The 249,804-nt window shown below is 50.0% G+C and overlaps 2 protein-coding genes across 2 annotated transcripts; both read left to right on the top strand.

The window, feature by feature from the left end:
- Nucleotides 1-21,630: 21,630 nt before the first annotated feature.
- Nucleotides 21,631-189,839, top strand: LOC132401647 (leucine-rich repeat and IQ domain-containing protein 3-like). Its single transcript, XM_059983662.1, has 10 exons — nt 21,631-21,736; nt 100,492-100,770; nt 103,404-103,724; nt 114,013-114,149; nt 125,836-125,923; nt 139,448-139,531; nt 153,861-153,999; nt 177,017-177,731; nt 185,645-185,856; nt 189,452-189,839. The coding sequence occupies exons 1-9, from the start codon at nt 21,698-21,700 to the stop codon at nt 185,853-185,855; spliced, it is 2,013 nt and encodes a 670-aa protein (XP_059839645.1). The 5' UTR covers nt 21,631-21,697; the 3' UTR covers nt 185,856; nt 189,452-189,839.
- On the top strand, nt 187,049-187,528 carry LOC132402323 (NEDD8-conjugating enzyme Ubc12-like). The gene has a single exon (XM_059985201.1). It carries the CDS (start codon nt 187,049-187,051, stop codon nt 187,526-187,528), a length of 480 nt encoding a protein of 159 aa, XP_059841184.1.
- Nucleotides 189,840-249,804: the final 59,965 nt, after the last annotated feature.

Below are 249,804 nucleotides of genomic sequence, written 5' to 3'. Positions count from 1 at the left end.
ACAGCGGCTCGTCCCGCCTCTCAGGGCGGCGGTGAGTAACAGCAGCTCGTCCCGCCTCTCGGAGCGGCGGTGAGTGACAGCAGCTCGTCCCGCCTCTCAGGGCGGCGGTGAGTGACAGCGGCTCGTCCCGCCTCTCAGGGCGGCGGTGAGTGACAGCGGCTCGTCCCGCCTCTCGGAGCGGCGGTGAGTGACAGCGGCTCGTCCCGCCTCTCGGAGCGACGGTGAGTGACAGCGGCTCGTCCCGCCTCTCAGGGCGGCGGTGAGTGACAGCGGCTCGTCCCGCCTCTCAGGGCGGCGGTGAGTGACAGCGGCTCGTCCCGCCTCTCAGGGCGGCGGTGAGTGACAGCGGCTCGTCCCGCCTCTCAGGGCGGCGGTGAGTGACAGCGGCTCGTCCCGCCTCTCGGAGCGGCGGTGAGTGACAGCGCCAGCCCACGTGACGGAGCAGCGACTGCTGTCTGGCGTTAAGTTTGCTGGTTCCGGCGGAGCCTCACTTCGCAGCGACGGATGCAGTAACTTGTCGTAGTGATAAAACAGACGGATGCCCCGTGGGGGTTTGCAAACATTCCACTAGTTACAGCAAAACGCTACAGATGCTGCAAAAATGACACAGAATATTCCGATGAAAAGTTAAGATCTCACTGAATTACAGGAAGGGTGTGGGGGCTTTGGAGAAGATGCAAATGAGGCTCACCAGGATGTTGCCTGGATGAGCTGTAAAAACTGGAACAAATGGGTTGTTTTAAGAGAAACTCTTAGGTACTTGGAGCTTAGAAAAATAGAGGGTTCTGCAGTTGGGTCTGCATAACATTGTGGGCTGAAGGTGGTGAAGATTTCTATTTTCTATGTTTTATGTTTTCTCTGGAGCGGCTGAGGGTGTGGGACAACATGACAGAGGTCTATAAATTGAGAAGCAGAGATGGGACTCCGCCTGATCTATGGTGGGCACTGGCCTCCCTACCATTAAGGAAATCTTCAAAAGGTGAAGCCTCAAGAAGGCAGCATCCATAATTAGGCATGTCCTGGATAGTGAGGTAGCCCCCACCCTCCAGGTAGCCCCTATAGTGAGGTAAAGATCGTCCCCACCCAGGACATGCCCTCTTCTCATTACTATCATCAAGGAGGAGGACCAGGAGCCTGAAGGTCCACACTCAATGATTTAGGAACAGCTTCTTCTCCACCATCAGAATTCTGAACATTTTCGTGTATTGCATTCTATTTCTGCTAAGTTAACAAATTTCACGACACATAATAAACCTGATTCAGATTTTTATTTATTATATATTCTTGCTGTAATTTATGTATTTTAATGTATTGCACAGTATTGTTGCCAAAAACAAATTTTGAAGTTTAAAAGTTCAAAGTACATTTATTATCTATACCAAATACAGCCTTGAGATTTATCTGCTTATAGGCAGCCACAAAACAGAGACCCAAAAGAGCCCACTAACAAAAGAAAACCGTTAAACTTTTACCCAATGTGTAGAAAAAAACAGCTTGTGCAAACAATAAAAGTAAGCAAACGACATTGAGAGCTATAGCTTTGGAAGTGAGTCCACAGCCATGAACTGTATCTAGGACCCCATTTGATGCAGGGCACAGCCTTGGATCAGTGCAGATACAAGCTAACCTTGAGGGGCAGTGAGCTGAACATCAGCCCATCCTTCTCCACCAGCCCTGACACCCTGACCTGGCACAAACCCGATTCAGAATTCCTGGAATTTTCCCAGTCAGATAGGTGCAAGGGAGGGGTCACCAAGGGGGAAAGAGGGGCTGATTTGTAAAATATTCGCCAGCACAGAGTGCAGAAACAGGCCCTCTGGCCCACACCGACCATGATTTGTATCTAAGCCGGTCCCATTTGCCTGTTACGGCCCTAAGCTCTTTAAAGTAGGGGCCCAACCTTTTTTATGCCATGGATCCCTATCATTAACAGAGGAGCTCATGGACCCCAGTCTGGGAAACCTCGCCTTGACCCGTCCAGATGTCTTTTAAATGTTAATGTTTTTGATTTGGAACAAGAAGGCAGCGGGAGAGCACCTAAGGATTTCCAGCAGGAAGTCATTTTGAGTTCTCGGGGGAAGAGAGAGGCCAGACTGCGCAGGCGCGTGATGTCCGCCAGTTGAACGTGAACAGTTTAAAAAGAAGGCAGCCATATCCAGCGGGCAGCGCTGGGAGCGGGCAGCAGAGTGAGAGGCAGCAGACTGAGAGGCAGCAGAGTGAGAGGCAGCGTAGTGAAAGGGCTATGGCCCCACGGGCTTCGGCGGTAACGGGACGAGGCAAGGCAGCTGTTGATTACTAAAGGAGGTAGTATGTGTATGAGGCCAGTTTTCTGTGGTCGGTGTCAGATGTGGGAGGTCCTGGAGTCTCCCGGCGTCCCGGACGGCCACATCTGCACCCGGTGCATCAAGATGCAACTCCTAAGGGACCATGTTAGGGAACTGGAGCTGCAGCTCGATGACCTTCGTCTGGTCAGGGAGAGTGAGGAGGTGATAGAGAGGAGTTACAGACAGGTGGTCACTCCAGGGCCACGGGGGACAGAGAAATGGGTCACAGTCAGGAGAGGGAAGGGAAGAGTCAGGTACTAGAGAGTACCCCTTGACAGTAAGTACTCCTGTTTGTGGGGGACAGCCTACTTGGGGGAAGTGACAGTGGCCATGCCTCTGGCACAGAGTCTGGCCCTGTGGCTCAGAAGGGTAGGGAAAGGAAGAGCAAGGCAGTAGTGACAGGGGTCTCTATAGTCAGGGGGTCAGACAGGCGATTCTGTAGATGCAGGAAAGAAACTTGGATGGTAGTTTGCCTCCCAGGTGCCAGGGTCCAGGATGTTTCTGATCGCGTCCAAGATATCCTGCGGTGGGAGGGAGAACAGCCAGAGGTCATGGTACATATTAATACCAATGACATAGGTAGGAAAAGGGAAGAGGTCCTGAAAGAAGACTACAGGGAGTTAGGAAGGAAGTTGAAAAGCAGGACCTCAAAGGTAGTAATCTCGGGATTACTGCCTGTGCCACGTGACAGTGAGAATAGGAATAGAATGAGGTGGAGGATAAATGCGTGGCTGAGGGATTGGAGCAGGGGGCAGGGATTCAGATTTCTGGATCATTGGGACCTCTTTTAGGGCGGGTGTGACCTGTACAAAAAGGACGGGTTGCACTTGAATCCCAGGGGGACCAATATCCTGGCGGGGAGGGTTGATAGAGCTGTTGGGGGGGGGGGGTTTAAACTAGTTTGGCAGGGGGGTGGGAATCAGAATGTGAGTGCAGGAATTAAGGTAGAAGGACAAGGGCATGATGCTAAGAGTAGATGAGGAAGGACAGGCAGGGGGCGAAACATAATTGTAGCCAGTTAAAGGGGTTGAAATGAGTCTATTTCAATGCTAGGAGTGTTAGGAACAAGGAGGATGAACATGAAGCGAGGGGAGAAAAAAACCCAGAGGTCATGGGTTAAGGGTGAAGGGGGATAAGTTTAAAGGGAACATGGGGGGGTGCTTCTTCACGCAGAGAGTGGTGGGAGTGTGGAATGAGCTGCCAGATGAAGTGGTGAATGCGGGCTCACTTTTGACATTTAAGAAAAACCTGGACAGGTATATGGATGAGAGGGGTTTGGAGGGATATGGCCCAGGTGCAGGTCAGTGGGACTAGGCAGAAAAATGATTCGGCACAGCCAAGAAGGGCCAAAAGGCCTGTTTCTGTGCCGTAATGTTCTATGGTTCCATGATTAGTATGTGGAACTATGATGTTGTGGCCGTTACTGAAACTTGGTTGGAGGAAGGGCAGGATTGGATGATGCAGGTCCCGGGGTTCAGGTGTTTTAAAAGGAATCGGATTGGAGGTAGAAAAGGGGGGGGGGGGAGTGGCATTGCTGGTCAGGGATAGTATCACGGCTACAGAAAGGGAAGATGCTGCAGAAGGAGTGTCCACTGAGTCGGTCTGGGTGGAAGTCAGAAATAGGAAGGGATCAATCACTGTGCTGGGAGTAGTCTGTAGGCCCCCAAATAAGTGTGAGATGATGCATTTTGGAAGGACAAACCAGAAGACTGAGTACAGGATTAATAGTCAGTTACTTAATAGTGTGGATGAACAAAGGGACCTTGGGGTTCAAATCCATACATCCCTCAAGGTCGCTGAGCAGGTTGATAGGGTATATAAGAAGGCCTATGGGATGCTAGGCTTTATTAACAGGGGGATTGAGTTCAAGAGTAGAGAGGTCATGTTGCAACTCTACAAATCTCTGGTGAGACCGCACAGAGTATTGTGTTCAATTCTGGTCACCTCATTATAGGAAGGATGTGGAAGCTATGGAGAGGGTGCAGAGGAGATTTACCAGGATGTTGCCTGGTTTGGAGAACAAGTCATTTGAAGCAAGGTTAGCAGAGCTGGGACTTTTCTCTTTGGAGCGTAGAAGAATGAGAGGGGACTTGATAGAGGTCTACAAGATTATGAGAGGCATAGATAGGGTGGATAGCCAGTACCTGTTTCCCAGGGCACCAGTAGCAGAGGGCATATGTACAAAATTAAGGGAGGGAAGTGTAGGGGAGACATCGGGGTTAAGTGTTTTACACAGAGGGTTGTGAGTGCCTGGAATGACTTGCCAGGGATGGTGGTGGAGGCTAAAACATTAGGGGTATTTAACAGCCTCTTGGACAGGCACATGGGTGAAAGAAAAGTAGAGGGTTATGGGATAGTGTGGGTTTAGTACTTTTTTTTAAGGATTATATGGGTTGGCACAACATAAAGCGCTGAAGGGCCTGTACTGTGCTGTAGTGGTCAATGGTTCTATGGTACCTGCTTCAGCTGTGTCATGGGAGGTCCCAAGTCCAGCTGTGAGAGGAGGAGGGTTGGGCATGGGGCTAGCAAACTAACCGACAAAACCCCACAGCTCCAGAAATACCAACGCAGATCCAAAGACTCATCAGTGGGAAAGGAAAGATCTGTGAAGATTGGCCTGGGGACAATGTGAAAGACTGGCCCAAGACAGAGGACTCTGGTGAGCTGCTGTCATGGCCTGTGCTCCCGTGGGGGTGATGGGCTTAAGAAGAAGATAGCGGACTCAAACACTTCCTCAGGCATCCTGACCACCCTCTGAATAAAAACATTGCACCTCAGGTTCCTATTAAATCTCTTCCCTCTCACCGTAAACGCATGTCCAGCAATGGGAAAGTAAAGCTGAAACCATATGTTACTGAGCGATAATAGAACTGATTCAGAGAGAGAGTAAATTCTATTTCTGGGGGGAAATGTCAGGTGCTGACGGGCATAGGGTTATGGTGAGGAGGGAAGAGTCTAAAAGCAAGACGTGATTTTTTTTAAAGACAGACAGTAGTGAGTGACTGGAATGCGCCAGGAGATGGTGGAAGCAGATACAATAGTGGATTTTAGAGGCATTTAGACAGGCACATGAATATCTGGGAATGGAGGCATGTGGATCACACACAGGCAGATGGGATTCATTTAAATTGGCGTCAAGTTTTACACACACGTCACTGGCCGTAGGGCCTGTTCCTGTGCTGAGAGTTCCATGTTTTGCTAAAGTACAGCTAAATGAGGCCCAGTTTATTATTTCTAAACTTCGCCCATCACTGCAGTTTATCCAGTCTGGATTTACAGTGTTTACTTGTACACACTTTATCATTACAAATAACATTGAAGAGAAGTTTGAATAGGTACATGGATGGGAGGGGTATGGAAGGCTATGGTCCATGTGCAGGTCGATTGGACAAGGCAGAATAATAGAGAGAACATTACAGCACAGTACAGTGAGAGACAACATTACAGCACAGTGCAGTGAGAGAATATTACAGCATAGTACAGTACAGTGAGAGACAACATTACAGCACAGTGCAGTGAGAGAATATTACAGCATAGTACAGTACAGTGAGAGACAACATTACAGCACAGTGCAGTGAGAGAATATTACAGCATAGTACAGTACAGTGAGAGACAACATTACAGCACAGTGCAGTGAGAGAATATTACAGCATAGTACAGTACAGTACAGTGAGAGACAACATTACAGCACAGTGCAGTGAGAGACAACATTACAGCATAGTACAGTACAGTGAGAGACAACATTACAGCACAGTGCAGTGAGAGAATATTACAGCATAGTACAGTACAGTGAGAGACAACATTACAGCACAGTGCAGTGAGAGAATATTACAGCATAGTACAGTACAGTGAGAGACAACATTACAGCACAGTGCAGTGAGAGAATATTACAGCATAGTACAGTACAGTGAGAGACAACATTACAGCACAGTGCAGTGAGAGAATATTACAGCATAGTACAGTACAGTGAGAGACAACATTACAGCACAGTACAGTGAGAGAACATTACAGCACAGTACAGAGAGAGAACATTACAGCACAGTACAGTGAGAGACAACATTAAAGCACAGTACAGAGAGAGAACATTACAGCACAGTACAGAGAGAACATTACAGCACAGTACAGTGAGACAACATTACAGCACAGTACAGAGAGAGAACATTACAGCACAGTACACAGAGAGAACATTACAGCACAGTACAGTGAGAGACAACATTACAGCACAGTACAGTGAGAGACAACATTAAAGCACAGTACAGTGAGAGACAACATTAAAGCACAGTACAGAGAGAGAACATTACAGCACAGTACAGAGACAACATTACAGCACAGTACAGAGAGAGAACATTACAGCACAGTACAGAGACAACATTACAGCACAGTACAGAGACAACATTACAGCACAGTACAGTGAGAGACAACATTAAAGCACAGTACAGAGAGAGAACATTACAGCACAGTACAGTGAGAGACAACATTAAAGCACAGTACAGAGAGAGAACATTACAGCACAGTACAGTGAGAGACAACATTACAGCACAGTACAGTGAGAGACAACATTAAAGCACAGTACAGAGAGAGAACATTACAGCACAGTACAGTGAGAGACAACATTAAAGCACAGTACAGAGAGAGAACATTACAGCACAGTACAGTGAGAGACAACATTAAAGCACAGTACAGTGAGAGACAACATTAAAGCACAGTACAGAGAGAACATTACAGCACAGTACAGTGAGACACAACATTACAGCACAGTACAGTGAGAGACAACATTTAAGCACAGTACAGAGAGAGAACATTACAGCACAGTACAGAGACAACATTAAAGCACAGTACAGTGAGAGACAACATTAAAGCACAGTACAGTGAGAGACAACATTACAGCACAGTACAGTGAGAGACAACATTAAAGCACAGTACAATGAGAGACAACATTAAAGCACAGTACAATGAGAGACAACATTAAAGCACAGTACAGCGAGAGAACATTACAGCACAGTACAGTACAGAGAGAGAACATTACAGCACAGTACAGTGAGAGACAACATTAAAGCACAGTACAGTGAGAGACAACATTAAAGCACAGTACAGAGAGAGAACATTACAGCACAGTACAGAGAGAACATTACAGCACAGTACAATGAGAGACAATATTAAAGCACAGTACAGAGAGAGACAACATTACAGCACAGTACAGTGAGAGACAGCATTAAAGCACAGTACAGAGAGAACATTAAAGCACAGTACAGAGAGAACATTACAGCACAGTACAGTGAGAGACATTACAGCGCAGTACAGTGAGAGAATATTACAGCATAGTACAGTATGATGCTGTGTTGATCTTTCCACCAACTGCACGATCATTCCAACCCTTCCCTCCCACATAGCCCTCCATTTTCCAATCACTCATGTGCCAATCTAAAAGTTTTTTAATGTCTTTAATGCATCTGCCATCACCCCTGGCAGTGTGTTTCACACACCCACCACTCTGTGTGTAAAGCCCATTGACACCACCCCACCCCAATCCTTTCCTCCAACCGCCTTAAAATTATGTCACCCATATTAGCCATTTCTGCCCTGAGCTGTCCACTCGAACTATGCCTCTTGTCATTTCACACACCTTTATCAAGTCACCTCCCATCCTTCAGACTCTCCAAAGAGAAAAGCCCGAGCTCTCTCAAACTATCCTCTGGGATAATTTGGGAAGTGACCCAGGAATCTTGACCAGTGACCAGTAATTTAACTGCTTTTGTACGGTTTCTGTGTCAGACTTTAACCCACTCAGAATCTGTGTCACCTTCCTCACTGAGACTCTGGCAGGTTGGAGTCCGGTGCCATTGGCAAGGAGTTTGTCCCTCTTCCCTGTGATCAGATGTGTTTCCTTCAGGCACACTGGCTTCCTCCCACAGTCCAAAGATGTACCAGTTAGTAGGTTAATTGGTCATTGTCAACTGTCCTGTGATTAGGGTAGGATTAAATCGGTGTGTTGCTGGGCGTTGCAGTTTGTAGAGGTGGGAGGGTTTGTTCCACACTGTATCTCAAAATAAATAAAATAAAATCATCTCCATTACTGAAGTAAAGTTCATCAGTATCCCAGCCACATGCTCCACCTCTGTGAGTCTTCTCTGATATTTCTTTTATCAAGAACTAGAGGAATGAGGTGTAGGTTGAGTGGAGAGATTTAAAAGGAAACTGAGGGGCAACTTCTTCTACACAGGAGGTGGCTTGTACATGGAGTGAGGCGTCAGAAAGGCTGAGGCAGGTACAGGAACAACATTGAACAGGTACTTGGTTTAGAGCAGGGGTTCCCAATCTGGGGTCTAAGGACACCTTGGTTAATGGTATTGGTCCTTGGCAGAAAAAAGGTTGTGCACCTCTGGGTTAGAGACAGGCAATTACGGGTAGCTTTGATCGGAAATCAAGAGATTCTGCAACTGCAGGAAATCCAGAGTAACCAGACTCTCACAAATTTCTACAAATGTACAGTGGAGAGCATTCTAACTGGATGCATCACTGTCTGGGATGGAGGAGCCACTGCAGAGCTGCAAACTGATCCAGCTCCATCATGTACACCACCCGCCCCCCCCCCCCCCCAGCATTAAGCGCATCTTCAAAAGGTTTCTCAAGGATGTGGTGTCCATCACCCAGGACACGCCCTCTTCTCATTGCGACCATCAGGAAGAACGCACAGGAGCCTGAAGACACACACTCAACATTTTAGGAACGGTTTCTAGCTTAGATGGGAATCTTTGTCAGCATGGACCGATTGAGGCAAAAGGTCTATTTTTGTGAGATTCAAGCCCTTTTCCTGTTCAGAATATGTTCACATTCCTTCTAATGCTTCCTTCCATACTCTGTCTTTGCCCCTCTTATCTCCATTTTCACCTCTCCCCTGCTGTTTTAGTAATTCCACAGATCAATGTAAGAGGGAAGGATTAGGTTGATCCTGCAGTAAGTTTCTGTCGTTCTATAGATGCGCAGCAGAGAGCATCCTCACAAGCTCCATCTGTGCAGAGAACGGAAACTGCACTGTGGAAGACGGAAGGCTCTGTAACAGGTAGTCAAAACTGCCCAACGCATCACGGGCACCAGCCCACCCGCCATCAAGGACATAGATACAGAACGGTGCCGGAAAGGTGCCAGTAACATCATGAAGAATCCCACCCTCTCTGTTCATGGGCTGTTTGTCTCACCCCCATCAGGGAGGAGTCTAAACACTGTCCACACCAAGACCACCAGACTCAAACACAGTTACTTTCCCCAAGCAGTGAGGCAGATCTACACCTCCACCCACTGACCCACCCACCCATCCCTCCACACCCCAACCACAACTACTTCATCATTTCCTGTCAGTCAATGCATCTTAAGGGGACATTTGCCTGTCTTGCCTCTCTGCTGGTCGGCATCCCATTGATGTGGCAAGGGGAGAGTATGGATTAACTCAGAGAGTCCCCAATCTCTGTATAAGCCATATTGCAGGCAGTACCTAGTCAACTGGAATCAGAATGGATTTAATATTATCACATGTACTGAGATACAGCGAAGAGTCCACACACCAAGTGGAAGCTGACATTGCACAAACATGGCGAGAGGTCCTTCAGCCAATTGAGTCTGTACTGACCGGCAAGCATCCGTTAACATTGGGCAGCAGAGTCGCATAGTGGTTAACGTAACACCTTACAACACCAGTGATCAGAGTTCAATTCCTGCTGCTGTCTATAAGCAGCTTGTATGTTCTCTCTGTACCTGATGGGTTTCCTCCATATACTCCGATTTTCTCCCACTGTCCAAAGACGTACAAGTTAGGGTTACAAAATTGTGGGCATGCCATGTTGGCACTGGAAACACGGTGACATATTGGGCTGCTCCCAGCACATCCTCTGACTGTGTTGGTTGTTGACACAAATGACACATTTCACTGCATGTTTCAAGGTACTGTACATGACAAATAAACCTCATCTTTATCTTTACATTAATCATGGAAGCATAATGCACAGAAATACCAGCCTTTTGCGTCTGTACTGACAGGTAAGCACTAACAGAAATCATGGAAGGACACTGCTCAGAAACAGGCCGTTTAGACAATTTTACAGAAAAATGTGTAAGCATTCTGATGAAGTTCCTTGAGCCCTAAACAGGAACTTTGTTTCTCTCTCCACAGACCCTGGTGAGTATTTAGAACATTGATATTAAATATCTCGAGAGTTAAAAAGCAGCAGTGACTACTGTTTAGTAAAGGCTACTGGAGAACAGAAAAACCTGCAAACACTCAACAAAGCAGGTAGTACATACAGAGGGAAATCTGAGAGAGAAGGAGTATTGCATACAGTTAAGGTTACCCCACTGTAGGAAGGATGTTGAGGCTTTGGAGAGAGTGTAGAAGAGGTTCATCAGTTGCTGCCTGGATTAGATAGCATGTGCTAAAAGGGGAGGTTGCACAAACTTGGGTTGTTTTCTCTGGAGCAGCAGAGGTTGAGGGGAGATCTGATAGATCTTAATAAGATTATGCGAGGCATAAATAGAGCAGAGGGACTGGTGGAAATGTCTAATACCAGAGGGCATGCATTTAAGGTGAGAGAGGATCATTTCAAATGTGATGAGAGGGGTGTAGAGAGTGGTGGGCCCCTGGAACGTGCTGCCTGGGGTGGTGGTAAGGGCAGATACCCTGGGCAATTTTTAGAGGCATACAGATCAGCACATGAATGTGAAGAAAATGGAAGAATATGGACATTGTGAAGGCATAAGGGACTAGTTTGGATGGCCATTTGATTACTAATTAAATTAGTTTAGCACAACATTGTGGACTGAAGGGCTTGTTCCTTTGCTGTACTGTTCTATGTTCTAAGCAAGGGTTAATGTTTCAGGTAAGGAGGGGGTAGAGTTTCTAAAGTGTGTTCCAGAGAACTTTCTTGATCAGTATGTTTCTGGGCCCAACAAGGAAGATGGTGTTGCTAGACTTGCTTCTGGGAAATTAGCCAGACCAAATGGAGCAAACATCCACAGGGAACGTCTGGAAAGTCAGAGCGTAATATCAAAAGGTTTAGAGCAGCTTTGGAACAGGAAATAGGCCACTCCAAGGTAAAAATAGTCAGTCAGACAAGTGCCAATTTCAAAGGACTGAGAACAGATCTGGCACATCGAGAGAGTTTGAGAGTGGAGATGTTTCAGCTAGAGTCCAGGTACATTCCCAAGGAGGAGAAGGAAAGGGAAGTTAGTGCCAAAGCTTCCTGGATGACCTGATGGATTGAACATAAAATAGAGCAGAAGAAAAGGGCAGGTGACAGATGCCAGCTTGTTACTTCAAGTGAGAACCCAGCTAATTCAAGATTCAAGATTCCTTAATGTCATTTCCAGTACACATACGTAAAGGAGAACAAGATCGTCACTATTCCGGATCTGATGCAGCACAAAATAAAAACACAAAGGATAAAGAACACAATGATAATAAAAATTACAATAAATATAAATACAGAAGATAGCTTATATACACAGATTGATTGTATGTCAATGAGGTGATGCTAGGCACAAGGGTGTCTGTACATAAGGTGACTGACAGGAAATGATAACATTGGAAACATCGACTGCTCCTTTCAACGGATGCTGCCTGACCTGCTGAGTTCATCCAGCTTTCTTGTACGTCAGGAAATGATAAAGTAGTGGTGGGGTGGGAGTTGTGGGTTTGATCACTCTAACTGCTGGGGAAAGAAACTGCTTTTGAATTTAGTGGTCCTGGCATTGATGTTATGTAGCCTCCTCCCTGATGGGAGTGGGACAGACAGTCCATGAGCAGGGTGAGTGGGACCCTTCATGATGTTACTGGCCCTTTTCCAGCACTGTTCTGTAATGTCCTGGATGGCGGGTTGGCTGGTGCCAGTGATGAACTGGATCATTTTGACTACCTGCTGTAGAGCCTTCTTGTTCACTGCAGTGTGGTTTCCGTAGCAGACACGCCTCCTGATATAAAATAAAGTTTATTTCAAGAGGCTGTTTCTGAATGAACTTCACTACACAGAAATAGGCCCTTCAGCCCAGCAAGTCTGTGCTTATTGCCAAGAGCCCATTGACCCTAACACAATGTAAGGCACAGATAGACCGTTCAAATCTTTCTCCCAGGGTCAAAATGTTGAATACTTGATAACATGCACTTAACATGAGAGTGGCCAAGTTCAAAGGAGGTGTGCGAGGCAAGGTGTGTGCCTGGAATGAGCTGCTGGGGTGGGCGGTGGAGGCAGATACGATAGTGGTGTTTTAGAAACTGTTAGATAGACACGAACATTCAGGGAAGGTGGGGATATGGACCATATTCCGGCAGAATACTGAATGGACAATCAACCAACCCATATTTCTTCTTATTATAATGTATACATTTTTTTGAGTGGCAGCATGGAGATACGTCCTTACCAAATGAGGTGTAAGGTGCTCCTTCCTTCCACTAACCTGCAGGTCACCCTTGGGCAAGGTGTAGCACCTGCTTAGCCCCCGATCGTGGTCATGTGAAGCCATGGGCACAGGTGATGATGATTGTATGAGCAACTGATGCATATTACAAGTCCTGGTTATGTGACCACTGACACCAGGCAGACATTCACTGAAGAGTATTGATAATGGCTGGGGTTACCCATTTTGTAAAGACACTGCCCAGAAGAAGGCAATGGCAAACCACTTCTATAGAAAAATCATGGTCTAATCCATGGTCACCCATATCATACGACACGGCCATAATGAATGAATGAATGAATGAATGTATATTTTATATATTTCAATGTACTGCTGCTGCAAAACAACAAATTTCACGATATATGCCAGTGATATTAAATCTGATTCTGATTCTGCTATTAGACTAAGTTGCCATCCTATGCTGTACTGTTCAATATTCTATGTGTTTCCCTCCAGATTCCACCCCTCACCCACACACTGGGGACAATTTACAGCAACCAATTAATCTGCCAACCCATCTGTCTTTAGGATATGGAAGGGAACAGGAGCACTCGAGGGAAACCCACATTATCAGCACCAGAACTGAACCCAAGCTGCTGGAGCAGTGAGACAGAGACTGTTCGGCTGCACAATTCAAAATTAACATCTGAATGAAAATAAAGGCAGAAAATGTGCAAAACTTAGCTATATAGCTATGTCTCCTTCTCATTCATTGTCCTAAGACATTAACTACTTGTCCTTCTTCAGCCGCTGCCTGACCAGCTGACCATTCGCAGCAATTCCTAGTTACATGTCATTCAGACTTGTAGTGTTTCAGGTTCCTATACAGGTAGCTTGTAGGTCTCGAGCACCAAGTGTAAGTTGCTTGTGATGGAAGATCTGTTGTGCTGAAAGGGAGAGATCCAGGTATGGATGAAGCTCTGACAAAAGCACCTGCTGCTGAATAAAATAATTCATGGATGCAAATGAAATCAGAATCAAGTTTATTATCACTGACATGCAGCATAGAATGGCACAGAACAGCTCCTTTGGCTCACAATTTTGCGCCAAACCAAATAAATTAATAATCAAATGGCTTACTAAACTAATTCTTTATGTTTACAAAATGTCCATAAACTTCGATTTTCCTCGCGTTCAAGTGTTTATTGAAACGTCTCTTAAACAGTGGTGTCGTGCTTAGCAGTACCAGTGACCCGGGCTCGTTTCATGCCACAACATGTAAGGAGCTTGACTGTTCTCCCCGTGACCACATGGGTGTCCTCCAGGTGCTCTGGTTTCCTCCCACGTTCCAAAGACGTACCAGCTGGTGGGTTATTGGCCAATGTCAATTGTCCTGTGATGAGGCTAGGATTAAATGGGAGGATTGCTGTGCAACAGGACTCAAAGAGCCTGTTCTGCACTGTATCTGAATAAATAAATACGCCCCTAAAGTATCTGCCTCTTATCACTACCCCAGGCAGAACGTTGCAGGCCCCTACCACTCTCTGTGTAAAAAATGCCCCTTACATCTCCTTTGAAATTATCCCCTCTCACTCAAATGTACGCCCTCTGGTATTAGACATTTCAACCTTTGTTGTTGTACTGCAGCCATAAAAATGAGTATAAAAATTAGTATAAGTTACAATAAGAAATACACTCAGAGGCCACTTTATTGAAGGTAACTAATAAAGTGGCCACTGAGTGTATATTCACTGTCTACTCCGTCTGTAGTTCATCCACTTCAAGGTTTGATGTGTTGTGCGTTCTGAGATGCTCTTCTGCACAACACTGCTGTAACGTGTACGATTTGAGCTACTGTCACCTTTCTATCAACTTGAACCAGTCTGGCCATTCTCCTCTGAACTCTCTCATTAACAAGTTACTTTTGCCCACAGAAATGCCGATCACTGGATTTTTTTTTTGTTTTTCACACCATTCTCTGTAAACTCTAGAGACTATTACGCATGAAAACCCTCGCAGATCAGCAGTTTCTGAGAACTCAAACCACCCCATCTGGCACCATCACATTTCTTCTGCATTCTGAACAGCAACTGAATCTCTTGATCATGTCTACAAGCTCTTATACATTGAGATGCTGCCACATGATAGACTGATTAGATATTTACATTAACAAGCAGGTGTACAGATGTACCTAATAAAGTGGCCATTGGGTATATAGTGAAAAATGAGAGCAAAGTAGCAAGGTACTGTTCATGAGTTCACAGCTGTTCCAAAATTGGATGGCGGAGGGGACAAAGCTGTTTCTGAAACATTGAGTGTTTGACTTCAGGCTCCTGTACCTCCTTTTAGATGGTAGCAATGAGAATGGGTAATGGGGTCCTTAGTGACGCATGCCACCTTTCTGAGGTGTCACCTTTTGAACAAGTCATTGATGGTAGAGAGGCTACTGTCTGTGATGGGGCTAGTGTCGAGTGTGGCTTCAGGCTCCTGTACCACCTCCATAATGGTACTAACAAGAAGAGGGCATGGCCAGGGTGGTGAGGGTCTTTCACAAAGATAGTAATACAGAGAAGATCCATCAGCTTACTGGTAACAATGGCACAGATGCTTTAGTGTTGCCAAGACCGCCTACGACCCAAACTCCCAAGAGCCTCCATCACCGAAGGCCAACAGATCCAGCTGGAAGGAGCATGTTAAGGATGTCCATGAACTAGAGTATGTGACAGGAGCAGCCGCCAATCTTATGATCCAGTCTCAGTATCACACGCACCCAACACCAGGTTGAAAAGACCATATGTCAGATGGCAAACAATGAGGCCTGTGAAGCAGATGGCATCCCTGGCTGAGAGAAGCTTCTGGCAAAAATCAACAGACTCCTCTCCCTTCTCTGACAAGAGTGAGCATGAAGGGGGAAGAAGATGCAATAATCCTGGCCGTCTTCAACAACACAAATCAGGCCATTTGTGCCCTCTCGCCTGTTCTGTCATGCAACAGATGGTAGCTGATCTTTCTGTCCTCACACATATAATTCCATTCCTGTGATTCCTGGCCGAACAAGGCCACATTGGCGGTGGGTAAGGCCGTGGCTCCAGAGACCCAGGTTTGATCCCACAATCCAGCACAGTGTGTGGAGTTTGCACATTTTCTCTGTGACTGTGTGTTTCTCAGGTGTTCCAGATCTTGAAAACCTTGCTCCACCTGTTATCTCTTGCTCTCTGCCACCCCCCATCTCTCTCTCTCTCCCCTCTCCCCCATCTTCTCTCTGTTTTGTCTCCCCTCTCTCTCTCCTGTCTCTCCCTCCCTCTCCCTGAAACACTCTCCCACTTCCTCTCCCCATCTCTCTCTCTCTCTCTCTCTCCCCCCTTCCCCCTCTCCCTTGTCCCTTGTCTCTCTTACTCCTGCTTACCTCACCTACTTGGCACTACCTACCTGTCGTCTTACACACCTCCGTGTGTCCACGAATCTCTTCAGAATCCTGCCTCACCACTCCCCTTCCTGTCTGAATACTGACCATTTCATCTGCAAGTCCGATGCAGTGTTTGAATCCGAGAATGAGAGGGTCAAGCTTTAGGTTCCCTGGAGCAAATATAACCAACAGCCTGTTCTAGATGCTGTGACCAAGAAAGCTCACCAATGCCTCCACTTCCTCAGGAAACTAGGCATGTCCCCTTTGAAGAGCATCTATTTATATCAATGCACCACAGAAGGCATCCCGTCACAGCTTAGTACGGTAACTGCTCTGCCCCGAACGCAAGGAACTGCAGAGAGTTGTGGACACAGATCAGCTCAGCACAGAAACCAGACTCCCCTCCACAGTTCAAAATGTTCAAACTAAATTTATTATCAAGGTACATATACGTCACCATATACACCCCTGAGATTCATTTTCTTGTGGGCATTCACAAGAAACACAACAGAATCAATGAAAGACCACCCTCAATAGGTTGAAAATAATGATACAGGTTAAACAACTTACTTAACAGATATTGCCATTCAAAACACACATAGCATACATAAATCAATGTGAAAATCACTAGAAATATGCTGAAGTAAAAGAGGAAATTGAAAGGATATGGAAGATGAACAGAATCAGAGTCAGGTTTATTATCACCGGCATGTATCATGAAATTTGTTAACAGCTGTAGCAGTTCAATACAATACATAATAATATTGAAAAAAAAACAATTAAATCAATTCCAGTAAGTAAATGTTTTCTATATATACATAGAGAGATTAAAAATAGTGCAAAAAATATATATTTCAAAAAAAGTGGGTAGTGTTCATGGGTTCAATGTCTATTTAAGAGTTGCATGGTAGAGGGGAAGAAGCTGTTCCTGAATCACTGAGTGCATGCGTTCAGGCTTCTGTACCTCCTTCCTGATGGTAGCAATGAGAAACGGGCCTGACCTGGGTGATGGGGGGGGGGGGGGGGTTCTTTTCTGAGGCACAGCTCCTGAAGATGTCGTGGATACTGTGGAGTTTAGTATCCAAGATGGAGCTGACTGATTTCACAACTTTCAGTAGCTTCTTTTGGTCCTGTGCAGTAGTGCCCCCCCCCCCATCCCATACCAGACAGTGATGAATCTGTAGAATTTTTGGAGTGTTTTAGGTGACAAACCAAATCTCCTTAAGCTCCTAATGAAATATAGCCTTAGTCTTGCCTTCTTTATAGTTGCATCAATATCTTGTGACCAGGTTAGGTTCTTAGAGATCCTGACGCTCGGGGACTTTAAATCACTCTCTCCACTTCTGATCCCTCTATGATGACTTGTTCATGTTCCCTCGTCTTACCCTTCCCAAAGTCCAGAATCAACTCTTTGGTCTTACTGTCATTGAGTGCAAGGTTGTTGCTACAACACAACTCCACTAACTGATAGATCTCACTCCTGTACGCCCTCTGGTCTCCATCTTAGATGCTACCAACAATGGTTGTATCATCAGCAAATTTATAGATGGCATTTGAGCTATGCTTAGCCACCCAGTCATGTGTATACAGTATAGAGAGTAGAACAGTGGGCTAAGCACAATCCCAAGGTGTGCCAGTGTTGATTGTCAGTGAGGAGGATATGCTATCACCAATCAGCACAGATTGCGGTTTTCCGGTTAGGAAGTCGAGGATCCAGTTGCAGAGGGACCAGGTTCTGTAGTTTATTGATCAGGACTGTGAGAATGATGGTGGTTAATGCTGAGCTATAGTCGATGAACAGCACCCTGACATAGGTTGATGTGTTGTCCAGGTGGTCTAAAGCCGTGTGGAGAGCCATTGAGATTGCATCTGCCATTGACCAATTGTGGCAATAGGCAAATTGCAATGGGTTCAGGACCTTGCTGAGGCAGGAGTTCAGTCTAGTCATGAACAACCTCTCAAAGCATTTCATCACTGTTGATGTGAGTGCTACCGAGCGATAGTCATTAAAGCAGCTCACTCTACTCTCCTTAGGCACTGGTATCATTGTTGCCTCTGAAGCAAGGGGGAACTATCGACCCTAGTAGTGAGAGGTTGAAAATGTTCATGAATCCTCCTGCCAGTTGGTTGGCACAGGTTTTCAGAGCCTTACCAGGTACTCCATCAGGACCTTCCGCCTTGCGAGGGTTCTCTAAAGACAACTTAACTTCGGCCTCTGAGACAGAGGTCACAGGGTCACCAGGTGTCACAACCTCGGATGCAGCAGCACAGCAGATACGGCAATTGTGTTCGTAAATATGTCTGTGTCAGCTAATTATTGTTTCATTGTGATGGCATTTAACTTCATTCTTTTTGTCGAGACTTGAGCAAAGCACAACAACATTTCACTGCCTGCTTGTGTTTGGCCTTGTCTGAGAAATTAGACTGACTCTGAAGACCTTTCAGCTGCAGCGTTCACTTCGTCAGTCAACGGCCCTGTTTGGCCGTGCGTTTACCGTTTCTTTTCCCTCTAATTCTGTTCGCATTGAAGACTGCAAACTATCGACCCGCTTCAGTGTCTCTCACTCTGCACTTGGGCCATATCTGAACATAGTGACACTGGGTGCAGCAGGGATCTTCGCAGCTGTAGGTATATTCTCCCTTTCAAAGTGAGCAGGACAGGTGTTGAGGCCATCTGGTAGTGAAGCATCGCTAACATTCATGCCTTTGAGTTTTGCTTTGTAGGAAATAAAGTCCTGCAAACTCTGCCAGAGTTGTTGTACAGCCGATGTCACGTCCAACCTCCAACCTCGTGCGGAATTGTTTCTTCTATCTTGAAACAGTCTTCGCAAGACATACCTGGTTTTCTTGTACAGACCTGGGTCACCAGACTTGAATGCTACAGATCTAGCCCCCAGCAGACAACATACCTCCTGGTTCATCCACGGTTTACATGGCTTACTTTGTCCCAGTAGTAATATCTACAACTGGTGTCAAACCAATGTCACTACACAATAGCATTAAACAATTAGGTCTATACAGCAATGTTTATGTAAATCTCTAGAAGGTCACAATACTAAACACCACAAGAATATTCTGATAGTTCTCAGAAATTGAGAAATAAGGATGCTCGGCTATGTTTGAGCAGAGAACAAAAAAAAAAAATCAATAAATATCAAGAACATGAGATCCTTGAAGTGAGTCCAGTTCAGTGGGAACAGTTCAGTGATGGGGCAAGTGAAGTTACCCCCTCTGGTTCAAGAGCCTGATGGTTGAGGGGTAATAACTATTCCTTAATCAGACAGTGTGAGTGCTGAGGCTCCTGTACCTCTGTCCTGATAGCAGGAGTGAAAGAAGAGACTGCTCCATAGACTCTGTCTATATTTCTGACTGCTTCAGTAAAGCACTCTTATCTTCTCCTGCCTCCCATCAAGCAGAAATACAAGAACCTGAAAGCACGTACCAACAGGCTCAAGGACAGCCTGTACCCCACTGTTATAAGCTATTGAACAGTTGTATGTACAATAACATGAACGGTTGATCTCACAGTCTACCTTGGATGGATCTTGTACTTTATTGTCTAGTCGCACTGCAGATTCTCACTTTATGCTGCATTGTTCTACCTCAATGCATTGTGTAATGATCTGATCTGTATGAACAGTACACAAGACAAGCTTTTCACTCTATCTCAGTACATGTGATAATAATAAAGCAACTCCATTGATTTGTTTCCTTCCATAGAAGCAGCTCAGCCCACCGAGTTTATCCGGGATATTGTTACTCCAGGTTCCAGCGTTTGCAGTCTCCCATTTCTCTAAAGGTGTGCAGGGTCAATGGTGGGTAAACTACCTGCTGTAACTTGCCCCCAGTTTGTAGATGAGTGGGGATGGGGAAAAGCAGCTGATTGGAAGGTGGAGAGAATAACTTAACAAGAAGACAGGAGAGAAGGGACATTAGCTGCTCAAATGTAAAGTAACAAGCAGTCTGCAGGAGGAACTCAGAGGGTCAGGCAGCATCTTCTGTTCGGGGAAGACCTTTCATCTGGACAGAAAGAGTAGAGGGTAGATAGTCGGGGGAAGGGATGGAGCAAGAGCTAAGAGATGATGGGGGGGGGGGGGGAGAATCCAAGTGAGAGAGGAGTGATATGCAGTTAGAGGAATGGGAACAGTGAGGAGGTGGAGGAATGCGTGGGTGGGGGAAGGCTAAGAAGCAGGGTGATGGGGCTAGGAAGAAAGAAAAGATAGATCTGGTCCTGGGGTTGAGCTTCTAAATTTGCTGATGATACAAAGATTGGAGGTGTAGTGGACAGTGAGGAAGGTTTTCAAAGCTTGCAGAGGGATCTGGACCAGCTGGAAAAATGGACTGAAAATGGCAGATGGAGTTTAATGCAGACAAGTGTGAGGTATTGCACTTTGGAAGGGAAAACCAAGGTAGAACATACAAGGTAAATGGTCAGGCACTGAGGAGTGCAGTAGAACACAACGATCTGGGAATACAGATACAAAATTCCCTAAAAGTGGCATCACAGGTAGATAGGGTTGTAAAGAGAGCTTTTGGTACATTGGTCTTTACAAATCAAAGTACTAAATATAAGAGTTGGAATGTTATGGTGAGGTTGTATAAGGCATTGGTGAGGCTGCATTTGGAGTTTTGTGTGCAGTTTTGGTCACCAAATTACAGGAAAGTTATTAATAAGGTTGAAAGAGTGCAGAGAAAGTTTACAAGGATGTTGCTGGGACTTCAGAAATTGAGTTTCAGAGAAAAGTTGAATACGTTACGACCTTATACCCTGGAGCATAGAAGAATGAGGGGAGATTTGATAGAGGTATATAAAATTATGATGGGTATAGATAGAGTGAATGCAAGCAGGCTTTTTCCATCGAGGCTGGGGGAGAAAAAAACCAGAGGACATGGATTAAGGGTGAAGGGGGAAAAGTTTAAAGGGAACATGGGGGGGCTTCTTCAGGAGTGTGGAATGACCTGCCAGATGAAGTGGTAAACGTGGGCTCACTTTTAACATTTAAGAAAAACTTGGACAGGTACATGGGTGAGAGGTGTATGGAGGGATATGGCCCAGGTGCAGGTCAGTGGGATTTGGCAGAAAAATGGTTCGGCACAGCCAAGAAGGGCCAAAAGGCCTGTTTCTGGGCTGTAATGTTCTATGGTTCTAAGAATTGGGAAGATCAGGAGCGAACAGAAGTGACGGAGGACAAGTAGATTACCTGAGAATGGAGAATTCAGTATTTATACCATGGGGATACAGACTACCTCGGCGGTATTTCAATAGGATTGCACATTGAGCCAGCATAGAAACGATGGGCCAAATGGTCTCAAACGCAGTGCGGTAATATACTGACCCTTGCGAGCAGCCCACGGAGGCCGACATCACTCCGGTCCTCCCCGCTCTGCTTCCGGTCATCCCAACCCTGCGCGCGCTCCGGAGGCGGTTGGCACTTGCGGACGGGACAACGGCCTCGCGGTCGGAGATGGCATTTAATGAAATCAGACGGAGCGCCGCGCATGCGCTAATTCCGAGCGTTTGGGGTTTCCGTAGTAACGGGCGTCGCCTGGCCTGGACTGCTCGAGGTCCGAGCTGCCGCTCAGCGCCATGGACACGGAGCAATGCCTGCACGTCCCCGCTGGACAGGTAGGTCCCCGGTCCCGGGACCCATGGACTGCGGCCCGCGGCCTCTCCTGGCTATGCATCTCAACTTTAGGCGGCATCCGACCGCAGTAGGCGCGGCGTAATGTGGGTGTGGTTTCGAGCGGTTTTATGTGGACGCTGAGGACATGTGGGCGGTGCGTTATCAGGTGGGGTTTGGCTTCGCTATGGAAAGGTCATGGTCACATTATGGGTCTTGGAGGTGTAATTGTGGACGGCTGTTCTGTAGGTTATATGTCACGTGGATGAGGTCATGTTTGAGGCACATTGTGTGTAGGGTCACACTCGGTTTTGGTCATGTTTAGGGAACGTTGTGCGTAGGGTCACTCTCGGTTGGGTCATGTTTGGGACCACATTGTGCATAGGGTCACACTCAGTTGGGTCATGTTTAGGGAACGTTGTGCGTAATGTCACACTCGGTTGTGCCATGTTTGGGTGCACATTGTGCGTAGGGTCGCACTAGGTTGGGTCATGTTTGGGAGCACATTGTGCGTAGGGTCACACTCAGTTGGGCCATGTTTAGGGGACGTTGTGTGTAGGGTCACACTCGGTTGGGTCATGTTACGGAGCACATTGTGCGTAGGGTCACACTCGGTTGGATCATGCTTGGGAGCACATTGCGCGTAGGGTCACACTCGGTTGAGTCATGCTTGGGAGCACATTGTGCATAGGGTCACACTCGGTTGAGTCATGTTTGGGACCACATTGTGTGTAGGGTCACACTCGGTTGGGTCATGTTTGGGAGCACATTGTGCGTTGGGTGAAGTTTGGGAGCACATTGTGCATAGGGTCACACTCGGTTGAGTCATGTTTGGGACCACATTGTGTGCAGGGTCACACTCGGTTTGGTCATGTTTGGGAGCACGTTGTGTGTAGGGTCACACTTGGTTGAGTCATGTTTGGGACCACATTGTGGGTAGGGTCACACTCGGTTGGGTCTTGTTTCGGGTACGTTGTGCGTAGGGTCACACTCGGTTGGGTCTTGTTTCGGGTACGTTGTGCGTAGGGTCACACTCGGTTGGGTCATGTTTAGTGTATGTTATGTGTAGGGTCACACTCGGTTGGGTCATGTTTGGGAGTACATTGTGTAGAGAGTCACACTCGGTTGAGTCATGTTTGGGAGCACATTGTGCGTTGGGTCAAGTTTGGGAGCACATTGTGCATAGGGTCACACTCGGTTGGGTCATGTTTAGGATACGTTGTGTGTAGGGTCACACTCGGTTGGGTCATGTTTAGGGAGCACATTGTGCGTAGGGTCACACTCGGTTGTGTCATGTTTGGGAGCACATTGTGCGTAGGGTCACACTCGGTTGGGTAATGTTGGGAGCACATTGTGCGTAGGGTCACACTCGGTTGAGTCATGTTTGGGACCACATTGTGTGTAGGGTCACACTCGGTTGGATCATGCTTGGGAGCACATTGCGCGTAGGGTCACACTCGGTTGAGTCATGCTTGGGAGCACATTGTGCATACGGTCACACTCGGTTGAGTCATGTTTGGGACCACATTGTGTGTAGGGTCACACTCGGTTGGGTCATGTTTGGGAGCACATTGTGCGTTGGGTGAAGTTTGGGAGCACATTGTGCATAGGGTCACACTCGGTTGAGTCATGTTTGGGACCACATTGTGTGCAGGGTCATACTCGGTTTGGTCATGTTTGGGAGCACGTTGTGTGTAGGGTCACACTTGGTTGAGTCATGTTTGGGACCACATTGTGGGTAGGGTCACACTCGGTTGGGTCTTGTTTCGGGTACGTTGTGCGTAGGGTCACACTCGGTTGGGTCTTGTTTCGGGTACGTTGTGCGTAGGGTCACACTCGGTTGGGTCATGTTTAGTGTATGTTATGTGTAGGGTCACACTCGGTTGGGTCATGTTTGGGAGTACATTGTGTAGAGAGTCACACTCGGTTGAGTCATGTTTGGGAGCACATTGTGCGTTGGGTCAAGTTTGGGAGCACATTGTGCATAGGGTCACACTCGGTTGAGTCATGTTTGGGACCACATTTTGTGCAGGGTCACACTCGATTGGGTCATGTTTAGGGTACATTGTGTGTAGGGTCACACTCGGTTGGGTCCTGTTTGGGAGCACATTGTGTGTAGGGTCACACTTGGTTCGGTCCTGTTTGAGGCACATTGTGTGTAGGGTCACACTCGGATGGGTCATGTTTAGGGTATGTTGTGTGTAGGGTCACACTCGGTTGGGTCCTGTTTGGGAGCACATTGTGTGTAGGGTCACACTCGGATGAGTCATGTTTGGGAGCACGTTGTGCATAGGGTCACACTTGGTTGAGTCATGTTTGGGACCACATTGTGCGTAGGGTCACACTCGGTTAAGACATGTTTGGGAACACATTGTGCATAGGGTCACACTCGGTTGGGTCATGTTTGGGAGCACATTGTGCGTAGGGTCACACTCGGTTGGGTCATGTTTGGGACCACATTGTGTGTAGGGTCACACTCGGTTGGGTCATGTTTGGGAGCACATTGTGTGTAGGGTCACACTAGGTTGGGTAATGTTTAGGATACGTTGTGTGTAGGGTCACACTCGGTTGGGTCAAGTTTAGGGAACGTTGTGCGTAGTGTCACACTCGGTTGTGTCATGTTTGGGTGCACATTGTGCGTAGGGTCACACTCGGTGGAGTCATGTTTGGGACCACATTGTGCGTAGGGTCACACTCGGTTGGGTCATGTTCAGGGTACGTTGTGTGTAGTGTCACACTCGGTTGGGTCATGTTTAGTGTACGTTGTGTGTAGGGTCACACTCAGTTGGGCCATGTTTAGGGAACGTTGTGCGTAGGGTCACACTCGGTTGGGTCATGTTTGGGAGCACATTGTGTGTAGGGTCACACTCGGTTGGGTCATGTTTAGGGTATGTTGTGTGTAAGGTCACACTCAGTTGGGTCATGTTTGGGAGCACTTTGTGTGTAGGGTCACACTCGGTTGGGTCATGTTTGAGGCACATTGTGCGTAGGGTCACACGGGTCATGTTTGGGAGCACATTGTGCGTAGGGTCACACTCGGTTGAGACATGTTTGGGAACACATTGTGCATAGGGTCACACTCGGTTGAGTCATGTTTGGGACGACATTGTGCATAGGGTCACACTAGGTTGGGTCATGTTTAGGGTACATTAAGTGTAGGGTCACACTCGGTTGGGTCATGTTTGGGAGCACGTTGTGTGTAGGGTCACACTTGGTTGAGTCATGTTTGGGACCACATTGTGGGTAGGGTCACACTCGGTTGGGTCTTGTTTCGGGTACGTTGTGCGTAGGGTCACACTCGGTTGGGTCTTGTTTCGGGTACGTTGTGCGTAGGGTCACACTCGGTTGGGTCATGTTTAGTGTATGTTATGTGTAGGGTCACACTCGGTTGGGTCATGTTTGGGAGTACATTGTGTAGAGAGTCACACTCGGTTGAGTCATGTTTGGGAGCACATTGTGCGTTGGGTGAAGTTTGGGAGCACATTGTGCATAGGGTCACACTCGGTTGAGTCATGTTTGGGACCACATTGTGTGCAGGGTCACACTCGATTGGGTCATGTTTAGGGTACATTGTGTGTAGGGTCACACTCGGTTGGGTCATGTTTAGGGTATGTTGTGTGTAGGGTCACACTCGGTTGGGTCATGTTTGGGAACACATTGTGCGTAGGGTCACACACGCTTGGGTCATGTTTGGGACCACATTGTGCTTAGGGTCACTCTCGTTTGGGTCATGTTTAGGATACGTTGTGTGTAGGGTCACACTCAGTTGGGTCATGTTTAGGGAATGTTGTGTGTAGGGTCACACTCGGTTGGGTCATGTTTGGGAGCACATTGTGCGTAGGGTCACACACGCTTGGGTCATGTTTGGGACCACATTGTGCTTAGGGTCACTCTCGTTTGGGTCATGTTTAGGATACGTTGTGTGTAGGGTCACACTCGGTTGGGTCATGTTTAGGGAACGTTGTGCGTAGGGTCACACTCGGTTGGGTCATGTTTGGGAGCACATTGTGCATAGGGTCGCACTCAGTTGAGTCATGTTTGGGACCACATTGTGTGTAGGGTCACACTTGATTGGGTCCTGTTTGGGAGCACATTGTGTGTAGGGTCACACTTGGTTGGGTCATGTTTGAGGCACATTGTGTGTAGGGTCACACTCGGATGGGTCATGTTTGGGAGCACATTGTGTGTAGGGTCACACTTGGTTGGGTCATGTTTGAGGCACATTGTGTGTAGGGTCACACTCGGATGGGTCATGTTTGGGAGCACGTTGTGCGTAGGGTCACACTTGGTTGAGTCATGTTTGGGACCACATTGTGCATAGGGTCACACTCGGTTGGGTCATGTTTGGGAGCACATTGTGCGTAGGGTCACACTCGGTTGAGTCATGTTCGGGACAACATTGTGCATAGGGTCACACTCGGTTGGGTCATGTTTAGGGTACATTGTGTGTAGGGTCACACTCGGTTGGGTCATGTTTGGGACCACATTGTGTGTAGGGTCACACTCGGTTGGGTCATGTTTGGGAGCACATTGTGTGTAGGGTCACACTCGGTTGGGTAATGTTTAGGATACGTTGTGTGTAGGGTCACACTCGGTTGGGTCAAGTTTAGGGAACGTTGTGCGTAGTGTCACACTCGGTTGGGTCATGTTTGGGAGCACATTGTGTGTAGGGTCACACTCGGTTGGGTCATGTTTAGGGTATGTTGTGTGTAAGGTCACACTCAGTTGGGTCATGTTTGGGAGCACTTTGTGTGTAGGGTCACACTCGGTTGGGTCATGTTTGAGGCACATTGTGCGTAGGGTCACACGGGTCATGTTTGGGAGCACATTGTGCGTAGGGTCACACTCGGTTGAGACATGTTTGGGAACACATTGTGCATAGGGTCACACTCGGTTGAGTCATGTTTGGGACGACATTGTGCATAGGGTCACACTAGGTTGGGTCATGTTTAGGGTACATTAAGTGTAGGGTCACACTCGGTTGGGTCATGTTTGGGAGCACGTTGTGTGTAGGGTCACACTTGGTTGAGTCATGTTTGGGACCACATTGTGGGTAGGGTCACACTCGGTTGGGTCTTGTTTCGGGTACGTTGTGCGTAGGGTCACACTCGGTTGGGTCTTGTTTCGGGTACGTTGTGCGTAGGGTCACACTCGGTTGGGTCCTGTTTGGGAGCACGTTGTGCGTAGGGTCACACTTGGTTGAGTCATGTTTGGGACCACATTGTGCGTAGGGTCACACTCGGTTGAGACATGTTTGGGAACACATTGTGCATAGGGTCACACTCGGTTGGGTCATGTTTGGGAGCACATTGTGCGTAGGGTCACACTCGGTTGAGTCATGTTCGGGACGACATTGTGCATAGGGTCACACTCGGTTGGGTCATGTTTAGGGTACATTGTGTGTAGGGTCACACTCGGTTGGGTCATGTTTGGGACCACATTGTGTGTAGGGTCACACTCGGTTGGGACATGTTTGGGAGCACATTGATCGTAGGGTCACACTCGGTTGGGTCATGTTTGGGACCACATTGTGCGTAGGGTCACACACGCTTGGGTCATGTTTGGGACCACATTGTGCTTAGGGTCACTCTCGTTTGGGTCATGTTTAGGATACGTTGTGTGTAGGGTCACACTCGGTTGGGTCATGTTTAGGGAACGTTGTGCGTAGGGTCACACTCGGTTGGGTCATGTTTGGGAGCACATTGTGCATAGGGTCACACTCAGTTGAGTCATGTTTGGGACCACATTGTGTGTAGGGTCACACTTGATTGGGTCATGTTTAGGGTACGTTGTGTGTAGGGTCACACTCGGTTGGGTCCTGTTTGGGAGCACATTGTGTGTAGGGTCACACTTGGTTGGGTCATGTTTGAGGCACATTGTGTGTAGGGTCACACTCGGATGGGTCATGTTTGGGAGCACGTTGTGCGTAGGGTCACACTTGGTTGAGTCATGTTTGGGACCACATTGTGCATAGGGTCACACTCGGTTGGGTCATGTTTGGGAGCACATTGTGCGTAGGGTCACACTCGGTTGAGTCATGTTCGGGACAACATTGTGCATAGGGTCACACTCGGTTGGGTCATGTTTAGGGTACATTGTGTGTAGGGTCACACTCGGTTGGGTCATGTTTGGGACCACATTGTGTGTAGGGTCACACTCGGTTGGGTCATGTTTGGGAGCACATTGTGTGTAGGGTCACACTCGGTTGGGTAATGTTTAGGATACGTTGTGTGTAGGGTCACACTCGGTTGGGTCAAGTTTAGGGAACGTTGTGCGTAGTGTCACACTCGGTTGGGTCATGTTTGGGAGCACATTGTGTGTAGGGTCACACTCGGTTGGGTCATGTTTAGGGTATGTTGTGTGTAAGGTCACACTCAGTTGGGTCATGTTTGGGAGCACTTTGTGTGTAGGGTCACACTCGGTTGGGTCATGTTTGAGGCACATTGTGCGTAGGGTCACACGGGTCATGTTTGGGAGCACATTGTGCGTAGGGTCACACTCGGTTGAGACATGTTTGGGAACACATTGTGCATAGGGTCACACTCGGTTGAGTCATGTTTGGGACGACATTGTGCATAGGGTCACACTAGGTTGGGTCATGTTTAGGGTACATTAAGTGTAGGGTCACACTCGGTTGGGTCATGTTTGGGAGCACGTTGTGTGTAGGGTCACACTTGGTTGAGTCATGTTTGGGACCACATTGTGGGTAGGGTCACACTCGGTTGGGTCTTGTTTCGGGTACGTTGTGCGTAGGGTCACACTCGGTTGGGTCTTGTTTCGGGTACGTTGTGCGTAGGGTCACACTCGGTTGGGTCCTGTTTGGGAGCACGTTGTGCGTAGGGTCACACTTGGTTGAGTCATGTTTGGGACCACATTGTGCGTAGGGTCACACTCGGTTGAGACATGTTTGGGAACACATTGTGCATAGGGTCACACTCGGTTGGGTCATGTTTGGGAGCACATTGTGCGTAGGGTCACACTCGGTTGAGTCATGTTCGGGACGACATTGTGCATAGGGTCACACTCGGTTGGGTCATGTTTAGGGTACATTGTGTGTAGGGTCACACTCGGTTGGGTCATGTTTGGGACCACATTGTGTGTAGGGTCACACTCGGTTGGGACATGTTTGGGAGCACATTGATCGTAGGGTCACACTCGGTTGGGTCATGTTTAGTGTATGTTATGTGTAGGGTCACACTCGGTTGGGTCATGTTTAGGATACGTTGTGTGTAGGGTCACACTCGGTTGGGTCAAGTTTAGGGAACGTTGTGCGTAGTGTCACACTCGGTTGGGTCATGTTTAGGTGCATATTGTGCGTAGGGTCACACTCGGTGGAGTCATGTTTGGGACCACATTGTGCGTAGGGTCACACTCGGTTGGGTCATGTTCAGGGTACGTTGTGTGTAGGGTCACACTCGGTTGGGTCATGTTTAGTGTACGTTGTGTGTAGGGTCACACGGGTCATGTTTGGGAGCACTTTGTGTGTAGGGTCACACTCGGTTGAGACATGTTTGGGAGCACATTGTGCATAGGGTCACACTCGGTTGGGTCATGTTTGGGAGCACATTGAGCGTAAGGTCACACTCGGTTGGGTCATGTTTGGGAGCACATTGTGCGTAGGGTCACACTCGGTTGGGTCATGTTTAGTGTATGTTATGTGTAGGGTCACACTCGGTTGGGTCATGTTTGGGAGTACATTGTGTAGAGAGTCACACTCGGTTGAGTCATGTTTGGGAGCACATTGTGCGTTGGGTGAAGTTTGGGAGCACATTGTGCATAGGGTCACACTCGGTTGAGTCATGTTTGGGACCACATTGTGTGCAGGGTCACACTCGATTGGGTCATGTTTAGGGTACATTGTGTGTAGGGTCACACTCGGTTGGGTCATGTTTAGGGTATGTTGTGTGTAGGGTCACACTCGGTTGGGTCATGTTTAGGGTATGTTGTGTGTAGGGTCACACTCGGTTGGGTCATGTTTAGGGTACATTGTGTGTAGGTTCACACTCGGTTGGGTCATGTTTAGGGTATGTTGTGTGTAGGGTCACACTCGGATGGGTCATGTTTGGGAGCACGTTGTGCGTAGGGTCACACTTGGTTGAGTCATGTTTGGGACCACATTGTGGGGAGGGTCACACTCGGTTGGGTCTTGTTTGGGTACGTTGTGTGTAGGGTCACACTCGGTTGGGTCATGTTTAGGGTACGTTGTGTGTAGGGTCACACTTGGTTGGGTCCTGTTTGGGAGCACATTGTGTGTAGTGTCACACTTGGTTGGGTCATTTTTGAGGCACATTGTGCGTAGGGTCACACTCGGATGTGTCATGTTTGGGAGCACATTATGCGCAGGGTTACATTCGGTTGGGTCATGTTTGAGGCATGTTGTGTGTAGAGTCACACTCGGTTTGGTCATGTTTGGGAGCACATTGTGCATAGGGTCACACTCGGTTGAGTCATGTTTGGGACCACATTGTGCGTAGGGTTACACTCGGTTGGGTCATGTTTAGGGTACGTCGTGTGTAGTGTCACACTCGGTTGGGTCATGTTTGAGGCATGTTGTGTGTAGAGTCACACTCGGTTTGGTCATGTTTGGGAGCACATTGTGCATAGGGTCACACTCGGTTGAGTCATGTTTGGGACCACATTGTGCGTAGGTCACAATGGGTTGGGTCATGTTTAGGGTACGTTGTGTGTTGTGTCACACTCGGTTGGGTCATGTTTGAGGCACATTGTGTGTAGAGTCACACTCGGTTGGGTCATGCTTGGGAGCACATTGTGCGTAGGGTCACACTCGTTCGGGTTATGTTTAGGGTATGTTGTGTGTAGGGTCACACTCGGTTGGGTCATGTTTAGGGTACGTTGTGTGTAGGGTCACATTTGGTTGGGTTCTGTTTGGGAGCACATTGTGCGTAGGGTCACACTCGGATGGGTCATGTTTGAGGCACATTGTGTGTAGAGTCACACTCGGTTGAGTCATGTTTGGGAGCACATTGTGCGTTGGGTCACACTTAGTTGAGTCATGTTTGGGAGCACATTGTGCATAGGGTCACACTCCGTTGTGTCATGTTTAGGGTACGTTGTGCGTAGGGTCACACTCGGTTGGGTCATGTTTGGGACCACATTGTGTGCAGGGTCACACTCGATTGGGTCATGTTTAGGGTACATTGTGTGTAGGGTCACACTCGGTTGGGTCATGTTTAGGGTATGTTGTGTGTAGGGTCACACTCGGTTGGGTCCTGTTTGGGAGCACATTGTGTGTAGGGTCACACTTGGTTCGGTCATGTTTGAGGCACATTGTGTGTAGGGTGACACTCGGTTGGGTCTTGTTTCGGGTACGTTGTGCGTAGGGTCACACTCGGTTGAGTCATGTTTGGGAGCACGTTGTGTGTAGGGTCACACTTGGTTAAGTCATGTTTGGGACCACATTGTGGGTAGGGTCACACTCGGTTGGGTCTTGTTTCGGGTACGTTGTGCGTAGGGTCACACTCGGTTGGGTCATGTTTAGGGTACATTGTGTGTAGGGTCACACTCGGTTGGGTCATGTTTGGGACCACATTGTGTGTAGGGTCACACTCGGTTGGGTCATGTTTGGGAGCACATTGAGCGTAGGGTCACACTCGGTTGGGTCATGTTTAGTGTATGTTATGTGTAGGGTCACACTCGGTTGGGTCATGTTTAGGATACGTTGTGTGTAGGGTCACACTCGGTTGGGTCAAGTTTAGGGAACGTTGTGCGTAGTGTCACACTCGGTTGTGTCATGTTTGGGTGCACATTGTGCGTAGGGTCACACTCGGTGGAGTCATGTTTGGGACCACATTGTGCGTAGGGTCACACTCGGTTGGGTCATGTTCAGGGTACGTTGTGCATAGGGTCACACTCGGTTGGGTCCTGTTTGGGAGCACATTGTGTGTAGGGTCACACTTGGTTGGGTCATGTTTGAGTCACATTGTGTGTAGGGTCACACTCGGATGGGTCATGTTTGGGAGCACGTTGTGCGTAGGGTCACACTTGGTTGAGTCATGTTTGGGACCACATTGTGCGTAGGGTCACACTCGGTTGAGACATGTTTGGGAACACATTGTGCATAGGGTCACACTCGGTTGGGTCATGTTTGGGAGCACATTGTGCGTAGGGTCACACTCGGTTGAGTCATGTTCGGGACGACATTGTGCATAGGGTCACACTCGGTTGGGTCATGTTTAGGGTACATTGTGTGTAGGGTCACACTCGGTTGGGTCATGTTTGGGACCACATTGTGTGTAGGGTCACACTCGGTTGGGACATGTTTGGGAGCACATTGATCGTAGGGTCACACTCGGTTGGGTCATGTTTAGTGTATGTTATGTGTAGGGTCACACTCGGTTGGGTCATGTTTAGGATACGTTGTGTGTAGGGTCACACTCGGTTGGGTCAAGTTTAGGGAACGTTGTGCGTAGTGTCACACTCGGTTGTGTCATGTTTGGGTGCATATTGTGCGTAGGGTCACACTCGGTGGAGTCATGTTTGGGACCACATTGTGCGTAGGGTCACACTCGGTTGGGTCATGTTCAGGGTACGTTGTGTGTAGGGTCACACTCGGTTGGGTCATGTTTAGTGTACGTTGTGTGTAGGGTCACACTCGGTTGAGACATGTTTGGGAGCACATTGTGCATAGGGTCACACTCGGTTGGGTCATGTTTGGGAGCACATTGAGCGTAAGGTCACACTCGGTTGGGTCATGTTTGGGAGCACATTGTGCGTAGGGTCACACTCGGTTGGGTCATGTTTAGTGTATGTTATGTGTAGGGTCACACTCGGTTGGGTCATGTTTGGGAGTACATTGTGTAGAGAGTCACACTCGGTTGAGTCATGTTTGGGAGCACATTGTGCGTTGGGTGAAGTTTGGGAGCACATTGTGCATAGGGTCACACTCGGTTGGGTCATGTTTGGGACCACATTGTGTGCAGGGTCACACTCGATTGGGTCATGTTTAGGGTACATTGTGTGTAGGGTCACACTCGGTTGGGTCATGTTTAGGGTATGTTGTGTGTAGGGTCACACTCGGTTGGGTCATGTTTAGGGTATGTTGTGTGTAGGGTCACACTCGGTTGGGTCATGTTTAGGGTATGTTGTGTGTAGGGTCACACTCGGATGGGTCATGTTTGGGAGCACGTTGTGCGTAGGGTCACACTTGGTTGAGTCATGTTTGGGACCACATTGTGTGTAGGGTCACACCCGGTTGGGTCATGTTTAGGGTACTTTGTGTGTAGGGTCACACTCGGTTGGGTCATGTTTAGGGTACGTTGTGTGTAGGGTCACACTTGGTTGGGTCCTGTTTGGGAGCACATTGTGTGTAGTGTCACACTTGGTTGGGTCATGTTTGAGGCACATTGTGCGTAGGGTCACACTCTGATGTGTCATGTTTGGGAGCACATTATGCGCAGGGTTACATTCGGTTGGGTCATGTTTAGGGTACGTCGTGTGTAGTGTCACACTCGGTTGGGTCATGTTTGAGGCATGTTGTGTGTAGAGTCACACTCGGTTTGGTCATGTTTGGGAGCACATTGTGCATAGGGTCACACTCGGTTGAGTCATGTTTGGGACCACATTGTGCGTAGGGTTACACTCGGTTGGGTCATGTTTAGGGTACGTCGTGTGTAGTGTCACACTCGGTTGGGTCATGTTTGAGGCATGTTGTGTGTAGAGTCACACTCGGTTTGGTCATGTTTGGGAGCACATTGTGCATAGGGTCACACTCGGTTGAGTCATGTTTGGGACCACATTGTGCGTAGGTCACAATGGGTTGGGTCATGTTTAGGGTACGCTGTGTGTTGTGTCACACTCGGTTGGGTCATGTTTGAGGCACATTGTGTGTAGAGTCACACTCGGTTGGGTCATGTTTAGGGTACGTTGTGTGTAGGGTCACATTTGGTTGGGTTCTGTTTGGGAGCACATTGTGCGTAGGGTCACACTCGGATGGGTCATGTTTGAGGCACATTGTGTGTAGAGTCACACTCGGTTGAGTCATGTTTGGGAGCACATTGTGCGTTGGGTCACACTTAGTTGAGTCATGTTTGGGAGCACATTGTGCATAGGGTCACACTCCGTTGTGTCATGTTTAGGGTACGTTGTGCGTAGGGTCACACTCGGTTGGGTCATGTTTGGGACCACATTGTGTGCAGGGTCACACTCGATTGGGTCATGTTTAGGGTACATTGTGTGTAGGGTCACACTCGGTTGGGTCATGTTTAGGGTATGTTGTGTGTAGGGTCACACTCGGTTGGGTCCTGTTTGGGAGCACATTGTGTGTAGGGTCACACTTGGTTCGGTCATGTTTGAGGCACATTGTGTGTAGGGTGACACTCGGTTGGGTCTTGTTTCGGGTACGTTGTGCGTAGGGTCACACTCGGTTGAGTCATGTTTGGGAGCACGTTGTGTGTAGGGTCACACTTGGTTAAGTCATGTTTGGGACCACATTGTGGGTAGGGTCACACTCGGTTGGGTCATGTTTAGGGTACATTGTGTGTAGGGTCACACTCGGTTGGGTCATGTTTAGGGTATGTTGTGTGTAGGGTCACACTCGGTTGGGTCCTGTTTGGGAGCACATTGTGTGTAGGGTCACACTTGGTTCGGTCATGTTTGAGGCACATTGTGTGTAGGGTCACACTCGGTTGGGTCTTGTTTCGGGTACGTTGTGCGTAGGGTCACACTCGGTTGAGTCATGTTTGGGAGCACGTTGTGTGTAGGGTCACACTTGGTTAAGTCATGTTTGGGACCACATTGTGGGTAGGGTCACACTCGGTTGGGTCTTGTTTCGGGTACGTTGTGCGTAGGGTCACACTCGGTTGGGTCATGTTTAGTGTATGTTATGTGTAGGGTCACACTCGGTTGGGTCATATTTGGGAGTACGTTGTGTCGAGAGTCACACTCGGTTGAGTCATGTTTGGGAGCACATTGTGCGCAGGGTTATACTCGGTTGGTTCATGTTTAGGGTACGTCGTGTGTAGTGTCACACTCGGTTGGGTCATGTTTGAGGCATGTTGTGTGTAGAGTCACACTCGGTTTGGTCATGTTTGGGAGCACATTGTGCATAGGGTCACACTCGGTTGAGTCATGTTTGGGACCACATTGTGCGTAGGGTTACACTCGGTTGGGTCATGTTTAGGGTACGTCGTGTGTAGTGTCACACTCGGTTGGGTCATGTTTAGGGTACGTCGTGTGTAGTGTCACACTCGGTTGGGTCATGTTTGAGGCATGTGTGTAGAGTCACACTCGGTTTGGTCATGTTTGGGAGCACATTGTCCATAGGGTCACACTCGGTTGAGTCATGTTTGGGACCACATTGTGCGTAGGGTTACACTCGGTTGGGTCATGTTTAGGGTACGTCGTGTGTAGTGTCACACTCGGTTGGGTCATGTTTGAGGCATGTTGTGTGTAGAGTCACACTCGGTTTGGTCATGTTTGGGAGCACATTGTGCATAGGGTCACACTCGGTTGAGTCATGTTTGGGACCACATTGTGCGTAGGTCACAATCGGTTGGGTCATGTTTAGGGTACGTTGTGTGTTGTGTCACACTCGGTTGGGTCATGTTTGAGGCACACTGTGTTTAGAGTCACACTTGGTTGAGTCATGTTTGGGACCACATTGTTCGTAGGGTCACACTCGGTTGGGTCATGCTTGGGAGCACATTGTGCGTAGGGTCACACTCGTTCGGGTTATGTTTAGAGTACGTTGTGTGTAGGGTCACACTCGGTTGGGTCATGTTTAGGGTACGTTGTGTGTAGGGTCACATTTGGTTGGGTTCTGTTTGGGAGCACATTGTACATAGGGTCACACTCCGTTGTGTCATGTTTAGGGTACGTTGTGCGTAGGGTCACACTCGGTTGGGTCATGTTTGGGAGTACATTGTGTAGAGAGTCACACTCTGTTGAGTCATGTTTGGGAGCACATTGTGCGTTGGGTGAAGTTTGGGAGCACATTGTGCATAGGGTCACACTCGGTTGAGTCATGTTTGGGACCACATTGTGTGCAGGGTCACACTCGATTGGGTCATGTTTAGGGTACATTGTGTGTAGGGTCACACTTGGTTGGGTCATGTTTAGGGTATGTTGTGTGTAGGGTCACACTCGGTTGGGTCCTGTTTGGGAGCACATTGTGTGTAGGGTTACACTTGGTTCGGTCATGTTTGAGGCACATTGTGTGTAGGGTCACACTCGGATGGGTCATGTTTGAGGCACATTGTGTGTAGGGTCACACTCGGTTTGGTCATGTTTAGTGTATGTTATGTGTAGGGTCACACTCGGTTGGGTCATGTTTGGGAGTACATTGTGTAGAGAGTCACACTCGGTTGAGTCATGTTTGGGAGCACATTGTGCGTTGGGTCAAGTTTGGGAGCACATTGTGCATAGGGTGACACTCGGTTGAGTCATGTTTGGGACCACATTGTGTGCAGGGTCACACTCGATTGGGTCATGTCTAGGGTACATTGTGTGTAGGGTTACACTCGGTTGGGTCATGTTTAGGGTACTTTGTGTGTAGAGTCACACTCGGTTGGGTCATGTTTAGGGTACGTTGTGTGTAGGGTCACACTTGGTTGGGTCCTGTTTGGGAGCACATTGTGTGTAGTGTCACACTTGGTTGGGTCATGTTTGAGGCACATTGTGCGTAGGGTCACACTCGGATGGGTCATGTTTGGGAGCACATTGTGCGTCGGGTCACACTCGGTTGGGTCATGTTTGGGAGCACATTGTGCGCAGGGTCACACTCGGATGGGTCATGTTTGGGAGCACATTGTGCGTCGGGTCACACTCGGTTGGGTCATGTTTGGGAGCACATTGTGCGCAGGGTTACACTCGGTTGGGTCATGTTTAGGGTACGTCGTGTGTAGTGTCACACTCGGTTGGGTCATGTTTGAGGCATGTTGTGTGTAGAGTCACACTCGGTTTGGTCATGTTTGGGAGCACATTGTGCATAGGGTCACACTCGGTTGAGTCATGTTTGGGACCACATTGTGCGTAGGTCACAATCAGTTGGGTCATGTTTAGGGTACGTTGTGTGTTGTGTCACACTCGGTTGGGTCATGTTTGAGGCACACTGTGTGTAGAGTCACACTCGGTTGAGTCATGTTTGGGACCACATTGTGCGTAGGGTCACACTCGGTTGGGTCATGCTTGGGAGCACATTGTGCGTAGGGTCACACTCGTTCGGGTTATGTTTAGGGTACGTTGTGTGTAGGGTCACACTCGGTTGGGTCATGTTTAGGGTACGTTGTGTGTAGGGTCACATTTGGTTGGGTTCTGTTTGGGAGCACATTGTGCGTAGGGTCACACTTGGATGGGTCATGTTTGAGGCACATTGTGTGTAGAGTCACACTCGGTTGAGTCATGTTTGGGAGCACATTGTGCTTTGGGTCACACTTGGTTGAGTCATGTTTAGGGTATGTTGTGTGTAGGGTCGCACTCGGTTGGGTCATGTTTAGGGTACGTTGTGCGTAGGGTCACACTCGGTTGGGTCATGTTTGGGTGCACATTGTGCATAGGGTCACACTCTGTTGGGTCATGTTTGGGAGCACATTGTGCGTAGGGTCACACTGGGTTGAGTCATGTTTGGGACCACATTGTGCATAGGGTTGCACTCAGTTGGGTCATGATTGGGAGCACATTGCGCGTAGGGTCACACTCGGTTGGGTCATGCTTGGGAGCACATTGCGCGTAGGGTCACAGTTGGGTCAAGTTTGGGAGCACAATGTGCGTAGGGTCACACTCGATTGAGACATGTTTGGGACCACATTGTGCATAGGGTCACACTCGGTTGGGTCTTGTTTAGGGTACGTTGTGTGTAGGGTCACACTCGGTTGGGTCATGCTTGGGAGCACATTGTGCGTAGGGTCACGCTCGTTCGGGTTATGTTTAGGGTACGTTGTGTGTAGGGTCACACTCGGTTGGGTCATGTTTAGGGTACGTTGTGTGTAGGGTCACATTTGGTTGGGTTCTGTTTGGGAGCACATTGTGCGTTGGGTCAAGTTTGGGAGCACATTGTGCATAGGGTGACACTCGGTTGAGTCATGTTTGGGACCACATTGTGTGCAGGGTCACACTCGATTGGGTCATGTCTAGGGTACATTGTGTGTAGGGTTACACTCGGTTGGGTCATGTTTAGGGTACTTTGTGTGTAGAGTCACACTCGGTTGGGTCATGTTTAGGGTACGTTGTGTGTAGGGTCACACTTGGTTGGGTCCTGTTTGGGAGCACATTGTGTGTAGTGTCACACTTGGTTGGGTCATGTTTGAGGCACATTGTGCGTAGGGTCACACTCGGATGGGTCATGTTTGGGAGCACATTGTGCGTCGGGTCACATTCGGTTGGGTCATGTTTGGGAGCACATTGTGCGCAGGGTTACACTCGGTTGGGTCATGTTTAGGGTACGTCGTGTGTAGTGTCACACTCGGTTGGGTCATGTTTGAGGCATGTTGTGTGTAGAGTCACACTCGGTTTGGTCATGTTTGGGAGCACATTGTGCATAGGGTCACACTCGGTTGAGTCATGTTTGGGACCACATTGTGCGTAGGTCACAATCAGTTGGGTCATGTTTAGGGTACGTTGTGTGTTGTGTCACACTCGATTGGGTCATGTTTGAGGCACACTGTGTGTAGAGTCACACTCGGTTGAGTCATGTTTGGGACCACATTGTGCGTAGGGTCACACTCGGTTGGGTCATGCTTGGGAGCACATTGTGCGTAGGGTCACACTCGTTCGGGTTATGTTTAGGGTACGTTGTGTGTAGGGTCACACTCGGTTGGGTCATGTTTAGGGTACGTCGTGTGTAGTGTCACACTCGGTTGGGTCATGTTTGAGGCATGTTGTGTGTAGAGTCACACTCGGTTTGGTCATGTTTGGGAGCACATTGTGCATAGGGTCACACTTGGATGGGTCATGTTTGAGGCACATTGTGTGTAGAGTCACACTCGGTTGAGTCATGTTTGGGAGCACATTGTGCTTTGGGTCACACTTGGTTGAGTCATGTTTAGGGTATGTTGTGTGTAGGGTCACACTCGGTTGGGTCATGTTTAGGGTACGTTGTGCGTAGGGTCACACTCGGTTGGGTCATGTTTGGGTGCACATTGTGCATAGGGTCACACTCTGTTGGGTCATGTTTGGGAGCACATTGTGCGTAGGGTCACACTGGGTTGAGTCATGTTTGGGACCACATTGTGCATAGGGTTGCACTCAGTTGGGTCATGATTGGGAGCACATTGCGCGTAGGGTCACACTCGGTTGGGTCATGCTTGGGAGCATATTGCGCGTAGGGTCACAGTTGGGTCAAGTTTGGGAGCACAATGTGCGTAGGGTCACACTCGATTGAGACATGTTTGGGACCACATTGTGCATAGGGTCACACTCGGTTGGGTCTTGTTTAGGGTACGTTGTGTGTAGGGTCACACTCGGTTGAGTCATGTTTGGGACCACATTGTGCGTAGGTCACAATCGGTTGGGTCATGTTTAGGGTACGTCGTGTGTAGGGTTACACTCGGTTGGGTCATGTTTAGGGTACGTCGTGTGTAGTGTCACACTCGGTTGGGTCATGTTTGAGGCATGTTGTGTGTAGAGTCACACTCGGTTTGGTCATGTTTGGGAGCACATTGTGCATAGGGTCACACTTGGTTGAGTCATGTTTGGGACCACATTGTGCGTAGGGTTACACTCGGTTGGGTCATGTTTAGGGTACGTCGTGTGTAGTGTCACACTCGGTTGGGTCATGTTTGAGGCATGTTGTGTGGAGAGTCACACTCGGTTTGGTCATGTTTGGGAGCACATTGTGCCTAGGGTCACAATCGGTTTGGTCATGTTTAGGGTACGTTTTGTGTTGTGTCACACTCGGTTGGGTCATGTTTGAGGCACATTGTGTGTAGAGTCACACTCGGTTGAGTCATGTTTGGGAGCACATTGTGCGTAGGGTCACACTCGGTTGGGTCATGCTTGGGAGCACATTGTGCGTAGGGTCACACTCGTTCGGGTCATGTTTAGGGTACGTTGTGTGTAGGGTCACACTCGGTTGGGTCATGTTTAGGGTACGTTGTGTGTAGGGTCACATTTGGTTGGGTTCTGTTTGGGAGCACATTGTGCGTAGGGTCACACTCGGATGGGTCATGTTTGAGGCACATTGTGTGTAGAGTCACACTCGGTTGAGTCATGTTTGGGAGCACATTGTGCGTTGGGTCACACTGGTTGAGTCATGTTTGGGAGCACATTGTGCATAGGGTCACACTCTGTTGTGTCATGTTTAGGGTACGTTGTGCGTAGGGTCACACTCGGTTGGGTCATGTTTAGGGTACGTTGTGCGTAGGGTCACACTCGGTTTGGTCATGTTTGGGTGCACATTGTGCATAGGGTCACAATCTGTTGGGTCATGTTTGGGAGCACATTGTGCGTAGGGTCACACTGGGTTGAGTCATGTTTGGGAGCACATTGTGCATAGGGTTACACTCAGTTTGGTCATGCTTGGGAGCACATTGCGCGTAGGGTCACACTCGGTTGGGTCATGCTTGGGAGCACAATGTGCGTAGGGTCACACTCGGTTGGGTCTTGTTTAGGGTACGTTGTGTGTAGGGTCACACTCGGTTGGGTCATGTTTGGGAGCACATTGTGCGTAGGGTCACACTCGGTTGGGTCATGTTTGGGAGCACATTGCGTGTAGGGTCACACTCGGGTCATGTTTCGGGTACGTTGTGTGTAGGGTCACACTCGGTTGGGTCATGTTTGAGGCACATTGTGTGTAGAGTCACACACGGTTGAGTCATGTTTGGGAGCACATTGTGCGTTGGGTCACACTCAGTTGGGTCAAGTTTGGGAGCACATTGTGCGTTGGGTCACACTCGGTTGAGTCATGTTTGGGACCACATTGTGCATAGGGTCACACTCGGTTGGGTCTTGTTTAGGGTACGTTGTGTGTAGGGTCACACTCGGTTGGGTCATGTTTGGGAGCACATTGTGCGTAGGGTCACACTCGGTTGAGTCTTGTTGGGATGACATTGTGCATAGGGTCACACACGTTTGGGTGATGTTTAGGGTACATTGTGTGTAGGGTCACACTCGGTTGAGTCATGTTTTGGTGCACATTGTGCGTAGGGTCGCACTCGGTTGAGTCATGTTTTGGTGCAGATTGTGCGTAGGGTCGCACTCGGTTGAGTCATGTTTGTGACCACCTTGTGCGTAGGGTCACACTCTGTTGGGTCATGTTTAGGGAACGTTGTGTGTTGGGTCACTCTCCGTTGGGTCATGTTTGGGACCACATTGTGCGTAGGGTCACTCTCGGTTGGGTCATGTTTAGGGTACGTTGTGTGTAGGGTCACACTCGGTTGCGTCTTGTTTAGGGAACGTTGTGTGTTGGGTCACTCTCGGTTTGTTCTTGTTTAGGGGCACATTGTGCGTAGGGTCAGACTCGGTTGGGTCATGTTTGTGGCACATTGTGCGTAGGGTCACACTCGGTTGGGTCATGTTTGGGAGCATATTGTGTGTAGGGTCACACTCGGCTGCGTCATGTTTGGGAGCACATTGTGCGTAGGGTCACACTCGGTTGGGTCATGTTTAGTGTATGTTGTGTGTTGTGTCACACTCGGTTGGGTCATGTTTGAGGCACATTGTGTGTAGGGTCACACTCGGTTGGGTCATGTTTACGGAACGTTGTGTGTTGGGTCACTCTCGGTTGGGTCATGTTTGGGAGCACTTTGTGTGTAGGGTCACACTCGGTTGGGTCATGTTTAGGGTACTTTGTAGGGTCACACCCGGTTGGGTCATGTTTAGGGTACGTTGTGTGTAGGGTCACACTCGGTTGGGTCATGTTTAGGGTACGTTGTGTGTAGGGTCACACGTGGTTGGGTCCTGTTTGGGAGCACATTGTGTGTAGGGTCACACTTGGTTGGATCATGTTTGAGGCACATTGTGCGTAGGGTCACACTCGGATGGGTCATGTTTGGGAGCACATTATGCGTCGGGTCACACTCGGTGGGGTCATGTTTGGGAGCACATTGTGCGTAGGGTCACACTCAATTGAGTCATGTTTAGGACCACATTGTCCGCAGGGTTACACTCGGCTGGGTCATGTTTAGGGTATGTTGTGTGTTGGGTCACACTCTGTTAGGTCATGTTTGTGGCACATTGTGTGTAGAGTCACACTCGGTTGGGTCATGTTTGGGAGCACATTGTGCGTAGTGTCACTCTCGGTTTGTTCTTGTTTAGGGGCACATTGTGCGTAGGGTCAGACTCGGTTGGGTCATGTTTGTGGCACATTGTGCGTAGGGTCACACTCGGTTGAGTCATGTTTGGGAGCATATTGTGTGTAGGGTCACACTCGGCTGCGTCATGTTTGGGAGCACATTGTGCGTAGGGTCACACTCGGTTGGGTCATGTTTAGTGTATGTTGTGTGTTGTGTCACACTCGGTTGGGTCATGTTTGAGGCACATTGTGTGTAGGGTCACACTCGGTTGGGTCATGTTTGGGAGCACATTGTGCGTAGGGTCACACTGGGTTGAGTCATGTTTGGGACCACATTGTGCATAGGGTTGCACTCAGTTGGGTCATGATTGGGAGCACATTGCGCGTAGGGTCACACTCGGTTGGGTCATGCTTGGGAGCATATTGCGCGTAGGGTCACAGTTGGGTCAAGTTTGGGAGCACAATGTGCGTAGGGTCACACTCGATTGAGACATGTTTGGGACCACATTGTGCATAGGGTCACACTCGGTTGGGTCTTGTTTAGGGTACGTTGTGTGTAGGGTCACACTCGGTTGAGTCATGTTTGGGACCACATTGTGCGTAGGTCACAATCGGTTGGGTCATGTTTAGGGTACGTCGTGTGTAGGGTTACACTCGGTTGGGTCATGTTTAGGGTACGTCGTGTGTAGTGTCACACTCGGTTGGGTCATGTTTGAGGCATGTTGTGTGTAGAGTCACACTCGGTTTGGTCATGTTTGGGAGCACATTGTGCATAGGGTCACACTTGGTTGAGTCATGTTTGGGACCACATTGTGCGTAGGGTTACACTCGGTTGGGTCATGTTTAGGGTACGTCGTGTGTAGTGTCACACTCGGTTGGGTCATGTTTGAGGCATGTTGTGTGGAGAGTCACACTCGGTTTGGTCATGTTTGGGAGCACATTGTGCCTAGGGTCACAATCGGTTTGGTCATGTTTAGGGTACGTTTTGTGTTGTGTCACACTCGGTTGGGTCATGTTTGAGGCACATTGTGTGTAGAGTCACACTCGGTTGAGTCATGTTTGGGAGCACATTGTGCGTAGGGTCACACTCGGTTGGGTCATGCTTGGGAGCACATTGTGCGTAGGGTCACACTCGTTCGGGTCATGTTTAGGGTACGTTGTGTGTAGGGTCACACTCGGTTGGGTCATGTTTAGGGTACGTTGTGTGTAGGGTCACATTTGGTTGGGTTCTGTTTGGGAGCACATTGTGCGTAGGGTCACACTCGGATGGGTCATGTTTGAGGCACATTGTGTGTAGAGTCACACTCGGTTGAGTCATGTTTGGGAGCACATTGTGCGTTGGGTCACACTTGGTTGAGTCATGTTTGGGAGCACATTGTGCATAGGGTCACACTCCGTTGTGTCATGTTTAGGGTACGTTGTGCGTAGGGTCACACTCGGTTGGGTCATGTTTAGGGTACGTTGTGCGTAGGGTCACACTCGGTTTGGTCATGTTTGGGTGCACATTGTGCATAGGGTCACAATCTGTTGGGTCATGTTTGGGAGCACATTGTGCGTAGGGTCACACTGGGTTGAGTCATGTTTGGGAGCACATTGTGCATAGGGTTACACTCAGTTTGGTCATGCTTGGGAGCACATTGCGCGTAGGGTCACACTCGGTTGGGTCATGCTTGGGAGCACAATGTGCGTAGGGTCACACTCGGTTGGGTCTTGTTTAGGGTACGTTGTGTGTAGGGTCACACTCGGTTGGGTCATGTTTGGGAGCACATTGTGCGTAGGGTCACACTCGGTTGGGTCATGTTTGGGAGCACATTGCGTGTAGGGTCACACTCGGGTCATGTTTCGGGTACGTTGTGTGTAGGGTCACACTCGGTTGGGTCATGTTTGAGGCACATTGTGTGTAGAGTCACACACGGTTGAGTCATGTTTGGGAGCACATTGTGCGTTGGGTCACACTCAGTTGGGTCAAGTTTGGGAGCACATTGTGCGTTGGGTCACACTCGGTTGAGTCATGTTTGGGACCACATTGTGCATAGGGTCACACTCGGTTGGGTCTTGTTTAGGGTACGTTGTGTGTAGGGTCACACTCGGTTGGGTCATGTTTGGGAGCACATTGTGCGTAGGGTCACACTCGGTTGAGTCTTGTTGGGATGACATTGTGCATAGGGTCACACACGTTTGGGTGATGTTTAGGGTACATTGTGTGTAGGGTCACACTCGGTTGAGTCATGTTTTGGTGCACATTGTGCGTAGGGTCGCACTCGGTTGAGTCATGTTTTGGTGCACATTGTGCGTAGGGTCGCACTCGGTTGAGTCATGTTTGTGACCACCTTGTGCGTAGGGTCACACTCTGTTGGGTCATGTTTAGGGAACGTTGTGTGTTGGGTCACTCTCCGTTGGGTCATGTTTGGGACCACATTGTGCGTAGGGTCACTCTCGGTTGGGTCATGTTTAGGGTACGTTGTGTGTAGGGTCACACTCGGTTGCGTCTTGTTTAGGGAACGTTGTGTGTTGGGTCACTCTCGGTTTGTTCTTGTTTAGGGGCACATTGTGCGTAGGGTCAGACTCGGTTGGGTCATGTTTGTGGCACATTGTGCGTAGGGTCACACTCGGTTGGGTCATGTTTGGGAGCATATTGTGTGTAGGGTCACACTCGGCTGCGTCATGTTTGGGAGCACATTGTGCGTAGGGTCACACTCGGTTGGGTCATGTTTAGTGTATGTTGTGTGTTGTGTCACACTCGGTTGGGTCATGTTTGAGGCACATTGTGTGTAGGGTCACACTCGGTTGGGTCATGTTTACGGAACGTTGTGTGTTGGGTCACTCTCGGTTGGGTCATGTTTGGGAGCACTTTGTGTGTAGGGTCACACTCGGTTGGGTCATGTTTAGGGTACTTTGTAGGGTCACACCCGGTTGGGTCATGTTTAGGGTACGTTGTGTGTAGGGTCACACTCGGTTGGGTCATGTTTAGGGTACGTTGTGTGTAGGGTCACACGTGGTTGGGTCCTGTTTGGGAGCACATTGTGTGTAGGGTCACACTTGGTTGGATCATGTTTGAGGCACATTGTGCGTAGGGTCACACTCGGATGGGTCATGTTTGGGAGCACATTGTCCGCAGGGTTACACTCGGCTGGGTCATGTTTAGGGTATGTTGTGTGTTGGGTCACACTCTGTTAGGTCATGTTTGTGGCACATTGTGTGTAGAGTCACACTCGGTTGGGTCATGTTTGGGAGCACATTGTGCGTAGTGTCACTCTCGGTTTGTTCTTGTTTAGGGGCACATTGTGCGTAGGGTCAGACTCGGTTGGGTCATGTTTGTGGCACATTGTGCGTAGGGTCACACTCGGTTGAGTCATGTTTGGGAGCATATTGTGTGTAGGGTCACACTCGGCTGCGTCATGTTTGGGAGCACATTGTGCGTAGGGTCACACTCGGTTGGGTCATGTTTAGTGTATGTTGTGTGTTGTGTCACACTCGGTTGGGTCATGTTTGAGGCACATTGTGTGTAGGGTCACACTCGGTTGGGTCATGTTTACGGAACGTTGTGTGTTGGGTCACTCTCGGTTGGGTCATGTTTGGGAGCACATTGTGTGTAGGGTCACACTCGGTTGGGTCATGTTTGGGAGCACTTTGTGTGTAGGGTCACACTCGGTTGGGTCATGTTTAGGGTACTTTGTAGGGTCACACCCGGTTGGGTCATGTTTAGGGTACGTTGTGTGTAGGGTCACACTCGGTTGGGTCATGTTTAGGGTACGTTGTGTGTAGGGTCACACTCGGTTGGGTCATGTTTGGGTGCACATTGTGCATAGGGTCACACTCTGTTGGGTCATGTTTGGGACCACATTGTGTGCAGGGTCACACTCGATTGGGTCATGTCTAGGGTACATTGTGTGTAGGGTTACACTCGGTTGGGTCATGTTTAGGGTACTTTGTGTGTAGAGTCACACTCTGTTGGGTCATGTTTAGGGTACGTTGTGTGTAGGGTCACACTTGGTTGGGTCCTGTTTGGGAGCACATTGTGTGTAGTGTCACACTTGGTTGGGTCATGTTTGAGGCACATTGTGCGTAGGGTCACACTCGGATGGGTCATGTTTGGGAGCACATTGTGCGTCGGGTCACACTCGGTTGGGTCATGTTTGGGAGCACATTGTGCGCAGGGTTACACTCGGTTGGGTCATGTTTAGGGTACGTCGTGTGTAGTGTCACACTCGGTTGGGTCATGTTTGAGGCATGTTGTGTGTAGAGTCACACTCGGTTTGGTCATGTTTGGGAGCACATTGTGCATAGGGTCACACTCGGTTGAGTCATGTTTGGGACCACATTGTGCGTAGGTCACAATCAGTTGGGTCATGTTTAGGGTACGTTGTGTGTTGTGTCACACTCGGTTGGGTCATGTTTGAGGCAGACTGTGTGTAGAGTCACACTCGGTTGAGTCATGTTTGGGACCACATTGTGCGTAGGGTCACACTCGGTTGGGTCATGCTTGGGAGCACATTGTGCGTAGGGTCACACTCGTTCGGGTTATGTTTAGGGTACGTTGTGTGTAGGGTCACACTCGGTTGGGTCATGTTTAGGGTACGTCGTGTATAGTGTCACACTCGGTTGGGTCATGTTTGAGGCATGTTGTGTGTAGAGTCACACTCGGTTTGGTCATGTTTGGGAGCACATTGTGCATAGGGTCACACTTGGATGGGTCATGTTTGAGGCACATTGTGTGTAGAGTCACACTCGGTTGAGTCATGTTTGGGAGCACATTGTGCTTTGGGTCACACTTGGTTGAGTCATGTTTAGGTTATGTTGTGTGTAGGGTCACACTCGGTTGGGTCATGTTTAGGGTACGTTGTGCGTAGGGTCACACTCGGTTGGGTCATGTTTGGGTGCACATTGTGCATAGGGTCACACTCTGTTGGGTCATGTTTGGGAGCACATTGTGCGTAGGGTCACACTGGGTTGAGTCATGTTTGGGACCACATTGTGCATAGGGTTGCACTCAGTTGGGTCATGATTGGGAGCACATTGCGCGTAGGGTCACACTCGGTTGGGTCATGCTTGGGAGCATATTGCGCGTAGGGTCACAGTTGGGTCAAGTTTGGGAGCACAATGTGCGTAGGGTCACACTCGATTGAGACATGTTTGGGACCACATTGTGCATAGGGTCACACTCGGTTGGGTCTTGTTTAGGGTACGTTGTGTGTAGGGTCACACTCGGTTGAGTCATGTTTGGGACCACATTGTGCGTAGGTCACAATCGGTTGGGTCATGTTTAGGGTACGTCGTGTGTAGGGTTACACTCGGTTGGGTCATGTTTAGGGTACGTCGTGTGTAGTGTCACACTCGGTTGGGTCATGTTTGAGGCATGTTGTGTGTAGAGTCACACTCGGTTTGGTCATGTTTGGGAGCACATTGTGCATAGGGTCACACTTGGTTGAGTCATGTTTGGGACCACATTGTGCGTAGGGTTACACTCGGTTGGGTCATGTTTAGGGTACGTCGTGTGTAGTGTCACACTCGGTTGGGTCATGTTTGAGGCATGTTGTGTGGAGAGTCACACTCGGTTTGGTCATGTTTGGGAGCACATTGTGCCTAGGGTCACAATCGGTTTGGTCATGTTTAGGGTACGTTTTGTGTTGTGTCACACTCGGTTGGGTCATGTTTGAGGCACATTGTGTGTAGAGTCACACTCGGTTGAGTCATGTTTGGGAGCACATTGTGCGTAGGGTCACACTCGGTTGGGTCATGCTTGGGAGCACATTGTGCGTAGGGTCACACTCGTTCGGGTCATGTTTAGGGTACGTTGTGTGTAGGGTCACACTCGGTTGGGTCATGTTTAGGGTACGTTGTGTGTAGGGTCCATTTGGTTGGGTTCTGTTTGGGAGCACATTGTGCGTAGGGTCACACTCGGATGGGTCATGTTTGAGGCACATTGTGTGTAGAGTCACACTCGGTTGAGTCATGTTTGGGAGCACATTGTGCGTTGGGTCACACTTGGTTGAGTCATGTTTGGGAGCACATTGTGCATAGGGTCACACTCCGTTGTGTCATGTTTAGGGTACGTTGTGCGTAGGGTCACACTCGGTTGGGTCATGTTTAGGGTACGTTGTGCGTAGGGTCACACTCGGTTTGGTCATGTTTGGGTGCACATTGTGCATAGGGTCACAATCTGTTGGGTCATGTTTGGGAGCACATTGTGCGTAGGGTCACACTGGGTTGAGTCATGTTTGGGAGCACATTGTGCATAGGGTTACACTCAGTTTGGTCATGCTTGGGAGCACATTGCGCGTAGGGTCACACTCGGTTGGGTCATGCTTGGGAGCACAATGTTCGTAGGGTCACACTCGGTTGGGTCTTGTTTAGGGTACGTTGTGTGTAGGGTCACACTCGGTTGGGTCATGTTTGGGAGCACATTGTGCGTAGGGTCACACTCGGTTGGGTCATGTTTGGGAGCACATTGCGTGTAGGGTCACACTCGGGTCATGTTTCGGGTACGTTGTGTGTAGGGTCACACTCGGTTGGGTCATGTTTGAGGCACATTGTGTGTAGAGTCACACACGGTTGAGTCATGTTTGGGAGCACATTGTGCGTTGGGTCACACTCAGTTGGGTCAAGTTTGGGAGCACATTGTGCGTTGGGTCACACTCGGTTGAGTCATGTTTGGGACCACATTGTGCATAGGGTCACACTCGGTTGGGTCTTGTTTAGGGTACGTTGTGTGTAGGGTCACACTCGGTTGGGTCATGTTTGGGAGCACATTGTGCGTAGGGTCACACTCGGTTGAGTCTTGTTGGGATGACATTGTGCATAGGGTCACACACGTTTGGGTGATGTTTAGGGTACATTGTGTGTAGGGTCACACTCGGTTGAGTCATGTTTTGGTGCACATTGTGCGTAGGGTCGCACTCGGTTGAGTCATGTTTTGGTGCACATTGTGCGTAGGGTCGCACTCGGTTGAGTCATGTTTGTGACCACCTTGTGCGTAGGGTCACACTCTGTTGGGTCATGTTTAGGGAACGTTGTGTGTTGGGTCACTCTCCGTTGGGTCATGTTTGGGACCACATTGTGCGTAGGGTCACTCTCGGTTGGGTCATGTTTAGGGTACGTTGTGTGTAGGGTCACACTCGGTTGCGTCTTGTTTAGGGAACGTTGTGTGTTGGGTCACTCTCGGTTTGTTCTTGTTTAGGGGCACATTGTGCGTAGGGTCAGACTCGGTTGGGTCATGTTTGTGGCACATTGTGCGTAGGGTCACACTCGGTTGGGTCATGTTTGGGAGCATATTGTGTGTAGGGTCACACTCGGCTGCGTCATGTTTGGGAGCACATTGTGCGTAGGGTCACACTCGGTTGGGTCATGTTTAGTGTATGTTGTGTGTTGTGTCACACTCGGTTGGGTCATGTTTGAGGCACATTGTGTGTAGGGTCACACTCGGTTGGGTCATGTTTACGGAACGTTGTGTGTTGGGTCACTCTCGGTTGGGTCATGTTTGGGAGCACTTTGTGTGTAGGGTCACACTCGGTTGGGTCATGTTTAGGGTACTTTGTAGGGTCACACCCGGTTGGGTCATGTTTAGGGTACGTTGTGTGTAGGGTCACACTCGGTTGGGTCATGTTTAGGGTACGTTGTGTGTAGGGTCACACGTGGTTGGGTCCTGTTTGGGAGCACATTGTGTGTAGGGTCACACTTGGTTGGATCATGTTTGAGGCACATTGTGCGTAGTGTCACACTCGGATGGGTCATGTTTGGGAGCACATTATGCGTCGGGTCACACTCGGTGGGGTCATGTTTGGGAGCACATTGTGCGTAGGGTCACACTCAATTGAGTCATGTTTAGGACCACATTGTCCGCAGGGTTACACTCGGCTGGGTCATGCTTGGGAGCATATTGCGCGTAGGGTCACAGTTGGGTCAAGTTTGGGAGCACAATGTGCGTAGGGTCACACTCGATTGAGACATGTTTGGGACCACATTGTGCATAGGGTCACACTCGGTTGGGTCTTGTTTAGGGTACGTTGTGTGTAGGGTCACACTCGGTTGAGTCATGTTTGGGACCACATTGTGCGTAGGTCACAATCGGTTGGGTCATGTTTAGGGTACGTCGTGTGTAGGGTTACACTCGGTTGGGTCATGTTTAGGGTACGTCGTGTGTAGTGTCACACTCGGTTGGGTCATGTTTGAGGCATGTTGTGTGTAGAGTCACACTCGGTTTGGTCATGTTTGGGAGCACATTGTGCATAGGGTCACACTTGGTTGAGTCATGTTTGGGACCACATTGTGCGTAGGGTTACACTCGGTTGGGTCATGTTTAGGGTACGTCGTGTGTAGTGTCACACTCGGTTGGGTCATGTTTGAGGCATGTTGTGTGGAGAGTCACACTCGGTTGGGTCATGTTTGGGAGCATATTGTGTGTAGGGTCACACTCGGCTGCGTCATGTTTGGGAGCACATTGTGCGTAGGGTCACACTCGGTTGGGTCATGTTTAGTGTATGTTGTGTGTAGGGTCACACTCGGTTGGGTGATGTTTAGGGTATGTTGTGTGTAGGGTCACACTCGGTTGCGTCATGTTTGGGAGCACATTGTGTGTAGGGTCACACTCGGTTGGGTCATGTTTGAGGCACATTGTGCGTAGAGTCACACTCGGTTTGGTCATGTTTGGGAGTACATTGTGTGCAGGGTCACACTTGCTTGGGTCATGTTTATGGTATGTTGTGTGTAGGGTCACACTCGGTTGGGTCATGTTTGGGTGCACATTGTGCGTAGGGTCACAATCAGTTGGGTCATGTTTGGGAGCACATTGTGCGTCGGGTCGCACTCGGTTGGGTCATGTTTGGGAGCACATTGTGCGTAGGGTCACTCTCGGTTGAGTCATGTTTGGGACCACTTTGTGCGTAGGGTGTACACTCGGTTGAGTCATGTTTGGGAACACATTGTGCGTACGGTCACACTCGGTTGGGTCATGTTTGGGACCACATTGTGTGTAGGGTCACACTCGGTTGTGTCAGTTTATGGTATGTCGTGCGTAGGGTCACACTCGGTTGGGTCATGTTTAGGGTATGTTGTGTGTAGGGTCACACTCGGTTGTGTCATGTTTGGGAGCATATTGTGTGTAGGGTCACACTTGGTTGGGTCATGTTTGAGGCACATTGTGCATAGAGTCACACTCGGTTTGTTCATGTTTGGGAGTACATTGTGTGCAGGGTCACACTTGGTTGGGTCACGTTTATGGTATGTTGTGTGTAGGGTCACACTCGGTTGAGTCATATTTGGGAGCACATTGTGCATAGGGTCTCACTCGGTTGGGTCATGTTTGGGAGCACATTGTGCGTAGGATCACGCTCGGTTGAGTCATGTTTGGGAGCACATTGTGTGCAGGGTCACACTTGGTTGGGTCATGTTTATGGAATGTTCTGTGTAGGGTCACACTCGGTTGGGTCATGTTTCGGAGCACATTGTGCGTAGGGTCACACTCAGTTGGGCCATGTTTAGGGTACGTTGTGCGTAGGGTCACTCTCGGTTGGGTCATGTTTTGGTGCAGTTTGTGCATAGGGTCACACTCGGTTGGGTCATGATTGGGACAACATTGTGCGTAGGGTCACACTCGGTTGGGTCATGTTTGGGACCACATTGTGTGTCGGGTCAGACTCGGTTGGGTCATTTTTAGGATACGTTGTGTGTAGGGTCACACTCGGTTGTGTCAGTTTAGGGTATGTCGTGCGTAGGGTCACACTCGGTTGGGTCATGTTTAGTGTGTGTTGTGTGTAGGGTCACACTCGGTTGGGTCATGTTTGGGTGCACATTGTGCGTAGGGTCACAATCGGTTTGGTCATGTTTAGGGTACGTTGTGTGTTGGGTCACTCTCGGTTGGGTCATGTTTGGGAGCACATTGTGTGCAGGGTCACACTTGGTTGGGTCATGGTTATGGTATGTTGTATGTAGGGTCACACTCGGTTGGGTCATGTTTGGGTGCACATTGTGCATAGGGTCACACTCGGTTGAGTCATGTTTGGGACCACTTTGTGCGTAGGGTGACACGGTTGAGTCATGTTTGGGAACACATTGTGCGTAGGGTCACACTCTGTTGGGTCATGTTTGGGACCACATTGTGCATAGGGTCACACTCGGTTGAGTCATGTTTGGGACCACTTTGTGCGTAGGGTCACACTCGGTTGGGTTATGTTTAGGGTACTTTGTGTGTAGGGTCACACTCTGTTGGGTCATGTTTAGGGAACGTTGTGTGTTTGGTCACTCTCGGTTGGGTCATGTTTGGGACCACATTGTGCGTAGGGTCACTCTCGGTTGGATCATGTTTAGGGTACGTTGTGTGTAGGGTCACACTCGGTTGCGTCATGTTTAGGGAACATTGTGTGTTGGGTCACTGCGTGTTGGGTCATGTTTGGGAGCACATTGTGTGTGGGGTCACACTCGGTTGGGTCATGTTTAGGGAACGTTGTGTGTTGGGTCACTGCGTGTTGGGTCATGTTTGGGAGCACATTGTGTGTAGGGTCACACTCGGTTGGGTTATGTTTAGGGTACGTTGTGTGTAGGGTCACACTCGGTTGGGTCATGTTTAGGGTACGTTGTGTGTAGGGTCACACTCGGTTGGGTCATGTTTAGGGTACGTTGTCTGTAGGGTCACACGTGGTTGGGTCCTGTTTGGGAGCACATTGTGTGTAGGGTCACACTTGGTTGGGTCATGTTTGAGGCACATTGTGCGTAGGGTCACACTCGGATGGGTCATGTTTGGGAGCACATTATGCGTCGGGTCACACTCGGTGGGGTCATGTTTGGGAGCACATTGTGCGTAGGGTCACACTCAATTGAGTCATGTTTTGGACCACATTGTCCGCAGGGTTACACTCGGCTGGGTCATGTTTAGGGCACGTGTGTAGAGTCACACTCGGTTTGGTCATGTTTGGGAGCACATTGTGCGTAGGGTCACAATCGGTTTGGTCATGTTTGAGGCATGTGTGTAGAGTCACACTCGGTTGGGTCATGTTTGGGAGCACATTGTGTGCAGGGTCACACTTGGTTGGGTCATGGTTATGGTATGTTGTATGTAGGGTCACACTCGGTTGGGTCATGTTTGGGTGCACATTGTGCATAGGGTCACACTCGGTTGAGTCATGTTTGGGACCACTTTGTGCGTAGGGTGACACGGTTGAGTCATGTTTGGGAACACATTGTGCGTAGGATCACGCTCGGTTGAGTCATGTTTGGGAGCACATTGTGTGCAGGGTCACACTTGGTTGGGTCATGTTTATGGAATGTTCTGTGTAGGGTCACACTCGGTTGGGTCATGTTTCGGAGCACATTGTGCGTAGGGTCACACTCAGTTGGGCCATGTTTAGGGTACGTTGTGCGTAGGGTCACTCTCGGTTGGGTCATGTTTTGGTGCAGTTTGTGCATAGGGTCACACTCGGTTGGGTCATGATTGGGACAACATTGTGCGTAGGGTCACACTCGGTTGGGTCATGTTTGGGACCACATTGTGTGTCGGGTCAGACTCGGTTGGGTCATTTTTAGGATACGTTGTGTGTAGGGTCACACTCGGTTGTGTCAGTTTAGGGTATGTCGTGCGTAGGGTCACACTCGGTTGGGTCATGTTTAGTGTGTGTTGTGTGTAGGGTCACACTCGGTTGGGTCATGTTTGGGTGCACATTGTGCGTAGGGTCACAATCGGTTTGGTCATGTTTAGGGTACGTTGTGTGTTGGGTCACTCTCGGTTGGGTCATGTTTGGGAGCACATTGTGTGCAGGGTCACACTTGGTTGGGTCATGGTTATGGTATGTTGTATGTAGGGTCACACTCGGTTGGGTCATGTTTGGGTGCACATTGTGCATAGGGTCACACTCGGTTGAGTCATGTTTGGGACCACTTTGTGCGTAGGGTGACACGGTTGAGTCATGTTTGGGAACACATTGTGCGTAGGGTCACACTCTGTTGGGTCATGTTTGGGACCACATTGTGCATAGGGTCACACTCGGTTGAGTCATGTTTGGGACCACTTTGTGCGTAGGGTCACACTCGGTTGGGTTATGTTTAGGGTACTTTGTGTGTAGGGTCACACTCTGTTGGGTCATGTTTAGGGAACGTTGTGTGTTTGGTCACTCTCGGTTGGGTCATGTTTGGGACCACATTGTGCGTAGGGTCACTCTCGGTTGGATCATGTTTAGGGTACGTTGTGTGTAGGGTCACACTCGGTTGCGTCATGTTTAGGGAACATTGTGTGTTGGGTCACTGCGTGTTGGGTCATGTTTGGGAGCACATTGTGTGTGGGGTCACACTCGGTTGGGTCATGTTTAGGGAACGTTGTGTGTTGGGTCACTGCGTGTTGGGTCATGTTTGGGAGCACATTGTGTGTAGGGTCACACTCGGTTGGGTTATGTTTAGGGTACGTTGTGTGTAGGGTCACACTCGGTTGGGTCATGTTTAGGGTACGTTGTGTGTAGGGTCACACTCGGTTGGGTCATGTTTAGGGTACGTTGTCTGTAGGGTCACACGTGGTTGGGTCCTGTTTGGGAGCACATTGTGTGTAGGGTCACACTTGGTTGGGTCATGTTTGAGGCACATTGTGCGTAGGGTCACACTCGGATGGGTCATGTTTGGGAGCACATTATGCGTCGGGTCACACTCGGTGGGGTCATGTTTGGGAGCACATTGTGCGTAGGGTCACACTCAATTGAGTCATGTTTTGGACCACATTGTCCGCAGGGTTACACTCGGCTGGGTCATGTTTAGGGCACGTGTGTAGAGTCACACTCGGTTTGGTCATGTTTGGGAGCACATTGTGCGTAGGGTCACAATCGGTTTGGTCATGTTTGAGGCATGTGTGTAGAGTCACACTCGGTTGGGTCATGTTTGGGAGCACATTGTGTGCAGGGTCACACTTGGTTGGGTCATGGTTATGGTATGTTGTATGTAGGGTCACACTCGGTTGGGTCATGTTTGGGTGCACATTGTGCATAGGGTCACACTCGGTTGAGTCATGTTTGGGACCACTTTGTGCGTAGGGTGACACGGTTGAGTCATGTTTGGGAACACATTGTGCGTAGGGTCACACTCTGTTGGGTCATGTTTGGGACCACATTGCGCATAGGGTCACACTCGGTTGAGTCATGTTTGGGACCACTTTGTGCGTAGGGTGACACGGTTGCGTCATGCTTGGGAGCACATTGTGTGTAGGGTCACACTCGGTTGGGTTATGTTTGAGGCACATTGTGCGTAGGGTCTCACTCGGTTGGGTCATGTTTGGGAGCACATTGTGTGCAGGGTCACACTTGGTTGGATCATGTTTATGGAATGTTCTGTGTAGGGTCACACTCGGTTGGGTCATGTTTCGGAGCACATTGTGCGTAGGGTCACACTCAGTTGGGCCATGTTTAGGGTACGTTGTGCGTAGGGTCACTCTCGGTTGGGTCATGTTTTGGTGCAGTTTGTGCATAGGGTCACACTCGGTTGGGTCATGATTGGGACAACATTGTGCGTAGGGTCACACTCGGTTGGGTCATGTTTGGGACCACATTGTGTGTCGGGTCAGACTCGGTTGGGTCATTTTTAGGATACGTTGTGTGTAGGGTCACACTCGGTTGTGTCAGTTTAGGGTACGTTGTGCGTAGGGTCACACTCGGTTGGGTCATGTTTAGTGTGTGTTGTGTGTAGGGTCACACTCGGTTGCATCATGGTTGGGAGCAGATTGTGCGTCGGGTCGCACTCGGTTGGGTCATGTTTGTGACCACATTGTGCGTAGGGTCACTCTCGGTTTGGTCATGTTTGGGAGCACATTGTGTGCAGGGTCACACTTGGTTGGGTCATGTTTAGGGTATATTGTGTGTAGGGTCACACTCGGTTGGGTCATGTTTGGGTGCACATTGTGCGTAGGGTCACAATCAGTTGGGTCATGTTTGGGAGCACATTGTGCATAGGGTCACACTCGGTTGGGTCAAGTTTGGAAGCACATTGTGCATAGGGTCACACGCGGTTGGGTCATGTTTAGGGAACGTTGTGTGTTGGGTCACTCTCGGTTGGGTCATGTTTGTGGCACATTGTGTGTAGAGTCACACTCGGTTGGGTCATGTTTGGGAGCACATTGTGCGTAGTGTCACTCTCGGTTTGTTCTTGTTTAGGGGCACATTGTGCGTAGGGTCAGACTCGGTTGGGTCATGTTTGTGGCACATTGTGCGTAGGGTCACACTCGGTTGGGTCATGTTTGGGAGCATATTGTGTGTAGGGTCACACTCGGCTGCGTCATGTTTGGGAGCACATTGTGCGTAGGGTCACACTCGGTTGGGTCATGTTTAGTGTATGTTGTGTGTTGTGTCACACTCGGTTGGGTCATGTTTGAGGCACATTGTGTGTAGGGTCACACTCGGTTGGGTCATGTTTGGGAGCACTTTGTGTGTAGGGTCACACTCGGTTGGGTCATGTTTAGGGAACGTTGTGTGTTGGGTCACTCTCGGTTGGGTCATGTTTGGGAGCACATTGTGTGCAGGGTCACACTTGGTTGGGTCATGGTCATGGTATGTTGTATGTAGGGTCACACTCGGTTGGGTCTTGTTTGGGTGCACATTGTGCATAGGGTCACACTCGGTTGAGTCATGTTTGGGACCACTTTGTGCGTAGGGTGACATGGTTGAGTCATGTTTGGGAACACATTGTGCGTAGGGTCACACTCTGTTGGGTCATGTTTGGGACCACATTGTGCATAGGGTCACACTCGGTTGAGTCATGTTTGGGACCACTTTGTGCGTAGGGTGACACGGTTGAGTCATGTTTGGGAACACATTGTGTGTAGGGTCAGACTCGGTTGGGTCATTTTTAGGATACGTTGTGTGTACGGTCACACTCGGTTGCGTCATGTTTGGGAGCACATTGTGTGTAGGGTCACACTCGGTTGGGTCATGTTTAGGGTACTTTGTAGGGTCACACCCGGTTGGGTCATGTTTAGGGTACGTTGTGTGTAGGGTCACACTCGGTTGGGTCATGTTTAGGGTACGTTGTGTGTAGGGTCACACTCGGTTGGGTCATGTTTAGGGTACGTTGTGTGTAGGGTCACACGTGGTTGGGTCCTGTTTGGGAGCACATTGTGTGTAGGGTCACACTTGGTTGGGTCATGTTTGAGGCACATTATGCGTCGGGTCACACTCGGTGGGGTCATGTTTGGGAGCACATTGTGCGTAGGGTCACACTCCGTTGTGTCATGTTTAGGGTACGTTGTGCGTAGGGTCACACTCGGTTGGGTCATGTTTAGGGTACGTTGTGCGTAGGGTCACACTCGGTTGGGTCATGTTTGGGTGCACATTGTGCATAGGGTCACACTCTGTTGGGTCATGTTTGGGAGCACATTGTGCGTAGGGTCACACTGGGTTGAGTCATGTTTGGGACCACATTGCGCATAGGGTTACACTCAGTTGGGTCATGCTTGGGAGCACATTGCGTGTAGGGTCACACTCGGTTGAGTCATGCTTGGGAGCACATTGCGCGTAGGGTCACAGTTGGGTCAAGTTTGGGAGCACAATGTGCGTAGGGTCACACTCGGTTGAGACATGTTTGGGACCACATTGTGCATAGGGTCACACTCGGTTGGGTCTTGTTTAGGGTACGTTGTGTGTAGGGTCACACTCGGTTGGGTCATGTTTGGGAGCACATTGTGCGTAGGGTCACACTCGGTTGAGTCTTGTTGGGATGACATTGTGGATAGGGTCACGCTCGGTTGGGTCATGTTTAGGGTACATTGTGTGTAAGGTCACACTCGGTTAGGTCATGTTTGGGAGCACATTGCGTGTAGGGTCACACTCGGGTCATGTTTCGGGTACGTTGTGTGTAGGGTCACACTCGGTTGGGTCATGTTTGAGGCACATTGTGTGTAGAGTCACACACGGTTGAGTCATGTTTGGGAGCACATTGTGCGTTGGGTCACACTCAGTTGGGTCAAGTTTGGGAGCACATTGTGCGTTGGGTCACACTCGGTTGAGTCATGTTTGGGACCACATTGTGCATAGGGTCACACTCGGTTGGGTCTTGTTTAGGGTACGTTGTGTGTAGGGTCACACTCGGTTGGGTCATGTTTGGGAGCACATTGTGCGTAGGGTCACACTCGGTTGAGTCTTGTTGGGATGACATTGTGCATAGGGTCACACACGTTTGGGTGATGTTTAGGGTACATTGTGTGTAGGGTCACACTCGGTTGGGTCATGTTTAGGGTACGTTGTGTGTAGGGTCACACGTGGTTGGGTCCTGTTTGGGAGCACATTGTGCGTAGGGTCACACTCGGATGGGTCATGTTTGGGAGCACATTATGCGTCGGGTCACACTCGGTGGGGTAATGTTTGGGAGCACATTGTGCGTAGGGTCACACTGGGTTGAGTCATGTTTGGGACCACATTGCGCATAGGGTTACACTCAGTTGGGTCATGCTTAGGGTACGTTGTGCGTAGGGTCACACTCGGTTGGGTCATGTTTAGGGTACGTTGTGCGTAGGGTCACACTCGGTTGGGTCATGTTTGGGTGCACATTGTGCATAGGGTCACACTCTGTTGGGTCATGTTTGGGAGCACATTGTGCGTAGGGTCACACTGGGTTGAGTCATGTTTGGGACCACATTGCGCATAGGGTTACACTCCGTTGGGTCATGCTTGGGAGCACATTGCGCGTAGGGTCACACTCGGTTGGGTCATGCTTGGGAGCACATTGCGCGTAGGGTCACAGTTGGGTCAAGTTTGGGAGCACAATGTGCGTAGGGTCACACTCGGTTGAGACATGTTTGGGACCACATTGTGCATAGGGTCACACTCGGTTGGGTCTTGTTTAGGGTACGTTGTGTGTAGGGTCACACTCGGTTGGGTCATGTTTGGGAGCACATTGTGCGTAGGGTCACACTCGGTTGAGTCTTGTTGGGATGACATTGTGGATAGGGTCACGCTCGGTTGGGTCATGTTTAGGGTATATTGTGTGTAAGGTCACACTCGGTTGGGTCATGTTTGGGAGCACATTGCGTGTAGGGTCACACTCGGGTCATGTTTCGGGTACGTTGTGTGTAGGGTCACACTCGGTTGGGTCATGTTTGAGGCACATTGTGTGTAGAGTCACACACGGTTGAGTCATGTTTGGGAGCACATTGTGCGTTGGGTCACACTCAGTTGGGTCAAGTTTGGGAGCACATTGTGCGTTGGGTCACACTCGGTTGAGTCATGTTTGGGACCACATTGTGCGTAGGGTCACACTCGGTTGAGTCTTGTTGGGATGACATTGTGCATAGGGTCACACACGTTTGGGTGATGTTTAGGGTACATTGTGTGTAGGGTCACACTCGGTTGGGTCATGTTTCGGGCACGTTGTGTGTAGGGTCACACTTGGTTGGGTCATGTTTGGGAGCGCATTGTGCGTTGGGTCACACTCAGTTGGGTCAAGTTTGGGAGCACATTGTGCGTTGGGTCACACTCGGTTGAGTCATGTTTGGGACCACATTGTGCGTAGGGTCACACTCGGTTGGGTCATGTTTCGGGTACGTTGTGTGTAGGGTCACACTTGGTTGGGTCATGTTTGGGAGCACATTGTGCGTTGGGTCACACTCGGTTGAGTCATGTTTGGGACCACATTGTGCGTAGGGTCACACTCGGTTGGGTCATGTTTCGGGTACGTTGTGCGTAGGGTCACACTCGGTTGGGTCATGTTTAGGGTACTTTGTAGGGTCACACCCGGTTGGGTCATGTTTAGGGTACGTTGTGTGTAGGGTCACACTCGGTTGGGTTATGTTTAGGGTACTTTGTGTGTAGGGTCACACTCTGTTGGGTCTTGTTTAGGGAACGTTGTGTGTTGGGTCACTCTCGGTTGGGTCATGTTTGGGACCACATTGTGCGTAGGGTCACTCTCGGTTGGGTCATGTTTAGGGTACATTGTGCGTAGGGTCACACTCGGTTGGGTCATGTTTGGGTGCACATTGTGCATAGGGTCACACTCTGTTGGGTCATGTTTGGGAGCACATTGTGCGTAGGGTCACACTGGGTTGAGTCATGTTTGGGACCACATTGTGCATAGGGTTACACTCAGTTGGGTCATGCTTGGGAGCACATTGCGTGTAGGGTCACACTCGGTTGGGTCATGCTTGGGAGCACATTGCGCGTAGGGTCACAGTTGGGTCAAGTTTGGGAGCACAATGTGCGTAGGGTCACACTCGGTTGAGACATGTTTGGGACCACATTGTGCATAGGGTCACACTCGGTTGGGTCTTGTTTAGGGTACGTTGTGTGTAGGGTCACACTCGGTTGGGTCATGTTTGGGAGCACATTGTGCGTAGGGTCACACTCGGTTGAGTCTTGTTGGGATGACATTGTGGATAGGGTCACGCTCGGTTGGGTCATGTTTAGGGTACATTGTGTGTAAGGTCACACTCGGTTGGGTCATGTTTGGGAGCACATTGCGTGTAGGGTCACACTCGGGTCATGTTTCGGGTACGTTGTGTGTAGGGTCACACTCGGTTGGGTCATGTTTGAGGCACATTGTGTGTAGAGTCACACACGGTTGAGTCATGTTTGGGAGCACATTGTGCGTTGGGTCACACTCAGTTGGGTCAAGTTTGGGAGCACATTGTGCGTTGGGTCACACTCGGTTGAGTCATGTTTGGGACCACATTGTGCATAGGGTCACACTCGGTTGGGTCTTGTTTAGGGTACGTTGTGTGTAGGGTCACACTCGGTTGGGTCATGTTTGGGAGCACATTGTGCGTAGGGTCACACTCGGTTGAGTCTTGTTGGGATGACATTGTGCATAGGGTCACACACGTTTGGGTGATGTTTAGGGTACATTGTGTGTAGGGTCACACTCGGTTGAGTCATGTTTCGGGTACGTTGTGTGTAGGGTCACACTTGGTTGGGTCATGTTTGGGAGCGCATTGTGCGTTGGGTCACACTCAGTTGGGTCAAGTTTGGGAGCACATTGTGCGTTGGGTCACACTCGGTTGAGTCATGTTTGGGACCACATTGTGCGTAGGGTCACACTCGGTTGGGTCATGTTTCGGGTACGTTGTGTGTTGGGTCACTCTCGGTTGGGTCATGTTTGGGAGCACATTGTGCGTAGGGTCACTTTCGGTTGGGTCATGTTTAGGGTACGTTGTGTGTAGGGTCACACTCGGTTGTGTCATGTTTAGGGAACATTGTGTGTTGGGTCACTGCCTGTTGGGTCATGTTTGGGAGCACATTGTGCGTAGGGTCACACTCGGTTGGGTCATGTTTAGTGTATGTTGTGTGTAGGGTCACACTCGGTTGGGTCATGTTTAGGGAACGTTGTGTGTTGGGTCACTCTCGGTTGGGTCATGTTTGGGAGCACATTGTGTGTAGGGTCACACTCGATTGGGTCATGTTTGGGTGCACATTGTGTGTAGGGTCACACTCGGTTGGGTCATGTTTGGGAGCACTTTGTGTGTAGGGTCACACTCGGTTGGGTCATGTTTAGGGTACTTTGTAGGGTCACACCCGGTTGGGTCATGTTTAGGGTACGTTGTGTGTAGGGTCACACTCGGTTGGGTCATGTTTAGGGTACATTGTGTGTAGGGTCACACTTGGTTGGGTCCTGTTTGGGAGCACATTGTGTGTAGGGTCACACTTGGTTGGGTCATGTTTGAGGCACATTGTGCGTAGGGTCACACTCGGATGGGTCATGTTTGGGAGTACATTATGCGTCGGGTCACACTCGGTGGGGTCATGTTTGGGAGCACATTGTGCGTAGGGTGACACTCAATTGAGTCATGTTTAGGACCACATTGTCCGCAGGGTTACACTCGGCTGGGTCATGTTTAGGGTACGTCGTGTGTAGGGTCACACTCGGTTGGGTCATGTTTAGGGCACGTTGTGTGTAGAGTCACACTCGGTTTGGTTATGTTTGGGAGCACATTGTGCGTAGGGTCACAATCGGTTGGGTCATGTTTGAGGCATGTGTGTAGAGTCACACTCGGTTTGGTCATGTTTGGGAGCACATTGTCCCTAGGGTCACAATCGGTTTGGTCATGTTTAGGGTACGTTGTGTGTAGGGTCACACTCGGTTGGGTCATGTTTGAGGCACATTGTGTGTAGAGTCACACACGGTTGAGTCATGTTTGGGAGCACATTGTGCGTTGGGTCACACTCAGTTGGGTCAAGTTTGGGAGCACATTGTGCGTTGGGTCACACTCGGTTGAGTCATGTTTGGGACCACATTGTGCATAGGGTCACACTCGGTTGGGTCTTGTTTAGGGTACGTTGTGTGTAGGGTCACACTCGGTTGGGTCATGTTTGGGAGCACATTGTGCGTAGGGTCACACTCGGTTGAGTCATGTTTGTGACCACCTTGTGCGTAGGGTCACACTCGGTTGGGTTATGTTTAGGGTACATTGTGTGTAGGGTCACACTCGGTTGGGTCATGTTTCGGGTACGTTGTGTGTAGGGTCACACTTGGTTGGGTCATGTTTTGGAGCGCATTGTGCGTTGGGTCACACTCAGTTGGGTCAAGTTTGGGAGCACATTGTGCGTTGGGTCACACTCGGTTGAGTCATGTTTGGGACCACATTGTGCGTAGGGTCACACTCGGTTGGGTCATGTTTAGGGTACGTTGTGTGTAGGGTCACACTCGGTTGTGTCATGTTTAGGGAACATTGTGTGTTGGGTCACTGCCTGTTGGGTCATGTTTGGGAGCACATTGTGTGTAGGGTCACACTCGGTTGGGTCATGTTTAGGGAACGTTGTGTGTTGGGTCACACTCAGTTGGGTCAAGTTTGGGAGCACATTGTGTGTAGGGTCACACTCGGTTGCGTCATGTTTGGGAGCACTTTGTGTGTAGGGTCACACTCGGTTGGGTCATGTTTAGGGTACTTTGTAGGGTCACACCCGGTTGTGTCATGTTTAGGGTACGTTGTGTGTAGGGTCACACTCGGTTGGGTCATGTTTAGGGTACGTTGTGTGTAGGGTCACACTCGGTTGGGTCATGTTTAGGGTACGTTGTGTGTAGGGTCACACTTGGTTGGGTCCTGTTTGAGAGCACATTGTGTGTAGGGTCACACTTGGTTGGGTCATGTTTGAGGCACATTGTGCGTAGGGTCACACTCGGATGGGTCATGTTTGGGAGTACATTATGCGTCGGGTCACACTCGGTGGGGTCATGTTTGGGAGCACATTGTGCGTAGGGTCACACTCAATTGAGTCATGTTTAGGACCACATTGTCCGCAGGGTTACACTCGGCTGGGTCATGTTTAGGGTACGTCGTGTGTAGGGTCACACTCGGTTGGGTCATGTTTATGGAATGTTCTGTGTAGGGTCACACTCGGTTGGGTCATGTTTCGGAGCACATTGTGCGTAGGGTCACACTCAGTTGGGCCATGTTTAGGGTACGTTGTGCGTAGGGTCACTCTCGGTTGGGTCATGTTTTGGTGCAGTTTGTGCATAGGGTCACACTCGGTTGGGTCATGCTTGGGAGCACATTGCGCGTAGGGTCACAGTTGGGTCAAGTTTGGGAGCACATTGTGCGTAGGGTCACACTCGGTTGAGACATGTTTGGGACCACATTGTGCATAGGGTCACACTCGGTTGGGTCTTGTTTAGGGTACGTTGTGTGTAGGGTCACAGTCGGTTGGGTCATGTTTAGGGTACATTGTGCGTAGGGTCACACTCGGTTCGGTCATGTTTGGGAGCACATTGTGCGTAGGGTCACACTGGGTTGAGTCATGTTTGGGACCACATTGTGCATAGGGTCACACTCGGTTGAGTCATGTTTGGGACCACTTTGTGCGTAGGGTCAGACTCGGTTGGGTCATTTTTAGGATACGTTGTGTGTAGGGTCACACTCGGTTGCGTCATGTTTGGGAGCACATTGTGTGTAGGGTCACACTCGGTTGGGTCATGTTTGAGGCACATTGTGCGTAGGGTCTCACTCGGTTGGGTCATGTTTGGGAGCACATTGTGCGTAGGATCACACTCGGTTGAGTCATGTTTGGGAGCACATTGTGTTAAGGGTAACACTTGGTTGGGTCATGTTTATGGAATGTTCTGTGTAGGGTCACACTCGGTTGGGTCATGTTTCGGAGCACATTGTGCGTAGGGTCACACTCAGTTGGGCCATGTTTAGGGTACGTTGTGCGTAGGGTCACTCTCGGTTGGGTCATGTTTTGGTGCAGTTTGTGCATAGGGTCACACTCGGTTGGGTCATGATTGGGACAACATTGTGCGTAGGGTCACACTCGGTTGGGTCATGTTTGGGACAACATTGTGCGTAGGGTCACACTCGGTTGGGTCATGTTTGGGACCACTTTGTGTGTCGGGTCAGACTCGGTTGGGTCATTTTTAGGATACGTTGTGTGTAGGGTCACACTCGGTTGTGTCAGTTTAGGGTATGTCGTGCGTAGGGTCACACTCGGTTGGGTCATGTTTAGTGTGTGTTGTGTGTAGGGTCACACTCGGTTGAGACATGTTTGGGACCACATTGTGCATAGGGTCACACTCGGTTGGGTCTTGTTTAGGGTACGTTGTGTGTAGGGTCACACTCGGTTGGGTCATGTTTAGGTTACATTGTGCGTAGGGTCACACTCTGTTGGGTCATGTTTGGGAGCACATTGTGCGTAGGGTCACACTGGGTTGAGTCATGTTTGGGACCACATTGTGCATAGGGTCACACTCGGTTGAGTCATGCTTGGGACCACATTGTGCATAGGGTTACACTCAGTTGGGTCATGCTTGGGAGCACATTGCGCGTAGGGTCACAGTTGGGTCATGTTTGGGAGCACATTGTGCGTAGGGTCACACTCGGTTGAGACATGTTTGGGACCACATTGTGCATAGGGTCACACTCGGTTGAGTCATGTTTGGGACCACTTTGTGCGTAGGGTCACACGGTTGAGTCATGTTTGGGAACACATTGTGTGTAGGGTCACACGGTTGAGTCATGTTTGGGATCACATTGTGCGTAGGGTCACACTCGGTTGGGTCATGTTTAGGATACGTTGTGTGTAGGGTCACACGGTTGAGTCATGTTTGGGAACACATTGTGTGTAGGGTCACACGGTTGAGTCATGTTTGGGATCACATTGTGTGTAGGGTCACACTCGGTTGCGTCATGTTTGGGAGCACATTGTGTGTAGGGTCACACTCGGTTGGGTCATGTTTGAGGCACATTGTGCGTAGGGTCTCACTCGGTTGGGTCATGTTTGGGAGCACATTGTGCGTAGGATCACACTCGGTTGAGTCATGTTTGGGAGCACATTGTGTGCAGGGTCACACTTGGTTGGGTCATGTTTATGGAATGTTCTGTGTAGGGTCACACTCGGTTGGGTCATGTTTCGGAGCACATTGTGCGTAGGGTCACACTCAGTTGGGCCATGTTTAGGGTACGTTGTGCGTAGGGTCACACTCTGTTGGGTCATGTTTGGGAGCACATTGTGCGTAGGGTCACACTGGGTTGAGTCATGTTTGGGACCACATTGTGCATAGGGTCACACTCGGTTGGGTCATGTTTCGGAGCACATTGTGCGTAGGGTCACACTCAGTTGGGCCATGTTTAGGGTACGTTGTGCGTAGGGTCACACTCGGTTGGGTCATGCTTGGGAGCACATTGCGCGTAGGGTCACAGTTGGGTCATGTTTGGGAGCACATTGTGCGTAGGGTCACACTCGGTTGAGACATGTTTGGGACCACATTGTGCATAGGGTCACACTCGGTTGAGTCATGTTTGGGACCACTTTGTGCGTAGGGTCACACGGTTGAGTCATGTTTGGGAGCACATTGTGTGTAGGGTCAGACTCGGTTGGGTCATGTTTATGGAATGTTCTGTGTAGGGTCACACTCGGTTGGGTCATGTTTCGGAGCACATTGTGCGTAGGGTCACACTCAGTTGGGCCATGTTTAGGGTACGTTGTGCGTAGGGTCACTCTCGGTTGGGTCATGTTTTGGTGCAGTTTGTGCATAGGGTCACACTCGGTTGGGTCATGATTGGGACAACATTGTGCGTAGGGTCACACTCGGTTGGGTCATGTTTGGGACCACTTTGTGTGTCGGTTCAGACTCGGTTGGGTCATGTTTAGTGTGTGTTGTGTGTAGGGTCACACTCGGTTGGGTCATGTTTAGTGTGTGTTGTGTGTAGAGTCACACTCGGTTGTGTCAGTTTAGGGTATGTCGTGCGTAGGGTCACACTCGGTTGGGTCATGTTTAGTGTGTGTTGTGTGTAGGGTCACACTCGGTTGAGACATGTTTGGGACCACATTGTGCATAGGGTCACACTCGGTTGGGTCATGTTTAGGGTACATTGTGCGTAGGGTCACACTCTGTTGGGTCATGTTTGGGAGCACATTGTGCGTAGGGTCACACTGCGTTGAGTCATGTTTGGGACCACATTGTGCATAGGGTTACACTCAGTTGGGTCATGCTTGGGAGCACATTGCGCGTAGGGTCACAGTTGGGTCATGTTTGGGAGCACATTGTGTGTAGGGTCACACTCGGTTGAGACATGTTTGGGACCACATTGTGCATAGGGTCACACTCGGTTGAGTCATGTTTGGGACCACTTTGTGCGTAGGGTCACACTCGGTTGAGTCATGTTTGGGACCACTTTGTGCGTAGGGTGACACGGTTGAGTCATGTTTGGGAACACATTGTGTGTAGGGTCAGACTCGGTTAGGTCATGTTTGAGGCACATTGTGCGTAGGGTCTCACTCGGTTGGGTCATGTTTGGGAGCACATTGTGTGTAGGGTCACACTCGGTTAGGTCATGTTTGAGGCACATTGTGCGTAGGGTCTCACTCGGTTGGGTCATGTTTGGGAGCACATTGTGCGTAGGATCACACTCGGTTGAGTCATGTTTGGGAGCACATTGTGTGCAGGGTCACACTTGGTTGGGTCATGTTTATGGAATGTTCTGTGTAGGGTCACTCTCGGTTGGGTCATGTTTTGGTGCAGTTTGTGCATAGGGTCACACTCGGTTGGGTCATGATTGGGACAACATTGTGCGTAGGGTCACACTCGGTTGGGTCATGTTTGGGACCACTTTGTGTGTCGGGTCAGACTCGGTTGGGTCATTTTTAGGATACGTTGTGTGTAGGGTCACACTCGGTTGTGTTAGTTTAGGGTATGTCGTGCGTAGGGTCACACTCGGTTGGGTCATGTTTAGTGTGTGTTGTGTGTAGGGTCACACTCGGTTGCATCATGGTTGGGAGCAGATTGTGTGTAGGGTCACACTTGGTTGGGTCATGTTTGAGGCACATTGTGCGTAGGGTCACACGGTTGGGTCATGTTTAGGGTATGTTGTGTTTAGGGTCACACTCGGTTGGGTCATGTTTGGGTGCACATTGTGCGTCGGGTCGCACTCGGTTGGGTCATGTTTGTGACCACATTGTGCGTTGGGTCACAATCAGTTGGGTCTTGTTTAGGGTACGTTGTGTGTAGGGTCACACTCGGTTGGGTCATGTTTGGGAGCACATTGTGCGTAGGGTCACACTCGGTTGAGTCTTGTTGGGATGACATTGTGGATAGGGTCACGCTCGGTTGGGTCATGTTTAGGGTACATTGTGTGTAAGGTCACACTCTGTTGGGTCATGTTTGGGAGCACTTTGCGTGTAGGGTCACACTCGGGTCATGTTTCGGGTACGTTGTGTGTAGGGTCACACTCGGTTGGGTCATGTTTGAGGCACATTGTGTGTAGAGTCACACACGGTTGAGTCATGTTTGGGAGCACATTGTGCGTTGGGTCACACTCAGTTGGGTCAAGTTTGGGAGCACATTGTGCGTTGGGTCACACTCGGTTGAGTCATGTTTGGGACCACATTGTGCATAGAGTCACACTCGGTTGGGTCTTGTTTAGGGTACGTTGTGTGTAGGGTCACACTCGGTTGGGTCATGTTTGGGAGCACATTGTGCGTAGGGTCACACTCGGTTGAGTCTTGTTGGGATGACATTGTGCTTAGGGTCACACACGTTTGGGTCATGTTTCGGGTACGTTGTGTGTAGGGTCACACTTGGTTGGGTCATGTTTGGGAGCGCATTGTGCGTTGGGTCACACTCAGTTGGGTCAAGTTTGGGAGCACATTGTGCTTTGGGTCACACTTGGTTGAGTCATGTTTGGGACCACATTGTGCGTAGGGTCACACTCGGTTGGGTCATGTTTCGGGTACGTTGTGTGTAGGGTCACACTCGGTTGGGTCATGTTTGGGAGCGCATTGTGCGTTGGGTCACACTCGGTTGGGTCATGTTTTGGTGCACATTGTGCGTAGGGTCGCACTCGGTTGAGTCATGTTTGTGACCACCTTGTGCGTAGGGTCACACTCGGTTGGGTTATGTTTAGGGTACTTTGTGTGTAGGGTCACACTCTGTTGGGTCATGTTTAGGGAACGTTGTGTGTTTGGTCACTCTCGGTTGGGTCATGTTTGGGACCACATTGTGCGTAGGGTCACTCTCGGTTGGGTCATGTTTAGGGTACGTTGTGTGTAGGGTCACACTCGGTTGCGTCATGTTTAGGGAACATTGTGTGTTGGGTCACTGCCTGTTGGGTCATGTTTGGGAGCACATTGTGTGTAGGGTCACACTCGGTTGGGTCATGTTTAGGGAACGTTGTGTGTTGGGTCACACTCGGTTGGGTCATGTTTGGGAGCACTTTGTGTGTAGGGTCACACTCGGTTGGGTCATGTTTAGGGTACTTTGTAGGGTCACCACCGGTTGGGTCATGTTTAGGGTACGTTGTGTGTAGGGTCACACTCGGTTGGGTCATGTTTAGGGTACGTTGTGTGTAGGGTCACACTCGGTTGGGTCATGTTTAGGGTACGTTGTGTGTAGGGTCACACTTGGTTGGGTCCTGTTTGGGAGCACATTGTGTGTAGGGTCACACTTGGTTGGGTCATGTTTGAGGCACATTGTGCGTAGGGTCACACTCGGATGGGTCATGTTTGGGAGTACATTATGCGTCGGGTCACACTCGATGGGGTCATGTTTGGGAGCACATTGTGCGTAGGGTGACACTCAATTGAGTCATGTTTAGGACCACATTGTCCGCAGGGTTACACTCGGCTGGGTCATGTTTAGGGTACGTCGTGTGTAGGGTCACACTCGGTTGGGTCATGTTTAGGGCACGTTGTGTGTAGAGTCACACTCGGTTTGGTCATGTTTGGGAGCACATTGTGCGTAGGGTCACAATCGGTTGGGTCATGTTTGAGGCATGTGTGTAGAGTCACACTCGGTTTGGTCATGTTTGGGAGCACATTGTGCCTAGGGTCACAATCGGTTTGGTCATGTTTAGGGTACGTTGTGTGTTGTGTCACACTCGGTTGGGTCATGTTTGAGGCACATTGTGTGTAGGGTCACACTCGGTTGGGTCATGTTTGGGAGCACTTTGTGTGTAGGGTCACACTCGGTTGGGTCATGTTTAGGGAACGTTGTGTGTTGTGTCACTCTCGGTTGGGTCATGTTTGGGAGCACATTGTGTGCAGGGTCACACTTGGTTGGGTCATGGTTATGGTATGTTGTATGTAGGGTCACACTCGGTTGGGTCATGTTTGGGTGCACATTGTGCATAGGGTCACACTCGGTTGAGTCATGTTTGGGACCACTTTGTGCGTAGGGTGACACGGTTGAGTCATGTTTGGGAACACATTGTGCGTAGGGTCACACTCTGTTGGGTCATGTTTGGGACCACATTGTGCATAGGGTCACACTCGGTTGAGTCATGTTTGGGACCACTTTGTGCGTAGGGTGACACGGTTGCGTCATGTTTGGGACCACATTGTGCATAGGGTCACACTCGGTTGGGTCATGTTTAGGGTACGTTGTGTGTAGCGTCACACACGGTTGGGTCATGTTCAGGGTACGTTGTGTGTAGGGTCACACTCGGTTGGGTCATGTTTGGGAGCACATTGTGTGTAGGGTCACACTCGGTTGGGTCATGTTTGAGGCACATTGTGCGTAGGGTCTCACTCGGTTGGGTCATGTTTGGGAGCACATTGTGCGTAGGATCACACTCGGTTGAGTCATGTTTGGGAGCACATTGTGTGCAGGGTCACACTTGGTTGGGTCATGTTTATGGAATGTTCTGTGTAGGGTCACACTCGTTTGGGTCATGTTTCGGAGCACATTGTGCGTAGGGTCACACTCAGTTGGGCCATGTTTAGGGTACGTTGTGCGTAGGGTCACTCTCGGTTGGGTCATGTTTTGGTGCAGTTTGTGCATAGGGTCACACTCGGTTGGGTCATGATTGGGACAACATTGTGCGTAGGGTCACACTCGGTTGGGTCATGTTTGGGACCACTTTGTGTGTCGGGTCAGACTCGGTTGGGTCATTTTTAGGATACGTTGTGTGTAGGGTCACACTCGGTTGTGTCAGTTTAGGGTATGTCGTGCGTAGGGTCACACTCGGTTGGGTCATGTTTAGTGTGTGTTGTGTGTAGGGTCACACTCGGTTGCATCATGGTTGGGAGCAGATTGTGTGTAGGGTCACACTTGGTTGGGTCATGTTTGAGGCACATTGTGCGTAGGGTTACACGGTTGGGTCATGTTTAGGGTATGTTGTGTTTAGGGTCACACTCGGTTGGGTCATGTTTGGGTGCACATTGTGCGTAGGGTCACAATCAGTTGGGTCATGTTTGGGAGCACATTGTGCGTCGGGTCGCACTCGGTTGGGTCATGTTTGCGACCACATTGTGCGTAGGGTCACTCTCGGTTTGGTCATGTTTGGGAGCACATTGTGTGCAGGGTCACACTTGGTTGGGTCATGTTTAGGGTATATTGTGTGTAGGGTCACACTCGGTTGGGTCATGTTTGGGTGCACATTGTGTGTAGGGTCACAATCAGTTGGGTCATTTTTGGGAGCACATTGTGCGTGGTGTCACTCTCGGTTTGTTCTTGTTTAGGGGCACATTGTGCGTAGGGTCAGACTCGGTTGGGTCATGTTTGTGGCACATTGTGCGTAGGGTCACACTCGGTTGGGTCATGTTTGGGAGTACATTATGCGTCGGGTCACACTCGATGGGGTCATGTTTGGGAGCACATTGTGCGTAGGGTCACACTCGGTTGGGTCATGTTTAGGGTACTTTGTAGGGTCACACCCGGTTGGGTCATGTTTAGGATACGTTGTGCGTAGGGTCACTCTCGGTTGGGTCATGTTTTGGTGCAGTTTGTGCATAGGGTCACACTCGGTTGGGTCATGATTGGGACAACATTGTGCGTAGGGTCACACTCGGTTGGGTCATGTTTGGGACCACTTTGTGTGTCGGGTCAGACTCGGTTGGGTCATTTTTAGGATACGTTGTGTGTAGGGTCACACTCGGTTGTGTCAGTTTAGGGTATGTCGTGCGTAGGGTCACACTCGGTTGGGTCATGTTTAGTGTGTGTTGTGTGTAGGGTCACACTCGGTTGCATCATGGTTGGGAGCAGATTGTGTGTAGGGTCACACTTGGTTGGGTCATGTTTGAGGCACATTGTGCGTAGGGTTACACGGTTGGGTCATGTTTAGGGTATGTTGTGTTTAGGGTCACACTCGGTTGGGTCATGTTTGGGTGCACATTGTGCGTAGGGTCACAATCAGTTGGGTCATGTTTGGGAGCACATTGTGCGTCGGGTCGCACTCGGTTGGGTCATGTTTGTGACCACATTGTGCGTAGGGTCACTCTCGGTTTGGTCATGTTTGGGAGCACATTGTGTGCAGGGTCACACTTGGTTGGGTCATGTTTAGGGTATATTGTGTGTAGGGTCACACTCGGTTGGGTCATGTTTGGGTGCACATTGTGTGTAGGGTCACAATCAGTTGGGTCATGTTTGGGAGCACATTGTGCGTAGTGTCACTCTCGGTTTGTTCTTGTTTAGGGGCACATTGTGCGTAGGGTCAGACTCGGTTGGGTCATGTTTGTGGCACATTTTGCGTAGGGTCACACTCGGTTGGGTCATGTTTGGGAGCATATTGTGTGTAGGGTCACACTCGGTTGGGTCATGTTTGAGGCACATTGTGTGTAGGGTCACACTCGGTTGGGTCATGTTTGGGAGCACTTTGTGTGTAGGGTCACACTCGGTTGGGTCATGTTTAGGGAACGTTGTGTGTTGGGTCACACTCGGTTGGGTCATGTTTGGGAGCACATTGTGTGCAGGGTCACACTTGGTTGGGTCATGGTTATGGTATGTTGTATGTAGGGTCACACTCGGTTGGGTCATTTTTAGGGTATGTTGTGTGTTGGGTCACACTCTGTTAGGTCATGTTTGGGAGCACATTGTGCGTAGGGTCACACTCGGTTGGGTCAAGTTTGGGAGCACATTGTGCATAGGGTCACACTCGGTTGAGTCATGTTTGGGACCACTTTGTGCGTAGGGTCACACGGTTGAGTCATGTTTGGGAACACATTGTGCGTAGGGTCACACGGTTGGGTCATGTTTAGGGTATGTTGTGTTTAGGGTCACACTCGGTTGGGTCATGTTTGGGTGCACATTGTGCGTAGGGTCACAATCAGTTGGGTCATGTTTGGGAGCACATTGTGCGTCGGGTCGCACTCGGTTGGGTCATGATTGTGACCACATTGTGCGTAGGGTCACTCTCGGTTTGGTCATGTTTGGGAGCACATTGTGTGCAGGGTCACACTTGGTTTGGTCATGTTTAGGGTATATTGTGTGTAGGGTCACACTCGGTTGGGTCATGTTTGGGTGCACATTGTGCGTAGGGTCACAATCAGTTGGGTCATGTTTGGGAGCACATTGTGCGTCGGGTCGCACTCGGTTGGGTCATGATTGTGACCACATTGTGCGTAGGGTCACTCTCGGTTTGGTCATGTTTGGGAGCACATTGTGTGCAGGGTCACACTTGGTTTGGTCATGTTTAGGGTATATTGTGTGTAGGGTCACACTCGGTTGGGTCATGTTTGGGTGCACATTGTGCGTAGGGTCACAATCAGTTGGGTCATGTTTGGGAGCACATTGTGCGTAGGGTCACACTCAATTGAGTCATGTTTAGGACCACATTGTCCGCAGGGTTACACTCGGCTGGGTCATGTTTAGGGTATGTTGTGTGTTGGGTCACACTCTGTTAGGTCATGTTTGTGGCACATTGTGTGTAGAGTCACACTCGGTTGGGTCATGTTTGGGAGCACATTGTGCGTAGTGTCACTCTCGGTTTGTTCTTGTTTAGGGGCACATTGTGCGTAGGGTCAGACTCGGTTGGGTCATGTTTGGGAGCACATTGTGCGTAGGGTCACACTCGGCTGCGTCATGTTTGGGAGCACATTGTGCGTAGGGTCACACTCGGTTGGGTCATGTTTAGTGTATGTTGTGTGTTGTGTCACACTCGGTTGGGTCATGTTTGAGGCACATTGTGTGTAGGGTCACACTCGGTTGGGTCATGTTTGGGAGCACTTTGTGTGTAGGGTCACACTCTGTTGGGTCATGTTTAGGGAACGTTGTGTGTTGGGTCACTCTCGGTTGGGTCATGTTTGGGAGCACATTGTGTGCAGGGTCACACTTGGTTGGGTCATGGTTATGGTATGTTGTATGTAGGGTCACACTCGGTTGGGTAATGTTTGGGTGCACCTTGTGCATAGGGTCACACTCGTTTGAGTCATGTTTGGGACCACTTTGTGCGTAGGGTAACATGGTTGAGTCATGTTTGGGAACACATTGTGCGTAGGGTCACACTCGGTTGGCTCAAGTTTGGGAGCACATTGTGCATAGGGTCACACTCGGTTGAGTCATGTTTGGGACCACTTTGTGCGTAGGGTAACATGGTTGAGTCATGTTTGGGAACACATTGTGTGTAGGGTCAGACTCGGTTGGGTCATTTTTTAGGGTATGTTGTGTGTTGGGTCACACTCTGTTAGGTCATGTTTGTGGCACATTGTGTGTAGAGTCACACTCGGTTGGGTCATGTTTGGGAGCACATTGTGCGTAGTGTCACTCTCGGTTTGTTCTTGTTTAGGGGCACATTGTGGGTAGGGTCAGACTCGGTTGGGTCATGTTTGTGGCACATTGTGCGTAGGGTCACACTCGGTTGGGTCATGTTTGGGAGCATATTGTGTGTAGGGTCACACTCGGCTGCGTCATGTTTGGGAGCACATTGTGCGTAGGGTCACACTCGGTTGGGTCATGTTTAGTGTATGTTGTGTGTAGGGTCACACTCGGTTGGGTGATGTTTAGGGTATGTTGTGTGTAGGGTCACACTCGGTTGCGTCATGTTTGGGAGCACATTGTGTGTAGGGTCACACTCGGTTGGGTCATGTTTGAGGCACATTGTGCGTAGAGTCACACTCGGTTTGGTCATGTTTGGGAGTACATTGTGTGCAGGGTCACACTTGCTTGGGTCATGTTTATGGTATGTTGTGTGTAGGGTCACACTCGGTTGGGTCATGTTTGGGTGCACATTGTGCGTAGGGTCACAATCAGTTGGGTCATGTTTGGGAGCACATTGTGCGTCGGGTCGCACTCGGTTGGGTCATGTTTGGGAGCACATTGTGCGTAGGGTCACACTCGGTTGAGTCATGTTTGGGACCACTTTGTGCGTAGGGTGTACACTCGGTTGAGTCATGTTTGGGAACACATTGTGCATACGGTCACACTCGGTTGGGTCATGTTTGGGACCACATTGTGTGTAGGGTCACACTCGGTTGTGTCAGTTTATGGTATGTCGTGCGTAGGGTCACACTCGGTTGGGTCATGTTTAGGGTATGTTGTGTGTAGGGTCACACTCGGTTGTGTCATGTTTGGGAGCATATTGTGTGCAGGGTCACACTTGGTTGGGTCACGTTTATGGTATGTTGTGTGTAGGGTCACACTCGGTTGAGTCATATTTGGGAGCACATTGTGCATAGGGTCTCACTCGGTTGGGTCATGTTTGGGAGCACATTGTGCGTAGGATCACGCTCGGTTGAGTCATGTTTGGGAGCACATTGTGTGCAGGGTCACACTTGGTTGGGTCATGTTTATGGAATGTTCTGTGTAGGGTCACACTCGGTTGGGTCATGTTTTGGAGCACATTGTGCGTAGGGTCACACTCGGTTGGGTCATGTTTGGGACCACTTTGTGTGTCGGGTCAGACTCGGTTGGGTCATTTTTAGGATACGTTGTGTGTAGGGTCACACTCGGTTGTGTCAGTTTAGGGTATGTCGTGCGTAGGGTCACACTCGGTTGGGTCATGTTTAGGGTGTGTTGTGTGTAGGGTCACACTCGGTTGCATCATGGTTGGGAGCAGATTGTGTGTAGGGTCACACTTGGTTGGGTCATGTTTGAGGCACATTGTGTGCAGGGTCACACGGTTGGGTCATGTTTAGGGTACGTTGTGTTTAGGGTCACACTCGGTTGGGTCATGTTTGGGTGCACATTGTGCGTAGGGTCACAATCAGTTGGGTCATGTTTGGGAGCACATTGTGCGTAGGGTCACACTCGGTTGGGTCAAGTTTGGGAGCACATTGTGCATAGGGTCACACTCGGTTGGGTCATTTTTAGGGTATGTTGTGTGTTGGGTCACACTCTGTTAGGTCATGTTTGGGTGCACATTGTGCATAGGGTCACACTCTGTTGGGTCATGTTTGGGAGCACATTGTGCGTAGTGTCACTCTCGGTTTGTTCTTGTTTAGGGGCACATTGTGCGTAGGGTCAGACTCGTTTTGGTCATGTTTGGGAGCATATTGTGTGTAGGGTCATACTCGGCTGCGTCATTTTTGGGAGCACATTGTGCGTAGGGTCAGACTCGGTTGGGTCATGTTTGTGGCACATTGTGCGTAGGGTCACACTCGGTTGGGTCATGTTTGGGAGCATATTGTGTGTAGGGTCATACTCGGCTGCGTCATTTTTGGGAGCACATTGTGCGTAGGGTCACACTCGGTTGGGTCATGTTTAGTGTATGTTATGTGTAGGGTCACACTCGGTTGGGTCATATTTGGGAGCATATTGTGCGTAGGGTCACACTCGGTTGGGTTATGTTTGAGGCACATTGTGCATAGGGTCACTCTCGGTTGGCTCATGTTTGGGAGCACATTCTGCTAGGGTCACACTCGGTTGAGTCATGTTTGGGATACGTTGTGCGCAGGGTCACACTCGGTTGGGTCATGTTTGGGAGCACATTATGCGTAGGGTCACACTCGGTTGAGTCATGTTTGGGACCACATTGTGCGTAGGTTCACACTCGGTTGGGTCATGTTTAGGGTACGTTGTGCGTAGGGTCACTCTCGGTTGGGTCATGTTTGGGAGCAGATTGTGCGTAGGGTCACACTCGGTTGGGTCATGTTTGGGAGCATGTTGTGCGTAGGGTCACACTCGGTTGGGTCATGTTTGGGACCACATTGTGCGTAGGGTCACACTCGGTTGGGTCATGTTTAGGGTACGTTGTGTGTAGCGTCACACTCGGTTGGGTCATGTTTGGGTGCACATTGTACGTAGGGTCACACTCGGTTGGGTCATGTTTGGGAGTATATTGTGCGTAGGGTCACACTTGGTTGGGTCATGTTTGGAACCAGATTGTGCGTAGGGTCACACTCGGTAGGGTCATGTTTAGGGTACGTTGTGTGTAGAGTCACACTCGGTTTGGTCATGTTTGGGAACACATTGTGCGTAGGGTCACACTCGGTTGTGTCAGTTTAGGGTATGTAGTGCGTAGGGTCACTCTCGGTTTGTTCTTGTTTATGGGCACATTATCGTAGGGTCACCCTCGGTTGAGTCATGTTTGGGACCACATTGTGCGTAGGGTCACATTCGGCTGGGTCATGTTTGGGAGCACGTTGTGTGTAGGGTCACACTCGGTTGGGTCATGTTTGGGAGCACATTGTGCATAGCGTCACACTCGGTTGGGCCATGATTGGGACAACATTGTGCGTAGGGTCACACTCGGTTGGGTCATGTTTGGGACCACTTTGTGTGTCGGGTCAGACTCGGTTGGGTCATTTTTAGGATACGTTGTGTGTAGGGTCACACTCGGTTGTGTCAGTTTAGGGTATGTCGTGCGTAGGGTCACACTCGGTTGGGTCATGTTTAGTGTGTGTTGTGTGTAGGGTCACACTCGGTTGCATCATGGTTGGGAGCAGATTGTGTGTAGGGTCACACTTGGTTGGGTCATGTTTGAGGCACATTGTGCGTAGGGTTACACGGTTGGGTCATGTTTAGGGTATGTTGTGTTTAGGGTCACACTCGGTTGGGTCATGTTTGGGTGCACATTGTGCGTAGGGTCACAATCAGTTGGGTCATGTTTGGGAGCACATTGTGCGTCGGGTCGCACTCGGTTGGGTCATGTTTGCGACCACATTGTGCGTAGGGTCACTCTCGGTTTGGTCATGTTTGGGAGCACATTGTGTGCAGGGTCACACTTGGTTGGGTCATGTTTAGGGTATATTGTGTGTAGGGTCACACTCGGTTGGGTCATGTTTGGGTGCACATTGTGTGTAGGGTCACAATCAGTTGGGTCATGTTTGGGAGCACATTGTGCGTAGTGTCACTCTCGGTTTGTTCTTGTTTAGGGGCACATTGTGCGTAGGGTCAGACTCGGTTGGGTCATGTTTGTGGCACATTGTGCGTAGGGTCACACTCGGTTGGGTCATGTTTGGGAGCATATTGTGTGTAGGGTCACACTCGGTTGGGTCATGTTTGAGGCACATTGTGTGTAGGGTCACACTCGGTTGGGTCATTTTTGGGAGCACTTTGTGTGTAGGGTCACACTCGGTTGGGTCATGTTTAGGGAACGTTGTGTGTTGGGTCACTCTCGGTTGGGTCATGTTTGGGAGCACATTGTGTGCAGGGTCACACTTGGTTGGGTCATGGTTATGGTATGTTGTATGTAGGGTCACACTCGGTTGGGTCATTTTTAGGGTATGTTGTGTGTTGGGTCACACTCTGTTAGGTCATGTTTGGGAGCACATTGTGCGTAGGGTCACACTCGGTTGGGTCAAGTTTGGGAGCACATTGTGCATAGGGTCACACTCGGTTGAGTCATGTTTGGGACCACTTTGTGCGTAGGGTCACACGGTTGAGTCATGTTTGGGAACACATTGTGCGTAGGGTCACACGGTTGGGTCATGTTTAGGGTATGTTGTGTTTAGGGTCACACTCGGTTGGGTCATGTTTGGGTGCACATTGTGCGTAGGGTCACAATCAGTTGGGTCATGTTTGGGAGCACATTGTGCGTCGGGTCGCACTCGGTTGGGTCATGATTGTGACCACATTGTGCGTAGGGTCACTCTCGGTTTGGTCATGTTTGGGAGCACATTGTGTGCAGGGTCACACTTGGTTTGTTCATGTTTAGGGTATATTGTGTGTAGGGTCACACTCGGTTGGGTCATGTTTGGGTGCACATTGTGCGTAGGGTCACAATCAGTTGGGTCATGTTTGGGAGCACATTGTGTGTTGGGTCACACTCTGTTAGGTCATGTTTGTGGCACATTGTGTGTAGAGTCACACTCGGTTGGGTCATGTTTGGGAGCACATTGTGCGTAGTGTCACTCTCGGTTTGTTCTTGTTTAGGGGCACATTGTGCGTAGGGTCAGACTCGGTTGGGTCATGTTTGGGAGCACATTGTGCGTAGGGTCACACTCGGCTGCGTCATGTTTGGGAGCACATTGTGCGTAGGGTCACACTCGGTTGGGTCATGTTTAGTGTATGTTGTGTGTTGTGTCACACTCGGTTGGGTCATGTTTGAGGCACATTGTGTGTAGGGTCACACTCGGTTGGGTCATGTTTGGGAGCACTTTGTGTGTAGGGTCACACTCTGTTGGGTCATGTTTAGGGAACGTTGTGTGTTGGGTCACTCTCGGTTGGGTCATGTTTGGGAGCACATTGTGTGCAGGGTCACGGTTGGGTCATGGTTATGGTATGTTGTATGTAGGGTCACACTCGGTTGGGTAATGTTTGGGTGCACATTGTGCATAGGGTCACACTCGGTTGAGTCATGTTTGGGACCACTTTGTGCGTAGGGTAACATGGTTGAGTCATGTTTGGGAACACATTGTGCGTAGGGTCACACTCGGTTGGCTCAAGTTTGGGAGCACATTGTGCATAGGGTCACACTCGGTTGAGTCATGTTTGGGACCACTTTGTGCGTAGGGTAACATGGTTGAGTCATGTTTGGGAACACATTGTGTGTAGGGTCAGACTCGGTTGGGTCATTTTTAGGGTATGTTGTGTGTTGGGTCACACTCTGTTAGGTCATGTTTGTGGCACATTGTGTGTAGAGTCACACTCGGTTGGGTCATGTTTGGGAGCACATTGTGCGTAGTGTCACTCTCGGTTTGTTCTTGTTTAGGGGCACATTGTGGGTAGGGTCAGACTCGGTTGGGTCATGTTTGTGGCACATTGTGCGTAGGGTCACACTCGGCTGCGTCATGTTTGGGAGCACATTGTGCGTAGGGTCACACTCGGTTGGGTCATGTTTAGTGTATGTTGTGTGTAGGGTCACACTCGGTTGGGTGATGTTTAGGGTATGTTGTGTGTAGGGTCACACTCGGTTGCGTCATGTTTGAGGCACATTGTGCGTAGAGTCACACTCGGTTTGGTCATGTTTGGGAGTACATTGTGTGCAGGGTCACACTTGCTTGGGTCATGTTTATGGTATGTTGTGTGTAGGGTCACACTCGGTTGGGTCATGTTTGGGTGCACATTGTGCGTAGGGTCACAATCAGTTGGGTCATGTTTGGGAGCACATTGTGCGTCGGGTCGCACTCGGTTGGGTCATGTTTGGGAGCACATTGTGCGTAGGGTCACACTCGGTTGAGTCATGTTTGGGACCACTTTGTGCGTAGGGTGTACACTCGGTTGAGTCATGTTTGGGAACACTTTGTGTGTAGGGTCACACTCTGTTGGGTCATGTTTAGGGAACGTTGTGTGTTGGGTCACTCTCGGTTGGGTCATGTTTGGGAGCACATTGTGTGCAGGGTCACGGTTGGGTCATGGTTATGGTATGTTGTATGTAGGGTCACACTCGGTTGGGTAATGTTTGGGTGCACATTGTGCATAGGGTCACACTCGGTTGAGTCATGTTTGGGACCACTTTGTGCGTAGGGTAACATGGTTGAGTCATGTTTGGGAACACATTGTGCGTAGGGTCACACTCGGTTGGCTCAAGTTTGGGAGCACATTGTGCATAGGGTCACACTCGGTTGAGTCATGTTTGGGACCACTTTGTGCGTAGGGTAACATGGTTGAGTCATGTTTGGGAACACATTGTGTGTAGGGTCAGACTCGGTTGGGTCATTTTTAGGGTATGTTGTGTGTTGGGTCACACTCTGTTAGGTCATGTTTGTGGCACATTGTGTGTAGAGTCACACTCGGTTGGGTCATGTTTGGGAGCACATTGTGCGTAGTGTCACTCTCGGTTTGTTCTTGTTTAGGGGCACATTGTGGGTAGGGTCAGACTCGGTTGGGTCATGTTTGTGGCACATTGTGCGTAGGGTCACACTCGGCTGCGTCATGTTTGGGAGCACATTGTGCGTAGGGTCACACTCGGTTGGGTCATGTTTAGTGTATGTTGTGTGTAGGGTCACACTCGGTTGGGTGATGTTTAGGGTATGTTGTGTGTAGGGTCACACTCGGTTGCGTCATGTTTGAGGCACATTGTGCGTAGAGTCACACTCGGTTTGGTCATGTTTGGGAGTACATTGTGTGCAGGGTCACACTTGCTTGGGTCATGTTTATGGTATGTTGTGTGTAGGGTCACACTCGGTTGGGTCATGTTTGGGTGCACATTGTGCGTAGGGTCACAATCAGTTGGGTCATGTTTGGGAGCACATTGTGCGTCGGGTCGCACTCGGTTGGGTCATGTTTGGGAGCACATTGTGCGTAGGGTCACACTCGGTTGAGTCATGTTTGGGACCACTTTGTGCGTAGGGTGTACACTCGGTTGAGTCATGTTTGGGAACACATTGTGCATACGGTCACACTCGGTTGGGTCATGTTTGGGACCACATTGTGTGTAGGGTCACACTCGGTTGTGTCAGTTTATGGTATGTCGTGCGTAGGGTCACACTCGGTTGGGTCATGTTTAGGGTATGTTGTGTGTAGGGTCACACTCGGTTGTGTCATGTTTGGGAGCATATTGTGTGTAGGGTCACACTTGGTTGGGTCATGTTTGAGGCACATTGTGCATAGAGTCACACTCGGTTTGTTCATGTTTGGGAGTACATTGTGTGCAGGGTCACACTTGGTTGGGTCACGTTTATGGTATGTTGTGTGTAGGGTCACACTCGGTTGAGTCATATTTGGGAGCACATTGTGCATAGGGTCTCACTCGGTTGGGTCATGTTTGGGAGCACATTGTGCGTAGGATCACGCTCGGTTGAGTCATGTTTGGGAGCACATTGTGTGCAGGGTCACACTTGGTTGGGTCATGTTTATGGAATGTTCTGTGTAGGGTCACACTCGGTTGGGTCATGTTTCGGAGCACATTGTGCGTAGGGTCACACTCGGTTGGGTCATGTTTGGGACCACTTTGTGTGTCGGGTCAGACTCGGTTGGGTCATTTTTAGGATACGTTGTGTGTAGGGTCACACTCGGTTGTGTCAGTTTAGGGTATGTCGTGCGTAGGGTCACACTCGGTTGGGTCATGTTTAGGGTGTGTTGTGTGTAGGGTCACACTCGGTTGCATCATGGTTGGGAGCAGATTGTGTGTAGGGTCACACTTGGTTGGGTCATGTTTGAGGCACATTGTGTGCAGGGTCACACGGTTGGGTCATGTTTAGGGTACGTTGTGTTTAGGGTCACACTCGGTTGGGTCAAGTTTGGGAGCACATTGTGCATAGGGTCACACTCGGTTGGGTCATTTTTAGGGTATGTTGTGTGTTGGGTCACACTCTGTTAGGTCATGTTTGGGTGCACATTGTGCATAGGGTCACACTCTGTTGGGTTATGTTTGGGAGCACATTGTGCGTAGTGTCACTCTCGGTTTGTTCTTGTTTAGGGGCACATTGTGCGTAGGGTCAGACTCGGTTGGGTCATGTTTGGGAGCATATTGTGTGTAGGGTCATACTCGGCTGCGTCATTTTTGGGAGCACATTGTGCGTAGGGTCAGACTCGGTTGGGTCATGTTTGTGGCACATTGTGCGTAGGGTCACACTCGGTTGGGTCATGTTTGGGAGCATATTGTGTGTAGGGTCATACTCGGCTGCGTCATTTTTGGGAGCACATTGTGCGTAGGGTCACACTCGGTTGGGTCATGTTTAGTGTATGTTATGTGTAGGGTCACACTCGGTTGGGTCATATTTGGGAGCATATTGTGCGTAGGGTCACACTCGGTTGGGTTATGTTTGAGGCACATTGTGCATAGGGTCACTCTCGGTTGGCTCATGTTTGGGAGCACATTCTGCTAGGGTCACACTCGGTTGAGTCATGTTTGGGATACGTTGTGCGCAGGGTCACACTCGGTTGGGTCATGTTTGGGAGCACATTATGCGTAGGGTCACACTCGGTTGAGTCATGTTTGGGACCACATTGTGCGTAGGTTCACACTCGGTTGGGTCATGTTTAGGGTACGTTGTGCGTAGGGTCACTCTCGGTTGGGTCATGTTTGGGAGCAGATTGTGCGTAGGGTCACACTCGGTTGGGTCATGTTTGGGAGCATGTTGTGCGTAGGGTCACACTCGGTTGGGTCATGTTTGGGACCACATTGTGCGTAGGGTCACACTCGGTTGGGTCATGTTTAGGGTACGTTGTGTGTAGCGTCACACACGGTTGGGTGATGTTTAGGGTACGTTGTGTGTAGGGTCACACTCGGTTTGTTCTTCTTTAGGGGCACATTGTGCGTAGGGTCACACTCGTTTGGGTCATGGTTGGGAGCACATTGTGCGTAGGGTCACACTCGGTTGGGTCATGTTTAGTGTATGTTGTGTGTAGAGTCACACTCGGTTTGGTCATGTTTGGGAACACATTGTGCGTAGGGTCACACTCGGTTGTGTCAGTTTAGGGTATGTAGTGCGTAGGGTCACTCTCGGTTTGTTCTTGTTTATGGGCACATTATCGTAGGGTCACCCTCGGTTGAGTCATGTTTGGGACCACATTGTGCGTAGGGTCACATTCGGCTGGGTCATGTTTGGGAGCACGTTGTGTGTAGGGTCACACTCGGTTGAGTCATGTTTGGGAGCACATTGTGCATAGCGTCACACTCGGTTGGGCCATGTTTGGGAGCACATTGTGTGTAGGGTCACACTCTGTTGGGTCATGTTTATGGTATGTTGTGTGTAGTGTCACACTCGGTTGGGTCATGTTTAGGGTACGTTGTGCGTAGGGTCACACTCGGTTGGGTCATGTTTGGAACACATTGTGTGTAGGGTCACACTCGGTTGGGTCATGTTTAGGGTATGTTGTGTGTAGGGTCACACTCGGTTGGGTCATATTTGGGAGCATATTGTGCGTAGGGTCACACTCGGTTGGGTTATGTTTAGGGTACGTTGTGCGTAGGGTCACTGTCGGTTGGGTTATGTTTGGGAGCAGATTGTGCGTAGGGTCACACTCGGTTGGGTCATGTTTAGGGTACGTTGTGTGTAGCGTCACACACGGTTGGGTCATGTTCAGGGTACGTTGTGTGTAGGGTCACACTCGGTTTGGTCATGTTTGGGAGCACATTGTGCGTAGGGTCACACTCGGGTCATGTTTGGGAGCATATTGTGCGTAGGGTCACACTCGGTTGGGTCATGTTTTGGAACCAGATTGTGCGTAGGGTCACACTCGGTAGGGTCATGTTTAGGGTAGGTTGTGTGTAGGGTCACACACGGTTGGGTGATGTTTGGATGCACATTGTGTGTAGGGTCACCCTCGGTTGTGTCATGTTTGGAACCAGATTGTGCGTAGGGTCACACTCGGTAGGGTCATGTTTAGGGTATATTGTGTGTAAGGTCACACTCGGTTGGGTCATGTTTGGGATCACATTGCGTGTAGGGTCACACTCGGGTCATGTTTCGGGTACGTTGTGTGTAGCGTCACACTCGGTTGGGTCATGTTTGGGACCACATTGTGTGTTGGGTCACACTCGGTTGGGTCATGTTTGGGATCACATTGCGTGTAGGGTCACACTCGGGTCATGTTTCGGGTACGTTGTGCGTAGGTCACACTCGGTTGGGTCATGTTTGGGAGCATGTTGTGCGTAGGGTCACACTCGGTTGGATCATGTTTGGGACCACATTGTGCGTAGGGTCACACTCGGTTGGGTCATGTTTGGGTGCACATTGCGTGTTGGGTCACACTCGGTTGGGTCATGTTTGGGACCACATTGTGTGTAGGGTCACACTCGATTGGGTCATGTTTGGGTGCACATTGTGTGTTGGGTCACACTCGGTTGGGTCATGTTTGGGACCACATTGTGCGTAGGGTCACACTCGGTTGGGCATGTTTAGGGTACGTTGTGTGTAGCGTCACACACAGTTGGGTCATGTTCAGGGTACGTTGTGTGTAGGGTCACACTCGGTTTGGTCATGTTTGGGAGCACATTGTGCATAGGGTCACACTCGGTTGGGTCATGTTTGGGTGCACATTGTGCGTAGGGTCACACTCGGTTGGGTCATGTTTGGGACCACATTGTGCGTAGGGTCACTCTCGGTTGGGTGATGTTTGGGAGCACATTGTGTGCAGGGTCACACTTGGTTGGGTCATGTTTAGGGTATGTTGTGTGTTGGGTCACACTCGGTTGGGTCATGTTTGGGAGCACTTTGTGCGTAGGGTCACACTCGGTTGGGTCATGTTTAGGATACGTTGTTTGTAGGGTCACACTCTGTTGGGTCATGTTTGGGAGCATATTGTGCGTAGGGTCACAATCAGTTGGGTCATGTGTGGGAGCACATTGTGCGTCGGGTCGCACTCGGTTGGGTCATGTTTGGGTGCACATTGTGCGTAGGGTCACACTCGGTTGAGTCATGTTTGGGAACACATTGTGCGTAGGGTCACACTCGGTTGGGTCATGTTTGGGACCACATTGTGTGTAGGGTCACACTCGGTTGGGTCATGGTTGGGAGCACATTGTGCGTAGGGTCACACTCGGTTGGGTCATGTTTAGGGTATGTAGTGCGTAGGGTCACTCTCGGTTTGTTCTTGTTTATGGGCACATTATCGTAGGGTCACCCTCGGTTGAGTCATGTTTGGGACCACATTGTGCGTAGGGTCACACTCGGCTGGGTCATGTTTGGGAGCACGTTGTGCGTAGGGTCACACTCTGTTGGGTCATGTTTGGGAGCACATTGTGCATAGCGTCACACTCGGTTGGGCCATGTTTGGGAGCACATTGTGTGTAGGGTCACACTCTGTTGGGTCATGTTTATGGTATGTTGTGTGTAGTGTCACACTCGGTTGGGTCATGTTTGGGAGCACATTGTGTGTAGGGTCACACTCTGTTGGGTCATGTTTATGGTATGTTGTGTGTAGTGTCACACTCGGTTGGGTCATGTTTGGGGTACGTTGTGCGTAGGGTCACACTCGGTTGGGTCATGTTTGGAACACATTGTGTGTAGGGTCACACTCGGTTGGGTCATGTTTAGGGTATGTTGTGTGTAGGGTCACACTCGGTTGGGTCATATTTGGGAGCATATTGTGCGTAGGGTCACACTCGGTTGGGTTATGTTTGGGAGCAGATTGTGCGTAGGGTCACACTCGGTTGGGTCATGTTTGGGACCACATTGTGCGTAGGGTCACACTCGGTTGGGTCATGTTTAGGGTACGTTGTGTGTAGCGTCACACACGGTTGGGTCATGTTCAGGGTACGTTGTGTGTAGGGTCACACTCGGTTTGGTCATGTTTGGGAGCACATTGTGCGTAGGGTCACACTCGGTTGGGTCATGTTTGGGTGCACATTGTACGTAGGGTCACACTCGGGTCATGTTTGGGAGCATATTGTGCGTAGGGTCACACTCGGTTGGGTCATGTTTGGAACCAGATTGTGCGTAGGGTCACACTCGGTAGGGTCATGTTTAGGGTAGGTTGTGTGTAGGGTCACACACGGTTGGGTGATGTTTGGATGCACATTGTGTGTAGGGTCACCCTCGGTTGTGTCATGTTTGGAACCAGATTGTGCGTAGGGTCACACTCGGTAGGGTGATGTTTGGAATGACATTGTGCGTAGGGTCACCCTCGGTTGGGTCATGTTTGGGAGCACATTGTGCGTAGGGTGACACTCGGTTGGGTCATGTTTAGGGTACATTGTGTGTAGGGTCACACTCGGTTGGGTCATGTTTGGGAGCACATTGTGCATAGCGTCACACTCGGTTGGGTCATGTTTGGGAGCACATTGTGTGTAGGGTCACACTCGGTTGGGCCATGTTTGGGAGCACATTGTGTGTAGGGTCACACTCTGTTGGGTCATGTTTATGGTATGTTGTGTGTAGTGTCACACTCGGTTGGGTCATGTTTAGGGTACGTTGTGCGTAGGGTCACACTCGGTTGGGTCATGTTTGGAACACATTGTGTGTAGGGTCACACTCGGTTGGGTCATGTTTAGGGTATGTTGTGTGTAGGGTCACACTCGGTTGGGTCATGTTTAGGGTACGTTGTGCGTAGGGTCACTCTCGGTTGGGTTATGTTTGGGAGCAGATTGTGCGTAGGGTCACACTCGGTTGGGTCATGTTTGGGACCACATTGTGCGTAGGGTCACACTCGGTTGGGTCATGTTTAGGGTACGTTGTGTGTAGCGTCACACACGGTTGGGTCATGTTCAGGGTACGTTGTGTGTAGGGTCACACTCGGTTGGGTCATGTTTGGGAGCACATTGTGCGTAGGGTCACACTCGGTTGGGTCATGTTTGGGTGCACATTGTACGTAGGGTCACACTCGGGTCATGTTTGGGAGCATATTGTGCGTAGGGTCACACTCGGTTGGGTCATGTTTGGAACCAGATTGTGCGTAGGGTCACACTCGGTAGGGTGATGTTTGGAATGACATTGTGCGTAGGGTCACCCTCGGTTGGGTCATGTTTGGGAGCATATTGTGCGTAGGGTCACACTTGGCTGGGTCATGTTTAGGGTACGTTGTGTGTAGCGTCACACTCGGTTTTGGTCATGTTTGGGTGCATGTTGTGCGTAGGGTCACACTCGGTTGGGTCATGTTTAGGATACGTTGTGCGTAGGTCACACTCGGTTGGGTCATGTTTGGGAGCATGTTGTGCGTAGGGTCACACTCGGTTGGGTCATGTTTGGGACCACATTGTGCGTAGGGTCACACTCGGTTGGGCATGTTTAGGGTACGTTGTGTGTAGCGTCACACACAGTTGGGTCATGTTCAGGGTACGTTGTGTGTAGGGTCACACTCGGTTTGGTCATGTTTGGGAGCACATTGTGCATAGGGTCACACTCGGTTGGGTCATGTTTGGGACCACATTGTGCGTAGGGTCACTCTCGGTTGGGTGATGTTTGGGAGCACATTGTGTGCAGGGTCACACTTGGTTGGGTCATGTTTAGGGTATGTTGTGTGTTGGGTCACACTCGGTTGGGTCATGTTTGGGAGCACATTGTGCGTAGGGTCACACTCGGTTGGGTCATGTTTAGGATACGTTGTTTGTAGGGTCACACTCTGTTGGGTCATGTTTGGGAGCATATTGTGCGTAGGGTCACAATCAGTTGGGTCATGTTTGGGAGCACATTGTGTGTAAGGTCGCACTGTCAGTTGGGTCATGTTTGGGATGGTGTGAGGGGGTGCCACAGTACACGTGGTGTGACATATCGATGGACACTATAGACAGTGTTAGAGAAGAGTCACAGAACATTATAGTTTAGACACGGGTTCTTTGGCTCATCTATTCAGTGCTGAACCCTTAATCTACCTGGTCCCATCAAGCCGCACCCAGAACATAGCCTTCCCATCCGTGTGCCTTTCCAAATTTCTCTTGTATGTTGAAATGGAACCGCACTGGTACTTCAGCAGCAGCTTCTCCATTGGTGCACCACCCCCTGATTGAACTGGTGGAATTTCTAGAATGCCAGACAGGTGGCTTTTGAGAGTAGCTTGTGCCGGAGTACACCAGGTGTCTAGCTATTCTGGAGAGTGTGTTGTGCAATGAACCGGAATTGATTAGAGAGCTTAAGATAAAAGAACGGTTAGAGGCAAATGATCATAATATGATTGAATTTGCCCTGAAATTTGAAAAGGAGAAGCTGAAGTCAAATATATCAGTGTTGGAGCATTCTTTAGCCAGTGAGTGATGAAACTGTGGAATTCTTTCCCAAAAACAGCTGTGGAGGCCAAGTCTTTATAGATTCTTGATTGGTCAAGGCATGAAGGGAAACTGGGGAGAAGGCAGGAGATTGGGGCTGAGAAGATATTTGGATCAGCCATGATGAAATGGCACAGACTCAGTGGACAAAATGGCCTAAATCTGCTCCTGTACCTTATGGTCTGACAGTGGAATAAAGGGAATTACAGAGACATGAGAGGAGTTGGCCAGAATCAATTGGAAAAGACCACTGGCAGGGATGACAGCAGTTCAGCAATGGTGGGAATTTCTGAAAGCAATTCGGAAGGCACAGGATATGTATATCCCAAAGAGAAAAAGTATTCTGAGGGAAATATGGCACAACCATGACTTACAAGAGAATTCAAGGCCAACATAAAAGCCAAAGGGAGGGCATATAATAGAGCAAAATTAGTGGGAAGTTAGAGGATTGGGAAGGGAACTGAAAGGTCATTAGGTGGTAAAGATGGAATACGAAAGCAAGCTGGCCAGTAATATTGAAGAGAATACCAGAAGTTTCTTCAGCTATATAAAGAATAAAAGAGGTGAGGGCAGATATTGGAGCACTAGCAAATGATGCTGGAGAGCTAGTAAAAGAGGACAAGGACATGGCAAAAACACTGAATAATTATTTTGCTGTAGTCTTCACTGTGGTGGGCATGAACCAAATGGTGGAAGCTCCGAGTGTCAGAGGGCCTAAAGTGTGTGAAGTTACCAGTACAAGGGAGAAGTTTATTGGAAAACTGAGACGTCTGAAGATAGGTAAGTCACCAGCACCATGTACATACTCCTCAGAGTTCTGAAAGAGGTGGCTGAAGAGGTTGAGGCGGAATTAGTAATGATCTGTCTAGAATCATTTGATTTTGGAATGGTTCTGGAAGACTGAACAAGTGCAAATGTCACTCCAGTCTTCAAGAAGGGAGAGAGGCAGAATAAAATAAATTTTAGCCCAGTTTAGTCTGACTTCAGTGGTTGTGAAGATGCCTGAATTGATGTGATTTCAGGGTACTTGGAGGAACATGATAAAATAGGACATAGTCAGTATGGTTTATTCAAGGGAAAATCTTGCCTGATAAATCTGTTGGAAATCTTTGAAGAAATAACAAGCAGAATAGACAAAGGAGAATCAGTTGATGTGTACTTGGAATTTCAGAAGGCCTTTTGACAAGGTGCCACACATGAGGCTGCTGAACAAGTTAAGAGACCATGGTAATCCAGGAAAGATAGTAGTGTGAATAAAGCATTGGCTGGAGGCAAAGAGTGGGAATAAAGGGAGCCTTTTCCGGTTGGCTGCCAGTGACTAGTAGTGTTCCACAGGGATCTGTGTTGGAACCACTTCTTTTTATGTTATATGTCAGTGACTTGGATGATGGAATTAATGGCTTTGTTACAACATTTGAGGATGATACAAACATAGGTGGAGGGGCAGGTAGTTTTGAGGAAGTAGAGAGGCTACAGAAGGACTTGGACAAAATAGGTGAATGGGCAAAGAAGTGGCAGATGGAATGCAGTGTTGGAAAGTGTATGGTCTTGCGCTTCAGTAGAAGAAATAAAGGGGTAGACCATTTTATAAACGGAGAGACAATTGAAAAATTTGAGGTGCAAAGAGACTTGGGAGTCCTTGTGCAGGATTCCCTAAAGATTAATTTTCAGGTTGTGGTGAGGAAAGCAAATGTGACGTTAGCCATCATCTCAAGAGAACTAGAATATAAAAGTAAAGATGTAATTTCGAGGCCAGATCTTTATGTATATTTAAGGAAGAGTTTGTTAGATCTTTGATTTGTCAGGGCTTAAAGGGGTACGGGGTGAAGGCAGGAGATTGGGTCTGAGTGGAATAGTGGATCAACCATGATGAAATGGTGGAGCAGACTAGATGAGCCAAATGGCCTAATTCTGCTCTTATCACTTGTGGTCTTTATAAGAAGGGGTAAGCCTTTTGTTAGTATAGAGTAGTCAGGATGAAATGCTCCTCCTGTCAGATGTGGGAATTCAGGATACCTGATGGTTTCTCTGATGACTACATCTGCAGGAAGTGAACCCAATTTCAACGCCTCAGTGACTGGATCAAGGAGTTAGAGTTGGAGTTAGCAGGTTTGATGGGTCAGATAATTTGAAGTGGGTATATTTTAATGCTCGGAGTATTATAGGTAAAGGTGATGAACTTCAACCATGGATCAGAATGTGGAACTACAATGTTCTGGTCATTACTTAAACATGGTTGAGAGAGGGGCAGGACTAGATTATTAATGTATCAGATTTTCAATGTTTTAGAAAAGATAGAGGAGGAGGTAAAAGGAGGAGTGGAATTGCACCACTAATCAGGGACAATATCACAGCTGCACTTGGAAGACATAATGGAGGAGTCAGACATAGAGTCCATTTGGGTAAAACTCAGGAATAAGAAATTAAATCAGTGTTGGGATTGTACTATAGACCCCCTCTTTCTCCTACCTCCGTAGCCACTGGGACATCAAGGAACAGATATGTAATCAGATTAATGGAAAGTGTGTGTGTGTGTGTGTGTGTGTATGTATGTATGAATAAATAAAAGTTGTTGTAATAGGGGATTTCAACTTTCCTAATATAATCAGAATCAGGTTTATTATCACTGGCATGTGATGTGAAATTTATTAACTTAGCAGCAGCAGTTCAATGTGATACATAATCTAGCAGAGAGAAATAATAATAATCATAATAAATAAACTATGACCTCCTTAGTGCAAGGGGTTTAGATGGAGCAGAGTTTGTAAGTGTATCCAGGAAGGTTTCTTAAATCAATATGTGTACAGTCCAAAGAGAGGAGGGGTCATACTGAACCTGGTGGGTATATTGAGCCTGGCCAGGTGACTTACTTTTCAGTAGGTTAACAGTAAAGGAACCATGACCACAACTCCTTAACTTTCAGAATACAGTGCCTATAAAAAGTATTCACCCCCTTGGAAGTTTTACAACATTGAATTACTGTGGACTTAATTTGGTTCTTTTGATGCTGAATGTTGCTAATTAGTGGAGTTCTTCAGGGATCTGTGCTGGGACCTCTGCTGTTCATGATGTATATGTGACCTGGAGGAATATGTAGATGGATGGGTTAGTAAATTTGCGGGTGATACCAAAATTGGTGAAGTTATGGATAAAAAAGACTGGCAAAGAATACAACAACATGATGTAGATCAGCTGCAGGTAATGGCTGAGAAACGGCAGATGGAGTTTAACCTAGATAAATGTGAGGTGTTGCACTCAGGGAGACAGTGCACTGTTAACGGCAAGATCCTTAACAGTGTTGCAGAGAGATCTTGCGATCCAGGTTCATAGCTCCTTGAAAATGGCTACACAGGGTTAAGAAGGCTTATGGAATGCTTGCTTTTATTAGTCAAGGCATCGGGTTCAAAGTCACGAGGTTAGGTTACAACTTTATAAAACCCTGATTAAGGAGTCATATGGAGTATTGCGTACAGTTCTGGTTGCTCCTCTGTAGGAGGGATGTTGAGGCTTTAGAGATGGTGCAGAAGAGGTTTAGCAGGATGCTGCCTGATTTAGAGTGGATGTGCTATCACAAGAGGCTGGATAAACTTGGATTGATAGAAGTTTACAAGATTATGAGAGGTAGCGATAGAGTGGGCAGAGAGTATGTTTCCCATGGTTGAAATGTCTAATACCAGAGGGCTTGCATTGATGGTGAGTGGAGGTAGGTTCAAAGAGGATGTGAGGAGTAAGTTTATTTAGTCAGCGTGGTGGATGCCTGGAATACACCGTCTGGTATTGTGGTACGCGCAAATACATTAGAGGCGTTTGGATAGACACATGGATGTGAGGAAGATGGATATGGATGTGGTTTTAGGTAGGAGGGATTAGTGTTTGTTGTTTATTGATTTGCTTTTTCGCTGGTTCTGTGCAACGTTGTGGTCCTAAGAGCTTATTCCTGTGCTGTTATGTTCTCTATTCTCCCTCGTGCCTCTGTAGGTGGGGTCATATTTAGTACTGCCCTGTGGGTGGATCACTGTGGGTTCTATGCTCAGAGGATGGGGTCACACTGTGTGTGGGATTGTACTGGGGGTGAGGTTACTGTGTGGGTTACACTGTGGATGGGGTTACATTAGTGCTAGGATCACATTTGAGCGTGCTCTGTTGTACCATGGGTGTAGTCACGATCGGGGGTGCTCTGTGGGTCTTGCCACACTGAGTGGGATCTTATTTGGGGATGCTCTGGTTGTTACACTGTGGGTGGGGTCATGTTTGGGGGTGCTCTGTGGGTGGGCTTGGCTTTGGGAAGAGCCCGTGTGAGAGGCTCTTTCTGTTGGGCAGGGATTTGCTCGGATATGCTTTCACATTCTGGACAGGTCTTTACTGTGAGTATTTCAGTGGATGAATCTTCACTGCCAGGTATCAGTATGGCTGTGCTGTGATGTGGGATGAGGTTGGATTGAACCTTCTGTGTGGAACCACAGAGTCATGCAGAAATAGGCCCTTCAGCCCACTTCATTCATGCCCATCCCAACTAATCCAGTCTTCCTGCTTTTGGTTCTATCTGATTTCACCACCTCCTCTGGGAGTGTGTTCCAGATTACCACCCTGTTTGTGACTGTTAGCCTCACTCTCATCAATGAGGAGCATCCACACCAGGACCACCAGACTCAAAAACAATTACTTTCCCCAAGTGCAAGGCTGATCAAGACCACCATCTACTAACCCACCTCTCCACACCCCCAACCACTTCTATTTTATCACTTCCTATCAGTTTCCTTATGTATACACACTCCTCTGCCTGGTGTCACTTTATAGATATACATTCAATCAATTTATGTAAGCTATCTTGTGTATTTATATTTATTATTTTTTAAAATTATTATTGTGTTCTTTATCTTACTGTTTTTTTGTGCTGCATCTGATCCAGAGTAACAATTAGTTTGTTCTTCTTTACACTGGAGATGACATTAAACAATATTGAATCTTGAATCAACTACTCTGTAAAATTTAAAAACTTTCCACTCAGATATACTTTAATGTTCTCTCCTCTCACCTTAATCCCATGCCCTTTTGCTTTTGATAACTTCTATTATAGGAGAATATTCAAACTATCTACGCCTCTTTAAAATTGTTCTTCACTCCTCATTCTCATATCAAGCATGGCAACAGCGTAAGACGTATATTGTGTGGGGGTGGAAAGGTGAATGTGGGAGGAGTTTGTGTGGAAACGTATTCATTAACACTGAACCATGGTTACTCCTTGTAAACACCGATTCCCTGTAACTGACGCTAATACTCTGATCTTTAGTTACTAATCCACATTATTAAATCATTCGCGATAAATATACAGTCTGCAGAACATTTCATCTCACCATGTGCATACACCCCCTCAAAGACAAAATTTCATATTTTTCCAAGTGTCCACAAACAGGTGACTCACTTAAAACATTTAAATTGGTTTATTATTCTCCAATGTATAAACATTCAGTGACAAAGTCTTGCATATCTTCAAGTATATTGTGGTAGTACACAAGACTATAAGACATAGAAGCAGAATTAGGCCATTTGGCCCATTGAGTCTGCTCTGCCATTCCATCATGGCTGATTTACTACTCCTCTTAACTCTAGTCTCCTGTCTTCTTTCCATAAGCTTTGATACCCTGATTAACCAAGAACCTAGCAACCTCTGCTTTAAATATACCCTAAATAGTACAAAAGGAAAAACACTAACAATGCAGAATAAAAACACAAAATGCTGGCAGAACTCAGCAGGCCAGACAGCATCTATGGGTCAAAGACAACACATAGTTGCTGTCAGGCCTGCTGAGTGCTGCCAGCATTTTGTGTTTTTATTTATTTCCAGCATCTGCAGATTCACTCGTGTTAACAATGCAGAAGAGTGTTACAGTGACAGAGAATGTGCAGGTAGACCATAAGAATCTGGCTTAATATTACAGTGCATTTCAATACATAATAAAAATACATTTCCCATTATTTTATATATTAAATTAGTGATTCAAAGAGGGAAATAACAGTGATGTAGTGTTCATGGGTTCATTTTCCGTTCAGAAATCTGATGGCGGAGGGGAAGAAGCTGTTTTTGAAATGGCGAGTGTGTGTCTTCCTGTTCCTGTGGCACCTCCTGATGGTAGAACTGAACAGGCACATCCTGAGTAATGCTGTCCTTAAAGAAGGATGCCGCTGCCTTCAGGCATCATGTTTTGAAGGTGTCCTGGATGCTGGGGAGACAAGTGCCCATGATGGAGCTGGCTGAGTTTACAACTTTCTGCAGAAGGTGCAAGGCCATAATGAGGCAGATTTAATTTTGCAGCCAATAGTTCTTGTTTTCTGCTAACTCCAACAACGAGTTCCTAAACAGTCCATTTCTCATCGACCATCATCCCAACTGTCATTCAACCTCTTCTCCCTGTCACACATCTCCCTTTTATTTCTGCTGCTCAGCTGTTTTCTTGCAGCAGAATCTGCTTAATATTCTAATTATTCCCAGTTCTGGAGAGAAATCAAACTTCAAGCGTTAACTTTGGAAAAATAACCAGAAAATGCTGGAAAGCCTCGGCAGGTCCAGCAGAATAATTTGATTTGATTTTTGATTTTAAACTTTGGATTTTTGTTTACAGATGTTATCTGTCTTGTTGAGGATTTCCAGCTTTTTATTTCAGATATGCATCATGTACAGAACAGTAAAATGCTGACAATCTGCTCTGTGATTTTTCTTGGAGAATCAGATGATCCAGGATTTAGCTCACCCAATGTCTACTCCCTTTAAACTGGGACTCTGTCCCCTGCTCCCTTTAAATCCATTGGGACCCTGTCTCCTGTTCCTTTTAACCCCACCGAGACTCCCTTTGCTGCACTCTTTAAATTCACCGGGTCTCCTTTTTGAATTACCGGGAGCCCTTTTCTGTTTCCTTTCAATTCATTGACACCCATTTCCCATTCCCTTTAAACTTACCGGCCCAGTATTCTGCTCCTTTAAACTCACTGGGGCCCCAGCTTACGCTCCCTTTAGAACTACTGGAGATCCCGTCTCCAACTTCCTTTTGAATCCACTGGAACTCTGTCTCCCACTTCTCTTAAACCTATTGGGCCTCATCTCACATTCCCCTTAAACCTGAAGAAACCCTGTCTTCCGCTCCCTTTAAACCCAATGAGACCTGATTTCTGGCTCCTGTGAAACCCACCGGGACCCCCCCGTCTCTTGCTCCCTGTAATCTCATGGCAGTACTGTGTCCCATAATCCTTTACTGTCATTGGACTCATGGTTCCTGTGTTCCCTTTAAACTCACTAGGACCCCATTTCAAACATTTCTTCCCATCCTCTTTAAACCCCACATTTATTTCCACCCCCCCCCCCCCCCCCAGTCATCCAGTCTTCATACCCTCTGGAGTGGAGAATTCCAGAGATTCTCCTCCCTCTAAGAAATCCCTACGCATCTCATTTTTAAATGTGCACTGTAATCTTGGAACTGTGTCCCCTAGATTGAGATGTGTCCACTGGTAGAATATTGACATCTGTCACTCTCAGGAACTTGCATAGTATGGTACAACATCAGACCCTTCAGTTCAGCACGTCCCTGCCAATCATAAGATTAGCTTATATTCCTTATTGAAGGAATGGTATCCTACAGGAAGGATGTGGAAGTTTTGGGGAGGATGTGACCTGGATTGAAGCTATAAGAAGAGAACGTGGAGCATAGTACAGTACAGGGCTTTAGGCCCACAATGTTGTGCCTACACTTTAACCTACTTCCCTCCCACAGAGGCCTCCTGTTTTCAATCATCTATGTACCTATCTAAGATACTCTTAAATGTCCCTAATGTATCTACCTCTCCCTGGCAGCACATTCCACACATGTACCACTAACTGTGTGAAAAACCTACCTATAACATCCCACCTATACTTTCTCCCAATCACTTTAAAATTAACCCACTCCGTTAACCATTTCTACACTGGGAAAAGTCCCTGGCTGTCCCCCTTAAATTGGCAAAGGATTCTATTCTCTGGATTGTTGGTGGCTGAGAGGAGACCTAATAAGGATCTATAAAAACTAAGAGAGGCATAGATAGTGTATGCAGTCTTTTCCCCAGGGTGGAAATGTCAGATATTGCAGGGTATAGGATAAAGTGAGAGAGGTAATTGTGTGGTTGTGTGGAGCAGATTTCATTCCCCTAAAGACTGCGGCCAAACTCGACAGTGACTTGAACATTATCTTTTATTGGATTGTTTTTATGTTTATATTTTTGTGTTTTGTTTTACTTATTGAGTTTTTTATGCTGCATCACATCCAGAGCAACAAACATTCCTGTACTGAAGAATGGCAATAAGCAATCTTGAATAAGGGACCAAATCTGTACATTCTAGTTCTGGTGTAACTTCAGTGCAACTATTGCAAATTTTTCCAAATTCTAACCCTCTTCACATCTGGACTATAGAATCCCATTATAGGAAGGATGTCAAGCTTTCGACAGGGTGCAGAAGAGATTAAACGAGATATTGCCTGGATTAGAGGGCATGCTATAACAAGAGATTGGACAAACTGGGGTTGTTTTCTCTGGAGCAACGGAGGCTGAAAGGAGATCTGATGGAGGTTTATAAGATTCTGAGAGGCATAGATAGAGGAGAAGGACAGTATCTTTTTCCCAGTGTTGAAATATCTAATACTAGAGGATGTGCATTTAAAGTGAGAGGGGGTAATTCTGAAGGAGATGTGAGGGGCAAGTTTTTTTACAGAGTGGTGGCTGCCTGGGATAGTGGTAGAGACAGAAACATTAGAGACTTCTGTAAACATTCAGATAGACACATGAATGAGGAAAATGGAAGGATATGGACCTTGTGTAGATATAGGGGATTGGTTTAGTTGGCCATTTGATTTCCAATCTGATTGGTTCAGCACAACATTGTGGGCTGAAGGGCCTGTTCCTGTGCTGTACTATGTTATAATAAAGGTTAATGCTCCATTTACCTTTCTAGCCTTGTGGTTGCACCTTGGCCTGCTTATTTTTGCAACTTGCGGGCGGGAGCAGTGAGGTCCCTCTGTTCACCTGCAGGGTTTCTCCATTTTGATAACAATCAGACTTTACATTCTTCTTTTTTTCCCTGTAAGAAATTCCTTTCATCCTCCCTCTTCAACCAAATGTTTGGTTGTGTTGATTTCCTCTCTCTCTTCAGCTCCATGTGTGCGGATAAGAGCCCTTAAGTGTCTGGGGAGCGTTTGATGGTGCCAGGGTAGTGTTTATGAATATTCTGTTGTGATGCTGATGCAGTGAGAAGTCGCACACTAGGTGGCAGTCAGTCACTGGCGTGGCCAAGTTCTCCTAAGGCTCTCCAGTGTAACAACGAGCAGTGATTAAAAATACCTATTAAAAAGTGATTTGCTACATTGTGGGATCAGAAGGTCATACGATGAAGATTGAATGAAATGGGCCTGTACTCTTTAGGGGAATGAAAGCTGATCTCATTGAAATGTATGAGACCTTGGAGGGATTGACAGAGCCGATCTTGAGAGGCAGTTTCCTTTGGCCGCACAGTCCTGAACTGGGGGTTAGATGAGGAATTTGTCTTTCAGAGGTTTGTGAATCAGAATATCTCTCTGCTCCGTGGGTGTGCAGGTACAATGCTAAAATACACTCAGTGCCCTCTTTATTCTGTACCTACTTTACGAAATAAAGTTGCCACTGAGTGTTTGTCATGGCTTTTGCTGCTGTAGCCCATGCACTTCAAGTTTCAACGTGTTGTGCATTCAGAGATGCTCTTCTGCAAACACCACTGTTGAGTTACTGTCACCTTCCTGTCAGCTTGAACCAGTCTGGCCATTTTCCTCTGCCTCCCTTGTTAACAAGTCATTTTTGCCCCCACAGAATTGCCACTCACTGGATGTTCTTTGTTTCTCGCACCAGTCTTTGTAAACTCTAGAGATTGCTGTGCATGAAAATCCCAAGAGATCAACAGTTTTTGAGATACTCAAACAGCTCTGTTTGGCATCAGAAGTCATTCCATGATCAAAGTCACTTAGAGCAAGTTTCTTCCCCATTCTGATGTTTGGTCTGAATGATAACTGAACCTCTTGACCATGTCTGCATTGAGTTGCTGTCACATTATTGACTGATTAGATATTTGTATTAATGAGCAGGTGTACAGATGTACCTAATAAAATGGCCACCCCGTGCATGTAGAATTATAGATATTGAGGCAGCATCGAGGGACAGGAGACCGGGTGGGTAAATGTAGTCAAGGCAGATTATCCCACTGAGAAAGACCTGGAGATAAAGATTCTAGATGGATAAATGTAGTTGAATCAAATTATTCCACTGAGGGAAGAAGTGGGGATGCGAGACTGGATAGATAAATATAGTTGAGGCAGATTATCCTACTGGGGAAGAATCAGGGATTTGAGACCGGATGGGTAAATGTCGTCAAATCACATTATCCCACTGAGGAAGAAGTGGGGATACGAAACTAGAGAGTTAAATGTAGTCGAATCAGATTATCCCACTGAGTGACAGTGAGGACAAGTAATCTTATTATTATTAATGCCCAAAGAAAAGTGCACAGTTCTTTTATGTTGACCTGAAGAATTAACAGGATCTGTGATGAAAGGGTTCGAAAGGTGGCGTCAGTTGTCAATGTGGAGCTTTGTCTGTGACGCTCTGGTGTCAGATCTGATTATGCATTTTTTTAAAAAGAGAAAGCAGATGATATTTTCATGGAGGATACAATGAGAGTCACCTTGCTTTGGTCATTCATGTCCTGTTCCATGGGACTGGTGTCCCTGGAGTGAAGGGTGACCTGGTAGCATAATATTCCTCCCACATTCCAAAGACGTAAGGGTCAGTAGCTTGCCTGTTTACATGGGTGACATAGAACCATTGGGTTGGATGGGGCTGTCACTGTGCAGTATCTTAAAATACATCAAAAGTAAAATCAGAAGGGGCACAGGGTGAAAGGTCACAGTATTTTCAGCATATTGAAAATCTGGCTGAGTGAAGCCACAACAACAGCCTCTCACTCAATGTCAGCAAGACCAAGGAGCTAAGTATTGACTTCAGGAGGAGGGAAATGGATGTACATGAACCAGTCCTCATCAGGGAATCAGTGTCAAACTTGGTGTTATAATTTCAGAGAACCTCTTCTGGGCCCAGCACGCAAATGCCATAACGAAGAAAGTATGGCAGCATCTCTACTTAAAGTTTGCAGAGATTCAGCATGACATCTTAAACTTTGACAAAATTAATATAGATGTGTGGTGGAGAGAACATTGACTAGTTGCATCGTGGCCTGGTATGGAAACACCAATGCCCTTGAATGGAAAATCCTACAAAAAGTAGTGGATGCAGCACAGTCCATCATGGGTAAAGCCCTCCCCACCATTGAGCACATCTACACAGGGTGTTGTTGCAGGAAAGCAGCATCCATCATCAGGAAATCCCACCACACAGATCATGTACTCTTCTCACTGCTGCCATCAGGAATGAGGTTCAGGAGCTTCAGGACTCGCCACCAGGTTCAGGAACAGTTATTACTTCTTAACCATCTGGCTCTTGAACCAAAGGGAGTAACTTCAACAACTTCACTCATTCACTCATCCCAACACCGAACTGTTCCCACAACCCGTGGACTCACTTTCAAAGACTCCTCATCTCATTGTCTGGATCCTTATTTGTTATTTATATATTTTTTTCCTTTTGTATTTGCACAGTTTGTCATCTTCCACACATTGGTTGTTTGTCTGTCCATTGGGTGTGTTTTTCATTGATTCTACTGTGTTTCTTGGATTAATTGTGAATGCATACAAGAAATATGGTGACATATTTGTGCTTTGATAATAAGTTTACTTTGAACTTTCTCAGCGTTGGGGAGTCTAAAAGTAGAAGGCATAGCTTTAAAGTGAGGAGAGAGATTTAAAAGCAGACTTGAGGGGCAGCCTTTTTACCCAGAGAGTAGTGCGCGAGCTGTCGGAGGAGATATGATTATAATGCTTTAAAGGCATTTTGACACGTACATGGATAGGAAAGGTTTAGAAGAATATGGGCCCAAGACATTGCTGAGGATCCCTCCCACCCATTCCACAATCTCTTTGATCTACTACCATCAGGAAGGAGGTACAGGAGCATCACTGCTATGACTGCCAGACTGGGTAACAGCTTCTTTCCTCAGGCTGTGAAACTAATGAATACCCTGCCAGCACCAAGGTCTCATCATTAGGACAGTGAGCTGTTTATGCCTGTGCTGCACACTACATGTTTTTCAAACTAATTTTTATTCATTTGTTTATGGTAATATTTTGGTTTATGTGCTGTGTGTGATGTATGTTTTGTGAGTGCACCGTGGTCTGGAGGAATGTTGTTTCATTTGGTTGTATATATGTACAGTCAAATGATAACAAACCTGAACTTGAAATGCAGGCAAATGGGACAAGCTCAACCAGGCAACTTGGTCGTCACAGACTATTTGGGCTGAAGAGCCCATTTCCATGTTGTGTGGCTCTGCATGATACTCTTTAACACTTTTGTGTTTCCCACAGATGCCTGCAGACATGAGACGCCTGGTGGACAGCACTCGCCTTGTGTCCCCCACAGAGTCATTGATCCTGTCGTGCGGAGGGATGGACCACACATGCAAGGAGAAGAAACTGGAGGAGATTGTCGTGGTGAACATGTCTGGAAGTTACCTGATCAACTTCGGTGACCTGACCCGCTGCCGGGCTCTGATGATCTGCATTCTGCCCGGGAATTATATCACCAAAATCGATGCTCTCTCATACTGTCCAAATTTAATCAAGTTGGATCTCCATGGCAACCACGTAAGTGAAGAAGGATGTGTGAGCTAAGTGTAACCGAGTGGTCTAGTTGGAGCGCTGAATGCTGACGATCAGAGTGCTGAATGTTTGATGTTCACATCAACAATCCAGCAGTCACCAATCTACAGAGAGACGGAGTCTCGATGCGTTCCATGTAAACCGGGGCTGTCGAGCCTCATTACGTTCTCTCCTCGTCCCAAAGTGCTTGATCAGCAGTGTACTGCTCTCTGCAGGCTGTCACTCTGGAGCAACCAGGAGGGAGAGTCTGTCCCAGACACTCTGCAGTATCCACAGGCTGGAAGACCACAGGCTTTAAACCCAGGGATCCTTCTGCCCAGCCATACCTGCGATGTGCTAAATAGAGATGATCGTCTGAAAAGCCCTGCTGGGCAACACAATCAATAAATCCAGCAGTTCAAAGTAAATTTATAATCAAAGTATACACGTCATCATATACAATCCTGAGATGTGTTTTCTTGTGGGCATTTACAGTAAATACAAAGAAACACAATGGAATCAATGAAAGACGGACAAACAACCAGTGTACAAACGATAACAAACTGAAAATACAAAAGGAGAAAATAATAAATGAATAAGCAATAAATATTGAGAATGGGCGATGAAGAGTCCTTGAAAGTGAGTCCATAGATTGTGGGAACAGTTTAGTGTTGAGGTGAATGAAGGTATCCCCTCTGGTTCAGGAGGTAATAACTGTTACTGAACCTGGTGGTGTGGGCCAGTTCCTGCATTCATTTAGATTGCTGTGTATCTTTTATCCGAGCACCACTTTGTGGTAATAACCCCACTTCATCTGATTTGGATAATGTTTAAAAATCTTTAAAACTTTGCCTTAGGAGGTGTGATCACTTGATACAAGTGTGATATTCTCCTTAGAGGTTGTCCATTAGTGGGTTCTGACGTGGTTGTAGAGGCTAATCCAGGATGTTATGTTGGATTCCATTAATGGAGAACATCAGTGTGTGACTTTGTTTAACTTGGGGAGTCTGGTGCACAGGCAGCCACCACACTGTCTTTGAAAGATCAGGGTCAGGGTCCAGTGGCATAGAATGCGAGGCAACAAGGGACCCTTTACTACTGCAGCCTTCCTCCACCTTCTCTGCTGTTGTGATGTGTCATCATCTTTCACTAGCTCCACTGTTGAGGTTTTGGTTGGATCTCTCTGTCTGGAACCTCTCCCTTGACCTTACTGTGATGGGTGAGCCTACCAGGAGCTAAGCTCCAGACAGAATCACTCTTGGGATCTCAGGCACTTATTCCGGCACCACTTTGTGGCCATAATCTTACTTCCCCTGCTATGGCAAAAATCTTTGAAGCTTTGCCTTTTTATGACAATGATTTGGATGATGTTAATTGATGGCTTTGTGGTCAGGTTTGTAGGTGACATGAACATGGGTGGAAGGGGAAGTAGTGTTGATGGACCAGCTGTTTGTCAGAAGTTCAGTGTGCAGCATGTCTTGTGGATTGATACTTATGGTTGTGAGGGGTTCAGTGAGCTGATGGGTCTGTTTATGTGTTGTATCATACTATGCTTCTCTGAGGATCGTCACCTTGTGGTGGAGAGCCTTATGAAATCCTGAGATTGAAGCTTAGCTCCTGGAAGCGGCATCTATGGGGGTAAGGTCAAGAGGGAGGTTGAAGACAGAGTAATCCAAACCAAGACCTCAACAGTGGAGCTAATGGAAGATGATGACGCATCACAATGGCAGTGAAGGATCCCCAGTTGTCTTCCATTCCACGCCACGAGACCTGACCCTGATCTGTCAAGTACCATGTGGTGGCTCCCTGTGCATCAGCCTCCCCATGTTAAACAATGCCATGCACAGATGTTCTACGTTAAGGGAATAACCCCTTTGGAGAGCATCATATTTGACTTGAGTGACCACACTCTACGACTACTTTGTGGCAACTTGCTCTCAGCTGAGTTCCTGTCTCTGCAGTGCTGCATGTGGTTAAAATAAAATCTTGCATCACATTGGAGTTAATGCCTTTACAGCCCTTTGGAGGCTCTCTCCAACCGGTCCCAGTCCTCTACCTTTCCCCAAAGAATAGCCACTAACAATCTGAAAAATCTCCTATGTTCAGACCACAAGACATATGAACAGATTTAGGCCATTTGACCCATCAAATCTGCACTGCTATTGTATCATGGCTGACTTATTATCCCTCCCTGTAACCTTTGACACCCTGATTAACCAAGAATCTATTAATTTCCACTTTAAATATACCCTATGACTTGGCTTCTACAGTCGTCTGTGGCAAAGAATTCCACAGATTCACCACCCTCTGGCTGTAGAAATACCTCCTCATTTCTATTCTAAAGAAGCCCTCTGGCCCTAGACTCCCCCACTATAGGAAACATCCTCTCCACATGCACTCTCTCTAAGCCATTCAATATTTGATAGGTTTCAATGAGATCCCTCCTTCACTAGTTTCTAAACTCCAGTGAATGTAGGACAAGAGCCATCAAACACTCCTCGTATGTTAACCATTTTATTCCCAGCATCATTCTTGTGAACCTCCTCTGGACCCTCTCCAATGCTACCAATAAGGGGCCCATAATTGCTCACAGTACTCTATTTGTTACACTAAACAGTCGTTTCTGTTTCTGTTGTTAGATCACTGAGCTTCCAGGTGAGAGCTTTTGGTCAGACATGAAGTGTCTGCAAATCCTCTACCTGCACAACAACATCATTGGTGACATGAGCAACATTGAAGCCCTGCGTGCCTGCTCGCGGCTTACCATTCTGACCTTGTCCGACACCCCCGTGAGCCTCTTGCCAAAGTATCGACACTTCATCGTCAACAACATCTGGTCTCTCAAAGCTCTGGACAACTTTGTCATTGCCGATGAGGAAGTCATGGAGGACTGGCCAAGAAATGAGAGATTCAAAGCTTTAAATCCTGAGTTTCTTCTTGAAGTTCCTGCTGTTTCCCAGGTTGGTACCATTGTCTGGCATTGAGAGGAAAAAGTGCTTCAGGTTCCCCTGAGATCAGACAGAAGTGCAGAAATAAATTGCTGGAAATAGGCTGAGAATCCATCAGGATTGAAAGGGGAAGGATAGATTGCAGTTTCCAACGGGAAACTCTTTGTTATAATTATTCATTCACAGGCTATGTGAAATATTACTGCAGTCCTGCTGTTGAAGGTGCACGCATACTGCTGTCGGATTTGTAGATGGATCAAATTAAACTCAAACTCCAGTTTATTGTCATCTACACAAGTCCACATCTGTACAGATGTAATGAAAAACTTATTTGCAGCAGTATCACAGGCACAGAGTATCAGATACACAGCATTCACAAGAAAAACATCTACATAAATTACATACAATTATGGCTAAGAGTAATAAAGATATAATGATAATAAATACAATTAGAATAAAAATAGTGTTGGCACGGTAGCATTGTGGTTAGTGTAACACTTTACAATGCCAGTGATTGGGGGTTCATTTCTTGCCATGGTCTGTAAGAAGTTTGTGCGTTCTACCACAAACATTGGGAAAGCGTACAATGGGTTCTCTTCCCCCTCCACCCCCACATTCCAAAGACACATAGGTTAGGGTTAGTAAGTTTAAAAACGTCTTGGTGCTGGAAGCATGGTGACGCTTGTAGGCTGCCATCAGCATAGCCCTTGGACCGTGTTGGTCAGTAACCCAAACAATGCATTTCACTGTGTTGTGATGGATCATAGTTTCTATGGTGTTACGACAAATAAAGTTAATCTTTAACTAAGTCAGTTTTAGTGCAAAGTGGGAGTAGGCAGAATTGGCTGAAAACCAGACCCTTTGACCCACTGAATCCAAGCTGACCTATTTACACTAATAGGTTGTGCGTGGCCTCTCTTTTGCCACGATGAAGCCACTCTCAGGGTGGAGTACCAATTCCATCTAGGTAGCCTCCTACATAATGGCATGAACATCAATTGCTCCGTCTAGTAACTTTTTTCCCTCCCCTTCTCTCTTTTACTCCCTACTTTGGCCTGTTACCTCTTTTCATTTGCCTGTCACTTACCCTGGTGCCCTCCTCAATTCCTTTATCCCAAGGTTAGCTCTCCTCTCCTATCAGATTCCTTCTTCTCCAACCATTTACTTGGATCACAGTCGTGTTGGATGAGCATCACCTTATATTCTGTCTGGGTAGTCTCCAACCTGATGGTGCGAACATCGATTTCTCAAACTTCTGGTAATTGCTCCCCTCTCTCCTTCACCATTCCCCATTCCTGTTTTCTTCTTTCATCTTACTCTTTACCTGCCCATCACTTCCCTCTGGTGCTCCTCCACCTTCCCTTTCTTCCATGGTCTTTGGTCCTCTCATAGCAGATTCTCCTTTCTCCAGCCCTTTATCTCTTTCTCCAATCAACTTTCCAGCTCTTTATTTCACCCCTCCCCCAGTTTCACCTATCACCTACATCTTGTATTTCTTCCTTCCCACCTTCTTACTCTGACTTCTCTTCCATTCCAGTCCTGCTGAAGTGTTTCGGCCCAAAAGACTGTTTATTCTTTTCCATAGATGCTGCCAGGCCTCCTGAGTTCCTCCGGCATCTCCAGATTTTCTTGTGTTTGTGCCTTTACTTTTTCCACCTATCACCTCCCAGCTCTTACTGCCTCTCCCCACCCACCTGGCTTTGCTTATTATTTTTCAGCTTGTGCTCTTTTCTCTCCCCCACCACCATATTCTGGCATCTTCTCCCCCCTTTCCTTTTTGTCCTAATGGAGGGTCTTGGTCTAAAACATCACCCGTTTGTTAATTTCTATAGATGCTGCCTGACCAGCTGAATCCCTCCAGCATTCTTTTTGTGGTGCTCTGGACTTCTAGCACCTGCAGAATCTCTTGTGATTGCTATTTACACTAATCCTACCCTATTCTCCCCGCATCCCCATACACTTTCCCCAGGATCACCACTCACCCACACTCGGGGGCAATTTACAGTGACCAATTAACTGTCTTGCCCTGAGTGTTTGTTTTAATAAAATTCTGCTCTGTCTTCATACTGGGGCCAGATGAAGCCACAGCTCGTGAGAAGCTGGCCATCGGTAGCTTACACCACAGACGATAGGTTGCCGCAGCTACTGTGCTGTACAAAATGCACACCAGCCACAGCCCTGCAGACCTTCGCGCCATGCTGTCTTCATCTTATGAGAGACGGCGCACCACAAGATCAAGTTTATCTATGCCTGCTCATCACCGTTTCTATGCCTGATGCGAGAACCTACACACTTCCTTCTCTGTGCTGTCAGAATTTGGAACAGCTTCCAGACGCTGTGGTTGGAAACATCTGCGACGATGGGCTCCAAGCTTTCAAGAGTCAAGTGCACAAACACCTCTCATCTCCGGGAGGGAAGTCACATCCTTCTTCATAAACTATCATGAAGGGGACCAGGATGGCAATGCTTGTTTGTTGGCAGGTAGGGTTATACCTGACTTTCAAGAGCACTGGTGAGTTATGTTCCAGCTGGACTTAGTCCGTAAACTGCTGGAGAACAGTGCGGAAAGATCAAGTGCTGTTTTCTTCCAGTAGGGATTAGTTTTTAGTTCCAAGTGCTCCTGTCACGTTTTGTCACCCTGTAACCTTATCCTTCAATCTGAGTTATGGAGGACAGCGTGCGTATCAATGTCTCTCTCCAGCAGACTTCATCGTGATCATCATGACTCCAGTATTTCTACTATTTTTTAATGTTTCTTAATTGTACATATGATTTTTTTTAATGTTTTATTGCTGAACAGCAGTGAACCATCTGATCAGCCTATCAGAGTTCTGTTTGGGAACTAGTTGACTTGATCAGCATTTCTGATCTGGCTATTGTCCACGAATGCACTTAATAAAAAAAAAGATGCAAGTCAAGTTTCTCCAGAAGAACTGAGCGTTCAGACCCAGACAGTTGTCTCTAGCCTTCCATCTCAATGTGTTTAATACACATCTCAGTGAGCTGCAGTCTCGCCTCTGAGGTGTAAGCTTCCCAGAATTCACTGCACTGGAGGACTGCATCAATTTAAAGACGTGAAATTGGAACAAAAGAACAGTCCAGTGCAGAGACAGGCCATCAGGACTGTACTGACTATGATGCTAGATTAAACCATGTCCCTCCCTGCATATGCATGTGCCCATCTGAGAGGTTCTTAAATGCCACTTTTGTACCTGTGTCCACCATCTCCACTTGCAGCCTCTTCTACCACTTGTCACTGTCGAAAAAAAAATAAATTAACCCCAGATATCTCTCTTAAACTTCGTCCACTTACACTTTAGATCAAAAAATTTTAGGAACAGCTTCTGCCCCTCCACTTCGGCACCCTTTCTAAAGTTTCTGTTTCCTTCTGGTAATGAAGCTGCCTGAAGTGCATGCAGTATTCCAGATGTGACCTGACCAAAGTTTCATATAGTGCCCCAGTAGCGCAATGCTATTACAATCAGGTTGTCTGAGTTCAGAGTTCAATTCTGGTGTCCTCTGTAAAGAGTCTAGGGAGTTATCCTGTGGGATGCATGGGTATCTCCAGGCACTCTTGTTTCCTCCCACAGTCCAAAGACGTAGTGATTACTAGGTTAATTGGTCATTATAAATTGTCCCGTGAATAGGCTATAGTTAAATCAGGGATTGCTGGGGTGACATGCTCATTGTGTCAGAAGGGCCTGTCCTGTGCTGTATCTTTAAATAAATAACTCAGATGACGTTCTAACTCTTATACTCAGTGCCTGACTGATGAAGGCAAGCATGCCGTTTAAAATATTGCAGGACATCTTTGCAGTACACCACCTTTCAAACTTGTGTTGCCACTTTCAGGGAGCTTTGGATTCCACCCCCCCCCCCCCCCGATCTCTGTACATCAGAATGTGGATAGTTGCCATGTAAAACAAGGGAAATTCTTAAAGTAGCGTGGCAGGCAATGGCCACTCTAACTGGCCGTCCGGTGAGAGTGGTGATGAGGCCCCTTCAGGAACCACTTCACATATACTGCTTTACAGATTACCCATTTCCCCATAGAAACCCACCCATTAGTGCTTTCCATAAAGCCACCTCAACCTGCTATTGGACTAGTCTGGATGATTATTGTTATTGTCTTTGCAGTTTAACAATTAATTAACAGCTTCTATTTTTTTGTAACTGTCTGTATGCATGTAACTATTTAGTATGTTTCCTAGTGGCCACGGTGTGTATATTGAATTGATGTGTGTCCCCTACTGGTCACAGTGTGTAAATGCAGTTGTTCAGAGTGTCCCCTAGTGGTTATAGTTCTTCCTATCATTCTGGAAGCTTCTTGGTATTACATTTTTACTGTACTGTACCAGCAGTTATGGTTGAAATGACAATAAAAGTGAGTTGACTGATTTGAATACGGGCTATCTGATTGGTTAACTCTTGTGAATTTGACAAATACTTCTCAAGCTCTGAACAGATAATCAGTGATGTCATCTCTTGGTAACCTTGTCTTGCTTTCGTCAGGTGGGGTATCGTGTTTAAAAGTTAGCAAGTCATGTTGAGCTGTGTCAAACTGAGGTTCTGGCACATTAGAGTACTGTGTATAATTCTCATTGCCCCATTACAGAAAGGATGTCAGCACTTTAGAGAGGGTGCAAAAATGGCTTACTGGGATGTTGCCTGGATTATAGAGCATTAGCTGCAAAGGGAGATTGGACAACTTGGTTTGTTTCCTCTGGAGCACTGGGGGCAGAGAAGAGGCCTATATGGTTATGAGAGACATAAACAGAATAGAGAGCCAGAGGTGGAAATGTCAAATACTGAAGGGTGTAGAGGGTGAAATTTAATGGTTTATGAGGCAAGTTTTCTTTACACAGAGATTGGTGGGGGTCTGACTTGTGCTGCCAGGGGAGATGGTGGAGCATATGACAACAATGTCTCCATGCTTGTCCCCATGACCATGCCCAGCTATGACGACCTTAAGGAAACATAAAACAAAATATTACCATAATTAAGTAAACAATATTATGCACGCGGTGCACAGCACAGGTAAACGGTTTGCTGTCCTATATGTGAACCTTGTGGTGTCAGGGCCTGAGTCTCACAGCCTGAGGGAAGAATCTGTTACCCAGTCTTGCAGTCCTAGTCCTGATGCTCCTGTACCTCCTTCCCGATGGTAGTGGGTCAGAGAGATAGTGGATGGGTGGTAGAGCTCTTCAACAATGCTTTCGGCCCTTTGTATACAATGCTCCTGGTAAATGTTATAAATGGACGAGGGAAACCCCGGTAGTCCTCTTGGTGGTTTGTACTATCACTTGGCCTCTTGACCGCAGAGCATTCTCATTAGTCTTATTCACTGAATGTTTGCTTGTACACTGTAAATCATTTCCCTCTGATTTCTCATCCATTTGCTTTTGCATGTACTTTGCTGAGTGTTTGACAAACCTCACAGGCAGGCAGTTCTGCATCACCATTGCTTACACATTTTCATTCTCATCCCTAGTTGTCTTTGAGAATGTGGTGGTAAATTAACATTCTAATAACAAAGTGGCTTGGTAGGACCATAGGACATGGGCACAGATTTGGGCTATTTAGCCCATAGAGTCTGCTCCACCATTCTGTCTTGGCCCATAACATGGACTAATTTTTATTTCCATCGATCCCTCCAGACCTGCTGAGTTCCTCCAGCATTTTGTTTGTGTGTTCTGGATTTCCAGCATCTGCAGAATTTTTTGTGTTTATGGAATTAAGCCACTGAGTTTCTCCAGCTCCTTTGTGTGTCTGTAACTGGTTGGTTAATGGATTTTAATTCATATTTATTTAGTTAATTGAATTTAAATGCTCCTTTTGCTGGGTGGGAATCAGATTCATGAGTTGAGGTTATTAGTTGAGGGTCTAACTACTACAGCACATTGAAACATTACGATGTGGTGTGATCAAATTCACAAGTTGAGGCTGTTGGTCCACGGTCTGACTATAGCAGTACTAGAACCATTAAGATGTAGTGTGAAAGGCTGTTTATCTTTCTGACACTTTGCTACAATACACTTCCATAAAGCAAAATTATGACTAGTTATATTGGTTTTATTCTTTTCCTGACTGTTATTTGTTCCTTTAAATTTCTTTTGCTCTTTACAACCTCATTTGTGTTGCACCTTTCAATGTATTTATTGTATAAGGAAGTTGTCACAGTAGTGTGAGGGTGAGGGGCTGTTGGGGAGAGTCTCTGCATCACAACTCCAGAGTCCAGGGTTCAGTCATAAGAACTAGGAGCAGGAGCAGGCCACATGACATAGCGACCCTGCTCTGCTATTCAGTGAAATCGTGGCTGATCTGGCCATCTCCAATCCCTGCCTTTTTCCCCATAACCTTAATTCCCCTACTATGCAAAAATCTGTCCAACCTCTTAAATATATTTACTGAGGTGGCCTCCTTCACTGGGCAGAGAATTCCACATAGTCACCACTCTCTGAGAAAAGCAGTTCCTCCTCATCTCCATCCTAAATCTACTCCCCCAAATCTTAAAGCTACGTCCCCTAGTTCCAGTCTCACCTACCAGTGGAAACAACTTTCCTGCCTCTATCTTATTTTCGTATTTTTATATATTACTATAAGATCTCCTCTCATTATTCTGAATTCCAGCAAGTATAGTCCTAGGTGACTCAATCTTTCCTTATCATCTAACCCTCTCATTTTTGGAATCAACCTGGTGAACCTCCTCTGCACCACCTCCAAAGCCAGTATATCCCTCCTCAAGTAAGGAGACCAGAACTCCACACAGTACTCCAGGTGTAGCCTCACCAGCACCCTGTACAGTTGCAGCATAACCTCCCTGCTCTTAAATTCAATCCCTCTAGCAATGAAGGCCAACATTCCATTTGCCTTCTTGATAGCCTGTTGCACCTGCAAACCACTCTTTTGTGATTCATGCATGGGCACTCCCAAGTCCCTCTGCAAAGGGCATACTGCAATTTTTTTACTACTTAAATAATTGCTTACATTTTTCCTTCCAAAGTGGATGACCTCGCATTACCAACATTGTACTCCATCTGCGAGATCCTTGCCCACTCACTTAACCTCTCTATATCTCTCTGCAAACTCTCCATATCTTCTGCACAATTTGCTTTTCCAGTCAATTTAGTGCCATCAGCAAATTCAGATACATTACACTCAATCCCTTCTTCCTAGCCTTGGCCACTGAGGCTCCCCCCCACCAACCCTTGCTCCCTCACGTATCCCATGTTGGTTGATTAATTGATCACTGTAAATTTCACCTAATGTGTAGGTGAGTTATATAATCTGGAAATACACGGTAACATAAAATTGGGATAAGGATAAATTGTGGTTGTTAGAATCAGGATCCAGTTTATTATCAGTGACAGAGGCTCTTGAACTAGTGGGGATAACTTCACTCACCCAACACTAAACTGTTCCCACAAACTATAGAATCACTTTCAAGGACCCTTCATCTCATGATCTCAATATTTATTTCTTTTTTTTGTATCTGCACAATTTGTTGTCTTTAGCAGATTGGTATTTTCACATCTTGTTTTATGCAGTCTTTTATTGACATTTCATTAGAATGTTTCTTCAAAATTACTGTGAATGCCTGCAAGAAAATGTATCTCAGGGTTGTATATAATGACACGTAGGTACTTTGATAATATTATTTTGAACTTTGATATATTGTGAATATTTTGTACCACAACAACAACTTCTCATTCAATGTTAACAAGACTAAGGAGCTGATTATTGACTACAGGAGCAGGAAACTGGACATCCGTGAGCCAGTCCTCATTGGGGATCAGAGGTGGAGAGGCTTAGTAACTTTAAATTAGCTGGTGCTATCCCTTCAGAGGATTTGTCCTGGGCCCAGCACACAAGTGCAATTATGACGAAAGCATGGAAACGCGTCTATTTCCTTCGACATTTGTGAAGGTTCGGCATGACATCTAAAATTCTGACAAACTTCTATAGATGCGTGGTGGAGAGTATATTGACTGGCTGCATCACAGCTTGGTATGGAAACACCAATGTCCTTGAATAGAAATTCCTACAAAAAGTAGTGAGTACAAACAACCCAGTTCATCACAGGTAAAGCATGAACACTGAGCTGTGTTGCAGGAAAGCAGAATCCATTATCGGGGCCCCTCCGCTAGATCTTCCCCTCTTCTCACTGCTGCTATCAGGAAGAAGGTACAGGATTTTCCGTATCCACACAACCAGATTCAGAAACAGTTATTAGTCCTTAACTACCTGGCTCTTAAACCACAGGGGATAACTTCACTCACCACTATACTGAACTGTTCCCACTGCTTTCACTTTCAAGGCAACACACACAAAATGGTGAAGGAACTCAACAGGTCAGGCAGCATCTATGGAAATGTAGAAACTGTCGATGTTTCAAGCCCAGATCCTTTTTAAGGACTTCACTTTTAAGGACTCTTCATTACATGTTCTCGATGTTTATTGTTTTTTTTTCTTTTTGTACTTGCACAGTTCGTTGTCTTTTGCACACTGATTGTATGCCCTGTTGGTGTGATCTTTCATTGATTCTATTATCGTTATTGGATTTACAAGAAAATGAATCTCTGGGTCATGTATGGTGACATATGCTGAAGAAGAAGGGATCTGGAGAGGAGAGTGGATCATTTGAAGAAAGGGAACGAGGAGGGGAGCCAGAGGGAGGTGATAGACAGGTGAGGGAGAAGAGGGGGTGAGAGGGGAACCAGAATGGGAAAAGGGAAAAGAGCTGAAGGAGGAAGGAATTACTGGAAGTTTGAGAAGTCGATATTCATGCTATCAGATTGGAGACTACCCGGATGGACTATGAGGCATTGCTCCTCCAAACGGAGAGTGGCATCATCATGGCAGTAATGGAGGCCATGGAGGTATGTAACGTCGATTACTATAAACTCTAGCAGCACGCTTTCTCCCATGTCCACTTTCTTCTCCAATCAGCATCTGCAAAATCTATTCTGTTGACATTGTTCATGATAGTTGGAAGAGCTATGACAGGCTGAATGGCCTATTTTCATCTTGGATGATGCTGTGGCTCTGACCGTTTCTCTGACGTGTTGAGTCCTGGCCTTTGCTCCTTGCTAATTTTAATTGCGACATGGTTGTCAGCTGTGCCGTCAGATGTTTAGGCTGCGGGATCTGGAATTCCCTCCCTGAAGCCCTGTCTCCTCCTCTGAGACCGTCCTTGACAAAGGTTTAGTCTCCTGCCTGCCAACTGTGTTTAGGGCTCAGTGTCAAATTTTGCTAAACAGCACTTCTCTGAGGTGGTTTGCAAGATGTGACTGAGCTGAAGGTGGTATGTAAATGAGTCTCTGCTGCATTAGGATAAAATCTCTGTGGTTAGCCACTACAATCAGCACAGGCTGTTATTTCCTAATTGGATAATATTAAGTAGAATGTTTGAAAATTATCAGAATTATCAGATTGAGTTCAAGAACCGCAAGGTAATATTGCAGCTCTATAAAAACCCTGGTTAGACCACACTTGCAATTTTATAATCACAAGAGATTCTGCAGATGCTGTAAATCCAGAACAATTCACAGAAAATGCTGGAGGAGCTTAAGTCAGGCAGCTTTTATGGAAATGAATAATGGGTCAACATTCCAGGCCGAGACGCTTCATCAGGACCTGACTGAAACGTCAACTGTTTAATCCTTTCCATAGATGCTGCCTGACCTGCTGAGTTCCTCCAGCATTTTGTGTGTCTTACTTGGAGAATTGTTTTCAGTTCTGGTCACCTCATTATAGGAAGGATGTGAATACTTCAGAGATTGTGCAGAGGAGATTTACCAGGATGCTACCTGGATTACAGAACGTTTTATGAGGATAGGTTGAGTGAGCTTGTGCTTTTCTGTATGGAGTGAAGCAGATATGAGGTGTACGAGACAAAAAGAGGCATAGATTGAAACAACAGTTGGAGACATTTTCCCAGGGCAGAAATGGCTAATACTAGGGACTTAACTTTAAGGAAAGTTTGGAGGAAAGTATGGGGGGGGGGTGTCAGGGGTAAGTTCTTTACCTCTGGGACTGATGGGTGCATGGAATGCCCTGCCAGGGGTTGTGGTAGAGGTAAATACATTAGGGATATCTAAACGACTTTTAGATAGGTGCATGGATGATAGAAAAATGGAGAGCTATTTGGGAGGGAAAGGTTAGGTTGATCTTAGAGTAGGGTGGCATAAAATAGTGGGCTGAAGGGCCTGAACTGAATTGTACTGATGTGTGTTCAATGTAAGCCTTAGATTGCTGGCTGAGTCACAGACTGTCGTTGATACTGTCACCTCTCTCACAGATGTCGACCTGGTGCAATGAGATGGAGAATATCCGAAAACTGATGGCCACTGTAAACACCATCCTGGCCCATCACTCTCCAGTTCACATCATCCAGCGATGGATCCGTGGGCACTTCACCAGAAAGAAGCTCAGCAGGTATTACCCCTGCCCCAGTGCTCTGACCCCCACATTACACCTGTTGAATCAGATTTCAGCAGGTATCACCCCCACCCCGGCGCGCTGACCCCCACGTTACACCTGCTGAATCAGATTTCAGCAGGTATCACCCCCGCCCCAGCGCCCTGACCCCCACGTTACACCTGCTGAATCAGATTTCAGCAGGTATCACCCCCGCCCCGGCGCCCTGACCCCCATGTTACACCTGCTGAATCAGATTTCAGCAGGTATCACCCCCACCCCGGCGCGCTGACCCCCACGTTACACCTGCTGAATCAGATTTCAGCAGGTATCACCCCCGCCCCGGCGCCCTGACCCCCACGTTACACCTGCTGAATCAGATTTCAGCAGGTATCACCCCCACCCCGGCGCACTGACCCCCACGTTACACCTGCTGAATCAGATTTCAGCAGGTATCACCCCCGCCCCAGCGCCCTGACCCCCACGTTACACCTGCTGAATCAGATTTCAGCAGGTATCACCCCCGCCCTGGCGCCCTGACCCCCAGGTATCACTTCCGCCCCGGTGCCCTGACCCCCACGTTACACCTGCTGAATCAGATTTCAGCAGGTATCACCCCCACCCCCACGTTACACCTGCTGAATCAGATTTCAGCAGGTATCACCCCCACCCCCACGTTACACCTGCTGAATCAGATTTCAGCAGGTATCACCCCCACCCCGGTGCCCTGACCCCCACGTTACACCTGCTGAATCAGAGTCTCATTGATGCCAGGCAAGTTTGGTGGTGCCACTGCTTTCATTTGGTGGCAAACAGACAATGGCTCCGGTTACTGCACCTTTCTTATTTATTTGGGATACAGTACAGAACAGGTCCTTGTGGCCCTTTGAGCCACATCACCCAGCCTAATTACAAAGACCAACTAACCTACTAACCAGTATGTTTTTGTGTGTGGGAGGAAACTGGAGCATCCAGAGGAAACTTGTGTAGTCATGGGAAGGAACATAAAGTCATAAATGTGAGAGATTCTGCAGATGCTGGAAATCCAGAGCAACTCACGCAAGATGCTGGAGGAGCTCAGCAGGTCAGGCAGCATCTATGGAGATGAACAAGTAGTCAACGTTTCGGGCTGAGACCCTTCATCACGACTGGAAGGGCGGGGGGGTGGGGAAGGTACCAAAATAAAAAGGTAGGGGAGAGGAAGGAGGATAGCTAGAAAGTGATAGCAGATGCCAGATGGGTGGGAAAGGTAAAGGGTTGGAGAGGAAGAAATCTGATAGGAAAGGAGAGTGGACCATCTGAGAAAGGGAAGGAGGAAGAGAGGAGGAGGTGATAGGCAGTCAAGAAGACGTAAGAGGGAAGGGAGTGGGATTTTTTTTTAACTGGAAGGAGAAATCGATATTCATGCCATCAGGTTGAAGGAAAGTACAAGTTTCGGGCCGAGACCCTTCATCAGGATGAATCCTGATGAAGGGTCTCGGCCAGAAACGTTGGCTACTCTTTTCTCACGGATGCTGCCTGACCTGCTGAGTTTTTCCAGCGTTGTGTACGTATTCTTTGATCCACAGCATCTGCAGTTGTATTTTTGTGTTTTGAAGGGAAGTTTACAGAGGATGCTGAAATTGAATTCCAAACTCGAATGCCCTGAGCTGTAATAGCAGCACTGTAAACTCTGTGCTACCGTGGTGCCTTTGATAGCAGTAATAGTGTGAGTGGGTGGGAGGGAAGAAAGGGGTTTGTTCTGGCCTTGTTGTTTGGTTCCATGTTTTGTTCTCAACATGGTGGACATGCTATGATGGCACCAGATTGCATGGTGACACTTACAAGCTGTCCCCAGCACATTCTAAGGTGAGTCGGTTGATAATGCAAATGATATGATTATCGGTATGTTTCTATGTACCATGTGATGAATAAGTGAATCTGAATCTGGTCTCCCCGACAATGAATGGTTAGGCAGGCTCCTTTACAGGGATGGCTTGTTAGAGGCATGTACAATGATAAGAGGCATAGATCGAGTGGACAGCCAGAGACTTTTTTCCACCAGGGCTGAAATGACTAATATTAGGGGTCATAGTTTTAAGGTGATTAGAGGAAACTATGGGGGGGGGGGTGGAATTTCAGAGGTAGTTTTTTCTTTACACAGAGTGGTGGGTGAATGGAATGCCCTGCCAGGGGTGTTGGTAGAGGCAGATATATTAGGGGCATTTAAGAGACTCTTAGAAAAGCACATAGATGACAGAAAACTGTAGAGTTATGTGGAAAGGAACACACAGTAGTACTGTAATGCTTTACAGTACTAGCAGTGTTCAATTCCTGCCTCTGTTTGTATGTTCTCCCTGTGACCAACTGGTTTTCCAATGGGTGCTCTAGTTTTTTCCCACATCTCAAAAACATACAGTTTAGAGTTAGTAAGTTGTGTGCATGTTGTGTTGAGGCCAGAAGCATGGTGACATTTGCGGTTAGTCTCTCGCGCATCTTGGACTGTGTTGATCGTTGACTCAAAACAACCTATTGTCATGTTTCAATGTCTGTGTGACAAATAAAGATGATCTTTAAAAGCTTTACCTTCAGGGAAGGGTTACGTTGATGATAGAGTAGATTAAAGGTTGGCACAACATTGTAGGCTGAAGGGTCTACACTGTGTTGTAATGTTTTATGAGAATAGAGAGGGCCTTTTCTGGTTGGCTGTCAGTGATTAGTAGTTTTCCACAGGTGTCACTGTTAGGACCTCTTCATGTTACAATGATTTGAATGATGGAATTGATGGTTTTGTGCTCATGTTAGCAGATGATACAAAGGTTTTAAAGAAGAGGTTGATAGGTTCTTGATCAGCCATTAGAATGGAGATGAGGAGAAATTTCTTTAGCCGGAGCGTGGTGAATCTGTGGAATTCATTGCTACAGACGGCAGTGGAGGCCAAGTAATTGTGTATATTTAAAACAGAGGTTGATGGGTTCTTCATTTGTCAGGGCATCAAAGGTTATGGGTAGATGGCAGGAGAATGCAGTTAAGAGGGATAATAAACTAACCATGATGGAATGCTGGAGAAGACTTGATGGGCTGAATAGCCTAATTATGCTCCTATATATAGTCTTATGATCTTGAATGCTACAGTGGGAATCAAAACCATTGTTGTTGATAATTAGTCATGGGCTCTGACCACTGCAATAGCATAACATTAAGATGCTATACCATCATCTGCTTCTGCCCACCACACAGTTTCACAGAACAAAGTAAGGACATGTTTTTAATGGTTTTATTGTTTGTAACTCAAATACTTTAAATTCCTTTTGCCACTTCCAATCTCATTTGTTGTTGCACATTTAGATACAGATGCAGGACAGAAATCTTTCCCTGTTTATCCTTTAAGTCTCTTACTATTGATATTTTCTCAGCATTTTGTTTGGTACTTGTCAGCACTGCGTGATCCCAGTGGACATTAGTTACCAGGACCGCCAGTGAGACTTACTCAGCCTATTTCTTCTTTTGTATGTCAATTGAAATCAGATTCTGTTGTCCTGTTTTTAAGTGCAAAAGAATTGAAAATCCGGTTTTTATTTGTAGATGTAGAAAATGTGGCGAGAATTGTGTACAATGTGAAATTTGACTTGGCACCTCAGGGGATGGTCGACACCGGCACGTGTCAAATTTTTGGTTTGTAGGACATGTTAAGCATGCCAGCTGAAATTGAATAGTTTTTTTCTACTGTGGACAAATGTGCTTTGAAACCAGCTTAGTCTCACAGCACAGAACCAGGCCCTTCAGCCCCTTGCATCCATCCTAGCCATTAAACACCCATTAACACCCCTCCACACCCCTCCCAACCACCACTACTTCATCATTTCCTTTCAGGGTAACTTGTGTACAAATACTCCTGTGTCCAGCATATCTTTATGGACATCAAATCAATCTATGTGTATAAGTTATCTTATGTAGTTATATTTGTGATTTTTTAAACATTGTTTTCTTTATCATATTGTGTTTTTTTTTGGTGCTGCATCAGATCTGGAGTAACAATTATTTTGAGCAAGACAAAGTCTGCAGATGCTGGAAATCTGAGCTCATCAAAGCAGTCTCCCAATCTATGTAGGGTCTCATCGATATACAAGAGGCCACACCAGGAGCACCGAACACAATATATGATCCCAGCAGACTCACAGGTGAAGTGTCGCCTCACCTGGAAGGACTGGGGCCCTGAATGGTAGTGAGGGAGGAGGTGTAGGGACAGGTGTAGCACTTGTTCTGCTTGCAAGGATAAGTACCTGGAGGAGATCAGTGAGAAGGACAAATAGACAAGGGAATCACATAGGATCAGGCTTTTCATTCGAGAAAAAAGGAGATGTCTTTCTTTTTCAAAGAGAGGGGCTTCCCTTCCTCCACCATCAATGTTGCCCTCAACCATATCTCTTCCATTTCATGCACGTCTTCTCTCACCCCATCCTCCCGCCACCTTACCAGAGATAGGTTTCCTCTTGTCCTCACCCACCACCCCATCAGCCTCTGTGTCCAGCACATAATTCTCCAAAACTTCTGCTCCCTCCATCTGGTTCCCACCACCAAGCACATCTTTCCCTCCCCCCCCCCCCCACTTTCCACAGGGATTGCTCCCTACGCAACTCCTTTGTCCATTCAATCCCTCCCCACTGATCACCCTCCTGGCACTTATCCTTGCAAGTGGAACCTGCCCCTACATCTCCTCCCTCACTACCATCCAGGGCCCTAAACAGTCCTTCCAGGTGAGGTGAAAATTCACCTGTGAGTCTGTTGGGGGTCATTTACTGTGTCCAGTGCTCCCGGTGTGGCCTCCTGTACATCGGTGAGACCTGATGTAGATGGGGAGACCATTTCGCTAAGCATCTACACTCCGTCCGCCAGAACAAGTGGGATCTCCCAGTGGCCATCCGTTTTAATTCCACTTCCTGTTCCCATTTTGATATGTCCATCCATGGCTTCCTCCACTATCAGGATAAGGCCACACTTAGGCTGGAGAAACAACACCTTGTATTCCGTTTGGATAGCCTCCAAACTGATGCCATGAACATTGATTTCTCAAACTTACAGTAATGCCTCCACCTCCCCCCTCCACCATTTCCCATCCCTTTCTCTTTCTCATGTTATCTTCTTACCCATCCATTGCCTCCTCTACCTGTTTTTTCTCTTTCTTCCATAACCTTTGTCTTTTTCACTGATCAACTTCCAACCTCTTTATTTCATCCCTCCCCCTCCAAGATTCACCTATCGCCTGGTGTTTCTCTCTCCCCTCCACTGACCTTTCAAATCTATTCCTGCAGCTTTTTTTTCCCAGTCCTGCTGAGGTGTTTTGGCCCGAAACGTCGACTGTACTCTTTTCCATAGATGCTGCCTGGCCTGCTGAGTTCCTCCAGCATTTTGTGTGTGTAACAATTAATTCAATACATTTGTGTCCTGGAAATGATATTCATCAATCTTGAAGTTTTGAAGTGTTGAATCCTACCCTGATCCCATTTCATTCTCTCCACATTCCCATCAACTCCCCCCAGATTCCAACTCCCACGCAAACACTAGGAATAATTTATATTGGCCAATTAACCCACTGACCTGCACGTCTTTGAGATGTGGGAGGGAACTGGAAACCCATCGAGTCACAGGGAGAACGTGCAAACCCCACACAGAAAGCAGCGGAGGTCAGGATTGAATCTGAGACTCTGTGCTACAAGGTTAGAGCTCAGCCATCATGCCACTGAGCAGTAATCTGGGTGATTAAATTGTAGCTGACAAGATGCTAAGAGAGGGCTTGAATATCCCTGCTACAGATAATAGAACTTTACAGGTCCTTCGGCCCATGATGTGCCGACCTTTTAACCTATTTTAAAATCAATGTAACTCTTTCCTCCCACATAGCCTTCTATTTTTCTATCATCCATGTGCTTATTTAGAAGTCTCAACTGTTCCAGTGTATCTGCCTCTACCTCCAACCAGACAGTGCATTTCATGCACCCACCACTCTCTGTGTAAAGAACTTAACTCTGATATCGCCTCTGTACTTCCTCTCATTAATTTAAAGTTATGCCCCCCTGCCATTTTCTCCCTGGAGAAAAAAGGCTGTCTGCTCTATCTACGCCTCTTATCTTGTACACCTCTATCAAGTCACCTCTCATCCTCCTTCGCTCCAAGGAGAAAATCCCCAGCTGGCTTAACCTATCCTCAGAAGACATGCGCTGCTGTTTTCTGCCAACATTCTCTTCCTCTGTCGCCTCAATCTCTCCTTCTCTCCTTCGGGGCCTCCGGCAGCGGCTAGGCCTTCATTGTGGTGTGTGGTGGTGGGTGTGGCTCTAGATCAATAATACCTCAAAGCACTTCCCTGTGTTGAGAATCTCCACAGGACTGCAGCTAATCCTGTCAGCATTTAATTATTCAGAATCGGGTTTAATATGTTGTGAAATTTGTTGCCTTTGCAGCAGCAGTACAATGCAACACATCACAAATATAGGTAAAAAATTGAATGACAGTAAGTTACCGTATGTTAAATACTGAAGCTAAATAAGTCATGTAAAAACAGAAATAGAAAAAATAGTGAGGTAGTGTTCAATGTCCGTTTAGAAATTGGATGGCAGATGAGAAGAAGTTGTTCCTAAATAACTGAACGTATGTCTTCAGACATGGTACCTCCTTCCTGATGGTGACAGAGAGAAGGGGGCATGCCCTGGGTGCTAGGGATCCTTAATAATGGACCCTGCCTTTCTGAGGCACTGCTCCTTGACAACATTTTTCTAACCACTGGTCAGGCTAACTAGCTTTCTCCTGTCTGCCACCCTTCTTAAAGAATGAAATGACATATACAGTTTTCTAGTCCTTAGGAACTGTTCTGTAATCTAGTGATTCTTGAAGGATCATTACTAATGCCTCCACAATCTCTTCAGCTACCTCTTTCAGAACACTGGGGGGTGGGGGGGGGGGGGTAGTCCATCTGGTCCAGTTAACCTATCTACCTTCAGACTCTTCAGTTTCCCAAGTACAAGGGATGATTGATAAGTTTGTGGCCTAGGGTAGAAGGAGTCAATTTTAGAAAACCTAGCACATTTATTTTTCAACATAGTCCCCTCCTACATGTACACGCTTAGTCCTGCGGTCTTGGAGCATATGGATCCTTTTTTGTCGAAGTGGTCCATGGCAGGGGTGATTGATAAGTTTGTAGCCTAAGGTTGAAGGAGATGAGTTATTAACTTCAAACTTTCTGCATTTTCAAACAGTTGACCTTCACGTGCATGTAACGAGAGCGTCTTAGACCTCCAGGTGGTCCACAGCAGGGATGATTGATAAGTTCATGGCCTAAGGTGGAAGGAGATGAGTTGTACAGCTCTCGTTACATACACGTGCACTTCAACTCTGAGTGAAAATGCAGAGAGTTTGAATAACTCATCTCCTTTGACCTTAGGCCACAAACTTATCAATCACCCTTGCTGTGGACTGCTTTTGGGGATCCAAGATGCCAACTTCTGCAGAGAAGGGATTTGTATGCTCCACGACCATTGGACTAAGTGTGTAAATGTAGGAAAAATAAATGTGCTAGGTTTTCTAAAATTGACTCCTTCTACCTTAGGCCACAAACTTATCAATCACCCCTCTTACTTTCTCCTTAGTAACAGCAAGTGCACTCACTTTTTGCCCCTTGACACGCAATCTGGCATTCTCCTAGTGTCTTACGCAGTGATGGCTGATGCAAAATACTTAAGTTGCTCCACCATTTCTTTTTCTGTTGTTACTACCTTTCCAATGTTATTTTCCAGCAGTCTGTTATCCACTTTCATTTCTTGTTTATTCTTTATACTGTATGTATAACTGAAAAAACTTTGGGCATAATCTTTTATATTGTAAGTGAGCTTACCTTCATATTTCATCCTCTCTCGCTTTATGGCTTTTTTAGTTACCTTCTGCTGGTTTTTAAAAGATTCACAATCCTGCACCTTCCTACTAATTTCTGCTTTTACGTTGTCTTTGATTTCCCTTGTCATCCATGGTTGCTTCATCCTCCCTTTAGAATACTGCTTCATCTTTGGGATGTATCTTTCCTGCGCCTTCCGAATATCCCACAGAAACACCAGCCATTGCTGTTCTGTCATCATCCCTGCTAGTGTTATTACCCTTCAACCATCAAGCTTCTGTACCACTGTGGATGACTTCACTCACCCCAACACTGAATTAATTCCAAAAACTATGAACTACTTTTCAAGGACTCTGCAACTCGTGTTCTTGGTATTATCCATCCATCCGTCCGTCCGTCCGTCTAGCTATCTATCTGTCTATCTCTTTTTATTTACAGTTTGTCTTTTGTGATTGGTTGTTTGTCAGTATATGTGTGTCATTTTTCATTGATTCTATTGTATTTCTTTGTGTTCCAGCAAATGCCTGCCAGAAAATAAATATGGTGACATGTATGTATTTTGATAATACATTTATGTTGAACTTTGTACCCCAAACAAACACCAGGAAAAGCATCGCTAGCCCCATTCTGTCCTTGTGGACATTTGGTAATCCTCCAATTGCAGTGACACAGATCAGCTGTATCCGCCAGTAATAAGTCTGAGCCATGGCATTCAGAGTGAGAAAGCGACTGCCCCTTCTGAGGGCCAAACAGCCCAGCCGCTGATGGATATTTAGAGTTAAGTGCCCATCCTTCCTCAGTCCTTGAATGCTGTCTGTACTCCAGACAAGACAAGAATTCCATCAGGATTTAGAAATCCTTCACCTCCAGATATACAGCCCTGTGGGAGCTGGAGCGAGGAAGGTGGCTACTGAGCACTTTTGGGAGTAAGTGCCTACATGAGGGCACTGTGGTTGTATATAGTTTGCGTGACTCATTGCAGCTTGAGGCATCAGCGTTCGGAATTCAGTTCTGGTGTCCTCTGTAACCAACCTGTATCTTCCTTCCCTGAGAGCTTGTGTTTCCTCTGACAGTCCAAAGAATTGAATTGACTTTATTTCTTACATCCTTCACATACATGAGGAGTAAAAATCTTTACATTTCGTCTCTGTCTAAATGTGCAATGTGGAATCATAGTAATTTATAATAAATGGAACAGTCAATGTAACATGGAAATACGCTCAAATCAGCGTGAGTTAATCAGTCTGATGGACTGATGGAAGATGCTGCCCCAGAGCCTATTGATCCTGGCTTTTGTGCTGTGGTCCCATTTCCCAGATGGTAGCAGCTGGAATGAACTGTGGTTAGGGTGACTTGGGCCCACAATGATCCTTCGGGCACTTTTTTTCATACCTGTCTTTGTAAATGTCCTGAATAGTGGGAAGTTCACAACTACAGATGTGCTGGGCTGTCCACACCATTTTCTGCAGAGTCCTGTGATTAAGCGAGGTACAGTTCCCATACCAGGCAGTGATGCAGCCAGTCAGGTTGCTCTCAATTGTGCCCCTGTAGAAATTTCTTAGGATTTGGAGGGGACCAAACTTCCTCAACCGCCTGAGATGAAATGGGCACTGTTGTGCCTTTTCACCACACAGCTGGTGTGTACAGACCACATGAGGTCCTCGGTGATGTGGGTGCTTTTTACCCTCTCAACCCCAGATTCATTGATGTCAATAGGGGTTAGCCCATCTCCGTTCCTCCTGTAATCCACAACCAGCTCCTAAAATGTACAGGTTAGTAGGTTAATTAGTCATTGTAAATTGTCCTGTGATTAGGCTAGGATTAAATCGGTGGTTGTCAGGGGTTGCTGGGTGGTGTGGCTTGTTGGACTTGAAGGGTTTATCTGCGGTGTTTATCTAAATAAATAAATCGCGAGTATGACCAGTGTGAGTGTTGGAGAAGATGACCAGTGTAAAGGTTGGTCAAGATAACCAGTGCGAGGGTTGGGATGGATGACTAGTGACAGAGTTAGAGAGGATGAGTCGTGTGAGGATGATATGTGTGAGTTGGGTGGGGAAAACTGGTGTGAGGGTCGGATGGGGGGGTGGGGACACCAGTGTGAGGGTTGGGCGGGGGTGGGGGGAACCAGCGCCAGGGTGGGATGGGGGTTGGGGGAGGGAGGCCGGCATGAGGGTTGGACAGGGGACCGAGAAGGAAAGGAGCAGAAGCCAGAATAAAAGTGAGAGGGTGGGAGATTACTGGAACAATCCCAATATCTCTGCTCTCATGCACCCTCCCAGTCTTATACACTTGAATAAAACCATTCAACTCCAAGCAAATCTGACCCAAATTTTGCTGCCTCTCTTGGTATAATTATTCTTTCATGCCAGGAATTAGCCTGCTGAATCTGCTTCATTCTGCCTCCAAGATCAGTGGACCTTTTTCTTAGGTGAGACCTAAAAATCTACACAAGGAAATTAAGGGTGGCACCATGGCATAGAATCAGTGAAAGAGACCCAGGGTCAATCCTTCACCAATAGTATTGACTGTAAATTGCCCCCAATGTGTGCAGGAGGGGTGGAAACTGGAATTTTAGGAAAGATACCATCATGAATAGAGCATTGGCTGATTGGCAATGGGCAAGGTGTGGGAATAAAGGGAGCAATGCACATAAAATGCTGGTGGAACTCAGCAACAGCATCTAGGAAAAGAGTACAGTGATATTTCTGGCTGAGACCATTCAGCAGGATGCCTAAAGGGAGCCTTTTTCTGATTGGCTGATGGTGACTAGTGGTGTTCCACAATGGTCTGTGTTGGGACTGATTCTTTTTATGTTGTATGTCTATGATTTGGATGATGGAATTGATAGCTTTGTGCCAAGTTTGTGGTCGGGTATGTAGATAGATTGAGGGAAGGTAGTGTTCGGAAAGCAGGGAGGTTGTAGAAGGACTTGGATAGATTGGGAGAAAGGGCACTTGAAATACAGTGGCAGATAAAAGTGTACGGTCTTGCATTCTGGTAGAAAGAATAAAAGCATAGTCTATTTTATTCAGAGCAGAAATTCAAAAATCTAAGGTGCAAAGGGACTTGGGAGTTCTTGTGCAGGATTCCCTAAAGGTTAATTTGCAGGTTGAGTTGAAGGCAAATTCAATGTTTGCATTCTTTTCGAGAAGACTAGGATATAAAAGCAAGGATGTATGCTGAGGCTTTTCAGGCACTAGTGAGGACTCACTTGGAGTATTGTGAGTAGCTTTGGGGTTTTTATCTAATAAAGGATGTGTTAACATTGGAGATGATCCTGAAGAGGTACATGAGAATGATCCTGGAGGAGCGCTTCAGGCTCAGGACCTGTACTCACTGGAATTTAGAAGAATGAGGATGATCTTATTTAAATCTGTTGAAGATTGAAAGGCCTAGACTGAATGGACGTGGAGAGGATGTTTCCTATAGTGAGGGAATCTAGGTCCAGAGGACACGACCAACATTTAGAACAGCTGAGAAGGAATTTTTTTAGCCAGAGGTTGGATGAAGCTGTGCAATTAATTGCCACAGCACCTGTGGAGGTCAGGTTATCAGGAGTGTTTGAAGCGGAGGTTGATAGGTTCTTGATCAATCAGGAAGTGAAAGGTAACAAGGAGAAGGCAGGAGAGTGAGTTTGAGAGTGAAATGGATCAGCCATTATGGAATGGTAGGGCTGACTCAATGGGCCAAATAGCCTAATTCTGCTCCTGTGTCCTATGAAATGGGAACAACATCCGAACAGTTTCGATAGGTAGTTGTTATGGCCTCAAAGGGCCATCTCCATGCCATTGGTATTTCAGTGGTAACCAGTACTAAACTTCCATTTTCTGTTTTGTTTTACAGTTTAGACCCAGACCAGCAGTGTAAGCCATGTGGGGAAGTGAACATGTGTGGACGGGGTATTCATAGACTGGAGGACGGTAGCCTGTGGGTGAGTCAGCATGGTGAGGACTGCATATCTCCTGTAGAATAGAAACATAGTACCAGGAGGAGCAGGAAGCCAGGTGGGTGGGGGCGTGGGGATGAGGAAAGGGGCTGGGAAGCAAAAGGCCAAGAACTGATATAGAACATAGAAATCTACATCATATTACAGGCCTTTCGCCCACAATGTTGTGCTGACATGTAACCTGCTCTAGAATCTGCCTAGAGTAGTCCTCTATTTTTTTTTCTAAGCTTCATGTACCTATCTGTGAGTCTCTTAAAATACCCTATTGTATCCGCCTCCACCACCATCACCAGCAGGGTATTCCACACACCCACTATTGTCTGTGTGGAAAAACTTACCCCTGATATCCCCTCTGTACCTGCTTCCAAGCACATTAACACTATGTCCCCACGTGTTAGCCATTTCAGCCCTGGGAAAAAGCCTCTGATCATCCACACGATCAATGCCTCTCATCATTTTATGCACCTTTACCAGGTCACCTCTCATCCTCCGTTGCTCCAAGGTGAAAAGGCCAAGTTCACTCAACCCAATCTCATAAGGCACACTCTCCAATCCAGGCAACATCCTTGTAAATCTCCTCTGCACTCTCTGTAGTATCCACATTCTTCCTGTAGTGATGTGACCAGAACTGAACACAGTACTCCAAGTGGAGTGTGACCAAGGTCTTGTTTAGCTGTAACATTACCTCTTGAACTCAATCCCATGGTTGATGAAGGCCAACACACCATATGCCTTCTTAACAACACTGTCAACCTGCACAACAGCTTTGGGTAGCTTTGAGACACAGACCCCAAGATCTCACTGATCCTCCATACTGCCAAGAGTCTTACCTGCAATACTATATTCTGTCTTCAAATGTTACTTACCAAAATGAACTACTTCACACTTGTCTGGGTTAAACTCCATCTGCCACTTCTCAGCCCAGATTTTCATCCTATCAATGTCCCACTGTAATCTCTGACAGCCCTTCACATGATCCACAATACCCCCAACCTTTGTGTTATCAGCAAGCTTACTAACCTACCCTACTACTTTCTCATCCGTCATTTATAAAAATGACCCTCTCCACGCCACTGATGTTGTCCAAGGGAAGGGCATTAGGACCCATACAGCTTGGCACCAGTGTCGTCGCAGAGCAATGTGTGGTTTAAGTGTCTTGCTCAAAGACACACATGCAGCCTCAGCCAAGGCTCGAACTAGCAACCTTCAGATCACTAGACGAACGCCTTAACCACTTGGCCATGCGCCAACGTAGCCTGGGGTATATCTCGTTCAGTCCCATTGATTTATCTAATTTAATGCTTTTCAAAAGCCCCAGCACATCTTCTTTATTAATATCTGTATGCTTAAACATTTCAGTCTGCCATAAGTCATCCCCTTCATTGTCAGGATCCTTTTCATTGTTGAATACTAAAGCAAAGTATTCATTAAGTACCTCTACTACCCTCCTCTGACTTCATGCACACATTTCCACTATTGCACGTGATTGGTCTGATTCTCACACGACCCATCCTTGTGTTCTTCACATTCTTGTGGAATGCCTTGGGGTTTTCCTTAGTCCTGCTCGCCAAGGCCTTCGCGTTGCCCCTTCTAGTTCTCCAAATTTTGTTCTTGAGCTCAAACAAAAGAAAATCTGTAGGTGCTGGAAATGCAAGCAGCACACGCAAAGTGTTGGAGGAACTCAGCAGGCCTGGCAGCATCTTTGGAAAAGAGTATCGTTGCTGTTTCGGGCCAAAACCGTTCGGCAGGACTGGAGAAAAAAAGCTGAGGAGTAGATTTGAAAGGTGGGGGGGGGGTGGGGAGAGGAGAGAGAAACACCAGATGATAGGTGAAACCTGGAGGGGAAGGGATGAAGTAAAGAGCTGGGAAGTTGATAGGTGAAAGAGACAGAAGGCCATGGAAAAAAGAAAAAGGAGAGGAGCACCAGAGGGAGTCAATGGGTGGGCAAGGAGATGAGGTGAGAGAGGGGAATGGGGGGGTGGGAAATAGTGAAGCGGGGGGGGAGGGGATGGGAGGGAGGCGTGGGAAGCATTACCAAAAATTCAAGAAATTGATGTTCATGCCAACAAGCTGGAGGCTACTCAAACATAAAATAAGGTGTTATTCCTCCAACTTAAGTGTGGTCTGATCACGACAATCGAAGAGCTCATGGATAGACATGTTGGAATGGGACTGGGAAGTGGAATTAAAATGGATGGCCAATGAGAGATCCTGCTTTTTCTGGCGGACCGGAGCATAGGTGCTTGGCGAAGAAGTCTCCCAATCTATGTTGGGTCTCACCGATATGCAGGTCATAGCGCCAGACGCAGTAAATGACCCCAACAGCATCATCGGTGAACTGTCGCCTCAACTGGAAGGACTTTTTAGGGCCATGAATGGTAATGAGGGAGGAGGTGTAGGGGCATCCTTAAGAATTCTTCCTGGCAATCTTGTAATTTTCTCAAACTCTATCAGTTCCTAGTCTCTTGAATCTTTTGTAAGCTTTTCATCTTAACTAGATTTTCTACATCCTTTGTACACCATGGTTCTTTGACCCTACCATCCTTTCCTTGCCTCAATGGAACACACTTATGCAGAACAGCATGCACATGCTCCCTGAACATTTGCCACATTTCTGCCGTGCATTTCCCTGAGAACAACTGCTCCGAATTTATGCTCCCATGTTCCTGCCTAAGAGCATCATGTTTCCCCCCACCCCAATTAAATATTTTCCCAAATTGTCTGCTCCTATCCCTCTCCAGCACTATGGTAAAGGAGATAGAGTTGTGATCAAAATGCTCTCCCACCGAGAGATCTGACACCTGACCAGGTTCATTTCTGCCTCTCTATCAGCTCCTCAATGTCCTTGTTGCTATTAGGGGTCCATTTAAAAAAAAACATTCTTGAATTCAAGTGTAACCTGTCCTTTTTGTACAGGTCAGTCCTGCCCCAGAAGAGGTCCCATTGATTCAGAAGTCTGAATCCCTGCCCCCTGCTCCGATCCTTCAGCCATGCAATTATCTGTTACCTCATTCTCTTCTTATCCTCACTTTTGCGTGGTACAGACAGCAATCCCGAGGTTACTACTCTTGAGGTCCTGCTTCTCAATTTCCTTCCTAACTCCCTGTATTCTGCTTACAGGACCTCCTCCCTTTTTTTTAAACCTGTGTCACTGGTACCAAAATGTACCATGACTTCTGGCTGTTCACCCTCTCATTTCAGGGTATTGTGGTCGCATTCAGAAATATCATGAACCCTCGCACCTGGGAGGCAAACTACCATCTCTGTTTCTTCTTCGCACCCACAGAATCACCTATCTGTCCCCCTGACTAGAGAGTACCCTATTACTGCTGCCATGCTCTTCCGTTCCTTCTTCGCACCCACAGAATCACCTATCTGTCCCCCTGACTAGGGAGTACCCTATTACTGCTGCCATGCTCTTCCGTTCCCTATCCTTCTGATCATAAGGTCAGACTCAGTGCCAGAGGCACAGCCACTGTTACTTCCCAGGTTGATTTTTCCTCCCAACACTACTTATTGTTGAGGTGGACGGCCATAAGGGTGCTCTCCACTACCTGATGCTCTCCCTTCCCTCTCCTGACAGTCACCCATTTATCTCTCTCCTGCAGAGATGGTAGACCGCAGACAATGATCTTTACTGCTGATCTGACAGGTAGTTTTTGTATATTGTGAGAGGATACGGCATCAAACCAGACAGTAATGGCTGATGTGAGGATGCTCTCTATGATAGCATGCAGAATTGCATTTATGCTCATTTTATTCCATATGTATACTTTAACCTCTAGCTTTACTTTTATATAGTTCTTTCTCCTTTATAATTGTTAATGTTTTGTTTTTGTTGTTGCAAGTCATACCCTGACCAACACACCGCAGCAAATTCCTAATGCATGTAAATGCAAAAGTGAATAAAGTTGATCCTTAATCCTTGAGGTAATGAGTTAAAGGCATGAACACAAAAAAATTGATAAGGTTGCACCAATAGATAGAGCCACCACTTCCCAGCTCCACAAACCCAGGCTCGATCCTGACCTCCACCCCTGTCCGCAAGGAGATGTGGGTTCCCTCCCACATCCCAAACACATGGTGGGTGAATTGTCTGCTGTAAGTTATCCCCTGTGTGTGGGGTGACAGGAAATCCATACACACCAGGACAAGGGTCCTTGCACTCTGCAGGTGGGACAACGGAGCAGCCCTCACAGGCAGCATCTTCCTCCACAAGCAACGAATGCATGACTGACAGTACTCTTTGACCCCTGGCTTCATTTGGGGTCAGTAAAATCGGTCTCTGAGCAATCCATAGGTCTGTTCAGTCCCCAAGTGTCCAGAATCATCATGAAGAGGCTTCAGCCTAATCCTCTGAACCTTCTCAGGCAGAGCCAGCTGGCAATGCCACAGCCTGTCCGGAGGTGAAGTGACCCAATATAGGATCTAGTTCCTCAACTCCAATCTGGGCCATTCTGTCAATAATGGAGGAACTTCAGTGCATTTTGTCTTCTCCGCTGTCTCCCTTTTTGACTGCTGACCAAGTGGTACCGATGCCCAGGTCATCTAGCTGAGCTGCTGACAATTCCCCACAACTCAATTCTGGTAACTATTTGTCTTCAGAGCATTCAGGTTACAGTAAACTTGTAGAATGGCACCATCAGAAGCTCCCAATTGATCTACCACTCTATCCTTCCCTTGCCTTCTGTCTGCCTTCACTGTGATGGCAAACTGCCACATGACTTTCACCCCCGGGGCATGAAAACTTTCCCACTCTTCGTCCCTGTCCAGCCCTTTATGCGCTTGTTGGGACAAAGCATCACCATCAATGTTCCGGCACCCCGGCCGGAACTTCAGGCTGAAATCATAGGCAGACAACACCACCAACCCTGATGGCCTCTGGCATCCAGTTTCGCTGAGGTTAGGATATAAGTTAGGGGATTGTTGTCTGTCCTTACCTCAAACTTGGCACCACAGAGGTAGTCACTCAACTTATCTACCACAGCCCATTTAAACGCCAGAAATTCCAACTTGTGCATGAGATAGCTTTCTCAGAAGGTGACAGACTCAGGCTGACAAATGCAACAGGTCTCAACCCTGTGCTCTGATCCTGATACAAGACACCCCTAAGCCCTGTCTGCTGGCATCCGTATGTACTGCATATGGCAATTGGGGATCTGCTAAAGCCAGCACAGGTGCCTGGGTCAGCAGCTCCTTCAGTGACTGAAAGACCCCTTCACATTTCGCATCTCACTTTGGTCCAAAAGGCTCCAAAGGGCTAAGGTACACTTTACCCTCCTCTTCTTTTGTCCTTCCTTTCTTCCCCAAGGGAGGGTAACCAAACAGAAGCTGAACGAGTCTCAAAGCACTCTCAGTCTGGGGCCTTGGCCATGTGGTCACTGCCTCTATCTTAGACGGATCTGTTACTGCTCCATCCTGTGGGACTATGTACCCAACCTAGCTGACAGGCATCTTGCAGAACTGGCACTTGTCCAGGTAAAGTTTTAACCCTTCAGCTTTCAGGCAGCCCAGCACTTTCAGTAGCCTCACTTCATGTTCTTCCAAGGTGGACTCACACTGTGAGGTTAGCCAGATACACCAATACTTCAAGCAAGTACATTTCCCCCACTTTTTCTCCAAGACATCTAGAAGGTCACAGGGGCTCCTGATGTGCTCTGGGGCACCCTTTCGAACTGGAAGAATCCCAGTGGACTTATAAATGCTGTCTTTTCTTTGTCGGCCTCACTCATGGGGATCTGTTAATATCCACTCCTGAAGTCCAGCACACTGACCCACTTCGTACCACTCAGGGAGACCAGTGTGTCCTCGATCCTCGGTACACCTGTTCAGAGTCCTATAGACCATACACACCTGTACCTTCCCATTCTTCTTCCAAGCCACCACTATTGGAGATGCATAGGAGCTTCTGGACTCAGTGATGGCCCCAACTTCCTTCAATTTACACAAATGCTGCTGAACATCTTCCACCTCTGCAGGGGCCAGTCGCCGCAATCTTTCTCTGAATGTGGTGTCCTTGTCACTCGGATAGTGTGGCGAGTGCTCTTAGAGCAACCCACATCAAACTTGTCAATGGAAAAGATACCTTCCAGCTTCAACACCTTCTCTACCAATCTCCTCTTCCAATCTGCAGGAACTGGGAAGTCCCTAAAATTGAATGACCTGGCGGTCAACTTCCCCCTTTTTCAGTTAGTTTCTCCCCAGCTTGTCTCACAGGGACGCTAGACATCACTGTCACCGGGAAAAGATGCACCATGCTTGAAGGTGACCTTGCTCTTCATAGTGTTCCTGACAATCAGTACCGTCCTGTTTGCCTGTACAACTTGAGGGCTTCAGCAGTTCAGGCCTCACCGGTACCCCAGCAGGTATGCCTGATTCCTCTTCATCATCTTCCAGAGCATCCATCAAGAGAGCCTTGGCCTCAGGCGTTCCGGGGATTTTGGGGTTTCCCATCACTCTCGCTGCTTCCCCAGGCGTTCAATAAGGTGCTGCATAAGAGACTTATAAATATAATACAGATGCATGGAGTCAGAGGAAGTGTATTGACATGGATAGTTGATTGGTTAACCAATAGAAGGCATAGAGTTGGTATAAATGGATGTCTCTCCGGTTGGCGGTGAGTGGGGTGCCACAGGGGTCGGTGCTGGGCCTGCAGCTGTTTGCCATCTACATTGAATATTTGGAAGAGGGGACTGAGTGTAGTGTAGCAAAATTTGCTGATGACACTAAACTGAGTGGAAAAGCAAATTGTACAGAGGATGTGGAGAGTCTGCAGAGGGATATAGATAGGTTAAGTGAGGGGCCAAGGTCTGGTAGATGGAATACAATGTTGGTAAATGTGAGATCATCCACTTTGTAAGGAATAATAGTAGAACAGATTATTATTTAAATGGTGAAAGATAGCAGCATGCTGTTGTGCAGAGAGACTTTGGAGTGCTTGTACATGAATCGCAAAAAGTTGGCTTGCAGGTACAACAGGTTATTAAGAAGGCAAACAGAATGTTGGCCTTCATTGCTAGAGGGATTGAATTCAAGATCAGAGCGGTCATGCTGCAACTATACAGGGTACTGGTGAGGCTGCACAGAACTGTGTGCAGTTCTGGTCTCCATACTGGAGGAAGGATATACTGGCTTTGGAAGCAGTGCAGAGGAGGTTCACTAGGTTGATTCCAGGGATGAAGGGGTTAACCTATGAGGAAAAATTGAGTTGCCTGGGACTATATTCTCTGGAATTCAGAAGAATGAGAGGGGATCTTATAGAAACATACAAAATTTTGAAAGGGATAGATAAGATAGAAGTAAGAAAGTTGTTTCCATTGGTAGGTGAGACTAGAACTAGGGGACATTGCCTCAAGATTCAGGGGAGAAGATTTAGGATGGAGATGAGGAGAAACTGTTTTTCCCAGAGAGTGGTGAATCTGTGGAATTCTCTGTCCAGAGAAGCAGTTGAGGCTTCTTCACTAAATATATTTAAGATACAGTTACATAGATTTTTACATAGTATGGGAATTAAGGGTTATGGGGAAAGGTCAGGTCACGTTATTTGTAATTTTGACCATTAACTGCTGGTACAGTACACAGTAAAAATGAGAATGTTTTTCAGGACCATGGTGCTACATGAAACAATACAAAAACTACACTGAAACTATGCAAAACAACACAAAAACTACACAAGACTGCAGGCCTACACAGGACTTCATAAAGTGTACAAAACAGTGCAGGCAGTACAATAAATAATAGGCAGTACAATAAAGACAATAGGCACAGTAGAGAGCAGTAGGTTGGTGTCAGTCTAGGCTCTGGGTATTGAGTCTGATGGGGCTTGGAGAAAGAAAGGCAGGTAGATGGAGCTGAGTTTACGGACAGATCAGCCATGATCTTACTGAATGGTGGGGCAGGCTAGATGGGCCGGATGGCCTACTCCTGCTCCCATTTCTTATGTTCTTACGTTCCGATCTCCAGTACACTGAGTGGCGTCAATAGTAAATGCATCAAATACTGGTTGTAAAACAAACGGTACACCAAAGTGACCAGTGACCCTGTGTCAAGTATGGCTCTAGCATAAATACCCTCTATCTGTAGCAATACACTGGAGCTTGGTGCCACTAAGCCTTCAGGAATAGGGTTTTTTGCTTCTGGGGTGTTCCTTGATATATTGCTCGGAATGTGTTCTCCCCCCCCCCCCCCAAGATGCCAGGCTGTCCCCTCACTGGGTCTCTTAAGTTTTCCTGATGTCTCTCTCTGCTTAGGTACCTGGGGGCTTGCTCTCCAAGGTGTTTCCCACCTGAAGTGTCCCTCTTCATTCATAGCAGACAATACCGGCCGCTCCACTTCTTGCAGGAAACCGGCTGTTAGCAGCCCTCTGAATAGTGTGTGCTCCCTATCAGCTCCATTGCATGGGGGGGGGGGGGGGAGGGGGAAGCTACACCTGTTGGAAAAACAACTAGGACATCTCAGTTCTCAACTCTGCCATGATCTCATTTACCACTCCCTGGGTTGAGCTATCTGTGGTCACTTCAACCCAAGGTGCTACTACAAGGACTGTACCCTGCTGATGGAGCCCTCCCGCTCTTCTGATGCATTCTGCTTCTCTCATACTTTTCTGATGAGCTCAACAAATGAGGGAGGGGGGCTCATCTTACAAGACAGCTGGAGACGCCAAGTGATCAGGTTCTGGGACTGGGCGCCTTTCGCTATTTGATTCATTCTTCACTGATTCACCTCAGCCTTCTGAATGGCCCCTCTATGCCTCAAGCAATTTAACTGCCTCACTAGCTGAAAGATGTAGGCAGAAAGCTTCTCCCTTCCCCCAATTCCCCTGACACATATTCAGAAATCCTGTCATGAGCTCCGTTGGGCTTCAAATCTTACCAAACACCTTTTCTAGTGCTTGTATGGTGGCAAAGGGGTTCTGCACCTTTACTGCTCTCACTACATCAGTAGCCCACCCACTCAAACTCTCAACCAATCACTGTCGTTTTACGAGAGCATTGCCACTCATCTAACAACTGAGAGGTCTGCTCTGCCCAAGTCTCATATTCCTCTTCCCCTTTAGGGGTGGGCTTCGTTCCTGAGAACAGGCAGAGCCTATGATAGCTGTGGCTTTGAACATGGGGCATTTTTCCATTTATTCACCAGGGAGCTAAGGGCTAATACTAATGCAGAAGTCCCATTCTTCAGTGGGGGACAGGGACTCCTTAGACATTCCAAATCAGACCGCTCCTTCCCCTCAATCCACAGAATTGTCTTTGAAGTCTCTGCCCCCAGCTAGGGGAGTTTTGAGTTGCAATTCAGCCCACTCCCCTACACTCTCCTCCTCCCGGAAAGTATGGACAGTACACAGCCCCCTCCCCTCCTGGGGCCCCACTAGTACCAGGCAGTTCCACTGCCATTACGTCAGCGCTAGTCTGAACTAAAACAAGATCTTTGCCCGCCATTTTATCAAACCTTTGCTCCACAATCGTAACTTTTCCTGCAGCTTTAACAGTACTTAAGTCAAATTAACAATCATCAGGAGTATGAACATCTAGCCCACTCAACACACGCACATCCATTGCCAGTAGCCACATGGATTCACACCACCGCTCGACCCCGGCAGCATCTTCACACATATCGTTATTACTTTACCGGCCAATAGTTTAGCACAGACTTAAGCCCTACTGGGTCAATGATCATGGCAGTCACACAGCGTCCAACGAAATTGATCCTGGATGAGCCCCCACAATTGAAACATTCAGGTTTTGTCGACGTTTTATGGCTCTGGGCTCACTGTACTCACTGGAGTTTAGAAGAATAAGGGTAATCTCATTGAAACCTATCGGATACTGAAGGCCTAGGTAGAATGGATATGGAGAGGATATTTACTACAGTGGGTGAGCCTAAGACCAGAGGGCACAGCCTTAGAATAGAAGGACATCCATTTAGAACAAAGTTGAGGAGGAATTTCTTTAGCCAGAGGATGATGAATCTGTGGAACTCATTATCACAGATGGCTGTGGAGGCCAAGTCAATGGGTGTCAATAGGTTTCAATAGGTACGTTTAATGTCAGAGAAATGTATACAATCTACATCCTGAAATTCTTTTTCGTTGCAGACAAAAAAGCATCAGCACCCTTCACAGAGTACTCAAGTGTGCATCAAAGCATCAATAAGGACGCAGACTTGCAGTACCCCAAAAACTATACGTTCACCTGGTAATTCGACATACCACAGGTTCTCTCTCTCTCCCCAATAAGGGGAAAAAAGGTGTCTCTGTCTCATAGTGAGAGGGGAGACATAACAAACAGCTTGATGATTTAAAAAGTATGTTAAGTCGCTTTTTCCAAACTCCGTGCCTAATATCAAAAAGCGACCAGTCATGAAGCCCTGAGAGTGGGCCCCATTCCTGCAAGGTACTGAAGACAGATTATAACTCCAGGTCAGGGTCTTCAAAAGAACTCCCTATACCCTGAAAAGGAAGAAAAGAGATATCAAAGTTAGAAATGGAGCTGTTTGAGAAGATGCAAGCAAAGGAGTCACTGTTTAGCACCATCTTGACTTTTCCTAGCCTCCAGTTGACGATGAGTATATTTCAGGTGGAGGTTGATAGGTTCTTGATTAATCAGGGCCTCAATGGTTATGGACAGAAGGCAGGAGCATGGGGTTAAAAAGAATGATAAACCAGCCAGGATGGAATGGTGGAGCAGACACGATGGTCTGAGTGGCTTAATTCTGCTCCTATGTCTTATGGTTTGATAGTCCATCAACTCCATTTTCCCCGTAAACTTTGATTCTCCCACTATTAGAAACATCCTCAGCCTTTCAATATTTGAAATGTTTCAGTGTGATTTCCCCCTCATTCTTCTAATTTCCAGTGAGTACTGGCCCACAGCCATCAAACACTCCTCATACGTTAGCCCTTTCATTCCAGGCATAATTCTTGTTAACCTTGTCTGCAGTCTCTTGAATGCCAACTTATCCTTAGAGGTAGGGCTTGAAATGAAGGTCAAGTTGCTATACCATAACATATAAAATTTACTTTGAATTTTGAAGCTGTTAACTTCCCCCATTAAGCTACTTACACTGTGCCTTACATGATATTTGTTTTTGTCTCATCTCTCTGTGCTCCTTTCTCACTGATGACTAACATTATTGTTCTCTCTTCTACTTCTGACGAAGCGTCACATTCAAAATGATGATGGTTTCTCTCTCCACAGACACTGCCTGACCAGTATTTTGTGTATGTTTTAGATTTCCAGCGTCAGGTGTAATTACTTTATGTGGCTGTACCGGTGCTTCACATGCTGGTACTTAGTTTAATAAATTGACTTGGCTCCAAGATCTTTAGGATTATTTACAAACCAGAAGAAATTTCTGTGGAAAAGTTCTATCTTTCAAAACCTGAAGAGTAATTGCACACTTGGAATAATTGTACATAATCTAGCCAATCCTCCTTCCCCTCCCCAACCTTTTTATTCTGGCATCTGCCCCTTACTTTCCAGTCCTGATGAAGGGTCTTGGCATGAAATGTTGACTCTTTACTCTTTTCCATAGCTGCTCCTCCAGCATTTTGTGTGTGTGTTGTTCTGGACTTCCAGCATCTGCTGAATTTTTTGTGTATATAATTAATATGCATATGTTTGTGAGAGTGTGAATGTGTATGAGAGTTTATGTGTGGTGAGGATGTTTGAGGGTTTGTGTGTGCATGTCGGTAATGGTTTATGTGTGGTGTGTACATATGTGTCTGTGTGTGTGAATGTGTGTGTGAGGTTTCGTGGGGTGTGTGCGTCTGTCTGTGAGGGTTTGTGTGGTGTGCACGTGTGCGTGAGTGTCTGTGGGGATTTGTGGTGTGCACGTGTGTGTGAGTGTGTCTGAGGGTTCGTGGGGTGTGTGTGTGTCTGTGTGAGGGTTCGTGGGGTGTGTGCGTGTGTGTGAGTGTGTCTGTGAGGGTTCGTGGGGGGGTGTGTGTGAGTATCTTTGAGGGTTCGTGGGTTGTGTGTGCGTGAGTGTGTCTGAGGGTTCGTGGGTTGTGTGTGCGTGAGTGTGTCTGAGGGTTCGTGGGTTGTGTGCGTGAGTGTGTCTGAGGGTTCGTGGGTTGTGTGCGTGAGTGTGTCTGAGGGTTCGTGGGTTGTGTGTGCGTGAGTGTGTCTGAGGGTTCGTGGGTTGTGTGTGCGTGAGTGTGTCTGAGGGTTCGTGGGTTGTGTGCGTGAGTGTGTCTGAGGGTTCGTGGGTTGTGTGCATGAGTGTGTCTGTGTGAGGGTTTGTGGGGTGCGTGCCTGTGCGTGAGTGTGTCTGTGTGAGGGTTCATGGGGTGTGAGTGTGTCTGTGTGAGGGTTCGTGGGGTGCATGCGTGTGCGTGAGTGTGTCTGTGTGAGGGTTTGTGGGGTGCGTGCCTGTGCGCGAGTGTGTCTGTGTGAGGGTTCGTGGGGTGCGTGCGTGTGCGTGAGTGTGTCTGTGTGAGGGTTCGTGGGGTGCATGCGTGTGCGTGAGTGTGTCTGTGAGGGTTCGTGGGGTGCATGCGTGTGCGTGAGTGTGTCTGTGTGAGGGTTCATGGGGTGCGTGCGTGAGTGTGTCTGTGTGAGGGTTCGTGGGGTGTGTACGTGTGTCTGAGGGTTCGTGGGGTGTGTGCGTGAGTGTGTCTGAGGGTTCGTGGGGTGTGTGCATGTGCGTGAGTGTGTGAGGGTTCATGGGGTGCGTGCTTGTGCGTGTGTCTGTGTGAGGGTTCGTGGGGTGTGTGCATGAGTGTGTCTGTGTGAGGGTTCGTGGGGTGTGTGCATGTGCGTGAGTGTGTCTGTGTGAGGGTTCGTGGGGTGTGTGCGTATGTGTGAGTGTGTCTTTGTGAGGGTTTGTGGGGTGTGTGCGAGTGTATAAGGGTTCGTGGGGTGTGTGCGTGTGTCTGTGAGGGTTTGTGGGGTGTGTGCGTATGTCTGTGAGGGTTTGTGGGGTGTGTGTGTGAGGGTTTGTGGGATGTGTACGTGTGTGTGAGTGTGAGGGTTTGTGGAGTGTGCACGTGTGTGTGAGGGTTTGTGGGGTGTGCACGTGTGTGTGTGAGGGTTTGTGGGGTGTGCACGTGTGTGTGAGTGTGTCTGTTTGAGGGTTTGTGGGGTGTGTACATGTGTGTGAGTGTATGTGTGAGGGTTTGTGGGATGTGTACATGTGTGTGTACGTGTGTGTGTGTGAGGGTTTATGTGTGGTGTGTACATGTGTGAAAGAGTGTGTATGTGTGTATTTATGTCTGGTGTGTGTGGTGAGGCAACATTGGTGCTGAGTTGGAGGATGTTGTTAATTACAGTTTTCTGGATTTACTCCTATTACCTCGACAGATCTCCCCTCCCACTGCGCTCTGCGCCTCAGTGAACAGTGCAGGTGCAGAGTGGAACCTCCTGGCAATAGATTTCATTAGCAGAACTGCTGTGGATACATAGCTGACAGTTATTTACTCAGTTTAATGTAGCCAGGACGTTTCTAATCTGCACACTTGCCTTCAGTGTATTTGTAATCTGCTGATGAATTTTCTAATTGCCTATCCAGGTGGAAAATGGCAGCAGCAGGCACAACGACCAGTGCCGTGCTGTACATCTACGGGTAAACGAGCTGCAAGTTAAGATGTTAGAGGTACGTCTTTCTTCTGGAGCTATGCCTTGGTTAGTGCTGTTAATCACATGGAATTACATCAGATATTCGGCCCATATGTGGGCCATTCAGCCCATCTAGAGCAAAGAACAGTACAGTGCAGGAACAAACCCATGATGTTGTGCTAAACTAATTAAACTGATTTTGCTTCGTTTCATTGATCCTTTTTGTCAGCACATATTCAATGTCCCTCCCTTCACTGCACAATCATATGTCTAACAAACAGCCTCTGAAACACCACCACCTTGTAAAATATAACTTGCCCTGCACATCAACTTTAAACTTTCTGCCTCTTTTGTATTAGAATCAGATTCAGGTTTAATATCACTGGCATATGTCGTGAAATTTTTTAACTTTGCGGCAGCAGTACAATTCAATACATGATAACCAGAAAAAAATAAATAAATTACAGTAAATGTAGAAAACCTACAGCACAATACAGGCCCTTCGGCCCACAAAGTTGTGCCGAACATGTCCCTAACAGAAATTACTAGGGTTACCTATAGCCCTCTTTTTTTAAGCTCCATCTACCAATCCAAAAGTCTCTTAAAAGAACCTATCGTATCCGCCTCCACCACCGTTGCTGGCAGCCCATTCCACGCACTCACCACTCTGTGAATTTAAAAAAAAACTAACTTACCCCTGACATCTCCTCTGTACCTACTTCCCAGCACCTCAAACCTGTGTCCTCTTGTGGCAATCATTTCAGCCCTGGGAAAAAGCCTCTGACTATCCACACGATCAATGCCTCTTATCATCTTATACACCTCTATCAAATCAGCTCTCATCCTCCATCGCTCCAAGGAGAAACGGCCAAGTTCACTCAGCCTGTTTTCATAAGGAATACTCCCCAATCCAGGCAACATCCTTATAAATCTCCACTGCACCCTTTCTATGGTTTCCACATCCTTCCTGTTGTGAAGTGACCAGAACTGAACACAGTACTCCAAGTGGGGTCTGACCAGGGTCCTATATAGCTGCAACATTACCTCTTGGCTACTAAACTCAATTCCATGATCGATGAAGGCCAATGCACCATATGCCTTCTTAACCACAGAGTCAACCTGCGCAGCTGATTTGAGAGTCCTATGGATTCGGACCCCAAGATCCCTCTGATTCTCAATGCTGCCAAGAGTCTTACCATTGATACTATATTCTGCCATCATATTTGACCTACCAAAATGAACCACTTCACACTTAACTGGGTTGAACTCCATCTGCCACTTCTCAGCCCAGTTTTGCATCCTATCAATGTCCCGCTGTAAACTCTGACAGCTCTCCACATTATCCACAACACCTCCAAACTTTGTGTCATCAGCAAACTTACTAATCCATCTTTCCACTTCATCATCCAGGTCATTTATAAAAATCATGAAGAGTAAGTAATCCCAGAACAGATCCCTGAGGCACACCACTGGTCACCGACCTCCATGCAGAATATGACCCATCTACAACCACTCTTTGCCTTCTGTTGGCAAGCCAGTTCTGGATCCACAAAACAATGTCCCCTTGATTCCCATGCCTCCTTACTTAATATCTACATGCTCAAGCTTTTCAGTCCACTGCAAGTCATCCCTACAATCACCAAGATCCTTTTCCATAGTGAATACTGAAGTAAAGTATTCATTAAGTACCTCTGCTATTTCCTGCGGTTCCATACACACTTTCCCACTGTCACACTTCATAGGTCCTATTCTTTCACATCTTATCCTCTTGCTCTTCACATACTTGTAGAATGCCTTAGGGTTTTCCTTAATCCTGTGCCCGCCAAGAACTTCTCATGGTCCCTACTGGCTCTCCTAATTTCCTTTTTAAGCTCCTTCTTGTTAGCCTTATAATCTTCTAGATCTCTAACATTACCTAGCTCTCTGAGCCTTTTGTAAGCTTTTCTTCTTGACTAGATTTATTACAGACTTTGTACACCACAGTTCCTGTACCCCACCATAACTTCTGTGTCTCATTGGAACGTACCTAGAGAAAGAAGAGAGAGAAGGCAAAGTCGTTCTTTGAGAACTCTCACCAGTTCACAAAGAAATTGTTTGAACAAAGTAAGAGCGGGCAGCTTAACATCTCTCAACAAGAACTTGAGGATCACCTGGCAAGCCCTGACTCTAACGAACAGCGGGAGGCTCCTTCGCTTGACATTTCTGGGTTTGTGAAGCCTACCGAGCCAGGAGTGAAGTTTGATCGGTCAGAACCCAAACTGGCAGAAGTTGAACGGTTCATCAGAAAGGCAAGGTCAGGTTCAGTGCCAGAACCTAATGGAGTGCCGTATAGGGTGTTTAAGGAGTGTGAAGAGCTGAGGAAATTCTTGTGGAGATTGTTAAAGGTGTTGTTCCTTTGTCATGGAATGAGATTGAAGGAGTATACATCCTGAAGGAAGTGAATTCTACTACTTTGAATCAGTTCCGATCAATGTCACTCCTGAATGTAGAGGGGAAGATTATGTTTGGCGTTCTAGCAGAAAGAATATCTTCATTTGTGATGGAGAATGGATTGGTAAATACATCTGTGCAGAAGACAGGAATACCAGGCTTCCCAGGATGCCTTGAACATACTAGTATAATATGGCATACCATCCAGGAGTCGAAAAGGTTGAGAAGAAATCTGGCTGTAGTTTGGCTTGATCTTGCAAATGCGTATGGTTCCGTTCCCCATGTCCTGATTGAGTTTGCAATGGAATTCCTATGGATTCCTGCTAAAGTGAGGAACTTCGTTATGCAGTACCTCAACGATTTCCAGATGAGGTTTTCCATGCAGCAGTTTACAACTAGATGGCAGAGCTCGGATATTGGAATCCCAATAGGATGTGCGATTTCACCCATCCTCTTTGTGTTAGCCATGGAGGTCATGGTGAGGGCTACAGAATCAGTGGGACCAAGCGTCGCACTTGATGGCGGAGGGGAGTTGCCACCAATATGAGCGTTCATGGACGATCTCACCCTTTTGGGTCCGAGCACGGAGTAAAGTGTACTATCTAGATTCAGACCTCTAATGGATTGGGGAAGAATGAAGTTCCACACCAAGAAGTCAAGGAGCCTAGCTCTTAGGAGAGGAAAGCTGGTTGACTTTCATTTCACTCTTTGTGGAGAGGAGATTCCATCCATTCAGGACCAACCAGTTAAGAGCCTCGGGCGATGGTACACAGAGGAGCTGAGAGACACCAGGAGGGTTCAAGAGACAGGAGAACAGATCAGCAGAGGTCTGATGTCTGTTGACAAGTGTGGCTTGCCTGGCAAGTTGAAGTTGTGGTGCTTGCAGTATGGACTGATGCCACGGATAATGTGGCCACTGTCTGTCTTTGAAGTGGCAATGTCCCATGTTGAGGCAATGGAATGGAAAATCAACAAGTATGTGAAGAAGTGGTTTGAAGTACCGAGCAGCCTCACCAAAGTTGTAATCCATAGTAGCTAGACAAAGCTTACCATCTGATGCACCATCAATAACTCTCGGAGACGGGAGGCAAACGATAGGCTTTTATGAGTAGCAAAAGTGACCACAACATCTTGGAGACTGAGGGAGGAGCAGTGCCTCCAATCGCCTTTATACAGGGGTCTGTGGGAGGAGCCACAGGAGTAGTCAACAGAGGGGCATGTCCAGACAGGTATACACATAGTTTACCACATTCACCCCCCCCCCCACCTTTGTTTTAAAAGAGAGTCCCCACGGGGCGAAGTTTCTTACAAGTATATTTACAGGTTAAGTCTATCAGGTGGTTGAGTCTGTCGCTGCGATCTACGTAGCACCGGTGACGGTGGTTGTGCTGGCTCTGACCTGACTTGAGGTGCCAGCCCGTTAGGCATCAGTAACCTCTCATGCGTGTGCGTGGCGCCCGGTATGGGAGTGTCATGAGGAGTCTGTGTAGGGCTTGGTGTGCGCGGTGTCTCGTGGGTATATACATTGGTGGGTAAGGGGTTCATAGTCACCGTGGAGTGTTCGGGGTAGGGATCTGGTGCTCCTGCGGGCACCAGGTAGCGGACGGAGACCATGTCCTCCCGCCCATCAGATAAGACCACATAGGCATAGTGGGGGTTGGCATGAAGTAGGTGAACCCTTTCAACCATCGGGGAGTATTTATTGCTCCTCGCATGTTTCCGGAGCAGCACTGGCCCTGGGGACGTCAGCCAAACTGGTAGGGTGGTCCCAGTGGCAGATTTCCTGGAAAAAGAAAAGAGTCGCTCATGAGGGGTGGCATTGGTGGACGTGCATAACAGGGAGCGGATAGAGTGGAGTGCCTCGGGGAGGACCTCCTGTCAGCGAGAGACCAGCAACCCTTTTGACCTAAGGGCTAAGAGTGTGGCCTTCCACACAGTGGCATTCTCCCTCTCCACCTGTCCATTCCCCCAGGGATTATAGTTCGTGGTCCTACTAGTAGCAATACCCCTAGCCAGCAGGTACTGGTGCAGCTCGTCACTCATAAAGGAGGACCCTCTATCACTGTGGATATAGCAGGGATATCCGAACAGAGTGAAGAGCTGGCGCAGGGCTTTTATGACGGATGTGGCAGTGGTATCAGGGCAGGGGATGGCAAAGGGGAACTGCGAGTACTCGTCAATTATGTTGAGAAAGTAGATGTTGCGGTCGGTGGAGGGAAGGGGGCCCTTAAAGTCGACACTCAGTCGCTCAAAGGGGTGGGTGGCCTTGATAAGTTGTGCCTGTTCAGGACGATAGAAGTGCGGTTTGCACTCAGCGCAGACTTGACAGTCCCCTGGTCATCGTCCTGATTTCCTCAAGGGAGTAAGGCAGGTTCCAGGCTTTCACAAAATGGTAAAGTTGGGTGACCCCTGCGTGGCAAAGATATGCATGGAGGACGTATAGCCGGTCGAGCTGCGCGCTGGTACACGCTCCCCGGGATAGGGCATCAGGGGGCTCATTGAGCCTTCCAGGCCGGTACAGGATGTCACAGTTGTAGGTGGAGAGTTCTATTCTCCACCACAAAATTTTATCATTTTTGATTTTGCCCCGCTGTTGGTTGCTGAACATGAACGCAACTGAGCGCTGGTCGGTCAGCAAGGTGAACCTTTTGCCGGTGAGATAGTGCCTCCAGTGCCTAATAGCTTCCACTATGGCCTGGGCTTCTTTCTCCACCGCGGAGTGCGGAATTTCAGGGCCTTGAAGGGTACGAGAGAAGAATGCTACCGGCCTGCCTGCCTGATTGAGGGTAGCAGCCAGCGCGAAATCGGAGGCGTCACTCTCTACTTGGAAGGGAATGGTCTCGTCCACCGCATGCATTGTTGCTTTGGCAATGTCCCCTTTAATGTGGCTGAAGGCCGCACGGGTCTTGGCTGAGAGGGGAAATGCGATGGACTTGACCAGGGGGCGGGCCTTGTCTGCATAGTGAGGGACCCATTGGGCGTAATAGGAAAAGAAGCCCAGGCACCGTTTGAGGGCTCTGAGGGTGGTGGGAAGATGGAGTTCCAACAGGGGGCGCATACGGTCAGGGTCAGGGCCAGTGACCCCATTCTCCATGACATACCCAAGGATAGCAAGTCAGGTGGTTCCGAACACATACTTGTCCCTATTATAGGTGAGGTTAAGAGCTTTGGCCACTTGGAAAAATCGTTGGAGGTTAGTGTCGTGATCCTGCCAGTCGTGACCGCAGATGATGATGTTATCCAGATATGGGAACATGGCCTTCAGTTGGCACTGGTCCACTATCCGGTCCATTTCCCTCTGGAAGACAGAGACACCATTCATGACACCGAAGAGGATGCGCAGGAAGTGATAGAGCCTGCCGCCCGCCTCGAAGACAGTGTAGGGGCGGTCCTCTGGGCAGATAGGGAGCTGATGGTAAGCGGATTTCAGGTCTATGGTTGAGTACAGCTTGTACTGAGCTATCTGATTGACCATATCCCCGATGCGGGTTAGGGGGTACGCGTCAAGCTGCGTGAACCTATTGATGGTCTGGCTATAGTCCAAGACCATCCTATTTTTCTGCCCGGTCCGAACAACAATCACCTGGGCCCTCCAAGGACTTGTGCTTGGCTCAGTGATCCCCTCCCTGAGCAGCTGCTGCACCTCCGACTTAATGAAGGCCCTGTCCCCTGCGGTTTACAGTTGGGGGTCAGGTTGGCGAACAGCGGTGTGGGAGGGATCTTGAGGGTGGAGAGGCTACAAGTGGTGTCAGTAGCGCGGCTGTTGGCATGGTGTTGGGTGGGATGTGCGGGTCGGTGTGTGTGTGTGTGTGTGGTCAGTAGCGGGGTATATGACGAAGTCCCACAAAACTGAGGATTCCTGACAGTGATTGGTGGGATGGGCCCATCATACTCCATTGTCACACTTTTCAGGTGGCTCTGGAAGTCGAGCCCCAATAGCACAGGGGCACACAGTTGAGGCGTGACCAGTAACGCAAAGTCCCAGTATTCTGTGCCCTGCACCACCAATGTCGCTGCACAACCCCCCCCCCCCCCCCCGGGATGTCTGTGGAATGCGACCCAGAAGCCATGGTGACCCTCTGGCTTACCGGCTGTGTCACGACTCTGCAGCGTTGCACTGGGTCCGGGTGAATAAAACACTCAGTTCTGCCTGTGTCAAACAGGCAGCTAGTCCTGTGCCCCTCCACCAGGATGTCAATCATTGACCTTGCAAACTGGTGTGGAGCGCTTTGGTTGAGGGTCATGGAGGCCAGATTTGCATTGCCGTCTAGGTGCCCGGTAAGCACCCGTGGGTCGGGGCGAGGTGGCGCTGACAAAGATGGCCACCCCATGCCTCGCACGAGGCGGGCAGGCAAAATGGCGACCCCCATGCCTCACACGCGGCGCTGCACGACCCCGCTTGTGGTTTGGACTTACAGGCCTTGGCGAAGTGGCCCTTCTTCCCGCAGCTGAAGCAGGTAGCTTCTCGGGCCGGGCAGCGTTTTCGGGGGTGCTTTTCAAGTCCGCAGAAATAACACTGCGCGGACTCGCGACTGGCAGCAGCCAAGGTCAATTCACCGGTGGGTTGTGGGGACTTCATGGACTTGCGACTGGCAAGCAGCCGAGGTCAATTCGCCAGCGAGTTGCAGAGTCTGCAGCATCCATGGGGCCGGCGGGAGATCGCGTGCCTGGAGAGCGTCAGCATCGTGCAGAGCAGCCTCCAGCATGTCGGCCAGCTTGATCACCGAATGTAAGGTAAGATTGGTGTGTTTCAGCAGCCACTGGCACACGTACACTGACCTGATCCCCGTAACGAAGGCATCTCTTACGAGCAGCTCCACATGCTGCTCCACCGTCAGTCCCCTGCAGTCGCAGGCCCACACAAGTGTCTGTAGGGCCTGGACAAACTCAGCGCTGGACTCTGGCCCACTGCCGCCATGTCGCTAAGCGATGTCTTGCGTAGACGGTGTTCAACGGCTGCAGGTATTGTCTTTTGAGGGCGTCCAGTGCCCCTTGGTAGGTCAGCAGGTCCCTGATCAGGGAATAGACCCACGGACTGACCCTGGAGAGGAGAATTTTATGCATCGTTGCTGGCTCGGTCACATGAATCTCTTCCAGGTACGATTGGAAGTATGCAAGCCAGAGTTCAAAAGCGATACTGGCTTCCGGAGATTGAGGGTCAATATCCAATCTGTCGGGTCGTAAAATGCTCTCCATGTTTTAAAATTGCTGCTAATAAAATTGATGCACCATCAATAACTCTCGGAGACGGGAGGCAAACGTTAGGCTTTTATTAGCAGCAAAAGTGACCGCAACATCTTGGAGACTGAGGGAGGAGCAGTGCCTCCAATCACCTTTATACAGGGGTCTGTGGGAAGAGCCACGGGAGCAGTCAGCAGAGGGGCATGTCCAGACAGGTATACACATAGTTTACCACACCATCCCAGTGCAATCCCTTGTTGAAGAGGTCAAGGTAGCCAAGGTAAGATCATTCTTGAGGCTTCAAGACTCAAAAGACCCTGTCATCAAGAACATCCAGCTGGATGTGAGATCAGGCAGGAAGTGGTCAGCCCAGGTAGCAGTCGATGAGGCAGAGTCTAGACTGAAGCACAAGGAGACGGTTGGGGCTACCCAACTAGGCTGCCAGGGACTTGGATGGGAAATCCATAACTGGTGGTCATCTTCTACAGGTAAGGAGCGCCGTGACCTTGTAATGCAAGAAATACAAGAGGTAGAAGAAGAGAAGAGGTTAGCTAAAACTGCTGGCCTGGCCAAATAAGGGGCTTGGACCTAGTGGGAAAGTGTTGAACAACGACATCTATCTTGGAATGTCCTGTGGTAGATGGAACTGCTCCGCATTTCTTTTCTATGCAAAGCAGCGTATGACCTGCTCCCAACACCTGCCAAACTCAGCAGGTTGAAGATAAGACAGACAGGTGTGCTGCTTGTGGTGAGAAGGGAACACTTCAACATATTTTGAGTGCATGCAGAGTCAGTCTTTTCAGCAGCATGTACACTTGGAGACATACCAACATTCTCAAAGTTGTAACAGAAGTAGTTGAGTAGAGAGTACTGCAGTACAACTTATCTCATGCCCCATGCTGCACAGAACATCGCATATCATTTGAGAAAGAAGACCCCAAGTCAAGGGTGTACAGCACAAGCCCACGATCAAGCATACTTTCTTCAGCCAGTGATTGGTGTGTCAAGGCTGATCTGGGTGGGAAAGGCAGAACAAATAGCTTTCACCACATTGTGTCCAGATATGATCGTATGGTTTGACACCAGTAGGGAAGTGGTTATTGGTGAACTCAGTCCCTGGGAAAGACAACATCGATGAAGCCCATGAACGCAAGTTAACCAAGTATGCAGAATTAAGACCAGAGTGCAGAGACAGAGGGTGGAAGGTCTCATGCTATCCATTTGAAGTAGGTTGCTGTGGCTTTATTGCATTCATTTTCCAGAAGTGGCTGCATGACCTTGGCTTTACTAGAAGAGAGATCAAGTCAACCCGCAGGGCTGCTGAGGCAGCAGAGGCAGGATCATCATGGGTGTGGACCAAGTACGTCCAGAGGGGCAGATAGTCGGACACTGTCTCCATCTTCTGCAAACCCTTTAGTAGTTGTATAGACACCTGAAGAGTAGACTATCTGTTGGATGCAAGCAACCAATGACTCTGATAGAGGCAGATGCCAAGTTTTTAAGCTCACCAGTGGGAGGTGGTACTTTAGCACCGCTGGCCCACCACCTCCAGAGAGATTTGATCGTAAGCGGGCTGAAACTCCTGAAGACAGGTGGCAGATCAACTGATGATCCCATTGATGATAGCACAGAACAGTTAACATCTTAGTCCAAGTATATTTTCAATTCTTTGCAGAACTCCACACAAATATCCCCTGAACGTTTGACACATTTCTTCCGTACTTTTCCCTGAGAACATCTGCTCCCAATTTAAGCTTGCAATTTCCTGCCTGATAGCCTCATAACTCCCCTTACTCCAATTAAATGTTTTTCTAACTTGTCTGTTCCTATCTCTCTCCAATGCTATTGAAAAGGAGATAAAATTATGACCACTATCTCCAAAATACTCTCCCACTGAGAGATCTGATGCCTGACTGGGTTCATTTCCCAGTACCAAATCAAGTACAGTCTCTCCTTTTGTAGACTTATCTACATATTGTGTCAAGAAACCTTCTTGGACACACCAAACAAACTCCACCCATCTGAACCCCTTGCTCTAGGGAGATGCCAATCGATATTTGGGAAATTAAAATCTCCCGCCACAACAACCTTATTGTTATTACACCTTTTCAGGATCTGTTTCCCTATCTGCTCCTCAATATCGCTGTTGCTGAGTGGCCTATAAAAAACACCCAGTAAAGTAATTGACCCCCTCCTGTTTCTAACTTCCACCCACAGAGACTCCGTAGAGAATCCCTCCATGACGTCCACCTTTTCTGCAGCCGTGACACTATCTTTTGCCTACCTACATATATTAAATAGTTAAATTTGAAAAACAGTGCAAAAACAGAGAAAATCTGAAGTAGGTTCATCTTTCCTGTGAAAAATGTACCATCTGTCTGTATTTTGAGATTGAGGGCACCACTGTAGTATATTGTTTAGTGTGAGGCTGTTATAACTCGGAATCAGAATTTGGAGTTCAATTCCAGCCTCCTCGCTAAGGAGTTTGTACATACTCGCCATGACCACATGTGCTTCCTCCAGGTGCACTGATTTCCTCTCACAGTCCAAAGACATGCCAGTTAGTGGGTTAACTGGTCATTGTAAATGTCCTGTGATTAGGTTAGGGTTAAATCAGTGTATTGCTGGGTGGTGTGGCTCATTGGCCAAAAGGGCCTGTTCCACACTTTATCGCTAAATGAATAAAATAAATAAGTTTAGATCAGGTTAACCCTCAGCTTTTGACGTTCTGAAGAAAACAACCCAGGTTTTTCCACCAAATCTAGTCTGTGTCCTGATGAAATATCAACTCTTTATTCATTTCCACTGATGTTGCCTGACCTGCTGAGTTCCTCCAGTATTTTATGTGCAACTGTTCCACTAAGCCTCTATCCATTTCGCCTGCCCCATTCAATCTTTGATCATTTCATACTTTTTTTTGTTTTGCTCATACGCTACCCATATTATTCACTGCGCAGTTTGCTTCGCCTATTTTCTGTAGTGTTACGAACCCCGTAACTGGGTCACTTACCAGCAAAGATAGAGAGGTCCGTTGAAGTCTGATGGTACTATTTTTAACAGTATTTATTGATAAAAATACACAAAAATAATATCAATGCAAACATACAGATAATATACGTCGTCAATACTAAATCTAAAAGTGCGGGTATAATAATAATCAATAAGAAATAGCTCTATCGTTGTCTAGGGGATAATGTATTGTCCAATGGAAATATAAAAGTCACTCAAGTTCATGTAGGCCGCAGCCTTTTGTTGGAGAGAGAGAGAGATGGATTTTTCTTAGAACTTGCCAGTTTTCCTATTTATGATGTCGATCCTTTGAGAGTTCCGTTGGTGTAGCTGGTCACGGGTCAAGGACCAGCTCCTTTTGCTATTTAGCTAAGCTGTCTTCCGTGGTCAGGCCCACCAATTCCGAGGCAAATGGAAAAGGACGCACGTGGGCTTTCCACTGGCTGTCGCTATTACGCTGTTACGGGGTTTCTAGCATTTCTCCTGGTGCGTCTAAAGGGGCTGTTCCCCAGACCCTCTTTTATCCTGACTCACAGGGTCTCAGATGTCAATCAGGTTGGGTTGATGCAATCCCTCAAACAACCCCCCTCTGATCATTCCCTGAGGGCTTCCATGAAGTACAGTACTCAGTACACAATTCCGTCTCCAAGAGACAATGGCCGTTTCCCGTGGCTTTGTATTGCTGAGGGGCCAGGACATTCCAAACCCCTTTGTGGATTCTGCGTGTCTTTCTCTCATTTCCTGGGTCTCCTGACCTGAATTAATAGCGATCTTGCGATTCTCAAAAAGAAGGGGGCTACTTTGTACCCTTCGGCCCCTCAGAGTTGGGACACAGGCATAACAGTAGGAATCCCACATTTTCACTGATATCCGAAGAAAAACTTTCTTCCTTTCCCCAGGGGATTTGTGAGCCATCACCTGAGCCACATCCAGCTAGGGATGATAGAAAAATGGAAGGCAATGTACGAGGGAAGGGTTTGATTAATTTGTGGAGCAGGTTAAAAGATGATTTCTAATGCCACCACAATCTCTAACGCTACCTCTTTCAGAACCTTGGGGTGTAGTTTCACTGGTCTGGGTGACTTGCGTACCTTTAGGTCTTTCAGCTTTTTGAGCACCTTCTCGCTTGTAACAGTAACTCACACACTTCTCTTTCTTCACACACTACAATATTAGGCACACTGCCAGTGTCTTCCTCAGTGAAGACTGATGCAAAATACTCATTTAGTTCATCAACCATCTCCTTGTCCCCCATTATTATTTCTCCTGCCTCATTTTCTAGCAGTCCTATATCCACTCTCATTCCATTTTGATCTTTAACATAATTGAAAAAACTTTTACTATCCACTTTGATATTACTTGCTAGCTTACTTTCATATTTCATCTTTTTTCCCCTTGTAATGATTTTATTTTTAGTTGCTCTCTGTAGGTTTAAAAAAAACCTTCCCTTTCCTCAATCTCCCCACTAATTTTTGCTTTGTTGTATGCTCTTTCTTTTGCTGTTACAATAGCTTTGACTTCCCTTGTCAGCCACAGTTGTACCATTTGAGTGTTTCTTTATTTTTGGAATACACATGTCCTGCACCTTCCTCATTTTCTCCAGAAAATCAAGCAATTGCTGCTTGGCTATCATCCCTGCCACATCTCCTTCCAATTTACTTTGGCCAACTCCTCTCTTATACCACTGTAATTCCACTGAAATACTGCTATATCAGGCTTTACTTTCTCCCTATCAAATTTAAAGTTGAACTCAATCCTATTGTTATCACTCAGACACACACTTAATCATCTTGGAAAATTGTGTGTGTGTGTGTATTCCCATGCGTATATTACTGTGTGTAATCCTCTGTGTATACATTTGTCTGTGTGTATGTGCGTGCGAGTGTATGTTTATTCCTCTGTGTGTGTGTGTGTGTGTGTGTGTGTGTGTGTGTGTGTCTATGTGTATGAGAGAGAGAGAGAGTCTATTCCTGTGGGTGGGTTGGTATATGCGCTCCTTTGTGTGTTAGTGTGTGGGTATTCCTGTGTGGGTGTGAGTGCCTGTGCATTCCTCTGTGTATTACTGTGTCTGTGTAACTGTATGCTTTGTATTCCTTTGAGTGTGCGTATTCCCACGTGTGTGTGTGTGTGTGTGTGTGTATTCCTGTGTGCTTATATTCGTGTGTGAGAGAGAGAGAAAGAAATACTGTGGGGTGGGTGTATTCTTCTCTGTGTGTGTGTGCGTGGGTATTCCTGCACTTTGTGCATGTGTGCGCGCATTTTCTGTGTGTACTCCTGTGTCTGGGCACATGTGTTTGAGCATTTCATATTCCTGTGAGTGTGTATTCTCATGTGTGTGCTCCTGCATCTGTGTGTGTTCCCAGGTGTGTGTGTGTATATTCCGGCATGTGTGTGTGTGCGCGTGTTCCCTCGTGTGTTTTATTCCTCTGTGTGTGTGTGTGTGTGTGTGTGTGTGTATATATTACCATGTATGTGTGTTTGTGCGTGAGTATATTCCTGTGCATTTATGTGTGCTTGTATTCATGTATGTGTGTATTACTGTGTGCGTGTATTACCACATGTGCATATTACTGGGTGTGCGCGAATGCGTATTACTGCATGTGTGTATTTCCGTGTGTGTGTACTTTTATTCCTGTGTGTGTGTATGTGTGTGTGTTCCCATGTGTTTGTGCGTGTGTTCATGTGTTTGTGTAAGTGTGTGTATTCCCATGTGTTTGTATGTGCTCCCGTGTGTCTGTGTGCGCATGTGTTCCCAGGCATGTGTGAGCGTGTATTCCCGTTGTGTGTGTGTGTAAGTGTGTATTCCTGTGTGAGTATGTGCCTTTGTGTATTCCCATGTGTTTATTTCCATGTGTATTTGTGTGTGTGTATTCCTGGGTGTTTATGGGTATTCCCATGTGTTTGTGCATGTATTCACGTGTTTGTGTAATTGTGTGTATTCCCGTGTGTGTGTATTCCAGTGTTTGTGTGTGTATTTCCATGCATGTGTGTGTTTATTCCCATGTGTTTTTGTGTATGTATTCTCGTGTGTGTATATTCCTGTGTGTTTATGTGTGTGTGTATTCCCATGTGTTTGTGTGTGTATTCCCATGTTGGCGTGTGCTTCCCTGTGTGTCCGTGTGCTACTTTGCGCCCTTGTGTGCGTGTGTGCTCCCATGTGTGTGCTTCCCAGCGTGTACATGCGCATGTGTTCCCAGGCTTGTGTGCATGCACATATTCCCATGTGCGTGTGTGTCCTCCTGCCTGTGTGAATTCACGTGCGCATGTTCCCGTGTGCGTGTGTGTATTCCTGTGCTTGTGTATTCCCATGCATATATTGCTGTGGTTATTCCTTTGTGTGTATACATCTGTCTGTCTGTGTGAACCAGAGAGAGAATGAGAAAATTATTGTGGGGGGTGTGTGTGTGTGTGTATTCTTCTGTGTGTGCGCACGTGGGTATTCCTGCACTTTTTTGTGTGTGTGTGTGTGTGTGTGTGTGTGTGCACGCATTCCTCTATATGTACTCCTGTCTGCCTGTGTGTGTTTGAGTGTTTCGTATTCCTGGGAGTATGTGTTTTCCTCTGGGTATTCTTGTGTGTGTGTGTGTGTCTGTGAGTGTAGGCCGTGTAATTGCACTACAGCGTTATAAGATTGGCAGCGTCTGTAATTTTGTTCTTGTCTCTTTATTTAGCTGCTTACATCACTGTCAGCAGTCAGGCATGTACTGAAATGGTTCAGTTATTTGTGTGACACTGTGTTCGTTTAGGCCCGGTACAAAGCCAAAGAAATATCGTCTGGCATTTACCCACACATCTTGCAGAGGAAGAGGTGGAACACGAAGCTTCAAGGTGGCAGTCCTGTCAACCTCCAAGCAATGGCTCGGCCAAACGTCACCCCACAGGGTGGTAAGTGAATGAATAATCCTTTTCAATGTATTTACCCCTCTCCCTTAGCCTTTCCCCTCTAGTTTTAGTTGCCTCTACTCTACCATGGGGAAAAGTCACTCACCATTTGCCCAATCTCTGCCTCTCATAAAGTGGGTGGTAGAGTAGTGGTTAGCACAATGCTTTAGAGTGCCAGTGATCAATTCCCACTGCTGTCTGTAAGGAGCTTGTATGTTCACTCTGTGACCGTGTGTGTTTCCTCCAGGTGCTCCAGTTTCCTCTCGCATTCCAAAGACATATGGTTTAAGATTAGTAGGTTGTGGGCATGTTACGTTGACACCAGAAGTGTGGTGACACTTGCGGGGGCCCCCAGCACATCCTCTGTGTTAGTCATTGACATTAGTGATGCATTTCACTGAATGTTTCAACGTATGTGCGACAATTGAAGCTAATCTGTAAATCTTATCAAGTCTCCCTTCAGCCTGCTTTGCTTAAGAAAAGCAAATGCAGTTTGTCCAATCCTCCCGATAACTGCATATCCTCTGCACCCTCTCCAACATAACCACAGCCTTCCTGTAGAGTGATGATCCCGACTCCCTATGAGGACAGACTGTAGAGGTTTGCTTTGCTTTCCATGGAGGTGGGACCTGGTAGAAGTGTACAGGTTTCTGAGGGCCGTATGTAGGTGGAGAGTATGAAACTTCTCTCAATGGCAGAGATGCCGAGAACAACAGAACGAAGAAGAAATGGAGATTGGGGTCCACGTCAATCGATCCCTCGACATTGCTGAGCAAGTTGATTGGGTGGTTAAGAAGGAGTATAGTGTGTCAGCCTTCGTTAGTCAGGGGATTGGGTTCAAGAGCCGCAAGGTAATGTTACCCCTCTGGTTACTCCTCTTGGACTAGCATTTTCAGTTCTGGTCACCTTATTATAGGAAGGATGTGGAAGCTTTAGAAAGGGCACAGAGGACATTTACCAGGATGCTGCCTGGATATCTTATGAGGATCAGTTGATAGAGGTGGGGATTTGCTCCTTGAAGTGAAGGAGGATGAAAAATTACTTGATAGCAGTATACAAGGTACTGATAGACACAGATAGAGTGGACAGCCATGGTTTTTTTCCCGAGGGCATGAATGGCTCATACAAGGGGGCAGAATTTTAAAATGTTTGTAAGGAAGTGTAAGGGGGGGGGGTGTCAGAGGTATATTTCTTTTTAGACAAAGTGGTGGATGTATGGAGTGTACTGCCAGGGGTAATAAGGGACATTGAACAAATACAATCAATAAAAGAAAAAATGGAGGGTTATAAGACCATAAGACATAGGAGTAGAATGAGGCCATTCAGGCCATCGAGTCTGCCCCACCATTTCATCATAGCTGAACCTGGATCTTATTCAACCCCATACACCTGACCTCTCACCATATCCCTTGATGCCCCAACCAATCAGGAATCTATATCAAATTCTGCTTCAAATATACCCATGGACTTGGCCTTCATTGCAGTCTGTAGCAGAGTAGTCCACAGATTCGCTACTCTCTGACTAAAAAAATTACTCCTTAACTCTGGCCTAAAAGGGTTGCCCCTCAATTTTGAGGCTGTACCGTCTAGTTCTGGATACCCCCACCATAGGAAACATCATCTCCACATTTACCCCATCTAGTCCTTTCAATATTCAGTAGGTTTCAATGAGATCCCCACTCATTCTTCTAAATTCCAGTGTGAGCAGGCCGAAAGCTGCCAAACTCTCCTCGTGTTAACCCCTTCATTCCCAGAATAATCTTCGTGAACCTCCTTTGAACTCTCTCCAATGACAACACATTCTTTCTGACACAATGGGCCCAAAATTATTGACTATAGTTAAAGTGCAGCCTGACTAGTGTCTTAGAAAGGCTCAGCATTATCTCCTTGTTTTTATATTCTATTCTCCTTGAAATAAATGCCAACATTGCATTTGCCTTCTTTACCGCAGACTCACCCTGTAAATTAAACTTCTGGGAGTCTTGCACAAGGACTTCTAAGTCTCTGCTCTTCTGATGTTTGAATTATGTAGAAGGGAAGAGTTATATTGATCTTAAAGTATGTCAAAATGTCAGCACAACATCATGGCTGAAGGGCCTGTACTGTCTATGTTCAAAGACTTGGGGTAAAGGGTAGATGGATTGGAAAGTATCTATGGAACAACTTCCTTCCCCAAGAGGGTTTTGAACCTGGGATTAACTAAGGGGGCAGTGAAGACAGAGATCATCACAACATTTACGAAGTGTCTGGAGAAGCAGTTGAATCAGCAAGACTGAAAAGGAACAAGTGCTGATAAATGGGATTGGTGTAGATAGGCACCTGATGGTCATGAACATCACATGATGAGCCCAAGGGCCTGTTTGTGTATTATTTGACTCTATGATCCCTGAAAGCAAGAATTGCACAGTTAATTAATTGCAAACAAGAGAAAATCTGCAGATACTGGAACTCTAAGCAACACACACAAAATGGTGGAGGAACTCAGCAAGCCAGGAAAAAAGGGTGCTGAACACTGAGGCTGGTGGACGTACATGCACATCTGGTCTTACCCCATCCTCCTGCCACCCTATCAGGGATAAACCTCCTCTTGTTTTCACCTACCAGCCCACCAACCTCCACATCCAGCACATAATTCTCTGAAACTTCAGCCATCTCCAATGTGATACCACTATCAAACAAATCTCCCCCTGCCCCACCAACTTGCTGTTTTCTGTAGAGTTCGCACCCTACGTGGACTCTCTTGTCCATTTGTCCCTCCCCACTGATCTCCTTCCTGGCACTTAAGCAGAACAAGTGCTACACCTGCCCCTACACCACCTCCCTTTCTACCATCCAGGGCCCTAAACAGACTTTCCAGGTGAGGCGATACTTCACCTATGAGTCTATTGGGGTCATATACTGTGTTTGGTCCTCCCGGTGTGGCCTTCTGTATGTCAGTGAGACCCAGTGTAGATTGGGAGATAGATTTGCTGAGCACTTACACTCCATCCACCAGAATAAGTGGGATATCCCAGTCGCCACCCATTTTAACTTCACTTCCAACTTCCACTCTGATATGTCAATCCATTACCTCTTCTACTGTTGAGATGAGGCTACACTCAGATTGGAGGAACAACACCTTGTATTCTGCCTGGGTAACATTCAACCTGATAATATGAATATTGATTTCTCAAACTTCCAGTAATTCACTGTCCCGTTCCTTCACTATTCACCATCCACTTTTCCCCCTCTCACCTTAGCTCCTTGCCTGTCCATCACCTCCCTCTGGTGCTCCTCCCACTTTTCTTTCTTCCATGTCTTCTCCTATTAGATTTCTCCCTTCTCCAGGCCTGTATCCCTTTCAGCAATCAACTTACCAGCACTTTACCTCATCTATCCCCCTTCCAGTTTCACCTATCACCTGCCGTTTCTGTCCCTCGCCCCATCTTTTAAATCTACTCCTCAGCTTTTTTCTCCGGTTCTGCCGAAGGGTCTCGGTCCAAAATATCGACTGTACTTTTTTTCTGTAGATACTGCCTGGTCTGCTGAGTTCCTCCAGTATTCTGTGTATGTCATTTACCATAAAATATAGGAGCAAAATTAGGCCATTCAGCCCATCAAATCTGCTCTGTCATTCCATCGTGGTTGATCCTGGATCCCACTCAAACCAATACATCTGCTGTCCCGCCATATCCTTTGATGCCCTGACCAATCAGGAAACCATCAACTTCCACCTTAAATATACACATGGATTTAGACTCCACCATAATCTGTAGTAGAGCATTCCACAGATTTACTGCTCTCTGGCTAAAAAAATATTCTCCTTGCGTCTGTTCTAAAGGGTTGCCACTCAATTCTGAGGCTATGCCATCTAGTTCTGGTTACCTCCACCATAGGAAACATTGTCTCCACATCGACCCTTTCAACATTCAGTAGGTATCAATGAGATCCTCCCACATTCTTCTAAATTCCAGTGAGTACAGGCTCAAAGCTGCCAAATGCTCCTCATGTGTTAACCCCTTCATTCCCAGAATAATCCTCATGAACTTCCACTGCGTTCTCTCCAATGGCAACACATCCTTTCTGAGATAAGGGGCCCAAAACTATTGACAATACTCCCAAGTGCGGTCTAACTAGTGTCTTATAAAGACTCAGCATTATCTCCTTGTTTTAATATTCTATTCCCCTTGAAATGAGTGCCAGCATTGCATTTGCCTTCTTTACCTCAGACTCAACCTGTAAATTAACCTGCTGGGAGTCTTACACGAGGACCTCTAAGTTCCTCTGCAGTTCTGATGTTTGAACCTTCTCTCCACTTAGATAACAGTCTGCACTATTGTTCCTTTTGCCAAAATGCATTTTCATACATTTCCCAACACAATATTCCATCTGCCACTTTTTGATCATTCTTCCAATTTGTTAAAGTTCTGCTGCAATCGCATTACTTCCTCAGCACTACCTACCCCCCCCCCATCTATCTTTGTATTATCTGAAAATTTTGCCACAAAGTCATCAATTCCATTATCCAAATCATTGACAAACAATGTGAAAAGCAGCAGCCCCAATACTGACCCCCGAGGAGCACCACTAGTCAGCTAACCAGAAAGGCCCCTTTTATTCCCACTCGCTGGCCTGTCAGCCATTCCTCTATCCATGCCAGTATCTTTCCTGTAAAACCATAGGATTTTATCTTGTTAAGCAGCCTCATGTGTGGCACTTGATCAAAGACCTTTTGAAAATCCAAGTAATTGACATCCACTGCCTCTCCTTTGTCCACCCTGCTTCTTACTTCCTTGAAGAATTCTAACAGATTTGTCAGGCAAGATTTCCCTGTACAGAAACCATACAAGTACTACATTTTGGTACGACTAATCAAAATAGGACATACATGGTAAATGGTAGGGCACTGAGGAATGCAGTAGAACAGAGTGATCTAGGAATATATTGAGATTCCTGAAGGTGGAATCTCATGTGGATAGGGTGGTGAAGAAAGCTTTTGGTATGCTGGCCTTTATAAATCAGAGCATTGAGTATAGGAGTTGGGATGTAATGTTAAAATTGTACAAGGCATTGGTGAGGCCAAATTTGGAGTATTGTGTACAGTTCTGGTTACCGAATTCTAGGAAAGATGTCAACAAAATAGAGAGAGTACAGAGAAGATTTACTAGATTTACTAGAAGATTTACTGAAACCTGGGTTTCAGCACCTAAGTTACAGAGAAAGGTTGAACAAGTTAGGTCTTTATTCTTTGGAGCATAGAAGGTTGGGGGGGACTTGATAGAGGTATTTAAAATTATGAGGGGGATAGATAGAGTTGGCATGGATAGCTTTTTCCATTGAGAGTAGGGCAGATTCAAACAAGAAGACATGAGTTGAGAGTTAAGGGGCATAAGTTTAGTGGTAACACAAGGGGGAACTTCTTTACTCAGAGAGTAGTAGCTGTGTGGAACAAGCTTCCAGTAGACAGTAGAAGTGGTAGAGGCAGGTTCAATATTGTAATTAAAAAAAAAAATTGGATAGGTATATGGACAGGAAAGGAATGGAGGGTTATGGGCTGAGTGCAGGTAGGTGGGACTAGGTGAGAGTAAGCGTTCAGCACGGACTAGAAGGGCCGAGATGGCTTGTTTCCGTGCTGTAATTGTTATATAGTTATAAGTATCTCAAAACTTCATCCATAATAATAAATTATTACAGATTATTATAGAAAGATGCTTTATATTATTGGCTAGTCTTCCCTCATGTTTTATCTTTTCCCTTCTTATAGTTTTTTAGTTGCCTTTTGTTGGATTTTAAAAACTTGTCCATCATCCAACTTCCCATTCACTTTAGCTACCTTCTATGCCCTTTCCTTGGCTTTTATGCCGTCCTTAGCTTCCTTTGTCAGCCATGGTTGCCTACCTCAGCCATTTGAGAGCTTCTTCCTCTGTGGGACATATCTATCCTGCGCTTTGTGAACTAAGTAGAGCAGCATCTCTATTTTCTGCAAAGGCTGAGGAAAGTCCATCTCCCACCCTTCATCCTCATCACATTCTACAGGGGTTGTATTGAGAGTATCCTGAGCAGCTGCATCACTGCCTGGTTTGGAAATTGCACCATCTCGGATCACAAGACCCTGCAACGGATAGTGAGGTCAGCTGAGAAGATCATTGGGGACTCTCTTCCTGCCATAACGGACATTTACACTACACGCTGCATCCGCAAAGGAAACAGCATTATGAAGGACCCCGTGCACCGCTCATACAATCTCTTCTCCCTCCTGCCATCTGGGAAAAGGCTCCGAAGCATTCGGGCTCTCATGACCAGACTATGTAACAGTTTCTTTCCTCAAGCTGTCAGACTCCTCAATACCCGAAGCCTGGACTGACACCTTGCCCTACTGTCCTGTTTATTATTTATTGTAATGTCTGCATTGTTTTTGTGCACTTTCTGCAGTCTTGTGTAGGTCTATAGTCTAGTGTAGCTTTCTCTGTGTTGTTTTTTTTACATAATTCAGTCTAGTTTTTGTACTGTGCCATGTAATACCATGGTCCTGAAAAACACTGTCTCATTTTACTATGTACTGTACCAGCAGTTATGGTTGAAATGACAATAAAAGTGACTTGACTTGACCAATCCCCGAAACTTCAGCCATCTCTGCTCTTCCATCATCCCCGCCAGTATCCCCCTCCATTCCAGTTGGGCAAACTTCTCTCTCGTGCCTCTGTAATTCCCTTTATTCCATTGTGATACTGATACATGTGAGTTATGCTTCTCCCTCTCAAATTGCAGTATGAATTCAATTATATTATGATCACTGCTTCCTCAGGATTCCCTTACATTAAGCTCTTTTATAAGATCTGGGTTATTATACAACACCCAATCTAAAATGGCCTTTCCCCAGTAGGCTCAAACACAAGCTGCTCTAAAGAGCCATCTTGAAGGCACTCAACAAATTCCCTCTCTTGCGATCTGACACCAACCTGATTTTCCCAATCCCCTTGCATATTAATGTCTCCCATTGCAATTGTGTCATTAAGGTGGAAGTGGATTGTAGAAAAGCAGAACATTGAAACCCTTGTAGCTCAGGTACAAAGAAACACAGAGGGATGGAAGGAAAGTGATAAAGAATGCAAAAAGAGAATATGAGAGAGTATGAGCGGGACATCAAGAACAGAACTGCAAATCTTCAGAGCAAAAGCATTGTGGCTGCTTGTTGACTGACAGCTCAGATAGCTTCATTGGAAATCTGAAGATGGATCCTTACTAAATAGTTAATCTCGCCGTCAGTGAAACAGGAACACTAGAAATAAATTGAGGAATCTGTTAGATTCAGTGTCAGTCTAAAAATGGTGATGGGAGAATTAATGAGATTAGGCATGGGCTAATCTTCAGGAGCCAATGGTTTCTATCACACAACTACTACAGGGAGTACAGAAGGAAATTATTAATGTGTTGGCCGAGATATTCTCAATTGAGAAATTGCCTCACTGTCCTGGAAAAGTGCCAAGGCATCTCTGTGTTAAGATGAGTGGCCGGGATAAGATGGGGATGGATCTGTTAAAATGCTGTTTCTGGAATTTGTTAACTTTGGGCAGAGTATCTGAGTTCTTGCAGAAACACTTCTTGATCAGAGAGAGTCAGCGTGGGGTGAAAGGGTGACTCGTGTCTAATAAAGCCAGTTAGTTTTTCTTTTAGGATGTAATGAACAGGTAAGTGAGGCTATGTCTCTGAAAAAAGTGAAATTTCCCAGTGCCCAACCATTTCAATACCTATTCCTAATCCTGTTCCAGCATGGCAGTTCATGGCCTCCCTTTCTTTCTTTACCATGATGAGAGGCAGCACCTCATATTCCATCTAGGTCGGCTCCAACCTGATGGCATGAATATCGATTTCTCATTCCATTATTTTTTTCCCTCCAACTTCTGTCTTCTTCCATTCCTGTGGAAAACTATGTATACTATGTATACTATGGACACGCCCCTCTGCTGACTGCTCCTGTGGCTCCTCCCACAGACCCCTGTATAAAGGCGATTGGAGGCACTGCTCCTCCCTAGTCTCCAAGATGTTGTGGACACATTTGCAGCTAATAAAAGCCCATCTTTTGCCTCCCGTCTCCGAGAGTTATTGATGGTGCATCAATTTCCCCACTCTGGCTTCTTGGCTCTCCTCACCTGCCTATCACCTCCACTGGTGTCCCTCCTCCTTCCCTTTCTCCTATGGTCCACTCTCCTCTCTTATCAGATTGCTTCCTCTCCAGCCATTTACCTTTCTCACTCATCTGGTTTCACCTATCACCTTCTAGCTATCCTCCTTCCCCTATTCCTACCTTTCCGGCCTGGCTCTTCCCCTTCCTTTCCAGTCCTGAAGAAGGGTTTTCTGATGACTCTGCCATAATGGATGCATCAGCAAGGGAAATGAGGCTGAGTACAGGGCTACGGTGGGAAACTTTGTCACATGGTGCAAGCAGAATCATCTGCAGCTTAATGTGAAAAAGACTAAGGAGCTGATGGTGGACCTGAGGAGGGCTAAGGCACCAGTGACCCCTGTTTCATTCCAAGACATGATGGAGGATTACAAATACCTGGGGATACAAATTGACAATAAACTGGACTGGTCAAAAAACATTGAGGCTGTCTACAAGAAGGATCAGAGCCGTCTCTACTTCCTGAGGAAACTGAGGTCCTTTAACCAGTACATTATGGAGTGGATGGGAGTCATTGTCCAAGATGGCAATTTTGCAATTTTGTCCTATAATCTGCCTGCCCTTCTGGACAGTCTCACTACAAACTGGTCAAAGAACACTGAGGCTGTCTACAAGAAGGGTCAAAGCCGTCTCTATTTCCTGAGGAGACTGAGGTCCTTTAACATCTGCAGGACGATGCTGAGGATATTCTATGAGGCTGTGGTGGCCAGTGCTATCATGTTTGCTGTTGTGTGCTGGGGCAGCAGGCTGAGGGTAGCAGACACCCACAGAATCAACAAACTCATTCGTAAGGCCAGTGATGTTGTGGGGGTGGAAATGGACTCTCTGACGGTGGTGTCTGAAAAGAGGATGCTGTCCAAGTTGCATGCCATCTTGGACAATGACTCCCATCCATTCCATAATGTACTGGTTAGGCACAGGAGTACATTCAGCCAGAGACTCATTCCACCGAGATGTAACACTGAGCGTCATAGGAAGTCATTCCTGCCTGTGGCCATCAAACTTTACAACTCCTCCCTTGGAGTGTCAGACACCCTGAGCCAATAGGCTGGTCCTGGACTTAATTCCACTTGTCATGATTAACTTATTATTATTTAATTATTTATGGTTTTATATTGCTATATTTCTACACCATTCTTGGTTGGTGCGGCTGTAATGAAACCCAATTTCCCTTGGGATCAATTAAGTACGTCTGTCTGGTTTTGGTCTGAAACATCGACTGTTTATTCATTTCCATAGTACTGCCTGATCTGCTGAGTTCTTCCACCATTTTGTGTGTTTTATAACCATATATAACATATAACCATATAACAATCACAGCACGGAAACAGGCCATCTCGGCCCTCCTTGTCCGTGCCGAACTCTTAATCTCACCTAGTCCCACCTACCCGCACTCAGCCCATAACCCTCTCCTCCTTTCCTGTCCATATACCTATCCAATTTTACTTTAAATGACACAGCTGAACTGGCCTCTACTACTTCTACAGGAAGCTCATTCCACACAGCTATCACTCTCTGAGTAAAGAACTACCCCCTCGTGTTTCCCTTAAACTTTTGCCCCCTAACTCTCAAATTATGTCCTCTCGTTTGAATCTCCCCTACTCTCTCAACGGAAACAGCCTATTTACGTCAACTCTACCTATCCCTCTCAAAATTTTAAATACCTCGATCAAATCCCCCCTCAACCTTCTACGCTCCAATGAATAGAGACCTAACTTGTTCAACCTTTCTCTGTAACTTAAGTGCTGAAACCCAGGTAACATCCTAGTAAATCGTTTCTGCACTATCTCTAATTTATTGATATCTTTCCTATAATTCGGTGACCAGAACTGTACACAATATTCCAAATTTGGCCTTACCAATGCCTTGTACAATTTTAACATTACATCCCAACTTCTGTACTCAATGCTCTGATTTATAAAGGCCAGCGTTCCAAAAGCCTTCTTCACCACCCTGTCTACATCAGTCTCCACCTTCAGGGAACTATGCACTGTTATTCCTAGATCTCTTTGTTCCACTGCATTCCTCAATGCCCTACCATTTGCCCTGTATGTTCTATTTGGATTATTCCTGCCAAAATGTAGAATCTCACACTTCTCAGCATTAAACTCCATCTGCCAATGTTCAACCCATTCTTCTAACTGGCATAAATCTCCCTGCAAGCTTTGAAAACCCACCTCATTATCCACAACACCTCCTACCTTAGTATCATCGGCATATTTACTAATCCAATTTACCACCCCATCATCCAGATTATTTATGTATATTACAAACAACATTGGGCCCAAAACAGATCCCTGAGGCACCCCGCTAGTCACTGGCCTCCATCCCAATAAACAATTATCCACCACTACTCTCTGGCATCTCCCATCTAGCCACTGTTGAATCCATTTTATTACTCCAGCATTAATACCTAACGACTGAACCTTCTTAACTAACCTTCCATGTGGAACTTTGTCAAAGGCCTTGCTGAAGTCCATATAGACTACATCCACTGCCTTACCCTCGTCAACAGTCCTCGTAACTTCTTCAAAAAATTCAATAAGGTTTGTCAAACATGACCTTCCACGCACAAATCCATGCTGGCTACTCCTAATCAGATCCTGTCTATCCAGATAATTATAAATACTATCTCTAATGCTTTGGATTTCCAGCATGTACAGAATCTCTTGTGTTTATTTATGTGGGTCGTATACCTGTGAACTTCCAAATGGCTTCTGATGAAGTTCCACAGAAAAGATAATTACTAAGCATTAAAACACATTGGCTTGAATGGAGCATTAGTCAGGGGGAGAAAGGCAAGGATTCATGATGTCTAAAAATTATCAGATTAGAGGATGATTGTAAAGAGAGTTGTTGACACATTCGTCTTTGTAAATCAGAGTACCGAGTACAGAAGCTAGGATGTTATGTTGAAGTTTTATCAGATGTTAGTAAGGCCAAATTCAGAGTACTGTGTACATTTCTGGTCACCTATTATAGGAAAGATCTCAATAAGATTGAAAGAATACAGAGAAAATTTACAAGGATGTTGTCAGGATTTGAGTCATAGGGAAAGGTTGAATAGGTTAGGAGTTTATTCCCTGGACCAAAGGAAAATGAAGGGAGATTTAATGGTGATTAAAAAATTAATACAAGCAAGTATTTCCCACTAAGATTGGGTAAGGCTAGAACTGGAGGTCGCAGGTTCAGGGTGAAGTGTGAAATATTTAAGGAAACCTGCAAGGGAACTTCTTCACTCAGAGGATGATACGTGTGAAATGAGATGCCAGTGCATGTGGTGGATAAGGGATCAATTGCAACATTTAAGAGAATTTTAGACAGGTACATAGATGGAAGGGGTATGGAAGCCTATGGGGGCATATGCAAAGTAACTTCAGCATGGATTAGATGGGCCAAAAGGCCTAACTGTGTGCTGAGGCACTCTATGATTCTCTAAGGATTGTCACCTTATGGTCGAGAAGCAAGATCCTGAAAGCGATGCCATCTGGTGGTTTGCCCCCAGTAGAGTCACCCATGGTGCTAAGGTTAAGGCAGAGGTTCCAGACAGAGCAATCCAACCAAGTCCTCAATGGTGGAACTGGTGGAAGATGCTGACACATCACAAGGGCATTGAAGATGGAGGACGGCTGCAGCAGTGAAAGGTTTCCAGTTGTCTTGCATTCCTTGCTGATGGACCCTGACCCCAATCTGTTTAGGACCATGTGGTGGCTGCCTGTGCATCAACATCCCCATGTTAAGCTAAGTTATGCACAGGCATTCTCCATTAAGGGAATAACCCCTTAGCTTAGGAGAACATGATACTTGACTTGTTACTATGGTTCCATAACTCTCTAAATTGTCATGAACGCTAGAAATAGGGACCTCTCGGCCCTATGATCCTCCCAGCTGTTTTCACCGTCCTTTGTAGGGACTTCTGGTTGATGCTTGACTGCTTCCATACTAGATGGAGATGCAACTTATCAGGATACAATTAACGGTGCTCCTATAATTGGGGCGTGGTGGGTGGAGGTGAATGTTAATGAACCTTGCTTGCCTCAGTCTTCTTAGGAAGTGGTGGCACTGCTGTGCCTTCTTCAGTGAGGTGATATTAAGGGACTAGGTGAGGTCATCTGTGATGTGAACTCCCAGGAACTTGGTGCACTAAACTCTCTCCTTGGGGAAGTCATGTATTCGCAGAGGGAGGTTTCCACAACAATTTCCTATAGTCAACTCTATAGGAGCAGGGGTGTCTGAAGCCAAAGTAGCTCTCAGCCCTTTGGAACTCCTATCAATACAATCAAAGCTCATCTCTTCATTAACATCAACTCTGCTTTCCTGCTGTCATCCATAATGTCGATTATTCCTATGGTTCCAAATCTGTTTTTCTTGAATATACTTAATGACTCAGTTTTCGCAAGTGCCTGAGGTTGAGAATGTCAAATATTCACAGATCTCTGATGGAAGAAATTCCTCACCTTCAACTTGAATAGGGAACTATTCATCTCCACAAACAACGTGCTGGAGGAAGTCAGCAGGTCGAAAAGGAACCATCAATGAAATCCTGCATCAGGACACTCCCCCAGCATTGTTGTTTAACGTTTTATGTAATTTCCTCCGCCACATTAACGACTACATTGGTGCTGCTTCCTACACCAGTGCTGAACTCGTTGACTTCATCAACTTGGCCTCCAATTTCCACCCTGCCCTCAAATTTACCTGGTCCATTTCTAACACTTCCCTTCTCTTTGTTGATCTCACTGTCTCTATCTCCGGAGACAGCTTATCCACCAATGTCTATTACAAACCCATGGACTCTCACAGCTATCTGGACTATACCTCATCCCATCCTTTTTGTAAAAGCGCCATCCCCTTCTCTCAATTCCTCTGTCTCTGCCACATCTGCTCACACCTGAGGCTTTTCATTCTAGAATGAAGGAGATGAACTCCTTTTTCAAAGAAAGGGACTTCCCTTATTCCATCATCAACACTGTCCTCAACAGCATCTTTTCAAATTCACACGCTTGCTCTTACCCCATCTTCCTGTCACCCTACCAGGGATAGGATTCCTCTTGTCCTCACCTACCACCCTACCAGCCTCTGCATCCAGCACTTAATTCTCCGCAACTTCCGCCATCTGTAAAGGGATCCCACTGCCAAGAACCTCTTTCTCTCTTCCCCCTCCCACTTTGTGCTTTTCGCAGGGATCGCTCCCTCCATGTCTCTCTTGTCCATTTGTCCCTTCCCACCCCCCCCCCCGATCTCCCTCCTAGCACTTATCCTTGCAAGTGGAACAAGTGCTACACATGCCCCTACACCTCCTCCCTCACTACCATCCAGGGCCCTAAACAGTCTTTCCAGGTGAGACGACACTTCACCTGTGAGTCTGTTAGGGTCATTTACTGTGTTTGGTGCTCCTCTACATCGGTGAGACCTGATCTAGATTGGGAGGCCACTTCACCGAGCATCTATGCTCCGTCTGCCAGAACAAGTGGGATTTCCCAGGGGCCACAAATTTTAATACCACTTCCCATTCCCATTCCGATGTGTCCATCCATGGCCTCCTCCACTATCATGATGAGGCCACAGTTAGGCTGGAAGAATAACACCTTATATTCTATGTGGGTAGCCTCTAACCTGATGGCATGAACATTGATTTTTCTAACTTCCGGTAATGCTCCCCCACTTTCTCCATCCTCTTTTCCCTCTCTCACCTTATCTCCTTGCCCACCCATCGCTATCCACTGGTGCTCCTTTTTCTTTCTTCCATGGTTTTCTGTCTCTTTCACCAATCAACTTCCCAGCTCTTTATTTCGTTCAATCCCTCCAGGTTTCACCTGTCACCTGGTGGTTCTCTCCCCTCCCCCCACCTTTTAAATCTACATGGAAACATAGCAAACCTTCAGCACAATACAAGCCCTTCACCCCACAAATTTGTGCCAAACATGTCCCTATCTTAGAAATTACTAGGGTTACCCATAGCCCTCTATTTTACTAAGCTCCACGTACCTATCCAAAAGTCTCTTAAAAGACCCTATCATATCCGCCTCCACCACTGTTCTGGCAGCCCATTCCACGCACTCACCACTCTCTGCGTTTTTAAAAAAAAAACCCCTACCCCTGACATCTCCTCTGTACCTAGTCCAAGCACCTTAAACCTGTGCCCTCTTGTGGCAGCCATTTCAGCCCTGGGGGAAAAGCCTCTGACTATCCACACAATCAATGCCTCTCATCATCTTATACACCTCTATCAAGTCACCTCTCATTCTCTGTTGCTCCAAGGAGAAAAGGCCGAGTTCACTCAACCTGTTTTCATAAGGCGTGCTCCCCAATCCAGGCAGCATCTTTGTAAATCTCCTCTGCACCCTTTCTGTGGTTTCCACATCCTTCCTGAGGTGACCAGAACTGAGCACAATACTCCAAGTGGGGTCTGACCGGGGTCCTATATAGCTGCAACATTACCTCTCAGCTCCTAAATTCAATTCCACGATTGATGAAGGCCAGTACACTGTATTCCTTCTTAACCATAGAGTTGACCTGCGTTGCTGCTTTGAACATCCTATGGACTCGGACCCCGACCCCAAGATTCCTCTGATCCTGCACACTGCCAAGAGTCTTGCCATTAATACCATATTCTGTCATCATATTTGACATACCAAAATGAACCACTTCACACTTATTTGGGTTGAACTCCATCTGCCTCTTCTCAGCCCAGTTTTGCATCCTATCAATGTCCCACTGTAACCTCTGACAGCCCTCCGCACTATCCACAATACCCCCAACCTTTGTGTCATCAGCAAAATTACTAACTCATCCCTCCACTTCCTCATCCAGGTCATTTATAAAAATCACGAAGAGTAAGGGTACCAGAAGAGATCCCTGAGGCACCCCACTGGTCACCGACCTGTCATCTTCTCCTCATCTTTTTTTTTCTCCAGTTCTGCCGAAGAGTTTCAGCCCAAAACGTCGACTGTATTTTTTTTCCATAGATGCTGCCTGGCCTGCTGACTTCCTCCAGCATTTTGTGTGTGTTGCTCAGATTTCCAGCATCTGCAGACTTTCTCTTGTCTACAGTATCGTCAGTGTCTTGTGTCTCTATCTTGAGTCTAGTTTTAGGTACCCCCACTCCTCCTTCCTCAGGACTGCTTTTTTCTGTGGTCTGATTTTGCAAGGATGTTGAATATAGTTAAAACGATTGCTGTATCAGTGCATTAGAAATACAATTTTGCTGATTCGGGTTGCTGGGGCCTCAGCTTCTTACCGTGTTTTATAAATAACTGTTTTGATGATGACACTAATTTAGATGATACAGTAAACAGGTTAACAGTATTATATAATCTTACATAGCTGAGCGGTCTGTTTTGTAACATGTCAATGAACACTTACCCAGCATCCTCTCTCTCACCTGTCACCAGACTTCCTCTCCTTGTGTTGATCCAGTCTCCCCTTAAATCTCTCTCTGCTTACTATGCTTCTCCTTGGATTGATCTGTTATTTGTGTTTGTGGCCTCTAGTCTGGGGTTTCTGCAAAAGGAATGTCTTCACAGCTCCTGAATGTTTTTGACTGGTGAAATGTTCTGCCCTTATTTCACAATAACTGTACTTCCTAACTCTGAAAGTTTAAAGTAAACTTACTATTAAAGTACATACACTGTATGTCACCATATAGAACAGAGGTTCATTATCTTGCGAGCATTCCCGGTAAATGGAAAGAAATACCATAGAAATGATGAAAGACCACACACAAGATAGACAAACAACTTATGGCAAAGTTATTTCCCATGGTAGGGGAGTCTAGGACAAGAGGGCATGACTTCAGGATTGAAAGACGTCCATTTAGAACTGAGATGCGGGAAAATTACTTTAGACATGGTAAATCTGTGGAATTTGTTGCCACTAGTGGCTGTGGAGGTCAAGTCATTGGGTGCATTTAAGGCAGAGATAGATCAGTTCTTGATTAGCCAGGGCATCAAAGGGTATGGGGTGAAAGCAGGAGAGTGGGGATGACTAGAAGAATTGGATCAGCCTATGATTGAATGGCAGAGCAGATTCAATGGGCCGAATGGCCTACTTCTGCTCCTATATCTTATGGTCTTGTAGTCTTATGTGCAAAAGACAGCAAACTGTGGAAGTACAAAAAGAGATGGAAATTCTTGAAAATGTATCCGTTGGTTGTGGGAACTATTTAGTGATGGGACAAGTGAAGATGAGTAAAGTTATCCCTTCTGTTCAAGAATCTGATGGTTGAGGGGTAATAACAGTTCATGAACTGGAATGTGAGTCCTGAGGCTCCTGTAGCTCCTTACTGATGGCTGTAGCAAGAAGAGAGCATGGCCTGGATGGTTGTGTCCTATGCTGTTTTCCTGCGACAATGATCCATGTAGATGTGCTTAATAGTGGGGAGGGCTTTACCCATGATGGACTGGGCCATATCCACTACCTTTTGTGGGATTTTCCATTGAAGGGCATTGGTGTTTCTATACCAGGCTATGATATAACCAGCCCATATACTCTCCACTGCACATCTGTAGAAATTTGTCACAGTTTTAGATGATGTAGTGAAGGTGTAAACTCTGCACTGATCCCAGAGAAACAACATCTCCCCCCCCCCCATTTGTTAATCTGACCAGTGATGTTCAGCTCTGACTGTGTGATATGTTCCTTGCAGTCAGCTCGCTGTACCTGACACTGCTCATGTTTACTACTGGGACCTCCTTAAATTTCCTTACCTTGTGTAACTGGTCCTCAACTCCAGCTTCTGACACTGATCATGTCTACTATTGGGACCTCCTTAAAATTCTGTGTAGTTTACATTTAGCGTGATGGAGATAAGGTTATACAGCATGGAACTTCCTTAAAATTCCATATAGTTTGCATGTACAATGATAGAATGATAGAGATATACAGCCTAGAAACAGGCACTTAGCCCAACTTGTTCATGCCGACTAGTTTCCCACCTGAGATTAATTACATTTTCCCAACCATTTTAGTAACTTCTTCAAACTAAAAGCAGTTAGTCAAGTGTGACCTGTGCTGACTACTCTTTATTCAATTTTAAATTCCCAGTGTTTTCTCTCTGAGTCCAGATTTCTTTCTCTCTTCTACCACTGACATTAAACTAATTGGTCTCTTGTTGTCCTGAATTGTTCCAACTTGCTTGCACATTGGCATCGCATTAATTTTCTAATATAATATTCTTTTGTTGTGTTACGTACCCCGTAACTGGGTCACTTACCAGCAAAGATAGAGAGGTCCATTGAAGTCTGATGGTACTATTTTTAACAGTATTTATTGATAAAAATACACAAAAATAACATCAATGCAAACATACAGATAATATACATCGTCAATACTAAATCTAAAAGCACGGGTATAATAATAATCAATAAGAAATAGCTCTATCATTGTCTAGGGGATAATGTACTGTCCGATGAAAATATAAAAGTCACTCAAGTTCATTCAAGCTGCAGCTTTTTGGTTGGAGAGAAAGACGGAGGTTTAACTTGCCCATTCCTTTTATGATGTCAATCCTTCGAGAGTCGTTGGGGACTGGTTTCCCCTTTGTGGTTAGCTAAAGCCGTGCTTCCGTGGTAAAGGCCCACCAATTCTGAGGCAAATGGAAAAGGACGCACGTGGGCTTTCCACCGGCTTTCACTATTACGCTGTTACAGGAGTTCTAGCATTTCTTCTGGTGCGTCTGAAGGGGCTGTTCCCCAGACCCTCTTTTATCCTGACTCACAGGGTCTCAGATGTCAATCAGGTTGGGATGATGCAATCCCTCCACCAATCCCCCCCCCCCCCGGCCCGGTTCATTGCCTGGGGGCTTTGATGCATCGTACAGTATTCAATACACAATTCTATCTCCAAGAGACAATAGCCGTTATCAATGGTTCCGCCTTTCAGAGGCCAGGACACATTCCAAACTCTTTGTGGATTCTGCATGTCTTTCTCTCATTTCCTGGGTCTCCTGAACTGACTTAATAGTGATCTTGCGATTCTCAAAAAGGAGGGGGCCACGGACGTAACAGTTGTATTATATCAGTAAAAAGGCATTTACAGTATCTTTCAGAACTTTATTAGTATTCCTCGATACAATTCACCTGGAGCTGGTTTGGTTAGTTTAACATTTACTATTGGTCAGGAACACAGGAATACATGAACATAGGAGCACAGGAACAAGTTACTCACCCCTCAGTCAACCCCACTATTCCACAGAATTGTGGTTGTTCTATGTTGGCCTTGGCCCCTTCTCTGAGTCAGGTCCCCATGAACCTCAAATTCTTGATTTTTCAAATATTTATCTATCTCCACCTTAAATATATCTTGGGAATTGAAAATATAAATAAATCTGTGATCATTATTCTGAATCGCATTTAGTATCACTGGCATATGTCATGAAATTTGTTGCTTTGCAGCAGCAGTATAGTGTAATACATACTATTAACAATTATAAATTAAAATAAAAATATATACTGTGTATATAAATATTTAGTGCAAAAAAGAGCAAAATAAGAAAAGTAATGAGGTAGTGTTCATGGGATAAGAAATCTGATGGCGTAGGAGAAGAAGCTGTTCCTGAAACACTGAGTGTGTGTCTTCAGGCTCCTGTACCTCTTCCCTGATAATAGCAATGAGAAGAGGGTGATGGGGTCCTTAATGATGGATGATGCCTTTTTGCATATATGCTTCCTTATTTTTTGCGCCTTACATTCACTCAATTTCCCTAGCTTGTCGTCTTCAGATCTGACAGTCTACCTCTCTTGTTGGGATTTCCACACCCTGGGGAGGACATTACTGCTGTCTACATTGTGAAAACCAGCATTCTGTCATCTTCTCATGGTCTAGGTGTGGTTGAAACCTCCGGTGTGTTTGTTGTTGCATCTCCTCTCACTTCATAGATTCTACACTTTTCCCCTTTGTGTCTTTTGTGGCCCATATGAAACCCTCAGGTTTGTCTAGGGACGTTAGTCGAGGGAAGGCAGTCTTGCTGAACAAAAGACCCAGATCACCTCGTTCTCAGGCACATAACAACAAAAAACACTCCCTTAATTGGACCGCGCACATTCCAAAGACCCCATTATTTTTAACCTAAACACTGCTGCTACAGAAAAACCATTGCATTAGCAGTGCTTCCACACAAAAACCATTATATTAGCAGTGAAACCTTTCCCAGGATGTTACCCTCTCCCCCACGAAATTTTGAGCTGGAAGAATAGCAATGAACATATAACTGCCATCTTCTCTTTGTCAGCCTTACTCCTGGGGATCTGATAATATCCATTCCTCAGGTACAGCACACTGAACCACTTCGCACCACTCAGATAGGCCAGCGCATCTTCGAACCTCAGGACCATATACTGGTTGGGGACGGTACGCCTGTTCAGCATCCCGTAGACCACACACATCCGTACTTTCCCATTCTTCTTCCTGGCCATTACTATTGGGGGCGCATATGGGCTTCTGGACTCAGTGATGATCCCAGCTTCCTTCAGCTTCCACAAATGCTGCCAAACATCTTCCATCCCTGCAGGACCCAGTGGCCACAACCTTTCTCTGAATGGAGTGTCCTCGGTCACCCAGATAGTGTGATGAGTGCTCTTGGAACAACCCACAGGAAATTCATCAGTGGAAAAGACACTTTACAGTTTCAACATCTTCTCTACCAACCTCCTTTTCCAACCCACAGGTGCCAGGGAGTCCTCGAAGTTGAATGACCCAGTGGTCAGCTTTCGCCCCTTTGCAGAGGATTTCTCCCCAGCTTGTCTCAGCTGGACACTAGACATTACCATCACTGGAAAGAGGTGTGCCAGTGTCATTCTCTGCTTGAAGGAGACCTCCCTCTTCACAGTGTTCCTGACAATCACTGCCATCCTGTTTGCCTGTACAACCAAGGGCTTCTGCTGTTCGGGCCTCACCAGTACCCCAGCAGGTTCTTCCACATACCTTAGTGCCCTACCACTCTGTGCAAGTCCTACCTTAGTTTGTCCTCTCAAAGTGCAACACTTCAAACTTGCTTGGATTAAATTCCATCTGCCATTTTTGTGCACATCTCTAAATGATCTGTAGTCCACAGTATCCTTTGACACTCACCACAACTCCACCAGCCTTTGTTATCTGCAAACCTGGTAACCCAGCCGTCTACAGTACATTGTCATCCAATTCATTTACATCACAACAGAGGTGCCAGCTCTGATCCCCGTGGAGCAACACTAACCTCCGCTCAGATGATAAACACCCCTCCACCGTACACTACTGTATAAATCCAAGCTATCAGGTCACTGTGAATCAGAATCAGGTTTATTATCACGGGCATGTGGAATTTGTTAAGTTAGATTGCATGCATCTTAATTCTTTGGTTGGTTAATTCAGCCAGTATCAGAAAGAAATTGTTTTTCTTTAATGTTCTGCTTTCAAAGAGATGTTCATTAAAAAACAGAACACTGCTGCTTTTTGGCCCATCTAGTCCATGCTGAACAATTAATTTGCCAAGTTCTATCGACCTGCACCCAGAAAATAGCCCCCCATACCCCTGCCATCCATTACCTATCCAAATTTTTCTTAAATGTTGAAATCAAGCCCATCTCCACCACTTGCACTGGCATCTTGTTCCACACTCTCACCACTCTCTGAGTGAAGGCGTTTCCATATCATAGACCTCTTAAACATTTTATCTTTCACCCTTAATCCATGACCTCTAGTTCTAATCTCACCCAACCTCAGTGGAAAAAGCCTGTTTACATTTACCCTATCTGTATCCTTCATAATTACAAATCTCCCCTCATTTTTCTACCCTCTAGGGAATAAAGTCCTAACCTATTCAATCATTCCCTATAACTCAGGTCCTCGAGTCCTAACAACATCCTTGTAAATTTTCTTTGTACTCTTTCAACCTTATTTACGTCTTTCCTGTAGATAGGTGACCAAAACCACACACGATACTCCAAATTAGGCCTTACCAACGTCTTATGCTACTTCAACATAATATTCCCATCATCTATACTCGATGTATTGATTTATGAAGGCCGATGTGCCGAACTGATAATTAAATGCCCAACTAAACTAATGTTTTTGCCTACACAATGTCCATATCTCACTTTCCTGCATATTTGTCTGTCTTTCCAGGAGCCTCATAGATGTGATTATCATAACTGTTTCTACCACCCCTCTAGGCAAAATTCTACATCCAATGTAGGATTTTGTCAATAAAACATGTGAGAGTTGTTTTATGTGCTTAACTAATGCCACAGCTCTTTACTTTCATTACGAACAAACTAAAAGCTGTTGCCTTACACTGACATCATTACAGCGGACACCATCTCTTAAAGTGAATGCAACCCAGTGACGGTATTTGCGTATTATGTAGAACAGTTTCTGTTGTGGACAATATTAAATTACATATAAGAAGGTGTATGTTGTGTTGGCATTCATCAACCATGGGATTGAGTTCAAGAGCCATGCGGTAATGTTACAGCTATACAAGACAACACACAAAACGCTGGTGGAACACAGCAGGCCAGGCAGCATCTATAGGGAGAAGCACTGTTGACTTTTCGGGCTGAAACCCTTCATCAGGTCCTGTAATGAGGTGACCAAAACTGAAATGCAATAATCCAGATGCAGTCTGACCCAAAACATAAACAAGAAATTCTGCTAATGCTGGAAATCCAGAATAACACACACAAAATGTTGGAGGAACTCAGCAGATCAGGAAGGGCGTTGGCCCAAAACATCTCCATATATACAACCTGACCTGCTGAGTTTAGTGTGTAGCAGTCACTCAAATTTTATTATATATTTACTTCAAGATAAAACACAGTAACAGACCCTTCCAGCCCGACGAGCCTCACCACCCAATTACACCCATTTCACCAATTAACCTACTAACCTGTAGTTGTTGAAGTGTGGGAGGAAATCCATGTTGTCACAGGGAGAATGTACAAACTCCTTACAGACAGCAGCAGAATTAAACCCATTTGCTGGCCCTATAACATTGTCCTTGCTTTATAAAGCTGCAACTTAACTTCCCAACTCTTGAACTCATTTCCTTGACTAAAAGACAAATATACAATACACCTTCCTTACCACTCTGTTAACCTGTGCAGCCACTTTCAGGGAGTTAAATCATTTAGAACATTCCCTGGAGTGTAGGAAAATGAGGGGAGACTTGATAGAGGTATACAAAATTATGAGGGCTATAGATAAGGTAAATGTAAGTAGGCCTTTTCCAGTGAAGTTAGGTGAGACTACAACCAGAGGTCATGGATTAAGAGTGAAAGGTGAAATGTTTAAAAGGAACATGGGGGGGGGGGGGTAATCTTCTTCACCCACAGGGTGGTGAGAGTGTGGAATGAGCTGTCAGCAGAAGTGGTGGACGTGGGTTCGATTTTAATAGATAAGAAAAGTTTAGATAAGTACTTGGACGAGAGGGATTTGGAGCACTGTGGTCCAGATGACGATTGATGGGATGAGCAGAGTAAGAATTCTGTGTGGAATAGATGGGTTGAAGGGCTTATATCTGTGCTGCAGTGCTCTATGACTCTGGACTTGGATCCCAAGTCCTCTCTGTAGAACATTGATGTTGTATCTTGTCGTTAACTGTGTAATGGGCACCAAATAGTGCAGTGGTTAGCACGACGCTGTTACAGCTTGGGGTGTTGAACTTCAGAGTTCAATCCTGACATCACCTGTAAGGAGTTTGTATGTTCTCCCTATGAACACGGGTTTTCTCTGCTCTGATTTCCTCCCACACTCCAAAGATTAATTGGTTAATTGGTCATTGTAAATCGTCCCGTGATCAGGCTATGCAGGGCGGAGTGTCTCGGTGGGCCAGAAGAGGCTATCTGTGCTGTATCTCAATAAATAAATGTTGTCCCATAACAGAGTTGGAGTCCTGGATGGAGGAGGACGAAGATAGCAAGGAGGTGCTGAGGTTAGGCCCAATCCTGCACCAGCCAGCCCGTGCCCGTGAGGTGCTGCTGTCCAAGTGGGCAGCTGGAGAGGACGTCCGGCTGGGTGTACATCAGCTTCATGAGATGGTCCAGAAGAAGCTGCAGCCGAGATTCACCTACCAACCACCCATTAGCCTGGGAAAGAGGCTCTTTGCCAAATCTTTTGGCTGCGTGACCTTAGCGCCCTTTGTCGCTATCCAGAAAGCCTACAGCGACAGAGAGAAGGGGGCGATGCAGCGAATCCGCGCGGACTGGACACACAGCCTGAGGGTGACTGAGGGACAAGCGAGGGCCAGTCTCAACGGGATGGCAGTCAGGAAGAACTTGGAAATGGTGCGTCGACACAAAGAGGACCAGGCACATGGCGATTGGGTCCGGCAGCAACGTGAAGCAGAGCGCATGGAGTCACTGAGGCTCGCCCGGCAGAACAATGCCCTGTTCCTTGAGGAGAAGAGGCAGCGAGCGCTGGAACAGGTGTCCACCAGGGGGTTTAACGCCCACTACACAATGATGGCAGAAGCCTTACTCAGGAAGCAGATCAAGGAGAAAGAGGAAGACCTCCATCAGCAGAATGCTAACCGGGCCAGGAGCATCAAGATGCAAGCAAGCCAGATGAAGGGAGAGATCAGGAACTTCATGGTGTTCAGGTGAGTTATCAGTTTGCCTCCTCACCGACAAGAATCCTCTAGAATATGACGGTGATGCAATGGCTAGAGTGCTACTACCTCACAACTCCAGAGATTCAGGTTTGATCCTGACCTCACGAGCTGTCATAGGGTCATACAGAACAGAAAATAAGCCCTTCAACCCTGCTGTCTGCGGAGTTTGCCACATTCTCCATGTGACCGTATGAATTCCCTGTCCGTGTGCCTGTCTAAATGCCACTTAGACAGCACAATCATATCTGCTTCTGCCACCTCACCTGGTGGTGCATTCCCGACACCCATCATTCCCTGTGTAAAAACACAAACCTTGTTCATACGTCTCCTTTAAACTCTCAAAGTTCAAAGTAAACGTTATTATCAGAGTACATACATGTCACCACGTGCAACCCTGAGGTTCTTTTCCTATGGGTATACTTAGCAAATCTGTACAACAGTAACTGTAAACATCAGGTACTGTTAACTGTAAACAAACTGTGCTAATACAGATATAAATAGTAATAATGAACATGAAATAACAATATAACAGTCCATAAATGAGTGTAGCTATCCCCTTTTCAGATTCAGATTCAGTTTATTGTCATTTAGAAATCACAAATGCAATGCAGTTAAAAAATGAGCCAAGGTTCCTCCAGAATGATATCACAAAAGCATATGATAAAACAGACTACACCAGAAAATCCACATAATGTTTGGCAATCCCCAATCCAGAGTCCGGAGAGGCTGCTGCGTATTAATATCGCGCTACCATCTTAGCGCATTCCCCGGAAAGGAGCTCCAAATCCACCAGACAAAACAAGACCAAAAGCTAAAGCTACAAGACCTGCACAAAACCACATAGTTACAACAGTGCAAACAATACCGTAATTGATAAAAAAAAAACAGACCATGGGCACAGTAAAAATAGTCCAAAGATGTTAAAAGACTATAAGTTCGAAAGAAACCACCACACAGTTTCCATAAGTCCTCAGGGTCCCAATAGACTCGCCATCCCACGCCGGCGACAGAAGGGAATACCCCCGCTATGGACTTGCACGGCGCTGCCTGACTCAGCCTCGCAGACGCAGCACACAGTGAAAGCGACCGGACTGCTTTGGACTCCGAGTCCATCGAACCTCTGACCATCCCCTCTGGCACAGCTTCTCCGAGCACCATCCTCTGCCGAGCATATTAAGATGCCCCCGCCAACGGCCATCGGCAACATGACCCCAAGGACTAGGGGCCTCTTCTTCCCAGCAGAGACCCGGACCTCACAGCAGCAGCAGCAACAACAACAAAGAAGGTCTTCCAAGGGGGTGCAGCGTCGGTTCACAAGGTTAATTGCTGGGATGGCGAAATTGTCATACATTGAAAGATTGGAGCGACTGGGCTTGTATACACTGGAATTTAGAAGGATGAGAGGGGATCTGATTGAGACATATAAGATTATTAAGGGATTGGACATGCTGGAGGCAGGAAGCATGATCCTGCTGATGGGTGAGTCCAGAACTAGAGGCCACAGTTTAAGCATAAGGGGTAGGCCATTTAGAACAGAGATGTGGAAAAAATTTTTCACCCAGAGAGTGGTGGATATGTGGAATGCTCTGCCCCAGAAGGCAGTGGAGGTCAAGTATACAACTCCCATCAGGGTCTTTTACACTTGAGTTAATAAGGAGAAGTTGCACAAATGTCCATTGTTTTCCTTGGTGTCAGGGGCTAAGGGAAGACCAGAGACAAATTAAAAAGTTATGAGGAACATAGCTGGATAATCATTTTCCTAGGGTGGAAACGTGAAATACAGGAAGGCCTGCATGAAGACTTCAGGAGAGGAAAACCAGAGGTCCATGAGCCAGTACTCATCAAGAATGTCCTTCCTCAAATTTGGAGACCAAAACTGCACACAATACTCCAGGTGGGGTCTCACCAGGGCCCTGTATAGCTGCAGAAGGACCTCTTTACTCCTATACTCAATTGCTCTTGTTATAAAAGCCAGCATGCCATTAGCTTTCTTCACTGCCTGCTGTACCTGCATGCTTGCTTTCATTGACTGATGTACAAGAACACCTAGATCTCGTTGTACTTCCCCTTTTCCTAACTTGACTCCATTTAGATAGTCTGCCTTTCTGTTCTTGCCACCAAAGTGGATAACCTCACATTTATCCACATTAAACTGCATCTGCCATACATTTGCCCACTCACCCAACCTGTCCAAGTCACCCTGCATTCTCATAACATCCTCTTAACATTTCACACTGCCACCCAGCTTTGTGTCATCAGCAAATTTGCTAATGTTACTTTTAATCACTTCATCTAAATCATCAATGTATATTGTAAACAGCTGCAGTCCCAGCACCGAACCTTGCGGTACCCCACTGGTCACAGCCTGCCATTCTGAAAGGGACCCGTTAATCACAACTCTTTGTTTCCTGTCAGCCAGCCAATTTTCAATCCATGTCAGTACTCTGCCCCCAATACCATGTGCCCTAATTTTGCCCACTAATCTCCTATGTGGGACTTTATCAAAAGCTTTCTGGAAGTCCAGGTACACTGCATCCACTGGGGTCTCCCTTGTCCATTTTCATAGTTACATCCTCAAAAAACTCCAGAAGATTAGTTAAGCATGATTTTCCCTTCATAAATCCATGCTGACTCGGACTGATCCTTCTACTGCTATCCAAATGTGTCGTAATTTCCTCTTTTATAATTGACTCCAGCATCTTTCCCACCACTGACGTCAGGTTAACCGATCTGTAATTCCCTGTTCACTCTCTCCCTCCTTTCTTGAAAAGTGGGACAACATTAGCCACCCTCCAATCAGCAGGAACTGTTCCTGAATCTATAGAACATTGGAAAATGATTACCAACACATCCACGATTTCTAGAGCCACCTCTTTAAGTACCCTGGGATGCAGACCATCAGGTCCCAGGGACTTAGCAGCCTTCAGACTCAGCAGTCTATCCAACACTGTTTCTTGCCTAATATAAATTTCCTTCAGTTTATCCTTTACCCTAGTTCCTTTGGCCACTATTACATCTGGGAGATTGTGTCTTCCCTAGTGAAGACAGATCCAAAGTACCTGTTCAACTCGTCTGCCATTTCCTTGTTCTCCATAATAAATTCACCCGTTTCTGTCTTCAATGTCCCAATTTTGGTCTTAACTATTTTTTTGCTATTCATATACCTAAAGAAGCTTTTACTATCCTCCTTTATATTCTTGGCTAGTTTACCTTCATACCTCATTTTTTCTTGGCATATTGCCTTTTTTGTTATCTTCTGTTGCTCTTTAAAAGCTTCCCAGTCCTCTGGTTTCCTGCTCATCTTTGCTATGTTATACTCCTTCTCTTTTATTTTTATACTGCCCTTTACTTTCCTCGTCAGCCAAGGCCGCCCCTTATTCCCCTTAGGATCTTTCTTCCTCTTTGGAATGAACTGATCCTGCACCTTCTGTATTATTCCCAGAAGTACCTGCCATTGTTGTTCCACTGTCTTCCCTGCTAGGGTATTGTTCCGTTGAACTTTGGCCAGCTCCTCCCTCATAGCTCCATTGTTCCCTTTGTTCAACTGTAATACTGACACATCCGATTTTCCCTTCTCCTTCTCAAATTGTAGCTTAAAACATATCATATTATGGTCACTACCTCCTAATGGTTCCTTTACCTCGAGGTCCCTGATCAAATCCGGTTCATTGCACAACACTATATCTAGAATTGCCTTCTCCCTGTTAGGATCCAGTACCAGCTGTTCTAAGAATCCATCTCCGAGGCACTCCACAAACTCCCTTTCTTGGGGTCCAGTACCATTCTGATTCTCCCAGTCTACCTGCATGTTGAAATCCCCCATGACAACTGTTTAATTATTTTGTGACATGCCAATTTTAACTCTTCATTCAACTTACACCCTACATCCAGACTGCTGTTTGGGGGCCTGTAGATAACTCCCATTAGGGTCTTTCTACCCTTAGAATTTCTCAGTTCTATCCATACTGACTCTACATCCCCTGATTCAATGTCCCCCCTTCCTTTTGATAAGATGTATATCCTTGAATATTCATTTCCCAGGCCCTGTCCACTTGAAGCCATGTCTCTGTTATTCCCACAACATCGTACTTGCCAATTTCCAACTGAGTCTCAAGCTCATCTACTTTATTACTTATACTTCGTGCATTCATATATAGTACTTTTAATTTGTTACTCCCCTCTCCTTTCATATCAATTCCTGTTTCACTTGGCCATACTGTATGATCTCTTCTTGAGCTTTCTACTCCATTGATTCTGTTGTCCTTTTTAACTTTTCTTATTTTCACTTTCCCTTTACCTCCATCCTTATATTTCCAGTTCATCCCCTCCCCCCACTGCTTAGTTTAAACACATCTGTGTTGCAGTGGCAATTCCATTATCTCAGCCACACATTCAGATCCATTATCCATTAACATAATTAAGTTCACCCTGAAATTTGAGAAGGAGAAGCTAAAGTCAGGCATATTTATATTAGAGTGGAGTAAAGGGAGTAAGAGCCATGAGGGAGGAATTGCCAGAATTGATTGGAAAAGAACACTGGCAGGGATGACGACAGAACAGCAATGGATGGAATTTCTGGAAGTAATTTGGAAGGCACGGGATACATATATCCCAGAGAGGAAGAAGTATTTTAGTGGAAAGATGACACATCCATGGCTAACAAGAACAATCAAAGCCAACATAAATGGCAAAGAGAGGGCATACAACAGAGCAAAAGTTAGTGGGAAGTTAGACAATTAGGAAGCTTTTAAAAACCAACAGAAGGCAACTAAAAAAAGTAATTAAGAAGGTAAAGTTGGAATATGAAAATAATCTAACCAATAATATTAAAAAGGATAGCAGAAGTTCCTTCAGATACGTAAAGTGTAAAAGAGAGGAGAGAGTGGATATTGGACCACTGGAAAACAATGCTGGAGAGGTAGTAATGGGGGACAATGAAATGGCGGGTGAACTGCATAAATATCTTGTATCTGTCTTCACTGTGGAAAACTCTAGCAGTACGGTGGAAGTTCCAGGTCACGGGGGTCATGAAGTGTGTGAAGTTACCATTACTAGAGAGAAGATTCTTGTGAAGCTGAAAGGGCTGAAGGTGGATAATGCACTTGGACCAGATAGTGTACACCCTCGAGTTCTGAAAGAGGTGGCTGAAGAGATCCTGGAGGCATTAGTAATGGATCTTTCAAGAATCACTAGATTCTAGAATGGTTCTGGAAGACTGGAAATTACAAATGTCACTCCACTCCTCAAGAAGGGAGAGTGGCAAAAGAAAGGAAACTATAGGCCAGTTTGTCTGACTTCAGTGGTTGGGAGGATATTGATTATTAAGGATGAGGTTTCAGGATACTTGGAGGCACATGATAAAATAGGCCATAGTCAGCATGGTTTCCTCCAGGGAAAATATCGCCTGACACATCTGTTGAAATTCTTTGAAGAAATAGCAAGCAAGATAGACAATAGAGAATTTGATGTTATGTTCTCGGGTTTTCAGAAGGCCTTTAACAAGGTGCCACATATGAGGCTGCTTAACGAGGTACGAATCTGTGGTGTTATGGGATAGATTCTAGCATGGATAAAGCAGTGGCTGATTGGCAGGGGGCAAAGAGTTGGAATAAAGGGAGCCTTTTCTGATTGGCTGCCAGTGACTAGTGGTGTTCCACAGGGGTCTGTGTTGGGACTGATTTTTTACGTTATATTGTCAGTGATTTCAATGATGGAATGGATGGCTTTGTAGCAAAGTTTGCTGGTGATATGAAGGTAGGTGAAGGAGCAGGTAGTTTTGAGAAAGTAGAGAGGCTGCAGAAGAATTTAGACAGATTAGGAGAATGGGTAAAGAAATGGCAGATGGGATGCAGTGTTGGGAAGTACAAGGTCATGCACTTTGGTAGAAGAAATAAAAGGGTTGATTGTTTTCTAAGTGGAGAGAAAACAAAACACTGAGGTGCAAAGGGACTTGGGAGTCCTTGTGCAGGATTCCCTAATTTGCAAGTTGAGTCAGTGGTGAGGAAGACAAATGCAATGTTAGCATTCATTTCAAGAGGAGTAGAATATAAAAGCAAGGATGTACTGCTGAAGCTTTATAAAACACTGGTGAGGCTTCATGTGGAGTATTGTGAGCAGTTTTGGGCCCCTTATCTTAGAAAGGATATGCTGAAACTGGAGAGGGTTCAAAGGAGGTTCACAAAAATGATTCCAGGATTGAATGGCTTATGAAGAGTGTCTGATGGCTCTGGGTGCATATTCACTTGGAATTCAGAAGAAGGGTGACCTCATTGAAATCTATTGAATGGTGAAGGCATTGAGAGAGTGGATGTGGAGAGGATGTTTCTGTGGTTGGAGAGTCTCATACCAGAGGACACAGACTAGAGGGGTGTCCTTTTAGAATGGAGATGAGGAACTGCTTTAGCCAGAGAGTGGTGAATCTGTGGAATTGGCAGCTGTGGAGGCTAAGTTTTTATGTATATTTAAGGCAGAGGTTGTTGGATTCTTGATTGATCGGAGTATGAAGGGACACAGGGAGAAGGCAGGAGATTGAGGCTGAGAAGAAAATTTCATCAGCCATGATGAAATAACCAAGCAGACATGCTGGGCCAAATGGCCTAATCCTGCTCTTACAGTATATCTGATACCCTCTATTCTAGGCAGCATCCTGGTGAACTTCTCTAAAACCTCCACATCCTTCCTGTAACAGATCGACCAGAACTGCACGCAATACTCTAAATGTGGCCTAACCGATGTTTTATACGGATATAACATGACATCCTGACTCTTGTACTCAATGTCCCGACAGATTATGCAATATTTCCATCTTTACTACCCATCACCTCCCAACCTCTTACTTCATTCCACCTTCCCCCTACCCACCCATCTTCCCCTTCACTTGGCTTCACATCACCTTCTAGCTTGACTTCCTTTCCCTCCCTTCCTTCTCCACATCTTCTTATTCTGGTTTTGTCCCCTTCCTTTGCAGTCCTGATGAAGGGTCATGGCCCAAAACATTGTTTCCTATTCCCCTCCATAGATGCTGGCTGACAGGCTGAGTTCCTCCAGCATTTTGTGTGTGTGAGTTATCTAATTATGTTCCCTGTTTCAGGGAGTTGTATGGACATATTCCCAGATCCCTCTGTACCTCAGTGCTCCAAAAGGTCCTGCAATTTAGATTGGGGCTCTTGTCCAAACAGCAGGTCTGCAGCTCTGGTCTGATGAAGATGCTGAAGGAATGTGATGGGGCAGAAGATGAGAAGATGTTGCCAACAGTGGAAGATCAGAACCAGAGAGTACAGTGCGACAAAAGTGTTTAATGTGGAGCTCCAAGTGTGGATCAAATGTAGACTCACTCCACGAGGAACGGTTGAATGGTATAGTGCCAATCGATTAAAACGGAGCCAGGTGGTGATGAGAAGCGTAGTACTGTAATGGGAATGGAGCCAAATGTTAGTGTAGTTGTTAACGAAACACCGTATTGTGCCAGCTTTAAGATTGGGATTCAGTTTGTACATTCTCCCCATGACTGGTTCCTCCCACATCCCAAAGATGTATGGCTAATGGTTAGTGAGTTGTGGGTATGCTATGTTGACAGAAAAAGCATGGCAACACTTGTGGGCTGCCCAGTACAATCCTCACTGATTTGATTTGTGTGGTTCACTATATTTATTTTGATGTGTGTATGAGAAATAAAGCTAATCTTTAATTTGAGGACCCTTAATCTCTATAAGTACCAGCATGGCGCAGTTGAGCTGAATGCCCAGTTTCTGTGCTATTCATTTTGATCACTGTCTTGCCTCAGTGATACAGATGAATCAAATGAAAACTCGATGGAGCAGAGGATGTGCCAAACTTCGCATGTTCCTGCCGGGATCTTGATGAGGTTACCTGACTGACTGACCTCTTTCTCCCCTGTCCAGGAGGCTGGCCATGCAAGCAGAGAACAAGGCTGCCAGCACAGCCACCAACACTATTCTCTCAGAAGCAACAAAGGACAGACTACAGTATGCCAGAGCCCGGGTGGCAGCTCAGAGGGGGCGAGCATTGATGGTAGAAGCCCCTGAGGAGCCTACAGATGGAGGGATTCCCCTGGACCACACCCATTCTGAGACACCTCCTTCAGAAACCTGAGGTCCAGCGATTACTGGCCTCTGCACATTAAGCAAGAGCTTGTTGCCCAAGGCCATTCCAAATACTTTAAGATATTTTAACTCTCAGATGTCACCATATGTAAAATATTTGCCATTTGTTTAAGACGTCCTTGATTTGAACGCAGAGGCTGACTTTGTATGAATGTCACTCAGGAGCCGTGAAATTGGGAAGAGATGTACAAGTGATATTATCAAGTAGACAGCAAGAGACTTTTACCCAGGGTGGAAATAGCTAACACAAGGGAGTATAATTTTAAGGTGATTGGAGGAACATATAGTGGGAATATCAGAGGTAGGTTCTTTACACAGAGGGTGCTGGGTGTGTGGAGCATACTGCCAGGGATGATGGCACAAGCAGATACTTTAGGGACGTTTAAGAAACTCTTAGATAGGCAAATGGATAATAGAAAAGTGGAGGGTTATATGGAAGAGAAGGGTTAGATTGATCTTGGAGGGTCATATTGTGGGAGGAGTTATACTGTGGGATGGTACCCTTTTGGATGGGTGTTACTGAGTGGGGGTCACCTGTGGGAGGGGTGGCACTGAGGGAGGGTCACACTGCGTGGGGTGGTACTGAGGGAGCATCACTACGGGAGGAGTGATACTGAGGGAGCATCATTGTAGGAGGGTTGGTAGTGAGGGAGGGTCACACTGTAGGAGGGGTGGTACTGAGGGAGGGTCACACTATGGGAGGGGTGGTACTGAGGGAGGGTCAAACTGTGGGAGGGGTGGTACTGAGGGAGGGTCACACTGGGAGGGGTGGTACTGAGAGGTCACTGTGGGAGGGTGGTAGTGAGGGAGGGTCACACTGTGGGAGGGGTGGTACTGATGGAAGGCCACACTGTGGGGGGTTGGTACTGAGGGAGGGTCACACTGTGGGAGGGGTGGTACTGATGGAAGGCCACACTGTGGGGGGTTGGTACTGAGGGAGGGTCACACTGTGGGAGGGGTGGTACTGATGGAAGGCCACACTGTGGGGGGTTGGTACTGAGGGAGAGTCACACTGTGGGAGGGGTGGTACTGAGAGGTCACTGTGGGAGGGGTGGTACTGAAAGGTCACTGTGAGGGAGAGTCACACTGTGGGAGGGGTGCCCATGCTGCTCTGCATATGTGTCCGGCCTGAGGAGCAGCTCTGACTCTCAGCTCCCAGTTCTGGACGCCCTGCCCTGCACCATGGTCAAGCACTTCTCACTCAAGCAACGGAAGAAAGATGCCACAGTGGTCACCAAGGAGTCAGTTGTGTATCTTCGCATCCAGAAAGATGTATATGAATTGAATTTACCTAACACCTATGAGATAGTTTTCCCACATCCTGACAACCTCCTCAGCTTCAAACTTATTATCTGCTCAGGTGAGGACTTCTTTCAAGGAGGCAAATTTGTGTTTAGTTTTGTTGAACAAGGATATCCTCATGAATCACCAAAAGTGAAATGTGAAGCCATGGTGTGTCATCCGAATATCGAACTAGAAGGCAATGTCTGTTTAAACATCCTCAGAGAGGACTGGAAACCTGTATTGACGATAAACTCTGTAATTTATGGGCTGCAGTACCTGTTTTTGGAACCTAACCCTGAGGACCCCCCGAACAAAGAAGCAGCAGGACAACAGAGCGTACAGCAATCCATGTGGGGCAGTTACATTAGTTCCAGTTAGTGCGAGCGATGCATTAAATGGGGCCTAGGTCGCAGAAACTGAAGCCAAAGAGAGAGAATCTGACATAGTTAAAATATATAAACAAACATTAAAATACACTTAATCGAAACCAAGAGGATATAAAGCGGACAAGCGTCTGTCAGCATAATCTTACAGGAAGAAATGGAATTGGAATTTTTATTTTTAAAAAAGGGGACTGCTTGATTATTATCACATCTCTAGTGAATGCCAGGAAGTTTGAACTGGATTTTGGCTCCCGACCATTGCCTCCACCCCCCCCCCCTCCACATTAAACTAACTGTAAATGTATTTGACGTAGAGTGCAGGTGTCTTTATGTTAATAAAAAATTCTTAAATGGCTCTAGAAAATTTCTGGCCTATTGACCCTGTCAGCCAATGTTCCCCACCTGTGCCCTCACTGCCCATCACCTCTGCTGACTTTTCCTTTACGTCAAAGCATGCAGGAAAAGATGAAGGTGCCAGATGGATCGAGAGAGAAAGAAACATATACTCTAATCCTGTCTCCTGCCTGTTTTGAATGTTTTGTCTGTTCATTAAGTTATATAGTTTTTAAAATGAAACATTCCCTCCCAAAATAACGGGAAGATACCGAGGGAAGATCACACAGTGGGAGGGATGGTACTGAGGCAGGGTCATACTGAGTGAGGTGTGGTACTGAGAGAAACATAGAAAACCTACAGCACAATACAGGCCCTTCAGCCCACAAAGTTGTGTTGAACATGTCTCTACTTCAGAAATTACTAGGCTTACCCATAGCCCTTTATTTTACTAAGCTCCATGTACCTATCTGAAAGCCTCTTAAAAGACCCTATCATATCCGCCTCCACCACCGTTGCTGGCATCCCATTCCACGCACTCACCACTCTGAGTAAAAACCCTACCCCTGACATCTCCTCTGTACCTACTCCTCAGCACCTTAAACCTATGGCCTCTTGTGGCAACCATTTCAGCCCTGGGAAAAAACCTCTGACTATCCACAAAATCAATGCCTATTATCATCTTATACACCTCTATCAGGTCACCTCTCATCCTGTTGTTCCAAGGAAAAAAGGCCGAGTTCACTCAGCCTGTTTTCATAAGGCATGCTCCCCAATCCAGGCAACATCCTTGTAAATCTCCTCTGTACCCTTTCTCTGGTTTCCACATCCTTCCTGTAGTGAGGCGACCAGAACTGAGCACAGTACTCCAAGTGGGGTCTGACCAGGGTCCTATATAGCTGCAACATTACCTCTCAGCTCCTAAATTCAATTCCACGATTGATGAAGGCCAATACACAGTACGCCTTCTTAACAACAGAGTCAACCTGCGCAGTTTGCTTTGAGCAAACTGGTGAGTGCGTGGAATGGGATGCCAGCAACGGTGGTGGAGGCGGATATGATAGGGTCTTTTAAGAGGCTTTCAGATAGGTACATGGACTCGTCCCCCAAGATCCTTCTGATCCTCCACACTGTCAAGAGTCTTACCATTAATACTATATTCTGCCATCATATTTGACCTACCAAAATGAACCACTTCACACTTATCTGGGTTGAACTCCATCTGCCACTTCTCAGCCCAGTTTTGTATCCTATCAATGTCCCACAGTAACCTCTGACAGCCCTCCGCACTATCCACAACACCCCCCAACCTTTGTGTCATCAGCAAATTTATTAACCCATCCCTCCACTTCCTCATCCAGGTCATTTATAAAAATCACGAAGAGTAGGGGTCCCAGAACACAACACAACAAAAGGCAGAACAAAGACTCCTCTTCCTCAGGAAGCTGAAACAGGCCAAACTCCCACAAAAGCTAAACACAAAGTACACTACAGATGCTGTGGTCAAATCAAGACGTACAAACAAACTGGATGAACTCAGCAGGTTGAGCAGCATCCATTGAAAGCTGTTGCTTAACTTCTACAGAAGCAGAATTGAAACCATCCTGACCAACAGTGACACAGTGTGGTATGCCAGCTGCACAGCCACTGAGCGACAAGACCTGCATCGTGTGGTGAAGGCGGCCCAGTGAATTGTCAGGATGGAGCTCCCAGTACTGGACACCATCTACTCCAGCAGACTCAGGAGGAAAGCAATCAGCATAACCAGAGACACCACACACCCCGGCCACTCCCTGTTTGACTGGTTGCCATCCAGTAAAACGTTCAGGACACTAAAACCCAGAACAAACAGACTGAGGAACAGTTTCTACCCCAGAGCTGTGGCCTCCATCACACCACTCCCACAGAAAAATGACTGAAATTGTGAGCACACACAAGGACTCAAATACTTGCACTAACGGCACTTTGTGCATTACTGTGACATTCTGGTGCTGCTGTAGCTTATTTTCTGCTACTTATCTATTTAATACTGTTTTTCTACTACTGTCTTGTTTTTCTCTACCGCTTTGTTTGATTGCCTGAGAGGAAGCCAAACAGAGTTTCATTGTACCTATGTATAATGACAATAAAGATAATTCAATTCAACGGATCCCTGAGGCACTCCATGCAAAATATGACCCATCTACAACCACTCTTTGCCTTCTGTGGGCAAGCCAGTTCTGGATCCACAAAGCAATGTCCCCTTGGATCCCATGCCTCCTTACTTTCTCAATAAGCCTTACATGGGTACTTTGTCAAATGTTTTGCTAAAATGCATATACACTACATCTACTTCATCAATGTGTTTAGTCATGTCGTCAAAAACTTCAATCAGGCTCATAAGGCACGAGTTGCCCTTGACAAAACCATGCTGACTACTTCTAATCATACTATACCTCTCTAAATGTTAATAAATCCTGCCTGTCAGGATCTTCTCCAGCAACCTACCAGCCACTGATGTAAGTCGCACTGGTCTCTACTCCCATTCTTGAATAAAGGAACAACATCCTTCAGTGTGAGAGAGGCTCAAACTATAAGTGTCTTCTAAAGTTGGAATTTGAGGCGAAATTTGCCAAATAACAATTCTGGAGACTGCCAGAGGACTTTGAGGGTGTGGAATGAGCGGACTGAAACAGTTCCTTTGCCTGGAAGCATTTGTTTCGACGAAGTTTTTCGGTCCGTGTCTTTCTGCGCTGAGCAGATCACTACAGTTTGAGACCGACTTTGCTGGCAGCGAGGACGGAAATATTCCGTTTGTAACAGCGGTACCCTCTGTTCCCGAGCCCCAGTTCGAAGCGCCTGGCCCAGGGCGACTGGGTGAAAAGGACTTCGGAGCAGCGGGCCGGCTGGGGAAAAACACAAAAATACAACTGCAGATGCTGTGGATCAAAGAATACGTACACAACGCTGGAAGAAATCAGCAGGTCAGGCGGCATTCCTGATGAAGGGTCTCGGCCCGAAACGTCGGCTACTCTTTTCTCACGGATGCTGACTGACCTGCTGAGTTCTTCCAGCGTCGTGCACGTATTCTCGGCTGGGGAAAACTTTCGGCTGTTCGCGACCGCTGCGCTGACGGCGCTAAGGTTTCTTTTAACACCGCACAGATTTCCCTGCCTATCCATTCCTTCTCCCCCCCCCCCCCCCCCAGTCTCGTCTCCAAACTGTTTCTCTTTGACTGTTTGCTGATGTTCCGCTGGGTGTAGACTCCCCCCCCCAGCGACAGTTCGTCAATTCGAACTGCACCATGGCCGGGTGTGGCTCGAAGTTGGCGCAGCCTGGGTCAGGAGTTGCAGCTCACGTTCAAATTACTGACTTTAAAGAACGTTGTACAGGGTATTAAGCTATTCACGCGGTGGGAATGTCGCCAAAAAAGCAATGGCGGAGACTGCTGGAAGCCGTGAGGCCGGTAGCGGCTTTAAATGGGGAAACTATTTTCTATGTGAAATCGGCGAGGGGTGTGTTTTTGGCCCTGAGTCAGGGGTTAAAGGTGGGGAGAGGTTTTATGTAGGTGGAGCTGGTGCTGAGCCCAGTGTAGGTGGTAATACTCTCTGACATCCACCCCCATAACCCTGACAAGACCCTATTCCCCTGTCTGTACCCCATCGGCGAGGTGCGTTCAAATATAACCCCGATACCGTACAGGGCATCTCCGCGGGGTTAGGAGCACCTATTCTCAATCCAGCACCGTCTGCTTATGCAGCTGGAGTGGAGCGGGGATGCCGATGGGCGGCTTCAGGGTTATTTTGAGGGGCATTACTATACCATCCCGTGGTCTGCGGGTCACCCGAGGTGCTACGTCTCTCAGGAATCTGGACATATCTATTATTACCTGAACCATGAGGGGGTAACTCTGCTTGGGAGGCAGAGGGTGATAGCGCTGGGCCTGCCTATGCTGACGCCCCCCCCCCCCCCCCGGCTGTCCCTCCTGCCCCTGTTACCCCCTCCACCACCCCGGGTGCCAGCAGCTGTGGAAGCTGTGGTTGGACACGGGGCGGGTGACGGTGAGAGGTGGGTTCAGCTGGTGGGCAGGAAGGCGAGAAAGAAGAAAAAGCATCTGCGGGATTCTCCCCCAGTGAAGGGGCAGCTCGTTGCAGTTGAACAGAGCCCGAAGGGTCCAGTGGCTGTGAATACCAACGAGAGCCTGGGCAAGTCGGGTCAACGGGGAAAGATGAGGTAGTGCCGGAGGATGAGGATACTTCTGTACTGGAGGTCAGCGTACCCCAGCATATCTGCCATTCAAACGGCGGAGGGACGTGACCCCTGAGACTGGGGATCAAGAGCGACACGCGCAGGAGCATTTACCCCAGTGAAGGCCGGATGTACAGTGTGTGTTCTCGCTGTGCTGCGGGAAAGCTGTTTAACAGGCCCTCTGCGGGGGAGCATTGGCCCCCGAGCTGCTGAGCGGCACCACTGCAGAGCGGCGACGGGAGGGGGTGGTCTTCCATTGTGGGAACGGGACAGTGAGGGTGAGGACTGGGGTGAGTGTGTGGGAACGGGACAGTGAGGGTGAGGACTGGGGTGAGTGTGGGAACGGGACAGTGAGGGTGAGGACTGGGGTGAGTGTGGGAACGGGACAGTGAGAGTGAGGACTGGGGTGAGTGTGGGAACGGGACAGTGAGGGTGAGGACTGGGGTGAGTGTGGGAACGGGACAGTGAGGGTGAGGACTGGGGTGAGTGTGGGAACGGGACAGTGAGAGTGAGGACTGGGGTGAGTGTGGGAACGGGACAGTGAGAGTGAGGACTGGGGTGAGTGTGGGAACGGGACAGTGAGGGTGAGGACTGGGGTGAGTGTGTGGGAACGGGACAGTGAGAGTGAGGACTGGGGTGAGTGTGTGGGAACGGGACAGTGAGGGTGAGGACTGGGGTGAGTGTGGGAACGGGACAGTGAGAGTGAGGACTGGGGTGAGTGTGGGAACGGGACAGTGAGGGTGAGGACTGGGGTGAGTGTGGGAACGGGACAGTGAGGGTGAGGACTGGGGTCAGTGTGGGAACGGGACAGTGAGGGTGAGGACTGGGGTGAGTGTGGGAATGGGACAGTGAGTGTGAGGACTGGGGTGAGTGTGTGGGATCGGGACAGTGGGGGTGAGGACTGGGGTGAGTGTGGGAACGGGACAGTGAGGGTGAGGACTGGGGTTAGTGTGGGAACGGGACAGTGAGGGTGAGGACTGGGGTGAGTGTGGGAATGGGACAGTGAGAGTGAGGACTGGGGTGAGTGTGGGAACGGGACAGTGAGGGTGAGGACTAGGGTGAGTGTGGGAACGGGACAGTAAGGGTGAGGACTGGGGTAAGTGTGGAACGGGACAGTGAGGGTGAGGACTGGGGTGAGTGTGGGAACGGGACAGTGAGGGTGAGGACTAGGGTGAGTGTGGGAACGGGACAGTGAGGGTGAGGACTGGGGTGAGTGTGTGGAAACGGGACAGTGAGGGTGAGGACTGGGGTGAGAGTGTGGGAACGGGACAGTGAGGGTGAGGACTGGGGTCAGTGTGGGAACGGGACAGTGAGGGTGAGGACTGGGGTGAGTGTGGGAACGGGACAGTGAGGGTGAGGACTGGGGTCAGCGTGGGAACGGGACAGTGAGGACTGGGGTGAGAGTGGGAACGGGACAGTGAGGGTGAGGACTGGGGTGAGCGTGGGAACGGGACAGTGAGGGTGAGGACTGGGGTGAGTGTGGGAACGGGACAGTGAGGGTGAGGACTGGGGTGAGTGTGGGAACGGGACAGTGAGGGTGAGGACTGGGGTGAGTGTGGGAACGGGACAGTGAGAGTGAGGACTGCGGTGAGTGTGTGGGAACGGGACAGTGAGAGTGAGGACTGGGGTGAGTGTGGGAACGGGACAGTGAGGGTGAGGACTGGGGTGAGTGTGGGAACGGGACAGTGAGGGTGAGGACTGGGGTGAGTGTGGGAACGGGACAGTGAGGGTGAGGACTGGGGTCAGCGTGGGAACGGGACAGTGAGGGTGAGGACTGGGGTGAGTGTGGGAACGGGACAGTGAGAGTGAGGACTGCGGTGAGTGTGTGGGAACGGGACAGTGAGAGTGAGGACTGGGGTGAGTGTGGGAACGGGACAGTGAGGGTGAGGACTGGGGTGAGTGTGGGAACGGGACAGTGAGGGTGAGGACTGGGGTGAGTGTGGGAACGGGACAGTGAGGGTGAGGACTGGGGTGAGTGTGTGGGAATGGGACAGTGAGGGTGAGGACTAGGGTGAGTGTGGGAACGGGACAGTGAGAATGAGGACTGGGGTGAGTGTGGGAACGGGACAGTGAGTGTGAGGACTGGGGTGAGTGTGGGAACGGGACAGTGAGGGTGAGGACTGGGGTCAGTGTGGGAACGGGACAGTGAGGGTGAGGACTGGGGTGAGTGTGGGAATGGGACAGTGAGTGTGAGGACTGGGGTGAGTGTGGGAACGGGACAGTGAGAGTGAGGACTGGGGTGAGTGTGGGAACGGGACAGTGAGGGTGAGGACTGGGGTGAGTGTGGGAACGGGACAGTGAGGGTGAGGACTGGGGTGAGTGTGGGAACGGGACAGTGAAGGTGAGGACTGGGGTCAGTGTGGGAACAGGACAGTGAGGGTGAAGACTGGGGTGAGTGTGGGAACGGGACAGTGAGGGTGAGGACTGGGGTGAGTGTGGGAACGGGACAGTGAGGGTGAGGACTGGGGTGAGTGTGGGAACGGGACAGTGAGGGTGAGGACTGGGGTCAGCGTGGGAACGGGACAGTGAGGGTGAGGACTGGGGTGAGTGTGGGAATGGGACAGTGAGGGTGAGGACTGGGGTGAGTGTGGGAACGGGACAGTGAGGGTGAGGACTGGGGTCAGCGTGGGAACGGGACAGTGAGGGTGAGGACTGGGGTGAGTGTGGGAACGGGACAGTGGGGGTGAGTGCTGGGGTGAGTGTGGGAACGGGACAGTGGGGGTGAGGACTGGGGTTGGTGTGTTGGAACAGGACAGTGAGGGTGAGGACGGGTGAGTGTGGAACGGTACAGTGAGGGTGAGGAATGGGGTGAGGGAACGGGACAGTGAGGGTGAGGCCTGGGGTGAGTGTGTGGGAATGGGACAGTGAGGGTGAGGACTGGGGTGAGTGTGGGAACGGGACAGTGAGGGTGAGGACTGGGGTCAGTATGGGAACAGGACAGTGAGGGTGAGGACTGGGGTGAGTGTGGGAACGGGACAGTGAGGGTGAGGACTGGTGAGTGCGTGGGAACGGGACAGTGAGGGTGAGGACTGGGGTGAGTGTGGGAACGGGACAGTGAGAGTGGGGACTGGGATGAGTGTGGGAACGGGACAGTGAGGGTGAGGACGGGGGTGAGTGTGGGAACGGGACAGTGAGAGTGAGGACGGGTGAGTGTGGGAACGGGACAGTGAGGGTGAGGACTGGGGAGAATGTGGGAAAGGGACATTGAGGGTGAGGACTGGGGTGATTGTGGGAACTGGACAGTGAGGGTGAGGACTGGGGTGAGTGTGTGGGATCGGGACAGTGGGGGTGAGGACTGGGGTGAGTATGTGGGAACGGGACAGTGAGGGTGAGGACTCGGGTGAGTGTGTGGGAACAGGAGAGTGAGTGTGAGGACTGGGGTGAGTGTGAAACGGGACATTGAGGGTGAGGACTGGAGTGAATTTGAGAACAGGACAGTGGGGGTGAGTGCTGGGGTGAGTGTGGGAACGGGACAGTGGGGGTGAGGACTGGGGTTGGTGTGTTGGAACAGGACAGTGAGGGTGAGGACGGGTGAGTGTGGAACGGTACAGTGAGGGTGAGGAATGGGGTGAGGGAACGGGACAGTGAGGGTGAGGACTGGGGTCAGCGTGGGAACGGGACAGTGAGGGTGAGGACTGGGGTGAGTGTGGGAACGGGACAGTGAGAGTGAGGACTGCGGTGAGTGTGTGGGAACGGGACAGTGAGAGTGAGGACTGGGGTGAGTGTGGGAACGGGACAGTGAGGGTGAGGACTGGGGTGAGTGTGGGAACGGGACAGTGAGGGTGAGGACTGGGGTGAGTGTGGGAACGGGACAGTGAGGGTGAGGACTGGGGTGAGTGTGTGGGAATGGGACAGTGAGGGTGAGGACTAGGGTGAGTGTGGGAACGGGACAGTGAGAATGAGGACTGGGGTGTGTGTGGGAACGGGACAGTGAGTGTGAGGACTGGGGTGAGTGTGGGAACGGGACAGTGAGGGTGAGGACTGGGGTCAGTGTGGGAACGGGACAGTGAGGGTGAGGACTGGGGTGAGTGTGGGAATGGGACAGTGAGTGTGAGGACTGGGGTGAGTGTGGGAACGGGACAGTGAGAGTGAGGACTGGGGTGAGTGTGGGAACGGGACAGTGAGGGTGAGGACTGGGGTGAGTGTGGGAACGGGACAGTGAGGGTGAGGACTGGGGTGAGTGTGGGAACGGGACAGTGAAGGTGAGGACTGGGGTGAGTGTGGGAACAGGACAGTGAGGGTGAAGACTGGGGTGAGTGTGGGAACGGGACAGTGAGGGTGAGGACTGGGGTGAGTGTGGGAACGGGACAGAGAGGGTGAGGACTGGGGTGAGTGTGGGAACGGGACAGTGAGGGTGAGGACTGGGGTCAGCGTGGGAACGGGACAGTGAGGGTGAGGACTGGGGTGAGTGTGGGAATGGGACAGTGAGGGTGAGGACTGGGGTGAGTGTGGGAACGGGACAGTGAGGGTGAGGACTGGGGTCAGCGTGGGAACGGGACAGTGAGGGTGAGGACTGGGGTGAGTGTGGGAACGGGACAGTGGGGGTGAGTGCTGGGGTGAGTGTGGGAACGGGACAGTGGGGGTGAGGACTGGGGTTGGTGTGTTGGAACAGGACAGTGAGGGTGAGGACGGGTGAGTGTGGAACGGTACAGTGAGGGTGAGGAATGGGGTGAGGGAACGGGACAGTGAGGGTGAGGCCTGGGGTGAGTGTGTGGGAATGGGACAGTGAGGGTGAGGACTGGGGTGAGTGTGGGAACGGGACAGTGAGGGTGAGGACTGGGGTCAGTATGGGAACAGGACAGTGAGGGTGAGGACTGGGGTGAGTGTGGGAACGGGACAGTGAGGGTGAGGACTGGTGAGTGCGTGGGAACGGGACAGTGAGGGTGAGGACTGGGGTGAGTGTGGGAACGGGACAGTGAGAGTGGGGACTGGGATGAGTGTGGGAACGGGACAGTGAGGGTGAGGACGGGGGTGAGTGTGGGAACGGGACAGTGAGAGTGAGGACGGGTGAGTGTGGGAACGGGACAGTGAGGGTGAGGACTGGGGAGAATGTGGGAAAGGGACATTGAGGGTGAGGACTGGGGTGATTGTGGGAACTGGACAGTGAGGGTGAGGACTGGGGTGAGTGTGTGGGATCGGGACAGTGGGGGTGAGGACTGGGGTGAGTATGTGGGAACGGGACAGTGAGGGTGAGGACTCGGGTGAGTGTGTGGGAACAGGAGAGTGAGTGTGAGGACTGGGGTGAGTGTGAAACGGGACATTGAGGGTGAGGACTGGAGTGAATTTGAGAACAGGACAGTGGGGGTGAGTGCTGGGGTGAGTGTGGGAACGGGACAGTGAGGGTGAGGACTGGGGTCAGCGTGGGAACGGGACAGTGAGGGTGAGGACTGGGGTGAGTGTGGGAACGGGACAGTGAGAGTGAGGACTGCGGTGAGTGTGTGGGAACGGGACAGTGAGAGTGAGGACTGGGGTGAGTGTGGGAACGGGACAGTGAGGGTGAGGACTGGGGTGAGTGTGGGAACAGGACAGTGAGGGTGAAGACTGGGGTGAGTGTGGGAACGGGACAGTGAGGGTGAGGACTGGGGTGAGTGTGGGAACGGGACAGAGAGGGTGAGGACTGGGGTGAGTGTGGGAACGGGACAGTGAGGGTGAGGACTGGGGTCAGCGTGGGAACGGGACAGTGAGGGTGAGGACTGGGGTGAGTGTGGGAATGGGACAGTGAGGGTGAGGACTGGGGTGAGTGTGGGAACGGGACAGTGAGGGTGAGGACTGGGGTCAGCGTGGGAACGGGACAGTGAGGGTGAGGACTGGGGTGAGTGTGGGAACGGGACAGTGGGGGTGAGTGCTGGGGTGAGTGTGGGAACGGGACAGTGGGGGTGAGGACTGGGGTTGGTGTGTTGGAACAGGACAGTGAGGGTGAGGACGGGTGAGTGTGGAACGGTACAGTGAGGGTGAGGAATGGGGTGAGGGAACGGGACAGTGAGGGTGAGGCCTGGGGTGAGTGTGTGGGAATGGGACAGTGAGGGTGAGGACTGGGTTGAGTGTGGGAACGGGACAGTGAGGGTGAGGACTGGGGTCAGTATGGGAACAGGACAGTGAGGGTGAGGACTGGGGTGAGTGTGGGAACGGGACAGTGAGGGTGAGGACTGGTGAGTGCGTGGGAACGGGACAGTGAGGGTGAGGACTGGGGTGAGTGTGGGAACGGGACAGTGAGAGTGGGGACTGGGATGAGTGTGGGAACGGGACAGTGAGGGTGAGGACGGGGGTGAGTGTGGGAACGGGACAGTGAGAGTGAGGACGGGTGAGTGTGGGAACGGGACAGTGAGGGTGAGGACTGGGGAGAATGTGGGAAAGGGACATTGAGGGTGAGGACTGGGGTGATTGTGGGAACTGGACAGTGAGGGTGAGGACTGGGGTGAGTGTGTGGGATCGGGACAGTGGGGGTGAGGACTGGGGTGAGTATGTGGGAACGGGACAGTGAGGGTGAGGACTCGGGTGAGTGTGTGGGAACAGGAGAGTGAGTGTGAGGACTGGGGTGAGTGTGAAACGGGACATTGAGGGTGAGGACTGGAGTGAATTTGAGAACAGGACAGTGGGGGTGAGTGCTGGGGTGAGTGTGGGAACGGGACAGTGAGGGTGAGGACTGGGGTCAGCGTGGGAACGGGACAGTGAGGGTGAGGACTGGGGTGAGTGTGGGAACGGGACAGTGAGAGTGAGGACTGCGGTGAGTGTGTGGGAACGGGACAGTGAGAGTGAGGACTGGGGTGAGTGTGGGAACGGGACAGTGAGGGTGAGGACTGGGGTGAGTGTGGGAACGGGACAGTGAGGGTGAGGACTGGGGTGAGTGTGGGAACGGGACAGTGAGGGTGAGGACTGGGGTGAGTGTGTGGGAATGGGACAGTGAGGGTGAGGACTAGGGTGAGTGTGGGAACGGGACAGTGAGAATGAGGACTGGGGTGAGTGTGGGAACGGTACAGTGAGTGTGAGGACTGGGGTGAGTGTGGGAACGGGACAGTGAGGGTGAGGACTGGGGTCAGTGTGGGAACGGGACAGTGAGGGTGAGGACTGGGGTGAGTGTGGGAATGGGACAGTGAGTGTGAGGACTGGGGTGAGTGTGGGAACGGGACAGTGAGAGTGAGGACTGGGGTGAGTGTGGGAACGGGACAGTGAGGGTGAGGACTGGGGTGAGTGTGGGAACGGGACAGTGAAGGTGAGGACTGGGGTGAGTGTGGGAACAGGACAGTGAGGGTGAAGACTGGGGTGAGTGTGGGAACGGGACAGTGAGGGTGAGGACTGGGGTGAGTGTGGGAACGGGACAGAGAGGGTGAGGACTGGGGTGAGTGTGGGAACGGGACAGTGAGGGTGAGGACTGGGGTCAGCGTGGGAACGGGACAGTGAGGGTGAGGACTGGGGTGAGTGTGGGAATGGGACAGTGAGGGTGAGGACTGGGGTGAGTGTGGGAACGGGACAGTGAGGGTGAGGACTGGGGTCAGCGTGGGAACGGGACAGTGAGGGTGAGGACTGGGGTGAGTGTGGGAACGGGACAGTGGGGGTGAGTGCTGGGGTGAGTGTGGGAACGGGACAGTGGGGGTGAGGACTGGGGTTGGTGTGTTGGAACAGGACAGTGAGGGTGAGGACGGGTGAGTGTGGAACGGTACAGTGAGGGTGAGGAATGGGGTGAGGGAACGGGACAGTGAGGGTGAGGCCTGGGGTGAGTGTGTGGGAATGGGACAGTGAGGGTGAGGACTGGGGTGAGTGTGGGAACGGGACAGTGAGGGTGAGGACTGGGGTCAGTATGGGAACAGGACAGTGAGGGTGAGGACTGGGGTGAGTGTGGGAACGGGACAGTGAGGGTGAGGACTGGGGTCAGCGTGGGAACGGGACAGTGAGGGTGAGGACTGGGGTGAGTGTGGGAACGGGACAGTGAGAGTGAGGACTGCGGTGAGTGTGTGGGAACGGGACAGTGAGAGTGAGGACTGGGGTGAGTGTGGGAACGGGACAGTGAGGGTGAGGACTGGGGTGAGTGTGGGAACGGGACAGTGAGGGTGAGGACTGGGGTGAGTGTGGGAACGGGACAGTGAGGGTGAGGACTGGGGTGAGTGTGTGGGAATGGGACAGTGAGGGTGAGGACTAGGGTGAGTGTGGGAACGGGACAGTGAGAATGAGGACTGGGGTGAGTGTGGGAACGGGACAGTGAGTGTGAGGACTGGGGTGAGTGTGGGAACGGGACAGTGAGGGTGAGGACTGGGGTGAGTGTGGGAACGGGACAGTGAGGGTGAGGACTGGGGTGAGTGTGGGAACGGGACAGTGAGGGTGAGGACTGGGGTGAGTGTGGGAACGGGACAGTGAGTGTGAGGACTGGGGTGAGTGTGGGAACGGGACAGTGAGGGTGAGGACTGGGGTGAGTGTGGGAACGGGACAGTGAGGGTGAGGACTGGGGTGAGTGTGGAACGGTACAGTGAGGGTGAGGAATGGGGTGAGGGAACGGGACAGTGAGGGTGAGGACTGGGGTCAGCGTGGGAACGGGACAGTGAGGGTGAGGACTGGGGTGAGTGTGGGAACGGGACAGTGAGAGTGAGGACTGCGGTGAGTGTGTGGGAACGGGACAGTGAGAGTGAGGACTGGGGTGAGTGTGGGAACGGGACAGTGAGGGTGAGGACTGGGGTGAGTGTGGGAACGGGACAGTGAGGGTGAGGACTGGGGTGAGTGTGGGAACGGGACAGTGAGGGTGAGGACTGGGGTGAGTGTGTGGGAATGGGACAGTGAGGGTGAGGACTAGGGTGAGTGTGGGAACGGGACAGTGAGAATGAGGACTGGGGTGAGTGTGGGAACGGGACAGTGAGTGTGAGGACTGGGGTGAGTGTGGGAACGGGACAGTGAGGGTGAGGACTGGGGTCAGTGTGGGAACGGGACAGTGAGGGTGAGGACTGGGGTGAGTGTGGGAATGGGACAGTGAGTGTGAGGACTGGGGTGAGTGTGGGAACGGGACAGTGAGAGTGAGGACTGGGGTGAGTGTGGGAACGGGACAGTGAGGGTGAGGACTGGGGTGAGTGTGGGAACGGGACAGTGAGGGTGAGGACTGGGGTGAGTGTGGGAACGGGACAGTGAAGGTGAGGACTGGGGTGAGTGTGGGAACAGGACAGTGAGGGTGAAGACTGGGGTGAGTGTGGGAACGGGACAGTGAGGGTGAGGACTGGGGTGAGTGTGGGAACGGGACAGAGAGGGTGAGGACTGGGGTGAGTGTGGGAACGGGACAGTGAGGGTGAGGACTGGGGTCAGCGTGGGAACGGGACAGTGAGGGTGAGGACTGGGGTGAGTGTGGGAATGGGACAGTGAGGGTGAGGACTGGGGTGAGTGTGGGAACGGGACAGTGAGGGTGAGGACTGGGGTCAGCGTGGGAACGGGACAGTGAGGGTGAGGACTGGGGTGAGTGTGGGAACGGGACAGTGGGGGTGAGTGCTGGGGTGAGTGTGGGAACGGGACAGTGGGGGTGAGGACTGGGGTTGGTGTGTTGGAACAGGACAGTGAGGGTGAGGACGGGTGAGTGTGGAACGGTACAGTTAGGGTGAGGAATGGGGTGAGGGAACGGGACAGTGAGGGTGAGGCCTGGGGTGAGTGTGTGGGAATGGGACAGTGAGGGTGAGGACTGGGGTGAGTGTGGGAACGGGACAGTGAGGGTGAGGACTGGGGTCAGTATGGGAACAGGACAGTGAGGGTGAGGACTGGGGTGAGTGTGGGAACGGGACAGTGAGGGTGAGGACTGGTGAGTGCGTGGGAACGGGACAGTGAGGGTGAGGACTGGGGTGAGTGTGGGAACGGGACAGTGAGAGTGGGGACTGGGATGAGTGTGGGAACGGGACAGTGAGGGTGAGGACGGGGGTGAGTGTGGGAACGGGACAGTGAGAGTGAGGACGGGTGAGTGTGGGAACGGGACAGTGAGGGTGAGGACTGGGGAGAATGTGGGAAAGGGACATTGAGGGTGAGGACTGGGGTGATTGTGGGAACTGGACAGTGAGGGTGAGGACTGGGGTGAGTGTGTGGGATCGGGACAGTGGGGGTGAGGACTGGGGTGAGTATGTGGGAACGGGACAGTGAGGGTGAGGACTCGGGTGAGTGTGTGGGAACAGGAGAGTGAGTGTGAGGACTGGGGTGAGTGTGAAACGGGACATTGAGGGTGAGGACTGGAGTGAATTTGAGAACAGGACAGTGGGGGTGAGTGCTGGGGTGAGTGTGGGAACGGGACAGTGGGGGTGAGGACTGGGGTTGGTGTGTTGGAACAGGACAGTGAGGGTGAGGACGGGTGAGTGTGGAACGGTACAGTGAGGGTGAGGAATGGGGTGAGGGAACGGGACAGTGAGGGTGAGGCCTGGGGTGAGTGTGTGGGAACGGGACAGTGAGGGTGAGGACTGGGGTGAGTGTGGGAACGGGACCGTGAGGGTGAGGACTGGGGTGAGTGTGGGAACGGGACAGTGAGGGTGAGGACTGGGGTGAGTGTGGGAATGGGACAGTGAGGGTGAGGACTGTGGTGAGTGTGTGGGAACAGGACAGTGAGGGTGAGGACTGGGGTGAGTCCGGAACGGGACAGTGAGAGTGAGGACGGGTGAGTGTGGGAACGGGACAGTGAGGGTGAGGACTGGGGTGAGTGCGTGGGAACAGAATGAGGGTGAGGACTGGGGTGAGTGTGAGGACGGGTGAGTGTGGGAACGGGACAGTGGGGGTGAGGGCTGGGGTAAGTGTGGAACGGGATAGTGAGGGTGAGGACTGGGGTGAGTGTGGGAACGGGATAGTGAGGGTGAGGACTCGGGTGAGTGTGGGAACGGGATAGTGAGGGTGAGGACTGGGATGAGTGTGGGAACGGGACAGTGAGGGTGAGGACTGGGGTGAGTGTGTGGGAACGGGACAGTGAGGGTGAGGACTGGGGTGAGTGTGTGGGAACGGGACAGTGAGGGTGAGGACTGGGGTGAGTGTCTGGGAACGGGAGAGTGGGGGTGAGGACTGGGGTTGGTGTGTGGGAACAGGACAGTGAGGGTGAGGAATGGGGTGAGTGTGGGAACGGGACAGTGAGGGTGAGGACTGGGGTGAGTGTGTGGGAACGGGACAGTGAGGGTGAGGACTGGGGTGAGTGTGGGAACGGGACAGTGAGGGTGAGGACTGGGGTGAGTGTGGGAACGGGACAGTGAGGGTGAGGACTGGGGTGAGTGTGTGGGAATGGGACAGTGAGGGTGAGGACTAGGGTGAGTGTGGGAACGGGACAGTGAGAGTGAGGACTGGGGTGAGTGTGTGAACGGGACAGTGACTGTGAGGACTGGGGTGAGTGTGGGAACGGGACAGTGAGGGTGAGGACTGGGGTCAGTGTGGGAACGGGACAGTGAGGGTGAGGACTGGGGTGAGTGTGGGAATGGGACAGTGAGTGTGAGGACTGGGGTGAGTGTGGGAACGGGACAGTGAGAGTGAGGACTGGGGTCAGCGTGGGAACGGGACAGTGAGGGTGAGGACTGGGGTGAGTGTGGGAACGGGACAGTGAGGGTGAGGACTGGGGTGAGTGTGGGAACGGGACAGTGAGGGTGAGGACTGGGGTGAGTGTGTGGGAATGGGACAGTGAGGGTGAGGACTAGGGTGAGTGTGGGAACGGGACAGTGAGAGTGAGGACTGGGGTGAGTGTGGGAACGGGACAGTGAGTGTGAGGACTGGGGTGAGTGTGGGAACGGGACAGTGAGGGTGAGGACTGGGGTCAGTGTGGGAACGGGACAGTGAGGGTGAGGACTGGGGTGAGTGTGGGAATGGGACAGTGAGTGTGAGGACTGGGGTGAGTGTGGGAACGGGACAGTGAGAGTGAGGACTGGGGTCAGCGTGGGAACGGGACAGTGAGGGTGAGGACTGGGGTGAGTGTGGGAACGGGACAGTGAGAGTGAGGACTGCGGTGAGTGTGTGGGAACGGGACAGTGAGAGTGAGGACTGGGGTGAGTGTGGGAACGGGACAGTGAGGGTGAGGACTGGGGTGAGTGTGGGAACGGGACAGTGAGGGTGAGGACTGGGGTGAGTGTGGGAACGGGACAGTGAGGGTGAGGACTGGGGTGAGTGTGTGGGAATGGGACAGTGAGGGTGAGGACTAGGGTGAGTGTGGGAACGGGACAGTGAGAGTGAGGACTGGGGTGAGTGTGGGAACGGGACAGTGAGTGTGAGGACTGGGGTGAGTGTGGGAACGGGACAGTGAGGGTGAGGACTGGGGTCAGTGTGGGAACGGGACAGTGAGGGTGAGGACTGGGGTGAGTGTGGGAATGGGACAGTGAGTGTGAGGACTGGGGTGAGTGTGGGAACGGGACAGTGAGAGTGAGGACTGGGGTGAGTGTGGGAACGGGACAGTGAGGGTGAGGACTGGGGTGAGTGTGGGAACGGGACAGTGAGGGTGAGGACTGGGGTGAGTGTGGGAACGGGACAGTGAAGGTGAGGACTGGGGTCAGTGTGGGAACAGGACAGTGAGGGTGAAGACTGGGGTGAGTGTGGGAACGGGACAGTGAGGGTGAGGACTGGGGTGAGTGTGGGAACGGGACAGTGAGGGTGAGGACTGGGGTGAGTGTGGGAACGGGACAGTGAGGGTGAGGACTGGGGTCAGCGTGGGAACGGGACAGTGAGGGTGAGGACTGGTTTGAGTGTGGGAATGGGACAGTGAGGGTGAGGACTGGGGTGAGTGTGGGAACGGGACAGTGAGGGTGAGGACTGGGGTCAGCGTGGGAACGGGACAGTGAGGGTGAGGACTGGGGTGAGTGTGGGAACGGGACAGTGGGGGTGAGTGCTGGGGTGAGTGTGGGAACGGGACAGTGGGGGTGAGGACTGGGGTTGGTGTGTTGGAACAGGACAGTGAGGGTGAGGACGGGTGAGTGTGGAACGGTACAGTGAGGGTGAGGAATGGGGTGAGGGAACGGGACAGTGAGGGTGAGGCCTGGGGTGAGTGTGTGGGAATGGGACAGTGAGGGTGAGGACTGGGGTGAGTGTGGGAACGGGACAGTGAGGGTGAGGACTGGGGTCAGTATGGGAACAGGACAGTGAGGGTGAGGACTGGGGTGAGTGTGGGAACGGGACAGTGAGGGTGAGGACTGGTGAGTGCGTGGGAACGGGACAGTGAGGGTGAGGACTGGGGTGAGTGTGGGAACGGGACAGTGAGAGTGGGGACTGGGATGAGTGTGGGAACGGGACAGTGAGGGTGAGGACGGGGGTGAGTGTGGGAACGGGACAGTGAGAGTGAGGACGGGTGAGTGTGGGAACGGGACAGTGAGGGTGAGGACTGGGGAGAATGTGGGAAAGGGACATTGAGGGTGAGGACTGGGGTGATTGTGGGAACTGGACAGTGAGGGTGAGGACTGGGGTGAGTGTGTGGGATCGGGACAGTGGGGGTGAGGACTGGGGTGAGTATGTGGGAACGGGACAGTGAGGGTGAGGACTCGGGTGAGTGTGTGGGAACAGGAGAGTGAGTGTGAGGACTGGGGTGAGTGTGAAACGGGACATTGAGGGTGAGGACTGGAGTGAATTTGAGAACAGGACAGTGAGGGTGAGGACTGGGTTGAGTGTGGGAACGGGACAGTGAGGGTGAGGACTGGGGTGAGTGTGTGGGAACGGGACAGTGAGGGTGAGGACTGGGGTGAGTGTGTGAACGGGACCGTGAGGGTGAGGACTGGGGTGAGTGTGGGAACGGGACAGTGAGGGTGAGGACTGGGGTGAGTGTGGGAATGGGACAGTGAGGGTGAGGACTGTGGTGAGTGTGTGGGAACAGGACAGTGAGGGTGAGGACTGGGGTGAGTGCGGAACGGGACAGTGAGAGTGAGGACGGGTGAGTGTGGGAACGGGACAGTGAGGGTGAGGACTGGGGTGAGTGCGTGGGAACAGAATGAGGGTGAGGACTGGGGTGAGTGTGAGGACGGGTGAGTGTGGGAACGGGACAGTGGGGGTGAGGGCTGGGGTAAGTGTGGAACGGGATAGTGAGGGTGAGGACTGGGGTGAGTGTGGGAACGGGATAGTGAGGGTGAGGACTCGGGTGAGTGTGGGAACGGGACACTGAGGGTGAGGACTGGGGTGAGTGTGGGAACGGGACAGTGAAGGTGAGGACTGGGGTCAGTGTGGGAACAGGACAGTGAGGGTGAGGACTGGGGTGAGTGTGGGAACGGGACACTGAGGGTGAGGACTGGGGTGAGTGTGGGAACGGGACAGTGAGGGTGAGGACTGGGGTGAGTGTGGGAACGGGACAGTGAGGGTGAGGACTGGGGTCAGTGTGGGAACAGGACAGTGAGGGTGAGGACTGGGGTGAGTGTGGGAACGGGACAGTGAGGGTGAGGACTGGTGAGTGCGTGGGAACTGGACAGTGAGGGTGTGGACTGGGGTGAGTGTGAAACGGGATATTAAGGGTGAGGACTGGGGTGAGTGTGGGAACGGGACAGTGAGAGTGAGGACTGGGGTGAGTGTGGGAACGGGACAGTGAGGGTGAAGACTGGGGTGAATGTGGAACGCGACTGTGAGGGTGAGGACTGGGGTGAGTGTGGGAATGGGACAGTGAGGGTGAGGACTGGGGTGAGTGTGGGAACGGGACAGTGAGGGTGAGGACTGGGGTCAGCGTGGGAACGGGACAGTGAGGGTGAGGACTGGGGTGAGTGTGGGAACGGGACAGTGGGGGTGAGTGCTGGGGTGAGTGTGGGAACGGGACAGTGGGGGTGAGGACTGGGGTTGGTGTGTTGGAACAGGACAGTGAGGGTGAGGACGGGTGAGTGTGGAACGGTACAGTGAGGGTGAGGAATGGGGTGAGGGAACGGGACAGTGAGGGTGAGGCCTGGGGTGAGTGTGTGGGAATGGGACAGTGAGGGTGAGGACTGGTGTGAGTGTGGGAACGGGACAGTGAGGGTGAGGACTGGGGTCAGTATGGGAACAGGACAGTGTGGGTGAGGACTGGGGTGAGTGTGGGAACGGGACAGTGAGGGTGAGGACTGGTGAGTGCGTGGGAACGGGACAGTGAGGGTGAGGACTGGGGTGAGTGTGGGAACGGGACAGTGAGAGTGGGGACTGGGATGAGTGTGGGAACGGGACAGTGAGGGTGAGGACGGGGGTGAGTGTGGGAACGGGACAGTGAGAGTGAGGACGGGTGAGTGTGGGAACGGGACAGTGAGGGTGAGGACTGGGGTCAGTATGGGAACAGGACAGTGAGGGTGAGGACTGGGGTGATTGTGGGAACTGGACAGTGAGGGTGAGGACTGGGGTGAGTGTGTGGGATCGGGACAGTGGGGGTGAGGACTGGGGTGAGTATGTGGGAACGGGACAGTGAGGGTGAGGACTCGGGTGAGTGTGTGGGAACAGGAGAGTGTGTGAGGACTGGGGTGAGTGTGAAACGGGACATTGAGGGTGAGGACTGGAGTGAATTTGAGAACAGGACAGTGGGGGTGAGTGCTGGGGTGAGTGTGGGAACGGGACAGTGGGGGTGAGGACTGGGGTTGGTGTGTTGGAACAGGACAGTGAGGGTGAGGACGGGTGAGTGTGGAACGGTACAGTGAGGGTGAGGAATGGGGTGAGGGAACGGGACAGTGAGGGTGAGGCCTGGGGTGAGTGTGTGGGAACGGGACAGTGAGGGTGAGGACTGGGGTGAGTGTGGGAACGGGACCGTGAGGGTGAGGACTGGGGTGAGTGTGGGAACGGGACAGTGAGGGTGAGGACTGGGGTGAGTGTGGGAATGGGACAGTGAGGGTGAGGACTGTGGTGAGTGTGTGGGAACAGGACAGTGAGGGTGAGGACTGGGGTGAGTGCGGAACGGGACAGTGAGAGTGAGGACGGGTGAGTGTGGGAACGGGACAGTGAGGGTGAGGACTGGGGTGAGTGTGAGGACGGGTGAGTGTGGGAACGGGACAGTGGGGGTGAGGGCTGGGGTAAGTGTGGAACGGGATAGTGAGGGTGAGGACTGGGGTGAGTGTGGGAACGGGATAGTGAGGGTGAGGACTCGGGTGAGTGTGGGAACGGGATAGTGAGGGTGAGGACTGGGATGAGTGTGGGAACGGGACAGTGAGGGTGAGGACTGGGGTGAGTGTGTGGGAACGGGACAGTGAGGGTGAGGACTGGGGTGAGTGTGTGGGAACGGGACAGTGAGGGTGAGGACTGGGGTGAGTGTCTGGGAACGGGAGAGTGGGGGTGAGGACTGGGGTTGGTGTGTGGGAACAGGACAGTGAGGGTGAGGAATGGGGTGAGTGTGGGAACGGGACAGTGAGGGTGAGGACTGGGGTGAGTGTGTGGGAACGGGACAGTGAGGGTGAGGACTGGGGTGAGTGTGGGAACGGGACAGTGAGGGTGAGGACTGGGGTGAGTGTGGGAACGGGACAGTGAGGGTGAGGACTGGGGTGAGTGTGTGGGAATGGGACAGTGAGGGTGAGGACTAGGGTGAGTGTGGGAACGGGACAGTGAGAGTGAGGACTGGGGTGAGTGTGGGAACGGGACAGTGAGTGTGAGGACTGGGGTGAGTGTGGGAACGGGACAGTGAGGGTGAGGACTGGGGTCAGTGTGGGAACGGGACAGTGAGGGTGAGGACTGGGGTGAGTGTGGGAATGGGACAGTGAGTGTGAGGACTGGGGTGAGTGTGGGAACGGGACAGTGAGAGTGAGGACTGGGGTCAGCGTGGGAACGGGACAGTGAGGGTGAGGACTGGGGTGAGTGTGGGAACGGGACAGTGAGGGTGAGGACTGGGGTGAGTGTGGGAACGGGACAGTGAGGGTGAGGACTGGGGTGAGTGTGTGGGAATGGGACAGTGAGGGTGAGGACTAGGGTGAGTGTGGGAACGGGACAGTGAGAGTGAGGACTGGGGTGAGTGTGGGAACGGGACAGTGAGTGTGAGGACTGGGGTGAGTGTGGGAACGGGACAGTGAGGGTGAGGACTGGGGTCAGTGTGGGAACGGGACAGTGAGGGTGAGGACTGGGGTGAGTGTGGGAATGGGACAGTGAGTGTGAGGACTGGGGTGAGTGTGGGAACGGGACAGTGAGAGTGAGGACTGGGGTCAGCGTGGGAACGGGACAGTGAGGGTGAGGACTGGGGTGAGTGTGGGAACGGGACAGTGAGAGTGAGGACTGCGGTGAGTGTGTGGGAACGGGACAGTGAGAGTGAGGACTGGGGTGAGTGTGGGAACGGGACAGTGAGGGTGAGGACTGGGGTGAGTGTGGGAACGGGACAGTGAGGGTGAGGACTGGGGTGAGTGTGGGAACGGGACAGTGAGGGTGAGGACTGGGGTGAGTGTGTGGGAATGGGACAGTGAGGGTGAGGACTAGGGTGAGTGTGGGAACGGGACAGTGAGAGTGAGGACTGGGGTGAGTGTGGGAACGGGACAGTGAGTGTGAGGACTGGGGTGAGTGTGGGAACGGGACAGTGAGGGTGAGGACTGGGGTCAGTGTGGGAACGGGACAGTGAGGGTGAGGACTGGGGTGAGTGTGGGAATGGGACAGTGAGTGTGAGGACTGGGGTGAGTGTGGGAACGGGACAGTGAGAGTGAGGACTGGGGTGAGTGTGGGAACGGGACAGTGAGGGTGAGGACTGGGGTGAGTGTGGGAACGGGACAGTGAGGGTGAGGACTGGGGTGAGTGTGGGAACGGGACAGTGAAGGTGAGGACTGGGGTCAGTGTGGGAACGGGACAGTGAGGGTGAAGACTGGGGTGAGTGTGGGAACGGGACAGTGAGGGTGAGGACTGGGGTGAGTGTGGGAACGGGACAGTGAGGGTGAGGACTGGGGTGAGTGTGGGAACGGGACAGTGAGGGTGAGGACTGGGGTCAGCGTGGGAACGGGACAGTGAGGGTGAGGACTGGTTTGAGTGTGGGAATGGGACAGTGAGGGTGAGGACTGGGGTGAGTGTGGGAACGGGACAGTGAGGGTGAGGACTGGGGTCAGCGTGGGAACGGGACAGTGAGGGTGAGGACTGGGGTGAGTGTGGGAACGGGACAGTGGGGGTGAGTGCTGGGGTGAGTGTGGGAACGGGACAGTGGGGGTGAGGACTGGGGTTGGTGTGTTGGAACAGGACAGTGAGGGTGAGGACGGGTGAGTGTGGAACGGTACAGTGAGGGTGAGGAATGGGGTGAGGGAACGGGACAGTGAGGGTGAGGCCTGGGGTGAGTGTGTGGGAATGGGACAGTGAGGGTGAGGACTGGGGTGAGTGTGGGAACGGGACAGTGAGGGTGAGGACTGGGGTCAGTATGGGAACAGGACAGTGAGGGTGAGGACTGGGGTGAGTGTGGGAACGGGACAGTGAGGGTGAGGACTGGTGAGTGCGTGGGAACGGGACAGTGAGGGTGAGGACTGGGGTGAGTGTGGGAACGGGACAGTGAGAGTGGGGACTGGGATGAGTGTGGGAACGGGACAGTGAGGGTGAGGACGGGGGTGAGTGTGGGAACGGGACAGTGAGAGTGAGGACGGGTGAGTGTGGGAACGGGACAGTGAGGGTGAGGACTGGGGAGAATGTGGGAAAGGGACATTGAGGGTGAGGACTGGGGTGATTGTGGGAACTGGACAGTGAGGGTGAGGACTGGGGTGAGTGTGTGGGATCGGGACAGTGGGGGTGAGGACTGGGGTGAGTATGTGGGAACGGGACAGTGAGGGTGAGGACTCGGGTGAGTGTGTGGGAACAGGAGTGTGAGTGTGAGGACTGGGGTGAGTGTGAAACGGGACATTGAGGGTGAGGACTGGAGTGAATTTGAGAACAGGACAGTGAGGGTGAGGACTGGGTTGAGTGTGGGAACGGGACAGTGAGGGTGAGGACTGGGGTGAGTGTGTGGGAACGGGACAGTGAGGGTGAGGACTGGGGTGAGTGTGGGAACGGGACCGTGAGGGTGAGGACTGGGGTGAGTGTGGGAACGGGACAGTGAGGGTGAGGACTGGGGTGAGTGTGGGAATGGGACAGTGAGGGTGAGGACTGTGGTGAGTGTGTGGGAACAGGACAGTGAGGGTGAGGACTGGGGTGAGTGCGGAACGGGACAGTGAGAGTGAGGACGGGTGAGTGTGGGAACGGGACAGTGAGGGTGAGGACTGGGGTGAGTGCGTGGGAACAGAATGAGGGTGAGGACTGGGGTGAGTGTGAGGACGGGTGAGTGTGGGAACGGGACAGTGGGTGTGAGGGCTGGGGTAAGTGTGGAACGGGATAGTGAGGGTGAGGACTGGGGTGAGTGTGGGAACGGGATAGTGAGGGTGAGGACTCGGGTGAGTGTGGGAACGGGACACTGAGGGTGAGGACTGGGGTGAGTGTGGGAACGGGACAGTGAAGGTGAGGACTGGGGTCAGTGTGGGAACAGGACAGTGAGGGTGAGGACTGGGGTGAGTGTGGGAACGGGACACTGAGGGTGAGGACTGGGGTGAGTGTGGGAACGGGACAGTGAGGGTGAGGACTGGGGTGAGTGTGGGAACGGGACTGTGAGGGTGAGGACTGGGGTCAGTGTGGGAACAGGACAGTGAGGGTGAGGACTGGGGTGAGTGTGGGAACGGGACAGTGAGGGTGAGGACTGGTGAGTGCGTGGGAACTGGACAGTGAGGGTGTGGACTGGGGTGAGTGTGAAACGGGACATTAAGGGTGAGGACTGGGGTGAGTGTGGGAACGGGACAGTGAGAGTGAGGACTGGGGTGAGTGTGGGAACGGGACAGTGAGGGTGAGGACTGGGGTGAATGTGGAACGCGACTGTGAGGGTGAGGACTGGGGTCATTGTGGGAACAGGACAGTGAGGGTGAGGACTGGGGTGAGTGTGGAACGGGACAGTGAGGGTGAGGACTGGGGTCAGTGTGGGAACGGGACAGTGAGGGTGAGGACTGGGGTGAGTGTGGAACGGGACAGTGAGGGTGAGGACTGGGGTGAGTGTGGGAACGGGACAGTGAGAGTGAGGACTGGGGTGAGTGTGGGAACGGGACAGTGAGTGTGAGGACAGGGGTGAATGTGGGAACGGGACAGTGAGGGTGAGGACTGGGGTGAGTGTGGGAATGGGACAGTGAGGGTGAGGACTGGGGTGAGTGTGGGAACGGGACAGTGAGGGTGAGGACTGGGGTGAGTGTGTGGGAACGAGGCAGTGAGGGTGAGGACTGGGGTGAGTGTGGGAAGGGGACAGTGGGGGTGAGGACTGGGGTGAGTGTGGGAACGGGACAGTGAGGGTGAGGACTGGGGCGAGTGTGGGAACGGGACAGTGAGGGTGAGGACTGGGGTGAGAGTGGGAACGGGACAGTGAGTGTGAGGACTGGGGTGAGTGTGGGAACGGGACAGTGAGGGTGAGGACTGGGGTGAGTGTGGGAACGGGACAGTGAGGGTGAGGACTGGGGTGAGTGTGGGAACGGGACAGTGAGGGTGAGGACTGGGGTCAGTGTGGGAACAGGACAGTGAGGGTGAGGTCTGGGGTGAGTGTGGGAACGGGACAGTAAGGGTGAGGATTGGGGTCAGCGTGGGAACGGGACAGTGAGGGTGAGGACTGGGGTGAGTGTGGGAACGGGACAGTGAGAGTGAGGACTGGGGTGAGTGTGGGAACGGGACAGTGAGGGTGAGGACTGGGGTGAGTGTGGAAACGGGACAGTGAGGGTGAGGACTGGGGTGAGTGTGGGAACGGGTCAGTGAGGGTGAGGACTGGGGTAAGTGTGGGAACGGGACAGTGAGGGTGAGGACTGGGGTGAGTGTGGGAACGGGACAGTGAGGGTGAGGGCTGGGGTGAATGTGGGAACGGGACAGTGAGTGTGAGGACTGGGGTGACTGTGGGAACGGGACAGTGAGGGTGAGGACTAGGGTGAATGTGGGAACGGGTCAGTGGGAGTGAGGACTGGGGTGAGTGTGTGGGAACGGGACAGTGGGGGTGAGGACTGGGGTGAGTGTGGGAACGGGACAGTGAGGGTGAGGACTGGGGTGAGTGTGTGGGATCGGGACAGTGGGGGTGAGGACTGGGGTGAGTGTGTGGGAACGGGAGAGTGAGGGTGAGGACTGGGGTGAGTGTGGGAATGGGACAGTGAGGGAGAGGACTGGGGTGAGTGTGGGAACGGGACAGTGAGGGTGAGGACTGGGGTGAGTGTGGGAACGGGACAGTGAGGGTGAGGACTGGGGTCAGTGTGGGAACAGGACAGTGAGGGTGAGGACTGGGGTGAGTGTGGGAACGGGACAGTGAGGGTGAGGACTGGTGAGTGCGTGGGAACTGGACAGTGAGGGTGTGGACTGGGGTGAGTGTGAAACGGGACATTAAGGGTGAGGACTGGGGTGAGTGTGGGAACGGGACAGTGAGAGTGAGGACTGGGGTGAGTGTGGGAACGGGACAGTGAGGTTGAGGACTGGGGTGAATGTGGAACGCGACTGTGAGGGTGAGGACTGGGGTCAGTGTGGGAACAGGACAGTGAGGGTGAGGACTGGGGTGAGTGTGGAACGGGACAGTGAGGGTGAGGACTGGGGTCAGTGTGGGAACGGGACAGTGAGGGTGAGGACTGGGGTGAGTGTGGAACGGGACAGTGAGGGTGAGGACTGGGGTGAGTGTGGGAACGGGACAGTGAGAGTGAGGACTGGGGTGAGTGTGGGAACGGGACAGTGAGTGTGAGGACAGGGGTGAATGTGGGAACGGGACAGTGAGGGTGAGGACTGGGGTGAGTGTGGGAATGGGACAGTGAGGGTGAGGACTGGGGTGAGTGTGGGAACGGGACAGTGAAGGTGAGGACTGGGGTGAGTGTGTGGGAACGAGGCAGTGAGGGTGAGGACTGGGGTGAGTGTGGGAAGGGGACAGTGGGGGTGAGGACTGGGGTGAGTGTGGGAACGGGACAGTGAGGGTGAGGACTGGGGTGAGTGTGGGAACGGGACAGTGAGGGTGAGGACTGGGGTGAGAGTGGGAACGGGACAGTGAGTGTGAGGACTGGGGTGAGTGTGGGAACGGGACAGTGAGGGTGAGGACTGGGGTGAGTGTGGGAACGGGACAGTGAGGGTGAGGACTGGGGTGAGTGTGGGAACGGGACAGTGAGGGTGAGGACTGGGGTCAGTGTGGGAACAGGACAGTGAGGGTGAGGTCTGGGGTGAGTGTGGGAACGGGACAGTGAGGGTGAGGATTGGGGTCAGCGTGGGAACGGGACAGTGAGGGTGAGGACTGGGGTGAGTGTGGGAGCGGGACAGTGAGAGTGAGGACTGGGGTGAGTGTGGGAACGGGACAGTGAGGGTGAGGACTGGGGTGAGTGTGGGAACGGGACAGTGAGGGTGAGGACTGGGGTGAGTGTGGGAACGGGACAGTGAGGGTGAGGACTGGGGTAAGTGTGGGAACGGGACAGTGAGGGTGAGGACTGGGGTGAGTGTGGGAACGGGACAGTGAGGGTGAGGGCTGGGGTGAATGTGGGAACGGGACAGTGAGTGTGAGGACTGGGGTGACTGTGGGAACGGGACAGTGAGGGTGAGGACTGGGGTGAATGTGGGAACGGGACAGTGGGAGTGAGGACTGGGGTGAGTGTGTGGGAACGGGACAGTGGGGGTGAGGACTGGGGTGAGTGTGGGAACGGGACAGTGAGGGTGAGGACTTGGGTGAGTGTGTGGGATCGGGACAGTGGGGGTGAGGACTGGGGTGAGTGTGTGGGAACGGGAGAGTGAGGGTGAGGACTGGGGTGAGTGTGGGAATGGGACAGTGAGGGAGAGGACTGGGGTGAGTGTGGGAACGGGACAGTGAGGGTGAGGACTGGGGTGAGTGTGTGGGAACGGGAGAGTAAGGGTGAGGACTGGGGTGAGTGTGGGAACGGGACAGTGAGGGTGAGGACTGGGGTGAATGTGGGAACGGGACAGTGAGGGTGAGGACTGGGGTGAATGTGGGAACGGGACAGTGAGGGTGAGGACTGGGGTGAGTGTGTGGGAACGGGACAGTGGGGGTGAGGACTGGGGCGAATGTGGGAACGGGACAGTGTGGGTGAGGACTGGGGTGAGTGTGGGAACGGGACAGTGAGGGTGAGGACTGGGGTGAGTGAATGGGAATGGGACATTGAGGGTGAGGACTGGGGTGAGTGTGTGGGAACAGGACAGTGAGGGTGAGGACTGGGGTGAGTGCGGAACGGGACAGTGAGGGTGAGGACTGGGGTGAGTGTGTGGGAACAGGACAGTGAGGGTGAGGACTGGGGTGAGTGTGTGGGAACAGGACAGTGAGGGTGAGGACTGGGGTGAGTGCGGAATGGGACAGTGAGGGTGAGGACTGGGGTGAGTGTGGAAACGGGACAGTGAGGGTGAGGACTGGGGTGAGTGTGGGAACGGGACAGTGAGGGTGAGGTCTGGAGTGAGTGTGGGAACAGGACAGTGAGGGTGAGGACTGGGGTGAGTGTGGGAACGGGACAGTGAGGGTGAGGACTGGGGTGAGTGTGGGAATGGGACAGTGAGGGTGAGGACTGGAGTGAGTGTGTGGGAACAGGACAGTGAGGGTGAGGACTGGGGTGAGTGTGTGAACGGGACAGTGAGGGTGAGGACTGGGGTGAGTGTGTGGGAACGGGACAGTGGGGGTGAGGACTGGGGTGAGTGTGGGAACGGGACAGTGAGGTTGAGGACTGGGGTGAGTGTGAAACGGGACATTGAGGGTGAGGACTGGGGTGAGTGTGGGAACGGGACAGTGAGAGTGAGGACTGGAGTGAGTGTGTGGGAACGGGACAGTGAGGGTGAGGACTGGGGTGAGTGTGGGAACAGGACAGTGAGGGTGAGGACTGGGGTGAGTGTGTGGGAACGGGACAGTGAGGGTGAGGACTGGGGTGAGTGTGTGGGAACCGGACGGTGAGGGTGAGGACTGTGGTGAGTGTGTGGGAACAGGACAGTGAGGGTGAGGACTGGGGTGAGTGCGGAACGGGACAGTGAGAGTGAGGACGGGTGAGTGTGGGAACGGGACAGTGAGGGTGAGGACCGGGGTGTGTTTGTGGGAACGGGACAGTGAGGGTGAGGACTGGGGTCAGTGTAGAATGGGACAGTGAGGGTGAGGACTGGCGTGAGTGTGTGGGAACAGGACAGTGAGTGTGAGGACTGGGGTGAGTGTGTGGGAGCGGGACAGTGAGGGTGAGGACTGGGGTGAGTGTGGGAACGGGACAGTGAGGGTGAGGACTGGGGTGAGTGTGTGGGAACAGGACAGTGAGTGTGAGGACTGGGGTGAATGTGGGAATGGGACAGTGAGGGTGAGGACTGGGGTGAGTGTGGGAACGGGACAGTGAGGGTGAGGACTGGGGTGAGTGTGGGAACAGGACAGTGAGGGTGAGGACTGGGGTGAGTGTGGGAACGGGACAGTGAGGGTGAGGACTGGGGTGAGTGTGGGAACAGGACATTGAGGGTGAGGACTGGGGTGAGTGTGGGAACGGGACAGTGAGGGTGAGGTCTGGGGTGAGTGTGGGAACAGGACAGTGAGGGTGAGGACTGGGGTGAGTGTGGGAACGGGACAGTGAGGGTGAGGACTGGGGTGAGTGTGGGAACGGGACAGTGAGGGTGAGGACTGGAGTGAGTGTGTGGGAACAGGACAGTGAGGGTGAGGACTGGGGTGAGTGTGGGAACGGGACAGTGAGGGTGAGGACTGGGGTGAGTGTGTGGGAATGGGACAATGAGGGTGAGGACTGGGGTGAGTGTGGGAATGGGACAGTGAGGGTGAGGACTGGGGTGAGTGTGGGAATGGGCCAGTGAGGGTGAGGACTGGGGTGAGTGTGGGAACGGGACAGTGAGGGTGAGGACTGGGGTGAGTGTGTGGGAACGGGACAGTGAGGGTGAGGACTGGGGTGAGTGTGAAACGGGACATTGAGGGTGAGGACTGGGGTGAATTTGAGAACAGGACAGTGAGGGTGAGGACTGGGGTGAGTGTGGGAACAGGACAGTGAGGGTGAGGACTGGGGTGAGTGTGTGGGAACGGGACAGTGAGGGTGAGGACTGGGGTGAGTGTGTGGGAACCGGACGGTGAGGGTGAGGACTGTGGTGAGTGTGTGGGAACAGGACAGTGAGGGTGAGGACTGGGGTGAGTGCGGAACGGGACAGTGAGAGTGAGGACGGGTGAGTGTGGGAACGGGACAGTGAGGGTGAGGACCGGGGTGTGTTTGTGGGAACGGGACAGTGAGGGTGAGGACTGGGGTCAGTGTAGAATGGGACAGTGAGGGTGAGGACTGGGGTGAGTGTGTGGGAACAGGACAGTGAGTGTGAGGACTGGGGTGAGTGTGTGGGAGCGGGACAGTGAGGGTGAGGACTGGGGTGAGTGTGGGAACGGGACAGTGAGGGTGAGGACTGGGGTGAGTGTGTGGGAACAGGACAGTGAGGGTGAGGACTGGGGTGAGTGTGGGAACGGGACAGTGAGGGTGAGGACTGGGGTGAGTGTGGGAATGGGACAGTGAGGGTGAGGACTGGAGTGAGTGTGTGGGAACAGGACAGTGAGGGTGAGGACTGGGGTGAGTGCGGAACGGGACAGTGAGAGTGAGGACGGGTGAGTGTGGGAACGGGACAGTGAGGGTGAGGACCGGGGTGTGTTTGTGGGAAGGGGACAGTGGGGGTGAGGACTGGGGTGAGTGTGGGAACGGGACAGTGAGGGTGAGGACTGGGGTGAGTGTGGGAACGGGACAGTGAGGGTGAGGACTGGGGTGAGAGTGGGAACGGGACAGTGAGTGTGAGGACTGGGGTGAGTGTGGGAACGGGACAGTGAGGGTGAGGACTGGGGTGAGTGTGGGAACGGGACAGTGAGGGTGAGGACTGGGGTGAGTGTGGGAACGGGACAGTGAGGGTGAGGACTGGGGTCAGTGTGGGAACAGGACAGTGAGGGTGAGGTCTGGGGTGAGTGTGGGAACGGGACAGTAAGGGTGAGGATTGGGGTCAGCGTGGGAACGGGACAGTGAGGGTGAGGACTGGGGTGAGTGTGGGAACGGGACAGTGAGAGTGAGGACTGGGGTGAGTGTGGGAACGGGACAGTGAGGGTGAGGACTGGGGTGAGTGTGGAAACGGGACAGTGAGGGTGAGGACTGGGGTGAGTCTGGGAACGGGTCAGTGAGGGTGAGGACTGGGGTAAGTGTGGGAACGGGACAGTGAGGGTGAGGACTGGGGTGAGTGTGGGAACGGGACAGTGAGGGTGAGGACTGGGGTGAGTGTGTGGGAACGGGACAGTGAGGGTGAGGACTGGGGTGAGTGTGGGAACGGGACAGTGAGGGTGAGGGCTGGGGTGAATGTGGGAACGGGACAGTGAGTGTGAGGACTGGGGTGACTGTGGGAACGGGACAGTGAGGGTGAGGACTAGGGTGAATGTGGGAACGGGTCAGTGGGAGTGAGGACTGGGGTGAGTGTGTGGGAACGGGACAGTGGGGGTGAGGACTGGGGTGAGTGTGGGAACGGGACAGTGAGGGTGAGGACTGGGGTGAGTGTGTGGGATCGGGACAGTGGGGGTGAGGACTGGGGTGAGTGTGTGGGAACGGGAGAGTGAGGGTGAGGACTGGGGTGAGTGTGGGAATGGGACAGTGAGGGAGAGGACTGGGGTGAGTGTGGGAACGGGACAGTGAGGGTGAGGACTGGGGTGAGTGTGGGAACGGGACAGTGAGGGTGAGGACTGGGGTCAGTGTGGGAACAGGACAGTGAGGGTGAGGACTGGGGTGAGTGTGGGAACGGGACAGTGAGGGTGAGGACTGGTGAGTGCGTGGGAACTGGACAGTGAGGGTGTGGACTGGGGTGAGTGTGAAACGGGACATTAAGGGTGAGGACTGGGGTGAGTGTGGGAACGGGACAGTGAGAGTGAGGACTGGGGTGAGTGTGGGAACGGGACAGTGAGGGTGAGGACTGGGGTGAATGTGGAACGCGACTGTGAGGGTGAGGACTGGGGTCAGTGTGGGAACAGGACAGTGAGGGTGAGGACTGGGGTGAGTGTGGAACGGGACAGTGAGGGTGAGGACTGGGGTCAGTGTGGGAACGGGACAGTGAGGGTGAGGACTGGGGTGAGTGTGGAACGGGACAGTGAGGGTGAGGACTGGGGTGAGTGTGGGAACGGGACAGTGAGAGTGAGGACTGGGGTGAGTGTGGGAACGGGACAGTGAGTGTGAGGACAGGGGTGAATGTGGGAACGGGACAGTGAGGGTGAGGACTGGGGTGAGTGTGGGAATGGGACAGTGAGGGTGAGGACTGGGGTGAGTGTGGGAACGGGACAGTGAAGGTGAGGACTGGGGTGAGTGTGTGGGAACGAGGCAGTGAGGGTGAGGACTGGGGTGAGTGTGGGAAGGGGACAGTGGGGGTGAGGACTGGGGTGAGTGTGGGAACGGGACAGTGAGGGTGAGGACTGGGGTGAGTGTGGGAACGGGACAGTGAGGGTGAGGACTGGGGTGAGAGTGGGAACGGGACAGTGAGTGTGAGGACTGGGGTGAGTGTGGGAACGGGACAGTGAGGGTGAGGACTGGGGTGAGTGTGGGAACGGGACAGTGAGGGTGAGGACTGGGGTGAGTGTGGGAACGGGACAGTGAGGGTGAGGACTGGGGTCAGTGTGGGAACAGGACAGTGAGGGTGAGGTCTGGGGTGAGTGTGGGAACGGGACAGTGAGGGTGAGGATTGGGGTCAGCGTGGGAACGGGACAGTGAGGGTGAGGACTGGGGTGAGTGTGGGAGCGGGACAGTGAGAGTGAGGACTGGGGTGAGTGTGGGAACGGGACAGTGAGGGTGAGGACTGGGGTGAGTGTGGGAACGGGACAGTGAGGGTGAGGACTGGGGTGAGTGTGGGAACGGGACAGTGAGGGTGAGGACTGGGGTAAGTGTGGGAACGGGACAGTGAGGGTGAGGACTGGGGTGAGTGTGGGAACGGGACAGTGAGGGTGAGGGCTGGGGTGAATGTGGGAACGGGACAGTGAGTGTGAGGACTGGGGTTACTGTGGGAACGGGACAGTGAGGGTGAGGACTGGGGTGAATGTGGGAACGGGACAGTGGGAGTGAGGACTGGGGTGAGTGTGTGGGAACGGGACAGTGGGGGTGAGGACTGGGGTGAGTGTGGGAACGGGACAGTGAGGGTGAGGACTGGGGTGAGTGTGTGGGATCGGGACAGTGGGGGTGAGGACTGGGGTGAGTGTGTGGGAACGGGAGAGTGAGGGTGAGGACTGGGGTGAGTGTGGGAATGGGACAGTGAGGGAGAGGACTGGGGTGAGTGTGGGAACGGGACAGTGAGGGTGAGGACTGGGGTGAGTGTGTGGGAACGGGAGAGTAAGGGTGAGGACTGGGGTGAGTGTGGGAACGGGACAGTGAGGGTGAGGACTGGGGTGAATGTGGGAACGGGACAGTGAGGGTGAGGACTGGGGTGAATGTGGGAACGGGACAGTGAGGGTGAGGACTGGGGTGAGTGTGTGGGAACGGGACAGTGGGGGTGAGGACTGGGGCGAATGTGGGAACGGGACAGTGTGGGTGAGGACTGGGGTGAGTGTGGGAACGGGACAGTGAGGGTGAGGACTGGGGTGAGTGAATGGGAATGGGACATTGAGGGTGAGGACTGGGGTGAGTGTGTGGGAACAGGACAGTGAGGGTGAGGACTGGGGTGAGTGCGGAACGGGACAGTGAGGGTGAGGACTGGGGTGAGTGTGTGGGAACAGGACAGTGAGGGTGAGGACTGGGGTGAGTGTGTGGGAACAGGACAGTGAGGGTGAGGACTGGGGTGAGTGCGGAATGGGACAGTGAGGGTGAGGACTGGGGTGAGTGTGGAAACGGGACAGTGAGGGTGAGGACTGGGGTGAGTGTGGGAACGGGACAGTGAGGGTGAGGTCTGGAGTGAGTGTGGGAACAGGACAGTGAGGGTGAGGACTGGGGTGAGTGTGGGAACGGGACAGTGAGGGTGAGGACTGGGGTGAGTGTGGGAATGGGACAGTGAGGGTGAGGACTGGAGTGAGTGTGTGGGAACAGGACAGTGAGGGTGAGGACTGGGGTGAGTGTGTGAACGGGACAGTGAGGGTGAGGACTGGGGTGAGTGTGTGGGAACGGGACAGTGGGGGTGAGGACTGGGGTGAGTGTGGGAACGGGACAGTGAGGCTGAGGACTGGGGTGAGTGTGAAACGGGACATTGAGGGTGAGGACTGGGGTGAGTGTGGGAACGGGACAGTGAGAGTGAGGACTGGAGTGAGTGTGTGGGAACGGGACAGTGAGGGTGAGGACTGGGGTGAGTGTGGGAACAGGACAGTGAGGGTGAGGACTGGGGTGAGTGTGTGGGAACGGGACAGTGAGGGTGAGGACTGGGGTGAGTGTGTGGGAACCGGACGGTGAGGGTGAGGACTGTGGTGAGTGTGTGGGAACAGGACAGTGAGGGTGAGGACTGGGGTGAGTGCGGAACGGGACAGTGAGAGTGAGGACGGGTGAGTGTGGGAACGGGACAGTGAGGGTGAGGACCGGGGTGTGTTTGTGGGAACGGGACAGTGAGGGTGAGGACTGGGGTCAGTGTAGAATGGGACAGTGAGGGTGAGGACTGGGGTGAGTGTGTGGGAACAGGACAGTGAGTGTGAGGACTGGGGTGAGTGTGTGGGAGCGGGACAGTGAGGGTGAGGACTGGGGTGAGTGTGGGAACGGGACAGTGAGGGTGAGGACTGGGGTGAGTGTGTGGGAACAGGACAGTGAGTGTGAGGACTGGGGTGAATGTGGGAATGGGACAGTGAGGGTGAGGACTGGGGTGAGTGTGGGAACGGGACAGTGAGGGTGAGGACTGGGGTGAGTGTGGGAACAGGACAGTGAGGGTGAGGACTGGGGTGAGTGTGGGAACGGGACAGTGAGGGTGAGGACTGGGGTGAGTGTGGGAACAGGACATTGAGGGTGAGGACTGGGGTGAGTGTGGGAACGGGACAGTGAGGGTGAGGTCTGGGGTGAGTGTGGGAACAGGACAGTGAGGGTGAGGACTGGGGTGAGTGTGGGAACGGGACAGTGAGGGTGAGGACTGGGGTGAGTGTGGGAATGGGACAGTGAGGGTGAGGACTGGAGTGAGTGTGTGGGAACAGGACAGTGAGGGTGAGGACTGGGGTGAGTGTGGGAACGGGACAGTGAGGGTGAGGACTGGGGTGAGTGTGTGGGAATGGGACAGTGAGGGTGAGGACTGGGGTGAGTGTGGGAATGGGACAGTGAGGGTGAGGACTGGGGTGAGTGTGGGAATGGGCCAGTGAGGGTGAGGACTGGGGTGAGTGTGGGAACGGGACAGTGAGGGTGAGGACTGGGGTGAGTGTGTGGGAACGGGACAGTGAGGGTGAGGACTGGGGTGAGTGTGAAACTGGACATTGAGGGTGAGGACTGGGGTGAATTTGAGAACAGGACAGTGAGGGTGAGGACTGGGGTGAATGTGGGAATGGGACAGTGAGGGTGAGGACTGGGGTGAGTGTGTGGGAACAGGACAGTGAGTGTGTGGGAACGGGACAGTGAGGGTGATGACTGGGGTGAGTGTATGGGAACAGGACAGTGAGGATGAGGACTGGGGTGAGTGTGTGGGAACAGGACGGTGAGGGTGAGGACTGTGGTGAGTGTGTGGGAACAGGACAGTGATGGTGAGGACTGGGGTGAGTGCGGAACGGGACAGTGAGAGTGAGGACGGGTGAGTGTGGGAACGGGACAGTGAGGGTGAGGATCGGGGTGTGTTTGTGGGAACGGGACAGTGAGGGTGAGGACTGGGGTCAGTGTAGAACGGGACAGTGAGGGTGAGGACTGGGGTGAGTGTGTGGGAGCAGGACAGTGAGTGTGAGGACTGGGGTGAGTGTGTGGGTGCGGGACAGTGAGGGTGAGGACTGGGGTGAGTGTGGGAACGGGACAGTGAGGGTGAGGACTGGGGTGAGTGTGTGGGAACAGGACAGTGAGTGTGAGGACTGGGGTGAGTGTGTGGGAACGGGACAGTGAGGGTGATGACTGGGGTGAGTGTGTGGGAACGGGACAGTGAGGGTGAGGACTGGGGTGAGTGTGGGAACAGGACAGTGAGGGTGAGGACTGGGGTGAGTGTGAAACGGGACATTGAGGGTGAGGACTGGGGTGAATGTGGGAACGGGACAGTGAGGGTGAGGACTAGGGTGAGTGTGAAACGGGACATTGAGGGTGAGGACTGGGGTGAATTTGAGAACAGGACAGTGAGGGTGAGGACTGGGGTGAGTGTGGGAACGGGACAGTGAGTGTGAGGACTGGGGTGAGTGTGTGGGAACGGGACAGTGAGGGTGAGGACTGGGGTGAGTGTGGGAACGGGACTGTGAGGGTGAGGACTGGGGTGAGTGTGGGAACAGGACAGTGAGGGTGAGGACTGGGGTGAGTGTGGGAACGGGACAGTGAGTGTGAGGACTGGGGTGACTGTGGGAACGGGACAGTGAGGGTGAGGACTGGGGTGAGTGTGGGAACGGACAGTGGGGGTGAGGACTGGGGTGAGTGTGGGAACGGGACAGTGAGGGTGAGGACTGGGGTCAGTGTGGGAACGGGACAGTGAGAGTGAGGACTGGGGTGAGTGTGGGAACAGGACAGTGAGGGTGAGGACTGGGGTGAGTGTGGGAACGGGACAGTGAGAGTGAGGACTGGGGTGAGTGTGGGAACGGGACAGTGAGAGTGAGGACTGGGGTGAGTGTGGGAACGGGACAGTGAGGTTGAGGACTGGGGTGAGTGTGAAACGGGACATTGAGGGTGAGGACTGGGGTGAGTGTGGGAACGGGACAGTGAGAGTGAGGACTGGAGTGAGTGTGTGGGAACGGGACAGTGAGGGTGAGGACTGGGGTGAGTGTGGGAACAGGACAGTGAGGGTGAGGACTGGGGTGAGTGTGTGGGAACGGGACAGTGAGGGTGAGGACTGGGGTGAGTGTGTGGGAACAGGACGGTGAGGGTGAGGACTGTGGTGAGTGTGTGGGAACAGGACAGTGAGGGTGAGGACTGGGGTGAGTGCGGAACGGGACAGTGAGAGTGAGGACGGGTGAGTGTGGGAACGGGACAGTGAGGGTGAGGACCGGGGTGTGTTTGTGGGAACGGGACAGTGAGGGTGAGGACTGGGGTCAGTGTAGAACGGGACAGTGAGGGTGAGGACTGGGGTGAGTGTGTGGGAACAGGACAGTGAGTGTGAGGACTGGGGTGAGTGTGTGGGAGCGGGACAGTGAGGGTGAGGACTGGGGTGAGTGTGGGAACGGGACAGTGAGGGTGAGGACTGGGGTGAGTGTGTGGGAACAGGACAGTGAGTGTGAGGACTGGGGTGAATGTGGGAATGGGACAGTGAGGGTGAGGACTGGGGTGAGTGTGGGAACGGGACAGTGAGGGTGAGGACTGGGGTGAGTGTGGGAACAGGACAGTGAGGGTGAGGACTGGGGTGAGTGTGGGAACGGGACAGTGAGGGTGAGGACTGGGGTGAGTGTGGGAACAGGAAATTGAGGGTGAGGACTGGGGTGAGTGTGGGAACGGGACAGTGAGGGTGAGGTCTGGGGTGAGTGTGGGAACAGGACAGTGAGGGTGAGGACTGGGGTGAGTGTGGGAACGGGACAGTGAGGGTGAGGACTGGGGTGAGTGTGGGAATGGGACAGTGGGGGTGAGTGCTGGGGTGAGTGTGGGAACGGGACAGTGGGGGTGAGGACTGGGGTTGGTGTGTTGGAACAGGACAGTGAGGGTGAGGACGGGTGAGTGTGGAACGGTACAGTGAGGGTGAGGAATGGGGTGAGGGAACGGGACAGTGAGGGTGAGGCCTGGGGTGAGTGTGTGGGAATGGGACAGTGAGGGTGAGGACTGGGGTGAGTGTGGGAACGGGACAGTGAGGGTGAGGACTGGGGTGAGTGTGGGAACGGGACAGTGAGGGTGAGGACTGGGGTGAGTGTGTGGGAACGGGACAGTGAGGGTGAGGACTGGGGTGAGTGTGGGAACGGGACAGTGAGGGTGAGGTCTGGGGTGAGTGTGAAACGGGACATTGAGGGTGAGGACTGGGGTGAGTGTGGGAACGGGACAGTGAGAGTGAGGACTGGAGTGAGTGTGTGGGAACGGGACAGTGAGGGTGAGGACTGGGGTGAGTGTGGGAACAGGACAGTGAGGGTGAGGACTGGGGTGAGTGTGTGGGAACGGGACAGTGAGGGTGAGGACTGGGGTGAGTGTGTGGGATTGTGGCAGTGAGGGTGAGGACTGGGGTGAGTGTGGGAACGGAACAGTGAATGTGAGGACTGGGGTGAGTGTGGGAACGGGACAGTGAGGGTGAGGACTGGGGTGAGTGTGGGAATGGGACAGTGAGGGTGAGGACTGGGGTGAGTGTGGGAACGGGACAGTGAGGGTGAGGACTGGGGTGAGTGTGTGGGAACGGGACAGTGAGGGTGAGGACTGGGGTGAGTGTGAAACGGGACATTGAGGGTGATGACTGGGGTGAATTTGAGAACAGGACAGTGAGGGTGAGGACTGGGGTGAATGTGGGAATGGGACAGTGAGGGTGAGGACTGGGGTGAGTGTGTGGGAACAGGACAGTGAGTGTGTGGGAACGGGACAGTGAGGGTGATGACTGGGGTGAGTGTATGGGAACAGGACAGTGAGGGTGAGGACTGGGGTGAGTGTGTGGGAACAGGACGGTGAGGGTGAGGACTGTGGTGAGTGTGTGGGAACAGGACAGTGATGGTGAGGACTGGGGTGAGTGCGGAACGGGACAGTGAGAGTGAGGACGGGTGAGTGTGGGAACGGGACAGTGAGGGTGAGGACCGGGGTGTGTTTGTGGGAACGGGACAGTGAGGGTGAGGACTGGGGTCAGTGTAGAACGGGACAGTGAGGGTGAGGACTGGGGTGAGTGTGTGGGAGCAGGACAGTGAGTGTGAGGACTGGGGTGAGTGTGTGGGTGCGGGACAGTGAGGGTGAGGACTGGGGTGAGTGTGGGAACGGGACAGTGAGGGTGAGGACTGGGGTGAGTGTGTGGGAACAGGACAGTGAGTGTGAGGACTGGGGTGAGTGTGTGGGAACGGGACAGTGAGGGTGATGACTGGGGTGAGTGTGTGGGAACGGGACAGTGAGGGTGAGGACTGGGGTGAGTGTGGGAACAGGACAGTGAGGGTGAGGACTGGGGTGAGTGTGAAACGGGACATTGAGGGTGAGGACTGGGGTGAATGTGGGAACGGGACAGTGAGGGTGAGGACTGGGGTGAGTGTGAAACGGGACATTGAGGGTGAGGACTGGGGTGAATTTGAGAACAGGACAGTGAGGGTGAGGACTGGGGTGAGTGTGGGAACGGGACAGTGAGTGTGAGGACTGGGGTGAGTGTGTGGGAACGGGACAGTGAGGGTGAGGACTGGGGTGAGTGTGGGAACGGGACAGTGAGGGTGAGGACTGGGGTGAGTGTGGGAACAGGACAGTGAGGGTGAGGACTGGGGTGAGTGTGGGAACGGGACAGTGAGTGTGAGGACTGGGGTGACTGTGGGAACGGGACAGTGAGGGTGAGGACTGGGGTGAGTGTGGGAACGGGACAGTGGGGGTGAGGACTGGGGTGAGTGTGGGAACGGGACAGTGAGGGTGAGGACTGGGGTCAGTGTGGGAACGGGACAGTGAGAGTGAGGACTGGGGTGAGTGTGGGAACAGGACAGTGAGGGTGAGGACTGCGGTGAGTGTGAAACGGGACATTGAGGGTGAGGACTGGGGTGAGTGTGGGAACGGGACAGTGAGAGTGAGGACTGGAGTGAGTGTGTGGGAACGGGACAGTGAGGGTGAGGACTGGGGTGAGTGTGGGAACAGGACAGTGAGGGTGAGGACTGGGGTGAGTGTGTGGGAACGGGACAGTGAGGGTGAGGACTGGGGTGAGTGTGTGGGAACAGGACGGTGAGGGTGAGGACTGTGGTGAGTGTGTGGGAACAGGACAGTGAGGGTGAGGACTGGGGTGAGTGCGGAACGGGACAGTGAGAGTGAGGACGGGTGAGTGTGGGAACGGGACAGTGAGGGTGAGGACCGGGGTGTGTTTGTGGGAACGGGACAGTGAGGGTGAGGACTGGGGTCAGTGTAGAACGGGACAGTGAGGGTGAGGACTGGGGTCAGTGTGTGGGAACAGGACAGTGAGTGTGAGGACTGGGGTGAGTGTGTGGGAGCGGGACAGTGAGGGTGAGGACTGGGGTGAGTGTGGGAACGGGACAGTGAGGGTGAGGACTGGGGTGAGTGTGTGGGAACAGGACAGTGAGTGTGAGGACTGGGGTGAATGTGGGAATGGGACAGTGAGGGTGAGGACTGGGGTGAGTGTGGGAACGGGACAGTGAGGGTGAGGACTGGGGTGAGTGTGGGAACAGGACAGTGAGGGTGAGGACTGGGGTGAGTGTGGGAACGGGACAGTGAGGGTGAGGACTGGGGTGAGTGTGGGAACAGGACATTGAGGGTGAGGACTGGGGTGAGTGTGGGAACGGGACAGTGAGGGTGAGGTCTGGGGTGAGTGTGGGAACAGGACAGTGAGGGTGAGGACTGGGGTGAGTGTGGGAACGGGACAGTGAGGGTGAGGACTGGGGTGAGTGTGGGAATGGGACAGAGGGGGTGAGTGCTGGGGTGAGTGTGGGAACGGGACAGTGGGGGTGAGGACTGGGGTTGGTGTGTTGGAACAGGACAGTGAGGGTGAGGACGGGTGAGTGTGGAACGGTACAGTGAGGGTGAGGAATGGGGTGAGGGAACGGGACAGTGAGGGTGAGGCCTGGGGTGAGTGTGTGGGAATGGGACAGTGAGGGTGAGGACTGGGGTGAGTGTGGGAACGGGACAGTGAGGGTGAGGACTGGGGTGAGTGTGGGAACGGGACAGTGAGGGTGAGGACTGGGGTGAGTGTGTGGGAACGGGACAGTGAGGGTGAGGACTGGGGTGAGTGTGGGAACGGGACAGTGAGGGTGAGGTCTGGGGTGAGTGTGAAACGGGACATTGAGGGTGAGGACTTGGGTGAGTGTGGGAACGGGACAGTGAGAGTGAGGACTGGAGTGAGTGTGTGGGAACGGGACAGTGAGGGTGAGGACTGGGGTGAGTGTGGGAACAGGACAGTGAGGGTGAGGACTGGGGTGAGTGTGTGGGAACGGGACAGTGAGGGTGAGGACTGGGGTGAGTGTGTGGGATTGTGGCAGTGAGGGTGAGGACTGGGGTGAGTGTGGGAACGGAACAGTGAATGTGAGGACTGGGGTGAGTGTGGGAACGGGACAGTGAGGGTGAGGACTGGGGTGAGTGTGGGAATGGGACAGTGAGGGTGAGGACTGGGGTGAGTGTGGGAACGGGACAGTGAGGGTGAGGACTGGGGTGAGTGTGTGGGAACGGGACAGTGAGGGTGAGGACTGGGGTGAGTGTGAAACGGGACATTGAGGGTGATGACTGGGGTGAATTTGAGAACAGGACAGTGAGGGTGAGGACTGGGGTGAATGTGGGAATGGGACAGTGAGGGTGAGGACTGGGGTGAGTGTGTGGGAACAGGACAGTGAGTGTGTGGGAACGGGACAGTGAGGGTGATGACTGGGGTGAGTGTATGGGAACAGGACAGTGAGGGTGAGGACTGGGGTGAGTGTGTGGGAACAGGACGGTGAGGGTGAGGACTGTGGTGAGTGTGTGGGAACAGGACAGTGATGGTGAGGACTGGGGTGAGTGCGGAACGGGACAGTGAGAGTGAGGACGGGTGAGTGTGGGAACGGGACAGTGAGGGTGAGGACCGGGGTGTGTTTGTGGGAACGGGACAGTGAGGGTGAGGACTGGGGTCAGTGTAGAACGGGACAGTGAGGGTGAGGACTGGGGTGAGTGTGTGGGAGCAGGACAGTGAGTGTGAGGACTGGGGTGAGTGTGTGGGTGCGGGACAGTGAGGGTGAGGACTGGGGTGAGTGTGGGAACGGGACAGTGAGGGTGAGGACTGGGGTGAGTGTGTGGGAACAGGACAGTGAGTGTGAGGACTGGGGTGAGTGTGTGGGAACGGGACAGTGAGGGTGATGACTGGGGTGAGTGTGTGGGAACGGGACAGTGAGGGTGAGGACTGGGGTGAGTGTGGGAACAGGACAGTGAGGGTGAGGACTGGGGTGAGTGTGAAACGGGACATTGAGGGTGAGGACTGGGGTGAATGTGGGAACGGGACAGTGAGGGTGAGGACTGGGGTGAGTGTGAAACGGGACATTGAGGGTGAGGACTGGGGTGAATTTGAGAACAGGACAGTGAGGGTGAGGACTGGGGTGAGTGTGGGAACGGGACAGTGAGTGTGAGGACTGGGGTGAGTGTGTGGGAACGGGACAGTGAGGGTGAGGACTGGGGTGAGTGTGGGAACGGGACAGTGAGGGTGAGGACTGGGGTGAGTGTGGGAACAGGACAGTGAGGGTGAGGACTGGGGTGAGTGTGGGAACGGGACAGTGAGTGTGAGGACTGGGGTGACTGTGGGAACGGGACAGTGAGGGTGAGGACTGGGGTGAGTGTGGGAACGGGACAGTGGGGGTGAGGACTGGGGTGAGTGTGGGAACGGGACAGTGAGGGTGAGGACTGGGGTCAGTGTGGGAACGGGACAGTGAGAGTGAGGACTGGGGTGAGTGTGGGAACAGGACAGTGAGGGTGAGGACTGGGGTGAGTGTGGGAACGGGACAGTGAAAGTGAGGACTGGGGTGAGTGTGGGAACGGGACAGTGAGAGTGAGGACTGGGGTGAGTGTGGGAACGGGACAGTGAGGGTGAGGACTGGGGTGAGTGTGGAACGGGACAGTGAGGGTGAGGACTGGGGTCAGTGTGGGAACGGGACAGTGAGGGTGAGGACTGGGGTGAGTGTATGGGAACAGGACAGTGAGGGTGAGGACTGGGGTGAGTGTGGGAACGGGACAGTGAGTGTGAGGACTGGGGTGAGTGTGTGGGAACGGGACAGTGAGGGTGAGGACTGGGGTGAGTGTGGGAATGGGACAGTGAGGGTGAGGACTGGGGTGAGTGTGGGAATGGGACAGTGAGGGTGAGGACTGGGGTGAGTGTGGAACGGGACAGTGAGAGTGAGGACTGGGGTGAGTGTGTGGGAACGGGACAGTGAGGGTGAGGACTGGGGTGAGTGTGGGAACGGGACAGTGAGGGTGAGGACTGGGGTGAGTGTGGGAACAGGACAGTGAGGGTGAGGACTGGGTTCAGTGTGTGGGAACAGGACAGTGAGGGTGAGGACTGGGGTGAGTGTGTGGGAACAGGACGGTGAGGGTGAGGACTGTGGTGAGTGTGTGGGAACAGGACTGTGAGGGTGAGGACTGGGGTGAGTGCGGAACGGGACAGTGAGAGTGAGGACGGGTGAGTGTGGGAACGGGACAGTGAGGGTGAGGACTGGGGTGAGTGTGGGAACAGGACAGTGAGGGTGAGGACTGGGGTGAGTGTGAAACGGGACATTGAGGGTGAGGACTGGGGTGAATGTGGGAACGGGACAGTGAGGGTGAGGACTGGGGTGAGTGTGAAACGGGACATTGAGGGTGAGGACTGGGGTGAATTTGAGAACAGGACAGTGAGGGTGAGGACTGGGGTGAATGTGGGAATGGGACAGTGAGGGTGAGGACTGGGGTGAGTGTGGGAACGGGACAGTGAGGGTGAGGACTGGGGTGAGTGTGGGAACGGGACAGTGAGGGTGAGGACTGGGGTGAGTGTGGGAACGGGACAGTGAGGGTGAGGACTGAGGTGAGTGTGGGAACAGGACAGTGAGGGTGAGGACTGGGGTGAGTGTGGGAACAGGACAGTGAGGGTGAGGACTGGGGTGAGTGTGGGAACGGGACAGTGAGGGTGAGGACTGGGGTGAGTGTGGGAACTGGACAGTGGGGGTGAGTGCTGGGGTGAGTGTGGGAACGGGACAGTGGGGGTGAGGACTGGGGTTGGTGTGTTGGAACAGGACAGTGAGGGTGAGGACGGGTGAGTGTGGAACGGTACAGTGAGGGTGAGGAATGGGGTGAGGGAACGGGACAGTGAGGGTGAGGCCTGGGGTGAGTGTGTGGGAATGGGACAGTGAGGGTGAGGACTGGGGTGAGTGTGGGAACGGGACAGTGAGGGTGAGGACTGGGGTGATTGTGGGAACGGGACAGTGAGGGTGAGGACTGGGGTGAGTGTGTGGGAACGGGACAGTGAGGGTGAGGACTGGGGTGAGTGTGGGAACGGGACAGTGAAGGTGAGGACTGGGGTGAGTGTGAAACGGGACATTGAGGGTGAGGACTGGGGTGAGTGTGAGAACGGGACAGTGAGAGTGAGGACTGGAGTGAGTGTGTGGGAACGGGACAGTGAGGGTGAGGACTGGGGTGAGTGTGGGAACAGGACAGTGAGGGTGAGGACTGGGGTGAGTGTGTGGGAACGGGACAGTGAGGGTGAGGACTGGGGTGAGTGTGTGGGAACAGGACGGTGAGGGTGAGGACTGTGGTGAGTGTGTGGGAACAGGACAGTGAGGGTGAGGACTGGGGTGAGTGCGGAACGGGACAGTGAGAGTGAGGACGGGTGAGTGTGGGAACGGGACAGTGAGGGTGAGGACCGGGGTGTGTTTGTGGGAACGGGACAGTGAGGGTGAGGACTGGGGTCAGTGTAGAACGGGACAGTGAGGGTGAGGACTGGGGTGAGTGTGTGGGAACAGGACAGTGAGTGTGAGGACTGGGGTGAGTGTGTGGGAGCGGGACAGTGAGGGTGAGGACTGGGGTGAGTGTGGGAACGGGACAGTGAGGGTGAGGACTGGGGTGAGTGTGTGGGAACAGGACAGTGAGTGTGAGGACTGGGGTGAATGTGGGAATGGGACAGTGAGGGTGAGGACTGGGGTGAGTGTGGGAACGGGACAGTGAGGGTGAGGACTGGGGTGAGTGTGGGAACAGGACAGTGAGGGTGAGGACTGGGGTGAGTGTGGGAACGGGACAGTGAGGGTGAGGACTGGGGTGAGTGTGGGAACAGGACATTGAGGGTGAGGACTGGGGTGAGTGTGGGAACGGGACAGTGAGGGTGAGGTCTGGGGTGAGTGTGGGAACAGGACAGTGAGGGTGAGGACTGGGGTGAGTGTGGGAACGGGACAGTGAGGGTGAGGACTGGGGTGAGTGTGGGAATGGGACAGTGGGGGTGAGTGCTGGGGTGAGTGTGGGAACGGGACAGTGGGGGTGAGGACTGGGGTTGGTGTGTTGGAACAGGACAGTGAGGGTGAGGATGGGTGAGTGTGGAACGGTACAGTGAGGGTGAGGAATGGGGTGAGGGAACGGGACAGTGAGGGTGAGGCCTGGGGTGAGTGTGTGGGAATGGGACAGTGAGGGTGAGGACTGGGGTGAGTGTGGGAACGGGACAGTGAGGGTGAGGACTGGGGTGAGTGTGGGAACGGGACAGTGAGGGTGAGGACTGGGGTGAGTGTGTGGGAACGGTACAGTGAGGGTGAGGACTGGGGTGAGTGTGGGAACGGGACAGTGAGGGTGAGGTCTGGGGTGAGTGTGAAACGGGACATTGAGGGTGAGGACTGGGGTGAGTGTGGGAACGGGACAGTGAGAGTGAGGACTGGAGTGAGTGTGTGGGAACGGGACAGTGAGGGTGAGGACTGGGGTGAGTGTGGGAACAGGACAGTGAGGGTGAGGACTGGGGTGAGTGTGGGAATGGGACAGTGAGGGTGAAGACTGGAGTGAGTGTGTGGGAACAGGACAGTGAGGGTGAGGACTGGGATGAGTGTGGGAACGGGACAGTGAGGGTGAGGACTGGGGTGAGTGTGTGGGAATGGGACAGTGAGGGTGAGGACTGGGGTGAGTGTGGGAATGGGACAGTGAGGGTGAGGACTGGGGTGAGTGTGGGAATGGGACAGTGAGGGTGAGGACTGGGGTGATTGTGGGAACGGGACAGTGAGGGTGAGGACTGGGGTGAGTGTGTGGGAATGGGACAGTGAGGGTGAGGACTGGGGTGAGTGTGGGAACGGGACAGTGAGGGTGAGGACTGGGGTGAGTGTGTGGGAACAGGACAGTGAGTGTGAGGACTGGGGTGAATGTGGGAATGGGACAGTGAGGGTGAGGACTGGGGTGAGTGTGGGAACGCGACAGTGAGGGTGAGGACTGGGGTGAGTGTGGGAACAGGACAGTGAGGGTGAGGACTGGGGTGAGTTTGGGAACGGGACAGTGAGGGTGAGGACTGGGGTGAGTGTGGGAACAGGACATTGAGGGTGAGGACTGGGGTGAGTGTGGGAACGGGACAGTGAGGGTGAGGTCTGGGGTGAGTGTGGGAACAGGACAGTGAGGGTGAGGACTGGGGTGAGTGTGGGAACGGGACAGTGAGGGTGAGGACTGGGGTGAGTGTGGGAATGAGACAGTGGGGGTGAGTGCTGGGGTGAGTGTGGGAACGGGACAGTGGGGGTGAGGACTGGGGTTGGTGTGTTGGAACAGGACAGTGAGGGTGAGGATGGGTGAGTGTGGAACGGTACAGTGAGGGTGAGGAATGGGGTGAGGGAACGGGACAGTGAGGGTGAGGCCTGGGGTGAGTGTGTGGGAATGGGACAGTGAGGGTGAGGACTGGGGTGAGTGTGGGAACGGGACAGTGAGGGTGAGGACTGGGGTGAGTGTGGGAACGGGACAGTGAGGGTGAGGACTGGGGTGAGTGTGTGGGAACGGGACAGTGAGGGTGAGGACTGGGGTGAGTGTGGGAACGGGACAGTGAGGGTGAGGTCTGGGGTGAGTGTGAAACGGGACATTGAGGGTGAGGACTGGGGTGAGTGTGGGAACGGGACAGTGAGAGTGAGGACTGGAGTGAGTGTGTGGGAACGGGACAGTGAGGGTGAGGACTGGGGTGAGTGTGGGAACAGGACAGTGAGGGTGAGGACTGGGGTGAGTGTGTGGGAACGGGACAGTGAGGGTGAGGACTGGGGTGAGTGTGTGGGATTGTGGCAGTGAGGGTGAGGACTGGGGTGAGTGTGGGAACGGAACAGTGAATGTGAGGACTGGGGTGAGTGTGGGAACGGGACAGTGAGGGTGAGGACTGGGGTGAGTGTGGGAATGGGACAGTGAGGGTGAGGACTGGGGTGAGTGTGGGAACGGGACAGTGAGGGTGAGGACTGGGGTGAGTGTGTGGGAACGGGACAGTGAGGGTGAGGACTGGGGTGAGTGTGAAACGGGACATTGAGGGTGAGGACTGGGGTGAATTTGAGAACAGGACAGTGAGGGTGAGGACTGGGGTGAATGTGGGAATGGGACAGTGAGGGTGAGGACTGGGGTGAGTGTGTGGGAACAGGACAGTGAGTGTGTGGGAACGGGACAGTGAGGGTGATGACTGGGGTGAGTGTATGGGAACAGGACAGTGAGGGTGAGGACTGGGGTGAGTGTGTGGGAACAGGACGGTGAGGGTGAGGACTGTGGTGAGTGTGTGGGAACAGGACAGTGATGGTGAGGACTGGGGTGAGTGCGGAACGGGACAGTGAGAGTGAGGACGGGTGAGTGTGGGAACGGGACAGTGAGGGTGAGGACCGGGGTGTGTTTGTGGGAACGGGACAGTGAGGGTGAGGACTGGGGTCAGTGTAGAACGGGACAGTGAGTGTGAGGACTGGGGTGAGTGTGTGGGTGCGGGACAGTGAGGGTGAGGACTGGGGTGAGTGTGGGAACGGGACAGTGAGGGTGAGGACTGGGGTGAGTGTGTGGGAACAGGACAGTGAGTGTGAGGACTGGGGTGAGTGTGTGGGAACGGGACAGTGAGGGTGATGACTGGGGTGAGTGTGTGGGAACGGGACAGTGAGGGTGAGGACTGGGGTGAGTGTGGGAACAGGACAGTGAGGGTGAGGACTGGGGTGAGTGTGAAACGGGACATTGAGGGTGAGGACTGGGGTGAATGTGGGAACGGGACAGTGAGGGTGAGGACTGGGGTGAGTGTGAAACGGGACATTGAGGGTGAGGACTGGGGTGAATTTGAGAACAGGACAGTGAGGGTGAGGACTGGGGTGAGTGTGTGGGAACGGGACAGTGAGGGTGAGGACTGGGGTGAGTGTGGGAACGGGACAGTGAGGGTGAGGACTGGGGTGAGTGTGGGAACAGGACAGTGAGGGTGAGGACTGGGGTGAGTGTGGGAACGGGACAGTGAGTGTGAGGACTGGGGTGACTGTGGGAACGGGACAGTGAGGGTGAGGACTGGGGTGAGTGTGGGAACGGGACAGTGGGGGTGAGGACTGGGGTGAGTGTGGGAACGGGACAGTGAGGGTGAGGACTGGGGTCAGTGTGGGAACGGGACAGTGAGAGTGAGGACTGGGGTGAGTGTGGGAACAGGACAGTGAGGGTGAGGACTGGGGTGAGTGTGGGAACGGGACAGTGAGGGTGAGGCCTGGGGTGAGTGTGTGGGAATGGGACAGTGAGGGTGAGGACTGGGGTGAGTGTGGGAACGGGACAGTGAGGGTGAGGACTGGGGTGAGTGTGGGAACGGGACAGTGAGGGTGAGGACTGGGGTGAGTGTGTGGGAACGGGACAGTGAGGGTGAGGACTGGGGTGAGTGTGGGAACGGGACAGTGAGGGTGAGGTCTGGGGTGAGTGTGAAACGGGACATTGAGGGTGAGGACTGGGGTGAGTGTGGGAACGGGACAGTGAGAGTGAGGACTGGAGTGAGTGTGTGGGAACGGGACAGTGAGGGTGAGGACTGGGGTGAGTGTGGGAACAGGACAGTGAGGGTGAGGACTGGGGTGAGTGTGTGGGAACGGGACAGTGAGGGTGAGGACTGGGGTGAGTGTGTGGGATTGTGGCAGTGAGGGTGAGGACTGGGGTGAGTGTGGGAACGGAACAGTGAATGTGAGGACTGGGGTGAGTGTGGGAACGGGACAGTGAGGGTGAGGACTGGGGTGAGTGTGGGAATGGGACAGTGAGGGTGAGGACTGGGGTGAGTGTGGGAACGGGACAGTGAGGGTGAGGACTGGGGTGAGTGTGTGGGAACGGGACAGTGAGGGTGAGGACTGGGGTGAGTGTGAAACGGGACATTGAGGGTGAGGACTGGGGTGAATTTGAGAACAGGACAGTGAGGGTGAGGACTGGGGTGAATGTGGGAATGGGACAGTGAGGGTGAGGACTGGGGTGAGTGTGTGGGAACAGGACAGTGAGTGTGTGGGAACGGGACAGTGAGGGTGATGACTGGGGTGAGTGTATGGGAACAGGACAGTGAGGGTGAGGACTGGGGTGAGTGTGTGGGAACAGGACGGTGAGGGTGAGGACTGTGGTGAGTGTGTGGGAACAGGACAGTGATGGTGAGGACTGGGGTGAGTGCGGAACGGGACAGTGAGAGTGAGGACGGGTGAGTGTGGGAACGGGACAGTGAGGGTGAGGACCGGGGTGTGTTTGTGGGAACGGGACAGTGAGGGTGAGGACTGGGGTCAGTGTAGAACGGGACAGTGAGTGTGAGGACTGGGGTGAGTGTGTGGGTGCGGGACAGTGAGGGTGAGGACTGGGGTGAGTGTGGGAACGGGACAGTGAGGGTGAGGACTGGGGTGAGTGTGTGGGAACAGGACAGTGAGTGTGAGGACTGGGGTGAGTGTGTGGGAACGGGACAGTGAGGGTGATGACTGGGGTGAGTGTGTGGGAACGGGACAGTGAGGGTGAGGACTGGGGTGAGTGTGGGAACAGGACAGTGAGGGTGAGGACTGGGGTGAGTGTGAAACGGGACATTGAGGGTGAGGACTGGGGTGAATGTGGGAACGGGACAGTGAGGGTGAGGACTGGGGTGAGTGTGAAACGGGACATTGAGGGTGAGGACTGGGGTGAATTTGAGAACAGGACAGTGAGGGTGAGGACTGGGGTGAGTGTGGGAACGGGACAGTGAGTGTGAGGACTGGGGTGAGTGTGTGGGAACGGGACAGTGAGGGTGAGGACTGGGGTGAGTGTGGGAACGGGACAGTGAGGGTGAGGACTGGGGTGAGTGTGGGAACAGGACAGTGAGGGTGAGGACTGGGGTGAGTGTGGGAACGGGACAGTGAGTGTGAGGACTGGGGTGACTGTGGGAACGGGACAGTGAGGGTGAGGACTGGGGTGAGTGTGGGAACGGGACAGTGGGGGTGAGGACTGGGGTGAGTGTGGGAACGGGACAGTGAGGGTGAGGACTGGGGTCAGTGTGGGAACGGGACAGTGAGAGTGAGGACTGGGGTGAGTGTGGGAACAGGACAGTGAGGGTGAGGACTGGGGTGAGTGTGGGAACGGGACAGTGAGAGTGAGGACTGGGGTGAGTGTGGGAACGGGACAGTGAGAGTGAGGACTGGGGTGAGTGTGGGAACGGGACAGTGAGGGTGAGGACTGGGGTGAGTGTGGAACGGGACAGTGAGGGTGAGGACTGGGGTCAGTGTGGGAACGGGACAGTGAGTGTGAGGACTGGGGTGAGTGTGTGGGAATGGGACAGTGAGGGTGAGGACTGGGGTGAGTGTGGAACGGGACAGTGAGTGTGAGGACTGGGGTGAGTGTGTGGGAACGGGACAGTGAGGGTGAGGACTGGGGTGAGTGTGGGAATGGGACAGTGAGGGTGAGGACTGGGGTGAGTGTGTGGGAACAGGACAGTGAGGGTGAGGACTGGGTTCAGTGTGTGGGAACAGGACAGTGAGGGTGAGGACTGGGGTGAGTGTGTGGGAACAGGACGGTGAGGGTGAGGACTGTGGTGAGTGTGTGGGAACAGGACTGTGAGGGTGAGGACTGGGGTGAGTGCGGAACGGGACAGTGAGAGTGAGGACGGGTGAGTGTGGGAACGGGACAGTGAGGGTGAGGACTGGGGTGAGTGTGGGAACAGGACAGTGAGGGTGAGGACTGGGGTGAGTGTGAAACGGGACATTGAGGGTGAGGACTGGGGTGAATGTGGGAACGGGACAGTGAGGGTGAGGACTGGGGTGAGTGTGAAACGGGACATTGAGGGTGAGGACTGGGGTGAATTTGAGAACAGGACAGTGAGGGTGAGGACTGGGGTGAATGTGGGAATGGGACAGTGAGGGTGAGGACTGGGGTGAGTGTGGGAACGGGACAGTGAGGGTGAGGACTGGGGTGAGTGTGGGAACGGGACAGTGAGGGTGAGGACTGGGGTGAGTGTGGGAACGGGACAGTGAGGGTGAGGACTGGGGTGAGTGTGGGAACAGGACAGTGAGGGTGAGGACTGGGGTGAGTGTGGGAACGGGACAGTCAGGGTGAGGACTGGGGTGAGTGTGGGAACAGGACAGTGAGGGTGAGGACTGGGGTGAGTGTGGGAACGGGACAGTGAGGGTGAGGACTGGGGTGAGTGTGGGAACTGGACAGTGGGGGTGAGTGCTGGGGTGAGTGTGGGAACGGGACAGTGGGGGTGAGGACTGGGGTTGGTGTGTTGGAACAGGACAGTGAGGGTGAGGACGGGTGAGTGTGGAACGGTACAGTGAGGGTGAGGAATGGGGTGAGGGAACGGGACAGTGAGGGTGAGGCCTGGGGTGAGTGTGTGGGAATGGGACAGTGAGGGTGAGGACTGGGGTGAGTGTGGGAACGGGACAGTGAGGGTGAGGACTGGGGTGATTGTGGGAACGGGACAGTGAGGGTGAGGACTGGGGTGAGTGTGTGGGAACGGGACAGTGAGGGTGAGGACTGGGGTGAGTGTGGGAACGGGACAGTGAAGGTGAGGACTCGGGTGAGTGTGAAACGGGACATTGAGGGTGAGGACTGGGGTGAGTGTGAGAACGGGACAGTGAGAGTGAGGACTGGAGTGAGTGTGTGGGAACGGGACAGTGAGGGTGAGGACTGGGGTGAGTGTGGGAACAGGACAGTGAGGGTGAGGACTGGGGTGAGTGTGTGGGAACGGGACAGTGAGGGTGAGGACTGGGGTGAGTGTGTGGGAACAGGACGGTGAGGGTGAGGACTGTGGTGAGTGTGTGGGAACAGGACAGTGAGGGTGAGGACTGGGGTGAGTGCGGAACGGGACAGTGAGAGTGAGGACGGGTGAGTGTGGGAACGGGACAGTGAGGGTGAGGACCGGGGTGTGTTTGTGGGAACGGGACGGTGAGGGTGAGGACTGTGGTGAGTGTGTGGGAACAGGACTGTGAGGGTGAGGACTGGGGTGAGTGCGGAACGGGACAGTGAGAGTGAGGACGGGTGAGTGTGGGAACGGGACAGTGAGGGTGAGGACTGGGGTGAGTGTGGGAACAGGACAGTGAGGGTGAGGACTGGGGTGAGTGTGAAACGGGACATTGAGGGTGAGGACTGGGGTGAATGTGGGAACGGGACAGTGAGGGTGAGGACTGGGGTGAGTGTGAAACGGGACATTGAGGGTGAGGACTGGGGTGAATTTGAGAACAGGACAGTGAGGGTGAGGACTGGGGTGAATGTGGGAATGGGACACTGAGGGTGAGGACTGGGGTGAGTGTGGGAACGGGACAGTGAGGGTGAGGACTGGGGTGAGTGTGGGAACGGGACAGTGAGGGTGAGGACTGGGGTGAGTGTGGGAACGGGACAGTGAGGGTGAGGACTGGGGTGAGTGTGGGAACAGGACAGTGAGGGTGAGGACTGGGGTGAGTGTGGGAACGGGACAGTCAGGGTGAGGACTGGGGTGAGTGTGGGAACAGGACAGTGAGGGTGAGGACTGGGGTGAGTGTGGGAACGGGACAGTGAGGGTGAGGACTGGGGTGAGTGTGGGAACTGGACAGTGGGGGTGAGTGCTGGGGTTAGTGTGGGAACGGGACAGTGGGGGTGAGGACTGGGGTTGGTGTGTTGGAACAGGACAGTGAGGGTGAGGACGGGTGAGTGTGGAACGGTACAGTGAGGGTGAGGAATGGGGTGAGGGAACGGGACAGTGAGGGTGAGGCCTGGGGTGAGTGTGTGGGAATGGGACAGTGAGGGTGAGGACTGGGGTGAGTGTGGGAACGGGACAGTGAGGGTGAGGACTGGGGTGATTGTGTGAACGGGACAGTGAGGGTGAGGACTGGGGTGAGTGTGTGGGAACGGGACAGTGAGGGTGAGGACTGGGGTGAGTGTTGGAACGGGACAGTGAAGGTGAGGACTCGGGTGAGTGTGAAACGGGACATTGAGGGTGAGGACTGGGGTGAGTGTGAGAACGGGACAGTGAGAGTGAGGACTGGAGTGAGTGTGTGGGAACGGGACAGTGAGGGTGAGGACTGGGGTGAGTGTGGGAACAGGACAGTGAGGGTGAGGACTGGGGTGAGTGTGTGGGAACGGGACAGTGAGGGTGAGGACTGGGGTGAGTGTGTGGGAACAGGACGGTGAGGGTGAGGACTGTGGTGAGTGTGTGGGAACAGGACAGTGAGGGTGAGGACTGGGGTGAGTGCGGAACGGGACAGTGAGAGTGAGGACGGGTGAGTGTGGGAACGGGACAGTGAGGGTGAGGACCGGGGTGTGTTTGTGGGAACGGGACAGTGAGGGTGAGGACTGGGGTCAGTGTAGAACGGGACAGTGAGGGTGAGGACTGGGGTGAGTGTGTGGGAACAGGACAGTGAGTGTGAGGACTGGGGTGAGTGTGTGGGAGCGGGACAGTGAGGGTGAGGACTGGGGTGAGTGTGGGAACGGGACAGTGAGGGTGAGGACTGGGGTGAGTGTGTGGGAACAGGACAGTGAGTGTGAGGACTGGGGTGAATGTGGGAATGGGACAGTGAGGGTGAGGACTGGGGTGAGTGTGGGAACGGGACAGTGAGGGTGAGGACTGGGGTGAGTGTGGGAACAGGACAGTGAGGGTGAGGACTGGGGTGAGTGTGGGAACGGGACAGTGAGGGTGAGGACTGGGGTGAGTGTGGGAACAGGACATTGAGGGTGAGGACTGGGGTGAGTGTGGGAACGGGACAGTGAGGGTGAGGTCTGGGGTGAGTGTGGGAACAGGACAGTGAGGGTGAGGACTGGGGTGAGTGTGGGAACGGGACAGTGAGGGTGAGGACTGGGGTGAGTGTGGGAATGGGACAGTGGGGGTGAGTGCTGGGGTGAGTGTGGGAACGGGACAGTGGGGGTGAGGACTGGGGTTGGTGTGTTGGAACAGGACAGTGAGGGTGAGGACGGGTGAGTGTGGAACGGTACAGTGAGGGTGAGGAATGGGGTGAGGGAACGGGACAGTGAGGGTGAGGCCTGGGGTGAGTGTGTGGGAATGGGACAGTGAGGGTGAGGACTGGGGTGAGTGTGGGAACGGGACAGTGAGGGTGAGGACTGGGGTGAGTGTGGGAACGGGACAGTGAGGGTGAGGACTGGGGTGAGTGTGTGGGAACGGGACAGTGAGGGTGAGGACTGGGGTGAGTGTGGGAACGGGACAGTGAGGGTGAGGTCTGGGGTGAGTGTGAAACGGGACATTGAGGGTGAGGACTGGGGTGAGTGTGGGAACGGGACAGTGAGAGTGAGGACTGGAGTGAGTGTGTGGGAACGGGACAGTGAGGGTGAGGACTGGGGTGAGTGTGGGAACAGGACAGTGAGGGTGAGGACTGGGGTGAGTGTGTGGGAACGGGACAGTGAGGGTGAGGACTGGGGTGAGTGTGTGGGATTGTGGCAGTGAGGGTGAGGACTGGGGTGAGTGTGGGAACGGAACAGTGAATGTGAGGACTGGGGTGAGTGTGGGAACGGGACAGTGAGGGTGAGGACTGGGGTGAGTGTGGGAACGGGACAGTGAGGGTGAGGACTGGGGTGAGTGTGGGAATGGGACAGTGAGGGTGAGGACTGGAGTGAGTGTGTGGGAACAGGACAGTGAGGGTGAGGACTGGGATGAGTGTGGGAACGGGACAGTGAGGGTGAGGACTGGGGTGAGTGTGTGGGAATGGGACAGTGAGGGTGAGGACTGGGGTGAGTGTGGGAATGGGACAGTGAGGGTGAGGACTGGGGTGAGTGTGGGAACGGGACAGTGAGGGTGAGGACTGGGGTGAGTGTGGGAACGGGACAGTGAGGGTGAGGACTGGGGTGAGTGTGTGGGAACGGGACAGTGAGGGTGAGGACTGGGGTGAGTGTGTGGGAACGGGACAGTGAGGGTGAGGACTGGGGTGAGTGTGTGGGAACGGGACAGTGAGGGTGAGGATTGGGGTCAGTGTGTGGGAATGGGACAGTGAGGGTGAGGACTGGGGTGAGTGTGGGAACAGGACAGTGAGGGTGAGGTCTGGGGTGACTGTGGGAACAGGACAGTGAGGGTGAGGTCTGGGGTGAGTGTGGGAACGGGACAGTGAGGGTGAGGACTGGGGTGACTGTGGGAACGGGACAGTGAGGGTGAGGACTGGGGTGAGTGTGGGAACGGGACAGTGAGGGTGAGGACTGGGGTGAGTGTGGGAACGGGACAGTGAGGGTGAGGTCTGGGGTGACTGTGGGAACGGGACAGTGAGGGTGAGGACTGGGGTGAGTGTGGGAACGGGGCAGTGAGGTTGAGGTCTGGGGTGACTGTGGGAACGGGACAGTGAGGGTGAGGACTGGGGTGAGTGTGGGAACGGGACAGTGAGAGTGAGGACTGGGGTGACTGTGGGAACGGGACAGTGAGGGTGATGACTGGGGTGAGTGTGGGAACGGGGCAGTGAGGGTGGGGTCCGTCTGGTCACTGACTGATGGACGGAAGTGGCTGTGGGCATGTGATTCATCTTCGTCATCCTTAGAAGGAAGGGCAGCGATTGGGATGGAGCGACTCTGTTTCAGGGAGTTTCTGAAAGCCCTGTTAGGGGTGTATAGGCTGAGGGTAAGGAGTGTTGTCCTGCTGGCCAGGCATGGGCAACAAATGTAGCATAATGATGCACGTGGCAGTAGTGAGAATGAATATCAATGGTGACAGGGGGTCTGACCACAGATTCCATCAGCTCTCAGTCCTCAGGGAACAGAGATATGCGGTGAGTTCCTGCAGGCATCATGTAGTTTTCTGTGAACCCATCTGGCTCCTGTATTGGTGTGGGAGGGCCCACATGAGTCAGCCCAGCTCAATTTGAGCAGAGTGGTGATATTGTTGGCCTCAAACTGCGAGCCAGAGATAGTGAATATAATCGAGTTTGAGCCAGGCCGCCTGCTGTATCTCGCTGTGCGCTGGGATGGAGTCCTGTGTCAGCAGCCTCCATGTGGCCGGTGTTGGTCTCGGAGCACCACCTGGTGTGGGAGCAGCTTAACCCACTGCCTACGTGAGTGTTGTCTGCGTTCCGGCACTTCAATAACCGGTTGCTGGCAAAGCTCATCTCAAGGAAAACATGCAAGGATTGATGAAGAAGCAGGTGTCCCAGATCAAGCGGGTTGCTCTGGAGTCTCAGATGCCTGCATTCATGGGGCCCTGCTCCTTTGGCAGAGGTACCAGGGAGGAAGGAAGCACTGAGGGATCTGCAGCTCACGGAGTCCTTTAGAGGGATCAAGCTGCTACAAGATCTGGACCGTGCCTCACTCTTCTATTACTCTCTGGGGGAGTGGAGAGGTGTGGGCATACAACTTGTGCAGCTGCTGGCAGAAGATGGCTCCTCCCTCACGGATCCAGAGAGAATGATTCATGAAATTCACACAGCAGACCTGTCAGGTTGACGAATTCCTCGGGGCCTCTGGACGTTCTGGGTGCTGACAACACCAGGGTCTTGGGTGCAAGCCTGGCAACAGGTGAGATGCCCCTCTCTGGCTGTAAGGTGGTCGTGGTCCTGCTGCCGATGAAGAGAGATCTTCACCACCTGAGGAATTGGTGTCCACTGTTTCTCCCTTGTGCCAGGCATAAGATCTTTGCCTGGACGATGGCAAATTGCCTGGGGTCTGTAGTGTTCCAAATGATCCACCCAAACCAGTTCTACAAGCTCTCGTGCTGGTCCATTGAGGGCAATATCCGCCTCATCTGGGACCTGATCCATCTGTCCCATGAGCCTGGCCCGTCAGTTGCTGTTCTCTCTCTCTTGATCAGGAGAAGTGGGTCATGATTACCTCCTCGCGACTCTGCACGTATTTGAACTCTGACCGCATTTTGTTGCCCGTGTCTGTCTGCTGTACGCTGCTGCAGAGTGCCAAATAATGATCAATGGATCCTTGACAACACCCTTTCGTTTGGGGATTGTGCGTCAGGGCTGCCCGATGTTGGGGCATCTGTACTCTGTGTAGAGACTTTTCTGTGCCTCCTTCGGAAGTGGTGTCATGTCTGGTTCTGTGCAAGCTGGAGATGAAGATAGTCCTTTAGGGTTCTGCCGATGATCACTGACCTTGTTGGCCTACAGAGGATCCGAGACTGCCAGTGGGTCTTCTCAGCTGCTCCCTCTGCCAGGGTCAACTGGAGAAAGTGCTCGGGTCTTTAGTGGGTCAGTGGGGGGGGGATGTGGACTCCCTGCCAGAGGAGCTCAAGACCTTTTGCTTGGAGTACCACACACCTCCTCTTTCTGGGGATCTCCACTGCGGAGACTTGGCTGGCGAACTTGTGGGACTTACAGGCAAAAGTCTTTGCCCGGCTGGGAGGCTGGTCAGGGCTACTCCGCATAATCTCATCGCAGTTGGTAGTCTCCATTCTTTGGAACTGGTTCTGCGGAAGGTGGTCAGTCACCGCAAGTATGGACCCGGTTGGCAGCTCTCTGCCTCAGGACCCCGCAAAGACACAGATTCACTGCGCACCCTCCGCGGCGGCATGCACTTCCCTCACCAGGGGCATCGCCTTTAGGCTGGCATTCGGCTCCTGGCGGTGAGCATCACTGCTGTGTGGGAGCTGTTTCCGTTGGTCAGAGTGCTCAGGGTGCAGAGTGTTTGCGGCTGCACCAGCCCCTGCCTTTCTGGAGGTGCTCATGGAACCCAAACCCCCAGATCTCCTCCAGGAGCTCGCGCCACAGAGCATGAGCTGCCTCGTGGAGATCCTCCGCATACCTTTCTGCAACGCTCCTGCAGTCCAGACTGCTCCTGCACACTTTTCAAAACATTGTCCTCTCCTGCCATCTGCACACGCCATGGCGGCCTGTCAGGCAGTGAAGTGGACGTGTCTCCATGCAGGCATGTTTCCCCTGTATACTGGGGACCTGGGGTGGAGGGTGTTGCACAGGGCAGTACCGTGGAATAGATTCCTGTGCAGGTTCTCTGATGCCCCGTCCACCTGTCCTTCCTGTGGACGGGAGGAGTCAGGTACCATGTCTATATGGAGGTTGAAGGGGCTGCCCGCGCTCCTGGTTTATGGGCACCCAGCATGTATTGTAACCCCAACCTCTGTATGTCTTTTGTATTTCAATGAAATTGTGTAAAAGAGCAATGCCTTGGAATAATGCTAATTTGTGGTGGCTGCTGTCTCCATGTCACAAGTCCCTTCACTTGGGAGATGAAGGGGTTTTTAGGAAATTGCAGGGAGGTTTTGGGATTGTGGGGGGGGGGGGTTAGGAGTTGTGGGGGGCGCTTTTGGGGTGGTGTGGAGGGTTTGGGGACATTATAGGGTTTAGGACTTTGGGGTATTGCAGAGAAGTTGAAGTTGGGGCATTTTGGGGAGGGTTGCAGCTTTGGGGAGGGTTCCAGCTTTGTGGGGAGGGTTAGGGCTTTTTGGGGAGGGTTGGGGCATTGTGGGGAGGGCTGGGGCGTTTTGGGGGCATTGGGGTGTTGGGAGGTTTGGGTTGTGGGGGGTTGGGTCATTGCGGGAGGGTCAGGTAGTTGTGGGAAGGGTTGGAGCATTGGCGGAGGGTCGGGGACTTGGAGGGTTAGGTCATTGAGGAGGGTTTGGGGGAGGATTGGGTTAAGGTTAGGGTTCGGTTATTGGGTCATTGTGGCAGTTCTGGGGTATTGTGGGGTAGTTGCGTTGTTGCGGAGCTGTTGGGGCATTGTGGGGCATAGAAAGTGTGGGTTTGAACCCTCAGAAACAAATGAACAGTGAAGCAGGTCCGGTTTAGTATCCCCATCCCCGAGAGAGAGCTCCTGTGTGAGCAGTGCATTTAATCATGCCAGTCAGGCCGAGAGAGGAGAGCGATGGGCCTGCCACTGGCCGTGTGTCCAACAATTCACGACAAATCATTTGGCGTTTATTTATTACTTATTGAGGGCTGGGAGATGGATTGGCCAGAGGGAACTGTCAGGACTTGGGCTGCAAGTAGAAGAAGAGAGCCAATATTTCTGCAGTGATTTAAAATCAGAGGAGATGAAGATGCCCGATCTGGAGACTGTGGGGAGCCCAGAGGAATATCTTGTCATTATTTTGGCTTAGTTTTCCTTGTTATCTATTTGTAGTCTGACCTGCTGGACATGTCCCATGGCTTTGCAATTAGCAGCACATCAGAACATGGAATGATACCAGCACTGAACAGGCCCTTCAGTCCTCCGTGTTGTACCATCGTACTCCGCGATCAATATCACTCTTCCCTCCTACAAAACCATAACCCTCCACTTTTCTTGCATTCATATGGTAATCTTAAGTTTCTTAAATATCCCTTGTGTACCAGCCTTTATCACCACCCCAGCAGTGCAGCGCAGGCACGCACCTCTCTCTGTAAAAACAACTACCTCTGCCTTCTCGACTTTCCATCGCCCACCTGAAATGGAGGTGCTCTGGTGATGGCCACCTGCCTCCAGAGGAGAAGAGTGTTGGCTGTCCACTCTGTCTTGTAGGAAAGATGTGGAAGCTTCAGAGAGGGTGCAGAGGAGATTTACCAAGACGCTGCCTGGATTAGGGAGCATGTCTTGTGAGGATCAGGACTTTCCTCTTATGAGTGAAGGAGGATGAGAGGTGATGATAGAGGTGTACAAGTTAAGAGGCATGGATTGAGTGGCCAGCCAGGGACGTTTTCCCAGGGCAGAAATGGCTAATTTGAGAGGGTATAATTTAAAAATAATTGGAGGAAAGTATGGGGAGGCGGGGGGCGTCAGAGGTAAGAAAATGATTCCAGGATTGAACAGCTTGTCATATGATAAGTCCGGTTTAGACTGATGGCCCTGCACCTGTATTCACTGGAATCCAGAAGAATGAGGGGTGACCTTATTGAAACCTGTTGAATGGTGATATTGAGGATGTGGAGATGATGTTTCCTATGGCGGGAGAGTCTAAGAAGAGGACACAGCCTCAGAATAGAGTGGTATCCTTTTAGAATGCAGATGAGGAATTTCTTTAACCAACAAGTGGTGAATTTGTGGAATTCTTTGCTGCAGGCAGCTCTGGAGGCCAAATCTTTGAGTATATTTAAGGCAGAGATGGATAGATTCCTGATTGGTCAGGGCATGAAGGATACGGGGAGAAGGCAGGTGATTGGGGCTGAGGAAAATTGGATCAGCCATGATGAAATGGCCGAGTAGACCCGATGGGCCCAATGGCTTAATTCTGCTCCTGTACCTTATTGTGTATGGTAAGTTCTTTACACAGAGAGAGGGGCATGTGTGAAACACCCTTCTGGGGTGGTGGTAGAGACAGGTACATTAGGGACATTTAAGTGACTCTTAGAGAGGCTCATGGATGATAGAAAAATGTAGGATTATGTAGGAGAGAAGGTGATGTTGGTGATCTATGTTGGAGCACAGATAGACAGTTTGAAGTAAATTTATTATCAAAGTACATGGATGCCACCATTTATAACCCTGAGATTCGTTTTCTTGTGGGCATAATAAATCCACAGTGGAATAATAATCTCATAACTTTATATATTTGTCAGGTCTCCCCCTCAGCCTGAACACTCCAGAGCAAACAAGCTAAGCTCTTCCAACCTCTTCTTATATCACATACTCTTCAATCCAGGCAGTATCCTGGTGAACTACTTCTTTGCCTCTCCAAAACCTCTGCATCCTAGAGCACAATACTCCATTGCTGGCTCTCTATATAGAGAACTATGGGATGAGTGATATTGTCATCATGTTTAGCACATACACTGGGGCTGAATGGCCTGTTCTTGAGATATACTGTTCTATGTATATCTCTGCCAATGCGTTCAGTGAGCGCGGAGTGAGATTGAGATTAAAGAGCGTTGTGCGGGCACTGACCCAGTCTGTAAAATTTCAACATTTAATCAGTAGAAACGTCGATAAAGGGGCTTTGTCAATACTTCCCTGAAAGCAGAGAAATATTCAACATGTTCCCAAGACAGATTGGGAAGAGATTCTCTGGAAATGAATAAGTCATCGTGGTTGTCCAGCCCACGACGAACTTGACTGTGAAGCCCAATGTAGACAAACAGTGCTTCCAGCTGCAGTTGTCACACAGTTCCTGTTCCCCAGCACCGTCTGATTGTTCACCTCTCTCATGCATGCAAAAATACACACACGCACGCACACATACTCACACACACAATCACACGCACACACACTCATACTCACTTATACAGACACACACACACAAAGACAGTTATATACGCACACACACACACTCAGTTTTAGGATGTGGGAGGGAACAGGAGCAGGCAGCAGAAAGCCACATAGTCACAGGGAGAATGTGCAAATTCCATATGGAAAGTGTCAGGAGTTGGGATCGAAGTTTGGAAGACAGCGTCCATTGTGCTGAGGCCAAATTTTAATCAGCCATAATCTTATGTAATGGTGGTACTGGCTGGTACCTGTTTGTCTTTGCTCTGTTTTGTGGGGATGAGACTATGTAAATGTAGAGTGTTGTCAGTTGTATGATGTTCCTGGACTTCTCCCCGCTCCTGGCATTGGGTTCCCCTTACTCCCAATGGGGGAATAGCAGCAGCAGTGGTCAGATGGGGAGGGGAGTCTAAAAGCCCCACGTCTAATCTATTCTCCAGGATTGGGGAATTGAGAACTAGAGGGCAACACACAAAATGTTGGAGGCTCAGCAAGTCCAGCAGTACCTATGGGAAGCCCTACTGAAGGGTATCAGCCCGAAGTGTCGACTGTCTTTTCCATAGACGCTGCCTGACCTGCTGAGTTCCTCCAGCATTTTGTGTGTGTTACTCTGAATTTCCATGAAGAAGTAGAGGGCACAGGTTTAATCCAAGAAGGAACAGAATTAATAGAAACATGAGAGAGCTCCGTTGATGAAACAAGATGCCAGTAGAAATGGTTGAGACATGTACATTAACGATAGTTTAATATCATTTCAAAGTACAAAATTCAAAGTACATTGATTATCAAAATATATATACATTATACAGTCTTGAGATTTGTCAAAGTCAAAATAAAACTTCATTGTCAAAGTACATACTGTACCTGACACCCCATACAACACAGAGGCTCTTTTTCTGCGGCACTCACCAAATCTACAAAACGGTAACCATAAACAGGAACAATGGACAACGAACTGTACAAATGCAGATGTAAATAAACAGCAATAAATAATGAGCATGAAATAACAATATAACAGAGTCCTTAAATGAGTGTAGCTATCCCCTTTTGTTCAAGAGCCTGATGGTTGATGGGTAGTAACTGTCTTGAACCTGTACCTTTAACCCGATGGCAGCAGTGAGGAAAGAGCATGCCCTGGGTGGTGAGGATCTTTGATGATGGATGCTGCTTTTCTACAGCAATGTTTCATGTAGACGTGCTCAGTGGTTGGGAGCGTTTTACCCCTGATGTACTGGGCCAAATCCACTAGCTTTTGTAGGATTTTCCATTCAAAAGCATTGCTGTTCCCATACCAGGCTGTAATGCAGCCAACCAGCACACTTTCCACCACACAGTGTCAATGTTTTCGATGACACGCCGAATCTCCAAACCTGACCTTTCCAAATCGGCCCAGTGTTTAGATTGATCAAACCTTGCTCTCGGTTTAGCTGCCTCTCCTCTGTTCTGCTCACCCAACTTCTCAAGTATCCCTTGACTTCACCCCAACTTTGCTTTGCAACTCTTCAACCACATTTCAACTCTCAACTCAGCCTCACCTTAGCTCAGCTCTCCATTGTTGCAGTGGTGTTTACCACAATTATTTTGCAGAAAAGGTGTTATCAGTAAAACATTTAGTTGTATTCCTTGTTTTGGAAACTGTCAATAAGCTGTTGCCTGCCCTCAGCAGCAGTACATAGTGTAAAAGGGAATGGAATAATTATTAGAAACACAGAAAACATACAGCACAATACAGGCCCTTCAGCCCACAAAGCTGTGCCGGACATGTCCCTACCTTAGAACTACCTAGGCTTTACCCATAGTCCTCTATTTTTCT

Source organism: Hypanus sabinus, chromosome 11 (assembly GCF_030144855.1).
Source record: "Hypanus sabinus isolate sHypSab1 chromosome 11, sHypSab1.hap1, whole genome shotgun sequence".
Lineage (NCBI taxonomy): Eukaryota > Metazoa > Chordata > Chondrichthyes > Myliobatiformes > Dasyatidae > Hypanus > Hypanus sabinus.
This window is presented reverse-complemented; position numbering and strand designations above follow the sequence as displayed.

Coding starts and splice junctions, on each gene's coding strand:
- LOC132401647 (XM_059983662.1), top strand. CDS start 21,698: ATGGACACGGAGCAATGCCTGCACGTCCCCGCTGGACAG. Junction 100,771..103,403: donor TGGATCTCCATGGCAACCAC/GTAAGTGAAGAA, acceptor TTCTGTTGTTAG/ATCACTGAGCTTCCAGGTGA. Junction 114,150..125,835: donor ACCAGAAAGAAGCTCAGCAG/GTATTACCCCTG, acceptor TTTGTTTTACAG/TTTAGACCCAGACCAGCAGT.
- LOC132402323 (XM_059985201.1), top strand. CDS start 187,049: ATGGTCAAGCACTTCTCACTCAAGCAACGGAAGAAAGATGCCACAGTG.